Source organism: Parus major, chromosome 1, assembly GCF_001522545.3.
Source record: "Parus major isolate Abel chromosome 1, Parus_major1.1, whole genome shotgun sequence".
NCBI lineage: Eukaryota > Metazoa > Chordata > Aves > Passeriformes > Paridae > Parus > Parus major.
Genome location: NC_031768.1, coordinates 49332357 through 49620714, shown reverse-complemented (window position 1 = coordinate 49620714; position 288358 = coordinate 49332357). Strand labels below are relative to the sequence as shown.

Below are 288358 nucleotides of genomic sequence, written 5' to 3'. Positions count from 1 at the left end.
TTATATGGAAAGAATTAACCTGCTTTCTATGTTTTCAGCAGATTATGAATAAAATTTAAGAGCAGTTGGCTCCAACTTAATCCAAAGGGTGATATTTTGGGTCTCAAAGTTTCCGTTTCAAATCCACTGATGTAAAAATCTTCACTGAAGTAGTGCCTGGAATGCTGGGTTTTGCAATGCATACTGGCTCTGATGGTTTGTGTTTGTGTGATTCCTGTCAGTGCTATAGGATATTACAACAAAATCAGATGAGATGGCCCACTGCATTGAGGAAAAAAGGTGTCACACATGTTCATCCACAGCTGCAGTAAGCACAGTTTAGAGGCACTGGAAGAGATGACACAGGCTGGAGATTTTTTTAGAATTTCTTTCCATTTTTTATAAATCCAAATATTTTATGCAATTAAAAATGTATTCAATGTATTTATGACTTGAAAATGTACTCAGTTTGAAACTATTTTCATGGTCTAGAAATTTGGATTTTCTGTAATTAAGATCTGAGTCTGTTCAGATCCCTTTTTGTTCAGGAAGAATCTAAGTGTCAAAATTAGCAATACAGCAGTCATAACTCATAATTACTAGAAAAACAGTGACAGGAGTTAATGGTCAGATGTATCTGGATGGAATGACTGATTAAAGACACAGCCAAGCACAGAGAAATAATCTTATTAATTTCACTTTAATACGAGACAAGAAGAATAGGTGGGAAAGGCTTTGGATCTGTAGAAGAAAACAAATGGGTCACTTAAAAAGATTGTATACTAAAGGAATCAAACAATCCAGAGATGTGTATCCTAGAGAGCCACTAATTCTCCGGAGTTCTGACCTATCCTGACTCCACCTATCTCAGAAATCCAAAGTGACAGCTGATGTCCAGTCGAAGAGTTATGTATTACCCCTGTCTTTTTATTTTTGGTAAAAGAAGATAGGAACCTGTTTAAATTGTACCATGTTGTTAACCTTAGATTAATTTGGACAGGGTTATAGATAATGGATTAAGAACTTTGAAGCTTTTTAAGAAATAGAAATGAAGACCCATGAAGCCATCATCTTAAATCAAGCTTTGGCATCTTGAATCAAATTGATTCTCCATTTCCTTGCACACTGGGAAGAAGCCTGATACCCTTTTATGAACAGCTAGCCCTAGTAAAAGCACTAAGCAAAGGAGTCGTCTCCTAACTTTGTTTGAGCTCTTGATTTACTGAATCTTAGCTGTCAGATTCTAGTCTGGAGAACTAAAGAACAGCTGCTCCATATCCATTCAGACTGTGCCATAAATGACAGTCCTACACAATAATGAAAGGAAACGATCTGTTTTGTATCTGTTTAGCCCACACAGAAGAAAGTTCTTAAAATGTGGATTCCTAGCGTCTTTTTTTTCTTTGCAAAACATACATCTAAATGCAGTTCCATGCTAGGATTATGGATTCTTTTGTATTGTGCTCTATTCATTCATTGACTGGATGAAAACAAAATAAATAAAATATCTGACTAAAGTTTAATACGTACTTGAACATATGACACAGGCATAAAATCAAATACCAGCACACTCGCCCTTCCTCCTGTCCCCTATACATTGATTATATCTGAGATACAAAACATCACAAATGTGACCCCTAAGTAATGGGGCTTTTATGACTTCCATCTGAATCCTGGTTTTTACATTCTTATCACTTGACCCTAGCATGTATTATTGCTGGCTTTTTCCTGGAATCTTAAAAACAGTTCTGTACATAGGCCTCACACAATTCCTCACCTCCGCATCACCTTCGTTCATCTGCAGTGACCATAGCATTCATGGAAAATACGGATCTTCAGCTCTCTGCATGAATTGTGAAGGACTATTGAGGGGGAGAAGTGGGCATCTCACCCTAACTATCCCTGATCTTTGAGCAGTCTGAATTTCCCATTGGAGGTACTTGTTGCAGTTGCTGGTTCTAGAGACATACTAGGCAACAAGGTTAGGCTTGGCTGACCCTGTCAGGAATCAATCAGTTTGTGGAAATTTAATGTGAACAAGTCTTTACACATGAGACGGGTGTGTGACTTCTCATTTTAGTAAACAGTGATTCAAGGGTTGATTCCTCTATCTTTTCAGGAGTGCTGAGGAGATTATTCTAGTTACCTAGCACATAGTCTGGGGCTGGCAGATAGATACATATATGAGAACCCCAGACCCTTCTGGACTGGCAGCTGGAAGACAGTCAGGATATCCTAGAACAGCTTATATGGAACAGAATTTCTACATTTGTGTAGCTGAGCTGACTCTTAGAACCAATAAGGTCTGGAGAGACATTCAATTGCATCTACAGTAGAAGTCTAGATTTGGTCAGCTGAATTAACTGGATTGACTGGAGCTCAAATTGCTTTCACATGCTAGAGGGTACACTCATGTGTAGACACCTCCCTGCTGATGTCTGAATCTTCCCCAAAAAGACAATTTAACTGTCTGGGTCTCAAGTCAGTTGCATAGACACCGGCACCAGTGTCACCACTAATATTCTAGATGGTCTAAAAAAACTGTGTTGACCTGATGTTGAACAGAATCCAAAAGTCTTGTGCTCTTGTGATGAGACTGCTGAAGGCATGGTGCATCTATGGAATCCAAGATGTCACTAGACTCATATACTGAGTTGATGCCCTGGAAACAGGTAAGATAAATTAACATTGCTTGTACATTACTTTCAAAAGGAAAAATAAAGATGTCTTGACTAATTCTTAAAGGATTCATTCTGTTCCCTTCTATTCCTATGCAATTATTTTAACACAATTAAATGAAATCTCTACGGATCCATACCAGTATTATTTGGACAGCCATAGATACCAAATGGGTCTTTGCAATGAGAAAAAAAATACTGTCTTTTTAATTAAAAAAATTTAATAAGCATACTGATAAAACATCTTATATTAATTTTCCAGCAACTGGAGATCTTAAATTTTACATTAGTGTGTGCACAGATATTTAGAACACTGAAACAAAATTATTTTACCAGCATACCCAATCTAACTGCCACCATGACTGCTGAATGATACATTTCTGGCAACTACAGCAAATTTGCCACTGGGGAAGTTTGAATGGAATGTTGCTATGTAACCAAACTCCAAAAGGTGTCTTTAAAATAGTGATGAATGAGTGAAGTCCACAAATAGGGAGGTTTTTTTTTTGCCACGAATGTAATACTTACTAGCACCTTTTAATTGCATCAGTAAGTGAACTGACAACCAAATAAATCTGACAAAGAATGTGAAAACCTTCATATATTGTATACTGTTGGGTGGAGGACACTTCAGGGAGGCTTGAACTAGTTATTTGCTTAATAACAAGGTTATATTTGGTCTTATAATTACAATTATGATTTCATGGAGTTTCAAAATCGGGATGACAACAACCTTCACACTCCATGCAAAAATCTAGGTATGTTCTCTTTGTGGCCTAGAAATATGACTCAGACTGAAAGAGAAAAATTTAAGAGAAGCTGAAAGATTTACTGTCCTAAAAGATTAACAAAATAATTTTTGTGAACACCTCATTTGTATTAAACTGAACTTTTGTAATATCAGAATTCCTATGTATGACATTTTACGTCACATTTTGTCTGTTTTACTTTTGTATGCTTTCTTAACACGCTCTGGTGCTTTTGTGTAAAATTTACAGAGGTGATAATTCTCCCAACTTTTGCTTTTAAAATAAAGACATTCTAAATCCTTCTTCCTAAACAACTAATTGCAATGACATTATACCATTAAAATAATGGAACATTGATGGTGTTAACTCTCTTAATGTTCTCTTTTTTTTTTATTATTATTTTGGTGGTGTTAAAGCTGAGATTTTTAGATGGCATGAATACCCCAGCATATCTCAAAATAATCCACAGCCATTGTGAACAATTTCAGGGGTAGTTCTACCAGTCTCATCAATTCATACTTGCCATTTCAAGTCTGAACTTCTGCTGTGTGCATAAATGCTCCAGTATGTCCTGGCTGGAATCTCTATTGAGCTAGAAACTCAGCTCTCTGAAGACAATGGGCTACCATGTTATTCTTAGGGTGTACCAGACAAGGTAATTCAAGTAGAAGTAAAACCAGAAATATGAATATCATGGCACAGGCTGTGGTTAGAATCTCAGATACACTTCACTCTGCTGTATCTTTATGAGTTTGTTCAGGTGTCGGCATGTTGGCTTTTGTGAGTGAATGTCATGCATAAGCACTGGGCAGTACCAAATCCTTGGACAAAGAACTGAAATGCATCACATGGGATTTCTACTCTTGCATTCAAAGATCAAAAATTTGTCTGGCCTTAACGTGCTAAGTCCTCCATTATGGAACCAAGTCTTTGGTTCCTTAACTAGGCAGACTGAAGGCTTAGAGGATAAATGGATGGCCTTTTCTTAAAATCAGGGAGCAAACATAAGAAGGCAAAAGAATTCTTTTAAGCTAAATTATCATGTTGGAACAGAGCAGATAGTTAAAAATTAGCAACAAAAGAGTTCAGAGTAGAAAATAAAAGAAGGATTCCAAGAAACAAATGCCCCTTCCCTTGAAATGTTCAAGGCTAGGCTGGATAGGGCTTTGAGCAATCTGGTCTAGTGGAAGGTGTCCCTGTCTGCAGAGGGGCTGGAATGAGATGGTCTTGAAAGTCCCTTCCAACCAAACCATTCTAGGATTCCATGATTCCATTAAAAAACTGTGAGTTACGAGAGGAAGAAACCTAACCATTTAGAAGTGCCTTTGATCAGTTTATGACAAGTATTCTATAGTTTGTTTGCTCATGATAACAAGGAAGTGTGCATGATGTTGGGATATGCTCTTCACATAGCCTTTATTCTTAGCAATGTTAATTAGTAACACAGAATTTGAAGTCACATGAAGCTGAGGATCTCCTATCTTATTTCAAAGTATTTGTTGTGATTTATGATAAAGATACAAAGAGCCTCTTTCTCATTGTGGACTTACCTGGGAGGATCCTGAATGTGCTTGGAGTACCTTTATCTTCCAGTAAAACTGAAGATTATTCAGCTTTTTCCTTATTCTACAAAACCAGATTGTTTCAGGTAATATAAGATAAATATACAGCAAATAATAATCTAACAGGACAGCTGTAACTAGCAAGGATATGAATGTAGGTAGAAATGATGACGGACGCCACAGAAGTTTTTGATTCAAACTATTTACTGGATTTGGCATATGCATTTCAAATATTTAAGTATGTCTTAAGCTCTATTTTTTTTTTTTTTCCCACACAATGACTGAGAAAAATTGAGAGGGCATGATTCCTAATTTAATGAGCAGTTAGCCCTTTTCAGAAGCCTTTCCTACAGAGGCAACTATTACAAACAGTGTTATTAATCTTTCCAAATTTCAATGCCTACACTCTCTTGGTACCTGCTTCTGAGATAATAATCCTTTATAATCAGTGAAAAAAATCCTATTATACAATGCTTGAGGAAGATTTCTGATAAAGGTCAGATATATAAGAATATAACTACTTCAAATGCAGATACTTCAGCACAGGTGATATGAATTCCTCTACAAGGGATTGCTGCTGTCTAGCTTAGGCAACTAATTTTCAGGGATATAGGGAATCATTACAGTAAGCACTGAAGTTTTCTACATAGGAAAAGAGAAAAGTCGGTGCCTGACTTAGATATTTAAAACTACATGGGCAGTAATTCTTTTTGGATGACTTTGAAAGCACCTACATTTTTCTGTTGTCTTTATAAGTACTTACCTTTATAGAATAAGTTCCTAAACTAAATTAAAACTTCCTAAGAACCTAAAATTAGTAACATGTTAGATGTGTAAGCTAGACAAACAGGACTAATTTTTCACTGACGATGACACAAGAAGATTGACACTGTAGAAGAAAAGAGTGACTGAAGAGAACTCAGCCAAGATTAACCATATATTGGTTCTGACTTCATACTGCAGTAAGTTCTGACCTAGACACAGGCACATAAAACTATAGATATACAAAGAAAAGAGAGAAAAATAGATGAGATACCAAACTCCAGACACTCCAAAAATATGTAGGCAAAGAACAAGGTGAAAATCTAAAAATGAAACTATTTTTGTCAAAGTTCTTGAGGGACATCAGCAATGTTTTGCTTTCAGACTGCAAATTTGGACTTAAAATAAAAAGTCATATTTTTCATCAGAGTTTAGAATCAACTTCTATATTTCTAAATAGTTTCACAACAGATGATCCAACAGATTTTTCTTGCATCTGTGACCTCATTAGTGTTATCCATTCAATTAAATAACAATATTGAAAGAAGTAGATGGGAATAAGGAGGTATAGTGTTATCAAGATTTACTTAACCTAGAGAATGAGTTTCTCTATTAGAAGAACCAGAACTCTAATGTTAGACAGCCTAATAACAAGAGATCTGTCTCCAGAATTGATTAGTCTTCATCTAATCTCCAATGGAAAAAAAGCTGAAGTTCTATACTCAAAAGCAAAGCTTAACATTTTAAAACAGCACACATGCCAACTTTAAAATCACATATTTAGGCACAAACAAAAAATATATTTTCTGTATTTTCTTCACAAATTTCACCATGAGACACATTCAATATGCTTAACTTGTTAAAGTGCATCAAGTGTGCCATTTAAAAAGTAGCACTCATATGTTACTGTGCTTACTTTCACCATAAAAATAGAACTCCCAGCACTCAGAGAAGATGAAAAAAGCTTCAAAAATAAGTATTTTAACTCATGCCCTAGACACCTCTGAATCTGCTCTACACTTAGAAGAGAGATCTGTGCATGGGAAGAAGAGCACTTGCCACTGTGCAGAAGCTGCTGTTAGGGAACTTGACTCCTTTCAGAGCAATTAGAGCTTAATGGACTTTAGAAAGAAATCCTAGTCTCACATATTCATTAACTCTATCCCGTGAGACACAGCTCCTCCATTTCTTTTCACACTCAAGGTCAGAAAGAGGGCATTTTGGGACATCATTCAGTTATCTTTTCTTATTGATCTTTTAAATTTATTTTTTTTTTCCCCAGGAATGACCATCAGATCTTTTCGGGTGCAGCTTAAAGCAGCAACTGGCTACTTACAGCTCATCCTGCAAGGGCATGATTTACCCAGGCAGGTGCAGGCAGACTTGAGCTCATTTTGCCTTTCCTCAGAGCTAGCTGACTGAGCAGGAGTGTGGATGGGATGAACTCAGGGCTGTCTGTACCCACCTGTGCAGGCAAGCTCCATAAATCATTAGTCACATCTCTGGGATTACCATCCACGTAAAAAAGCTGGCTGCAGAAAGCTGCCAGGTGCAGAGGCTCTCTCTGTCATCAGCCAAGAGTTGGGCAGCTCAACTGGAAATTCCTCACACTGGATGTTGGGGTGATGAGTGTCCCTTTGAAAATGTCCTCCTTTTTTATTATCATGGGGAACTGCAGGGATTACCTTAGACTTCTGTCTAACTTGGAGATGCTGGCATTAGGTAAGAGAAATCTGATTCCCCAAGGGTAAAAATGTGAGCACCTTCCACAGTGTGGGCACAGCTCACAGGTGTCAGCAGCAGGACATTGGCCAATGTGACTGGAGTGGTCTCAGTCTGACTACAGACAGGATAAACCAAAGCCTTAATGCCTGTTTTTTTCCAGAGTTTTCAAACAAAGCTAGACCATGGAAAATGAGCTGTCCTGGTTCAGTTTTAAATTGTTAGCAGGTCTAAACAGATTTATGCAGCAGTCATAGGCATTTGCATTTAGGAACCATAGACTATTTAAATCCTAATAAATATCTTCTGCTGAACTGTGTCAAAACAGAGTGCAAGAAACTTTGAGTGGGTTCCTTAAACAAATAATGTTTTAACTTACTTAAATGATGCCCTCCAGGTATTATACTGAAACACCTGTTTTCTTGAGCAACAGCTACTCCCATGGGAAATAAGTTCAAAGACAATATAGTAGCATACAAAATGTTTTTGCCAGATACAAATGCTGCTTACAAATACAATGCCTACAGTATTGCAAATGCATTTTTTTTTCATTTGCAGTCAGTCATCTTTCCTGAATAACCCAAGGTCATTTATACAACATGACTTTTTATTTGTATGAAAGAGATTATCAATGGAAATATTAAATTTCACTCTATTTTTAAAATACCTTGTTGAGTTTAAAGGGAAGAAAAAATGTAAACCTTTTCACAAACTGAATTTTAATGTTAATCCAGAAAAGGGGAAAAAAGTTTTCGCGCCTCAGCAACAGTTTGCCTTTGGTCCTCCACAAGAATCTGAAATGAAAAATGTCCAAATGAAGGAAAAGATCCCAGTTTCCTTCAACGGACTTTGGATAAGGACCAACTCCTGCACCCAATGATTTCAACAGTATGCTGTCGAAGCAGGGCAAAATCATCTAATGCTTATCTCTCTGTATATCAAGATTACACAAAATCAATAGTAAATATAAAGTGAGATTAAAATTAGGCCTTGATAATGCTGAGTTATTATTCAGAGTTAAAATCTAATTTGCAATGCATATTAGTTTTGGGAAGGATGACAGAAGTAGAGGAGAATAAAGGGGAAGCAAATAAAGGCTGCATTGGTGATGTCTTCTCTGCCTTTTAGCTGACAGCCCAGTTTTGTTCAGATAGGATAGGATTTTATCTGTTGCACTCTTTCTCTGTTCATTTATGAAACATGGTGGCTAAGTCTTCTGAGCAAGCAGACAAGGATACACTTGATTATATTTAGAGACTTTTCCACTACTCATATTTTTCCATTAATTTCAGTAGAAATTTGATTGAGCCCTTTACAAACACTAAAACCCACTGAGGGCTGGGCGTGAACATTTCCAGCATAAGTGGGAAATGAACATTTTTAAAAATAATGTTCTAGCTGAAACAATTTCCTAGTAAAGTATTCACAAGCAGCAGTCTTCCTGCAGTTCTTGGCTATGCAAAACAATTTAATCATACCTTAAAGCCAACTGGAAAAAAGTTGTCTAAGCCCTATAAACACAACCACTAACATTTCCAATGATCTTTCCTAATTCCTGTTGGAAAGAACTCTTACAGTGCTACCTAGCAGTTCAGTTTGCATTCTCTGGAAATCATCTCTAATGAGGTGATTACCTCAGAGCAATTAGAAGTTTAGAAATAAACACAACTACATAAACAGAAAGATGTGGAACATTTTTCCAGGCTGACTTTGCCAAAGTCAAAGCAAATCAAATTCTTGGAAAAGGACTGACATCTTTCTAGGCATTGATCAACATTCTCATTTTAAACACATCAGAGAAAAAAGTATTTCAGATAGAGGTGGACTTTCCCTACATGCCAACTGGTGTCCCAGTAACACCTTCACTTTTGAAAAACTGGTGGAAGTGTATGGGCTCTATTTACCTGCACACCCTTCTCACCTTTTACATGAGCTTCATTGTCTGTGGCTTGAGTTTAGCAAAACTCAGCAATTTCTGCCAGGTTTCAGTGGTGGACTGAAGTACTTGAAGTAAGGGGCACCCTGAAATCAGGAAAAGTCAACCAGGCTTGCAGACAAAACCCCAACCAACCAACCAACCAACCAACCAGCCAACCAACCAACCAGCCAACCAACCAACCAACCAGCCAACCAACCAGCCAGCCAACCAGCCAGCCAACCAACCAACCAACCAACCAACCAGCCAACCAACCAACCAACCAGCCAACCAACCAGCCAACCAACCTGCCAGCCAACCAGCCAACCAACCAACCAACCAAACAGCCAACCAACCAACCAACCAACCAAACAGTCAGCCATTAAGCAGTCAGCTTCCTTCAGATGATTTCAGAGACTTCATTGTCATATCCAGTCTCCAGTTGTGGTTTGGAGTGAGGCTGGTCTGACTCTTTCACTCTAGAGTTCTCTTCTGGTGTGGCTACTGTGTGGCGAGAAGTACAAGGGCAAAACACATAAGGTATCTTGCCATGAGTAGTGGGGTAGAGGAAGGTAAGGTGGGAAGCTCAGAAAATCTATGGGTAAGCCCCTCCTTATATTCTGGGAACATACATACTGAGACTAAACCTCACTTCTCAAGGCACTGAGATAACTTTTCTTCTCCTGGAGGAGGGAGAAATGAGGAATTCTCAGGTCAGACAATGTTTTTATAGGAGCTACAGGTGGGATAGCAGGACAAGCTGCTTTACCTGATTCATAAGATGGTGTACACATGGCTGTTGGACTTACTTTTGCAAGGGAAAGCTTCCAAAATTATTTTTTGTGAGCTCAACCAAATTCAACTGTTCAAGCATAACTATGTTATTGCTCAACTATATCCTTACATCAGTTCATAGATTAATATGATGAGTGTGTTTTCCCTGAGTCCAATGAAAGGTTGAAAGCTTGATATTATCCAGATTCAAAGGAAAAAGGATGGAAAGAGTAAATCTCATTGGTGAAAAGGAGGGCTCAGCCAGCCCTACAGCAGTTTGACCTGAAGATAGCCTCTCACAGCCACCAATGCAGCTGACTGTGGAGTTTTCAATAGCCAGATGTTGTTACTGGAAAATAAATTCCAGAGTTCATTGGAGCTACTTATAGTCCTAACCTTGTGTGACCAAGGCAGCTGATTCTGTAGCTAAAAAAAGGTCTTGCAGATTAAGCTGAATGTGAAGCATCAGCTATAGAATTATGTGGTATTTTACTGGCAAAACTGTAATGACTAGAACATGCATGTGCCTCTTCACTGTGCCAGCACAACTACTTTCCTTTTTTTAACCTGTTCTGTATAGCTCAGGAGGTGAGCGTATTATTCAAACAGTGGGTGGAGCTGATACATTTTCTTTCCTTCTTTGCATTTGGCTGATTTACTCTCTTGTCCCTTTAATATCATTTTGTCCTTCAGTGTGAATACTATATGATAGCTGTAAATTTTTTTGTAAAAAATAATACAAAAAATGCCTTCCCATTCTGCAGAAAGGGAAAGATTTTCAAGGTCCTGGAATGTGCATGTTTCTCAGCCACCCACAGAATGCGTGAAAAAATTAAATGCATTTGACATGTACAGTACATCATGTTATGTCTGCTGATGTGATCCAACAGAGAACTAAGAGTTACTCAATGCTGGGCTTATAGATACAAGAAAAGGAGATCATGGTTGCTTAAAATTTACTCTAATTCACGAAACAGAATGGATCCACACACCTTGATTTCAGGGGAATATTTCTTATTTCCTATGTAGAAAATAAATTTCAGTTAGAAAGACTTATTTTTATTAACTTCATATAATGCTTACTGCAACATGTGGTTGGGGGCTTAAAATTAAAATGGGCTTGCAGTATGAGATGTCCTTTTTCAGCAGTGAGACAGCAAAGGAAGTGGAAAACAGTATTCTGAATCAGACCCTGTAAACTAAGACAACTCTTTTACATGGTTCTGGATCTGCATTGGAAACACCAGTACAAGTACTGAGCTACCATTTTCTGTATGTGCTGTAAACTTGAGAAATCTCTATGAATCTGTAGAATATTCTACAATTTATCAGGTAACAGAAAATACTGATGCCTTATTACAGCTTGAAAAATACCTGCGCTGTTTTGATGGGAAGAAGCACAGTACTTTTAATTCCCACATCCCACCTGCTGGATAGGTGTCCTGTAATATTAAAGTTTCATTACATTCTGTGTTAGGCATACCCTGTGGGTTTGGGTAAAAGCATTGTTAAACTGTAAGTTCCTCCCTCATTTCTCACCATCTCCATTAAGCAGGAACAGATGACAACAATCATTCCCACCACAGTCACATTTTTCCAGGTCTTTTATTTTCTGTAGAAATAGTGTCACCTCAGCTCCTGTTCTTTTATATATTAAAAATATATATATAATATATTATAATATATAACAATATATAAAAACTATACTTTTGGCTTGCCATTGCTAATGCTGAAGCAATGCCTCTTCAAAAATCATCTGTTTGGTGTGTTTAGGGGTCTATCAGAGGTGGTCAGCTCTTCATAGTATTGCTTTTTTTGTATTACTGCAGATTGTGCGTGTTACAGCTTCTCCATTACTTCTGCCTTCATTTTACTGTATGCTAAATGTTTCAGAATTGTTAACAGCCACCTTGTAAACCCTGCAGTTTTCTATAGAATTTAGAGTTGTTCTTCTGTACTTTCTGTTTTATGTACGAATATTTCAGGTACTGTCCCTGGGGACTTGACTTTTCTTCCTAAACACATGGAGATGTCTGTATTATGCTGTTTCTCTTAATTCAGGTTCTTAAATACAATTTCCACTTTGACAATATTTAGATTGCCTATCAAATTTAAAACCACTCAGTGACATTTTAGGGTATGCTGATATTTGTACACATCAGAGGGATATTATATTAAAATGCACTTTTAAAAAGAACAGAAAATCAGGTTTTGCAATTATGAATAGGATGTGTATGTCTTAGGGCATTTAAGTTAAGGTTACTTCAATTAAAAAAAAGAAAAATTATAAGGAAGGAAAAGGATTTTTTTACATACTGGAAATTTACTTTCTTCCCTTACATAAAAATCTACGGTCCAAGAAACACGCTTTTGGCTGATTATACTGAGCTATTATTAGCAGTAAACATTTCAGCAGTTCACAGATAAAGGGAAAAAGCAAACCAATTCATGAATCATCCAACCTAAGGTAAACTTCGGATCAACTCTGCATTTAACTCCATGATTAAATTCCACTTGAATATCTATGCACTTTTTTTACCTCTGGACTTATTAATGATAAATCACCATATTTGAAACACATAAAAGTCTATTTAAATTACTGTGGAAGGAGGACTTTTTGATGGCAATATCCTAGCTACAAATGTAGGGAACAATTCCTGAAAGAACAGTAGAGGCTCATGGGTTTTTTCCTTTTTCTTTTTTTTTTTTTTTTCTTTTAATAGACCCTGCTTACCTCACAGATTCCTGTGTGAAAATTAAAGGCTGAGTTTATAAAATTACTAGCCCTACCCATGTCAGATCTTCTCCACATATTTCTAGATGAAAAATTAGAGAGGAGACATTAAGCTTTATAGAAACTGACAATTATGAAGAAACAAATATGTGCAGAACCATTAGAGGTGCATTTGAAGGGAAATCTGTGAAAAAAAAAAAGTTGATTACCAGACTTAAAATGACTGCAGAATTGCAAAGTGGTGGGGGATTTGATTCTGCAGAGTCCCCATCCCTGGGGAGATGGTTTGGGACTGTGGCATATTGGGCTGTCTGGAATACACTGTCTCTCTGATCGTCTCTGGGCTAAATGGCTCTTACAAAAATAATTATGTGCAGGACTGAGTTTTTATGGCATGTTGACACTGCTAAAAACAAGGAAGCCAGGGACTGAGCTCTAGCATGAGTTTACTGATGTTCCAACTCTTCACAGGGTGTAGCTTATTCCCTGGGTTTGGTCTAGAGCACTCCAGCTAGCTCCTCCCAAGGAAATTTGCTCATGGGATCCAGCACTAACAGAGGAACCAAGCTTTGGCACAGGGTTTGGTCTGGAGATTTTCATGGCATAGGCACAGCCCCAGCACTATGTATCCCTGTACCCCATTCCCAAGCTGAGCCTCACAGAAGGAGATGGGAAAAGGCACTATTTTGCAGGCATATATACCCACAGGTTGGTCACTGTTTGTAAGGGAAAAGTGCAGTGGGATTGTAGCAGTACTGGGAAACTACACATGTACAATGGATCTTACTGTCAGCCTGCTTATAATAGCCAGTTCATGTACAGAAATCAGACTTCACCTCACAGCAAAGACATCTTTCAAGTCAGGTTGCTGGGGTTTTTGAAACATGAACTGCTAAGCCTGAAGCAGCCCTCAAAATATCCTTTCCCATTACGGTGACTGGATTTCATGGACAGATACTGGAACCCTTGCTTCTTTCCATCCCACCCTCCTTTAAGGGACCAAGAAAAACCTCTGGACACTGCCTCTTTGTTGTGGGTGTCATCTAAGGCAGGGCTACAGGCAAAAGAAGATCATCCCTTTCTGGCTTTCAAATGGGTCTTTAAGAGGTAACAACCTCCCTCTGCTTTCTTTCTCTGAAAGCAAGGGAAAGGAACAGTGAGTAGAGAGCAGAGGAGATCGGCTTGAGGCCTCAGCTCCCCAGGTGTAGCCCTTCTTTCCCCTGTCCTGAGGGAGATTGGGAAGCAAGGCAGGTTGGAATAGCCAGTTCAGTGGATAAGAAGGCTTCTGAAGGAAGCTGGTGTATGGTCAGCCAGGAGGTTCTTCCTAGGGTTGCTTCCCCTTATCTCTGTGCAGAGCACAAAACCTGCCCAAGTGGCAGGGGCAAGGTGGAGTCCCACATTAAGATCAAAGAGTACCTCCCCTTCTCTCAGCAGAGTAGCCCCATTTTCCATTCCTGGAAAAAAAGTAGGAGAAGCACTGATTCTGGAGAAGAGGAAGATTGGGAAGCTGGAGTTCAAAAAGCACAATACAGAAGTGAAATGGGGTTGTAGACAGAAGAAGGTGAAAATAAAAAGCTGAGAGAACTTCTGAGGAGAAGGCTAGGACCACACAGACAGAACAACAGAGAAGAAAATGAAGAAGTCAAAAATACTGAGGAAACAGAAAAACTCGGCGTAAATGCCACGTGTCACCTATCTTTGGTAGCAAATTCATGCCACAATCCTTAAATCCCTTTTCTCTTTCTCTCCATTGTGTTGATAGATAGAGAAGTGAGTTCTAAGCATTTTCTAGGCTCTATGAGTGGACAGAAATAACAAAAATAGATTGGCATCTGCAGAGGACAGTTATCCAACTATCTCCAACACTTACTTTACAACAAAAAAAACCTGAAATAGAAATAAAAAGGCTTTACATATACATAGTGAAGAAAAATTAACAAGGGAGCATTATTCTTTCTCTGAATGCATTTACATTTCCAGAAGAACAGTAGTTTAATGTGATGGTATGTGTCTTAAAAATGGGACCTCATGCCCAGCCATCTGTTAATCTCATCTTGGCTTTCCTTCATTTTCATAGCCTAGTGTTTGCATCCCTCCAGCATATGTTCATTTCTTCATTTTTAATCAAGTATTAAAATACATAGGGAAACGGCAGAGACCTTGAGGAATAAAAAGTTCTTAGTGTGGCCTAAGTGAACTTCCAAAAGTGAACAGAAAATTCCTTCTCTTTGTCACACAGTGTTATGACTTGACCTGTCTCTTTTCTCCTTTCAAATATGTAATAACAGCGCTAGAATTTACACCTTTTAAAAGTTATAGTATTTGTAACATTTTAACTCAAAAGTAAAGCTTCACTTTATTCCACTGTCACCTGACTCTTTTTTCTTTTGACAAGAAAAATCTCAGACATAGTGTGCCATTTTTACTAAGACACTGAATTCTCTCTGAGTAGCATGGTGCAAAAAGCTTACTACTGCAAATGCCATGATAAATGAAATCTTTCAATATAAGTGAAAAAAACATGTCCACAGAGAGGTCAAGCTAAAAATCCATGCACGAGTTAGATATAGTGTGAATGCACTGTCCATCTCCTGTAAAGAGATTGAAATAAAAAACACATTTTGACTAAAAAGAAGCATCCAAAAATCAATTCTTGATTTAAATTTTCAAATCTGTATAGGGATTTTTAACTGTTTCAAGTTGCTTAAGTAGCTAGCATAAAAGATCTTGGTGCTAAAAGCACTTCCTGAAAATCAAGGTCCTTTAAAGCTGTCTTTGACTGAATGCTGAGACACCAAGGAGGGCAGAAGTCATGTTTCTCACACTTCTCTGAAGAAACACTTTATTTGGAATTCTGAAGTGTGTCAGCAGCTCCTACTAAACACTTGCACTTCTCGGGTTTTTTTTGAGACAGCTTGTGCAATGTGACATTGAAGTCAGAAAAATGAAAAGGCATTTACATATGTGTTTAATACACGTTGAAGGGACCCCAGGGTATGTATTAGACCAAATTGGGAGCTCATTTGAGATGGCTGAGATGTCTTCTCTATGATAAACCCTGATTGCAGCACCACTACTCAAGCTCCGGATAGGTACAAGAGGGACTTGCTGTGTTGATGTGTAAATGTGACAGAAGTGAACAGCCAAAGTTAAAGGCTTTCTGTGCTTTTCTCAGAGAGAGGAAAGCTTAAAAATGGACCAGCCATGACCTTAGAAGAAGCCTTATCTAAAGCAAGATCTCATGGCAACTGTCTCATGCTGTACCTGTGTAGCTTGTGGGAAGAGGTGAGTACTGAGGAGCTTAAGGAGCAGGAGCTTAAGGTGGTGCAAAATCTTGCAGCACTTGGCTGGGCTGTAAGATTAAAGCCTCGGCTCTGCTCGGAGCGGAGCAGAGCCTCACAAGTTACCTCCATCAGGAGATGCCCTCACTCACCTGCAGGCACTCTCTCATGGTGTTTTTCATTGTTTCCTCCCACACAAAAAAAGACACCAGAGCTCTCCCCCAGAAGCAAACCACAGACAGTCAGAACCTCTGTGAACTGCCAGCATTGTCTTCTGGCCACCGTTCAGGTGCGGGGCTGCCCTTGGTACTTGGCTTGCTCTCCACGGCGTATCCGCTATTTCAGTTCCACGCCACCCTCCCTCCCTCCTTTCTCTTTACTACTAGTTACATGCTTTCTACACTGAGCCTTCCTGAGAAGATGTCTGAAGCATGGACAAACAGAGGAATACATAAAAGTTTTCAGTGAGCTGATGCTGCTTTTCTCTCTGATTTGATCCCACTTCTTAACTGTCTTTTTTTTTTTTTTTTTTAACTTAATTTATGATTTTTTTTAGAAATGTTTTTCAGAAACAAAGAGAATAACAGCAAAACCATCCCATTTAAACTGTAAAAAGAAAACCGTAAAAAGAAGCAATGCAGGTACAATTGCATTAGGAAGGAAGAAAAGAATTGAGAACAAATGAAAGGCAATGATGAGAGTGTCATTGGGAATAAAACAGTTGACATATGAAAGAGACACAGCAATCCATCCATAATCTAAGAAAGCAATCTGGGCAACCTGGAAAGCAGTAGGACTCTTAAAATAAAGCCTTATGTGGCTTTCAAAAATAGATGTATCTTATTTGTTACAGTAAGCATGAAAATTCATAACAATATGACGCTCTAATGCTACTCCCTGTGTTAAGCAATTGCAAGGCAGCTGAAAGCAGTGAGGGAGAAGGGGAACCTCCTCTGCACATCAGAAAGTGGCAGGATTCAGGTTGTTTAGCCTAGATTTTTTTAACCAGACAGCCCCCAGATCTTTTGCTAAGTTGTTAATTCTTTGTTACGAAAGGCAGCTATCACCTGAAAACCTCCAGGCCTATTGCTCACCTTTCTGTTACCAGATTTGCCATATGTTAGGATCCAGTATTTAAATAATGATGTTTAACATTTAGAACTGAAATTTCCCCAGCTCCTCAAAGGACCTTTTCCCTTACCATTATGTTGTTCCACTTTAAGGTGCTTTTCCACACAATCACAAAGACATTTCTTCCTTCACACTGCATTGAGTATCTTCACAAACACCTGCCTCTAGTAAAGGCTGTGCAGTCAGCAAGCTTTCATGGAGGGCACATAGAAGAAGCAGCACAGCAGTAAGTGATTAGCATCCTTCCCTGAGAGCTCCTACAGCCCACCTGTAGAGAGCAGATTCACCCAGCAGACCTTACTGCCTGGAACTCACCACCCAGACCATCCTGGGCTACAGGCAGCTCAGGCTGAGCTGCAGCTCCAAGCATGGCTAGGCTCAGTTCATATCTGACTTCATAAAGTCTCCTTAAGAGATCTCTCAGATACAAACAAATATGGATAAGTGTGTTTTTCTATTATGTTCATTTGTTTGAAATGCTATGCATGTCAAAACACACTATAAATGTATGGTTAGCTACTAATTTTTGGAGGTAAAAATCTTCTAGGCCAAAAATTCCTTTGGAATTTTATCACAGAAAGTTTAATAAAGCAGAACTACTCGCCAAAACCCACAGTACAACATTAAGATGTTTGTGACACCCGTAACATCACAACCCAGCTCTACATGACAGCACACAAATTAGCCTGCCAGAAGTCTAATCTCTGATGGCAAAGAGGAGCAGCTCTTTCACCTTTCTCAGGCTGGAAAAACACCTCTCACCTCTCTCCTCTCTCCCTTCTGAGTACTCTTTGTACTTAGGAAAAAATGATGAGCAACCTCATGCACCGAAAATTCCTGCATAATGCCAAAATGCTAAACAAGAGAACCCTTTTTTTTTTTTTTTCCTCTGCAAATATAAACACATTCCACTTGAAGGTACCGTTAAAAAATAGCAAAGATATGATTAAAGAATTCCATGTGGATTCATTACAAGCTTTCATTTCTGGTAAACTAATAAAGCTTTCCAGCTCATTTAAAAAAATAATCTCCCAACATTACACAGGAAGAAAAAATTATTACTCTTTGGGTCTCTGATAGGATATTAGGAGCAAGGCAAAATATTATCTATGCCAGATACACAAGCCAATATCGCAGAAAAACTCATAAAGTATATCAAGTCCAGGCAAAAACATAACAAGCAAAAAGCAGAAAATTACTTGAACTGTAGCAAACTGATGGAAGACCCATAAATATAACTACTGTGCTCGCAGCCAAAGCTAAAACCTCAGAAACACATTTTCAGAGATACACAATTAAGACTGGGGGGAAAAAAATAAAAGAGAGAGAAAATTAACAATAAGCCCAAAAGCTTTTTACAGACTGTAATGAAGAAGGAAAGAACACAATAATAAACCAGATGAGGTAATAATATACCCAGAAAGAGTTGAGAAGACGGAAAGTGGACAAAAGTAATTTCTAGTTCAACTTGGCAGCAATTTAAAGAAGCAAGAAACAAATATATGTGTATATATATTTATATACATGTACATATATATATATATATATATACTTAAAAAAAACATTCAAGAGCACTGCCAAGATTCCTTGTGGTGCTATTTCTGTGCACACAAATACTCTTTCACAAATGCATGTGAGTAGCCACATGATGTAGGACATTAAATACAGCAAACAAGTCTTGTTTCCATTCGCAGCCTTTGCATTTCTCTAATACTGGGTTTTAGAATGTGATGGTCTGAGAAAGAATTTGCCCACTCATGAAGATTTTCCATAGTAACTTAGAGGAAGGAAACCATATCAGTTGTATTGCATGAATATTACAGGGACGTTTCCCTCCTACATCCTGTATATGTGGGGTTTGTGTATTGGCAGCCCAGTAGATAAATTAATGTTTTATGCATTTCTTAGAGACCTTTAAAAACCCAAAACAAAACAAAACAAACAAAAAAAAAAAATAAAAAAAAAATGGAGCTTTTCAGATACATTGAAACTCCCAGGATGTGTTTTGCAAAGAACCAGCAAGCTGAGTTTGAAATACATGTCTGGTAGCCTGTTTTCAAATCAGGTTTTTAATTTCATGTAGGTCTTATTATTTTTCCTCCCATAGTGGTGCCTGTGGTGCAGATCTGTCCTGAAGGAACATCTTTTGACAGTGCTTTGAAGAAAACAAAATCAAAAGGTGGAACTGTAGAGGGAGAAAGAAAGCAAATTGTTCCCACACATTTATTGCCAAATAAGAAAAACATAAAGAGCTCTCTGGAGAGTTGTAGCTACAGTTGCAGCTACATCTTGACCTGCTGCACTGCTTTTTGTTTTTGTAGTCCTCAGAGGCAAATTGCATAGGGTTCACCAGGGTGAACAGAGAATCATCCAGCTGCAGATTCATCCCACCTTGCTCTAGGTCCCTACACAAAAGCCTGTGTGAGGAGCAGACCTCTCTTACACTCTTTGCACAGCCAGTGGAGGGGGAGAAATTTCTAGAAGAATCTGACGGTCTGGATCTAAACTGTCCCTACAAGAGCTTCTGTCATCTTGAGGATAAGCTAGTTCCATTTTTCTCTTTGTGTTTCAAGGGCACTCTGGTAGATGTTCAAAATTCATATTGATAAAAAGGCTTTTTTTAAAGTTTTCCTTTGTACTATTTTCTTTGCTTCCCTGCTTTTTGAGTCTATTGTTTCCTCTAGAAAGTGGAGCATAAAGAAAACAGCTTCATGTATTGACATACTAAGTAATAAAATGTTAAACAGTAGTCTAAATTAGTGGGGAAGTCATTGGGAATAAGGCACTTAGTGGTAGATGTTGAAAGGCTCAATCTTATTAAAAAGGAGTTTTCATACTTTGTAAACTTGAATGCCATGTTCTCAGTGCTCTGAAGATTCCCACTGTCCTGAAGCTTTGTGGTGTATTTTTGCTCTATTTCTTTTTTCCCACAGAGAAGGAGAAGCAGCACCTTCTGGTAGGCTCTGCTGCAACTACAACTAATGCTTGTGTTGTTTTAAAATCCTGCTTAATCCACTGCATCCATTCGAGCCACAGTGTATTTCATCCTGTTTCCCAAGTGCCTCCTTCCTGCTCCAGAGCATTTGCTAAAGCAAAGCTCATTCGCTGCATTATACAACCCCAAATTACTCCAGGAATTAGGGCATTTCTGATCCTGCTGCTAATACTGGTGTTATACAACTGAGGCTCCCTCCAGATCTGCTCTGTCCTGAGGGTGGATAATAGAAGTTGCTGAGAGGAACATGCGTTTTGCCAGGTCTGGGCTGATGTCTGCCTGCTTCAGCTGGGTCCTGATCCTGATGCAGCTGAGATCCACCCTCTGGAGCAATCTGCTGTGTGGGGAGACAAGGAAGGCAGGCTGGGCTCCAGCAATGCTCTCAGGCCAACTGAGTGAGCACTGCCAAAGTTTTAGAGATGGAAGAACTAAGTTGAAGCACTCTGCCCTGGTAGAAAGTAAAGCTAGATGCCCAGTTGGCCTCTAGATGAGCTTGTTTCCAAGGAAAGAGGTTTTATAGGATCTCAAGAGGCTTTCTAGTTGACCAAGTCTAGAAACACAGATCAGAGAAATACACCCGTGGCACAGACAGGACTTACCAAAAGTTAGGTTAGTGGTAGACTGAGGGCAATCAAAGATCCCTGAAGTCCAAGGCCTCTTCCAGACCTTTTATAATTTTTTGGTGTTCTTATGTGGCATCCAAAACCCAAAAGCAAAAGTCTGGAGCAACGCTGATTAACTTTGGACCTGAGAGACTCGTGGCTTTTTTGTGTATGAATAAGTAATGAAGGTGTTGGCAGCACAGTATTCAGTACTTGTCCATGTGAGAGAAACAGAGAAAAGCAGGCTGTCACAATCTCTCAAGATGCCATATCTTATATATTGGAAAGAAAATAGGCTATAGTGTTTGTGGTATTCTTTAAACTGATTTCAGCATTATTTCTTAATTTACCTTGGGAGTTAAGAAACAAACACTCCTTAAAACGCAGCTTATAAAACACATACTTATGGCCATCTGGAAAAAACATACTGATTGATTAAAGTTCAATCTATCTGCTTTAAGACCGGCTCACAGTAACTGCAATGATTGCAATTCCAGCTATGAGCATTTTCTTCTTAAAACATTCCTTGCTCTTATCGGACAAATTATTCAGCAGAACTTTCACTTATTTCACGTATTTCAGTGCCCAGGACATATTCGATAGTCTGGAGCACAGTTCTGCAAAGAGAAGAACAGGATTTCATGACTGGTGACTAAGAATTGCTGAAGAATATAAAGGTCCAGGCTCTGTGAATAAAACAGATACATTTGCATACCCCCTGTACCTTAAAACATGATCCAAAATATTGACCACAGTTTAATTACATACCAACATGTTCTGCCTGACTTTATATAATGTTGTTGTGTTAATTTAATAATTAAGCAATTAGCCCTGAGGATATTTTGCAAAACAGCCTACCAGCATGCAAAACAAAATGTAAATTTTATAAGTGTTCCTCTTTGCCTCTGACAAAAGAACAGTAAATGATTTCAGCGCAGAAAGGTCACTGAAACTGTATACTTTTAGAATGTTAATCAAAAATACATTTTGAAATGCAAAATTAAATGTAAAAATATTTTATGGCTACATTAGCAGAAGCTAATGTAAAGTCTGTTCTTCTCGTATCAGTAAGGAAAATTAGGCAATAGTCTTTTACACATTTACTATGAGATGAGGTACATACACCTTGTTTGGAAAACTTTCAGGGATCTCACACACTTGGCCTGGAGTTAGCGTGGGTCAGTGTTGCCCCACATCTCCCCATCATCCTCTTAACCCTGCATGAAATACTGTTGATTAAATCTTGTATCTTTAATTTTTCTAATAGCTTATGGATAGCTTGAAAACAGAATGTGAGCCAAAAGCTCACTGAATATTATTCAGTGTGCATTCCCCAATTATTCTAGCAGTGTAGTCAGTTCCAAACCACTAGTAAATTTGCCATAATAAAATTTTCTATTGACTTTCCTTTATATACAGGTCGTGCCTCTACCATACCACTCTGAGCTCCTCCCAGATGGATTCTTTTGCTGCTGGCAGGAGCCAAATATTTCTCTTCTGTCTTCTCAGTATTTGATTCATGTACTGTTTACCCTTTTTAATCAGTCTGTTAACTAGTGGAATACCAAGTCAAAGTAACAGCAGGACTCTATTCACGTAGCGTGGACGTTGATTATAAAGCAACTGATTTATCACATGGAACAGGTGTGCAGAAGAAAACCTGATAACAGATGGTAACTACAACTGCCAGTCATTAAAATCCTGATACTGAATTGAACTGTGTCACGTCCAAAAGGAACTCCAGATCTCAGACGGTTGAATCAGCCCCCAAAGTCTCTCTATTTAAAATTATTTTTAAATGTTTTAAATGTTTTTTAAACTATTTCTTCTGGTCTTTGTTGCTGCAGTTTTAGAAACCCAGCATCTTTCAAAAATCATGAGGTGGAAGGAATAAGGCACAAGGAGAGAGGTTGGAGCCAGTGACCCTCTGATCTATTCCAACATTACCCATTCTGTGATTCTGTGAATTGCTGCATAGAAAAACTACTGTAGTGGCAGCTTATCAACATCTGTGTTTTACAAATGATTGGGGAAAATTCTTTTTAAGTATAAACAAGTATGTAGAAAATTAGTACTGAAAAAAATAGATGACTTTGGCCTGTCCATACCTTGTTGGTTTAATTTGGTTAATATACTGTCCTGTGATTTGCTTGTAAGTTCTCATTTAGATCACATTCTTGCCTAAGAGATTAATTTTGGTATAAAACCTTTATCAATATGGTTACAACAGAAAACCCTTATCAATACGTTTATAGGGGTTTGCAGCTGGAATAATGATCTGCCCATGGAAACACTTCAGTCCCTGGTGAGTCTCACTGATTTCACTGAGATTTAATGGCCAACAGCACTCTCTGTTAGCAGACATTAATAAAAAACTGAGTTTGTACTCAAGCACCTCAGTTTGTAGTGGTAGCCCAGTGTGTTGGCAACATTGCAAGGCAGTTTTTTGGCGAGACAAACTAGATTCCTTCCAAAGGAAACCAAACCAGAGACTGCTCCGGCTGCACCCCAGTGTTCTCTGCCCCCAGAGCAGGGTGTAAAGGCTGAACCCAATGACTGGCCCTTCACACAGCTTTGAACCATGAGACTTGCAGGGGCGTTCAGTCCAGAGCACTGCCTGAAGTAAGCATAGCTGCAAGGCCTGTGCTGTTAGTGCTGATCTGTCCTCTTATGTTTTTTGGAGAGGATTAATTAGTTTTAGCCATTGCAAATTCATGCTCTTAATCCAGTCTAGTTGGTCTTCATTCTTGCTTTATTCACCAGGTCAGGGCTTTGAGTTCTTTGGATTTTAAGACTGATATGGAATATAGGAAATAATATATTTAAGGTATGAGATGAGGATCTTTGGGAGCTGCTTCCCTTCTTCCATGGGCTATCAAATCAGGTAAATTGCATACGTTATACTACCTGTCTAAATTTTAAGCAGGTAAAATTAATGATCTGTCACAGTTTGAGATACAACATGGAGTTTCATCAGAAAACTCTTATGAAAAAAAGATAAGTACTACATCAGTAGTCAGATGCAAATTAATATTGGGGACATCAAAACTCAAACTTATGCTTAAGGAAGCATACTTCAAAAGGCAAAACCACCTATCCTGCCACCCATATAGCTCTGCTTGTGTTTAAGACTCAAAGAATGTTGTTCATTTGTTTTGTGCCTTTGATTTGTCTATGGAAATAACCACCTTTATTTCCATAGACATCCTTATCTACTAGCTGATTTCATGTTCTGACAGCAAACATCTTCTGAGCATATTTGGATAGAAATTTATAGTTACATTGGAAGAAAATACACAGGGACAATAATACTTCCCAAAATATACAATAACACTTTCATGCAAAACACTTCAAAGAAATGTACATGAAAAGAAAAAAAGAAAGAAAATTGCCCTCAAGAAGTCAGCTGAGGGCTTTCCAATTGTATGACTGTGCAAACTAAGATTTTTTTTTCCCCTGTCTGCTTTTAAATGGCTCTGAGGACCTGGTAATTTTCCTTGCTGTCAGAAATCCAGAGTTGGGGCACTCCAAACAAAGACCCTCCACAACTGGCTCCCTCTGGTGTGAAGCATCAAGTCTCAGCCTGCCCTGGGATCAGTTGCTCTCTAAGTTACAGTTTGTATTTTCAACATGATGCATAACAGCTGTAGGAACATCAACCTCTAGATAATCTCAAACGTGATTTTGTAAGAAATGTACCAGCACCTCCTCATTATCTGAGCTACTGAGGATGAAAGAAGAACCTGGATAGCACAGTGCCTGAATACATGGTATTAATGTCTAGCCAAACTCAGCTGGCTTGTCTTCATCAGAATATAGAAGCACTAGCCAAAGCACTAACACAGCCCAAAAAACAGCCAGAGAATCCTCTCTGGTGCCTCTGTATCCATGTTTTCCAGCACTCTGAGGACCACAAAAGATTCTTTAATTTGCTACAGAATGACTATACAAAGGTAACTCAGGTCAGGCAGGGCTAATAAACCCTGATAGGCATGAGCTGGTGGTGTAGCATGTGTCATATTTTTTACTTGTTTGGATCCCAGGAATATGAAGCAGGGACAGCTGAGCTGGTGCTGCCCTGAATAAGTACATGTTTGGCAAGTTTTTTTAGTCTGGGTTATAGGAGATACTGAAGAGGTTTTGATGCTTCTGCTCATGAGCCATCCCTAAGATGCAACATATTTGTGTCCAGGGACTGCCAATACTGAGCTACTACAGAAGACTTGACCTTGAATCAGCTTATATGACCCTGTGGTCTTGACCCACATAATCCTTAATCTGGATACAACATGTGCAGATGACTGATAGCTGCCTGAAATGTATTACTCTTGTGCAAGTATCCTCCAGGGCTTCTCTGCCATCGATGCTGATTATGACAGTTTCTTGCTGCTCTGATTTTTTTTTTTCTAGAATTCTGGAGAGAAAGAGCAGCAGCAGCACAATGGCAGCATCAGTTGTGGTGACCCCAGATAGCCCTGCTCAGAGTGCTTGTGCAGACACTCTTAAGAAAAGCTCTCTCTATGTTTACAAGCAATACATGTGCTGCAGAGCCAGAGATCCTCTCTAAGCCCCTCGGATGAATCTGCTTGTCACAAAAGATACTGGGCAAAGAACAGTCTTGCTTGGAAAGGAACAGTAACTCCTAAGAAACTTCAAGAACTTATTTCTAGTGGCTTCAGCTGAGCAATTGAGTCTCTAGACTATAAGTAGGCTGTGACATAACTTCTTTAAAATATCCAAAATTCTTGGATGCCTGATTTTGCAGTGACCTGGCTTCAGTGCCAGATACTGGGCTCAGAAAGAATATCTCATTACCTGCGAGCCTCAGGAACTTACTCAATAAACCTAAATCTTCTTGTATGCTTAAAACTGAAATCTCTCTCTCCTTGTAAAGGAGAGGAAGAAATCTTGCAAAAAGGTGGTACTACCCGACATACATACAAACCACCAAGGATGACCCTTCCTAATGACACCAGCTTCAGGTTTTACCACAAGTGAGCCTGGAGACTTTTTTCAGGGAATACCAACAACATTAAGATGTCTGTTTACCTACAGGTAGAAGTAATTTTTCAGGAACAGATGATCCTGACTGCACATAGGTTACTAAACCTAAGTGCCTTGGGACCTTTCAGGTAAATAGGGAAGAATCTAGGAAACTTAAGAACATACAATATGGAACAGTTTTGAACAGCAGGCAAGCTGAACCTTCATCTTGGATCAGATCAGTGTTTGAGCAATAATGAGCTAAGCTAAAGACTTTAGGATGCTTTTATCCTACCCCTAACTGTAACTAGATTCTAACTAATGGGTGGCAGATTATGAAAAATAACCAGTTCTCAGCAAATGGTTTAGATTTGTTACGGGTAACAATCATTCCCTCACAGGAAAAGATAGAGCCATGGTGTGGAGAAGAGCTTCCTCACAGGCACAAGTGTGGGAAAGCAGAGTCCCACAGTTGGCTTTCCAAGGACTTCCTCACACTTAGCACTGTACTATTTGACTTGCTGGCCAAAGAGTGTAGATCTCAGAACTGAGAGCAAACATGAAGTGTAATTAGTCTCAGTGCAAAGCCAAAGAATCCAAAGCACAAAAGCAGGTGTGTCTTGCTCAGAACCACCAGGAAGGTAGCAGCAAAACCCACATGTACTGACATCTAGTCTGGAATATTCCAAACTATATTTTATGACTGCTTCATTTCACATATTATTGTTGCATTTGAAAGTTATGATACAGGAGACACTTTGGGATAAACATGACAAGCTCTCTTTTGGCTACAGGAGGCCTGGAGGGGCATCCCTCCAGGTAGGTGCTGAAGGATCATCTGTACTCAGCTGGTGAGGAACAGCCTCGGAATTCATGTGCTGCAGGAGCTGCATTAGCACAGCACTGTGTCACAGGGAGCATAGGCTGCATCAGATGTTGCCCAGAGCTGCTGGGAGGGCCACAGAAATTCTGGACTGGTTCATAGTTATATCTGGCCATAAGCTGAGAGATTGTGTTTAACAACCCTTCCAGCAGGAATACTCCAAGATGCCAATTTTCTGCTGTCTGTTCACTGCTCTCTTCAGGATAATGAACATTTCTGGAGAACAGCCAAAAATTTGATTACCAGTGTAAGCAAGAGAGAATAAATATAGGACTTCTGGCTAGCTCAAAAAGCAAAGAAATTCTGTGATTCATCCTAATAATTATAATGTATTTGAAAATATTTTGAAAATAAATATATTCAGCACTTTGGAAATAAATATATTGTATGCAATTTGATTTTTAGCCTGCCATGGAATGTTAATGATGACAAAATATTTGTGTTATATAGCCAGAATGTGGATATAAATATTTTCTTATTGAATTTTCTACAGTTTTATAGTGTTTGAGATGTGAATTTGTAAGTGAAATTAAATATATGTTTAGGTCTGGTCTTCAGAAGCCATAATAAAAACTGTTTTCTGTAACAGAAAAAAAAAATCAGAACAGATTTCTGAGAGGCATTAAAATATTCCCGAAAAAGTAGGATTTCTATACTACTTATACTTAAAACCAGAAGTACAAAAAAATGCATTCCAAGTCACTTTAGAAATATAGAAGCTCATACTTCAATCCCAGGCATGTGATTAATTCTGTTTAGTTAACATGAGGAAGCATGTATATAAAATTGATTCCACACGTAAGTGCCATCAGAAGCAGGCTCTAAGCAGAAGTTGATTATGTCCAAAAATCCGCAAAGCCAAACATGATTTTGGACTGGGGCTTTAACCTGCTGAACACATTAGTCAGTGTGGCCAGAACCAATCCTCAGGGGAGCTTTTCCACCTCTTCACCTGCAGAATAGCCTGAATATCCTGTCCAGTTGTGATAAAGACCTGGTCTGTATTCTTCACAAGAAAACCAAACCAGACCAGACCAAACCAGACCAGACCAAACCAAACCAAACCAAACCAAACCCAAGCAAACCAAACCAAAGCAAACCAAACCAGACCAGACCAAACCAAACCAAACCAAACCCAAGCAAACCAAACCAAACCAAACCAAACCACACCAAACCAAACCAAACGACAACAACAACAAAAACCCCACAATAAAAACAAAAAAAACACCAACAAAAAAAACAACCAAAACCACAAACCAACAACAACAAAAAAATCTCTTATTTAAACCTATCAATGAAATACAGAAAGGGATAATGCCTCAAAGCAGAGCTATTTACCCAAAAATATACCATTCTGCAGAATGGCAACAACCAAAAAAATTGTACTCCATCCAAGTAAAACTTCAGGTGATAACATATTTCAGTAAAACATAATTAGTGGGATTGGAATTTGGCCAGGAGCCTCAGGAAAACATTCTTCTTAAAAACAGGAATTGGATCTTGTTCTAATGAGTTTTTAAAACCAGTCTCAAATATATGTACCTTCTCTAGATGCCTGGAATACTTCACATAGAGTAAAAGTGAAGCATAGGTACTACGCACATCAAAAACACTTGGTGCAAAGGAGACTTTCTGAAAAGGTGAAATTTCTGTGCCATTAGTCACGCTCATTATTATTGGGACATGCCTAACAGAAGGGTACAAAGCTGGCACCTGTGCAAGAACAAGTATAATACGCTAAAGTGGCAGGACTTATTCTATCTTCTCACTGAGTGTAAAAACCAATGCAGAGCCACTAATGACTTTTATTGTAGCCCTTTTTTTTTGTTTCAAGTTTGTGCCTTACATGACTAAAGTTTTCCGGTGGACAGTTAAAGGTAATCTTTTAAAACCAAAGGGTTGTATTTGCAGCCCAATACGGGTAACAGTAATAGAGATTCATGATGCTTTATAAACAAAAAATCAGCACCCCTTTTGCACGTTTTCTTGGAAGATTTGGAAGTCTCAAGCAATTTCACATGTCACTAACATCCCTGCATGATTATATAGCAACCATGGAAAATGTCTGCTTCCTGGTATTTTGGGGGTTTGCAATCCCATCTGTTACATTTCACAGTTCATTGCTAAGAATATGAGTTATATGATAAGTTGTGGAAAACACATAGCAAAGTCCTCTGACAGAAGCAAATGCAGTAAGATGAGGGTCAGGTGGGGGATATGACAGCTTCAGTAAGAGTCTGTCAGAAAGGTCTTCTGGAGAAGGTCTTGTCCATCTGCCAAGCATATGAGATAATTGACATCCTGGATGTTTCCACCAGCTGTCTCAGCAGTTCGGGATCGAACAGGGGCAATTCGCAGTCATCGAGAAGCAGAAATGTATGTTGTAATGCAGGAACTGAAAAACGTGACAGGTGATATTTGCTAATGACTGGTAATGATAGGGAAGAGATGTTAAGCATTGTAGCTATAACCCAGCCGTTTGAAAAGACTGAAGGTGAAATATGAATTAATTTTAACACTTTCTAAAATTGCCCTGAGATGATCTATCATCACTCGACTATTCCTTGTACATCCTCACTCAGCATCTAATGCTGACATGCTATCTTTTGGGCTACTGATAACCCCACAACTTGGACAAACACTAAGAAAACGAATAAAAATAGAGGGGGAGTAAACTTTTAAGATCTCTGTCTTTCCAGTAGGTTTGGAACAACTATACCTTACAGAAACATCTGAAAATCTTGCATGTAACTTATTCCTAATGCACAAAAATACAGAATAAGTCATTAAATCTTTCTTCCATTATATCATAATATCATCCTCTGAGGAAGAAGCACTTTCTAGCATACCAGTAATTAAGAAATCTAAAAACCAGCATTTCTTAAAATACAGACATACATTTCTTGAACAATAGAGTTGTAAAATGAAAAGATGAGGAGCAATCAGAAACATCTGTCACAATTTAACAGCACCAGAATTAATAACACTCTCCCCCACCCAACCAAGCATTCTGCCAACACTTCAAAAGGGTAATTGGAGTGACTTGATAATTATAGATGTGTCATCCTGATTTCAGTACCAGGCAAAATAATCCAGCAGGTGGACATGAATTTAGTAAATAATTAAGGGGGAAACCCATGCAATTGAACTCAGTTGAGATAGTTTGTGGAAAATAAAACTTAACAAGCTACCATTACAGAAAATATTACACACTTGTATGAAATACTCCAGCTTTAACATAAAGCCAGTCCCAGCTTTACTGTCACACTCAGAGAACCTTGCAGCTGAGGAATTTGTTACTCTCAGAAGGATTGTCACTGTTGTCCTTCTACCAGCTCTTCTGTTGATGCAGCCTACAGGGGCTCAGCTGACTTCAGAAGACCTATGCTCTTTCACAACCCAATTCCAAATTTAATATAAATAACAAAAATCAATAAATAGATAAATGCATTACTTCAGAAGATCAGTTAAGTAGAGCTGGGTTTCCTGGTCTTTTTGCTGCTGCCAGTTTCTTGACCAGCATTATTGAAATTGAAGTAAATATTTTGTGATAGCTGGGAGAGACCTGTGTTAAACCACTTGATCTTCACTTTGTGCCAATGCATTTAAAATCTGTTTCACTTTCTAATAATAGTTAAATTATGTGAAGTTTGGACAATGCACATGTGTAGGAGGAGAGAATTCAGAGTACCGTACAAGATCAGAGAGCAGATCTTTTGGTGCTTCTAAAATACTCAAGCTCATTCAGTGTCCCAGGTGCATCAGACTGGAGGAGATGATTTAATGTTCGGCCTTAGATTGTGGGCAATGTAAGATGATGTATAAAGTGTTTTCCTTTATCAAGATTGCTCATGTGTAATTATTAAGTACACCATTACCTCACGAAACGCAAGAGCCAAAAATCACTCATACTGACAGTATATATTTACTAAAATGACATTCAGAGAACTCCAGCACTAGTACATTGAAGATTTTGCCCTCTAAATCACAAGAGGAAATAATTCTTACTTCCACCACTGCCAGCAGGTCTTTGTTCTTTATTCAGCTTTGCATAGCTGAAACAGTATAGCAGAACAGGCCAGTATTAGAGTCAGACCACAGCTGTGCACTGTACTTCATCATAATTTCTGACTTTGAAATATCCTTAATTGGAAGTAGCTGGCAGACAGCATGGCAGATGATTACAGAATGATGGTATCAATTTGTTGGCAATTTTGTTCAGGCTGTTTTTATTAAAGACCTTAGTCCGCATGTCCTGTCCCAAAAATAAATAAATAAATAAACTTTATTTTAAATGTGCTAGGGTTGAATCAAGAAGGGTTAGAGATCCCACAGGTACAGAGCAGGAAAGCCCTAGTGATGCCTGCACTGACTCAAACCTGGTGATTAGTTGTGTCCTGAGCATGTGAGGAGGAGGTATCAAGCTGGCATCTGCTCCCCCTGAGAACATTGATGGGCAGCCCTTCCTCCAGCTGGGATGAAGCTGCACTGGTTCAGAGGGAGGAAGAAATACATGAGCATAAAAGTGTATCTGGACCAGGAATAAAAAGGAGGAGTGAGAAGTCATCCTCAGCAATCTACTCAGAATGCAATATATGATATACACTCCAAGTCTCTGTCACAAGGTGGAAGTTAGCAAACATGTATCTCCCCATGACATGGGAAGTGGTGTGGACCCTCTGGAGGGACAAGAGCCTTGCAGAGGGATCTAGATAGATTGGAGCACTGGGCTGTGATTAATTTAAGTTTAACATGTTCAAATTCTGAACAGTGCACTTAGAGCAGGCTTCTAAATTTCGACTAGCCATGAAGTGGTCAGGCAGTTGAAGTAGATGATTGATGTAGCTCCCTTCCAAATGGAATTTATTCTATTCTATTGATTCAATTAGATTCCATTCTGTTTTACTCTATTGTCTTGATTATTCTCCATAGAAAATGTAGCTATGAAAAATATTTAATAATTTTTCAAAACTTAATCTCATAGTATTCCTGAGACAAAACAGTGACAGTGACCCTGAGCTATAAAAATGAGAATATCCCATATAAAAGGAGAATATCCCATCAAGACTGGGAAACGCCAAGGTTGTCCACAGAGACTTATCAAGGCTGTTACTGTGATATAGATACCAAACCTGTCTAAAATCCTCATTTCAAGAAGAATGTGGAAATACCAGTGGGGCTATAAATGAGACCTAAGGGCTGGGAGACAAACCTTTCTTAAGAGTTAAGATGTACAGCTTTCTAAATTCACTGAAAAGGAGATGTTGTTTATCCCACATGCCAGTGTGACTCCTGATAATGGCATGCTTTCCAATCTTTTTGCAAAAGGCTTGACAAGAGGTAATGGCTTGAAGTTCAACTTAGGCAAAATGGCCTTGACATTAGGTGCATTTCCCTAGAATTTAAAGTCTAGATAAGCTTAACTAGGATGAGACTGGATTTAGAGTCCCTTGAATATGGTCAGAAATATTGCTGAGGATGTGGTCCAACCCAGAAACTGGATTCAAGTGTGAGGGTTAGTTTGTTGACTTCCTGAGGTTAGAAATGTCAGGTCTATGGACTATGTTTTTTCTTTCTTTCCTTTATGGACCATAAGAAACCATGTTTCACGTTGCTAGAAGGATCATACAATTATCTAGTCCAACTGCCTGACCAATTCAGGGCAACCAAAAGATGAAGCATATTATTAAGGTCATTGCCCAAAGGCATCTTAGCCAATGATAAGCTTGGGACATTGACTACGTCACTGAGAAGCCTGTAGCAGGATTTGATCACCTTCTCAGTAATGTGATGTTTCCTAATGTCCAGGCTGATCCTCTCCTGGTGTATCTTTGAACCATTCCCACGTGTTCTGTCCCATGTTCTCTGGGAGAAGAGATCACCACCTTCATATCCATTTCCCCTCCTTAGAAAGCTGTAGAATGAGCAACAAGGTCACCTCTTGGCTTCCTTTTCTCCAAACTAGACAAGCCCAAAGTCCTCAGCCGCTTCTCACAGGACATTCCTTCCAGCCCTTTCACCACTTCTTTGCACTCCTATGGATACACTTGAGTACCTTCCCATCCTTCTTGTATTGTGGGGCCCAGAACTGCACACATGTCATCTAAATTTATACCCCAACCGTGGCCGCCTGATTGCATCTAAGCTGGTCATAAAAGATTAAAAGACTAAATAATAACAGATTTATAAAATAATTATAATCAAAAAATTAATGAACCCACCATCCTGTGTAAGGAATTGTTTCTAGGGTCTCATGTGTGTCCATACTGAAACAAATTTTATGGAACTGTAACTGTTTAAGCAGACAGTTATGTTGATTCAGCCCTTATTGTGTTATCTTCCATATTATTTTAACCCAACAAACTTCGTGCTGCCTAAGAACGCCACTTGAAAACACTTTGTATGGTCATCAATGTTGTTAATGAAAACACTGAACAGTGCCAGCTTAGAAGTCAGTGCTGGAAGCCAATCTGCTCTTCCATTGTAACAACTGCCTGGGATCTCTCCAGGAGTCGCTTATTGACACATTTGTTATTTGTTATGCTGAGTTAATTCTATATAATTCATGCTTCTCAGTCAAAATGTAATTTATAGAAAGTCAAATGCCTTGGAGAAATCCAAGTATGTGACATCAGTATCGTTTCCATTGTCTGCCAGCTTAGAATGAAAGAAAACAAATAAACCCTACCTTCCAAGCAAAATACTTACGGCTTCTAACCCTTTGTTCTGAAGTCCAAAATCCATGGCCCTGTGTTTTCTAACCAACACTGTCAGGATAATTATCTGATAGCTACCCATGTCATTCCTTTCATCGTTTTCAAAAACCAAACCAGTACCAAAAATCCTGGTTTTAAATCCTCAGGAATTCCCTCAGTTTTCCAAACTTTGCTAAAATTTATGGTGGGCCTTCAAAGATCTTGGATTATTTCCTTAACTTCTAGATGCAAGTTCTCCAACAGATGTTTCCATCCCTCTTCTGCAGTTACGGATGATAACTTCTCTGTTCCATCCGCCACGTGGAACGTAATGGACACAACCTAAAGCCTCTTTTCAGGTACAGAAGAAAGCCAGCCATTGAACACATCCATCCTGCCATTCATCCATCCATTCTGAGACACAGCCTCGTTATCTGCAAACAGCTATCATGTCTGATATATGGATTCTTCTTCTCACAAACATGTATTTTCTTGCCTTGGCACCTCTTGTCTCAGATTGGAATACTTTAACCTTGGAATCTTTTCTGTGGTTTTTCTGAGTTGTGTTACAAATCTCCCCATAACAGGCTCATAAGGCATAAGTTACATTAAATCCTGCATTACAATTCAGCAGTGAAACAGAATAAGAACTACTCTGTTGATCTGGTTTTTTCTTATGATTACTCATAAGGCAAGTGCAAAATCATGACACAGTTTCTTCTTCCTTCTACTTCACTTGATAAAACAGAAGAAGAGAGTTATTAAATTCAAACTGCATGTTTGGCAAATATCAGTCCACAATGAAAAGCTCTAAATGAAACTACCAGAGATGTACAAAGCAAGTTGCACTGCCAGTAAATTTTGAATGCTTGCATGAAGTGTCCCCTATTTCCTGCAATATTTATGATAATCCTTCCTGCTCTCTCACCTAATTGTCATTGCAGATACTTTAGGTGATTAGATAGTTTTCAGTCTGGTATTCTTTCATCCTGTAACTCAGTGTAGAAAGACCCAGTCACTAAAGCTGTATTTGACCTGTTTGAAGAGACTATGACAACATTTCTGCATTTGTCCATACTTGATCCCTTGAGGAAGACAAAGTATAACAAGCAAAACCCAAAACTTCTTGCAAGTTTTTTAATTAGTTAATCAGTTATTATACATTTATTTATTCTTCTGGAATTTCCAGTTTGCAAGAAATTTCAAAAAATTAACTTCCCAAGTAGCAGACACCGTGTGTTCTAATGTCTAGATTTGAAACAAAATTTGACTTCCATTTTTGTCTCTACAAGATTTCAAGTAAATGCATAGTCTTAAGCAGTTTCTCATCAAGTTTAAAATAGGAATTGCTGCAAATTTCACCAAAATATGCCATAGTATAAAACATTTATTGAAGTATACAATTATTATAATTAATAATGCTGCAATTAACAAAAGGCACTTCTCTGCCAAAGCCTGAGGCCCTCTTCAAGTCATTAAAAGAAATCACAATAAATATCAAAGAAAATATACCGTCTAGTAGAACTTTGAGATGGAAAACAGTTATTACATCACCCAGTTCATTCTCTCCTTGCCAGTGGAGGAATGTAATACTAAGTACAAATTCATTTTCATTATTTGGATGCAGGTTTCCAACTTTTTTTTTGGGCACAGCAACAACTCTTTCAGCATAAGAGTAATGAAATCTTGGCACTCTGTCCCTCAGTTCTCTCTGAAAGCCAAAGCTTGTCCAGGCTTTTCTGTGTATTTGCCCAGATAAATGTAGTTAAATGGAATTGTTTACACTGCTGTTTTTCCTGCTGCACTTGTTCTTCAGCCAGAAGTCATATATAAGAAAGAGCACTTTGCATACACTGTTACAAAATGGGACACCTCCATACAGTTAACATATTTTGATAGAGCAGAAAGTAATTCTGGACATTTTTTTATTTGCTTACAACTGTCTGAATAAATCGACACTATGTCCCAGCTGTTGAAAATTTACATTTTCTATATGCATATATTGTAAATAAAGCAATAATTTTATAAGTGGCACAGTGGAACAGATCTGGCTGAGGTTCTAGATGATGCTTCCAAGTGTAGCTCTTGAACACTCCAGTTGCAGGCACCAGGGTCTAGGAGTCATAAATACTCATCCAGGTGATGAGAAAATGAGTGCTTGCTGTCTGCAATACACAGATTTGTGTGTGGCAGCACCCTTTGAAACCTCTGGATCAGGACATTCTGCTCTGTCAGACTCTCAATCTCAGCATGTTTTAGACTGGAGCTAAGCCCCGAAACTACTCAGACCAGTGTTTTGGGACATGCTGGGGCAAGTGAACACTAAGGCAACTTTCAGGTCAAACAGCAAATCAGTTCAGCAAGTCTGGTGAGCTCAATCAGATTGGGCTGAGCAAGTGTGAGGCTTCTGTTTGCTTTTGGATCAGATACACCTAAACCCTTTTCCTTCTTAGACTTCTCTGCCCTTTTAATTTATGAAGTGCAATCAAAGTCACTTGCATGGATAGGATGCATGGCTCTCTGAGAAGAACCTGATCTTCCACTTAAATGTCCTCAATGAGGCATACAGCAGAAATTTCTGATCTATTGCCTGCTTCCACCAGGCTGGAAAATGGAACTTGCCGATGAGAGGAAGAGGACTCAAAAAATATCTTCTAGGTAGTTCTATTTTTCCTGTTTTCACCCTCTTGACATTGGCACTGATAGCCTATTTGAAGAATGCAGGCCTGGGTTGTCAAGTCCAGATCCCTGGAGATTAGACAGGCAATTCTTATGAGAACCTTATTTTTCCTTAATTGCGATTGTGAGTCACTTCCAGTGTGCTCAGTCTGGGGAGGCCCTCTTTGCAGGTGGAAACAAGTCACAGATTCGTTTGCTCAGGTCTGATTTTTTTGTTGTCCTGTCAAAAATACATACACCACAAATCTCCTCTTTATTTCAGAAACACTGTAGGGGAGGCACATATGTGAACTTACAGCAGCTTTCACCTGCCAAAGCCTTAAGATCTTTTCTCTGTTCCAGCACCTGCACAGTCACGCAATGTCTTCCCTCAAAAGAAAAAAACAAAAAGGCAAAATTCAAATAAAACAAACAGAAAAGTTGTTATTTATCTAAGCTGGCTAGAGAGAAAAAGAATTAAAAGGCTAATTATTGTTCCTCTAATGCAATTTTGAGGATCTGTACAATATGTTTCCCACCTTGTTTATCTTGCTGTGCCCAAACATCTAAAATCCAGTTTTTAAAATTATTTACCTTTTCATTATTTACTATTTTCATTATTTGCTATTTCATTCAGCAGTATCCTCTGGGATTGCCCTGTGTACATGAATGGGACTTTTTTTAATAGCTTCTGCTATTTAAAAGCTCATTCAGGTAATAGAAAAAAATTCAAAGTCTTCGTCACAGTGCTCCACTAATTGCCAGTCATTTTCTCTTCCAACTGTTTACAGGGGAAAATAATGATATATTGAAGATGACCCTGATTGCTATATAATACAACACAGTTATTTGGATTTGGTTTAGCTCTAATGGAAGGATTTTGAGCACTCCTGAGGACTTGAGGAGGTGTCATCTTAATCACTGGTGTCAGTTTTTACAGCCTGAAAGTTTTCCCCTCCTGAACCATTCTCTGCCTCTATGGTAGCTACTAAGAAGCTAGGGACTGCAGCAAATTCGTCCATGGCTTCTCAGGGACTGGGATGCTCAAGCACTTTGTGCCAGGAAATCCTTGCTTGCTTCAAGGAGTACTGCTGTTTTGTGCTACCAACAGACTGAAGGCATGTGCTGAAGGTTCTGTGTGCTCCAAGTTAAAGAAGGACTCTGAGAGTCCCCTAAATGAACTTGAGGTACTAGTATAGGGAAAACTGGGAGAAGCCTTAGCCCAGGCTTTTAAACTTTGAAGTAGGCATCACTGTCTGCCTGACCTACCCTCCCACATTTCTGCCAGAGAGGAGATGGCCACGAGGGTTGTGTAGTGTGGCCATTTTTCTGTTCTTCATTGAGTCATTTATAAAAGTCTTTTGGCTTCTTTGCAAGGCAGTGTGATTGCTCTTCTGTGTAGTCCTTCCAAAAGTACAATTGCACCATTAGCAAACAACATCAAGGAACTTCTAAAGCCAGTGCTAATCATACTGGCTGTTTTCCACAGAACTTTGCCTGCTCCACTGAATCAGAGCCCATTACCACTTTGGTTATGCTTGTGACAAAGCAGTTTATTAGACTCCTTCACTGCAATTTGTCTGCCCTAAGCTATGCATCCAAAATACAGGTAGACACCTCTTCCAGTTAAGTGTTGGCACCTAGCTGCAAAACAAGGTGCCTGCAGGAGACAGTTAATTCTTCCCTACACCCACTATCAACCACCGAGACATCAAGGTCTTCATCCTCAGTGGCTTCCTCAGATAGGACAGCAGATATTCCAGCTACTTCAGGCAAAGATTCTTTTAAGATTCAAGCCAGCACTTTGAATATAGACAGGTAGACAATCCACATGGGATCAGCCTGGCCTCTGGGTGACCCTTGCCTTCACAGAGATGCAGCAGAGGCCAGGTGTGATACTCTAGGACATCTCTGGTTATACTAGATATGCACAGTTAGATAAACATGTCTTATCACTTCTCCTGCCCACAACCACTTGCTGACAAGTTGCACAGCCTTTGGATCACTGTGCACAGCTCTCTGCCCATCACAAATAGATAATGAATTTAATTCAAAATTTCACATGGAAAGAAAACAAAACCTCTCACCTTTGTTTTCTCCCTTCACAGCTGTGTAAGTCCTTTCATATATGTCCTAACATATGGTTTATATATAGTTTTTCACTCACAGGGTGATTGAGCACTGGACCAGACTCCCCAGGAAAGTGGGAACCAAGCCTATCGGAGTTCAAGAAACATTTGGATAACAATCTCAGGCATGTGGTGTGATTTTTGGGATGTTCTGTTCAGGGTCAGGAGTTGGATTTTGATGATCCTGGTGCATCCCTTCCAACTCAGCATATGATTCTATGGTATCCTAAATCTCTGACTCCCAGCACTTAGCTAGCACCCAGATTTCAATAAAGTTGGATAAAATATAAACTACATCAACTTCTAAAAACACATGAAGATGAACTTACTGCTGAAATCATAGTTTACCAAGATGCAAGAACTGAGAAGTTTGCCTACTACCTAATTGCACAGTAGTACATTAAAAATCTACCCTGAAATCACCTTCTGGCATTGGTGCTAGCTGGCATGGGACACTCGTCCACACTGTTCAACTCTCCTAGTCTCCAAAACAGGACAGCAGCATCCAGCTGCCTCTTGGGAAGGGGCTGTGGGCCATTCTAAGTTCTCAAGTATTCCCAGGTACTGTTTGGAAGAATGCTAGCTCAGGCCAGAGGCCTCCCCAATGCTATAAAAGCATAGGTGCTTGTCAGTGCTTCTCACCACTGCTTGACTTAGAGGTGTGACTGCAGCCAGAGCCAAAGCTCAGTGCTTGTGTTCATCAGGCTGACTCTTTCCTTAGCAGGGGGGATGAATTCACTAAATAAACCACGAATTCCTCTCAGGCTTAGTTGATTTCCATGGATTTGCAACCTCTTTTTTTCACTGCAAGCCATACTCACATCTCATGAACACTGTAGGGCATGTGATTGCCTTGTTCCCTGTGAACCTCAGGTCTAAAGCAGTGAGTTCCTGACAGACCAGGCACAGAAGAGGAAGGCCACCCAGCAGCCACATTTATCTATAAGCAGCATGTGTGCAACCTGCCGAGCAGCCTGAGGCACTGCTGAGGGTATGACAAGTGATAGCCAGCAGCCCCATGGAATCACTACCCACCCAGGCAAGAGAGACAAACAGCTGCAGTGCCTGGCCAAAATCCTGATGGTCAGGTTTCTGACTGGGAGGTGGCCAGTTCTTTTGATGGAAAAAGGGTTTTTAATGTATGTTCACTTCATCCTTCTGTCATATTTCCTACTAATTTTAAATCTTAACAAATCCTGTGAGTTTTTCATAAATACAACATTGTGGGGTCATGAGCTATCGCTTTTAGGATCAGCTGGTTGGCTATGGATGTGGCTATTTGACACCACAGTCAGAGTACTCAGGGTTAGTCTCTTACTGGACATGAAGGCAGGAGAGCGTAATGCAGGGATGAGATGAACCAATGACAAACACTTGGGTGACTGAATCAGCCCAGCTATCTGAGATGGGGCAGGCAAACCCCACTCAAATGCAACACCTCCTCAAAAAGAGAAATCAACTGTATTGCAAAGCACTGGGGGAGATATCATGTAGATAGGGCACTGGCAGAATAATTAGTGTGGCAATATTTCTCTTTGGAAAAAGAAATAGGTCATCACTGGCACCATCTTATACTGCTTCATGAGTTTTGGATAAAAAACTAGAAGTGTTTTTGTTTGTCTTCTTACTTTTCTAGTGGCATAGAGGCAGTTAATCCTTCTCCTTTACTGTGGTAATCTTTCATCCTTCCTGCTCTCTACTTAGAGTTTACCTCTTCATATCAATAAACCTACAACCTGAATTAATTTTGTGAACAAACTGTATGACAATGAGCAGTAACAATGATGTGTTACCATTTTTTTACCAATATTCCTTATAATGACTTCCTCTTGAGCACGTATTTCAATTTCCTATGACACTATTATTTGAGAATATATAAAAATCAAGATGCAAAATATAATTTTTTAATAACTTTCAGGTGCTTTTGACATTTTATCTTGAGTAATCTTTTTAAAAACTGCTTGTGAAGAACTTGTTATCTGGATTTCTTCTCAGAAAGTTTCTAATATCTATTTCACTGCATTCTTAAAAACATCCTTGTTCTCAAACACAGTCGCTAAGACAACATCTCTAATTTTGCAATCCCTGTTCAGATGAATGGTACAGCTTTAATTGATGCTTCCATTTGGGGGAAAAAAAGGAACCAGTTGTAAGCAACTATCTCTTAATGATTTCATACTTCTACTAAAATCTGCATAATCTTCTAATGGTTAATCAGCATACATTTATTTCATGATCACTAAAAGACAGCTGTTGTTAAGAGCAGTGAATGAAGAAATTTTTAGCAGGGTGTCCTTTAAAGCCCTTGAGCCTAGATTCCTGCAGTCTAAATTGCATCTACTTCCCTACGCCTGGTCATCCCTGTATCTTCAGGGACACAGGGCACACAAAGCACAGGAGGCTGAAAATTAAGTTTTCAGTGTCTGAAGGTGTACTTTGATGTCCAGAGGCATAAGTACCAACACTTCTCATGTTACTTAACTACTTCTCAGCATGTGGTTTGGTTGGTTGGTTAATTGATTGGGGGTTTTTGTTGTTGTTTTGGTTTGTTTGTTTTCATTGCTGTTTTGCTGCTGCTGTTTATTGTTATGTATCAGAGTTCAGAAGTTATCCAAAGTGCCATGGAACATAGCTTCACATACACTTTTTCTGAATATCTAAATTCAGATTGTGGATACTAGTGTCAGAACTAGGGCTTCACTGATAAGATTTCAAGTCTTGCTCTGCACTTAATTCAGCTCATTCTCCTCCTGCAAGCTGCTTCCACTCCGTGCAACTTAAATGTGTACGTGGTTATGTGGGCTGAGATCTGACCTACATCTAACGCTAAACACATTGTTCCCTTTTGTGCTGCTAGCTGCCGAAGCATTGTATCTTAACCAGTCTTGCTGCAGCAGCCAACAGCTTTATCTTTGGCTTTGAACAGATTCTCAATCTTGGATAAGGATGTGTTACTGTCGGTCAGATAACACTGGCTTTTGAGGAGCTGTTGCAAGCAGCCACAGTCTTTGCCCTCTGCCTAGCTTTCAGTCAAATGTTGGGTAAGAGATTTACAAAGGAAGAAATTTTCTTTATGCTCTTCTTGACCACATCTTTCATAAGACTGTTGTATAGCTTTGAAAATCTTGCTCTAGAAAAGAAAACAGCAGATTGTCTATCCCAGATTTCACATAAAAAGGAAGATTGCTTCCATGGTCAATTTAATACTGCTGAACAGGAGAGAGATAATATCTAACAGGAGAAAGGTCTGGCCCAGTCTAGACTCATAGGTAAGAATGTATCTCAGGTACTTTAGCATAAAAAAGGCTTTGCTATAATACAGACTAATGCAGAAAGATGTACAGTTAACACTTTGAAACCATGAGTGTTTAGCCCTGAATGTTCTCATAAACGTCCTCAGACTAATTTTATCACAAACACATCTGTTCTTTCATAGCTTTACATTAAATCATGTACAAAGGCTCATCAAATAGAAGTAAAAAGTCTTCTGGAAAAAAAATATCCTTAAAATGTTTACCTAGTCATAGCTAATAGCTTTTGATTGTTCCTTAGTAAGCTTGGAAGCCATTATAGAAAGCTCAATTAAGAGTCTTGACATTTACTGTGCATTCCAGTTCAAATTTACTAATGGATGCAATTCAATTCCTTTTTGCACCACACAATGCCACAAATTCAGCTTAGAGTAATGCAGACTTCCAAGGGTGAGCTGGGAATAATTACACAGAAGGTCAAAAGCCTCTTGCCCTGCAATAAGTACCATTTCTGACAGGCTTGCTAGTTTGTTTAAATAGAACATTATAATCAAGCAGATATTGGAAAATATCTCAAGGAGAGTACTTTTATACAATACAGAGTCCCCCTCATAAAGAAAGATATACCTAACTTTCAGTTCTATGGAATGTCACCTAGAAAGAAGGGCCCTTTTAATAGCGAGGCGCGTCTGCACTTTTGGTCATTGTGAGTTGCAATTCCCTCTCTAAAGTAGGATTTTGTTGCCAAACTTGGAACTAACAGCGTGCTGAACATCCGGCCCAGTGCAAACAGGCTCCATAAGTACCTGCAAATCAGCCTTCCTGCATGAAAGAAACAATGCTTTTGTGAATGAAACCGGATACTGATGAATTAGAAATGCATGTACTCCTCTGGTCACTTTGCAGAGAAAGGCTGGGGGAGGAAGAGTGGAAGAGATGCTGATTACAACATGTTGTCTATATAAACTAAACATGTGTCAAGGTGTGGGAACGTGCATATAAACCTTTTCCAGAGTTTGTTGTTTCATTAAAATGAAGAAAACTCAAAGAGGTGTTCCTTCCTCTCCCTTCTCTCCACATAACAATTTTTGCTGAGCAGTGTTAGACCTGGACAGGTGCTCATGTCACCATTTTGACTGATAGTCAAGTTCTTGTAGGAAAATAGCACAACTAATCCATCTGCATTTGGGAACAAAGGCTGCAACACATGGATGCAGTCTCTTCAGGTTCTCTGGGAAGTCCTCTGAGCAGCACAGATTTGCTGTGGGTTCAGGGCACACTGGCAATGCTGACAGGGGTACAGCAACAGATTAAAGAGAAAAATTTCCTGATTTGATAAACAAACATCTTGTGAACCCCTGAAGCACTTCAGCTTTAAAAGAAAAACAAGTAGAAACTTTTGCCAGTTTGCTCTGGAAACTGCCATTCACTGTTAAGTTATTTTTATCAGAGAGGGAAGTTGGCTAAAAGCCTGAGCAAAGAGATAGATCTTCATTCCCTTGTTGAACATGCGGAAGCTCAGGTTTAAGGTAGCAATTATCTGTCCTCTGCAACACCACACCCAGCCTTCCTTCTGCCCTTGTCAGTGCAGCTTGCTGAAAGAGCACTGGGGGCACAGAAAAGAGTCCTCATCAGCTGGTCTCTAGCTCACATGGTGATCACCACACGATACTTCATTTAGAGATGAAGTGTGATATTCTCTTATCATCCTATTTTATTCAGAAGCCTTGCAGGCTCCTTGACTCACTGCCCCATACAACCTGTGCAGCCTATCTAGTCCGTATGGGACATGGATGATAGCACTGGGATCTGGTCAGTGATCATGAGACCACAGCTGTTCTGCTGCAATAATCTCCCACTTGCAGCATGTGTCACAGCTACGGACTGTTTGGCTTGTAAATCAACAGGTTTGATCTTGCCTTCCGATGATTCCTGGATAGGTTGCTGAAAGGCTCTCTAGAGCACCTCAACCTCCTAAACCGGTGCCACCCTCTTTACTCACAGTGGGTTATGAGGAAGTTGCTGCCTTTTTTGTTGCTTAAGCTGAGCTGTGAAAGACCATAAATGCATTTTATGCCATACATAAATTATTTGGCTTCTTGCAAGGCTCACAAAGAAGAGTACTTAGGTATGAATGTGTTACCTTGAAGACACAGATGAGGGCGTAGGCTGTGCTTGTTTCAGGGTTCAAAATGTGCACACAAATAGGGGGAGCTCAGTTGGATGCAGCAGTGATGATACATGGACCTTTAGAAGTTATACTTCCAAATACAGAAATCATTCACTTGTGTTTCTGGCCACATCTGAATCAAATCCAAGAACCAGGATCAAGTTTTGAATCTGATGCCCTATTAAGGACAGATGGATTGACACAAGCCACATTTTTGAGGTGAGTTATTCATAAAAGCGAACATTTTGACACAGCAGGTCAAGTGACTAATATTTCATACGTGAGCATTCCAAAGGACTCACCTGCAATGGAAATGATTCCTTGGTACAGTATTTTCTTCAGCTACTTGAGTGAATGTGCTCTGTAGGTTCATGTCTGTGGAACAAGATGTTATTCAGCCCCAATTCCACTGGTCATTTAATTTAATTAAAGGTTCCATAGATCTTACTTCCTCCTTGTGTTAACCACATGTCCATGTTCTCAGTGTTCTTTGTACAATACATGCCACAGCTACATCTGTAGTTGTGAATACACAATCCCACCTCCTCTCCACCTGAGCTCCTCACAGAAAGTCTGTCCAGGTCTGCTTGGCCTGACTTCCTTACGTGCACCCTGACCCTGTCATGGCATGATGATAGATAATAAATGTGCTGGCAGTGCCTAAGCACAAAAAGCACTAAAATGTTCCAAAGGAAATTCTTCTCCTGCATCAACCTTGTGGCCTTCCAGACACTCAAGAGCAGATTTGGCTTTCAGATGGCCTCAGGTAACCCTTGAGATGTAGTGCACCTGCATCAATATACCTACATGTTCTTACCAAGCAGAATTTTCTCTTGGCTTATACAATGGAAATTTGAAGTAGGTGTGCCAACATGTATCAGTAGGGAAAGACACCCTTAATCCACAAATGGTTGCTTTATAAAGACTGAAGTACTGTAAAAGCCATTCCTTTATGCAACACAGCCTACAGATTATAAAACTCCAGAGACAAAGCATGGATTAAGTGCATTACCACACAATGAACATATGTCAGTTTAGTTTTTATCACTGTCAAGGCACTAGGAAAGAGTCATAAAAAAATATTTATAGCAATAAATCCCACCTCACCATGATAACATTCAGACTGAACACTAAAAGAACTAAAGGTATGTAAAATACAAAGTGACTCAGGTATTCCAGGTAACCCATGGCATACTGTAGAACAATCATTTTAATATTTCTGGCTCACCAATAAAAGTAGCAGGAAAAGCTGTGCTTCGTGAGTTTTGGATAAGAAACCAGAAGTGTCTGGTTTGGCTGCATGTTGATCTTACTGCAGTTAAGTATAGACAACTTTTCTTAACCACTCTAGTACACATCTCCCAAAATGTAAGGAGCACAAATTATAACTTCTTTCATAAGTCATATAACAAGGTGTGCACTGTTCTCCAGAGTCATATAATCACGGAAATATCATCACTGCAGTAGTTTGCCTCCCTCTGGATTTTTCCTCTTCATGGGTTTATGCTGACAGTTTGCTTTGCTTTACTTTACTCACTAATGTGGTTAAAATTTGTAACCCTCTTGATGACTGCCATGGTTACAGAGCACATCTCTTTCAACAGGTTCCTTTTTCCTGGCGGTAATACAACGCCTCTGATTCATAGGCTGCAGGATAGTGGTGGTGAAATCAGTGGAGCTTACCGTCCCTTGGCACTGGGGACCAAACAGAGCTGGTGTAAGCTGGGGATTACCGTGGAGCATAGAATAACATCCCTAGCTTTGGCTTTGAAGATTGGGTTTCCTCATCAGTATTTTTCTCTTTTGTTGCCTTTCAGAAATGCAAGTGTTTTCATATCATGCTGTATAATTTAGCAGAAGACTAATATTTTGTCTGGCAGCCTTTGTAGCTTGTATAGATGATTTCTTGCACCAAGCTTCCCCTTCCTTTTTCCCTCTCTCCTCCGTCCCTCTGAGTTTAAGTGTGATGTTTTGAAAAGCAAATCTTTTTAACTACAAAGCCCTTTCCAATCTTTAATATGTTAGGTATGGGTTAATAGGGCAAATGTCTTCAGCTCCTCTTCATCTTGCTTTACCAAAGTCTGTTTTGCCAAAAGCTCACTCATTTGTATTGGCTGAAAGTGTTCCATAAAAGCTGAATTTTAATGAAAACATACTTTAAAGAGTTTTCAGGGTGAAGAATAGAGAAAGAGGGGAAAAGATTGTTTTGCTGTTGCTGTCGCAAAGAAAAAAAAAAACAAAAAAACCAAAAGGTCTTTTGATTCAGTAGTGGATACTTCCCAAATAAAAAAAACCAACTGGATATGTAGGTCCCAAGATGACTGCTTGGTGTCCCACAAAAATCTGGGTTTTTTTAATTCTCCACAGGTGAGTCTGACTTGAACAGTGAAAAATCCAGAAATCTATATTGGGGGGCCTTTTTTTAGCAATTTCTCTTGTCAGTGATCTCAGCTTCCTTTCCAAATTAATTAGACTCCTGGAATACTCCCTTAATATCCTTTCTCAGGCATAGTCAATTAATTTTGCATTAAAAATATGTAATTACTGCAACTTGTTGCATGTACCTTTTTTTCCAGCCATGAATTACTACCATCCTTTGGGCCATAAATTGAAATTTAAATAATGCTGCCATATTCCTCTTGAGTGAATGAAGTATAAATATTGATCAAAGGTTCCATCAGCTTAAAATACCAGAAATTGAGAATGACAATGCCAGAAAGATGGGTATTTAATATATGGCTCAGTACTTACGTGTTTTTCTCCTTTGTGTTTATCAACGCATTAATTTCTTCTTGTTGCACCAGCATATTTTTATTATTTAAGCAAATTATCATGGCTAAAGTAAGTAGGGCAATTATTCTTTGTTATCTGGCACACTGCCATTCCTTTCATGTGTTCTAAGAGTCAGCTATGAATTATAAGGATGTAATGTCCCTGATGGATTTAGCGGTGACTTCATAAATTCTCACACTGATGAAGACACTAATATGTGCTGTTGCCAGTAATTTGCTGACACCACTTAGAGTCAAGGGCACAAACAAAGATGTCTTTCTTGGCATAGTATCAAGGAAGCCAAAGTTGCTGTGAAAGAAAACACCAGACAGGTGAATTCAACTCCTCTGGAAATACATCTGTTAAATGGGGAACAGTTCACCTGCGTAATGAATGGTGCTCTTCTCCGCGCATGTTGTGCTTTGGAAACCGTGGTCAGCTGAACATAAAAAAAGAAAAAAGAAAACAAAATATATATTTGAGTGTTCTGGCAATAATTTGTTAATTATTTCAGCTTAGATAAAGCAGCTCTGGAATAGCTTGTGGTTCACCACGCTATCAGCATGTAGCTGGATTGGACCCAGCACAAAACCTGAAGTGGTTCCCTACATGGACTCTCTTCCTATCCTTTCCCTGATGGGGAGTCATGCCTTGCTCCTCTGGCTCCAGATTCTAATTGAGCACTGGTACCACATTCCATAGCTACAACCCAGTGAGGTCAACATATCTACATGGGCTTTCAGAGAAAACTTTGGGAGGACTCTCATTTCACCTCTTTGGGTGGTGAAATGGTGACATATTTCTCCTAAAAGAACAGAGACAGTCATAGTGGAACTGATGCCTGGCTTGTAGTGAGGTCCATTGGCACAGATGAACTTTTGGATACCTATTTGTGCCATACACCAGACTGGCACAATCTGCAGGCCACAGAGGAGCTTTGGCCTTGTCTTCTCAACATGATGTGCAGCATTACCGATCCATCCCTTCACTCTCCCCATCCATTCTGCATAAGCTCTGCAAAAATAAATTTAATTCACAGCACACATTCATAAAATACTGTTAGTCCTTTAAACAGATTCCCAGATCTAGTAAGATCCCACCCAGGTGCATTAAGGTGGCACATGCTGATACAACACCATCAGGAAGCTGAAGGTTCTGGATTTTGCTCCAGAAACTGTATGTTGCTCTTGGGCAGCAATATGAAACTCTTTTCTGTAATAAAGTACACTAGGATATTAATTTTCCCCGTTAGTCCAAGGTGTCAAGTAGCATTATTAATACCATTATAAAAATATTCATGTCAGGGTTCAAACTTTTAACTTTACTTAAAAACAATAATGGTGTAGTTCTGGAGAAATTCCAATTTTTAGATTTTTTTATGAGACTCCATGAGTCATCTTTTCCTGCCCCAAATTCAAATGTGAGGTGCATCTCATGATGCCACATGACTTCAGAAGCTGTAGCTTTGAACAAAAGCCAAAATATTTGTCTTCTGCATATAAAATGCACTTTATACCATCTTGGCAATGAATATATTTGTGCATTGTATCAAGCAGTGCTTGGTTTCCCTATGGCACATGGTGCCATATTTAATTAATAGTATTGATTTTAATCTAATTTCCCTGAAAGTTTTCAAACCTCCCGCTTCTGTAAGGTACCTGAAGCATTAACCTACAGGTCAATCTAGATCATACCTGTTTGAAGCACTCCACATGAATTTCCATCCAAATTCTATCTCTTCCAAGATTGCTGGATCCTGTCAGCATTTTGCCTTTGTTCTTTTCTGGCAAAGCATTGATATGACATTTGTAAATGTTGCCAGATGAGTTGGTGGCCTGGGTTTGGTATATAATTCAGAATTTCAGTTTTTCAAGCCTTCTGAAGCAGCAGCTACTATTGGAGCCAAAGTTTAATATTGTTAGTGTATTAATTTATGTCAGTGGTTGAGTAAATTTTTTTTTTACCACACTTCACAGAAAATCTCCTACCACCAGAAATTGATCAAATATGACAAGATCCCACTTGGCTAATGCCTGTGATATGGGCTACTTAACTCCTGTATTTCTTCCCAGAATGGAAACTGCGGCTTCTGGTGAAATAAAGAAGCTTCTGTTTCTCTGCCACTGTCAGAAATGGAAATTCAGAGCAATATTTTCATCAGCTTGAAATGCCAGATCAGGTTAAAATCCTCATGCCAAGGGGAAGGCATTTGCTTTGAGCTGCGGTTCTTAATGCTCCTCAGCCCAACACTGTAGGAGCATCTCCTCTTCCCTCCTCTTCCCTCCTCCTCTTCCTCCTCTCATTGGAGCAGTGCTAAGGTGTCATTATTAATGTCATCATTGGGAGAGGCTGAGGTCTTCTGGGAATACCTTACTAGGGTGAATTCAAGCCTGATATAGGGCTGCCAGGCTGAGAGGTTTACTTCAAGCAGGTGGAGATGTAAACTGGAACTCATGGGGCCCAGGAATCCTACCTACCAATTTATGATTCCCATGAATTGGATGTTGCTGCCTCTCTGTTGGGGAGAATGAGTTGGATGAGCTGCCCCAGGGAGCAGGGCCTTTGAATCACTATCTGATGCCTATACCTTGGACATCCTAAAGCTTGTGATAACTGAGCTGGGCTCAGGTAACAGAGACCATCATAGCTGGCAGCTTGAGGAAAACATCTATCCTGCTTGGACGTGTTCTTGCTCCTAAACCTTCCCTGCATTTCACACACACACACACACACACACACACACACACACACACACACACATACACAGAGCGTGGTACAAAGTGAATTGTTGTCATAATGAAATCACAGGGAATCAGATGGAGAAATGTGTGTTTGAGCATTTAAAGCTAGACTTGTGGACCACAAAACAGACTTCACAAGTAGAGGTCAAGGTGGCACCAATTAATACAAGATTATATTTAATGGAAAGTCACCTGGATTGAATTAAGTGTATTTTCTTGGACCTAGCAGGCTGGAATCAGGATAAACAAACTTCTGCAGAACTCCTAGGTGACCTTCCAATAATTATGACCAAATCTGAGTTTCAAGTCTTCAGAGCCCCCAAATTATCTTTTATATAAGAACACACATTGCTACTCGGGAGGTCTGTTTGTTGTGATGAATAGAGCATAAAACAAATCCCTCACACACAATACTGCAGGTGGAGGCTGCAAAACAGTTTCTCTGATCAATAGAGCTAATGGCCCTCCAGTGTAAAACACATTTTTGTAACTCCCTTACTTCAGACCTTTTTTTTGGTCAGAAACACAGTGCCAAAATAACTTAATGGCTTTGTTTTCCAGTCCATAAACTGCTGATATGTCACTGGTGTTTCAGTTAAGCCTACACAATAAACCCACCAGAGTTCAAGTTCATGCTACAGTCAAGCACTGGGGCCACTACCTTTTTATATTATTATTTATTTGTTTATTTATTTATTTATTTTCATTTATTGTTCTTGCATGTTTAAAATATTATAATGTACCTCTACATGGAAACACAGAACAAAAAAATTACACATGCACTTCTCAGTTTTGTAGGTTCAATCTGTGGCATCTTTGCCCCTTATGCAGACAGTATGCCCAGGGGGGACATGGAAATGAGCCCTTAATTCCTGTTTGTTTGCCAGTCTTGGCCTGCACAGTCTACTTGCTCACATTAAGATGAACACTGGTCAACAGCTTTTCACCACAAGGGAGTTTCTTTTGAAAATGTGTTGGTTCACTGAGCTCCACTGTTCCAGCCAAGACATTTCAATGCCTGCTTAATGAGACTATGCAGGTTTTCAGATATCTAATGGGTGTCAATTATCTGGACCCTATGAATCCCTGGCAGCTTCCTAGTGGATGCACACTCTTGTCAACTTTCACTATTTTTTGTTAGCAGTGAAAAACAAAGAAAAAAAAGAAAAGCTCAGTAAAACCAGATGCAAAGAAGTTTCCTGAAAGTTTCCTAGAAATGCCTAAACTTTTTGGATTGAGCTCACACTGGACTAGAACATAATTTCAAATACAAAAACATTTTTTGTGGACCTAAAGTAATTTTATATATGCTTTTCAAGAATCAGCCAAACTTCCAATCTCTCAGTAAACTTTTAACACCTGCCCTAAAGAAGTAAATGCCAATCTTTCTGTATTTGCCTCACTTAAAGCTGATTTGAACCTTTAAGCTCGTGGCTCATAGTCTTGCCCACTGTGATTAGACATACTGGTTTTATACTACAAAGAGAATGGGAAGGCCAAGATTTTTGCAGGAGATACAAAATGCTTATTCTTTCTCTAATAAAAATTGAGGTAAATCTGATGCAATTATAATTTTGAGTGGTTTTGGACAAGTTTTTGAAGTGTGTGTTTCTGTATTTGTTTAGTTTGAATCTTGGGGGTAAGGAGCATTATTGTAAAAGAGGAGAACACATCCAGCACCAGTAATTCTTACAAAGCTTGCAAAGAGACTTCTAAACATCTTTGTGGGATGTACAGATAAAGGTGCAATGGAAGGATAACTGGTTATGTCGGCACTGTCTGATTCAGTGTTTTGTATCTTAGTGCATGACCCCTAGGACCACTGTACAACCATACTTCACCCTCATCTCAGCCCCAGGGTTACTGATACTTTCACTTGTCCTTTCATTCTTTTTCCTGACTTCACATCTCACTTCAGCCTTAGTCTTTGGCTCATACTACAGGTGTGTAACCACCTCTTCATACTGTAGTTACTTGCCTTCTACCCCATACCCGCCACCCTCTTCCAGGGAGAGATTAAAGATCACAACCTCAAACAGACCTAGCTGGACCTCTGTACCTGGCCTGCAGAAAGGCCAGAAAATCAGTCTACTTGGAGCAAGAAGTGTGGCGTAAGTCTTGGCCACCCAGGTGGGAACCAGGTGTTACCTGGTGGTGCTTTCTGTGGCTGGCAGTAAAGCCGTAATGTTTACAGCAGGATACCACAAAAGCCTGAGTTCTGTGTCCTGTGCTCCTTCCACTTATGAAAACACCATCTCAGACTCCAGCTACTGTAGAGAAAAAAGTGCTTGGTTTCACAGATATATGGAGTGCTTTAGGTTGGAAGAGACCTTAAAGATCATCTAATTCCAAGCCCCCTGCTACAGGCAGGGATACCCAGGGATACCAGGTTGCTCGAAGCCCCATCCAACCTGGCCTTGAAACACTTACAAGGACGGGGAATCCACAGCTTCTCTAGGAAACCTTTTCCAATAACTCAATACCCTCACAGTAAAGAACTTCCTCGTAATATCAAGACTAAATCTACTCTCCTTCAGCTGAAAGCCATTACCCTTTGTCATATCACTTTGAAAAAAGTCCCTCCCCAGCTTTCTTGTAAGCCCTAAAAATACTGGAAGACTGCTATAGGATCTCCCTGGAGCCTTCTCTTCTCCAGCTATCCAGGAGATATATTCCCTCATATATTTATCAGGCCATTCCTGACCCCTATAGCAAGGTGTCACTATAGCAAGGTGTCACCTTCCACTGTGTTTTTGCTAAGTGGCTATTGATCTGCTGGATATCACCACCACTCCTGCAAGTTACAGCCAGTGAACTAACACATTCTCACTATTTCTCTGTGTTGAATTCAAGCATGAAATTGCTATCAATGCCATCCTTACTTCCTACCAAAACCCTTCCTGCTAGGATAGTCAAGGAAAATATTTTAAGCCCTGAAACCTCCTTAAAGTTTATGGGTACATGGCCATCCATGTGAATCAAACTAAAGCTGACAATCCCGAAGGGCCACATTAGTTTTCCCACAAAAACACATGAATGTAGCACTTCTGTCCCACACTTGGCAGGTTATTCATTTATTTTAATTTGCAGCAACCGTGACTGAGTTACATTCATCTTCCCAGATGTTGTTAGTGATGAAAGCTGAAGGAACAAGTCTTTTCTGATGTTGATGTACTGTGTGCCAAACCTCATCTTGAGCCCCTGGCTCCTGCTGTACTTTTCTTGTGTCTGTACTGCTGCCTTGTGATAAATGAAACTTGCAGAATCACACGTACTGTGGTACAGGAACAAGCATCTTGTCTGGGGAGTGGTCAGTGCCGGAGGCTAAAAACTTGGGCTGTGTGTACATCTGCGGAGGCTCATGTAATAACTACAGTAAAGTTATTATAACTAAAGCAAAGGTGCTGAGGCTTTGATTACAAATGTCAAACAAAATGGGAAACAAAGCAAGGCTGAGGAAGGAAAAAGGCCCCAGCCTTGTGTTCTCCTCCCCCCACCTCATCACAACAAGCAGCTTTTCTGTCTTTGTTTTATTAGCTCCAAAAGCCTTTGCAGTCTTGCCTTCTTGGCACACATGTAAAGTTCTGGGAAGCTCAGAGTTTTCTCTCAGTTACACTGAAAAGCCACAGATGGTCTAAATGATCGTTTGTAAATAAATGAATAATCAGAACCAAAAAAGCTCTGCAGAAACCCTCTACCAGCCTTTTCTAATTTTTTACAAAACGCCTCAGAAACAGATTGCATACTTCACCAGCAGACTGAAACAGCCATGTTACCAATTTGCGCAGATGGAGATCAATTTCATCTCAGCTAATTCCAGGTTTTCAATTTCCACGAAGCTCCTTCCCACTGGAAGCAGCGACGTACTGGACCTCTGGTGAATGAGAGATGGGCACCAAAGGAGCAGCTCCCATTTCCTGCTCACATCCCTTACCTGTAGACCCATCCACCAGCCCAGATGTGAAACAAAGCCCCCAGCACCACTGAGGCTAAACTTCTGCTTTCATGCCCCTGCTGTCCCCTGGGGCTCTGCCCCTGTCCACACCTGGGTGCTGAGGTGATGGTGCTGCGTGCAGGTCCCCAGGCTGGCCAGGTGACCTTGGACCTCTCCATCATGGGGGAGGCCACACTGTCTCCTATGGGATGCTCTTTGCGGTCCAGGCTTGGGGTGAACACCTGCTGCCAGTGGGGGAGAACAACGCCAGGTCTGGGGGCACGTGGGGCTTTAGAGCACCCCTTGAAGCACCAGCTCAAATGAGGGGGGCAGGTATAGAAAGAGTCTGAGCATTCATCTCCTCCCTTGACCTTTTACAGAAACATAAAATGATTTTAATTGGAAAGCACCTTAAAGATCATCTTGTTCCAATTGCCCTGCATGGGCAGGGGCACCTTCCACTAGGCCAAAGCCCCATCCAGTTTGGCCTGTAACACTCTAGGGATGTGGCACCCATTTTGGCTCTAACATCTCGAAGTAAAGGGCTTTAAAACTGCTACTCAGCTGTTGCATACCTATGTGAACACCTGGCTCCAAAATGTGCTCCCAGTAGTGCTCCTGGTGCCCCAATGACCTTTAGAAAGAGCTGGTCAGTACATACCTACATACATGCATACAGTGCATGCATGTGTGCGTGTATAAATACACATATATATGTACTAAGCAGATATATGCATGTACTTGCATGCCTATACGTGCTAGCAGTCAGATGTCAGTGTAGACAAAGCAGGTATTTAAGGATAAATGAGGAATTAAAGCAGCTTTATCTGCTGGATAAAATGATAGCTGGGGACAGTTGCATCGTGCTTCCCATACCAGCCAGCCCTCTCTTTCAGCAGCACATTTCCATGAGGCTGTGGACACAGGAGAGGAAGCCATTTCTCAGCACATCCTCTGCTGTCCCAGCCTTGCCACAAGCAGAGAGGCTCCCTGTCATCTTGCTGATGATGGAGTTTCACTGTCCCTCTCTCAAGTCTGCCAGCTCCTCAGAAATTATGACACATTGCTGCAGCAGCCAGGGCTGGATTAGCCTCTGCTGAAATGGATAGCACAGCAGGATGGCCATGATCATCCTGGTGGAAAGGACTGAGATTTTTTCCACCTCAAAATCAGACAGTGTCTTAGCTAAGCTGCCACAATGGTTATTTTATTTATGCTACTTGCAGTAGATTCACTTCTATGTACATAACATATTCAGTGAATGTATTTAACTGTACTTTTCCAGCCAGAGACTGCTAGATGGAGACAGAAGACTCCTTTCCAGAGCTGCAGGCTTCTGTGTTTCCATCCAGTCCCAGTGAGGGTGTTCAGCCACCAGTGCTGCCGCACCTGCTATGCCGCATGTGCCACATTTACGATCCAGTTAATCGTGGGAGAGGGAGATTTAATAACTCCTTAAAAACGGCATACCAGAGCCTCTTCAGGGCATTGCATTTTAAAGAAACACAGAGGGGAGCCCATAATAAATGTTACAAGGGGAAATACCTGTGACTGATAAGAAGCTGAGCAGATGACAAATCACAAAAGCCTCCAGAGAACCCCTCAGGAGCAGATAACCTTGAGACGTACCTCTATATAAAGATTAAACAGCAACCCGAGCTCAGCAGAGATTTATAGCGCTTTGCAAGCATCTTGGTTTCACTGTTTGCTTTTGCAGTAGTTTCTGGACTTTATTGTTAGTTTCTGTCTGTTAATATTCTGCATAGGCCCAAAAATACAGGTGTAGAGAAGTCACCCCAGAAAAAAACAAAGAATTTATTTGAAATATTTTACAAGGAGGTTTTATAGATCGATATCCCCAGCAAATGAGAAAGATAACCAGGAAAGGGCACAGTGCACCTGTGAGCAAGGTTGTGCAAAGATACAAATGAAAACATAAAGGATAAAATATATTGACATGTTTCAGCTTACTGGCTAAATCTGGTTATTCATTCCTTTGTAAGGTGCAGGTCTAGTTATTATGGGCCATATATTTATGGTAAGACAAGTATGTGAGGCAGTAAATGCCTTTGTGAGTACACTTCAACAGGAAGGGTATGGCTACTGCTGCTATTTGGGGCCTCTCACAGAAAACACCCATGGGTATAAAAACCATAGCCAGTTACAGAATGGGTCAGAACCTTAACCAGAGAGCCTGTTCTGCCTAATGGCCAAAGTGAGAGGGAGTGACTCCAAATGGTCAGGTGCTATTATGAATATCAGGAAACATTTTCTCACTCTAAGGGTGGCTGACCCCTGCCACAGGTTGCCTAGCAAGGCTGTGGAATCTTCACTCTTGCAGATTCTCAAGTGCCATCTGAACACCTTCCTGGCAACTGGCCCTAGGTGTCCCTGTTTGAGCAGGGGGCTGGACCACATGACCTCCAGTGGTCACTGCCAACCCCAAACATTCTGCGATTCTGGCATTTTTTTGCTTAACTACCGAGTCACTCCAGCTTCAGTCAAATGCCTTTGGCTCTTTGTATATTTAAAGGATTTAACTTTGCCTGGTTTGCTCGGATGGGAGGGTTGTTTAGGGACAGGTTCCACAGTGTGCACCACAGGCACTGCTGAAGAGACCAATTACATCTGTGGCAGCCTGGACCACTGCTGGCTTCACTTTGGAAAGGACAAACACTTGGTGAGCACCACCAGGTTTTCCCCCTAGCATTGCCCTTTCAACTCCCAACCAAAATCTCATGCTATCAGGCCACAGTGCAGTGAGCAGACCTTTCAGACAGACCTCTCATATGGATGAGCTTCTCTGTTAGAGGCTGGACACGAGGATGTGCACTCTAAATCCATGGGTGAAAGTCTGCACTGCCAGAACTTGGGAGTTCCAACTCCATCTGGGAGGCAGGCAATCTCCCTGGGTTCAAGGATGATGCTGATGCGATTTTTTTTCTGCACGTAGAGAGGGAACTGTGCTTATCTGATCTAGTAACTCCATGTGCAAAGTTGAAGGTGGTTACCAGAGGCCACTCCTTGTCATGCACAGGAGAGCCAGACGTGCCCTGTACGATGTACTTAACACAACGTGCCAACTTTTCATTCCAAGTGGACTGTTCAATAACAAAGGGGAGGGAAAGGGGGAGGGATTAGATGACAATTGAGCAGTTGTTTGTGCAAGTGGAAGAAATAACTTTTCAGGAACAGAGCATGGGTCAGGGCAGAGGACAGTGTGGGCGTTCACTGAGGAGGTCAGACTAAACAGGCAGTGATGCATTTTATACTTATGTCACTCTTGGGAGAAAAAAATGAAATTGAACACACACAGGACACTGAGGAATAACAAACAACTTATTGTGTGGAAAGCAGAAGTGCTTTGGAAGGGCCAATGCAACTATCTGATTTTCAAATTCATCACGGGTTTGCGAGATGGAAGATCTGTTATAGCACAGATATGGTTGAGAAACATCTCCTCCTTAGGCTCAAAGGTCTCCAAATCACTTTGTTTACTCGTTTCTCTGCCTGTAACCATGTAACACCATGGCTTTTACTAGACAAATTATCGTATTGGTTAAAAGTAAGCTGATGTGAATTCAGGGGAAGGGGAACATTGATTTTAAGGAGAAATTTCACCAATACGGGCGATGTGCTGCTCCAAGCCTCTAACTTTACATTCAGTTATCTTAGACTGGCTCGAACATAAAGAAAGCTTTTTTTATTGAATGGTCAGACACAAAGGGAGAAGCACACACGCCTCAGAGTGGCCCTCAGAGCAATGGCAAATACCAATTCTCTTCAACCAGGTATGAACTTGCAATTTCCAGTGTCCCACAGCCCTCCTCCAGCAGCTGTTCCTTCACTTCAGGGACACACAGTGAACAAACTCTCCTGACTGCACTGGTACCTCACGGATGCTGCACATCAACTGCACCAGCCTCCCCACACACGGGTAAAGGACAGGGGCAGAAGCAAAGAGTTCCCCCTTTAAAGTACTTGGGGAACTCAGATTATATAGTAATTCAAAATATTTTTATATCATCCCAGGACATTTTAGTTTGTACTGTTGAGTGCTGTTTTATTTGTTCCAGCTTTGCCACAGATGCACAAATTCCGTGAAATGAGAAAGAACATCTACTCTCTATACTGGCTTTTAAAAAATCAGAAAAGTAAGTAAAATACATTTCTTAAGCACACATGCCATTAAAAAAAAAATCACTATATGTTTATAGAAAATGAAGATTTAATTTTAAAAAGTTAATAAGTAGGTATTCCAGAAGGTTTGAGTCATCCACAGTAATAATTAGGGGGTTTGTTCCATACAAAATGCTTTATTTAACCTTCATGCCTCCATTCAGATAATTGTACAAATGCATACATTTAAAGGTTTAAACTCTATTTCAGTTCACAGCTCAATTCATAGGAAAGTTGAATACAGAAAAGCAATGCACCAACAAAATATGTCTGAGACACCATTTAAAACAATAACACTTGTTCATTTAAATCTTTGAGAATAGAGTGGAATAATCATCCTCTGACAGAATTTCATTAGGGGACTCCCTTTACATTATCATAGGGCAAAAATCACCTTTTTACAGTAAGAGGAAAAAAAGCTCTGAGTATATTTACAATACATACACTATACATAAATACAAGAACAACACTTACATAATATTAATAAACTTATAACATAGGCATTGCCTAAACACTACATAGTATATAAATGCAGAGGAAACTATTGGGAAATTAGATCTGCAGAAGTTTACTTTAAGTTTTGAAGAAAAGTAATCTTTGTATTTAAAAGCTTTTGAAAAGAAGGCAAAAGAAAGTCTAAAATGAAACAAATATGTTTGCCTGCTAGCACTGGTATTTTTGTTCCTTTTAAATGTAGGAGCTCTATTGACACTACTATCTCTATGGGGTTACCGATAATGGCCCTCCCTTTCACATCTTATCTAGGAAAAGATTGAGGTGCTGTACATACTAATTCCATTGCTGTGAAGCTTCAGTCCCAAATGAATTGCTTGGTAAACTACGGGATGTTTTTGTATTTTTACACAGGAGGATCAAATGAACGCTCATTAGTACATACAACAGTAATGACCTGATTAGAAGGAACAATCTGGGGCCAAATACAATCCCATCCTTAGGTTTTCATTCAAATAATGCCATGGGGGAATTTGCTTAGTCCATAAGTAACTTGGCCAAGAATGATATTTTCAGTATTGTTGTTTTTTCCTGAACACAGCTGAAAGAACTTTCTGATTTAATGGTATTTTTGACCCCACATGTTGATAGCAGTGTCCAAATCTCTCTTTCCCTTGATGTGTATGAATGCATGTGTCTGTGTATGGGTTGAAGGTCTTAAGGCTGATGGTGCATGAAACTTAAGTTCATTACTTCTCTGTGTGTATTCTACAAATGTGCAAATGTGAAATACAACTTTGTAAGGACAGACAGAAGGTCAAGAGAGCACATTGTGTAGGTGTTTCGTGAAGAACTTATATTACCAAGGAAGCCATGTACAGGACAATCAGGAAAGAAATAAACCATGTAGGTTTTTTTAAGATGAATATGTAGCAGTGAAAAAGTCTGAAACCAGAAATTACAACAACTCTGAACCATGAAAAATATTAGTTCAGCCATGAAGATTTGGCTCGAGTTGTCTTTGCAAAGCTCTTTTATATCTAGAAAGGCAGGGAGAGGGAGAAAAGTGGTATCTGAACCTATTTGTGTATTTCATGGTTCATGCTTATGACAATCCATCAAAGCCATCACCTGTAGTCCCATATCAGACACTACTGGTTTTTAAATGCTGAGGTCACAGCTCAGAGCAAGGTTTAGCAAATCAATGTGTGAACCACCTCTACTTTTATAACTGAGAGTACCTTGGCTCACTGAAACTTCTGACTCTGAACTGGGAAAGATGCTGCAGTTCATTCACATGGACAACAGGATTTCAAGTAATTTTTTTTTATTCTTATTTTTGTAAGAGACAAAATTCACATGCACAGTTTTGCTTCTCCGGAGGACTGAAAAACTCTGTATTGAATAATGTAAAACTTACCACAAGGGTAAGTGGAATTATTTCATAATTCAAAGTCAGTGAGCATGAGCTGCTATAGAATAATGCTGGCAAAGCAGAAAAAAAAAAACCCAAACCCAAATAAAACAAAAAAACACACAAAAGTAAAACCAAAACAAGACAGACTAAAAAACCCATCAATAAAAATAAGGACCCTTACTCAGAGTTTGCTTTTCAGAATGAAGGGAAAAAAAAAAACCTGTCTCATTTTGGGATGGTGAAGACAAGGTGCCCTTTCCTACTGAAGAACTAACACATGCAGGGCTGGAATCGGCCAAACTTTCCCACATGGCAGCTTTCTAAGGGTGCCCCCTCGTAGTGTTGTTGCTCCAGAACAAAGAACCAAACACTCCTCTCCAAGAAGGGCTCACGTACTGGGTAAGAAACTAGATTCCTTTGTCCTGACAACAAAATCCCTGGTACTCTCCCGAAATCCCCAGCATGAGTTGAATTCTTTTATGCGCTTAATATCTGGAGATAAGCTCAGGACAACAGAGGAAGTATATATATGCATGTTCTGATGGGATTATTTCTGCCAGTGGTTAACACTTAAATTTGGTACTGAACAAGCAACCTTGTCACGTTATCAACTCGTGCATGAATATCTAATTGTTACACGTGTGTCCAAGTGCATTTTTTTCTTTTGGGTGGGGGGAGGGTGTTGTTTTTGCACCTGCACTTCCATCTGTGTATGAGCCTCACTGAGACTCCAGCAGCAACCTGCTGCTGATGGCAGCAGAAGTCTAGACAAAATGCAGGATTTTTCAAATACAAAATTTTGCCGGGATAAATGACAGGTACAAATTCAGAGAATGGAAAGCAATCTTCCTTGGCAAAGGCATCAGAACAACCAGTTACATTTTGATTTCCAATAAATTAATTTTTAAAAATAGAAGAAGCATGAGGGCTGGAATTACACTGCTATTTTAAGAATCCATTAGCAGTAGTTAATACTTACAAAAAAAATTGAGAAAAAGTAAGAGTGCAAGAGTCACAGCTGGCCATTTTCTGGTAAGATCAATTAGTCTACTGATGCAAATGTTTAGGCCACTCAATATAAAAATCTCCATACCTCATTTTAGGAATATTGACTTCTTGTTTGCTATTGAATAGTGTCTAGACTGACAGTCCCCAATTTTTCACTCACTTGTCCCCAAAAGAAGAAGTGATATATTTTGTCCACTCATGAAGTCAACCAAGATGGCATTAAAGACTATGAGTATTATGTGATGAAGAGAAAGGAGACATAAGGTGAACTCTTGTGTTTCCAGAGTTCAATGCAGAGGATTTTTCAAGAGAATCCCTCTTCTATCATATTCCCTAAAAAAAGCTCCATTGGGCTTATTGCTGGTTTTGGATTACTTCACTAGAGAATAACCCTGGATATACGGGCATATCCAACATAAACTGGGAAGAAATCCCCTAAAACACTGCTTTGACAACGACCTGCAATCACACCTACTGAGAATTGGTACAGCTACGAGTCATTTGTAAACTAAGATTTATTTTCTTCTTACAAATATATGACAGATGTTATCTGAGAAAATAACTAAAACCTCTAACACAGTATCTCAACATGTGAACATACAAATGGCACTTTGTGTTTGTTTCTGTGCTGCATTATTGTTCTCAAAGTAAAATTTCATTTTCACCTTATTGTTAACTGAATCCCATTAAGTTATTGCTGTGTAAAAGTATAGGAACATCCCATCAGTTTTAATTACAGGCACTTTCAGTTTCACCTTTAAAACAGATTTCAGGCTATCTCACTGAAGTGTACATGTATTTTAAATGTCAGAACTGTCCTGCTACAATGGATATTCTTGACATGTTACTGCACCTAGAAGACTAAACTCCCCTGGAATCAGCAAAAAGCAGCTGCCTATTTCAGCTCTGCAACCTTTAATCAGGATGCACTGTAGTTGGGGAAATACAAGAAGAAATAAAATCATATGAGTGTTCGCCATTCCTGTATCTGCAGTTCATTGTAAAATGCCAGAAGGAAAAAAGAAATCACAAACCGCCAAACCTTTCATATGGTTTTCATTTTAAGTGTTTTTTTCCTTTACTCAGTCAAAGACATTGAGCGTTGACTTATTTGACACTGAAGGACTCAGTATAACTTTGCTCTATCACACACCATCTGCAAAACAGCAAAGAAGTGGCCACTCCATTTTGCAGAGAAAACACGCTCTGATAAAACAGAACACTTTACTTCTCGTGTTTTGTGTTTAAGCTTTCCAAGGCATTATCCTAATAGTCCTCCCGATGAAAACTGAAGGTAAGGATTGTTTAAAAATGTATTTTATTTAAGCTATTTAACACCTCATGTAAAACCGTGAGTTTGAAAATACTTTTCCATTATCACATATATTACAGAATATTTTAATTGTTTACAAGTATAGTAAAATACTTTCACGTTACTTTGATTTCTAAAGATGCAGTATCCTTACAGTTACATTTTTATGCCAAAACCTGATTTATTGTGGAGAATTTAAGCCTTTTCAGTGTTCCAGTGGGCATGATTTCACAAGCATACATTACAGAGCAAATGCTACACTATAGCAAAACTGTGAAAATGCAACAATTTCTTTGTGCAATTCTCCAGTCACCTATCACAGGCAAAGGCATAACACAATAACATGAGCTGGTTTCTTAAGGTAGTATTTTCTAAAACAGTGCTTACTTAAAATTCTTCCTTTTCTATTTTTTGGGGGATTTCCCCCCTCCCCCCCCCCCCCATTTTGATTTTAAATAAACTTGTTTATTACCTGCACATGGGTAGAGACACTTGAAAGTGCTAGGGTTCAAAGGCATGAGTGTAAGGATGAGCATGTGGGAGTAGCATGGATTTACTGAACGATCTTAAGACTTGACTGCTGTGGAAGACACAGTTTCATACAATGACCTTTCCAAACCCAGATTCATACTAAAAAGTAAGTGAGATATTATTAGTCACACTTACTCTGATTTTTAGGTACCCACCTTCAATAAAGGAGAAAGAGATTTTTTTACATTAAACAGCATTTATTATCAGAAGATAAATTTATAAATGGCAACTAGAATACATTTTCAATGTGGCTAATGGAAAACAAGACTTATGATCACTGTTATTATTAAAAGGGGAGAAAGGCTGTCCAGCTATTTGTCCATGCTCTGCACTGCAAGTTTACCCAAACATCAAAATCACTGATGTAATTTTCAACACTGTTAATTTTGTTATACATTACTCCAGCAAATAATCATATATACAAGTCAGTCTAAATCTACTTAATAATTATGTAAGCATGAGAGAGAATAAGGAATACTGCATCTTCATTCCCAAGTAAAAACTGCTGTTGCAATGAGCTAATTTTACAGTGCTGAATATAAGGGGTGTTCAAAAATAATGACACAATTAAAAATTTTAAAAGTTCTGTATCAAAGCTGTTTGCTCATTACGTTTTCCTAAAATGCTGGCTCCTGAGGTTTCCTGACAAACCCATTTAGAACTTTCTCAAAATTTATGAAATCTGACACTTCATGGCATAATTCCCTTGCAAGCTGTAACATGCAATGTCACAGCATGGTGGACTGAAATCTCTGTCTTTCTGAAGGAATGAGACACTATATCTGTGTATCCCAACTGCCCAGTTAAGATGGACTTAGGGGATCATGTCAGGATGAGACCTGGTATTTCTGCATGCTACATATGATGTAAGCCTTTGCCACAGCCATGAAACATCAAAGACCTGTGGTGGGGTACCAGGATTTTTGAGGAACTCTACCTTGGAGCAATCCCCATGGTCTTTGCAAGAGCATGGAAACTTGGTAGGTCTGAACCACAGCCAATAAAGGCAAAAGACACACTGAGGATGTGGGGGACATCACCTACACATTCAAGCACCCCCATCCCATTGAGTAACTTTTCTTAAAATACTTCTGAAGGGGCCAAAAGCCAGAAAAGAACCCCATGGAGTAATTGGGATCAAAGCCTGCAGGCGCTGGTATGAATGAGAACCTCATCAAGAACCATACTGTGTACTTGAAACCCAGTGGTGGACTTCTGCTGGTTGTGCAAGTTGGCTACAGCAGAAGCCTTTGCACATGTGCTGGAAAGGTTAAAGAGGTGCCTGTGAAATAACAAAATGTAGCACACGCTTCTTTACCTTTTGGCTTCATTCTCCTACCACTGCTACACTCTGCCTGTGTCCCTTGGCATTAGTACTGCTTTAACTCAATTCACTTTGGGGTTTTCTGAATAAAATCAGACCCCCTTTCTGTTGCAGTGTTTCCGATGCATAAAGTAACATGTAATCAGCTGAAAAACCAGGGATTCATGCAGACCAACCTCAGCCCTGGGAGATGAGCCTCTCCAGGATCTGTCATACATATGCTCCTTCATAGGGCATATCAGAGCTGAATGCTGAAATTTAAGGCCTCTCCATTTCTCTTGTAGTTTCTTTGTCTTCACTGACTACAAGGGAAGCCTAAAGAGGAACACTGATCTCTCCCAGTTGCACCCTGCCTTTGAAAGTAACATCACATCCTCCTGTATGCTAACAGAATGCCCAGTAAGACTTTCTGCTCAAGCAAACTTAATTTTCTGTGAGAGAAAAAAAAATAAAATCACAGATCCCAAAAGGAATTCTGTATGCCATTGGTTCTTAACTGAATTACTGCTATTCCAATAATTGGTAAAATATTCTTGGGCAGGAAAAAAAAAAATTATCACTGGAATTCTGCCTGACACAACTTCTTTCCCTTAATGCCAACAATGACAGATGCTTTTGAGGTGATGATATTGAAGTATACAAAAACCAGACCTCAGACATAATCCATGAAGCACCTCACGCACAATACTCTGACAACCAGTTTTTTAAATCAACAGTAGCAATGCTGCTGGTAAAGACACAGTTCTGCTGCCCTGCAATGCCTCATGGTCTATCCATAAGCCCTGCTCTGTCCCTGATTTTGGGGATGGATTCTAGAATGTCATCAAATTTGGCAGAAGTAGATAACTGACATGGTGAATGGGAATTGATAGAGACATTTTTCCCACTACAGCTGTGAATAATTTGTGTTGAGTTTCTCTGCTGGCCACTCAGCAGTGGGAAGCCTGAGCTTTAACAGCAGTAAATTCTTTCAGAGAGCTGATAAACTATCCATACTGGGGAATATTAAGGATATTTAAAGACAATGAAACTCTGGGGTCTAATATGCTATTATCCCAGTCATATTAATCTTCAATGAACTAATTGCTTTTATATCTGTATGGGTACCCTGTGTTGTTTTTTCTTAAAATATTACCTTGATTTCAGAATCCCCTGAACATTACTACATTTGATCCAGGAATCTGATATTAACTGATATGGTCAAATGTTTAAAATCAAACAAGTGGCATCACAAATTTAATCTGTGTAATTCCTGGAACAAAATATTCATAATTAAATGCATTGCAAAATACCTTTATGTTTACATCTTTCATCTCTAAACTATGAAAATATCAACACTTAGAAAATATCGCCAAGCCCTTCGTCAAATTTAGCTGAATAAGCAGATCCTTATGAGGAAAGAAAACAGAAAAACACTGTTCTGTTTGCGTGAGTAACTGATGACTAAGAGTTTCTCTCTTTCCTACATAATACAATTAATACAAATCGGTTTGCAATTATAGGGCTGTATGGGAATGATCAAGAATTTCCTTTTATTTAATCTGAAAAGGCTTGGATTGAAAATCCCAGCAGAGGCAGACACTGGTACCCATATAGAAGGCCATTTATATCATACTGGACAGCTGGCAAAATCTCTTATTCCCTAACTCCCAGGGAGAAATCTAATGTCTTGCAGAGCACCACTGCAGAGATATTTCTCTGTCCTACTTACAGTTCATCCACTACCTCCTCAACAATCAACTCTTTGCTTTATCTTTCCTGCTTTCCAGACACAAGTATTATGTTAAAGGTAATAAAAGTACTTAATTGTGGCACCTAGCAGGTCAGTGAAACCAGCAACAAGATTAACTTAAATGCTTAAATTTTACTTGTTGTTTCTGCATACCCCCCACTTCTGCTAGTGTGGAGTTATTTATTGTCTCAAGAGCCATTTTATTCATTATTGCTTTTTCTCTGCAAGAGATGCAGCCGTTTCTTCTCTGCTTTGTTTTGATAATACATTCAATTCCATTTCATGAATGGCTATACCACTAACCTTGGTACCAGCAAGTACAAGATCTGACTATTTCCTTGGGTTCAAATAATGGTTGTGGGGAAGAGGATACCTGCATGAAAGAAAACAGCACATTGAGAATAGGGTGGTAGATTTTAGGTGGGCTCTTTCTATACAAATCAGAAAATGGATCTAAGTCCATGGTAAAATACAGATACTTAATACGGTATTTCAGCAGAGATGCTGCTGCCCTTTGCTTATTTTACAGACTTCAACAACAACAACAATGAAAGAAAAGAAGGAAATAAAAAGATAAAAGAAAAAAGGTTAAATGGCTGGTGTCCTCTAGGGCATAACAACAAATTATGGTATGATATTAAAATGCCACCATCGTTATTGCAGAAGTCTGATCAAGCAACCCTCCAGCTCCGGCAGCGGGACCTCTCCAGCAGAATCTTGTTGCCTACTCACACGCAGCTTGTCTGCAGCACAGCTCCGGTGCAGTGCTGACACCGGACAGATGGTATTGAAAACTAGGGGAAAGGATGGCATAATACAGATCTAGCGGTCTTGCTCTCATCATCATCATCATCGTCATCATCATCATCAGTTCGTGGTATCTATCTTCCAATCAGCAGTGATTCTTCAGGAACAAAACGTCTGGCAGCTGAGAAAACATACAAGCTATAAACATTTTTTGTCAAAGGATGCAGCATGTGAAATAATGCCCATTCCTGTAGCATCTCGGCTGCTATTTCCCAGGTGATTGTGATGACACTTTCAGGGGGTAGCCATGCTGAGGGGCAGACAGGGTTAACTTCAGATGGCGAGGAGAAGAGTGGCACTTCTTTTCCTGCTTTTTTTTATTATTTCTGTTATTATTTTTTGTTACAGGCATCAGGGAAAGCCCTGCCTGTTAACACTGTAGAGGGGGGATTCAGCCCTGCTGAATTCACTGTGGGTAGTTAAGAGACCCAGCTCTTAAACTCGGCTGGAACAGGTAGCATTTCTCAAACCAGCATGTGCCTGCGGCGGTGGAGCGCCAAGTGATCCGAGCGGGAGAAGCTGCGGTCACAGTCTGCACACTTGAATGGCTTCACTCCCGTGTGCTTGCGGTAATGCCTCGTCAGTTCATCGGATCGAGCAAACTTCCAGGTGCAGCCTTCCCAGGTACATTTGTAGGGTTTTTCTCCTGGGAGAAACAAAAGAAAGAGGGGAAGGGGGAAGAGCAGGTTGTGACTTTCCCCGTGTTGCTATTAATCCCCGCAATCCCCTCTGCACGCTTCCCATGAACACGCACTGCCTAGGGGTTGCTTTAGGCCAAATTACACAATTATGAGGTACTGGATCTGCTGAATATAAGAAAAAAGAGCCTTGAGATTTATCATTCCTGTGGCATCCACATGACTAAGAAAATCAACAGGATTAAGGCAACAATATAGATCCTACCTTGCAGGGGTGATGCGAGGATTAACATCAGGACAGAGAGCTGTGTAATTATTCTCATGATTACCATACAGGTTTGCAACCCTCATCTTGTCGGGCTACGCTTTCTCCCCAAATGACCTGATTACCTGACATTTCTGTAATTTACCATGGGCTGACACAGACTTCCCATTATTCTATGATGTTTATGAAGGTTTCTGATTATTTGTGTAAACAGCACTCCATGACATTTCTTAGTAAGCTGGTAAAAATCAGCTACAACTTCTCAATGAAATATAAAAATTCCATCTGTAAAACATTCTCTTTTTTCACTGCACTTTCAGCAAAATTAATTTTGCATAAGATGTTACTAGGAATGGTGTACGATTTTAAAATGTACTTAGCCACGGGACTTGCACAACACTGTTCATAAATATCCATTTACTTTAGTGAGCTCAGACTTGGGCTAATGTAGATTTTTGGAAAATCCCACCACCCTGCTTTTTATTTAAGGGTAAGAATGATGTTGCATCATGTCAGAGGAGAAGATTAATACAGCCAAACTGGATTTTGGTGCTTGATTAAAGCAAACTGTTTAAAATCCCATTTTTGCCATGTTTTTAGGCTATACTTCTTTGTGACTTCTATCACTCACCTTCAGTGTCTATAGAAATGCTCTTGGCAGTTACCTCGATCCCACAGTTCAGTGTAAACCAAAACTGAGGAAAGGAAACTGTGTGAGGTCCATATTTATCTTCCTTTTGTGTGTCTAAAATTTTACTTCCCCTTCTGAAACCAGTTAATCACAACCTGGACAACGTAAGAGCATCTCTGCAACAACTGTTTCCTTTGTTAGGTAAAATCATTCTTCAGTTATTTATTATCTCTTATGACTCATGAGCAACTTGCAAGGAACTATTTCAATTACATGAACCAGTGATGCAACGCTTGCTTTTTCATAGGCAGAACCTCCCTCCTTGCGTCTTTTCAAAAGTCAATAAATGCTCTGCAGAGAGCCCTTGGTTTCAAAAGAAAATTCCCAAGTAAGAGTATCATCACAAAGTTCAAACAGCCCTGAAAAATCCAGCTGAAACAGCCTCTGTAAGGAAATTCAGTGCTGTACAGACACCAGCACAACATGTCAGCAAGGTTGTCAGCAACATTTGAGCTCCTTGGGTTGGTACCTTCTGTGCACCATCTGGGCTGTGCTGCAGTTTTGATGTCAGATGGGGGTGGGAAACAGTTGCTGAGAGGAGAACCCAGCAATCAGGGCTCTGACCACAATCTGTAGTTGCACCAGCAGCAACTCAGCCTAGATAATTTTGTACTCCCCAGCCAAGCAGAGAGCACCAAATAGTGCTCATTGTCACCAGGTGGTCACAGTGTTGGGCATCTCAAATCCAGCAGCTGCAGTGAGCTGGATAGGCAGGCACAAGCTACACGGCAGATGGTGGGATGCACACTATTGCCAATGACACAGTGCTACAAAATGTGCTCAAATTCACCACCAAACTGTCTTACATAGATATTCTTGCCACAAACAGTTGGTGCAGAGCACTGTACAAATATAGCAGCACCCCCATCCAGCTTGGGAGGTTGATTCCAACCCTCTCATCACACTACAGCAACATTTTCCAAGTGCAGTGCTTGTCCTGCCCATCCCTCAACACACTTTTAAATTCTCTTGTTCACCAGATACTACCTTGGTCAGCTTCTTTGGCCACAGACGCTTTCAGTCAACAGTTATTTCTTAGGCTCTGGATTCTTACTTAAAAGCATCTGAAATTTTCAACATCTTCATGGATGGAGTATCAACTACTTCACTGGACAACCAGGGTGAAACATTTTTTTTCCTAATATCCAATCTAAACCTACTTTGGTGCAACCTTGGTGGCCATTTCCCTTTGTACTGTCACTTATTATCTGTGAGGAAAGACCCGCCTTGCAACGACTTTTCAGGTATTTGTAGAAATCAAAAAGGTTCCCCTGACCCTCTCTTTCTCCAGGCTGAGGAGCCCCACTTCTCTCATTCCTCATAAGACTTGTGCTCACACCCTTCACCAGCTCCACTGCCCTTCTCTGGACATACTCCAGCAGCATAATGCTCTTCATTTAGTGAGAATGACAAAATTCAACATAGGATTCAAGGTGTGGCCTCACCAGCGCCAAATACTGGGGCACAATCACTGCCCTGGCCCTGCTGGCCACACCATTGCTGATACAGGCCAGGATGCCATTTACCTTCTTGGCCACCTGGGCACACACTGGCTCAAGTTCAGCCGCTGTTGACCAGCATTCCCAAATCCTTTTCTGCTGAGCAGCTTTCCAGCCTCTCTTACCCCAGCCTGTAGTGCTGCCTGGGGTTGTTGTGACCCAAGTGCAGGATCCAGCACTTTGCCTTGTTGTCTCATACAACTGGCCTTGGCCCATGAATCCAGCCTGTCCAGACTGCAGAGCTTTCCTACTCTCCAGCAGATCAACAATCCACAACTTGGTGTCATCTGCAAACTTACTAAGGATGCACTTGATCCCCTTGTCCAGGTCACCAATGATGATATTAAAGATATCCATGAAATCCTTCCCCTTGGCACACAGAATTCGAGATCTTCCTTCCCTCAGCAGAGAACCCAATGAAGAAAGGGATGGTTTGCAAGAGAAATATCAGAAATAGATTTTTTAGTTCACTCATTAAAATAGTGTAATTTCAGGTAAGAAATGAAAAGTCAGCTGATGGAAGGATGTGAATGCAGATCACTCAGCTGGAGTTCCCACGTGTTGCTTCCAGTGTCCCTCCTCAGCGAGTCCTGCCTACCCAGCCCTCACAGAGCTATGTGAAAGAGACAGGACTGACAACATTCCTTGCAAGGTATTTAGTCCACTGAAGGAGAATCACTCTTAAAAGCTCAACCTAAGAGGACCTCTCATTGTTTTCAATTTAATACACACATTTAGTGTAAGAAAGAAAAAAAACAGCCAAAGCAGAGTTAATGTGAAGATATTCACTCATACGCACCTTAAAAAGGCCACTGTAAAGACAACTGTGAAAGATATGATTGTTCATGAAGGTTAATCAACATTTTACACAAGTCTAGTTTCTAGGGAAAGAATACTACTTTTCTCTTAAACAGTTACATTATCTGTGCATGCTCAAATGCTAAAAAAAAAATTTCCTTCATATACTAACTCTTTTGTTTTGTGTCATCCCAGACATGAAGACTAACCACTGAGTTTGTCAAAACCAGAAGATCCAGGACCTGAAATGATGGAGAAAGGACCAGCAGGAACAGTATGGCTACAATCTGAGAAGCTGGTATCAGCTATCCCACACCAGCTTTGGCTGATGAGTTCTTGAGCATTCATGGCTGAAATTATCAGCGCAACCAACAGAGAGGAGCTGCTCAGCAGGGCAACCCAGAGAGCAGTGTGTGAGGATGTGGACAAAACTGGAAGAACTTAACTTCAGTGCATCTCTCTCCCTCTCTCTCTCTCTCTCTATCTGCATTTCAAGACTGGATTGCAGTGGAGTTGAAGTCAAACACTCTAACATTCTAACTCAGACACTTCTGTCTCTGTGCTAGCACTTGAATTCAAGTGTTTAAGAAACTCTTGGGCTTAAAAGTATGGGCACATTTTGACTCCTCATGCACCCAGGCACTCCAATTCTCATTCAGCTTTAAGGAACAAATGCAGACTGTGTGACTTATGCCTGGGGTGGTGGAAATACAGGAATGAAGAAGCCAAAACAGTAGACAGTTTTGGGAAATTGGAAGCGAAAAGAACTGCAGAAAGGGACTAAAACCGTGGCAATTAGGAGGAGGAGAAAAGGAAAAGCGGAAGATGATAAAATCCTATTAGTTCAATATTCTGAATCTGTGAAGTTTTAAAGAACCTTTCAATTTGAAAATAGATGCCTGAGGCTGCAAACATTTGCTGACCCTCTACTTTCGCATGTGTCTTTGAGAGCTCTATTGTTTTGTCCTGAAATCTCACAAAAACACAGAGAAATTCCAATGCTATTCTGCAGCTTTGTCCTGCAATATATGGACAGTGAACACCACAACAGCCATTTACATAGATCAAGCAGGACCTTGGAGCATGAAAAGGTATTTCTTGACAGCTCTCTGTCGAAAATGAGTATTTTCTATTATTTGGGGGAGTTAATTACCAAAGTTTTGGAGGGATGAGTCAGTGCTCCAAATGGGAAGTAATTTTTCAATCTTCTATTAACACAACATCTATTTCTGAGAGCCCTCCAAAACCATGTCTTTTGTAGCCCAGATGCGACAAACCAAATTAGTTTAATTACTTTTACCATATTACTTTTCCTAACCTTCCATGACTCCTCTCACTTAGGCACTTAAGAACATGATTACAACTGCTGCTTGTTAAATCCTCCAAAACTCTTCAAATATTGAATTAATAATGCTGAATAATGACCACTTTTCAGCCATTTCCAAATTTTCCACCCTTCACACAGCTCAACATCTGTCTTCCTATATCTTTATTCATGTACCCTGATATTTGGAAGACCATTCTCCCAGGGAAATAAATCTCTTAAACTTTTACTTTATAACCCGATGACATCCACGTATTCTTTATTTAAAAAACTCTGTGTAGGCACCAGCCCAAGACATGCCATGTAACAAAAGAAGGGACCAGGGTCTTTTATGTGCCATGCAGAATTTCCCACATGGGATGTTCCTCAGCAGCTATCCTCCTCCCATCAGCTAGCTGGCATCAACAGTATTTGATGCCAGACCAGATGTTTCAAAGACAGACACCACAAAACCACCATGTAAACACTTATGGGTTATTCTGCCAGGAGGGAAACTGTTCTGGAGCTCCAGAAAACAGAGCTGGGCTTATATTCATTCCTTAGGCGAGGAACGTTATTTACGGCAACTGCAGATGCCCCATGTACTCCCTGCGCACTTGCAGTTCCTTTCATTTGTGTATTATTTAAGTTTCATTTATCTAGCAGTTTAGCAGGCTCTTGGCAACCATGAGGTAACACTGTCTACTACCAGGACAGAAAATATCCCAGTGCTCAAGCTGTAAACAGCCTTCTTCCTCTGGCATCAACTCCCCTCTCTTTCTGGTATTACAGACAAGTGCCCTGTCCCTTCTTATGTCCTCTTCAGACACCTCTATCTATTCACTTTTTCTGCACATGGAATTGTCACCATGACTGTTATTATGTCACTTCTCTGCAGCTCCCTCCTGCAGTGGCACACAGAATTTTGAAACATTGCTAGCACTTTTATTTTGAATAAGAGACAATGAGGAAATAAACATAGTGGACTGCTCAGGGATGAAGGTTTAGTAATCTAGTCTGATTTTTTCTATGTTTAAGCTTTCATCACCCTGTGAAAGACAAAGTTAAAAAGCACATGAAAACAAAATCTGATGTTTAAGTTTGTGCAGTAATTTTAGATGGGGAGGATGTGGGCATCAAAGAGATGACACTGCTTACCCCTTTCTCCAAATACAATGGGTTTAGTGAAACTTGCTCAGTTTAATAGATGGAACATGCCCAGTTCTGCTCTATATATATCTTTTTGCACCAAGTTTCTACTGTCATTATTTTGGAGTATTTCTCACATAAAAGCAGAGCGAGGTCCTAAGGATTTAGCCTGAAACAAATTGGAAGAAAATAAATAAGCCAGCAAGCATGCCTCTGCCTGTGTCTGATATTCTCCATTTTCTTGTCAAAGTGAACAGATCTGCAGGGTTGAGGACATCTCCTGGTGATTCCTGGTTTGGTTTCTGCTACAGTTATGCAATATATGTAATGTGTAGTATTTATGTCAGCTGTTTTCAGCTCCCATGTATGCACCAGAATTGTTCTGAAGCATATGGGACAGTCTAACTGACAGGACTCTAGGAGAAGAAATCATACATTGAAAACCACAAATGATGGCTAATTAGATTCTGCATTTCTACTAAAAATAAGAAATTTCAGGCAGCAAAGAATCTTTTACAGCAAAAACACTATCTGATAATGTGCCTCCTCAGGCACTCCCAGAGGAAGAGAGGAGCTTAGCTTTCAGACATGGGGGAAAGGGAAAAATGACAATTCTTACATTTTATGTGATATTTTTATTAGTATAACTTTTTAATGAAAAAATAGAGCACTTATCAAGCACTTTACAACTTTGAAGTGCCTTATAAAGCTTTTCTGAAATGTAATTCCTCATAAAAGTCTCTCTTCACAGTAGTACCGTGTAACAAATATCAAGTCCATTCTGCAGGTAGGAAAACCAAATCAGAGAGCATCAGCCTTCCCAAAACTTCCAAGAGTGAACAGCAAGGCTATAATTTACTCATTAGGAACACCTTACTTTCTATAATGAAAGTGCTAGATCTTAGCTTAAACCCTTTAAAACTTTGAAATATTTTCAATAAATTTGATGCAAAAATATAATTCAATTATTTACTTAATGCAGTTATTAATTCACTCTCTCTATGTGGTAAGCATATGCAATCTGACTTTTATGTTTCAGTATTGTCAAAATATGCAAATAAAATATCTTTCCGGGAAGAGATAAGTTTTGTGTAAGTTGAGCAAGTCTGGCAAAACAATTTCTACAAGCAGAGCAGGAACATACTGTGCTGCCTGGGACACGTCTTGAAGTTCAGGTTATTATTTCTTGTTCTCGGTCTGACTTATGCAAAGCGCAGGGGCATGGTTTCTTCATGTGGAAATAAGGAACTAAACAATTTCTTCTGTTCAAATTTACAGTGACAACCTTCTCTCTAGAAGAAGAGACATTCATTACACTTTGGCAGCCCTTGAACTCATTATTTATGAACTCCACTTGTGATAGTTCAGGTAGGAGTCCTTTTCTCACATCAAAACACACAAACACATTTTCATTTCACTGCACTGATGAGCTTTGGTCCTGTTTGTCTTCCTGGCCCTTCTTCTCACTCCCTCTGCAAGATCGGCACTAATTTGGCAACCCTACTTCTTTCCTTCTACTACTGTTGTCCCACATGCCACTCTAGGTACAAGACTGCCCCAGTCTGATGCTATTTAAATAGAAATCCCAGAAAAAAAAAAAAAAAAAGCCTTTGGGACTAAAATGACAAAATTCAATTTGCTGTATTTCAAGAAGGAAAACCCATTATGTCTGTCTCTAGTCTGTCCTGTAACCACAGGCACAGAAAAGAAAGAAAAAAAGACGAGGAATCCAAGCAAATTCCACATCTTCTCTTTTTGGGGCTTCTGCAGAGACTTTGCCCCAGAATGGGCCTTACTAAATACTATGTGAAATAAGAATGAATTAATGCTTGGGGACAAGGATTAGTTATGTACATTGCCAAGGGCGCTGCTGATGCAGTATGATAAATTTTAACTCCTGTAAAAATAGAAAAAGTAAAACATTTGAAAATGTTAAATTTAAAATGTTAAATGTTTAATTTAAAATGTAAAAGGCCTCTTCCTACGCACCTGAATCCAGGAGTCAAACCAAATCCCAACAGTTCATGAAAAATACTGTTTTATTAACCTTCCTGAGATTTGCTTCCTTTATGACATGGTGTGTATTTATAAGTTTTTAAGTATATGTTGAGTGCATATACATATACACTTACCATATTATATATATTTTAGATACATCTGTAGTGGAAGATGACATGAGGTTTTCTTCTTCACAACAGCCATAGCAAATATATACTGAATAATATACTGAATTTCCAGTGCTGTGGGAAAAGACTGGGGTTTTGCTTCTTCTAGCAGCCTTTACTCACTTAAGTATTTGGGAAAGGTGATGCAACAGATCCATACTTCTATCAGCTGCTAAGTGTATGGAGGGTGCCAGCAGACCTGCACATTTACTCTCCTTAACTGGGGTGCTGCAGGCTTGGGCTTTAGTCTGACCTTTCCTAAATAAGACATTGTTTATTATTATATAATAAAACAACTTTCCTTCACTCTGGTCTACAACTGCAAGGGGGACAGCAAACAAGTCACACTTCCCTACACATCTGCCGTCAATGCTGGTAGTGTCACTCCTCCCAGCATTGCTCCATCGCGTTCATTAAGAAGAATACTTACGTTTCTCAGTATGAAACTTACACCTTCCTTTTGTTTTTTGAAAAAAAACCCAAGCCCAAATCAGCAACAAAAACCTGCCAAAGAAATAACAAAAAAACCCCAAACAAACAAAAAACAACAGAAAGGCTCCAAGGCATGAGCTTTGTCTCACACAGTTTTGCACAACTGATTATTTGGTGTTTGCACTGTGCTAGAACTCAGGCTCAAGCAGAGGATGGGCACTGGTGTGCTGAGCTGTGTATAGAAATAGAGCATTAAAAAACACACCTCCCATTTAAGTTGGAAATGGAATTAAACTTTCCAAAAGAAGATATACCAATTTTTTACCACAACAAAAAACAGATTAAATATATACAATTATAAAGTAAGATTAACTGACAAAATTATGCAAGGTGAAAGCTCATTAATGTGATCAAAATACCACTATTTCATATCCTAAGAAAACACTGAAAACACTGCAAAAATAACTCCTCATCCCACACAGATTTCATTAGATCTTTTTACTTTCCCATGAAACAAGAAATTTTTGTAGAATTTACCCAGGTTTCTAATTGCTTATTTGCAACAAAGTGAAGTGCGAAAACACTAATTTTCAGGGTCTACCTCTTGTTTGCTTTTATGTACAAAAAAAAAATAAGGCAGGAAAGAAGAAAATCTGACTAAAACATTTTTAAAAAGGCTTTTATGACGCTTACTTGCAGTTTTGAGCATGCTGCACTCTCAAAGACTGCTTCTGATCAAAAGTTGCTCTGACAAGGACAGGATGGGCATGAGCAACTTCAGACACACTTCCCAAAGGACATGGGGTATCATCAGCAACAAACACTTGTTCCCTCTGCTGGGGACTGAGTGGGCTGCAAGAGTTGGAAACCCTGTACTGTGCATTTATTCCTCCAGGTCTGGCTGCAACATCTGGGAAAGTGTTTTGGAAGTGGTGGGAGTAAAGACATCTTTCTTGCTTTCATGGCACTTCAGGGCTACACATGGTAGACCACAATCACGCCAGAGACCTTAGATGAACTGCAGTTCTTTGGAGGTAGAGCATTAAGTACTAAATGGTTGTCTTAGAGAAAATCTTATTCTGCATAATGAAATTATCATTATTCCCTCGTGCCACACACAGACAAAACACATATGCACCCCATATTTACAAAGTCAAGGGGCACTGTTGAAAATATTTTTCATAACCTTGAGACTGAAAGTAATCACAGACGCAATTAGACTTGATTTCCCATCAAAGTGCCTTGGAATAACCACACGGGCACTCTTCCATATCGGCACAGCATCAGACCTACAATGCAGAGGAATTGCTCTCTGTGTGTAAGGTGAATTCAGAGTTTGCAAAATGTGCCAGAAATGAAATCATTTAACTTTCCAGCGACTACTGGAAGAGAACTGGATGTACAAGCACCTTTTGGTGTGGACACTTGCCTGTAATGATCTGGACTCGGACAACTATCTCACTACATCCAGAGGTTCCCACTTCTACATCACCTGTCTAGGCTATGGTGGCTTTGGTGAGCCTGCCCTTACACCCCTGATACATACTGCACCAGCAGACATCTGCTTTTAAATGTATTTCTGTCCTGAAATGTGAAGCCCATCACATCAATGGCAGTAGGCTGAGGTTTCATTTATTAAATAATCTGTTTGTCTTCTACAGAGAAACTGTGTAAGGAAAGAGCAGAAAGGCTAGAAAGGAAAATTTCTGTGAAATAAACTCATTTTCACATTGGAAAGCTCTACTGTTTATTGAAACTGGCAGTAAATTTTAAATACTAAAAGAAAGTATTTCTTAAAAAATAAAAGCATCACCCAACACAAATAGGACCTCCTATTAAAACGGGTTACTTTTTAAATTTGTTTTTTTTATTTAAATTCCCAGTTTCTGAAACAACATATGAACCTGCTGTTGGAGGTTTTTTCACCTGACAGATTTTCATGGTGCAGGAAGAGCTCAGGGACAAGGAGAACATAGGACATGAGAAAGAAAAGCTGGGGTTTTGAAGAGTGTGTCTGGTGGGTGGTTGTAACACAAAGAGGTGTTAGAGACCAAAAATCTACACTGTTCAAGTAAAATCCAGACAGATTATTTAAAAAATGTTGCTTCCTCCCAATATTTGTCTAAAGAAGGGATTACAAATCTGTAAATATCTCTCTGGAACTTATAGTTAGCAAATGGCATTAAACAGACCTTAAGAAAACAACAGGTAATGAATGGAGTTTTAAAACCTACAGAACAAAAATAGCTTTTTTGGTGCCTCTGACTTTTTAAGTCCACTCTGAAAGCGCTCAAAGGAAAATGTGAACAAAGACTAATGACAGGGGCCCTTTCATATTAAAATAATATATGGAGCAACAGTGAGTGAGAGGAATGCAATGTTTGGAAAAGCACAGACTAAATAAAACACCCATGTACTCACTAGTCCTCTCTCTTCTAGGGTGGTGTCTCAACCCAGCTACAAAGGAACATCTTGGGGAGGGAATGCTGTCATTTTCTCAGGTACAAATCTGTACTTTTGAGATGTTTACTGTCTCCACGTAAAACTGCTGAAGACCCCTTGACACTGACAAATAGACTTCATTACGTCTGTGGCAAAGGTATTTGCTCTCATCTCTCAGGAATGATATAGGCGTTGATCAAGGACAAAGCACCAAACACTAAAAAATTCACTTGGCCCAGGGGCTATATTCAGCCTGGCTCTGTAAGAGCCTGACAGAACAGCCCCTCTACTGCAGCAGCAGCACTGAGAAGGGTGATTCAGACCCAGTGCCAACTGGGGCTCATGGACAAAGAGCAGCAGTTGCAGCCCAGTATCTGAGGCCCACAAAAGTGCTCTTTTAGCACAAAAGTGCTTTTTTACAGACCTTGGCCTCCTCTACTCCTCCGAGGCAGGAGCAAAGCCATGCCTGTGGATATATGGTGCCTACACCCATGGATTAAATCCATTCCCAGGCTTTTGCAGCTGTTGAACCCAGAAAGCTGCACTGTCACATTCTTCCATGAAGTTTTAACTAACAATTATAAGAAATAAGGTTGCATAGAAATACAGAATGCTGATTACTACTACAGTAAATGAAGATCCTGTGGAGGTAAGAGACAGGGAACAAATCTCTCGTGTTTCAGACACTGTAAAATTATGTCCCGCATAACCTCAAAGCGTGCATCTTCTTTCTTTGTTTACTTCTTCAGGATGATTCACACAATGTTTTAAACTCCTTAGGCTTCTCCATGTGATAAGGGGGTAGCCAAGATTTAGAACTGGATTTAACCATGAGCACTTCAGATGTTTAGATGTTCATACAGTGGAAAGAACCAGTATTCCTTTCTAGTCCATAGGACTCAGCTGTCCTACTGGAAGTGTCAATGGCAACATTAGTACTGCCTAAAATGATTGAAATAGCCGCTACAGATCATAAAATAGCATTTTGACTTGTTTCCATCTCCACTGTAAAAGCAACAAAGTGAAGGTGAGTCCCACCAGGGCTGCAGAGGTGCAGACCCCTGGGAAACAGCAGTTACACTCTCCCTGTTCCTGGGGCCAGCACCTGTGCCAAGTGCAACACACACGAACACAAACTGAGAATGCAACCAACTGCTGCTGCTTTTCCCATTTTTAAAGATTATTCCTTTGTGGAGTCAGATTAGCAATTTTCTTTAAGTTCACTGAAGCAGAAACTAACTCAATGCAAGTCCAGTGAGCCAATTTCTCATAGTTTCTCCTTGCAGAAAGAGTTGATAAACCTGAGCTGCAAGATTGCCTGCGAGCCCCAAAGGCGCTGCATCACACCTGATACCTCCTGATAGCTTTATTTGATGATCTGGCAAAACAACAAGAAGAAGCTGATACTAGAAAGAGAAATTTAATACCAGTGCTTGTGATCTATGCAATGCTCTATCTATCAGAGGTTTCACTTGCAGTTTTCCCAGTCAGAGAGACAATACATAATTCAAGTCCGCCCCCCAGTGGACTCCAGCACACTAAGTTTTGAGGACACTGCTGGCAAGTATTGACGAGCTAGATGACTGCATACTTAAAAAACCAAGGTGTTACTCCAAGAGAATTAAATTCAACTGTTACCATCTATAATATTCTCTTTTCATTCTTCATTAGGATGAAAAGAAGTATACCTTCCAACCAACAAATCTGTTCATCCTGTCATTATACCACACTGTTTATTCCTCCATGTCTAAACTACTGTGAATGTTTCAGTGTCTGTCCACAGAAAATCATGTAGATTGGAAAAGATCTTTAGGATCATTGAGTAAATGAAAAAAAAAAAAGTTCTGAAACACATACTGCTTAGGTAAACAACTGTCAGCAAGATCAGCCTGCCTGAAAAAAATAAGGTACAGATTATGCAATGCTGAGTTTCTGTGATCTTTTCTCAGAAACTTTCCTACTGAAACTTGCTCACTCTTGCGTGCATAGCTGTCATATTTCATTTATACTTATCCAAAACTGCACTAATTATTGTGGGTCATACGTGAATAATTAACTTCTTTTGCCTAAAGCAAAGGCCAAGATAAAAAATGCAAGGTGAGATTAGTACATCGAGGACGCTCATGGCCAATGCAACATAAAAGTCTGAATATAACAACTTCTTATCAAGACCCCTGAAATGTCCCATAAAACACGTTCAATTTTAACAGCATGACATGGGTTTTCTCACTGGCTGATTTAGCACTGGCCATTTTTCTAGACTACACATCTTTCATCATGCCTGCTGCAATGTCAATATAAAGCAGTTATCAGTTGACTAATGAAGGTTTTTGATTTGATGCTATTTTTCTTTTTCCCTGAAGGAATAAAACCAACTTCCAGCATGACTATGAAACAGTTCAGGCAGTTGTATTTTGGCGTGGAAATTCATTTCAGCCAACTCACAGCCTGGCAGGTATCTGGGCTTCCTCTGTACTCAGCAGCAAAAGAGAAGCACCTTTGCAAGCCAATCCCTGGGTATACCTGAAGAGGGAATAACATGCCCCAGAGGTGCCAATCCCTCTGCTCTGACTACCCAGAGATCCCAGACAGATAGCACAGCCTTGACACCCAGCTGCCAGGGAACCATGGCTGGGGATATGGATCCTACAATTACAGCAGGTAGACAAACTCCTTTTGTGCTGGTGGAGAGATACATATGCTTAAACTGGGATTTACCTAAATTCTGTCAAGCCTTTAGTGCCTACTTCTGAGCATTTAAGTGCACACCGCCTGAGATTCAGTGGTGTTGACTATCTAACACTGATTTGGGTACATTACCTGCAAGCACTGGTCTGCCCCTTGAGATCACTGAAGAATTACAGACGTCTGACAAATGTAATTCTCAGTGTCTTAAAATATCAGGGCAGAAAAGAGTCTCTTCTGTTTCTGGGCTCACTTGGGTGTGACATTTCTGAGGTTGTCCACATCTAGTTTGGTAACTCACACGATGATTGCTTATACTCCTGGGCTGGTCGCCAGTCTGGCAGGATAGAGGAGAGTGACTTCCCTGTGGTGTCAGCCGATAAATGGTATTTTTGTTTCAAACTAAACACTCTGCAGCTCTTCTCTGCTGGGCTCTCTGTCTTTGAATCTGTTACAGCCATGTAGTGCTCAAAGGGAATAAAGGCAAGAAAAGAAACAACATGGAAATCCAGGCAGGGAGAAGGAAAGGGACAGAGTAGGGTTAGACTGGGATAAAAGAGGTAAAACAAGAATGCCAGAAAAAGGTGACAGGGTAAGGGCATATAAAAGGTATTAGAAGAGTAGGGATGAAAGACTACATTTAAGAGGGGAAAGAAATGGGAAGAAGAAAAAAGAATTAAAACAAGACATGACAAAGAATGAGAGAGAAGAAGGCTTGTCTTAATGGGAAGATGTGAAGAAACCAGGAAAATTGGACTGGGAGGAAATGTAATGAAATTTCCAGATCACCAGAATATTTCTGTTATTTAAGGAGGGGACTTGAACCTCATAGAAATTGTTTTAGTAGGGGATATTAGGATGAAGCCTTGTTCAGAACTCCTCTCAACAAACGTCCTACCAGCCAAAAGACACATTGGAAAGAGTGATGGAGATGCAGCCTCAACTGAAATGAAGAAGCCTTCACTTAATTTTCTAAAATAATATCTTATACTCTTAAGAGTACATCAGATCACAGAAAGCACCAGCAGATTCTCAGCAAAGAGGAACATTTTCCTACATGCTGGATAAACACCATCTTTACTCCAGGGAGTTACAGGAATGCTGAAGTCCATTAAGAGCAGAGAAATCAATAAATTTAATTTAAGCAAATCAGCATCAGATTAAGGAGTAGCACTGAAGCTCAGAGTGTTCTGTCCACTGCCTTTCTAGCTATCCAATCAATTGCCTTTTAGACTTGCTCTCAGTAACTTAAAGTTGTTGCTCCTGAGTTTATCCCCAATAAAATTACAACTATTACATATCACTGCTTCAGCAACCCTTGCAGGCCTGTCATATAGCCTAGTAACAGCCCATGAAGTTAACAAGGACATCAGGTACTGATTGAGTGTTAAGTTTGGTCACCCCTGAATGGGATCCAGCTCCTCTAGGCACCTCTCTTGCATCTCTGCTGTAGGGATCTAGTGCGACCGATTCTCGTACAGTGATGACTTCACTCTCCAGTATGGGGTAGATGCCTCTGAAAGCCTCCAGAAAGACATACTGAGGACTTGAGTTCACTCTTGAATTGAACTGAAGGATTTCATGAGCTCCTGGCATCCAAAAGCTACATCTGTAACAGCAAGTAGTTTCAAAAGAAACAGGTCTGTAGAGTGAGAAAAATGCTGATGAAGATTCATGACCACACTGTATTGCTCTTGAGCGTTTTCTCTAGACTAGATCTGGCTGGTCCCAAGTAATGACCACACTTTGTTAAAGCACAGCAAGTAGGTCCCTAGAGGCCACTTTTTGTGTTGAGTTTCATCTGAGAAGAGTCTGATGCTGACACCAGTCTTGTGCTGCCAGAAGGGATGACAGGGAAGTTCCATTCAAAAGTAAACTCCTGAGCAGCACCAGAATGTCAATGCACTGACAGACATCTCCGTTTTTCAGTTACAGGCCTTTGGCTCTTAGTGTAGGATGACAAGCTCACTATGCCCTAAATTGGACAGAAAGGCACCTGCTTGTCTTAACCACAGTGCACAGTGCTAGGAGATCTTACCTGTGTGCGTTCTCCGGTGAGCCTTCAGGTGGGAGCTTTTTGTGTATACTTTATTGCATCCCTCAAAGTCACATCGATGGATGCGCCGCTTCCTGGAGTCTGGAGACTCAGACCTCCTCTGACGCCTTGTGCTCTCAATACTGAACGGTGAAATTGAACTGAAAAACAGAACAGAAGCAAAAAAATTAAGCTAGAGAATGGTGTATATCCCAGGCCCCAAAAAATCAGCTGTAACAGAAGTGACTGTGCAAGGAAGTGACATAAACAATGAATTAACTACTTCCCTTTATACATTTTGACACAATTAGTGCTTGAACTGGAACATATTCTACAGTGTGAAATAACAGAAGTCTTGATTTAGAACTGTTTACTGCCCAGAAAACCCGCCATGATCCTTGAAATACTGCTCCAATAATGAAGCAGCCTGACTTTATCTGAGCTCTATTTCTATTTGACACATGTCCAGGTACAAGCTCACTGAACTGTTTTCTAAACAAGTTTATATATAGCTTCTGTAACTTCTCTTTGACAAGTTTAAATAGATAAAAAGCCTGAAACCTTCTATGAAAAAATGTCTCTAGTACCCAGATCTGAACTATGGATCCCTGCATTAGGCCAAACACCTGTTGTTTGCTTGAATACAGACTGCCAACAGATGTGGATCACCCTGCAGCAGCGATTTTTTCATTTTCTTATTTAACAGTTTTCAATCTATCATGTGCAAGCCAATGAAATTTATTTTCTTTCAGACCACCGATCAATGTAGTTTATTAGAACAAGGCCAGAGAACAACCTGCACAGAAACACATAAATACTTATTAAAGGTACCCCATTTACAGCAATGTCCTATGGCCTGTCAGTTATGCAAATTTTAAGCAATGAAAAATACAGCACTGAAGTAATGTTGCATGAGTTTCTAACTGTGCTGGACCTAATACTTGAAGAAAGCCTTGCTACAGCAATGCATTTGAGTCGATTAAAGAATTATCAAATTGGAAGGCCAAGATTCAAACTCTGATTGACTGCCAGTAATTGTACTACCCATCCATAAATCATTATTAACTGATCATCCTATCAACCTCACTACGATTATACTGCACAGCCATCACAGTCACCCACAGCTACATCAGCCTTTTTAGTTAAGTACTGGAACAACTCCATCCTTCATCAGGTTTCTGGGGCTTCCCAGATTTATTGAGACTCATGGTAAATGGGCTACAGATTCATTAGCCTGCTCTTTTAGACTCTTAAGATCAATCTGAACAAAAAGAATGAACCTTTGGGGAAGCCATGGTACTAAGACAGGCATTTGAAATGAGCACTGATGTTGATGCATCTGCTGGGAAGCACCTCAGTTAACACTGACTTGCGAGCCCCTGTTATAGAGGAGATCCTGTACAGCTATAGCTGTTACGGCATACACTGAACTCCTAGTGCTTTCCAGAGCTTGCTGAGTTCTATTTATATGCGGTTAAAACTTCGCATAAAGCATCTCACCATTAGCACATGATTTTACTGATGTTCTATTCTCTGCATACAAATCTCTAACCCTTGAATTAGTGGTAGTCCAAATAACGCGTTTTTATTTTTGTTTAAATATTTTCAGAGTACAATCCTAATCTGAAGCACTAATGTGGGACAAAAAAGTACTTTCTGTCTGAACAGTACTCTTTTAATACATATTCATGTTTCACCTCTAGGCAAGAGATTCTCCAGATTAATTATTTCTGCCTACAATATGATGCATATAAACAGATGTGCAAAGAATTTGTGAAATGGAGGAAGAAGTGGACAGAGAACTGTAGTAACAACGTTAGCTGGCAAAAAGTTGTCCCCAAGAGAGTAAGAAACATTAGCACTTTAACCATATGACTGGAATACAGATATGTCTAGCTCTCACAGAAATGGCTTAGGAATTGCATTTAAGCATCTGAATCTCAGAACAAATTAAAGTCTTGGGTTATACGATTCACTGAGAATGGTTTCACCAGTCCAGTTGGGGTTTTTTAAACATCCCACCAGATGAAATAAAATCAAATGTGTAAATATCATGTTAAAACTCAATACTGAACATATATCCAGTGCTCAAAATCAGGAAATCCTGATCTTTAAAAATAAGTATTTGTGCATCTCTTTTGCTGCAAACAACTTATGAACTGTCTTAAAACCCTATTTTGAAACAGAGTGTTCAGATCCTGGATAGTACAGCCCATTTAAATAAGAGGAGGATCAAGCTTAAAATGCTGCTGCAATTTCTAGCCCCGAGACAAAATGAACCTTGAGAAGAGTCAGCACCTCATAGAAAGCTATTTGTCACATACAAGAAAGTGATCTCACTGCTGGGAACTGCTCTGTGCTTTCCCAGATATTTATACAGAAGAGAACAGCACAGAGCAGTGCCATGAAGGTGGCAAATGATCAATGCTGCTGCTTTTTAACTGGATTGCTCCCTCTTTCTGAAAAGTATAGGACCTTACTTATCCCACAGGAGGGAAAATAACTGAGCAAGCCAAAGAAGGTGACAAATATTGTCACCATCCTCTGAGAGCTTCATAGTCATCACTTGCTCAGCACAGCAAGGAGAAAAGCTACTGTCAGCTTGAACCAGCAAGTATCACCTCACTCCTTCCCCTTGCAGCCGTGCAGCACAAATGACAAACCAGCAGAGGAGACCCACATGGCAAGTGAGAGCGTATGTCCAAGGTAGTTTTCCTCTGCCACTTCAATTCCTGTGGCTCAGGGGCACCCCCAGTGCAGACGTTCACTGGTGGAAAAGGATCCAGAATCTACCTGACACTACCAGCTTTGTGTCAACCTTTCAAGAGTTGTGGGACTTTAAATGGGGATATCACCAAAGACCCTAAAAAAAGCACAAAGTGCTTTTTTGAGCTTCCTCAGATTAGTCCCTCTCACAGTAACTTCCAGATGATTTGCAAATGCTCTTTCCCTCTGCCATGCAAACAGTAAAGGAACACCTTCTTCTTTCTCAAGCAATTTCTATGAAATACCCTCACTGACCAGACAAACAGAAGGAAAGTCCTCAAAACAACATTTTGTGTCTTTTGAAGGCCGTGGTCTGTGCCAGGTGTCTCTGGTAAGTGCAGAGTTCCCAAAACTACTGTTTGATGGCACCATGGTAGACAAAGACTTTGAAGTGGATGTGTCAGGGAATTCACAGGCATTTATTTTTTCAACTAACTTACTTTGCCTTTTTATTTAAAATGCATTTTAAAATTCTACAGAATTCACCACAAAAAAACCCCCAATGCTCCTCCTCTCCCAGCCAAAACCCAAACAAACCATATTGTAGCAGCCTCTTTCAATTTAAAAATTTAAGTATCAAAATTCAAAAATTTAAGTGTCCCCCAGCAACTGCACAGAGGGAAGACTTGGAAACCTGTCATCAGCCAAGATCTACCATGGTACCCTGAGGAGGAGCTGCCAAGTCTTCTGTAAATGGCCAGCATCTCAGGCAGCCTTTAAGGCTCAAGATGGGCTTTTGCAGTAGGACTGATGCCACGCTTAACAGCTCAGCAGGATGTATTAATTACTGCTGAAACATGAAGCTTGAATGATAAATTAAAGAAGAAAATTGGGTTCTGACCTGTCAGATTGTTCTTTATTTATTTTCAGTTTGTTATTTCTAGAAGCAGTGTAATTTCTTTGTTAGTGTAGAAATTGTTACACCTAATGGGAACCCTGGGAGACTGCTGGCTACCTCCATGAGCAGCTGCAACTCTTGTAGTCCAGTACAGTTGGTAGGGTGAAATGAATAAAACCAATGTGAGCATTTAGAGTGATTTATAAAAATAAAGCTGTGTTACTTCCAGTTACAAGTGAAAACACACATCTTTGCAACTCACACATGGCCAAGTTTTGTCTGTCAGATAAAAAATCACAAAACCTAACACCGACTGGGACTTCACCACTAGATGGCCATCAAGTTCTGCTGAACGTGATCCGTGCTGCATGAGACGTGGTCCTGGTTGCAGAATTATTTTTCCTTTCTATGAATGCTGCCCATGACCTCCTAGGTGTTTTGCCTCTGTTCTGTGTGGACTGTGAACAGCCCTTGGCACAGGCAGTAACACTGTTAAAAACTACGTGTAATGGGTGTCTTTATACTGACCCTGTGATTTCTGAGCAGCATGTAGAGCAGAGCGGCCTAGGAAGCACAGTTTGTTTATTAAAGCCTTGAACAGTGCTCAAGTGCGCTCACCCTGGGGCAAACACACAGAGTTGCCTTTGGCCACCCAAGCATGAGCTCCTGGGTGCTGCTGGCATTCCAGTGAGCTGGCCAAGGGCTGGCTGACATGGCCAGCAAGGAGCCAGGGACGTGCAGCAAGCCATGCTTTGCTCTTCGTTCTACAAACCCAAACAGTGTCCCAGTGTTGCATCTTCATCCTTGTGTTTACCATTTCTACTTTTCCTTGGCTCCTCCACTATGAGCTCAGATTCTTTGGCTATGCATCCTGCCTGCCTCCAAAGACCTCATGGAGAACACATTGGTCCAGGGCTAACATGTCACACCAGTTTGTTCCTAACATCCCTGTCACCTTACCTAAGTCTCTCCTCTACAGCAATCGGGTCACATTGCCAGGGCTTTATGGGCCCTGTATTTAATTGAGAGACTTGTGGCTGCACCCTAGTAACAGCCCATGGCCACTAAAAGCAGATGCTCTCTTCCCTTTGGGGTGAGACCCAGGATGTATCAGCCATGTCCCTCCACTATGGCTACTACAGAAAGAAAAAGCAGATGGGGCTCAGGCCCATGCAGTATCTGCTCAGCCTGGATGAAGGGCTCAGCAAGCCTGACCGTGTAACACAAATTGTGGTCCTCTTGTGCTTCTCAGCCCCTGGGTGCTGGAGTACAAGATTTGGCTGAGATGGCACATCAGGACAGTCCCACTCTAGCTACTTTCAGTTGTGTTGGCACCGGAACCCGCCTGATTCTGCAGCAAGCCAGTGCAGGATGCACAATGATGAAAAGAAAATTCTGCCAAAAAAAATCTGAGAAGGTTTTGGTAGTTTGCCTTCCTAAGTAGGAGAGTCTGCCAAGTACCTGCACTGACATCCACTGGCAGAGGATGGGAACTTGTGGCCATGGGTTAGGGAAGTGTCATCATCCCTTTTAGTGGCAATCAGCTGTGATTACCACAGCTTCCATCTAAATTTAGAATATGTGTGAAGAAATTGAGAACATGAACATAAGCAATCAACACCAGGAACAACTGGAAAATCCAGCTTCTGCTCCTCAGAAAAGTTGCTTCTTGTAATGTTTCAGTATAAAAGACACAGAGAAATAACTACGTAAATGGATAAGCTGAAAACAAAAATTGGGAGATATGACCATGTCAAATAACTATGAGCTGATGATATGCTTTGGCAACACATGCCAGAACCACTCATATCCCACCCACCCACAGTTCAGTTTTGGACAGATATTTACAGGCTTTATGTTTTTAAAGGGAAAAAGATGTCTCTACACAATATTCAAATATTCAAATAGTGTATAAATACAGCAATATGAATCTTCACTTTATGAGACATGCAAAGCTTCTGGGTCAACCTGTAAGTAATAGTAATTAAAAGTACAGGCAAATTAAATAAAAGCAGAAAGCTAGAGTATAGCATGCCTGCATTCAGGGGGTAATGAGAAGTTGAAGAAAATCCTTGGATCTCTAGCATTTGCTCAGTGTTCAAAGGGAACCAGGGCTGCAGAAAGAAGCATCATGGGTTTTGGCTGCTTAACATTTATAGAAACTAGAGCTGTTAGGTGACTAACTACAGACATATTTTTTTTTAATCCTAGCCTTTGGATTGTGGGATGGCACCCTGTGAGCACATTGAACAGCATGCTCACACACTCCCATTGCAGCTGCCACTCCTCCTTTAGTTCTCAGAGCAGCTCCCCACCAAGGTCCCTCAGAAGCAGGGATGACCATGGTCCCAACACCTTTGCTGGGCTCCTCTGGCACTTTTCTGAATGAACACATCCACAGCAGCACACCATTCATTCATGGAGATGATGTCACTTAAGACAACATACCTTCTATTAGTTAAGACCTTAAGTTTCACACCCTAACAGACATGTGGGTACTATGTGCTTTTTTTGAAAATGGCTTTGAATCACATTTCCCAGATTACAGTTCTCAATTACTTTATTTTGTAGCAGTTTTTCACATAATGTAATTTCATTTTCTGGTAGGTTATGTAATGTTACCGCCCCATTCAGGATAGTGATAACACTACACACTACAACGTGAAAAAATATGAAACAGATTATTTCTCATTACAGTTTATAAAACTCCTCCTCATAGTCAGATGCCAAAATCCTACTATATAACACAGTAGGCTTTCTGTTATAAGATGTTTAAATATCAGTGTTGTCTCCTGATAAAATCTTGTCTCACTCAAATACTTACTTTAAAAAAAAAAAATACGAAGTTACTACTGTTTCCTGTTAATAAACAGATGCGCATGCGTATATACACACGTATTTTTTTCTCCTCTTTGATTCTTAGATTCTAATTAATGTTTCATGAAAGGAAAACATCTGCCTTAGGAATGTTAGACATTAAAACATATCAAGCAGTACTTAAGGCGATCATAAAAGGAAAATATGTGCTACTCTTTTATTAGCAGTCGTTACTTCAATCACTGTACTTTAAGGTGATGATATACTGGAAATTATACTTTTTGTCAAGAAGGAAAGAAGGAATTTGGCAGCATACACAAACAGCACACATATTAAATGGGACAATTACATGGATAAACAAGACAGAGATAAAAGATGGTTCGAATACATTTGGTTGAGAAAATGCCTGAGCTGGAGTGAAATTGCACTAGGAGCAGATGGGCAGATGGGAGTAGGAGCACAGTAAGTTTCTCCTGTTATGCACTGTTCTAGGTGTCCACTGCTAGCTGCTGCCAGAGGCAGTGCCCTGGTAAAAAGAGGATCCTCTGCTCCAGGTCCATATGGTCATTCCCATCTGTTATATTCCCTGACTTGGGCAGTCAGCAAACTGCACATCATTTATCTTGACTTCGTCTGCAGCATTTACTGTTGAAACCAGTTACAGGTACTTGAACTGATGAGCTGCCTTGCAAAACCCAAGTCTGTCACAACATTGTTCTGGCTGGGGTGGGAGTGGAAATTCGACTATACAAGGAACAAACTTCTGGCAAAAGGAAAGAACCTACTAAGAAAAGAAGTAACTTAAAGCATGGCACACCTTACCAAAACCATTCATCACTTCTGTTATCAGCTGCATTAAGCTGGGACATGAGCTATTTGATCCTCCTGATCTATACTCATGCTGAGGGATCCAGAAGCACTTTCCAGCTCTTCCACTTTGGTGTTCTGAGGTGCATCCTGGCTCCACAGTGGGCTGAGACCCAAATACACACCCTATTATCCTCTCACACTGCTCCTCTGTTCTGAGTTTTTAAGGAAAGAAAGCTGGGCCAGTAAGCATCTATGAGGTGCTCCAGCACACCTCCCAGATCTGCTGACTGGAGGACTGTAAGGCACTTCTGACTGAGAAAATCCATTCATCAAATCTATGATGAACTCTGAAATGTCACAAGAAAAAAACAAAAACAACACCAAAGCCTTTCCATCTACTTAACCCTTATTAACTGACAAAGTTTTACCCTAGAGAGACACTGTGTACAAAAGCAAAGGAATTACATGCTAACTACTTTGCACCTAGACATTGCCTACATCATTAAAATGTTTCTTCCTGGTTTTGAGAAAATTCGTGGCTGTATGACAACTTGCACTACTACATCCAGCAGTAGCCAAACCTGAGCAACATCAACTCCCAGACCAGCTCTACTGAATTACTGAGATGCGCCTTAACAAGGATGAATTTCATGTTTCTCCTAACACGCCAGGGCATACAGAGTTTGTTTCTACCTGTAAAGGTTTTAGAAACATTTGACAGGAAGGCTATCGTGTTTACACACAGACTTAACATTTTCAGTAATACTAAACATAATTCCATTTCCCTGCTCTACCTTTCCCTTGGTTTGGACGGATGGACTCATATTAAGTCAGACACCTGTCCTTAAATTTTGTCAGAGATTCTGAGGTGACACATGACAGCAGTTTACATATATTTGTAAGTATTTCTTCTAACATGTGCATGTTATAGAGGATGCACAGCTGCAATACTGACCCTTCCAGCTCATCAGGATGGCTGAACACAACACAAAGACTGCTCTGGATGTCGAAGCCCATGTTAACACCCTTTTTGTAATATGGTCTATTATCATGGAATAAAGACTAACATTAAAACACATTTGTGGAAGAACTATACATTTTCTGCTCAGCAAGGTTCTTCAGAGGTAAACCAAGTTGTTCATACCTTGTCCTGTTTAAGGCTGAAAATGTTCAAAGACAGGAGAAAAAAAAAAAAAGGCATTTATCTGGGCAATGAGTTCCAGTGCTCAGCCATACTCATATTCTAAATAGTTCCTAGAAAGTGCATATATGCATAAATACATGTATCTACACATTATAATGAAAGACTACTAAGTGACCACGAGCCAGCATAAACCTTCACTTAGAAAAATCTTCAAAATTAGCTTCCTTTGCCTTAGCCAAATGTTTTTCTGAACTGGAGTGAAAATTCATGAAAAAAAAGGAAACCTCAAGCAATGGGGAAACATATCTTCACAATGAACTTGCAAGTGAACTAATGGGTCTGTTCTTTGGATCTGAAGACAAAGCATTGTATATCCTCCTGAAAGCAGGAATAATTCCTGAAATCTTGTGTGACACACATGTTTAATGCATGCTAGTTCAGGCCTGGGAGCTGAACCTGGAGTAGCAGAGAAAAAGCATCTTATTTTGTCCCCTGGTTTCAGAGCTGGCAGAACAGCAGTGATCATTCACAGGATCTCCAGCACCAGCCATACTAACTCTCCTTCCAGACGAAGGTTGCGTCAATGCCAAGTCTGTTCTTTCTTTTTTGCTTCTTTCTAAACAGAGCAGAAAATTGGGTAGCTGAGCACCTACAGCTCAGCTCTGAGATCACAGGGCCCTGCTTTTTACCTCTCTTGTTTCTGATTCATACTTTTTCTTCACACTTTTCTGTCAACACATATTGCAAACAAGCCTTGTCAATACTGGTAATCTCAGCAGAAATTTTTTTTTACAGGAAAATAAAAATGACTGTGTTGCAGCCATAGGATGAGCTGAAATTTTCATTATGGAGGAAAGATGAGTGTGTGCATATATGCATGTCTTTCACCTTTGTTCCAGTTATTTGTTCGAAGAGCACAGACCCTCCTTTCTAGTGCAGGACTCACTGAATTCTACCTTGCTTTTACTTTCTTCTCTTATCTCTAATTCTGATTCTATCCTAATTCTAATTCTATCTTTAATTCTGATTCTTCACACTGTACAACACTGTAGTCAGTCCCAGTGTACATCCACCTCCTCTTGCTGGTCAGAGTAACAAATGTGGAACTGATCACTGCAGTGGTGATTAAAAATTCTCTGTTCTGTATCCTTAGCTGACAAAATTGCCACTAACATCTTGCCAAGTCAGTGATATTAAATGAGAACATTGTTTCCACCGGGACTGAAGCTCATGTGAATGACCTTTACTTTCTTCCTGTTCAGAAGGGTTATTATTGATAAGTTAAATATTTGATTACCCCAGATACCTATGTGTAATACAATTAAGGGCGGTCATCTGTCGTACTCTGTGTCATTAAGCAGATTTTGTTAACTACTAAATGGTTGACCACACTGAAGTGTACATTCTGGTGTTTCTAAATATATGTATTTGTGTGTGAAAACAGCCTGCCACCCTCAACAGAAAGCCATCTCAGAAGACTAGGTTTTATATGCCCCATAGCCCTCTAAAAGCTCCTTTGTGAGAGTATATACTGCCAAGTATTCATCTGTAACTGAGAAAACTATCATAACCTATTTCATTTGTCTAGGAAAAAAGGAACTAAATAATTTAATTCATTTGGGGGACAAAAAAGTTACTGAGTGCAAGATCATACTTCAGGGATTTAGGCTTCTTTTCCTAACATACTTTCTAATCAATAAATTCTGAGATTTATAGTTTTGCTTGCTTTGTTCTTCCAGTGCACCCTCTCCCAATGAAAGGGATTCTTTTTATAAAAGAACAAGAGAAAAACATCCTATAAACCTAAACAGTAACTCTCAGGGGCCATACAGATTATGTTACTGAGCATTTTTGTTAACAAGGAATCCTGATGTATATGTTTTGTACAAGAAGCTTTTCTGTTTAATATACTACCTTGTACCTGGCTTTACAGCCATGCATATCAATGATATATGTATTCCTTTCATTTGGATTACGAGATCCTTGCCACACCTTTATGGCTGTTTTGTGTTTGCAAAACAAAGTACAGTGAGGTCCCAGTACATGAACAGAGTACTGATACACTACTGCAATATGAAGAAAAACCACTACCTCTCCTTGCAGCTGTGGTTTTCCACACCTATTTATAGCAGTAGTCTCACCTGAAGCAATGTTCTGGGCTTCACCAGTCCCAGCTTCTCATAGTCCTTTCCCAAGGACTGCCACTTCTTTTCTCTTCCTTAATTTCTCCCCTCTTCCCCCAGACTTGCTGCCAATTTCCCAGCTGGGCACTGTCTCATACAAGGCTAGGTTTTGTCACAGAGCGTCATAGTTTGCAGAGGTAGAAATTTACACAGTTGTAGTTTCTGTATTTGCAAGTATTTGGAAGATTTCTGGTGGCTTCATCTGCACCCTGGGATAGAAAGTTCCCCTCAAAGGAGCAGAAACCACTCAGACACACAGCTCCTGAGAGAGGGGGACTCATGACTACATGAGTTGGAAGAGTTACTGAATCTTTTTACTGGCCTTGCACAGATCTCCTGCATCATGTGGGCAACATTTCTTTTCTTCTCTCCATTATTAAAATCATCCTGATTTCCACACAGCAAATAGTCAGCCTGCAGTAAGTAGAGTTTTTCCACTTGTAATTAATTATGCAGCAGAGCACTAATGTATTTTTCACACATACCAAAAAGCCAAATTTCAACAATTCTTTGTTTATCATTACACCAGCTCAGCAGCCACAAAGATATCCAGCTTGGACACAGGCCTCAAAGTCTGGCAAAGCTCCCATTCTCTTCAGTGGAGTCAAACATAGGATTTCCCAACAGAAGGAGGAAACCAAAGTATTGTTTTCATGAATGGGTCCTCTTAACACTTTCTCACCAAGGCAGAATTACATTTAGGCTCTCAAGTCTCACAAGCAAGGCAAGGTTTGATTAAGATCAAAATTTCTTCTGTAAGCAGGCTTATGACCACAGGGTACATTTTTTACTAGGAAATACATCTTTAACACATTTGCTCGTCACAGAAATTGTTCCAGTTGCACTCAAAGTCCATTTTTCCTAATAAATACACCGTAACACTTTTCCAAGAGCCTTGATTAGGCTGGTAGCCAAGCAACTCCACTCCTCCGGACTTCACTGGGTCAAGGTGGCTTCATGGGCATGCTCTCATGGTCATCCTCCTGAAAAACTAGGTGGGCCCTCACTGTGGCTATTCCCTTGCCAAGGAAAACCACAAACATCTTTAAGATGACAATAATCTTCTTTAGTAAGGCAAGAACAATATCCTGATGGATTTTTGCCATCAAAATAAAGGTCAAGATTGCACTCAAAACATGCTCCACCCCTGCTAAAACAAAAAACTGAACTGGGGACTTGGGTGTTTATATTCACTATTACTTTGCATGTGAATTTATGTAGGGATTTAAACTGGGTAAGATTCAAATTAATTGCCTCTTCAGGTTTTTTTGAAACATAATATAATGCCTTCTGCTGTCAAGAAATTTTTTCCTACTGGTAAAAGGGTGTATGTCTCTCCTTGGGATGCTAAGTATTCAATTATTTGACAGAAAATATTCTGCTATTTTCAACAGACATTTCATGCTCTGCTCAGGAAAGGATAAAAACATACGAAGTTGAACAAGCTTTGCAACCATCAGATTTTTAACCTGACCCTTCCCTACACACTAGCAACAGGGAAAAATTCTATGCTGGTAGGCTTTATGAAATCAATTCTATTTCATTTCATCCCACAAGAATTAGTTATGTTCATCACTCAGAAACAATGCAACAAAAGTAAGAGAATTCACAGTCATATAGTACAGTAGTTAAATTAACATTTTTTTTTTAATAGAAGGTTAAATTTTTCAGGTTAGCAAACTTTTTCCTTTGATTTGAAATTGTATCAGGGATGAGGGAAGGAACCAAGTTTCAATCTATGCAGAAAAATCATCCTGTCATCAGCAGAATTTCTGGCAGACACCTTAGTAATGGAGGTCAGACATCCTTCCAAGAGTTTCTCAGATGGGCAGAGAAAAACCTTTTGATGCTCCTTGTCCTATTTAGTGCTACATAATATCAATACTTGATATATTTATTATTTACACTACCATCATTATAATGTATTTTCACACCTGGAAGTACACTCAAATTACAAACAAAACCTTGCAAAGAAGCAAAGGAAATCTGCTCTCTCAGAAGCTGTGATATCCCTCCCAACTGCATCTCCTACAATGCTCCGAATCAAGGGATGGTAACAATGGGACACTCCATTCACCCTGCTAATTTATGCATGTTGCTCATTAGCACAGGTCAACAGATCTGGGTGGCTGGAAGACAGTGATCTGAATTTCAAGTATCTTAACTGTGCAGTCAGCAGCACCAGTCTAGTCACCCAGTGGTCCCTTGCTCCCTTGTTTATCAGAGTTTCCGGCATGTATCAGCCCAAAGCCAGCTGTGCTGATGTAGGATCCAACTCGTTCATCTCTGTAATTCCTATTACTTCCCTGAAAACATTTATTCTCCCAAATCTTCACCAACAGGACATTTGGCTTAATAATTTAAATCCACATCAGGACTCATTTAGTTCTACTTTTAAGATTTCCATTTTGGAGAAAAAAACAACTAAAAAATGCCCATATACACTTCCTATTCCTATTGCTATTGCTATTGCTATTGCTATTGCTATTGCTATTCCTATTCCCATTCCTAGATATTTTCCCCTTTCTGATCTGTTAAAATCTCTGCCTGTTTACTTTATGAGATTTTACAAACAGTATCAGTCACCAAATAAAGCATCAGCTAGTGCTGCCAATATAGTAATTAAGAACAACTAGTGTGCTTACACTCAAGCTTTTGGGGGAGAAATGTGAGTCTGTTAAAATGTAGCAAAACTCAACTCTACACATATGTTGTTTTGCTTTGTTTTGTTAAATGGGATGGAACATACCAGAACTTTAAAGATCAAAAAACACCCATAATTTCCTAAAACATTTGGAGCTTTGCATGCAGTAAAAAGGGATAATTATCAAAGCAATTTGTTGTCACAATTGTTCATTTGGAAGAGGCACAGGAAAAAAACAACCAAATCCAAATCCAAAACTCCCAGCATGACAGAATGGCATTGCTGTAACTGCAGTGAATAAGAGAAAGTGTTGGACAGATGGAGGGAGGCATCAGAGCGGCATTCAGCACAGGATCAGATGAGACAACGATGGCCATCACAAGAAATTGCCTCAATAACACAAGCCAGACATCTCACCCTGGCATTGGGGTCCCATAATCCCATGGAGCCACCTCCACTCTGGGCAGGTGTCCCTGCTGACACTGCCTTGGACGTGAGGGTGCCTGTTCAAAGCACCTGTGACACCCACTCAGAGGCGAAGAAACACATTTCAAGGGGCAGAAAGAGCAGGGCTCTTCCTTTCCACCCCTTTTCTCATTTCTTTGCCCCATTACATACTTTTATCCTATAGACAAGGGATGGAGTTATGAGGACTGTTGTTGTAGACTGAAGTAGAGTTTGACACAAGACCACAATCTGGACACACAACTTGATGTTCTAAGCATTTTATTCAGGAGTATTGTTTTTGGGAAGCCATTCACTTCAATTACATTCCTAAATCCTCTTTGAAAGCTCCCATTTCCAAGGCCACCTTCTTCCCCTTTGCCTGAGTAGGAAAGTGGAAGCCTGTAACGAGTTTCATATTAGCTGTAACAGCAACCTCAAAATCAGTTTCCCATTTACATCTCACATTCGGCCAGTCAAATGCAAACATGTGAGTTACACATACATAGGCAGTCTTTAATATGGATGGAACAAATTTTTAATAGTAACGATGTTAACTGTGACCTGGAAGCATCTTGTGGCATAGTGAAGTTCCTCTCCTGACATGCACTTGTCCCACAGCAGGCAGAGAATGAAGCTGTAGCACTTCTGCCAATGTATTTGCTCCATGTAGTGTTAAACAGCTGTGTTCCTTGGCCAGTCATTTCTTACTCTTGTTAGGGTCCTTCCTACAAGCCGTCTGAATTTCAGTATGTTTTATGTTCAGTAAATTACAGTCATTTTCAAAATATCTTTAACCTTTTCAGTGGCTGATGGCCTGGCAGGTGGACCTCTTGCATTTTTCATACTAGAAGCCTGACAAACGTCTTCTGGAAAAAGCAGGCAGGGAGAGGGTGTGTAAAATTGCAGAATTTCAGCCAAACAAGTGATGCATAGCACACTGCTCTCTATTTCACACCAGGATGGTAAATTTTAGTGTCTCATTGCTGTGACAAAAAATTGAGCAATAACAAAAATTTTTCCAGTGCTCATCTGGTTTTGTGATAGGCTGCTTTTATTTCAGCCTTTTGAGTTCAAGGAGCAGAGATGTGGTTTACACAGATGTCCCATGGGTGAGCTTGTATTTCTGAAGGGCTGAAGCCTGACCCTACCCATCTGAAAACACTGCATTTAAAAGCCATTCTGAAAGACAACTCTGTTATGAAGTCTCACATTATTTCAAAGTCTCTCTTACTCGACAACACCCTTTGAAAGTATAGACAAATTAAATGCACATCTTCTCATTAAAGCAATGTGTTACATTTTTATGGAGCAAAGACTGGGAAAGGAGGAAAACATGGCTTGGAGCCCCAGAGCACTGCACATTATTTTTCCTGGATGTTCTTAGTCCTGCTCTGTATCATTTTTGTGGGGACAATTGTGGGCATACCAGCCTTTCCCTCCTCCCCCTCTTCCTCCTGCCACCATAGTATAAAAGTTGTATCATCTTTTTGGGACCTGACTGAATCATGTGGCTGTATGAATGCACAAGTTTTCCAGGCAGAAGAGTAAATGAAGTACATAGTAGGAAAGATCAGAAAATAACCTGACCTCATTTCTGACTGGGCTGTTAAGTCAGAAATGCTACTTACTGTTTGCAGTGATAGAAGTGACTGTTTCATCCTTCAAGTAGATGCACATTTTAGGTGAATACAGTTAGGAGAAACCCTTACTGACACTAATATGATGATGATGTCTATGGTGCTACTTCATGCTTTTCTAACATATATACATCACTGGACAAAATACAAGAGAAATAGTGGCATGGGATTTCTAAAAGAACTCTTAGGAAAATGTTATGTTTTCTTTTTCTAAAATAGTGGTTTAAAAAATAATTGAATAAAACAGTTTTATGACCAGACTGCTTCTGCTCTGCTGGCAAACCTGCCAGAAACTACAGGCTCCCAACTCTGGACAAAAGAGCCATTATAGACCAAATATTCAAAGGAACTCAAAGCTGCTACTCCATGTTTTGGCAGAAGTCCCTGAAAAAGGTGGTGCTGTGATTTATGTGCCGTTCACTGTTGTTTTCAAGACATTCACTGAACTGAAGAAGCACCATTAGAATACGTCAAGCACACATCAAAACCCATCTAAATCAACAGTGGCTGAAAATACATCATGTGCTTGACATATAGTAATTGACACGTCATATTTTATTTGACATTTCAAGGACAGTAGTGCCTATTTAAATGGAAACACAGTAATGTAAATATTTTTTTATTTGAGCTAACCAAAATCCAACGAGGCATCTTGATGAAAAGCTGTTCATTGAGTATCAGAAGAAAAGAAATAATTAAAATAGTAAAATCTCTAATGACTCGAATTGTTAAACACAGAAGAGTCAGCTTACAAGAAAACAACTCTGCTAACACATTGTTATCTTGGGGGAAAATTCTGGTCACACTGGTTAACAACCTCCTACTGATTGCCATGGAGACATCGTTTCAGCCATCCCTCTCCACTCTCTTTGCAGCTCAAGCCTGGGTTTAGGCCTACAACTACAACTACCAGGACTATCAGCGTAACAACTGATACAGAAACACGGATTAACATGATGGGATTATAAGGAGCCATGCACACAGCATGGGTCATGCCCTTTTTCCCAGAACAGACAAGACATTGCAGGTAGCAGAATTCTGAATCACATATGCTTCACCTGATACCTCATCCTGTCTCCTGAAGGCAGCTGCATAGGAACATCACCTGCAATAACAAAAGTCCTACAGGACATCTTGACAGAAGAAAGGGGGATGCAATATAAACCATTCAAGAAGCAGCAGCGATACATCCTACTCTTTACAACAGGACTAGGAGATTCCCTTAAATTTCACACCCAACAAACTGAGAGCTCACTGTCATACTTTCTTCTTTCCCACTTATAAAGATTGCTCACAAAAGATCCTTACATTCTTCTCCTAAATAACCTAAAGGGTTTTTTTTTCTACCATATGTTGTGATGCAAAAGTAAGGTACTGACAGTTTTTAAATTGATGGCTAAATTGACTAAATTAATCTGCTGTCACTGCTCTCACCTAATACTTTGCTGTACAGTCTTAATTGATTCTTTCTTGTTCCATCTTCTCTCCATTTCCAAGGCATGAGGCTGCTTTGCCCTGAACTGCTGTTTAGACAAGCCAAACATACATAACACTTTTATTCTGCCCTCTCAGCTGTGCCCTCCAGCAATCTAAGCAGTTTGCTGTTCCTCCCAGGTTTCATTCAGATCTGTATGTGTATTGAATGCAGCACCCTTCCCTGAAACATTGCCACGTTCTCAGCAAATGCAGGACAGGAGCATTTGCAGGATGACACCCACGTGCTGTTTCTGTAATCTAATATTACTTTGTGTGGATGCCATATAGCAAAAGCCATTGTAAATGAGGATGGGTGGTCAGCATAAAGAATGAAGCAAGTGTGCAGGAAACCTGAAATCCAGGTAAATACCTGATGTGAAGTACTCTTCCCCTCCATATTTTTTTCCTTGCAAGCTCTTACTTCAAAGAAAGCAATGGATTTATTAATGAATAAATGCTCAATCTGTCAGAGAATGCAAATTAATTTACCTTTTTTTTAAACCAAGGTCCTGGTCATAAATTCTGAGACGTCTATGTCCAAATAAGAAAGTAAACAGAAATCTTCTGTTAGTGTAAAAGTTTATTAAACCAGAAGCAGGAAAAGGAGATTGAGAAGGCGGTAATCATGTTAGGCCAGCAAGCAGAGAATTTTAATCCCCCCAAAACCCTCAAAAAGTTTTTGGTGAATCTTTTAAATTGCCACAACTACAAAGAAAAATAGTATGGGTAATGTGTCATATGTCTAATTCTTTCAGAGCTGTGGAGAACTGAGCAAGGTAGATACAGTGCCAGAGTTTCCTTTTAGACTTCCAAATTAAATACAGAGATCAAGTAGTTCAAAGGACATGAAAGAAAAAAGACTTCATGTACTTTGTGAATTTAACTTCTTCTTAATAGTTGTGTCTACGCTGCCATAACAAGACAAGAGCATACTGGGGGAAAATGGAAAAAAACCAAAACTATTAACGAATGTGAAGTAATTTTCAAGATTCAGAATAGGATAATTCAAAGAACTAAGAACAAAAAGGAAGAATAAAACTATAAAGCGAGTTTTGACAGCCCTCTTTTTAAAAAGTAGCTGAGCAGATTTATCAAAGTATGTGAAATGCTTGATCCTAGGCTGAACTTCCACAAAAACAGAATCATATTCCTTTCTGTTTGTAGGTCAAAGAAGCGCTGCCAGCGCCAAAGGAAAGGACAAAGAGTATTTTCTGATTTTAAATTAGGGAGTGCTGCATGTATAGACACAAGTGCTTCTATGTATCTAGCTAAAATGTGGTCCCCGAGCACAGAGTGTGTTTACACATTTAATTGACTAAAACTGAGAGGTCAAAGTCTGAAGAGCTGAAAATTAAAAGAGTATTCAATGACACAAGTAAAAAGGAGGCTAATTGAAATATATAGAGAATGGAAATATGCAAACTTACTCAAAATGCTTTTTCTAATTAACAGTTATATCAAGGCTCTGGAAGTAGGATGCACCAGAGATGAAAAGATATAATGATCCTTTAATGCCAGTAGGTATCTTTTCTGAAAGCACACGCAGAACCAATTGTTAGGGCACAGTATTTCAAGCCTGTACATGTTGTGCTGAGCCCAGTCCTGCTCTGCTCTACCTGATGTTTGCCCTCTTTCCCCTGGCCCCACCTACAGCCCACCATGGAGAACGAGGCTGTTCCACCACCCCGCAAGCCATACACTAGGGATGGGCATTCCCATACATTCAATTCAGGACAGTCTGCTTGAAATGCCATACTGCTACTCCTACACATATGCAACAGGATCCACCACTTCAGGAACTGGATGGGATGTGCTGCTTTATACAGTGGCTGTGCTATGAGGCAGCTTGCTTCCCAGTCTTCATTGAAACAGGAGTTTCTGCTTGCCCCACAGCAGGTGAGCACAGGTACCTGGTCTGATCTACAGAGTGTGCTTGTTCCTGCAAGCTCAGACATTAGTAGGGTGCTGCCTTGATGGGAGAGACTGGCCTTGTGCAAGAGAGGCTCTCTCCCCAGAAGGACCCATCACTGGATCTTCCCTTGGGGCTGTGAAACCGGACAACGAGGAGCAGAGGGAGCAGCAAAGGAGACAAAGACAAGTGAAGGCATAAAACGTGACACTGGAGAAAATATGTCTGCTGTTATCCCAGTCCAAGGTACAAGTCTTCAAGCTGTGCCGACTGAGATCATTAATTCTAAGGGCAATCATGAGGAGAGTAAATTATAAGGCAACTAAATAAGCAGTTCTTCTTTTTGAGTCCAAAGTCACAGCCTTACTCCAATCAGCTCCATACTGTATCTTTTCTGTGCACCTGCAGTGTTCCATCTACCCCATTAAGCTGCCTCTTGTTGTGTGTGCTAACATCTCAATATGGTGTTACACAAAGGACTGAGAGGCTGGAGCTGGAGAACAATCTGAGGGGGAGGGCACAAAGGAGATGAAAAAAGCCCTGCAACACCTCAATGGGAACAGCCCCTCTGTATAGACCCTTTTACACACAAGCTGACTTTCCATCCATACTCCCAGGATACTCTGCAAGCCCTTGCAAAGACTGTTATTGCCCTGGAAAGTACTGAGCAGACTTTTAAGATCAAGCAAGAGCAAGCAAAAAGATACTTGTTGTTTTAACAAGTCCTAATACAGACCACAGTTCTCATAGCATCTTTACGTGTACTCTTCTAAATCTAATTTGCTTTCAGTGCAACTACTTAAAAGAATACAGCCACAGTAGGATTTAAAATTCAGGTCAAATGTTAAGCTGGCCAGAAAGAGGCCATGCCACCGTAGAAGCTTATCTTTTAACCACCTTGGTTACCTGCTACACACATACTTTCAGGTCTATTGTCATATTACACAGTTTGTGCTTCAAAATAAAATTTAAAGAGAACTCAAAACACCCCTACAACTCAATTCAGCCATTAGATGAAGTTTGAAATTCAATTACTGTATTATAAAAATAAACATTTTTAAAAGATGAAAAAAGTAAAACAGGTATTTCTGCATATCCTAGCAATATCATATATAGGAGTGAAAACTACATCATACTGAATACAATGTTGAAGGGAATGTTTTCAGTCCTAGCTATCTGTACCCAGCTTAGCCAAGATTCTTTGTCGACTCTAATTGTGCATTAATTACATTTGTATTGTAGGAGTATTGTCCTCCTTTTTAACACTATGCTAAGTCTCAGTTCTCACAAGATGAGAATATTTTAATTGAAATTAATGTATTAGATTACATGTAAACAAAAAAGCATTACTAAAAATAAAAAATATGTTTAGAAGTTCCTATTATTACTACTAAAATGAAAAGCAAAAAAAGCAGTTCCGTTGCTCTGAGAGGTTTTTCCTCTACTGTTGTTTTCACATACACATTACTTGAATGCCACTCCTGAAGAGGTAAACAACATCAGGTCTCGACTCTAGATGGCAGCAGCCTCCTTTCGATTTTGCTTTTCTCCTTCCCTAGTGTCCTGGTCTTTGTTTCTTAACCCTCCAAACAATCCTGTACTTCCTTCTCTTCCCCCAAAATAAAGACCAGTGCTCCAAGCTACACGGTTTGGGGAAGGTGACTGGAAGGCATTTTCAGTTTAAGAAATCAGGCCATTCCTGCAGTTAAACTACAAGCTTCTTCAAAGCATACAGAATAATTGAGGCCTGAAATGGGGGAAAAAAAAAGACTTTTTTCCCCCTCCCCCTCTCCCTATCAGTCACCTGGAGAAATATTGGAAAATAGTGCTTTTTTAAAGCTAAGAACAGCCCCTCAGAAAAGAAGGGGCAAAGGACAGAGAAAAAAGAAAAGAGACACCAAAGAAATGGAACAAAAAGGTGCCATTTCATAATGAATCTGAACTGGGAAAAAAGTCTACCTAAACAATATGGTTTTTAAAGCACTGAACGATTTTAAAAATCTCTCTCTGGACACGGTATACTGACACTATGCTGGCCGAGTCTATTAGATGAGCTGAGGCTACTTCATGTATCATAAAATTCAACACATAAAGAAAGCTACTGCTCAAGGAAAAACACCTTGTCTGAAAACCTCTCCTTTTCTCCTAGTATTTACCTTTAGCTTTGGCATTCAGCCACTAGTACTGGCCAGTATGTCCTTTCTGTTGCTAGTGTCTTCCCTCCCCACAATGGGTTTAGGTTGGGTACTGTACCTCCTCCAGCTTGTTAGTATTTCTCACACACCCTTTGATGTGATCACAACTCCAACATTTACATGAATGGAACTGAAACACAGAAACACCTTAAACAGAGATTTCCAGAGGTCCATGCATGCATAATTCCTTAACATCTGTAAACTGCTGCAATTAGAGCTGATTCTTGAGAGCCCTTGCGCACACAAGACACTTTATTTGGGCAAACAATCCCTGTTCAGCTGGATCAGTCCCCTCTGCGCAGTTTCCCATAAACGTGTTTTAAAAGCCAAGCTACTAGACTAAATTCACAGATACTATCAGATTCCCACATATATCTGTGGCCATGGTTGGGACACACAGGGACAGCAGAAAGCATTCAAAGAACAGCCTTTTGGAATAGTTACAAGGAAGGCACTTACTGTAGCGCTCTAGAGCATCAACATGCTATGTTTGGACTATTTTCAAAACTTTAACCCTCTCCACCCCAAGCCACAGATACCTTTAACCCTATGGAGAAGCAGGTAAGGGAGCTAACATGTGCCAGTGCCCTCCCTCGCATGATTCACCAGAACTCAGCTGAACTTGGTACCCACACAAGACAAGTGGTGAATACCCATGACTTGGGACAGGGACTGGACTCTGCTGGTTAGACTTGTCCATTCATCTGTGCAATCAAGTTATCCCTGCTACTTTTGGAAAAGAAATTGCATTACCAAGTTATGTCACTACTAAAGAGCTCAAACGTCAAATCAACAAATGAAGACTTCCACTCATATCTATTCCAAAACTAGATTTCCTTGTCACATCACAACTGAAGCATCCCAGACACAAAGCATCTTCTTACAAGACCACGCTCACACAATCCCAATGCTTTTTAAGGAGCAAGCCCCAACTATCCAAGACCAACAGAAATAGTTCTGTCTTGTGTGTGGATAAAAAACCCTTGAAACTGGTGGATCTAAACATTAAATCCTGCCCTTGGATCCAGATGGTCAAACTTGTGTCAGTGTGGGACCTCACAAAAATGAAAGGCATTCTCTGAAGGTGCAAGGCTTGTTTGCATGAGTGTACTTGCACCACTGGGATCAAAATCTTTTGCTTTTGGGTCTAACACAATTACAATTCAGAAATGGCAACTGAGCCATGGCCACTTTAAAAACTGCATCTCAAGGGCCCAACACAATTTATGAGAGCAGCAGAAATCACCAGTGGTCTCACCCTTAGGACTACAGTAATAAACAATTCATTTTTGTGCTACCAGAGAGAGCAAAAAGAGAGCAAACAAAGCAGTAAACCTCCATCTTACCTTTACTCTCAATTATTATCAGGTTTATCTATAATTCATTGGTTTTACTATGAGAATCAACGTAAAATCTGAACAGAGTTCAGATTTATGAATTTATTTTCTCAATACCCAAGTGAGGCTGAAGGACAATGTTACCACTATTTTTCAGAGAAAGGAATGACACAGAGAATAATTAACTGCCCAATTTTTTCTTCTATATTCTTCTTTCCTTTTTTGTATTCTTTTTTACAATAGAAATGGAATAGAAATACAGAATAAAATGAAAAATATGGATATCCTTAAAAATCAGAAATCTGTGATAACCAGGTGGCATTTGGCAGATAAGAAATCCTTAGTCACAGACCCATATACCTACTGAATGTAAAGGTGTGTGTGATTCAAACTAACTCATCCTTCAAACTCCGTTTTTCTGGCCTTTACTGGGTGCTCAGTTTAGGATTAGAATGCCATTTAGGATTAGAACTCATATAATAATTTTCAAAGAGGGATTTTTTTTCTCCAGAACAATATCTTTACATCTCCATTTGTTACGTTCTTTTTCAGACTCATTCTTTTTTTCTGTTCTTAGTTAAATCGTTTGCTAAGTCTCCTTTGATGGCCAAAGGAAAAACAGCCCCAGGGAGAAACTGACAATTCTTGGGATAATTCACTTCATTTGTCTTAGACATAAATGTTTTCAAATGGGATGGAGAAGCTCACCTCTTGAGTAAATACAGAATGAACTCTACTGATGAAAGGAGTTGTACCAATAGAAGCACCTAATATTTATTTATCCATGGCAGTATCTTTAGCTGCTACGCTGAAGGCAACAAGTGACACTGGGAAATCATGGCAACTATTTTCACACAGCTGATAAAAAAACGCAGTGATTTGCAAAATATTGTTAAGAACTGAGAAAACGGAATGGGAAAAAAAGGAGACATTTGGTTTAGAAGTTGTTTGCTCAACAAACTGTTAAGTCATTTGCCTACTTATATTTACATATGTGTGCATTTATGAAAATGCAGTCTGAGTGAGGCACAGTGGAAGGTGTCTGGAGGCAACACGGGGCATGCTGATACACCCTTGACTTTAATGTATCAGACTTGTAATAAGGGACTAATTTGGTTGTAAGCACTAGCTTGGCAGAAACAAAATACTTATAGACTATTAATAGAGAAACTTCTCACAGAAGCTGTGACCTTTATGACTTTGCATGGTTTACAGCCCTACCTCTGTTACAATTAAGCAGAGCCTTACTGCAAAGCAACAGATTTCTGCTTTTTTTTTATTTTCCTCCCCCAATTATAAGGACTACTAAAGTAGAGCTACTGTTTAATACACATCCTGATGCAAATCCCTTCTGCAGTAGGGAAACACACTGAAACACAGTAGGTTTATGCTGCCCTGAACAATGTTCCCTAATGTCCTGCAAACATCTTTCCTCAACAACCACCCTTAACTGAAGGCCTGGGGAGATTTAAAGACAGTGATACCTACAAAACTAATGAATTGAGAAAATATTATCAATCACAATGTTATGGTGGAATTGGGGGAAGGGGGAGAAGTTTATTGAAGGGGTTACTTCTCTCACTTCCAAGTCAGACATATGTAAATAGGTTTCTAATGACTTTGAGTATAATTAAACATTTAAAATCAGTATTGCAAATGCCTGATGGAAAACAATTATGAAACACATCAGAGAGGACTGTCCATTTACTGTTTCCGCCTTTATTTGCCAAGCCATGTGTCAACAAAAATACTGATTGTTAAGGTCACCGACACTAGAAGAACTAGGGAAAAAAATATATCAGGACCATTTTTAAAAAAAGTGGTAGAAGTCTATAACTCAGGGAAATATATAATGCTACATACACATTTTCATTTTTAAACACATTAAATAAACATTTTTAAATTCGTAAAAGATTCATCTGACTCCATCTGCTCCTTGCTGTAGCTCACAGCAGCAAACGGCATCAGCGAAAGGATGTATAAAAACACAGGTGCACAGGATTAAACAACAGCAAAAAGGACACAAAATAATGTAGAAAGACAACAAATTAGTTTCAGAAACACAAGCTAAAGAGGAATTTGGAAATAATTATACCAATAGGCAAAGTAATTCTAGTTCTTCCCAGCACTGCAGAAATGAGGAGTTCTGTAGGGATATGCCAACAGGTCAAGCAGCTGAATGAGCAATGAGCATAATTTTGCCATACCTAAAAATGAGAGTTGAACAAACTACCTTCTCTTTAGAAGCAAGTGATGAGAGCAGCTAAATGACTGGCACTTCAGCAGTTTTACACTTTGTAAGTATTTGTGCCAGAAGAAGTGATGTTCTGAATGTAATGAGAGACAGTGCAGTCCTTGGTAAGCACGTTTCTTTAATTTATCCTATTCTTAGTAATAGATTTAAACAATGGCAGATCTAGAATTAATTTGGTCTCAAGAAGAGAGTTCAGAGTGGAAAAGGCTCCCCAGGAAAATTATTTCAGTCACCTCTTTGACAGCTGGCCCACAACCATGTTACCCTGTGAATGCCAAATTTGTCAGATAACTGAGGGGAGATAGTAGAGCCCTGCACAGCCAAGAATGTCATGATAGGAAGTGATTATTCACTATTTCTTTCAGAGAAGTGGGGACTTAAACTGAACACAGGGTATAACTTCTTTTTTATTTTTTTCACATATCACATACTTAGAGCTTACAGCCACTGCATACTGCAGGGGCCAAGGATAGAGATGAGCTTAAATGAGGATTAGACAAATTCACAAAGGACAGGGCCATATATGGATATTAAACATTAAGGTAGAGCAATAGCCTCAGGGGCTGAGAGGCAGGAACTACCCGAGTTCTTTTAATGCTGTAAGGTAAAAGGTGGATAGAGGGAGTGGATGCAGGTATTCCAGAGGAAGAATCACTCTATCACAAGCTTGTTTCTCTGCTCTTTCGGTAAACACTAGCCGGGTTACTGGGTTCACTTGGACCTCAGTGGGAAGGATTTTAGACTTTGGCCAGTTGTTTCTACACACACACACACTAGTGAAACTTGCCCTTTTGAAACCAGCTTTTAAATGCCAGCTTTACTGAAGGACTCTGATATCAGAGGAGTAGGTTTGCTAGTTCTTATGCCAACAGGACTAGAAGGACCTCCACATTACTTGGAGTGCTTACAAATACATGGCACATGTAACAGATGATAGCTTTAAAAATGGCAGACCAAAGGAAACACACTCATCAGAAAGGAGAAGGTTCAGCTTGCAATACACCAGGCTGTCCGGCAGTCCAGCAAGGCAGGGCTCTTCACTGTATGCTGTCCATTGTTTTGTTCACATCAAACCCAGATGACAAGACGATGAGCATAGTACTACTTCCTATTCAAGCACATTTCATAGGCCAAGAAGGGCATGCCAGGAATCTTCTCAGTTATCATCTAGTCCAGGAAACAGGTGTAGGGAGCATGAAGAACTATCTAAGGGCATAGGAAAGTGGTGAGTGGGCTTCTCAGACTCACTGAGAGAGGCTAGAGGAAGGGTAAGGAGCTGCTGCCAAGGCAAAAGGGGAAGGGACAGCAGAAAAAAAGTAAGTACATATAGGCTGCTGAGGTTCCTGAAACCACACTGTAAGTGGTAACAGGAAATCTGAAAGGTTGAGAAGTGGCAGAGATTCAGCCATCAATAGCAGGCTCAAAACATGAAGTCTTTTTGATATTGCCATTAAGACAGGTACCACCAAAAACACTCCTGTTCTCAGAACAGAGTAGCTAAGCTACTTTTGTTCATCAGGTCTGGTGGTAGAAGTAACAATAGCATGGAAACTACTTTAATTTTCTCCACTGAAATCATTGTAACATTTACTGCTGATACCAAGCTCAGACACAACAGTGTTTAATGATATTACCATGACACAGTGATAGAGAGGGTGGATAAAAACAACAACAAAAAAAACAACCCAAAAAACCCCCCCCAAAAAATCAAAAAATCCCTTCACAAAATTGCCTGACAAGTAATTTTTATGAAATGAAAATAATTTACACAGCAGTTTTACAGAAAAAGGGAATTACGCCATTAATCAGCACTGCTGGATAATTACACTGTACATGAGGCCTTGCTTTTAGGGAAAAAATATAAGCTAATAAAGACAGTCAGACGATCGGTAATGGCAGGGCTTTTGGGAGATATGAGAGACACAAAGCTTAATAATTTAACACTAAGGAGTATAATGACTGTGAAACTGAATTATTTTAAGTTTACATTAATTTTCCACCCAATTACATATCTAACATTAAATCCAAAAGCTAGAGAATTCCCCTCAGCTGTGAACAACCACAGCGACAATGAGAAAGCCAAGGGGATGTGATCTCGAACATGACTGGACTCTGAATGTATCCTTCCAACTGCCGTGTACATCCTTAATATTCAGAGGTCTGCTCAAGAATTAAAGCCAGTTCACACTTCCCTCCAGTTACTGCCGGTTCAAATAAGGTCTCTCCCTAATACAGTCAACTGCAGTCAATCAATTTTCTTTGTGGCGTCTCTTTGCACCTCTCAAGCACCAGCAGCAGATGGCTCAGCCTGGCTGTCTCACTGCCACATTTGTAAGGGAGAAACCAGTGAAAAGTTGAACAACACTGAATTAACAATGAAAATGAGGACTGGAGTGTAATGAGAATGTTTCATTACCTTTGCGTTGTAAGCAATTTAGCCCTGATTATTATTGACCTCTGGCAATAATGCATCCAAGTAAAATGTGCTGTCTTAAAAAGCATGGGTATACTGGAAGGCAGACATTGCTTGTGAGTGTACTCATAAATAAACCAGGGCATTTCCCTTCCTGTGTTAGAGGTTTACCTTACAGCTGAGTTATCAGCATTCAGCAGACCCCCCTACTTTGTATCTGTGCAATAAACAACACAACTTGATATAGTACACCTGGAAAATTATTATTATTACAATTATTATTATTATTATTATCACTTATGTGGCACCCAAAAGAGCATTAGGTACTTCAAAAAGTAGTTTAAAAGACAAGACGTGTTATGAAGGGCTAATACTCGGTGAAACAGTAGAACTACACAGGGCGGAAAAACAGGAGGAGGTGGTGTAACAGGAGGAAGTATACAGGTTACAGGGATAACATTAAACAGTTACTAATCTGGGGGACACGAGGTTCAGTGCAGGATGCCTCTTCTTATTCCACACTGAGTTCACAGGAATCCCTGTGGCTGGATATTTTGTTAGCATGCTTTCCAAATCCACTGATTTTTTCCAGAAGTCCTGTTTGCTTGCATGCTAATCTTAATCTTTTTGTGTGAAGGTGTTGCAGCCTGAAAACAGATATATTTAAAAGTTTTGCAGTTCCAAAATAAATATGCCTATTAAGGATTCAGCAGCAGCAGCCAGATTTTGAAACTTTCACTGATTTTACAGTGATGGCACAATAGAGTCGATGACTTCGGGCCAAGACGCAGTAGGCCAAATATACAGGAGCAGCTCCTTTCCCTACACACTGCAAAGTGCACCAACAACCCACGCTGAGGGGCTCTGCACGCCTAGGGAACCATGCAGACCATGAAGTGCAGCCAAGTGTGTAGTCTATTCCCACTGAAATGCTATGATGCTGTGTGAGCCTGCCCCTACATGCACCTTGGTGTCCCAAGAGCTCTTCCCTCTCTTCTGCCAAGGAATTACAGCATCCTTCACATGCTGAGTGCATTGGGGGCAGCCCAGGGATGAGGCAGAGTAGAGGAAGGTGAATTTAAAAAAAAATGACCAGGAAAAACTACTGCACTCATTACCAAATCCATCTACCAATACTAAAACAATGGACACACAGTTCCCTGCACTCTAGGCAACCACATTCCATCCAGAACAAAGCATGCTGCTGGCGCCTCCAGAATATTAATAATAGTAAGGTATGTGCTGCAGCAGGAGGGAGAACCACAAGGGGTAGCACTCCACGGGGCTGGCATAAGGAATGGATCTGCTTCAGGCTGCCTGCCAAAGGCACTGGAAAACTTGACTTTACAGAGGCTGCTCAAGGATGCTTTTCTCCTGCCTGCAGTACTCTTTGGAGAGCTTTTGCCCAGACCAGGCTATACTGTAGCCAAATGCAGATGGGAAGTATCCCTGCTCACTTCTCCAGCCTTTCCAATTGGTACTGCTGCCTCCTGATGGAACAGTCATTGGGATCCCTCACCACCCTACAGACAGAAGCTTCTGGTTCCATGACACCCTGCCATGCCCATGGGGCTTTTCAGTGGTTACTAGAGGCACAGGTGAGCATCTTAGAAAGAAATCATTCCCTCTAGTCCTGTAACCCAAGGGAAAGCAAAAGTAACAATGGAGGCTACCAGGTTTGCCCAGGACCCAGTGCAAATGCAGGGATTAAGACGGTTTCCCAAGACACAGATGAAAAATTCACCAAAGGCTGACAGAAACACCTCACTCCCTGCTGTAACAGCTTCTTAGACCAGAGGTTTTGGTACAGGCCAAAAGCACTAAACCAGCATGAAGAAAGGAAAGGACAAAACGGGGAAAAAATATTTTGCCAGTGGCCATTGCACCATTGCAATGTTGCACCATTTAGCATGGGGAGACATGTCCAGGGAAGTGTGTATTCATGAGTGATCTGTTGCCAGTTCAGGTCTTGCAGCACCCACACAACATACCCCTGAGATGCCATGTATCCCCCACTTCATCCCCATCAGATGGCTGACAAACTGCAGAACAATACAAAGAAAAACTATTGCTGGCTTAGTCAAAAGGATTGCAGACAGATAGCTGCTAGAAGCATTACTAAATAAGTTGATCTTTCGTAACAGTTTGATCTCACTGCTGTTTGTGTTTTTGGTTTGTGTACAGCAGGAAGAGCCAGTGAAGGTGATGTTTTTGCTGTGCAGATCTGCTGCAGCACTTCAGTTTCACTGGTGGAATTGATCCAGGCTTTCCAGTTCCCCGCTCCCCACAGCTTCCCCTTGCTGTGGGAATGTACTGTGGTGCACTGAGAGAGCCCAGCTCCCTACAGAAAATTTGTCTACATTAAACCTTCAGCTTTCAAACTACTAGCAGTGAGTCCACAGATGGAAGAAACAATTTGACTTCCATGTACAGTGAGCAGAAAGAATTAGAGATACCATCTATTTTTCAAAGGATTAAAGCTAACATGTGTCTATCTCAACACATCAGCTTGCCTCACAAATACAAATATGCAGTTATGGTCCTCATGGACACATTATCTCACATCATGGTAAAAGCCAAGGGGTTAACCTAAGCCTTGGAGGTACATTTTAAAACTGTTTTTTCTAAGCCACTGTCATCTACTAAATACAACTTTGTTTTCACAGAGGAAAAAAAAAAAAAAGTCCTTTAGGAATTTCCTCTGAAAAAAATAACTTTTTGAGGCCATCCTGAGGGTTCCTGGAATTTTTTCACATGTTCTAAGAATCATCCTTATGAAGCCCTGCACAGTCATACCTCCCCATCAGCGCTGTCCAGAGAATGCAGAGCTTGTATGGCTCCTACTCCAGGTGCCCCCAGCCCCATAGCTTGAGGTGGTCCTTCCCAGCCAGAGTTAACTCTCTTCCCAAATAATTTCCATGTGACTTTGCAAGCTATTCCTTGTAGAGAAAAGCTCAACTAAATTATCACCTCATTCCAAATTAGTTCCTATACAAATAAGAAGTCCTGTGAGCATAACAGTGAAATTTATTGATAGGCTTACTTTCTTGCATGGGTTGACGGAGTACATATTAGTAAGAGAAGCTAATACAACTTTGTCCCCATTCCTTACAAAGGACCAGCCGCAGTTTCTCCTCAAGATGGAGTGCGTCTCTGCACTTACACAGCCTATATTCTTCCAGGACTCTTTATTACCATTTTCCCTACAGCTGAGCTGCTCTGCACAGATTTTCTGCTCAGTATGAGGGGTTGGGGAGGGGGGCATTAATTATACAGCAAGATGGAGCAGGGCCAGGCAGCCCCTCTGGTGCACTGTCTCCTCCATGTGCAGCCTTCTTCCTGCTGCTTTGCAGCTACAAGGATCACCTGTTGGTCTTGGCATCTTCCCAAGCTGGGGCCTAGCGGAAATGACAGAATCAGCTAGAAATGAGAGCCAGCTTCTATTCCAGCAACCCAAATGAGGGAAATACAAAAACAGATAATGGCAACATGATCTAGCTGCTGCAGGTGAGAGACAAGAGGGGGTGGGGTAGAGGAGACAGATAAAAAAGGGGTCAATGTTGGACCCAAACAAAACCCCAAACAAATGAAAAAAAACCAAAACCAAAACAAAACAGAAAACCTCCAAAACCACTAAAAAGAAGCATTTTCCTGCTTTTTATATTCAGCAGAGCAAAAACATTAGGAGAGTTTCTCTCCATCTGAACACCTGTCAATAGGGAAAAGTAGCTACCTTCTTCCTGCTCCTGCTGGAGTTGCTAGATGTTTCCATCATCCCATATGAGAGTTGCCAAAGGGATATTCAGGTACACAGCAGAAACAACCTGACTTTTTCAGGCCAGCTCTCTGTACTGCATGGCCACACACAAGCTGTTCCAAGAGCTGTGTAAAGAATTCCCTTCTTCCACAATGGTGCTCTGCAAAACCTTTAAATTGATGTTTGGGTAAGATGCGATGTTGTGTAACAGAAAGATTAAACACTACTTGCCCCTCATTCTGGTTTTCTGGGCAGAAAAAGCAGATAACTAATCCAACAGAAAAGGTAACCATCACTAACTACTTAAAAGAGAGAAAGGCTGACTTTTAAATGATAAAAATACAAGCTAATTGCACACTGCATTTCCATATCTAACTAGTTTCATACAAGCCCTTGTAATCCATATTTACTTAAAGCAGTAATCATCCTAACATCCAAGATGTCTCATCAAATTTCTCTGAACCCTTGAGTTGAGCGACACCATAAATATTTACTCTCTCCAATACCTTAACAGGCTTTAAATGAACTTTTAACATTTCTTTTACCCAATAATTTTTAGAAACAGTAACAATAAAAGCAGGAAAAACCTAATTCTTAAAAGGAAGTTTTTTTCCTCTCCAAGAGCAATGGAACGGGTCCCCAGAGCTTCCTTCTTCCTGAGAAAACACTCTATGAATAATCAATGTAAAGTCCAATTCCTCAACAAGCACCGAGCCTTCAAACACACCCAGCATTCAGCAGCCCCTGTGACTCTGGCCTTTAAACTGTAACACTCTTTGCCTTTCTCTCCCTGGTTTCCCAAGCATTCTTTATTCCGTTCTTTCCAGCAACTAGGTAGGTAAGCAGAAGCAAAATTCGAGCAGTGGGAGCAAGCTGGGGCTAATTTGCACCTTATGAATTATTCAGGCCCTCCTGATTCCTGCACCTGCACTGAGGCAGGAAGCTTGCGAGGAACAGTCATTACTCTTCTCTTGGGTTTGCACAAGCTTGGTTACTGCTCAGACACTTTGTTCTGTAACCAAGGGCTTCAGGTCTTGTATTAAGCAATAGAAATGGGAGAAAAAAAAAAAATAACTGCATGTTGTCAACCCCCCCTCTCCTGCCTCAAACCCAGGATAATCATTCAACCCTGTTCTGAGACAAATGAATTGTAGGGTGTATTGGACTGATGCTGAGTTTATCTTACATATGCTAATCCAGATCAGAACACCAGGAGAGAAAGAGCGAATGGGTGCTTGAGTTGGTCTTGTCAGACATTTACTCAGCTGCATTAAATTGCACATTTAAACTTCTCCCTAGCTCAGTAGGGAGTATTTCACGTGCATTGAGTATTTCACATGCTAACCTGATCATTAAGGCATCCTTCTCCCCAGATACACCACAAATAAATTCTCTGCCTGGCATTCTGGCTGACATAAGGGGTACTAACAGTTTAATACTATTGGAAAAGCCTATATTGTGCTTGCATTAGGGTGGATTTAACAAGCAAATAGGTCTTTTTCACCCCTATCTACTATTATCTTGGTAAACAGAATGTGACACCTAACTGCAATTCCAGATACAACCCATGAATCTAGACAGCCATTAGGAACACTTGCAGAGAGCAGATACAAACCAATTAGCACTATGAACATTTTAAGATAATGATGTTTTTGAGCTAATATGCTAAGGCAAACAGATCTAAAAGTATTATGCAAATTCAAAGCAGCAAACACCATCTTTACTGTATCTCATGTCCACAGCCGCACTGAGTATCATTAGGTCTTGTCCTTTATTAACATTGCTGTTACCAACAAGTTCTCCAGTTAAAAGATCGTCTCATTAATCCCAAGCAGCTAAGCATCATGCTTTGATTGATTCAGTAAAACAGATCTATGGTAACTGATAATGAAACCTCTTTAATCCCCGCTTCCAAAAAAACCAAGTCGAACATGAGTGTTAAGCATTCAGAAAGGTACAGTCAATCCTTATCAAATCTTTGCTTTTCTTCTTTCCATGCCTAAAGAAGTTAATGCATTTTTTCCTATCGATGCAGAATGTCTGATTGGTCCTGTGCTTTTCTTATCACATTCCTATCCAACAATAGGTACTCTGGCGCTTTTTTTAAAAGTTATTTTAATCGAGCATGTAAACACGTTTTATTCTTTGATGCTCTTTCATTCAGCATCATTAATCCCCAGCATGAAATCAATAGACTTAAAACATTTAATCACGTCAAAATGCAACATACAAATCCACAAATGACTTCAGTTCATCACACACACTGAATAGCTTGCAAATTGGAAACTATGCCTTCTTTTTGCCTTGGGAATCAGCAAACCCTAAGCTAGTATTCCATTGAAGTAAACAGATCCTTTCTCCAAGAATCTGCCATTAGGAAAAAAAAAAAAAAAAAAAAGGCGATAAACAAAACATGGAATTTTCTGTTTGCTCTGCCATCTTTTTTTATCCCTTGCAGTCTCATTGGCCTTATGAGAAACACTTGTTTTACTGCAATCTCCTGACAGTATGCATGTTCAAAAAAAGTTTAAAAACAATTACAGTAACTGGGTTACAGAATGTACTGGAGGTGCAAGAGAAGGGAAAAACATCTTTGTGGTTTCTTATTTTCCTTTTTTAACAGCACATATTGTTTCTCCGCTTGAATATAATGCATAAGGGATAACAATCATTGTCACTTTAAAAAATAAAAGAAGGAAAAAAAGAATTAACTCAACCTTATACATGAATATGGTTTCCAAAGCCTGTAGGATACAGAAAGTAACAAGAATCTCTTTTATGGGGCAAAAGCTGTGGCTGAGACAAAAAATTAAGAACAATCAGACCCATCTTTTGATTTGCAAAAGGGCAGAAACAGGTAAGCAGGGAAAAGGAATAGTCTAGGTAATGGAATAACATCTTTAACTCTACTACATTAGAAAGCACTGAAAGCTTGTTAATTTGAAAGAAGGAAATACAGTTCGGAAAGTGGTGAAGTGTGAAAATGGGCATGCTGGAACCCTGATGGAGGTAGATACCCAAAAGCCTGGCAAGGTCCATCCCTACTCACTGTCCCATGAAGAGTCCTACACAGCCTCCCCGCAAACCCATGAAGTCCTTCACTGTTAAGATGGAATTTCATTAGGTACCAATCACTAGGCACATGTCCACACATACTCATTCTGGCAGCTACCTATTTTCCACCTACAGGCAGAGCCCTGTCCTGAACTTTGCCCATGCCTTGTGAAGACGACCCAAAAGGCAGGCAGAGTTCTGACGATGGTGACACTGGCAAGATGCTGTACTGTAGCCCTGCAGTCAGGTAATTCACCCAGAGAAGGAGCATGACTCCAGGAATAATCTGGCTGTAAGGATGTAGGGTCTTCTGCTTAAGTGTCCATGGCAGTGAGGGTACTCTTTAATCAGGAATGCAAGAACCACAAGGCTAAAAGACTGGGCAGAAAAGGGGAATCCTGGCTCCATACTATAAATCAGGACACTATGCATTTAGAGGGGAATATTATTTCAGTATCTACAACTGTTTCTGGTCTGATGCTGCTCCAGGGAATGGAGCCTACAGTCCCAATCCTGTTCATGCTCAGGCAAGGATACAGGTTCTTCTTTCCCACTCTCATTCACTATGCCGTGACTTCCATGTTCCTGTCCATACAACTGCCCATACCCAGCAAGAAGGGAGATGACACTCCATTGCTCCCCTCATATCTAATCTGATTGGGCCTGCAGCAAGGATCCCAATGACATAAGCTTGTGCTCAGGTCTCCCACTGTTGACGAGCTAAATAATGAAGCTCATCTGCAAAAGTGGCAAAATTGCTGTTGCTGCTGCCAGCTTGTTAAAAAGACTATCTCTGCTCCATCATAGTCCAGAAAGGGCTACAGAGACTACTCTGAGGGAAAACAGTGCTCTTATTTCCTGCTGGTTCCCTATACAGTCCATAATGATTGACCTGATGTAACTGACCTGTTTTCCCAGAGAAGCACTTACATTCCCCTAGGCCATCAGCAAAGTATACACCTAAACTAGACAGGTAAGGGTTTCCTTTTGGTTGTTCTCGGGACATGCAATTTCCTCTAGTGACTATAATGAGGAATTCAACTGTTCTTCCTCAGAGATCAGATCAACCTGCAAAGCTTAACCATAATATAATATACAGGTAGAAGTTTCATTTCACTGTGATGCACAAGTGCTATTCACTCAAGCATGAAGAAAGTTTTCTGAGAGTGTAACAGAGATACCAGTGCCTCTAGTGTAGCACAACATAGTCTCACTAGCTGAGAAAGGGAATGAAAATTTCATAGTAGGTATGACTAATCTGATCTTTACTATAACTATGCAGTGTAAGTGACCTCCTGATTTTGCAGTTTTTCCCATTGAAAGTAATGTTTATGCACAGAGCTGCATAAAGGAAAATACATAGATTAGGGAATTACTTCAAATGCTTTGGCTATCCTAGATGCATTAATTTTTCATTACCTCATTTATGAAAAAAAAAATCAAAACCCACAACAAACTAACAAAAAAAGCCTAATAAAAAACCTGAGGTAAAACTAAAATGTGAAATGAGGACATTCCAAATCCGGCAAAGAGAAGATCAAGCATTTTCTGCTGGCAATGCTCTTAATTATTACCAGTAACTTCCTATTTATTATCATCATAATTATTCTTTATCCTGTTCTTTAAAAATTATCCAAATTACCTCTGCAAATGTGTGGGGTTTTTTTTCTGTATAAAAGATGCTAGATTCACTTTTGGCTGAAAGCAATCAAAGTTTAGATGTAAGAAATACATCCTTTAAAGCCTGTTCTCTTCAGTTAACAATTTGGTCCTGGAGATGAATTGCAAATACAAGACTTGGGCCTTAACATTCTTACTAACTAATGGGAATGCTAACAAGTAAAGCAGTACTCTGCACTGCAATGCTTATTTTCTTTTTGAACTGGTGACAAATGAGAATGACTGCTTCGAATTAGTCTTACAAATGTCAGGAATACAACAGAACACTGCAAGCGTTTATCTTGGAACAATGGAGAGTCAAAGCGAACTAAGGTGAAAACGGTGTCCAGCAGAGCAATTCAGATCAGGAAAGCCATCCAACTCCAAAGCAGCTTGACCTGAACACAGCCCCAGAGGCAGTGCCACAGCTGCCAGCTAGACAGTAGCCAAGAAGTTAGCAGAGGTGCAAGCCAAGAAGCCAGCCATGAACCCATGTGCCAATGCAGTAAAGCTGTATTCCAGAATTTGGCATCTGGGTCCTCCAGCTGCCAAACATCTCCCATCTGGCTGAGCCTGTGGATGAGGTGTTAAAAAGAAGACTGGGGGAGATTATACAGTAGTAAAAGCAATACCCTTTGCAAGACAGCAAAGATGAAGAGGCACATTGTGCCCCAAACACGTGAAACACACACATTATCACTTTGCTCCCAGTGGATCAGAGGAGGCAGCATGGACAAAATGCTCCACATTTTAGAGGAAATTAACAGTTAGATGTGCATGAACTGAGGCAACCATCCCAGCCCCTGGCCATCCACAGAGCTCAGCAGATGCAGATTCGTGTGGAATTGGTTTTGAATAAAACTTACAACTTTTAGTAGATTTGATGAACCCAGTAAGAAAAAATAGGAAAAAAAAACAACCCCAAAACCTACAAACAATGTTTCTTCAAGACTTTGTGATCCACTCTGTTCCTCTGTCATCACAAAGAAATTGAAGTATCAAGGAATGTTTCTATACTTTCCTAACTTGAATACCATAATTTTGAGTGTAATTTTATGGAAGGATAACTTTCTTGCAATTTAGTGAAAAAAAGTTTAGTAATATGAAGTTGAAAAATACCCAGATCTGGGTAGGCATGAAAATTAATTCAAATTATATATATCCACTCATATGGCTGCATTTAATTGCAGCAGAATTCACTTCTGACAAGCAGTTACTGTTCCCAAACTCCACCAATGCCACACCCCAAGAAGCAGGAGCAGCTGTGAGAAAGACTCCTACCACTGTCAGCAGTTTTAAGTGCACCTTAATAATTCATACTTTCAAATAATGCACTGACTTTAATGTTAATATCACTTATCTCTTTTCCACTTTTCATGCAGGTCCACATGGCCCAAATGAGGTTTGACAGATGTGATTTCTTGATCAATTTGGTTCTTTATTTTAAAAAGACATAAAAAACCCTACAGCTCTTTTCCAAATTAATGTTCTTATTAGAACCTATTTGCCTTGCTAAATATTATCTTTCAGTCTCCTCTCACTCCAGTCAGAGCACACTAACTTTCAGTAGTTTAGAGCTGACTTATGCCATCTTCATCTTCATTTAACCATGCATGTTTTTCAGGGAGCCTCATTAGTAGGATTTCATATTCACTACTATGGTACGTAAATACATCATAAATTCATAAAGGGATTTTTTAAGCAAAACACTGACCACATTAACAAAGAGCAAAAATTAACAACATAAATTTCCTTCTTGAAAATGCCTCCTGCAGAATAAAAGCCAATATGCAAAATATTACAGTTAATTTAATGCAAGCTAAAGAAGCTTGCATTGAAAATTGTCTCTGAAATATGCGTATATTTTAGAAACAAAACATTTTGAGAGACTAGTAGGTTCTTCAGAATAATTTCTGAGGTTGCACTGATAATACAATCAGATCAAAGAAAATTCTAAGGATTTTTAAAAACAAATGTATTGTTTCAGTTTCATAGCCAAGGATACCTTAAAAGATTTGTATTGCCTCTAACAGAGAAATTGCTCCTGCTGCTACTTTGAAAATGTTTGAGTAATAAGATTCTGCAAATTTTTAATATAAATATACCAGTTGTAGTGTAATTAACTGCAAATTGGAGATAGGAGTAATCTTGAGGAATGACTTCTGTATTTGACTACTCATTAGCAATTTAAAAGTATAATTGCTCCTAAACACGCCTTCCTCCTAATTTTATTACTAAGCTTATAAATGTGAAGGATTTGATTTGTTCTGTACAGTGTTTGCTTATATTGAATGTGTAAAGTTGTTTTTTGATTCTGTACTCCACAGACAGAGGGCACACAGGTCACTAAGAGCAGAAAAAGCAGTGAGTTGATGGGTTGACACGTCCCATAATAAATAAGACTCCAAAGGAATCTTCTGAGGGGCCCACAAAAGAAACAAAAGAAGGGAGAAGGACAGGCAAGCAAGCAAACACACTGGGAGTTGACATTTCACTGCATACTATTTTAAAACCCACTAAAGCAACAGCCATGAATCCCACAAAAACAAGAACCCTACCAGCTTTGGTACATCCTTCTGTCATTTGACATCATTTCTACCTGGGAAAGTCGGGAGAACCCGAGGGCCCTTAGAGCATCAAAACACTTGCTGAAGTCTCCCAGTCACCCCCCACACTGGATTGACTTGTAAACCCAAAAAACAGGGAATCTACTAGGCACATTACACAGTACAGTTTTAAAATTTTGGCCTCCTTGAAATTAAAGGAAGGAGGTATTTGTGAAGAGCCCTTCCTACATTTTGCAGCTTTGCTTCATGGTACCTGGCAATGACTTAATATAACATGAGCTACATTGATGCACATTAACTTCATCACTCAATTTCAGTAGACTACTTTGAACACTTTATATTATTAAACATCAGACAAGGTATTTTCTATTTTCATATTTTAAACACTGGGATTGGTAAATAAAAAAATGAGAACTGCAGCTTTCCCACCACCCTCTGAGCCCCAAGATAAAAAAAAACCCTCAACTTCAGATCTTGTCTAGCCCCACATATCCCCCAGTCATGACATAAAGAGGGAGAGAAACCTGAAAAGCACTGCTACTAGACTTTATCAATAAAACAGAATATTATATAATACACAATAAAATGCTTCATACCTGGAGTTGAAAAAACGAAAAGGGTTAACAGCTGACCTGGCACAGCCCCACATGCTCTCTCTGGAAATTGAACACAGACAATTAGGAATTTTAAGTTACCCCAAATAATCGAAGGGGACTAAGACAAGCTTGAGGAACACTTACTGCAAAGTAAGTAAGGCACATAGCCTCAGTGTGGAAGGCCCTTTAGAATTTTCCCATTCACTCAAAAATCTTCTCAAACTGAATTTGCTCTGTAGATGTCCCAGCTAATGATAAGTAAGTCATTGGGAACTCTGTGATTAATTTTCATGGGAGCAAAGTCAAAGCTAAAAGGGCCCACATGTCACTCAGTGGTAATTCTGGATCATGATGGATCATATTTTCTTATCAAAAAATAATCAGTGACAAAGAGGTAAACTCTAATGAGAATCTACAGCAGGTAGACATCATTGCATGAAGAGGAAACAGCTGCTGCAGAGAACGTCTGCTCCCAGAATTCTGCTGCATCAGTAATATTATTCCTGACATAACACCAAAAAACTTAGGCTTTAACATTTCTACTTAGAACTGGGACTCCAGGGAAAATAGACAATCTTCTAAAATACTATTTTTAATAATGAACAACACAAATGCACAGTGCTATAGCTGCATAAACTCCTATGCTGGTTGAGATTTGGACTATGTGAAATGTTCCTTTTCACTGACAAATTCTGATCTACTGCATGTGCTCAAACAACATGGCTTTTGGAAAAACAGATGGCTTTTGGAAAAACACAAAAAAAAAAAAGGTTAAACAAAAGGATTAAAAAAAGAAAGACCTGTAGAAAGCCAAGAACATGAATAAGTCTCTTTAGTCCTTCTCTCTGTGGTTCAGACCTCAAATGTGCTGTGAAAGTACTCTGAGGCAAATGACCAAGAAACTAGCAAAAATATTAGAATACCAATATGAATCATAAAATAGCTCCAGCACATTAGCACAGTTGAATGTATGTGCACTGAAAATGTTTTGGATCTTTTATAATGCTCAATTAAAATGTCCAGGTTGGCATAGGAATTGTTGAAAGTGAAAAGGAAATTTCAGAACAACTTTGCTTGATTGCTATAACTGCATTTTCCACTGGTCCTTGGAAACCTACAAATAATCTGTTTTCTCTCAAAATTTTGCACTGCATGCTTTGAACCTGTCGCATCTCCCTGCTTCAAGTGTAAATATTGACTTTCTTTACTGTTTTTGTCATTTGTTAGATGCTGAATTTCTGATAATGACAGAAATATGCAATGCAGATGACAAAATTATGTAAATAACTTCTTTAGTATAAGTTACTAGCTCTAACACTGCCTAACACAAAAATGTTATGCATTTTTCCAGACTCTTTTTCCACCCTCCATGTAGTCTTTTCCTTCACAGAAATATGTATCAAGTACTTGCCTCACAGTATCAAATAGGTCCAGATTTTATTTTACAGCTGTGTCAGTACCTAATCAAAGAGCACTGCGACAAAAATCTCCCCTGCCTCATCAGCCCTCAACTGAAAGCAATATGCAATGGAAAAATGGTTACTGGAAACCATTAACACCAATTGTTCTCTTCCATGTCAATTAATTTGCAATCATCTTTGTGTCTTATTGGAAAATCATTTATTCGCACAAGTGATAATAAGCAACAATACATAACCTAGAAGTTGTAACTGCAAATTTTGGACATTCCTTTTCATAAAGTTCCCTTTTTAACAATTAAGCAACAGGGCAGACCAAAATACAGTTGTTGAGGTTAAGTATTTGCATGCTGAACTTTTAACAGTAGAAAATTTAGCAGACAACCAGAACTCTGTTTAGAACCTACAGTATCCAGGCACTGAAGCAAAAACACTCAGGTATCATCCAACCAATCTCACCGACACCTAAAACTTTCTATGCTTCTCTCTGTTTGGCCTGAAAGCCAAAGGGCTGTGGCCTCCCACCCATCCTCCTCTACAACTCAGAAACCATGGAGAGAAATACCTAACCCTTGTCTCTGGAACTTGAAGCTTATATGTGCTATGAAAACGGCTTAAACACATCTCAGACCACATAATCAGCACAAAAAGGATCCATAACAGTCACTTCCCAATCCAAAACACAGGTGTAGAATAAAGAAGAGGAAAAGGACCACTCCTGGGTATCTTTTGCATACAAATGTAGGTATCTGGCTTCCTGAGTTAGTGCTCTAACCACCAGGCTTTTATGCCACAAGTGGGCACCACTGCTGGCTGTCACATTTTTACACAGAGATGGCAGATGGGACGAGGACAGCACGCTCGGGGCGTTACAACATGCAGAAATAGGTAAGTTCACAGCTTGACCTCTTCATTTCCACAATGGAAAGTTGGGAATGTGAGCTGCTCTTTTTTTTTTTTTTTTTCCAAACTACTTTAATGAAGTACTACAGTTCAGAAGATCAAGCTCCAAAGAGAGCAGAGACAACTCACAGCCAAATACCTAGCCAGGATGTAAGTGGAGACAGCTCTAGGAAGCTGATTGCTCTTCCCATTGAACTTCAAAGCCTTTAACTCTTTGTTGACTATACTGTGGGAGTGTTAATGCCTTGTGCAGGTGCTCTACTGCACTGCTGGAGCCAATCACCTATTTCAGAACCTCACAACACCTCCACCAGACCTCTCCCAAAGGCGGAAAATCTGCATTTTGTCTCAATCAAATTGTGGTTCATCGTGGTCCTGTGTACCTGCAGTACTTCAAGTGTTGCAAGCATTTGAGGATAGTGCAACCTGTGTCACACACTATATTGACAAGAAGGTACCTGTTACAGAACTACATGTACTTGTAGTTCCTCTCAAGCCAAAGGAAAACCACATCTATTATCCTGACTATGCTTTAGGAATGGCAAAGGATCTCAGAAATTATGTGGTGATATAGACAGCAAGCAGTTCTGAAGTGGAAAAATTGAGTGCAAAAGGAATCAACCTGTTCAGCTTGGTAAATAATTTTCAGCAAACAATTTATTATACAACATTACCCTGTTATTGTGCTTTTGAAACTTTTATGACTGAGATTTTGGTCATTATTATAGTTCCTCCTGTGGATTTATACATCAATGGTTTGACTCTTTGGCCCTGACAAGCAACTGATTACAGAAACAGCAGTACTCATCAGTTCCTAAGAGAAATATCATGGTGTCTTATATATCTATCTGACAGCATTGTGTGTCCCCAATTTATCATGCATTATCCCAGCACTATGCTAAATATTGTACTTTTCATGCAAATAATTGGGAGACATACTTTGACAGGACGGGGACTGCTGACTTTTAATGAGTACATAAACCAAGTATTTCTTTTACTGCCTGATGTCAGCTTCTGGTCATTCCCAGGTTAATTTATTTTTCAGGCTCTGTTTGCAATGCTGGGCTTTTCAGCCAGCAGCAGATCCTGTATCTGCTGTAGGGTGAGCACTTTCTAGGGCAGCCTCTGGCCTCAGTGCCTGCCAGCCTGCTCCATGCCCCCCTTAGCTACCAACACAGGATAGATGAGAGCTCTGGCTGTTGCTGCCTGCTCTGATCCATCCTGGTCTCTTTCTTATTTTCTGCCTGCCTCAGCTTGCATATTTCCTTGCACTACTTTATCCTGTGGCAACTCAGTATATCTCACAAGGGTAAATAAAGAAAAACATGACCCAGAACCTCATGCTTCACACATCTTTTGTCACTGCTCTAATGATGGAGGTGCAGAGTTTTACTCTGAAACCTGTGACTGTCATTACTTTGGGATTAGATGCTGTAATATCAGCCATTGTGCTACTTTACCTCTTGTTTTAGCCTCCAATTCCTTTATTTTGACTAGAGTAATTTCATATGTGTGGTGGCTGTAAGGTCCAAGTATCCTTTCTGAGATACATTAAAAATAGTAATGCTCATGTTCTAAGTCACATACACATGGACAGTGACACCTCCTTGGCACACAGGCTCAACACAAAAAAAACTCTCTTCATATCCATCATCCAAGAACTTCCATTCACTCCTCTCTTATCTCCAGCCTAAAAAAAATTTGCCATGAGAAATGAGGTTGTGGTGAAATCATTACTAGTCAAAGAGGATTGAACTAACAGATGGGAAAACCTACCACAATCTTTTCCCATTATGCAGGAGAAAGGAAAATGACAGGGAAAAAAAATAGTAGGTTAATTTTTTTTATCATCCCTGTATTTACATGCTCATTCAGTTATGCCATGCCAAACAGTGTTCCCCTCTTAATAGTTCCCTCATTTACATGCAGTTTACATACCCGTGACCTGCACAACTTTCGTGTTTTAGCATGCATTTATCTGAACTCTCAGGACAATATTTCCATAAATCAGTGTAAGCACTGCTATTAAGATTTAATTGTGCTGCATGTATGTCTGTCACAAAATCACAGGAACTGCCTTATGGAAAAGGAAAGAGAAAAACTTATCTAATCTAGATAATGAAACAAGAAGTAATTTTGGCTTAAGTGACAGCAGAGGACAATGCTCTTTCTTTTTCTTATCAGTAAGTCAAAGTAGCAGTTCACCGAGGTAGTTTTATTGTGGCTTTTCCTGGTAGTGTTCTGCTATCCAATCCACACCTAAAAGTATTTGTTATAGCTCTAAATTTCCTAAGGCACACGGCTCTGCCCCTGCTTTCTGTGCTGATTTAGAAAGAAAAAACATAAAAAGCTGAATAACGAATCACTGGGGAAGGAGATGCCAAACAGGTGTACAAACTGCTAACTGGGTAGCAGTAATTCATAATGTTATTTATAATTCATTCCTTGGTGTCGTGTTCTTCAAGCATTTACAGAATGCCTGCCTCACTGTCCATACAATGCATTTCACATATATAACAACTAATGACTTGAGCTTCACTCTGGAGCAACAGAGTGAATGTGGATTAAGCACAGGAGTATGAGGCAGATGTACTTGATCCCAAGTCATTCTCTGCTTTGCTGCATGGCCTTAAGCAAGTCACTAACCTGTGGATAATTATAATATTTGAACACACAGGGGACTGGTACAATTTAATTAGTTAATGTTTGCAAAGCACTCCAAAGATAAAAAATGCTATATAATGATAATCACATCCTATTGTTTCATGGCATTTTATTCCAAAGCATGTTTATGTAAACATGTTTAGAAATGTTGAATTCCAGCCATGGCTAAGTTTGACAACTACCTTGAAATGATCGCCACTTCTCAGACTAAAATTTAAATTAATTAACAAATTTAACTTCTGTTTAAGAAGACATTTATATGTGAATTCAATACAGACGCTAATCTGAAGCTGGAAAACAAGATCTTTGAAAGTTTCTGTGTAACAGATAAAGGAAGTGAAAGAGATATACAGAAGGAATGAACCAATACATGTTACAAGAAACTCTTTCAGTGCAAGATAATGGTACCCCAAATAGCCCAAGTGTTGAGTTACTTTTCTTTTTTTTAGCATCCAGACTTCTCTTAGTTTCAGGACTAATCATTAGACCAAAAAAAGTTAATGGCAAACAGAAACAGTCCTTTTTGGACTTCAACAGAACCAGGATTCCTTAGTTCTTCAAGCTTATGATGCAATTAATTTAAATATTTCTCTCAAAAGGAAAATATTACTCCTAGCAATGGTGTGGTAAAAGCTCTAGAATGACCTACTAATCAGTCATGGAAATTTAGTCTTACAGAGGAGTCAGGAAGATATGATTTTTGTGTAGACCAAGGTAAAAGCACTCTTATTTTTGAATCAGCTTTCTTCAGGGAACATTTTGACAACACCCCTATCTCCTGATACACTTCTGTTTAAGCAATACAGCCCTTTCAAAGCAGAAAGTGATGTTATTTTCTCTGTAGAAGCTGGTTTTGATTTACAGTTGCCATTCACCTAGCCCTTGTTTCTAATGATCATTGGCTGATCAGGAATCTTGTTAACTTGGCAAAAGGCTTTGGGACATATAGCAGAAAATATGCACACCAAAAAATCCTACTGCATGCACAGGATGACATTCTTTGATTTTACTGCCCAACTGTCAAGTTACTGAATTTTTCTTCCATCAAACATCAGACATTTAAAATCACATATAAAAAAATCACGTATTTAAAAAAACCTTTTTAGAATAGTATGGGTTTATTGAACCCCAGCTTCATACTTACTGCCTAAAGAGCAATTCCTAAAGGTATATAGGTCTTTCAAGCTCTTGAAGTCCTTAATAAGGGCTTTAGGCCAATTCATTTTTATATACAAACGGATATTTCTGATAATTCAGATTTTGCTAGAAACAACTTTATGAAATGCCATATAAATACACCATAGAAGAAGTCAGTACTTCTTCAACAAGCTGTCTGAACTTCTTGTAGGGAATGCACGTAGGTAGGAGAAATCACAACTGTAAGTAGCTGCCATGGGTCAAATTTAGATGTATTAGGTCAGCTTCTCAGGTCACAGACCTCCAGCATGGCCTTAGAAAATAACATAAATGGGGTGTCCTCATATGGAACTGCAGCAATGTAAAGTTTTATCACTCTCCCTAAACCACTTGTCCAGGCTTCTTTACAGCTGCTGGGGAAGACAGATACCTTTTGAAAGGTAGATGATCATAACTGGTAAGATGATTTGACTTAGAAATATCTCTCCACTAAAGAAATCCAAAATACATGAGCCTAGCTTTCAGATAGCTTGCACTGTGAGAGATGAACTTTGCTGCAAGGTTATGTCCAAATCAGACAAGCCAGCACTGCCCAGAGGTTGCCTAAGGTAGCTGAGGCACAGCACACTCTGCCAGCTCATGAGGGCCCTTGGGTCAGTAGTCAGCATCCAACCCAGGAGCACTTCTCACTGCAGAAACCTGTTCTTTTCTGCCACAGGATACTTACTTGAGACTGCTGACAAAAAATAAAACAAGACTAGAAGAGAAACATCCCTGAAATAATGACTCAGTGGGGGCACCAAACATAACACAGATGCTTTACAGGGCTCTGTGTCACCACTGTCTTCTGCTTAAGTATCTGCACAAATGCCTCCCAATGTTTTTAACAAGTCAGTTCAGTTTGTAGAAGAACTCTGGAGGAAGCAAGGAGAAGCCTTATCATGTTACAGCCTGTGAGGAGGTCAGAGGCCCATAGACAGATCTTCCTCAGTGTGTGGTCCAATCTCCCTCCAATTGCAGCAACTATGCAACATTCTGCTCTAAAGCCTTGCTGCAATGGAAAAATGCATCCCAGACTTGTGTATTCTTCATGAGACAAGTAAAATTGAAATTGATATATTCCCACAATTTCACTTCAAACCAATTAGTGTTCTCCAGTGAAAAAAAATAATCCTTTATTGAGGAATTCTGAATGAGCACTAACCAATTCTCCATCTGTAAAATCACCATTCAATTGCGTGCCAGTTTTAAAATGAGCATTCGTTCACAGTGGGCAGATGTACCAGAGAAGAGGGAAGCAAAGTTCACACAAGCACTGCTGAAACACCCTCACTTATGTTTCTTGGGACTCGGGACAAAATATTTTTTCTGCAAGGGCAAGAAAAAAATGAGGTGAAAGTTCCCTGTAATGAATGGTAAAACATTAGTAATGATTGCAACCAAAGCAGGAAAACGAACTACACCAGTGTAGAAAAAGAATGGCTGATGGAAACAAAGGTATGAACTGCAGAAGAAATAAAAATATATCAGAGAAGTTGATTTACACTGAAGAAGAAGAAGGAGAAAAAAAAAAAGACCTAGGGAAAAAAAAATCATATTTGAAAAGCATGTACTAATTTAAGAGAGTTCATTGTTATAGTGGCTATGCTGTCTCTCTGTTGAGTTTCTTTTTTCCTAGTGCAATATCCAAAAATAACTCCTACTGTATTGCAGTAATAGATGCCAGAGAGTTTACAAATAAAGTAAGATGATCACATTAGCAGCAATGTATCAATCACATAAAGTAGCCAAAGAGAACAGGGGTTGGGTCCCTAATCTCATTTTCATACAAGCACTTGGAGGCACCCAGCTCAGCGCAAAGAGGAATTAATGTTAAAGGTCAGAACAGTCACATACAAATGACAAATCCCATCTCTGTGAATTAACTGCAGCTATAACTACAAGTAGACAGGATTTCCTCTCTGAAATTTCTCTCTCTTCCTTAGTCCAGGAAAACAATACACTATCTGAAGCATCATCAATTTATATGCACCGTTCCTCTTTTCTTTGACATTTGAAAGAAAAAATGGTTCCATCAAAGGAGTTTCCTCCACTTACAACACCTAAGGAGAAAAAAAGTCTAGAGAGAGGAATTTCTGCATCTTTAGATTTTTACCAATATACTGGTCAAAAGCTCATGCTAAAAGTCACCCTCTGCCTCTACTGCTTGTGCCCTCAGCTTCTGCAAACAGGAGATCTTAAGGTATGCATATTCAGGGATGGAGAGCTGCATGCTGTAAAAGAATGCATTTTACCTCACAAGTGTGCAGGAAATAAGGAGATGAATGCTCTGTTCAGGGTTTGCATTACTGTGTACCATGGACACGGCTCCTGAGGCCATCCTGCATCAGTTCTGCCTAGGGATGGAAAGGCTGCCAGGCTGAACAGCATGTTGCCTCTGTGAGGGACCCTAAAAGATTTACCGGTCTTCTAGGGGTTGACTAATGCCTTCTCCTCCCCTGGCTTCACAAAGATTTCTGGAGTGTATCTGAGATGTGGCTCTGAATATATGATGCTATCCTTGCTGTGTAATAAGCATCAGTGGTGTCAGGGATATAGAGCCATATCTGCTCTGTTAGATGTTACATGTCAAAGTGAGTTTGTAAAACACACCACAAAAAGGATAAAATGCTGCTTACAATGCAAAGCCCATTGAAATCTACATAATGCTGCAATATTTATTATCAGCCAGAGCATATTATCTGAGATTAATAAATTATTCTTAGTCCATATTTTTTAAGGCTTAGCAACTTCTATAAAGCAGCACTGTCACAGGAAGAAATCTCACCAAAGTACCCTGTTTGAAATAATGACTTTATATATCTATAACTTTACATTATTGATTTAGTTTGTTGAACTGAAGGAGAACTATGAACTCATTCCAAAAGAACTACTGAGAAAGACGTCTGGAAGCTCAGCCAACACAAAGCTTGCAGCAAGAAGGCAATTTCCCTGAGAAAAAACAGTCATACTTGGTCACTTTACAAATATGCAAGCAAATAACATTCTGTTTGTGTAAATAAGAACTAATGCCAAACACGTGGCTCTTAGTGTTTCATTGTCACAGTTTTTATTTCTAAGTATTTTGCTCCTGTAAGAATTACAGTGGACCTGAAACAAAGCAGCAAAATAGGTGGATACCATCCAGTTTAAGAGGACAAGAAAAGCAAAGCTTTCAAACAGGCATTCCAAAATGTTCTGTGACCCAGCTAGGTAAGTGTCATTTCCGGAACAACAAGCTTAAAAATGGCTGTATTAAAACAACAGTTTCTCCCCAAAAACTGGAGAAGAGCTGATTTCTCTGTGGTTAAAAGCTGTCAGGCTGAGATGCCAGGGAGGATGCAGGAGCACTCAGAATGATCCTGTCGCTCCCAGCTCCTGGCACAGTGGCTCCGCAGTCAGGCGCTGTGGATTGCCGTGGCCGCAGCTCGCACGGCGGATCTGCAGTGCTGACGTGTGTCCCAGGCAGCTGTCTGCACCGCCCGTGGGCGATGGGGAGGAACAGCAGATCACAGGCTGGAGCCTCTCTCTGTCCTGAAATTAGACAGCTCGGATAGGGCCCAGGGATTGCTGCCTGAAGGTGCCAAGCGCTACCCGGCCCGTATGCAGGGGGTGAGATAACTGGCTCGGATGCAGGTACCCACACAGACAAAATGAATCCTGAGCCTCACAGAGAGCCCCCTGTGTGAGGGGCTGTCCAGGATCAACCCAAAGCAAATGCCCACCACCAAATACTGAAATCCCCAGAGTCTGAAGCCCTTTAGCCCCTTACTGCTTTTAGAGAATACATGTCTGAAAAGCAAGCAGCAAAAGGTCAGCTGTTGTCTCGCACCTGCTACCAAGCACCTACAAACTGGTTTGTGTTTAACAACGACAAGACTGTACAACACCAATTGGTAGTGAAGTAAAGGATGGTACTGTGGTGTACTTCTCAGCCACTCTTTGCAAGAAGTTATTTTTTGGGCAATTATTCACCAGAAAGCGCTTACGAGCTCACTCAGAAAAGAACACTTTGTGGGACATTTGTCCAGACTTGAGGGCCAGCCTGCCCCCCTCAAGCACTAAGCTTTGACCTACGCTTTACTGACTGCTGAAGAAGTCTTTTTATGCATGTCCCTATGCTGCCCGGTTATTCAGCAAAACAGTAGGTGCCTTTCCGTGTCCTCAGAGGAAATTCCAGTCTGCTAAGTTTAGATGCTGAAATTGAACACACAGGAGCTCCCTTTGGAAGGCTTCAGAGGCACTTTCCTCTCTTCAACAAGGCTATGTAGAATGAGAGCTGCTTTTTCAGTGGACTCCTTTGCTAAACATTGAATATTAAGGTACATATTAGATGCCTAAAATCAAAATAGAGCCTACCTGTAGGGCACAATATTGCAGACCAAGTAAGAAATAGATTGAGTGCAGTCGGCATGAAGTGCCAACATTCCTTTTCAACTCAGAAGCTCCATGTGTGGTGTCTGTGACCGAGAATGAAGCAAAGATGACAAATTGCAGATCACAGTCAAATTAGGTTTTCCTAATGGAGCTTTAGAAATAAACTAACAGATTACTGTTTAAATAAAACCTGTAACAAGAACAAGTTGATGTTATATTATTAAATTTCTTAATTTAATTCTTAAGCTCCAGAGCCAGTCAAGTAATACTCAATGTATTTGCCTTTGCAAACTGTAGAATGCATCGTACAAAAGCTAAAAAAGCTTCCCATGGTTTGACCCATTCTTTAAGTATTCAAGTGATATCCATCAGAGAACAGTATCTGCCTGCCAGTCATATATTAAAATTATTTGCTAGTGCTCTGTATTTCCTTTTTTCAGTAATTAGACAGTGCAAAATCATGATGTGTTGTTTTATTTTTCTGGCTCACTATGTGTGCTATAAATTGTGAAAAAATACTTAGCACTCCAGTGCCTGGTGTTGTGACTAGGAAATTGAAAATACATATGGAACCTGTCTATCAAGCAGTAGCCTTCACTGGTGAAGAAACCTTCCCCTCCTTTATCACTGTTAGAAAGGGGAGCCTGCTAATCACAGAACCAACACCTTGTCTTGCCTTGCCCACAAACACCTCTCTCTCTGCTTAAGGAGAATATTGGTTTGAGGTTCACAGTTATGGTGCTTAGCTGGAAGATGAAGTAGTACATGTCTGGTAAAAATGCAAAAAAAAAAAAAAAAAAAAAAAAGCCCCAAAAACCCCAAAGGCAGTCCCTCGCCAAACATGGCTTAGAAATGTCAGCTCTTTTAGCTGTTGACATCCAGAAAAACAAAGCAAAATGTTTTTAGTTATCATATCAAGACATTTAAAATGCATCTATAATAATTATACAATAGCAATGTCTAATGGCCTTTATTATACCCATTTTTATTTACTAATGTCCAGAATGCCCATACTTTGAACCTCTCAGATAAAGTAACGTGTTTTGTGGGTCTAGCACAGGCTTCAGTGCCTGGAGGCTCTAGTTCTATTTCCAGCTTTGCTTCAGATCTACAGGGTGACCTTTACGCATAACCTCATTTTCCTCACCTATAAAATTGGGATATTAATACTTATTTACCTCACAGTTGGTTCCCTTCCAGCTGCTACAGTGACTGAACAACCTCATGCATCTACAGAATTGCTAATGTTCATGACAAACTGTTTCTTTCTTTTCAAACAAGCAGTGCAGGAACTAAATTAAGAATTTGTCCACCCAGTTTGCAAAAGTACACAGAAAAATAAAAGCAATGGGAAAACTGTTTGAACCCCCTCAGTAATTTCCTTCCAATGACACTGTCCTTCAGGAGAAATGTTGTTACTTCCTATCTGACAGCAACTGGAATCCAGTTCCTGATGCTGCTTTCAGTCAAGGAAAAAATACATGTTTTTTGAATAGTAATCTAACCTGGTCTCTCTTTGGAGAGGATGTAAAACCGCTGCAAGCTTTCCAAGTCTATTAAGAAAAAATTCCAATTTGAAACTCAACCTAATAACAAGGGCAGAGAGGAAGAAAGGAAAAGAGCACGAGAGAGACAAGAGATACAGACATCTCTTCCAAAAGGGAATAAAGCTCCACGGAAAAGGTGCTGGCAGGAGGACACCCCTGCAGCACCAGTGCCTCCGTCAGCCTGGGAACATCTCAGCAACACTCATCTTGTCTGGCAATGTGATACTTACTCTTGTACTGCTCTGGCTATGGAGAGCGCTGTAGATCCAGTTTCATTAACGCTATCTAAGGTCACATTTGGCAGGTCGTCATCATCACTGTCACTTTTAATTTGTCTGGGAGATAGGCCTCGGGGGTCCATTTGTGCTGGAAAGAGACATATAATGGATTAATATGAGTGTGCTGAAATTAATCTTGTCCCAGAACAACATCAGGGCACATAACACATCTGCCTGCTCTAGCTGGAGAGCACTGCTTGTGCTGAGCTTCCCAAATCAGCTGATCGGTGGGCTAAGCCACCCAGTGGTGCCACAGCTGGATGTGAGCACTTCCAGGGGCATGCACGTCTGTGAATTCTGAAAGGCTACACCAATGCACTCAGCAGTACTGAAATATCACTGCACGTACCACATCCAACAAAATCCCAGTTTACCCTCAAGTAACTTCAGCTGCCTGACTTCAGAAAGTGAAGGGAAAGGGCTACATCTGCTTTGTACAACACAGAACACTCAAGAATACAACTGACAGCAAAATTTCAGGAGCTATCTCTGATTTTGAGTGTTCATCATGAGGTATCAGGATGGACCCTGCGTCACTCCACTCAACTAAAATCTGGGCACCTAAACCTAAAACCCCAGTCATCATGATTTCTGACACAATTCAACACCATTATCAGCCTATGAAGGACCTTCACTCCCAACTACACGCAACCTCACACAGCTGACCAACGTTCAGGTAACCAGAGTCAGCAGGGCTAATACATTTTTTTGAAAAAGTCACCCAGTTTCAGGTCTTACAAATATCTGAAGATCAGGAATTGCAGGATTGTTTTACCTGTCCACAGGTTACAGTATACTGCATGGCAAGGGAGTAAGCACCCAGGTGCTGGCAGTGACTGCTGCAGGGACTTGCATGAGGAGCAGCCAGAGCTGCCCCGTTCTGGACACAGTTCCCAGACACACTGCTGGGCACAGCTGAGCCCTGCAGACAGTTGGGACGTCTCAGGGAAAACAGGTTTAGGAAAGGCAAAACAACTAGCTAAGAGAGGAGTGAGGAAAAAAAGTGTGATAAATACTTTATATTGAGGGTGGCAGATCACAGGAACAGGCTGAACAGGAAGACTGTGGAGCCTCCCTCCCTGGAGACATTCAAAGCCCACCTGAATGTGTTCCTGTGTAACCTCCTCTAGGTGACCGTGGCTTGTCAGGAGTGTTGGACTGGTTGATCTCCAGAAGTCCCTTCCAATACTAACAGTTCTGGGATCACGTGAAACAGCTCTACAGGTACCAAACATGTAAGGAGATGGAGGGCAAAAGGGTCTTCATAAGGGGTGGTCCCTGGAGGAGACTGTCCTGATGGGAACTACTATCTACAGTGGAGCAAGGGAACAGTGTGAGGAGGAAGAGCAGCAAAGAGGAACAATTATCTCCTCATCGCCCTGGGATGCAGGAGGAAGAAGAGCTGGGAATCAAGGAATAAAGTCCTGGAAAAGGGGGTTGAAGATGGTGGCTTTCACCATCCTAATCTACTTTAAATTAGCAATAAATTACTTTTCCCTGTGCTGAGTCCTATTTGCCTGTAAAGGTAATTGGTAAGTGATCTCCCTGCCTTTATCTTGACCCTTGAGCTCTTGCACCTTATCTTCCCCCCTGTTCTGTGGAGGAGTGACAGCAGCTGGGTGTGCATCTGGCAGATGGCCACCAGAGTTATCTTCTCTGCAAAAAAGAAACAGGAAAGGAGAGGAGAATAGAAAGGCAGGTGACCTGCCTTCCCTCTTATATTGGTTGCTGCCCTCCAAAGGGGAACAAAGCATAACTTGGCAGGATAGGGGGAGGGAACCAGGAGATGGGCATAAAGGGGAAATACGGTGCACAACTGTGACTTGGGATAGTGCTGAGAAGAACTGGGGGATGCTAGGGCCATAGACAAACTTCAGAGGTGATATGGAGAAAGAGATACTTCTCCTTAGTCATGAAATACCACATAGGATTAGTAAGTGCTGAGAGATGCCGAAAGCAGCTGGAGAAGAGAGCAGAACTGGAGAGATGTCTGACCCTGCAAGGGAGGCATAGGAAGGGCAAAGACAGGCAGTGATTTGTGTAAAAATGTGTTTGCTTTGTCTGCTCTGGTGAAATAGGGGAATTCATGGTTATTTATATAAAGAACTAACTGTTTCAGTTTGTTAGTTTGTGCTCTCCTGTATTGCAATGTCATAGACAGGACACTTTCTTCTGGGTCTTGCAACATGATTTTTGAGAAAGGTATTCATTCCTACTCAACTCTGGCTAACCACAGACCTGGACAACAGGTATCACAGGCTTCCTTTAGAGATCATGAACAGTTCAGTGGACTCACAGCTATGGAGCAGATCCAAAAGCTGTAAATCTGCCATTATGCCATCTTTCTTATGTTTAAGTTTTAAGTCAGTGTTTACTGACTTTACAAAAGGGACTGAGTTACAATGAAAAACGGGAGGGCTGCAGATACTTCAGGACCTGTGCAGCCATAACAGTAGGACTGATAAATAGCTGGGCTCTTGAAAAGAAAGCACTCCACAAATGAGTGATGAATCCAGGGAAAGTTGGTCTTAAATTTTAATTTATGTCTTAGCTGCAAACCACCTGTGAGTTAAAGAACACTGATTATAAACTAACCTTCAGCTGTGGTTTTTATGTTACAGAATTTCATAAGGAAAATACTGTTAAATACGTTCAGTAAGCTGATGGAAGAACCCCTTCTGGAACCACAGCGCATTTACTGTTGCACAGTACTACTTCTATTACCCTTCTACAGGCACAGGTTAGGTGCCTCAGTAATGCTGGCTATTTCAGGCCTGCTGATTATTTCTTCATGTATGGTAAACACCTTTTGCTTACCAAAGCAAAGGCTGTTGACAATGAACCATGACCTACATGAGACAAACACAACAACTTAGAAACTGTTTGAAACAATTATTTTAGGCAGAATGAGAACCATTCTGACCGTGCTTCTTAAAATCACAACTTACACATGATGATATTCAATGTGTAACCTCAACCTGAGAACTAGGGATAATTTAGTATTTTATTTAAAAGCAACTGAACCATCTAGTCAGCTGATTTAGCCCCAGAAAACTATTTGAAACAAAGTGCTACTTCTACCTTGCTTCCTAATGCTCCTTCTTAAAATAATGAGGGTATTACTATGTATTTCATTAATTCTCCAGTTTTTTCATAGACTCATAGAAAGGCTTAGGATTGTAGGGACCTTAAAGATGATCAAGTTCCAACCCCCCCCGCCATACGCAGGGATGCCATCCACTAGATCCCATTTCTCAGAGCCCCATCCAACCTGATCTTGAACACTTCCATGGATGGGGCATCCACAACTTCTCTGGGCAACCTGTTCAGTGCCTTAGTACTCTCTGAGAAAAGCTTTTTTCCCCTCAAAGTGAATCTCATTACAAAAAGCTATGCTTTTTCTATGCTTTATCTGGCCAATATTTAAATGTGCTACAGATGCATTCAAGGAAGCTAGTTATTTACCCACAGAATTAAAAACTGCAACAAAAAACTACTTATGTTAACTGAGGTTTAGATGACTTGCACTACAACAGAGGTTTTAAGTAGCTAGATCAGAAGCTAAAGCTAACTTGAAATGACAAAAGTTGTTACATAACATAGTCTGTAATACAGTTCTTACGTGTGAATTCTGATCACTTAAGCGTGAATACACCTACATAAAAAGAGATGGTATAAATGTATAAGAACAATCTTATGTACTTTTGTTCTTTGTAAGACATGTTGTTTCATTTTTACTGCAGATTTCTGGCTCTTAAGATAGTATTGAGACTCTATGACATTTGGTATTGATTTTAGATTACTACAGGAATGTGCCAAGATGAAAGCTCTCAATTGCCTTCTCCCTGTTTCTGCTCAGTGAGTAAGTCCTACTCTGTGCACTTTTAGCACAGATACATAGTTGCTAATAGGGTTGTACTTTTTCACCCAGGAAGAATTTACCCACTGGGTACAGTTTGCACTATCAGACACCAATGTTTGAGCACATCACGAGGTGCTGCCACACGTAAGTATGGAGAGGACAAAAGGTGAGGAATGGAAATGTATTAGCATGTAAATTCGAAGGCAAGTAGTTCAAGCACTGTTATATATTCGCAGAAAACCTAACTAAAGCTTGTAAGTAAATAAAACAATGTTCTAGGGATTATTCCATTACTTTTGATGTCAGCCCACTTATACATAATTTTTTGCATCTCTCTGTCAGTTCCTTCCAGCTTGCAGACTTGGGTGGCCAAGGCACTTGGGAACTGGGGTGACTGACCAGGAGGCTGAGCCTTGCTGCTGTCAGCTGGTGTAAACTGCCCTGTTTTCTCATCAGCATGGCTGCAGCTGCTAGGGAAAAACAGCCTTTAAAGCTACTCTCCTCCCTGATATGAGCCATGTGAATAACCAACTGGCCAAACGCCTAACAGGTAACTCCTCCTCACCACTCTCTGCAGTGTGCAAACTGCAGCACAGGACTGCTGTACATTAAGAGTTCCTGACTCCTACTGATGTCAACAGCTTTGACTTTCTCTTGGACATTTAAGAACAACTGTCAAACTCCTGGCACCCAGGTTTATAAATACCAGCCTCAGTTCATAATCCAGCACTGAATTAGAAGTAATTATTGGCCTAATGAACATCAAACGGGAGAGGATGGAGAGATGCAGGCAAGAGATAATTTAGCAGATGAGATAAAAAAGGTGGAGGACAAGTGAGTAACAGAATGCAACTGGCCAGCAACGTGCAGGAGAGCCCATTAAGACATGCCAATGCATTTTAATCTCCCTTCATGCTGTACCTTGCTCTAACAACCAAGCTCTTCCTTGAACTCAGGATCATGGGGCCAGAAGAGACTTGTCTGGGTCACTGAATCGAGTCCTCCCAAACACAGGCAGACACATTAATAAAGCTCAAGCCCTAAACCTTAACTGGTTTTCTTGCCCTTGCAACACCTCTTGAAAGGCAAGATTTGTCCAACAGAGCTATCTGGTGGTTTTGTGAAGTGTGTATGAGATTAAGGCGAGGCAAGCAAAAAGAAACCAGTCAGAGACTGCTGCTTTCATGGGACAAAGGTGCCATTGAGGGAGTGCACAGGAGTTACAGAAGCAAGCTGTTAGCTCTCCACTCTGAACAGACTGGTGAGCCAGGGGAGTTAAGAACGTCTGCAAGTGCTGAAGGCTGCAAGCAGCCACGGTGCTTCCCATTCTTGTTAGCCTCAAGAAACAATGATCCTTTTCTGCTACAGAAAGTAGAGAGAATTGCTCATGATGTGCACAAATACACACAATAGACCCTTTGCCAAACGGTACCAAAAAGGAGTTTCTCTCTGGGCACTACAAGCAAATTCACTTCCTGCACTTGTTTTAAGGGAAAATGTGCAAATGAATCTCATGTAAGGCACATACCAGCCAGTAAATACTACACAACTTAAGTCTATCATCATTAATATTGTATCTGCCAGCTGCCAGTAGGAAAAAGCCTGATCAGGATCAGATATAAGCTTGTTTCTATTTCTGTCAAACTGAACAGTTTGGGGCTTTAAAATTTATTCTGGCTGTGGGGTCAGACAATACCCTATCCTGCTTCTGAGGACAAAATTGCCTGTTCTACAGTGCTGGAGGAGATTTAAACTTGCATAGGAGCTTTTTAATGAGCACTGCATGAATTTGTGCTTTCTGGCACACGGCTGCATTGGTTTTGACATGGTACAGGATTAGCCATGTCACAGAAACACAATCTCTGGGAAGGATCCAGCTTGTCGGTTGCTAAGGGCAGATGAACCCCTTGGAATGGGATCAAGCCTCTACCTCCCCAGGAGAATAACCTCAGCACATAGCCACACCATGGGGAGACAATTTTTCTTCTTTCTCTGAATGTGGGCTCCTGCCCACATTCTGGAAACTCTTGGGAAGGAAGGGATTGTGGAATTAAATCACTTCAGGCTGACAAGAGCCCAGCACCCCTCCTTCCTACTGCTCACACATGTGCTGCTGATATTAGTATGGTAGGTAAATTTTCTCCCCCTGTCATATTTGGGCTTCAGGTATGTCCTAATATCTTTGCTTCTTTTCAGCGATTAATCAGGGATACACACCTCAGATGCCCTGATCTGGTCAGACAAAGCCAAGCACTGCCAGAAGCCCTGCATCTGGATATGCCTGCAGGTGGCATGAAAAGGGCCCTACACCACAACACTGCTGCTACCACTGGCAGTTCTCAATTACTGCAACCTGATTTACTCTGGCTAGTCAGATTTCCTGCGAGTGAAAGGGATGAGAACTCATCCCATCATTAGGCTCATGAACACACACTAGAAATAATTTTATGTCTACATCCTATCTTTGATTTAAAGGCAAATATGAGCCCCTTGGGCTAAAGATAAATGAAATATTTAAGAGCAGGAGAAAACTAAGTAACTATTAGGAGTTTTGCCTCAATTTATAGCTAAGCCACGTAGTAATTAACTGATGTTGAAATGACTCGGAGATGATGCTTGCTGGTGTGAAAACAGAGAGAAAATTTCAGCATTCTGAAGTATCTTTGTCTCACTTCAGCTTAAAAACTCAGTTTTCAGCATTTACTCATCTTCTCAGCTAATAACTTTGTAAACTTACCCACATGTAGGGCCAACACACCACACCACCATAAGAGCTGAATCACTCTCTTAAAATAATTAAAAATCTGTTCCTGCTCTTTAAAAGGATTTCCAAATGCAGAGTTTGTTTTCTTTTGTTTCACATTTTAAACTCCCCACTTTGCTTCTTCTGAAGGATGCCTTATCAACCTACTAATCGAAATGATTGTTCATGATGGGATTTCCAGCTGATCCTGCCATTCACCCACTAGGACTGCCTGTCAGAAGCAGGGTTACATGGCTCTGCAGTGGGCAGTGATACCAAGACCTGTGCTAGCTGAGACATCAGCCTGGACGGTGGGGAAGCTCCTCCAGCCTTGCCAGTTCTGATCCACACCTGGGTGATGGGTTTGGTCTCGGAAATACAGCCATAGATTTTTATTGTGATAGAAATTTAAATGAAGCAGAATCAGGGGGTGCCTCGAATAAGCCAGAAAGGGTCGCCTTTGCTGTTCCCAAACTCCTCCCTGGTTGATTTCAGTCCATGTTGGCATAAAACAGGCTAGAGATTGTCTCCAGCTGCAAGCACTGCTGCTTTGCACTTACTTCCATTAGGAATGGAAAACCAAATACTACCCCACATGTCAAAATTAACATTTACAGCAATCTCATTAGTACTGCTGTTACACAAGTGTGTCCCTGTGTCTGCAGAGCAGGAAGGACTGAAGTAACAAGCAGACACTTGCTGCCAAACTCCTAGAAGGATGGAAATTGAAAATATGGCTAAGAAAATTGTATGGCGCTCACATTTTAGCACAATGCACAATTAATCAGCCAGCATCAGAAACACTGCAGTTATGAATACTGCAGTATCTAAACCATAACTTTGGATTTAATTTTGGCACACAGCATAGTTCAGTATCTGAAATATCACAAGAAAGCTGCTGGCCAAGAGCAGGTCTTCTGCTCTTTCTTAAACTGAAACTTTTTTAAATGTCTCTGATAATAAATGCATCTGGGCAGATCGAACACCAAGCAGAGGGAAAAACTCATCTTCATCCTTCTTGGTTACTCTTGGAAAGTACGATTTAGAGTTGTGGAAGTGCAGCCTCACACCACAGTCTGAAACAAATGAACATTCCCGTTCTTGGAAATTGTTTTAGAGAACAGGACACCAGCATGGACTTGCTCAGCAGGAGAGCATCAAAAAAGATTGCAACAGACATCACTATGCATTATTAATGGTGGAAGCAACACTTCCAGATACACATGTACAGGAGATACTTAAAATTATGACCTTAGAGACTGTGTTGTACTCAGGTTTATTTAATGCATTCTAGGAAACAAAATTGTCTCTTTACAGACCTACAGAGAGCATGTGAATGATGCTGTTCATGATTTCCTTCTCCTAAACTGGTTCATACAATATAAACCCCATATACGGCATTTTTCTTCCTTTTTAAAGTTCATTATAAATGCTTTATGCATTGGAAAAATGCTCTGAGTGCACCTATCAGATTTTTGATCAAAACAGCTTGGTGCCTGGTAGGGGCAGCAGAATTGGTCGATTTATTTCATAAAACTTTATGTACAAAGCAGCAGTATCCATGAACATAATGGTCAGAATATAGAGTCTACAGGGGTAATTTTTATTACAATTTATAGCAAGATTACCCATACTCCACAGTTTTCAGATTTTATTAAGATTTTATGAGACTATATGGCTTATAGTTACCGTTAACTGCACCTAGCATGGTTATGGTTCACAGAGAATGGGAACTGGCACTGAATGCACAGTGTAACTAATCTAGCAGAGAATATTAATTGCTATGATCCAATCAAAGGCAATATTTAAAATAATTTCAACAGTCAAATAATTTGCCATAAACCTGCAAAAGAATAGCTATATGGAGAAATACAGAGGTAAGAGGGATTGCAAGAATGTAATATATGCACATACCTAAGCATATCTGTCATTGGGTTGTATACATAAGCATACAAACCCATTTTTTAAACAAAGGACTTTTTTCTTTCTAAGCTATTTCAATGCCAGGAGACCTCATCTACACAAAAAAAAAGAAACCACCATAACTACTGATAGAGTATACAAATACTCTAGCATCAAAAGTAAACAAGGAAAATAATAAGGACAGAATATATTTAATATTAAATACAATACTTCAAAACTACTACACAATGGTAGCAGACTGCAACTTATACACTGCAACAGGCCAGAGATATTTTAGACATAGAGAAGCTTCCAGCAGGTTGGTCCAGGCACAATAAAACCCAAGGCAGAGATAAAATAAATGAGAAGTTTTAGGCATGTGTTTCTGCTGGATCCAAATTCATGGGATAAAAGCAAGCAGATCAAAGCTCAGCCCTGGTGAGAATACAGAACTGAAGGACCAGAGGCATTCTTGGCGTATAAAACAAGGAACTAACAGCTTCCAAAAGGTGCAGGGACTCAGGATATGTCAAAATAGATTTACTCACCCCGCTTATGCTGGGCTTCGCAAATCAACTTGGAATATGCCTCTACCTCATTCCCTTCCTCAAATCCCTCCTAGCTGAAAACAAACAATGAACATCAACACGAACAAATCATATTGATGAATCTTCGAAGAGCATTTGCTTCTACAGTGAAAAAAACCTAAGTATGTCACTAGTAAATCACCAGAAGTAGTACTTTTCTGGAAATTTAAGTAGAAGACTGTTTAGAGAAGTCCCTATAGTTAATCTAATTCATTTTGTCTTAAATCAACCTCCATGGTTTCAAATACCACAGCATATCTTATAGCCTGTGTTTCAACTCTCCATTCTGGCAAAAACTACTGTTTACTCTAGCTCTTAAATAATGTGCACCATCTTCACGAGCACAGGACCTACCCTGAACACAAAAGCCCTTCCTCTGCCTGTTTCTCCTCCTGGCCAGACACTGCCAACCTGTTCCTGCTTTCCCAGAACCATTAGCGTTTCTTCCAGCTGAACCGACCAAACGGGGGAGAGAGATTCAGCATTCTGGGGGGCAGCAGGAGGGAGGTGGACAGGCGGAATACGCACAGCCACAAAAGAGTTTTGCGCGTAATAAAAAAATAATTGTAGCTAAAGTAGAAACTTTCAGCCTCAACGCCACTCAAATCCAAAATAACCATTTACTAAAATGCAGAAAGGAAGATCACTCCACATGAAACAAAAAAGGCAATGCTACTGGTTTTAATTAAAAGTCTCTTCCATAGCGTAATTTATACAAACAGACCATATAATCTGACCTTTAAACATATGGAACAGTTCTCTTAATTTCTATCTTTGTACTACAAATTGCATTTACTTTTGCAGAATAAACTTTACAGTAGGCAGAAATAACAAGCTGTGCTTTAAAAAAACAAGTGCAGTGGACAATATAATCTACTGGTACTACCTGTTTGAAGTCACAAAACATCTTCAGCAAAAGATACTGCATTTACTGGAGGAATTAATATATTCACAGTGAGAAATATGGCATGTGCAAACTGTGAAAAGACAAAACCTGTGTATTTTTGCCAGGTCTACATACAGATATAACATAAAAATAGTCCAAAACTGTTATTACAGCTGTTTATGTACAAGGGAAGCAGACAAAGTTCACTCAGCAAATTTGAATTTATAATCTTCTGACTGCTGAATTTTGCAAGTGATTGTGCTTTCTGAAAACATAAAATACATAAGAATGAGAATCCATAAATTTGATTCCAAAACCCTAGAAAATATCAGAGTTGCATAAGCCCTTTGTGCACCATTATCAGGAAGGAGCTTCTAAAAGACTCTTCAATGAATGCAGTAACTCCTCTGAACTACAGAAAAAAGTTTTTAAGGATATTGTATTTGGCAAAACCTGCTGCTAGAGGGATGTAGTAGTGCCAGTAGTATTCATGGATATCTGCTGAAAGCAAAGAACAATGGTCCAAACAAAGCATGAGGTTCATGTCATTAAAAACACCAAGGTTCTACAGTTCTTCACAAAAAAAAAAAACAAAAAAACCCACAAAACCTGGAATAAATTGTTCAACACAGAAAATGCTACAGTTTTTTTCTCTATGCTCAGTCTCAGGAAAAGTGGAATAGGTTTTCTTCTTGAAAATTACCACTTAAAGGAAGAAAAAAAAAAAGAGAAAACAGAAATAGCTTGAGGCAGACATGCAGGATAGAAAATGTCAGTCTCAATGGTTAGTCTCAGGCAGTCTTATCTACAGGTGCTACTACCTGGTGGGCCTCTAGTTAAACTTTTAGCAACGCTAACCATTGCTAAACAGGGAGGGAAAAAAAGCAAGAAATGAGTTTTTCTGGGACTGTAATACTGTTTCATGGAATATTTTAATGTACAATAATGTCTAGTCACCACCACGTAATTCTCACAGAAAAAAACCCTCCAAAAGCACTTTTCAAAGCTGTGACAAGAGCAGTGACCACTGAAGGAAGTGAACTTTGACATGTTGTAGGGGTGGCAGAGACCACAGCCCGGCCCCATGGTGTCCACGAGCCCTTGTGCCTGGCTCCTCTGTTCTGTGCCTGACAACCCCAATGCATTACTCTGCTTTGTGTGTATGAAACAACAAGAGGAGAAAGCTGTAGGGGACAACTTGCACAGGCAGGCTGGTGCTGTGGGCGCTGCACAGAGACCCCGCTGCCCTGGGGATCTCCCTGGAGTGTGTCCTTCCCAATGGGTGCATCAGGGGAGGAAGGTGCATGGTTAGAAGGGGAGTCTGCACCTAACTGTGTGTCTGTTCATAGCTGAGTGTTGTGGTGCCAGCAACTTGTAGGAATTTCCTAAGATTTGTAAACGGTTAAGTGCTGTATCACCAACACCGACAACAGTGTTTGCTGATTACCTTCTAATTAAGCACTGTTAATAACTTCCTCAAAATGCACCAATCCTGGTTTTGGTTTAGAGTAGATTTTTATCCTACAAAAGCACATCACTCTGACATAAGGGTGCTTTTGCAGTGTGACAGCCCCATCTCCCACCGCCTGCCTTGGGGTGTAGCACGTGGCACAGGACCTGACGGGATGCTGCTGGCACCTTGTATATACAAGGGCTACATGTCTTGGAAACAAAAAGAAACCTTGCAAGCAAAATAAAAAAATCAGGGAGAGAGGAGGCAGGATAGACAGAAGAAATGAACAGCAAATGGGGAGGCAGAAAAGGAGATCTGAGACTCTTCTGAAGAATGGTGAGACAAAGAACGCTGTGATGAATGACACTATGGAGAAGGATGCACAGAGGCGGAGGAGGAGATGACAGTATAGGTTAGAAATATTAACAGAAAAGGAGGGGAAGACGAAGCAGAGCTGCTGAAAGCGACACTCAAAAAGCAGTCAGCAAGATAAGAAGGACTAGAAGAAATAGAGAAACCAAAAAAGAAGGGAAAACAGAAGACAAGGTAGCCATTTCCTGTGCTGGAGGGAAGAGAGAATTCAAACAGAACATGAAGACAGAACTATTTGCTTGAACTGCCTAAAAAAGCAGCCACCAGGAAAATCTGAGAGAGTGTGAGAGAAAAATGAGGACTGGGGAGCATCAGGGGAAGCAGAAAGCCACCTGAACAAAACACCTGGAGACAGTATTAGAGGGATGGTCATAGCCTGAGAAAGTTTTGCAAAAAACCTAAAAATTAAATAGTTCTAGTCAAACCTCGAAGGAAGAGGAAAATTCAGCATGAAAAAAAATAAAATTGGGAAAACAAGGAAAAAGCTTTTCTCTATTTACAGTACAAATACTGTTTCTGTTTGTTCCCCTCAGCACCTGAAACCTAGATAAATGGGAGAGGTCTGAACTCAGGTCTGATGTAATTTTCATTAATTTTTGCATTAAAAATATCTCTTTTCAGGAAAGTGCCTTAGCCTCAATTGTGTGAAAAGGGCTTAGATAAAGGTTAATGCAAAACATAACTTTAAATGCTTCCCAACTGGCACTCCTGGATCATCAATGTGGTCTCTGAATTAGCAATGCAGGAATAACAGAGGGATTATGCTGCTGATGCTTTCTGAGGATCAGCTGTTTCAGTGTGCTTATTATTCTCTTTCTGAAAATTATCAATGTTCATGTAGGAGTTGAAAGCTGTGACTCTAGATGACTCCAAACCTGCATTTGTCCATCAGCTGGCAGAGAATTAAGAACTAATTAAATTTGACAAGAATGTCCTGTTAGGATGTGTGTACATCTATTTTTTGTTATCAGCACAAGAGCTGATCGTTGAAGGGAATTTAGTCTGCGCACATATGAAAATAATTTAATTGGTTAATTTGTGTGATATCACTGCATTTAATTATTTATATTGTTTTGCATTAAAGAACGAAAAACACTCTAGCAAAAGCTGATAAAAGATTACTATCTAGAGCAGATTGTTGCCTAATTTATTTTTATTGTATTTATTTAAATTAACCTGAACTTTTTAATCTAAAGAATTAGGGACAACAAAGTGAGTACAACTCATGAGAAAAAAATAAATTGAAGAACTGTCAACCCCTTCTTTTTCTTTAACTGTGCATTAATAGATGATGCAGGGGCTAATGGCGAATGACCTCTGCCAATTAGAGCACAAAGGCCATATTGTCAGGGCAGGCCAGAAGGCATGGAGTTCATGGGCTGAAATCCCTACAGTACATTAAATTCTGGAATTTTGTTGATGAAACTGGGGTAGCGAAGTTCCAATTTTACAAGATCAGGAGATGCTTCCTATAGAGGCTACTACCACAGCCAACCAGCACCTCTGAAAAGAAAACAAACAGGAAAATTTATTGATGAGCTCACGGTTAGGTGCACCCTAAAGCTCCAAAATCAAAATATAGACTAAAAATTTCCTTCTTCTGTTTGTTTGGGGCTTTTTTCCTAGATTACATGGTACAAAGTTCTGGTTTTATTCATAATTTCTTGACATAAAGGCACAAAGGGCTAAAATGACATCACTGTATGAAATGTAATAAAACTTAAACCATCATTTTGAGGTTTAAAACTAGACTCAGATCCACAGTGAGTTCATTTCCTATGTCCAAGGCTATTGAGAGGGCACAGTTCCCACTTGGATAGTGAGGGAACAGCAGGAGAATCATAGACTAATAGACAACAGGATGCCCCTAAACATCTGAATGACCCATCACTGCAGTCCTCTACAGTAACATACAGTTGCCAGTTTATGAAAAACAGACATGAGAGGTGATAAATAAGCTGTTGAGACCTATGCAATTAGGAACACAAGAGATAAGACTAAATGTCCTGCAGTATCATAAGCCCCAAAGTAAGGTTATCTTATGTCAATATCCTCCCTTTCTGCCTTAAGCAATCCATCATTTCAGGGCAAAATTACCGTATTTTATTCACTCATATGCAATGAGCCTTGAAATGAGAATCTCATTCCTTTCCTCATATTCCCATCTCTGTCACTAATTCCCCCTTTACAAAGCTGTGCTTTCAGAATTTCTGGGTACATTTGTTTTTTCTTTCTTTCCTCCACCCATCATGTCACTATCTCTAATAAGTTTTTGCTCCCTCAGTAACTGTTGGGTTCTCTCTCACTCTTTCTTGCTTTCCAGCTCCCCTTTCTGTGATCTTTGGACATCTCAAGAGTGTATCCATCCTTCTGACATGTGCCTCTTCCTTCCTTCACACCTCCACGCGCCTCTCACGTCCTGTGTCTGCAAAACTCGTTCCCAACATAAACACTCTGGGTGGCTTCCTTCCCTTCTGCTGTTTAATCTGGAAGAAGGAACCTAATTCTAAGTATTGCACTGCCACTCCTTAAACTTCATAAACCTACTTCTCTGCATGTCCTAATGCTTTTTGGAATGCAAGCATTCCCTTCACACATTCCTAGAGCCTGATGATTGCTTCTTCCTTTCTGGGGAACAATCCCTCTGATATTCCTCTCCTTGCTAAATCTGAAACAACTGTTGAGTTTTCCATGTTCATCTATGATGTTTTATATATTGTCATAAATGTCATACACTGACATTTTTTCCATTGTCTTACTTCTTCAGCTTCTGGGGAGGATTTATTTGGCTCAGGACAAAAGCTGCCACAAGCCGTCCAAGCATCTAACACCACTGCTGAACTCAGTCTTCATTTAAAAACTTATTTACTTTAAAGATCATCTGGCATAAGACTTTTAAAGGTTCCTCCCAATCATGTAAGCTGTATGTCTTTTCAGCAATGACACAGTAAGTATGGAAACTTACAACTTTATAATCATTTTCTCTTACAAGACCAGTTTCAGAGATGCCACAGCTGCACAAAACTGGCTCCACCTTACCTTTGACATGGCTTCTCCCATCCTCCAACAGTGGTACTACTATAGTGTTGTTCATATTCCCAGGTGATCTCACAGCTGTATAGACTACAGGTACCGACTGTACCACCACGGGGATACGGTGCACGTGACTCATTTTGTTGGACTGCAAGTTCATGGGACTTGAAGGTGGTACTGGGTGGATAATGTGCAAAAACTGCTGGCCTCCAACACCAGATGCAGAGGCCACAAGAGGACCTGGAGTTAATACTGACGGTACAGACGCTGCTGAGGAGACTGATGTTATTACTGTGGGGGATGAAGCTGGCCGACTAGAAGAAGAAGAAGTAGAAGTAGAAGAAGGGGAGGAGGCTGATGCTGTCATGGAGACTGGAGAAGATGAAGCTGCTGTAGGGGATGACCTGGCTTTGTTTATTGACAAGTCCACTGGTTCAGTCTGTGTTTGGAAATGGTCTGTAGATAATGAATCCTCCGTGGGGTCGGCCTTCATGTTGTTTAGTAATAAGGGTACAGCATCCATATCTGGGTAGTTGTGGACGTTTGGAGACTGTTGAGGAAGAGCAAAGGGACATAGTTACACATGTGGCTAAAGATGATTTGCACACCCAGTTGCTAATGCACACCACACAGCTTGATCATGAAAGCCAAAGCACTTACTTCCTCTTCTTCTTGGGTCAGCTCATAATGTTAGTACGAATTGTGTTAGAAAGCACAGACATGTTCTGTTTGAACAGAATTTATCTTAAAAAAAAAATATATTGACAGAACATTTTCTTCCAATGTCTAATTTTAAAGTACAGCATTACTCTCCTGTGTCATCATCACTCAGACATGAAGAAAAAATGTTTTCCACCATTCCTCAAACAACTTTCTGCATGCTCAAAGACTGTAATTTCTCCACACTAGTCTACCTTCTAGACTAGGCAGACCTGGCTGCTTCTTTCTGTCATGTCTGCTTTAAAAGGACAAGCCTTAGTACTCATTTGCTCTTTACAGTGATCTTTGAAGTTTTGTCCACAACACTTTTCAGAAGGTGGTGCCTTATGCCGCCCTCAGTCCTTAAGTTCTGTGTTTGACTTTTGCACTCTGAATGGTCACTGATAATGAACTTACATGTCAGTACAGAGCCACATATTTGTATGATTGCCCTGTCAGAGCGAGCAATGATTACAGCAATTCATTATTCTGAAATAGCCCATTAGATAGCCTTCCCCATTGTTATTATTTTCATACTAATTGAGAACCATTTTCCTGACTTCACAAAATAATTTTATGCTTTAAATTAATTCTTTCAAAGCTGGTTGGACTAAATTTATTCTAGAATAGTCCCAACTGCTATTTTTATAGTTTTCCCTTATTTCCATCATCAAAGAGGTTTACAGAATTTTTGACTAATGCTAGACCAAAGACAGATCCCTACAGAAGTTAATTTGATATATCTTTCCATTTTGACAGTACATCACTAATAACCAGTCTTTAACAATGTTTTTTTCATGTAATTTTTACCAGGCAGAGCAAGGATGGAAATACCCATCGATAACCTGGTCGTAAGACAAAGCACAGCTCTCAGCTCCTTAGCTAAGGAACTCCATGGCACTGCACTGCAGCAAAGCTTCTCTACAGACAGGCACTCACACAGTGTAGTACCAAACCCCAACCTCAACACAAAACACTGCTCCTTCAAACCTCACTTGACCCAAAACATTACTCCCTATACAGATATAAGCAGCTCTAAATGCATTAACTTGATCTCTAGATTATAGTATTTACTAAGTATCTAAAAATACTAAGTCAGAAATATTTAAACTAGAAATATTTAATGCATCTACTGTCAGTAAACCAACAATCAATAAAGCTACGAATTCCCTTTGGGATTTTTATAATCAACTACACTAAATATTTCCAAGGAAAGCCCTCCTTGTTTTGAGTCAGAGTCAAGCTTCAACAGACAATCAAATTCTACTGAAAAAGAAAAATACAGTTATATTGAAAACTGCAGTAATAAGGGCCTAACTGGATATTATTCCTGGCATGCTGAAAGATGAGATGTTCTAGTAGTTCTCATCTATTCAGCTGATTTAGATTGGTTCTTGGATCTGACATTTCCCCCCAAAGCAGGAACATCTCTGGAATAGTCTCTTCCCTTATTCATACACAAATCAATTTAAAATAAAGGGACCACCATCCAAATAATGGATTCACCTGGACCCTAGATCCTGCTATTCTGTTGTAATACAAATAACAAAAGTAAAATATTCCTTTTTATAAAGACAATGGGAAATTCTGCTAAAAGGAACACAAAATGAAGAACAGGTTACTTTTCAAAGCACATAACCAGCTATGAGTGACAAGGCTATGTAAAACTCTTCCCTCAAGAAGGCAAACCTGCCCATAATTACCAGGTGATGATTCCTGGTAACATCCTCTGAAACACCTTATCCTGGCTATTGTGCATGATGAGAACCCCCACCATGCCATCTTAAAGACAAAACCATAAACATATGTGGCACAAGAAGTTAATTTGTCAAATCTTGACAAGTCTCATCTATATGCACTTGGGCAGACAGACTGGTTCTGCTGAACTGACAAGACAGAGCACCAGAGTACCAGAGCAAAGGCAAAGTGGAGAGGGACACCCTGCACAGGTTACACCTGAACCCTCATAAGGCCAAAGGCAGCATCCCCTACCTCAAATGTTTGAGAGAAGAGGGATAAATGACATCAGCTCATGCAAGAGAGATGAGGGATCCCCTCATACATGTGGCCACACAAGTGTCATCCAGAAACAGCATGAATCACCAGCTCTATCCACAGCATAGATAAATCCACCACACAAGCAGTCCTACATTGCCTTACTTCCAGGCTTTCCCTGGGTGCCAGAGGCAGATATCAGGTTGACACACTGCCACAAGGGACTGGACGCAAGGGATCCACACAGATCTCAAAAGCAATCTATCGCCAAACTGAGTGCATCTACCCCTAAGTCCCACCTGCCTTTGCAGCAAGCAGCACTAGGTCCCTCACAAGAGGAGTAAAGAACCTACAAATCCTCCTGTAGCTGATACCACCCAAAGTATTTGTTCCATGGATAGAGTTAATGGTCTTTGAGACAAAGCACAGGTCACAACTCACAGATTTTTCTAGGTTGTGCTAAGAACAGGCCTTTGTTTCACTACAGTAATTACACCTACTCCTTTGGGAATTCAGAAAAAAAGTAACATGTTACTTCAGACTATCAAAGAAATCACTTTCTCTTTTAACAGCTCTTCTACATTTTCTTTTGCTTGTACATTCCTTACATTCCATATATCCTTCCCTAAGTACTCTCTTCTTGTCCAGAGCTGCTGAAGGAGCCACAAGTTTCTGTGTACTACACAGTTGTTATTACATTGATAATATAATAGTTGATATTATTATTTCAGTCTTCAGTAGTGAAAGTAGTAAAGAAAGTGAAAGTAGTGAAAGTAAGAAAGTAAGCTTGAAACCTTTACAATCCCTTCATGAATTTCTCCAAAGAGGATGACAACTGGTATGCCCTTCCATAGCTGCCTTTCCCTGACAAAACTTTAAGACTAAGGAGGCTCTTCCTCTGGTAAATTCAGGATGTGACTGATGTCAGCCGACATTATTAAAGACAGCAGGATCCTTATCAAAACAGGTTTGTACGTCTCATATTTAAGATAAAAATTGTAAGCAACTGCTATATTTTCTTCTGCTGGTGGTAAACAAAGAGATCTACCCCAACAACTCACACTCCTTAACAGTGAGTTACAAGTGGTATATAGATCTTTCCCCACGACCTCAGATTTTATCTAAGCTGCCAAAATTCTATTTAATCAGTATGTGAATCAAAACTTTGAACATTAAATTTATCATTATTTTCTGAAAATGGATGGTATAAGTAAACTTTTCCCAATGATGACAGCTATTCCAGAAGGAGGAACTAAGGGAAGAAGAGCAGCAAGGAAGCCAAAAGGAATGGCTGAATCCTCAGAACACTATTTCTTAGCATCTCCCACTAATGTTATTAGCTGAGAAATAACTGTTCATTTCCCTAGACAGTAAGTGTTGTTAGTTTTATTTAATGGAGCTATATATTGTCTAACTGAGATGATAATAAAGCTGTGGCTGCAATATTCAGTGTACCTTCAGCCATTCTGTCAGCTCAACTGGAAGAGAAACAAATAGTTGTGTGTTAATTTCTTCTGTCTCTCTAGTTCTGTCCTTCCATTCTCATCTGGTGAACTGAGCTTCTTGCGGTGGTGTGGGCTCAGAGGATTGCTAGTTTGGGCATCTGAAGCAGGCTTTTCCTGTCTGGCTCCAAAAAGTGTCTGTGTTGGTTTTGCAAATTTCATTTTGGTTTTAAGAGTCTAAACTCTGTTTCTAAGAGTTTGGCTGCTTTCAGAACTCTTGGTGGCTTAGAAAGGGTTCATCCTAAGGTCCCTGTAATTCAGTGGGCTGCCCTGGATGCCAGCCCAGACCATGGAAATACAACATGAAGAGGGCTCATCTCCACGTGGCTTTCCTCATCTCACTGCTCAGCCCATTGGTACAACGGAGAGGGATAGCTTCAGCTCTGCCACCAGCTGGGACTCGGAAGCAAATCTCAGCATGCATGTCTCTGCAACATTGCTGCTGCATCCTTATGCTGTTCACCATCCATCCAAATCCAGGCTGAGCCAGAACTGGAAGACAGGTATGGTTGGCTCCCTGTTAGAAAAGCCTTTTTAATAAAGCTGCAGCCTCTATTAATCAATGCTCTTGCCTCATGCTTTTTTGTGCCTGCCCTTTAAAAGCTGTATACCAGTATTCTCTGAAGTGTTCTGTTTGAGTAGCTTGTCATTAATAAATACCACCAGGAACATAACATGTGATTTCCCTAGTCACAAAGCTTTTTTTGGCTGAATAAAAAAGCATTCCTTACTCCTTATTCCCAGACCATTATGGAAAAACAACCAGTCTATCTTGCAATCAGCCACAATATCCAGAGTGAAACATGGTGATGCTGTGGCTGGTAACATCCTATCTGCTGGGCAGCCATCCTGTCCTGCACAGCTCTTCACCTTCTTTCCAGCCCCCCGAATTCCACCTCTTAACTTACTTGTGAGGAAATTTTGGAGCAGCCTCTTTTGACTCCACGCTTACTCTACTCATGGCAACTCCTCTGTGTATCAGCATTGTCTCCCATCCTAAAGAAGCCATGAAGAGCTCACAGTTTGCACACAGCTGAGGTTAAAACCAGAGAAAAAGCAAAGATAATTTTGTTGTTAGCAACTCATCCTGACACCTTGCAGTTCACCAGCTTCACAGGGTACTAAGCCACAGCGAGTCTTTATGCCTTTGTGGACTGCTACTGAGACCACACAACGGAGTTTACAAACTTCCAACAATCAGCTGTCAGCTTTTGAAGTGTCTTCCTTTCTGGCAGCAATCTCCCAAGGTCAAACATTTTGTAAGAAAGCATACCAAAAAAGCTGTCCTTGATGACGGAAACAGAACAGACTAAATTTAGCCTTTATAAAATAAGCTAGCTTTGAGGACAGGAACTTAAAAAATAAATTGCTAAGCATTTAACTCTTCAGTCAAATCACACAAAACCCCTTCTTGGTTTTCATCATGCCGTCCCACCCCATTCTGCTCTGGCAGGAGCAATTTTAGACAAGATGATTTAATTTTGTCAGTGTTAAAGAAGACTGAGATACAAAAAATATACTCTATCTGAAAAGCTACCCACAATTTTAACCACATGGTTGCCACTGCAGCAGCAGAACACCAAGGCTTGGCAGTGCAGGCATGCAGCCTCTCTTGGGCAGCCAGTGCAGGACTTGTGGCTGGCTAGAGCAGCTTTCAGCTCTGGTCATCATGCCTGGAGGATGAAACCTTAATAACCAGAAATACTGTGAAGGTCACAGATTTTCCAACACTTCACAGTAAATGAAAACCAATACATTTTAAATTACAAAACCCACTTGCTCTAGAATGAGTTTTTGCATAGCACACAGATGTGCTTACAACTCTAATGCCATGAGATGAGCAGGTGGATTTGACTTAGAACATTTAGAACATTTGTGTGCTCATCTTTTGCACACGGTTTGCTTTTAAAATTAAAATGGAATATTTTCCTTCTCTTTCTTGTGATAGGGTAGAAAGTTCATGCCCCTGAAACTGCAGGTCTGTAGGTGCTGGCCATGAGACCTATATGCCTATGTCAGGCTTTTTCCTGCCCTACCCCAAGTGGGTACTTGCTGAGCACAAAAGGCTGCAGCTAGCTTGGTAAGTAGCTGCCTGGGCACTTCAAAAAGCCCTGTAGGTTATGACTGAAGTACCCTGCACTTTACTCAGAGTCTTTTTAGGGCTTATTTTGCTAATCTAGGAGTGAATGCTCTTTAAAGTTACAGGAAGATATGTTTTCTAAAACCCCTTCCCAGCATGAGAAATTACCTTTACAATATTCAGTTCTACCTGAAAATCCCCACTTTAACCAAAGCAAAAAAATACTCTCAGAAAAAGAAGCAATACAATCTGCAAAAAAACAATCCCTACTTGAAACACTCTGCTATCCCTCTGAAAAGATGACACATTCAAGACTCAACTATGCTCAATTTGAGGTGAAGCTATTATTATTAATCTATACATGAAGGGTGCACCAGTACAGTGGCGACAGACAGCTGTATAAAGGCAAAAGGACAAACACATACAAAGCTGAAAACTGAAACTGAGCAAAATACTTAAAATTTTGTTTCCACATGCTAAAGCACCAAGTGAACAGGCATTTCTGCCTTTTTGCTCAAAGCTGCTGCTGTAGGCTTTCCCAGGCTCACAGAACTTCTAAGCTTGGATGCACTAGAAAAACACAGGAGGTCATGCTGAAGAAGAGGGCAAAATGCAAGACAACTGTATCTTTCTGCTTCCTTTCTGGAAGCACAAATTAAAAATGTGTCTTACTGTCAGTTTTCAACAATCAGTTGCTCAGGGTCAAGGTTAAATTTGTGTTCCAGGGAAGAAAAGAGATGACACTCCCAAGTAAGGTTGATTCAGACTGTCACGATAACTCACATTGAAGCTTTTATAAAAAGCAGCAACTGGTGCTGAGAAAGACAGAGGGTAGAGTCCAGGAATTATTAAAATAAAAAAAGGCTCAATGAAAATGCATTTAAACAAATTGGAATTGATTCAACAAGAGAGACTGAGATACCCACTTTAAAATACTCATGATTCACTTAATGTATCATTATCTCTGCATAACACTTGGAAGTTTGATTTCAAAGTGGATGTTTCCAACCCTCAAGGCCTAAAAATAGTATTTCTATTCTCTTTGTGAGTCTGAAGAGGCAAAATAAACTCCCCCAGCACATCTTATGAGGCACAGGTGGCTTTGTTAGCAGGGGTGCTAAATGCGTAGAATCTACAGAAGATGCCCCAAAATAAAGAAAATTAACTAAGAAATTGGGAGACCAAATGCAAATCAACCATTCATAAATACACAAGCAGAATTCAAGCTCCAAGACTGTCAACACTATCTTCTAACTTTTTCTGATCTGTCACACTATGATGTTATTCCACAACTACATCAACATTAAAAAAGTACCATGTGCCGCAACCTTTAGTAACAGCTCAAATTAGGACTGGGGAAACATGCCTCAATATGAAAGGAGATCCCTATGCAAACAGCATTAATTTTTAAACGCGTTTAACAGTAAGCGCAAATACATCTAATATGAAATGACTTGTTTTTAAATAATACATTTACAAAAACAGAGTAAGTGTTAACGTTACTTGGCATCCAGCTCTCCTGTCCCAAAACTGACAGGTTTACCAAAGGATTTCTGTAACACCACAGAAAGAAAAAACAGTGATTACAGATTTCTACACCAAACAAACTAATCAGCCCCTGTACTATCTAGCATGTTAAATGTAAAAAAAGATACATATCTTGAAAATGAGGACAAATTTTCAGTACCTCCAATTCTACATGGGCCTGCTGTGATATTTTTTATAAGCAACAAAACCTACTCCCTTGTTCCTTAAATCATGAACACATTCAGAACACTAGGTGTTGAGCTTAGATGTTTTATTTATATTTGAGCAGCGTTACTAGAATGTTCTGTCAAAAGAAGAACCCGCTGAAAGAAACAAATTTATGCTCATTGCTATGACACAACTCTTGAAAAGAAACAAGTCTAACAAAGGTGTAGTGCTTGGATTATTACTTAAGCATAAAAAGAATTTTGGTAATATATCTGTATTCCTTGTACTGATCCATTTTAGATGTGAAAGTAATTTCTGAATAAATGGCAGATTCACAAATAATTATTAAAGGGAAGGTAAAATACTGGGAAAAAAGATCCAATTATCCCAGTTGAGTTTTGAGGATTTAAAAAAAGTTAGTTTATAAAATTCTAGACAATGAGAATTCATACAATCACCTAGCAGCTCCCCTTCTAACCCTTCCCCCCATGTTTTTGGGATTATTTCCTAATTTTGATTTCAGTTGCTTTTCTCTAGCCCCATCACGTATCAGAATTTTACAACTCTGTTTATCCAAAACCTTGAATTAATAAATTTGAGTCCTTGATGTTTACATTAAAAATAATAAGAAAAATTCTACTAGACACACATTGGGATTTTCAAGTGAATTTTCTGTAGTCACTCTAGGGTAGTTACTTTGTCTGGCACAGAACACATGTCAGGAACTTTCCACCAGCAGAATTGTTGATAGAGAGGTCCACCAAATTATCAGGCTTAGTGAAAATAACTTTTATAAAAAGTACTCAGCATCATTTACATTTCTAGGTGAACATATTCAAATTATATTCTGGGGTTTTTTCAAACTAATATGGAAGTATTGTGTCATTATTATGTGAACAAATGTGTCCACATAAGGCAATTTACACTGAAAACAATGAAAGCCTGAAGAAAAATTTGCAGCCAACAATTTTTTAAGTTAAAATTTTGATGCAAAATTTTGATTGACATTTTCTTACCCTGCATGTTTCTCTGAAATATTCATAAATACATTAGAAAAAAGAACTATGACAAATAATGCATGAAACTATTATTTACACCCTTTAACTACCTACAAGCTATTACCAAGTTCCAGGCAAAACTCAGCAGATGACCAAACCAGTCTTTGAGCTCAGCACTCAGAAACAGGTCTCATGGTTCCAAGTCATTCCTCCTTGGGCAAGCAATGACAGATACTGCAAGACGACTCTGTGCACCTGGTAAATAGAGCTGATGTGGAAAAGGCACAAAAGACTGGGCAGTACTTCTTTTCAATTACTCCTCATTACTCAGTCTTGCTCTGAGGTATGAAGGTCTCCATTAACTGCTTCAGTACCTGTACACCTACTGGACAGGTACGTGGTGGTGACAGAGGTGCCATGCCTGAAACTCACATCTAGTGTGTTAGCTGTCTTGGGCTGCAATGCAAGATGTAACCAGAAATATGTATTCTATTACCAGCTGTTTAAAATCAGGTGAGGCAGTGTTCTTTATCTCTTCCTAGACCCATCCTCCCTCCAGGGGGATAACTTCTGTTAATTGAGTCTCACTGCATGACTGATAAAATTACATCATCCCATTGTGAGGTGCTCCACCCAGGGAGAAGCCAAGCATTCCTACCTGGATATAATCTGAGACTCGGAACACAGACAGCTTTTCTCCACTGCATTCCCAGAGGAAGGCCAGACCCATCTACACCACTGGAAAGGAAAAGGGTGCTATGACACAAAGGGAATTTCCTTTCCTTCAAAGGAAAACTACACCCTTCTACAGGATCACTGCTTCAACAGAGCCACATCTGTCACTCCAGGAGGACTGCAGCCATCACTTAATCAGACTGCTCCAACACCCTGACCAACAGTGTCTCAGGTTGTATTCTGACTCTGTCAGTGTTTTTCACACTACTGCATTTTATTTTAATTCTCCTATTAAGTTATAGTTGTTGTTTTTTAATTTACGCATACTAGTAAAAAACTGTAATTCCTACTCCCGTATCATTGCGTGAGAGCCCCTTAATTTCAAAATTATAATAATTCAGAGGGAGGGGGTTTACGTTTTCCATTTCAAGAGAGGTTCCTACCTTCCTTAGCAGATACCTGTCTTTTAAAACCAAGACATATCCATACTCTGCAACTGAGCTTCTCCATGTCTTTCCTCCCTTGTCTTTGTTCATCTTAATTTCCACCAGAAGAATTAATTTTCCCAAATTAACCTCCTTTTGTCTACTATACTTTAAGCTGAAGTTTAAATTAATTTTATTCTTCTGACCTCCCAGACGCTCAGTTTTGACATTTCTTCAGTAAATTAAATAGATGGCACAGAGACAGGTATAGTTAGGTCTGACTGAAATTAACCCTTTCAGTAGCTTTAAAAAAATGTGTTCATTTCAGAGAGAAAGCATTTAAATCAAGTTTTACTAAAACTAACACTTTCTGTGGAATGTGCCTCACACTTATTGTTGGTCCTAGTAAAACAAACATGGTTGGTACTGTTCACTGGTACTGAAGGAGCATGGCCTAAGTTTGTATATCCAAAACCTCTCAACCTCCAAGTGCGGGTAGCCCTGCTCCAAGCTCATTGACCTGGGTGAAAGCAGTCTGCCTCATTAACCCTCCTGAAATCCTTGCCTGCTTCCCATTGCTGCCCTTCCTCTGGGAGCAGGCAGAACTGAGGAGGACATGGAGCTGACCTCAAGGAAGGATAAAGAGCCAAATTTATGAAAAGAATAACACAGGCTAGAAAAAAAAGACCCCTAGAGGCGAACAAAATGCAGAAATTGGGTCTGGCACTGTCTGAAAGGGAAAACTTAATATGTAAGTCTTGGCTGGGAAGGATGGCATACCCTCAGCAAAGGACCCATGCTCTAAGGGGTCATGTCAAGTGAGTCTCCAAATTAAAGAGATCGGGCACTTTAAATCCTAAACAAAGCATTAAGTCACCTTATGTCACCCCAGATACAACAGGGAGGCCTACACAATGAAGATGAGGGTGAGAAGGAGATGGTGCTCATCCCTCTGGGCGTGGGGTTGGCTGGAAAGGCTGCAGGGGTTGGCTAGATGTCAGGGAGAGCTTCCCAGCCTGGAGAAGAGGAGGTGGGTCAAGCTTGGAGTGACCACACAAAAGGGCTTGTGCCCAGTTAAGAAAAATGTCCCACCAGTTCCTGGGACCTGGCACTGCTGAGGTTCACTCTTCCTCTGCCGTCAGCAAACATCCCAGAAACCTGCTGGTGAAACATCCTGTCCCTCTGTGACACTCGTCCACAAAAAATGAAACAAGAAACACATATTGCAGTAATGGCCCACAAATGCTCTGAGCACAACTAGCATGGACAGCCTCCTCCCAGTGCTGCCCAAAGGCAGACTGCTTCATTGCTTAGGCTCTCCAATGATCCTCTAGCATGGCTTCTGGGAAGGTAGAATTGGGATGGCTATTTCTGCCTTTTTACCCTTAAAGCAAACAGTCATATAAACTATGAAAATGTATATTTGGAAAATTAATTCCTAATGCCTGTGGAATGGATTTGGACTCAATTCACTGTCCTGGTGCATCACAATATGTATTGTTACAGAAGAAAAGATCAGGAATAAAAACCAAGCCCTCTCTGCGCCCCTACTGTGAGTCTTTGTGTAAAGTTTACAGTTAAAGACTAAGTAGAACAGCATATGGAGTATGAGATGACAACCCACTGACACCACACATGGACCAGCAGACAAACATTCCAGTACAGACCATTTAATGCAATACTCTGGAGCTGACCATGAAGATTTCCTTGTTTATGACAATAACAATCACCTACGGATTACCGAAGGATTATTAGTCTTCAGAAATCTCCTTTAGTTGTGGATAACATAGACTACACTTCCACTTTACAGAAGGGGAAATACAGGGAAGAATCTCACAAGTTTTTCCCACACTACAATATCAAATTTAGAGTTGTAACAGTAGAGTGAAAACACTGTAATACTCAATATAAAAATTAAATGCATTCTAACTATGAAATCCTCTTCAAATTATTTTATTCTTTCTGACTTTTAAGTGCTGAATAAAAATAGCATAAATCAAAGTATCATTATTCACAGTACTTCTCCTGCTCTAAAGTGAATCCTGCAATGTGTATCTATAACAACCTCCATTATTTGAAAGGCTCACATCTGAAATCTGAGACAACTGTACACACTCAATATTTCATTATACTTTTAATCTTAAAACAATAAACATCTTAGCAACTGAACTAAAATGAACTCAAACTGATTATTTTTTAATAGCCAACAATATTACAGTGATATTACTGCACATCAGACGAAACTGGGTATTTACTCGTTTTTCTCAGACCAGAGTTAATACAAAACTATGATCACCATGTTATTAGTTAAGGATGACACCACTCAAAGTTTATTCTGAAGAACTAACTGCTTTTAAACAGAAGAAACATCAACTTTCAAAGAAAGTGTTTGTAATAGCTTCCTAATAACTTTTAATTTCCTAAGCTTAGATCAACTTCAGAATATACAACTATACCTAAAATTAAATTCTGTTAGAAACAAAACTGTTGGGTTTTGACAAGTAATACATATAAAATGCCACATTAGACACCTGAAACCAAACTGTAGGCAAAACAATGCACTTGAGCCCCCCTCAGATATACATTTTAACTTAAAGAAAACTCCTTATATGCTACCAATGGTGACAGAGGCAACCAAACACAAGCTATTTTCTGATCTTTTTGTTATTTCTTAACTGATTATAACAAGCTAGCACATTTGAAATCAATTCCCAGAAGTTTTTGGTTGACCTAAATCCTCTTTCCTTGCCTCTTCCTCACCCCTTTTCTTTGTTAACAAAACAACATTCTGTACAAAGTTTACTCTTGGCTCCTTCACTAAGCAAAAGGATTTATGCTGAACTCAGATATCCGGGCACATGATGCCACCTGAGACCTCCTGGAGTGTGGAGGATGGCACTGAGCTCAGGGACAGGCTCTGCCACCCTCGTGGGGAAAAACTGGGGGCTGGGGTAGATCACAGTAACCCTGAGAGCACAAGTTGACAATGCTGGCAGTTGTGCAATTACCTACCTATGCAAACCCAGTAAAAGATGCACACAAGCACCTCTTGCAAGTACACAGAGGGACAGAAGGAAAAATAAACACCTTATTTTGCTTTTTGTTGGTAAAAAACAAAAAAAAATCTGTAATTCTTAATTTCATTTTAAAATGTAGACATAAATGCCTACAAGGTGATGTTGTGTAACATCACAACAGTGACATCAGTAAGCACTGTCACACTTCCCCATGTTAGACTAAACAGGACACAACACCTGGTAGTTGTTACAAAGCTGATGTTTTGCCACATCATTGATATCACAACCCGTATTTGAGTAGAAATTACTGTTGCAGTCAAAAAAGGAAGGTGCCTAACTGTGTGTGTCCATCAGCTCTGAGAACTCACTGCTGCATTTTCAGATGCACACACACACATGGATTCAACCTTCTCAACAGTCAAAGTTTATGAGGATCCAAAGGTACCAAGCATTTCCAAATACCACTCCTGACTGTTTGAGGAGCACAATTGTTTAAAGTGCAAGAACTGATCCCTACACGTGCGCCGTCTTGCTGCTCTGATTCAGAAGGAAGACTTGCAAATCCAGTGTGTTTATTTACTTTGGGAAACGTGCATGAGGTAACCGAAAAAGAAACTATAAATTCAGTCACTCTCTTTTTCCACGCATGCCCAGTCAAATGGATACGACCACACCAAATACATCTCTCAATAGGCATACTCAAAATTCTGCTTCTTCTTAGACACAGTCACTATCACTCTTGTTGACATGTGAGTCTTATGCTTAAACTATTTTACAGTGCTAATTAGTACTGACAGCTCCTAATATGTTACAAATTAAACAGGGGAATTCACACTTTAGTTTAGGGGCTCTTTTACCACTAAATTTCAAAGAGTATGTGCAGCCTCAATATATGTGTAATTGCATGTTACAGACATGAAAATGTAACAGGAGAAAACTAAAAGCTGCAAAGTGCAGGTGTTTCATAGTGGCTTGCCATCTCATAACTTTGCTTCAGAAGTTCAAGACTTCTGCTTTCAAGTAAGAGAGAAGACAGATTTTGACACAGAGCAACACCTGCACAGACAGGGCCATGGTTCCTCTGTGGGGTTGCTTGTGGGCCACAGCGTGACTGTGCTGATTAGCTCATGTTCCTCCTTCAGAATGCCTGGACACTCAACACTTTGCTCTATTTCACCTCTACTGCCCTGCACACTCACAACACAAATGAAGGGAATAGTAGGAAAGCTTGGGCTGGAAAATGGACCTTGAAAAACCATCCAGTCAACCTGCCTGCTGTGGGCAAGTACATCTTTCACTGCACCAGGTTGTTCAAAGCCCCATCCAACCTGGCCTTAAACATTTCCAAGGATGGGAAATACACAGCTTTTCTGAGCAATTGATTATTGAGTCTCACCAACCTCATCATAAAACTTACATCCCTTCCTTATGTTCAGTATAACTCTAGGCACTTTCAGCTTAAAATCATTGTCCCTTGTGCTGTTGCCATAGGCCTTTATTCATCTTTCTTGTAAGCCCTGTTTAAATACTGAAAGGCTGCAATATGATCTCCCTGGAGCTTCTCCTGGTATTTTTCTTCTCCAGAGTGAGCAACTCCTCTCTCAGCCTTTCTTCATAGTGTTGTTCCAGTCTACTGCTCAGTTTTGTAGCCCCCCTCTGGACCAAGTCTAAATGTTATTCCACAACACAGAAACAGTTGATACAGAACCAACCACTCCCCACCCCACCATACTGCTTTTCTAGAGGCACAGTGATTTAAATAAATGAAAATCATGCTCTGATAGTATATGTAATACCCTTTTGCAGTACTCTCCTTACTGCTTCAACACCCTGTCTACTCCATGACTTGCAGTACACTACACAGGAGTAAAGTTGGCAGCTATGGACCATCTGTACAGATATTTTGGCCACAGCAAAAAGCTCATCTTCTGTGTACTTCCCAAATAACTTCAAACTTCACAGTAACAGCTGCACCAGCAAAGAACAGCAGGTCTACCAATTGTGAACAGACCAATTTTCCCAAGAAAGACTGAAGCAGGTATGGAAAATTCTGACGGCAAGGAAGAGTTTCAAACACCCTCAGTAATCACATGCTAAAGAGTTACTCGCTTCAGATTAATTTTGTAAGAAGGAAACAACAACAACAACAAAAATCCCCAACAGAAGAAACCCTATCACACTGAATAAAAACTTATCCAGCAGGAAAGTGGTTTCCCAAGGAAGCAGAACACCTCACTGCCCATCCAGCTGGTGCTGGGCTAAACCACCCAGCACCCTCACCACCTGCCACTAAACTTCAGCAGTGAAGTCCCTATGGAAAAAGGAAAGTTCACTTGGGAAAACAGAGTCTCACACCAACCTTCACTTTGCATTTTATAGGAAAATGATGACACTGAGGAGAGAGTCTAGAGTTCTGATTCTACATTTACTTAGAGAATTACTGGAAGAAATCAGTGAATTGTATTTTGTAAGCAGTGCGTGAGGTGGAGTAAGCCTGTTTTCCTCTAGCACAGCTGTCAGCAGCCTCTGGCTTACATGCTAAATTGTGGCATGTGGGTAGACTGTGAGTAGCACACAGCAGGAATTAGATGCTAAAATCATCTGTCTTTCAGAGAATCAAGATATCATGAATTACCTCTCTGGTAATACACAGCCGGTTAAGAGAAAAATCATGCTGAGAACAATTCTTGAAAATTTGCCTAGCAAGTAAACTCTGATCAAAATATTCTCTTTCTCTCTCTCACTGCTGTCTTGTAAATCTCAGATTCTGTAAAGCAGACCAGTTTGAAGAGGATGCATCAGAAGATCCCATCTCAGAACAACAGCCTCATAACTGCACCTCATAAACTGCAAAAAGCCTCATAAATAGAGCTCTCCTTGCATGGAGTGGGAGACAGACTTGAATCCCTTCAAGCACTGGTGCAAACTGAACCTGGGTCTTTCACATAATTAGTGGTTAAGTGACCCATGCTTCCTAGTAAAAAAGAGAGCAGGAACATTACCTGCTATTTCTGTACTTTAAAATATGGGGTTTCAGGGCATCTAAAGCAGAGTCTGAGTCACAGCAGTGGAAATTTTAGTATTTCATCCACCAGGTCAGACACCCGCAATGGGAGAGATACACATCACCTCTCTTCCCAGTCCTGATTAGAGGCACGCAGCACTGAGATGCTCTGCCTTTAAGGGATCCACAAACACATAAACACGATTTTAGGCCTCAAGAAACATAATACATTATTACTAAAAACAATGACATTCCTCCAAATTTTTGTAGTCAAACAGAAGATTTAAGGATTTCACTTTTGAATTCTGTCACTGAAACCTTTGTTGATGGTCCACTTCAGGAACAGATCAGGCTAAACACCCATTTATTTTGCTGTGTAGGGAATTAGAAGAAAGTATTAACACTTGCCTATGACTAGGTGTCCACATGGCTAGTTGACATGGGCATCATTTAACAACAGTGTTGTGTAAAGGTTTTATAATCCCATTACGAGACTTTAATAGAAGGGCTCACAGTTCATATAAACTGAGGTGGTTTTCACAGATAGATGAAGTACTTTATGACATTTCATGGTAACAAGAACTTTTTATACACAAGGGACTACTCCTCCAGTGCACTAAGCATTTCTGAACAATGTTCAACTTCAAACCCGGTGAATTTACAGCTTAGATAGCCCTTTAACTACTAACTAATCCAGTGCCTGCATAGGATATAATCAATAGCTTTATTATCCTGGAATCTAATTACAAGATTGATCACCATTTCTTGCCCCTTTTCTCCCTTTTTTCTCCCTTTTAAAATGTTAGCTTCTCATAGGAAATGAAAATAACAGTTTTATTTTACTATTCATCATAGATACTACACTTCATTAAATTCATAGGAAGTTCATTATCATACTGACAGGCCTTCATTTGGTCTTTACAAAGCCAGCTGTACGAGCCCAAAGACTTTACTACAGTGACTATGCTACATGAAGGAATACCACAAAGCTGATATACTTGTAGATTAAAGGAAGCTAATTTCATTTTATGATGTATAATGTGTTCAGCATAACATCAGACGGTGAATCAGCTCAGTTACCAGTCCTGTGGGACACACACTTTGCTTAGAGTGACCAGCGCTGCTGCTGAACCAACTAATGACTCCTATTCTGAGGGAAGCACTTTCCAAATATCCAAAAAAGCCAGCTAACCAAGCAATCCACTCTGACTATTAAAAATACATCTCAACAGAGATGATAGTTAAAATAGTAGGGCCAGCTGCCTGCCAAAAAAACTCCAAAAATCTAATGTGTAAATTTACTGAGGGAAATCTCAGGTTATTTATTCATACTGAGGATCTCAGAAGAGAAAGAACATTTGTTTAGGCCAGAGTTTGAAGACTGTATCCTGCTTCAGGCATCAGTGCTCTCTCAAAATGTTGGTCATGATGTGCCTAAACGTGAAAGACTTAGGAATGGAAGTAAGACAAAACAACCAATCTTTTTATAGTATTACGCAAGATGTAAACCTAAGAAAAGGAGAAGCTGGCCAAGTAAAACTTAATTCATGCTTTGCCTTCATCCTACCTGTCTCCAAAGACTATTTTATACAGAACAGTATTAACACATCTGATCTTAGAAATACTGATTACACGCCACAATTATGATTTGGGATTTCAAATCCCATCTTCCTTACATCCTAGAGTAACAGATACTACCATGCAGGGGTATGTTTATCACTGTATGGCTAAACCAGTTAACTCTGGAAAATCAGTTTACTTTATAAATCTTTCAAGATACCAAAACAAGTCTTAGGATGATAATGCAGCACTTGTAGTAGCAATTGTGTACAACAAAAGCAACAAACACAGTAACTGGCAGTGCTTGGAAAGGTATCATTAAGTTCACATTGAGTTCAATAGGCCTCTCCTGCATGAAAGGTTGTGAATAATGTGTTTTCCCAGTATTTCCCTTACAGATTAGCTTTGTCCAGTAAAAGAACTAGTCAGGCTATACTCAAATGAGCAGTCAAATCCTCCTGGGGAACAGATGTTTCTGGCCCTTGCCTTCAATATTTCAGATCTGTCAGAAAAGTCAAATCCATTATACATAAATAGTAAGAAGTATGCCACTGATTTTCCTTGCATATACATTTTTCGTAATGTCACAGAGACTGTGAAAACTGAGGGAGAATAAAAAAAATTAAAAATTACACAAAACGGAGAGAAATTTGAATAGATCAACTCATTTAGTTCATCTAGCTCAAAACTGGAGGATCTAAGAAAGATAATCAGGAAAATCAAGCCCTCCTTTTGAAATTCCTGGTCTTGCAATTGCCCTATGGAGGAGTGTTCAATGTACAAACAGTGAAAGAGATCTCTGGACAAGGTGATCTCAAAACCACAACAATCACTGAACTCCATTCCTCAAGCAAAAGGATATATGCAAATTAAATTAAAAAAAAACCAAACCTAGAATAAAATGGCTTAAACCCAAGAATATATTATCTCTTTAAATTATCATAACATGGTCTTTCTGGTATGTTACTACTATTCAATTAATCCAGACAAACCTCCTTCCTTACAGGTAAGCAGAGCTTACAAAAATTTGTGAGGCACTTAGTTATCAAATATTGCTCTACTCATGGTATTCATGGGTCAACATGCCTCTTGGAATCTTGCTGTGAGTTTTAAGAGCTGGGTTTTAGTTCAGTTTAAGTTAACCAAATAAACTCAATAAAAACTACAACTTAAGTCAATAAACCAATAACCTACATTACACAAGATAAAATGCAGAAAATTTACTAATGGCGAAAGAAATGTGTCAAATTGATTTTATTATTACAATAACGTGTGTTAGACTTAAATATGAATACCTGGGGAGAGTGTACTTTGAATATTTTAAGGAATCCACTAGGACCTGCCATCTTAATAGTATACCACAAACAAGCTTCAGGCAGGCTAATAGTCCCTGATCCTGCATTTCAATGTCTACAACATAATTGTTCACAGGTGTAATTTTTGCCTATAATCAGTAAAGCCAGGAGAGGCCAGAGAGCTCCTGGGCCAAGCAGGAGGCTGCTCTCTCCCCAAAGAATGAGATCTGGGCCTCCACCTAAAAAAGCTTCCCCTTATTAAACAGGTCCAGTTTATATCCATCCATTGAAATGGGCTAAAACTAAGGTAGAGAAAACACATCCCTTGCTGATTTTTCTAATATTCCACCTGTATGGTGAAAAAAGAGATCTCTCACCCTAAATAGATCATTCCAAAGAATAAGCAAGATTTCATGTTTGCTGCATAATCAGCTCCTTTCTAACTCTTAACTGTAGACCTCAAGCTACAGGTGGGTAGGTAATGAAGAAGGGAAGCAAAGTATCTCTATAAAATGACAATCTCATTGGGAAAACCTGATTTCCTCCATCTGCCAACATCCCTTTCATTTTCTGCAGATTAACTAGTGGCCAAAGGTACACATGGGTTAGAACAAAGCTGCAGTAAGAATATTAAAAGCACAGTAGGGAGCACAAATAGCCCAATGTTTTTCATCCACACTAAAACAGAGTTGACAACAGGCTGCTTCAGAAAGACGTATTTTCTTCTTCTTGAAATGAGGCACCATTTATAGGCTTTTTGAAGGCACTGGACTTGAAGGATGTTCAGCATCCTGAATTTTAACTTCAGCCTGGTTTTCCCAGGAAGGGTATTAACACCTTTAGGGCAATCAAGAGAACTACAGTTATTAAGCATTTTTAATATCAGAAACCAGTGAAGTGTTTCAATTTATTCTCAACAAAAAACTTTAAAGTAACCACCACAATAAAAATATCTCTATAGTAATGAATTACTTTGACAAAATGGAGTAAGGTTCCTTATTTGCATTCATGACGGAGACATCTTTGAAAAGGAAAATTAAAAATACATCGGCGATTAGAGAGAATGAGCAGGGCACATGTGAATTGCTGTCTTTTCTGTTTTACAGAGTATCATAAAACTACTGAAAATTAAAATATTATTTATATAAAAGAGTTTATATTACTGAAGCCACAATGTAGCCTGATACAATTTGTGATTTCCATACTGTTACTATAGATATGAAACAAATGGAAAGAAAATACACTTGTGTGGTTAATAGCACAGGTGCCTGCGACCAACTTCATTTTGGCGCTGAAGTCAATGTATTGGTCCACCTTATGGAATTTCCAATGAAGAAGACTGCAAACATGAAAAACAAATTTAATTTCCATTAATAGCAACTAAATTTAACTCTTCTCCAAGAACAATAAGCTGTAGCTTTTTGCTTGCTTAAACTACCAAGATTACTACCAAAAATAAGGGGAGGACTGCAGACCTGGCCTCACATGTCCTAAAAGCCTTGGGGCAGCTACAAGACCACCACTCAGTCCAGCAATGACTGACTTCATCAGTGGTTAACTCTCACTGCCCTCCATCTGCTTATACCACAGTCAGAGAGGTGGCAAATGCTTAACGGGGAGGAAACTGATGACTGAGAATTTGGCAGCTATAATCAGCACAGCACTTATTTTTGGGTGATGAATCACCACTTTTATCCCAGCCACACAGTGCTGGTACATTCACTGCACAGAAAACCTCTTTCATGCAAGGGGCTGATGGCAGGACAATGAACACCTTTCCTGGTAGAGACATGTCAAAAGACCGCTTTGGAGAGATCAGAAGATCTTATGGCCAAAGGTGGCTGTGTGCAGTACAGCTCACTATCATTTTCCAGCCACACATCAAGCCCTGGGAATATGGGACTACTTGCCGGAGATCTCCAGAAGTCTGTTTATAGTCAGTAAGGATCACCTTTCCCTTCCTTGAAGGGAAACTGAGGATGCAATGAAGGCATGCAAGGTGTCAACAATGACAGCAAGGGAGAAAGCTAGGACCCCTCCCTTGTGAGCCACTTGAAATTGAAGTCAAGTCACATCACAAAATAATACTTCCAAGTTCTATCAAAACCTGGAATAAATGAGCAAAAATTGGAAAAAAAAAAGACTGAACAATATTTTCATACACTCAGCTGAAGCACATCTCCGAAATCACGCTCCTCACAAAGCCCTTGACAGCCTCACCACAGGCTGCTTGGGACCAGGGCCAGGAGACCTACCCGATGTCATCATGGGCCAGAAATGGCACTGCAGCTACCTTCCAAACCCACACTGATGGCAGTGAGTTGCTGCATCTTTATTTGGAACTACAGTGCACGTGCTCTTCAAGCAGTGCTGTGCATTGTCAAGATTTATTGCCCTCCTCCCCCTTTGCCTCTCAACTCAGAATCTGGCATTAGCTCAAGGACTGACCAGACTTACGGTATACCCTTCCATGGTCTCTTGAACACAAATTTCCACTGCAGCAGTGCTCTTAGTCACAGGATAATTCAGCAACTATTTTCTGTGGCATATCAGCTGTATCACAAATGACATCTTAATAAAATTATAACAGATCCACTGACATTTTGCCTCAGCGTTAAGAGATGTGACAAAGTCAATAAGCACATCATATGTGCTTCAGGGTAGTGAATGGGTGAGATCAGTGCTTTTGCTTTAGTGTTTACTGTGGTGGAATCCAAAATCCCTAACACAGATTTCCTTTTGCCACCCCAAAACTGGCACCTCGTAATTTAAACATCTGCCTTGGCATCACCTACCAAATTACTCCGTCCTTTTCATTCTGACTTTAAACTGACATCAACAAGTGGCACCACTTTTATATAAGCTCAAGCCTGAGAATGCATCTGTTTATATTAATGTCCAACCCAAAGCTGTTCATTTTGGGATCCATCAAGAAGAGTGGAACAATAATTATTATTTACATAGAGATACACATACAAAAAGAATAAAATATAAATTAAAATATTTAAAAATAATTGTATACAGATAGATATGTGTGTTTATATTCATACTATATAATTTGTTATATAGAGATGTATTATAAAGACAAATTTTTTGAGGCCAGGTCTATATTGACTCAGAGTTTCTACTCAGTGACCTATAGAACAACTGAAAAATCTCTATGAAACATAGACTTCACTTGATTAACTATTTTTTATCTTTTTTTTTCACCTTTGCAAACCCTTTAGAGGAAAGCAACCAAACACTACTGAGCACCAGCTTTGTTTTAGCCAGTTAAGTTTTTATTACTATTCCCCTCAATATTCCAATAAATATTTTAGTTTGAGAATTTCCAACTCATTTCTGCTTATGACACCACCAAAAGCCTAATATTGCCCTAACATTGTCAAAGATCAAAAGAGAAAAGAGTTGAATTCTAATAATACCAGTTCTAATCCCATTAGATTTCAAGCTGTGCTCATGAATCTGCTCCTTAGGGGCCAATCACTAAGATGCCTTTTTCAGCTCTGGCTTCTTCAGAAATTCAGTAGCCACTGACAACATTCAGCAAGAAATATTTTTGTACTGAATATACAGTATATTGTGGTGACTATTTCCCAGAAACAAATCCCTAACATACAATGCACACTTGCAGCTTCCAGCCCGCAATCATTCCGTGTGCAGAACAGACCTAATACCACAAGGATATTGCTACTCCTCTTTTCCACTGTCATCACTGGAGCACAACTGTAATTGATCATTTACAAATCATACATAATTTAAAGGATAACACAGAAAACGTGTCATACATTGCTCTGTAAAGCAACAATATCTACCTAAACATCCCTTTATTAGTTATCCTGAATCTGCATATAAGTTCTATCCTTAAATTATCACACACAACAGTAGTACATATTTTTTTAAAACCCACAGAATTCTGCATGATGTTATTGGAGACATCACTACTTTTACAGTGACAAATGGAAAAATCTGATTTCAAAACCACCATACAAACACAGTGAGGTGTTCTGCACTGCAAACTATTCTTTCTGAAGAACTATATCACTTTCCAAAATAAGAACTTAAACAATTGATATTCTTTTATTTTACTTTTAGTTCAAGGCAGTTGCAATTAAAGTTTAAGTACAGTCATGTACTACTAAGAGCCTGTAACAAGACTCAACAGTACTGCAAATAAATTAACCTTTACATGAGGTTTCAGTAACATACATAAAGAACTAAAATATGTAGAAGTTGTTTTGTAAGTTTACACATTAGGGTCATCTTTATAAAAGGACATGTAGACCAAGATGAGTCATTTCAGGAAGGATTATCCTTCTTCTATGGAATATTCTATCTCAAAATTTCCAAAGAAACAGTAAAACCCATTCAAACTGCTATAAGGCTACAACCACTATTACTGTCTGAAACACCTGAGCCCACATCTATAACACACTCTAATTTTTTGGCACAGTATCAGAGTGTGGGTGCCTGACATCTTGCATCCTAAGTTATAAGGCTTCTGAAAAGAGAGCAAGGCCAATGCTACAGCTGGACAAATACAACTATATAACAATCTGTGACTACATACACGTATTTAAAAGACAGAATTAAAGAGCTGATCTACATATCTAGATAGGTATGTAACTCCCTGTTGTTTAATGGAAATTGGATATGTACATGCTGTGGTGGATCTGGAGCACAGGCTGCTGACTATAGGGCAGAGATTTTCCTTCAAGCCCTGTTCATCTGTCTTTCTGCTTCTTCCCTCTCCTCCTCTACCATGTACATGGCTGCCACCAGTGTAAAACCAAAAGTGATCATTTCTCAAGCAATCTGTCACAACCACTGCTGCGCTGCAGCCGGTTAATCAAACGTGTCCCTTTTGAAACCTGCATGATGGCACCGTATCTGCCACTTCAAATTAGTGGCTCCAGATATTCAGATCCATTTGCAAACCACCGTCTATCCCAATCCATTATCACATGACACTTGGTCAGCAAGCAGATTGTAAATTAACATTTCCATCTTCTGCTGTAGCCTTTTAGTCATAGTAATTACAATAAAATCTCTTTAATCAGCAGACTCATAAAATAACCAAGATGGATGTCTTTTATTTGAGGAAGACCTTGTGATACACATTATGTCACCAGCTGCAGGGGGAGAATATCAGGCTTTGCTACGGCAGCAAAGCAGGAAGCTTTCTCACACTCAAGCCAGGAACAGCTATTTGAGTTCCTCAGTGATGCAACGCCTTCTGCTGTGATTAAAGTGAAACAAATAACATATTTCTAGTTTCCTCTTTTACTTTCAGTGTACTTCCAATGTTCTTAATAAAACACTCCCACAAAATGCCTGCAGATCACCTAAGCAGAGACAGACGTGCTCTGTAGTATCATTTCTTCAATGTTCAAGGCAGCCTTTTCAACAGGGTTTATAATTAAGAATGCTTTTGATGGCGAAATTGGGCCTCTGCTGTTAATCAAAGGACCAAAGACACCCCCTCAGCATGCATAATTCCACACCTCTTTGTTTCAAGGAAATCTTGACAGGAAAATAATGGTTCCTTCAATTTCTTTCTTCTCTGTCAGTTAACCACGGAAGGTTATTCTGCTCCAGCCTCCCAACCACTGTAGCACAGATTACTGGAAGGGGAAAGAGTCAGAGGCACGTATTTCCCAATAAACCCTCTGCATCATTTTTGCACTGGGGATGAATGAACTGACTTGGATAAAATGGCATTCACCAGAACCTAGGGGTATGTCCCAGGGCTAATTCAGTGCTCGTTTAAAATTCAGGAAAATTGCAGTCAACTGAAACAGTCTGTCCTTCGAACCAACCCTATTTCATGGTATCTTCAGATATCCCCAAATATGATCTCAGCTCAGGCACAGCTGAGACACATTAGTACAGCACTGTCAAAACTCTTCAAAGACTTAGAAGACCTGGAAACAAAGCACAACATAGTTTTGCAAAGCTTCTGTATTGAAGTGTGTTCCATCTTTGAGGAATCTTCTCAAGGTTACCAAATGATTGCATTTCCAAATAAAATTCTTGACACATCTGAGTTTTCAACTGGTAAAGCTAGTCGGTACTCAAGGCACAAGAATTTCTGCTAACAGAGAAAGAAACCAATTAAAAGGTGCAGATAAAGTTACAGGGAAAATGTATGCAAGCAGAAGAAATCTAAGAAGCTTTGTTCTGTCTTGATCATCAAGACAGGTCAAACAGTTCCTGATCCCGCTTTTCAGTGTTTTGATCCCGTCATTGATTTATCCACCAGAGAGAGTAAAGAAGTTTAATCTTCAGACAGTTATTGAAATCATCGTAACTAAAGAGGTAAAAAGCACTCAGAAATAAACCATCCTCAATTCCAAAAGCTTTTTATACTTGCAAATTGCATTAATCATTCTTTTTACAAGGTGCAAGTTTAAAACAACAAATCTAAACACCTAAAAATTACCAAATTTGCAAAGATACAGGTTGTAGGGCAATCTCAAACATAAGTTAAATACTCCTGTGCTGATTCCTTAATGCTACTGGCCAATGAGGCTTGTAAGAAACGTGGACATCCCCTCACCTCAGCTCTATTCTGTCTGTGCTACATCCATGTGCGTCCCCCAAACACAGCATTCATAATTCACTGAATTTACAGTGTTATTAGGAAAGGATCCATTTAAAGAAAACTCTGACATGAATTTTACATCAGTTTGTTCCTTTGGGTATTCCAGCCAGTCTTCAAAGAGAATGTGTCAGTAATTAATGCAAGTTCATAAGTTTATTTCCTAGGAGTCGGCCCACATATGTGGTTTTGTCCAACAGGATACGTCCCCTGGCAAATGCCTGAGTTGCACTGGGAGCATCACCAGCTCTCTAGTGAACCATCAGCCACTTTAATGTAGTCATCTACAAGTCCTTCTGAGAGAAGCATGGTCTACATTTTTCTTTCTTCATACATTTCTTCACATATTTCTAATCCTCTTGATATGATCTAACTATCTCCTTTCCTAACAGACCCTCTTTTACTGGCTATTTCTTCTACACTACCCAACTCGGTATTAAAAGCCAAATGAAGAAATTTCAGAAGCAACTGAAATATATAATGTGTTTTGAGGAATGGAACAAAGTTTCTGGAAAGAAAATTACTCCTATCTTCTAGCCAGAACTGGACAGAGGTAGTAGTAACTACAGCCAAATCCTTCTGGTTTGCAGTTACAGAGGGACAAGAACAGCATTTACAGTAGATGCCACAGAAAGACATCTGGGGACCCAAAGGCCAAAGAATAAAGTAAACCTGAGGGAAATAACAGATATGGCACTGCAAGTTACAACAGCAGCTAAATCCATTTCTATCAAACATCATCATGTGGCTCTTGGAGCAGATGTGAGGGCACAGAATTACAAGGTATTTTAAGAGGGCTGCAGCAAGTCATATTTTTATTTTTAAATCAGATACCATCACAAAGATTATGTCCCTAAAGGCCATTCCCACACATTAAACATAATCTCTTGCCACCCACAGAGATCACACGGCACAGCCTCTCCTTGCTCTACCCTGCACTCCATTCTTAAACCATAATAAAAGCGTGGTCTTCTCACTAGCTCCCCACTGCTGCCCCTGAAACTACCTTCTTATCCAAAATTACTGATTCATGCTGTTGTGCAAGATCTTCCAAAATTTACTTGGACTTTCTTCCCAGACATACTAGTCCAACCACTGGAACAGCAGGAGAGATTAAATTTGATACCAGAAGTTCTGCATCAAGGAGAAGCCAATTTTAAAACTGGGAGCTGTTTTAAATCACTACCAACACTCTGTGGGCAACAGGGTTTTACTCCGATCTTGAAAAAAGAGCTGTTAGAAACTGAAAACTTTACCAAAATTAGATGACATTCTTGATGGATTTTTTTTTTTTAATTTTTTTATTTAATGCAGAAACAAATGTTCCAACCACAGCCATAGACATGGGGCAAAGATTATGAACTTCAGTCAGGAAATACACAATGTAAATACTGAAAATTCAACAGGAGACATCTTCAGATATTTCCAGTGCCCTGGTGAGTGGCTTCAATCAAATATACACACCAAGAATCCAGAAACTTGTCAGTAAAGGCAATCTAAACCCAAGACACTTCCATGGACTACACTTGTTTACTGTCTCTCAACTTTACTATGTCAAAAATGGTGTTAGAAAATAAAGAGAAAGTGGTCCTCTAACACTCCACTCAATCTAGAAAGTTTCAAAAAATACAAATAAGCAAGCAAAGAAAGAAACCAAACCCACAGACATCTCTTTTTTTTCTATTCAGTACCAAGTAGATAGTTGATTTAAAAGATCTCTTGTTAAAAGAAAGCAGTATCATGACACATACTTCAATTCAGACTCCTTCTTTAGGGCTTTCTTCGTTCTTCCCCGCCCCTCCCCCCCCCTCCAGCTGAGCACAGCAAGTTCATATGAAGTCATTGGAAGTGAAATATACTGGTTCAGTATTTTTCCAATACCTTCTGTTAAGCAATATTTGGGGTTATTTTTACTACTGTTACACTAAATTTTCATTGTAGTATAGCTAGAATCCTGCAGACAGATATATTTTGAGCATTTGAACGCCATTCACTGTAAAGTTGACATGGTTGCAAAAAGTAGATTGTGCACTCAGACTCACGCTGTACAGCAAAGCTCACTGACGTGTTACCTCCCTGCACCTCTAAAACGTGTGTATTTTCCAGAGCATCCTCACTGTTCAGGCACTTTCAACTCTGATCCCTTGCTGGCTAACTATCAATTTCCTTTCAAAGACCTTTTCCCTACTACTTTCCAGCAGTAATAAACACAGTTCTTTCAGGTAACAGCTGCCTTGCAGTTTGACACCATTCAGAAACCTATTACAATGACTGCTACAGGAAGGTATCTTGAAATGAAGCTTGTCTCCAACAGACTTTGAAATAACCTAAGCTTTTAAATACAAGTGTATGAAACTCATTTTCTTTGCAACACTTGAAGCTAAGCAGTTACCTTGACTGACCCAGGGAACAGTGAAATGGCAAGCAGCAGCTCTCTGATTTGGACATGCAGAGTGTGCAAAACAGCAGCATGTAGCACTTGAAAGAAAAACATCTGTATTTCTTTCATTTGTATTTTGAGTTGCAAGCAGTGACCACATTGCTTTAAGTACCTAAAACACAACAGCAGATCAGAATTGGGTGAAACACGATGCCTGTCATGGTATTTTTGTTTGCAAACACTAAGAAAATACTTGAAAGTGTCCACAAATCCACAGTGTCCCAGACCCCCCAGGTCACTCCAGCACTGCTCTGACTGTAGCACTGCTAGATGTTTGTAACCCCTACAGAGCTGAAAATGTAAACTTCACACTCATGTTAAAAGGCACCAAATATACCACTGCTCTTTTTTTATTATGACTGGGACATACAAACAGGGCAGAAAAAAACATGTATTTCTCCTACACCTGTGATGTACAAGCAAGCAAGCAATTTAACACAGTTACACATTCAAATGCCTTGGCTTTGGTCATGTACAATTTTGAGACACCAAAATCTTTCAGAAAAGCCCTCCTGCACCCTTCTGCACCTGATGGAAGCTATAGAGAGTTTAAATCAATATGGATTTAGCCACTCTTCTGCTGAAGAACACTTGGAAAGTAAACTGAAATAGCTAGGTGCTCAAATACAGATATGTTTTTGCACTGATTAGTCTACAGAATAAAGAACAGGTTTTCTTTCAGGCTTAGGGAGCCAGAAACAGGACAAGCTCCTACAAGAAGGAGCTCCTGTCCTGTGACACAATTTTCTACACTCCAAGGCAATAGAAGATCTGAACTCTCACTTCAAACACCAGGGAAGGAAGGACTGTAACGATTGCACTATGTTACTCATCTCATCTACAGATGCCAGAGATTATAGCTACACCAGTCACTTTATCTATGCTTGCATAAAGCATAGAGGCTGAGGCAAGTGCCTCCTTCATTCTTCTTGCAATTTACAAAGAAAAGCTTTACAAATAAAGTTTTTGGGGTTTTATTTTCATTTTTATTAAAAACTAGGAGATGATTAAGCCCTTACAACATTAAGAAAGTGTATTCAGCATAAGACATGGTTAAAAAGGAAATACGTCACCCTATCATTCAACTCAGAGACTGACTAGCCTCAAGCAAGTACATCAGGATCTCTGCTTTCACACTTCTAGAACTGTGCAACCATCACTGTCTAATTCAAATAAAATAGACAACCCCCCAGGAATCTTCCTGCAATTAAGGCAAGCAGCAATTAAGCACAAAATAATTGTAAGGCTCTGAGAAAATAAGTGAAACAAAATGCTCTGGTTCACAAGGCTCAAGGAACAGCCATGTGATGGCAAGACCATTGCTTTTCTCTTCTCCCCACAGACACTAATCCAGATATAATTTGCAATTAGCTTAATAATCAATAAAATAAAATCATCTTCAGCAGGTGCTAAAATGATGATCGAAAGAAAAATAAGAGGAAGGTGAAAGTACCTGCTCAACTATATGTAGCTTTTGTCTTCTATGTCTGAGTTACTTTCTTTTTATTTTAAATGGTGTAGAAGCAGCCAGAATTCCTCTTTAATTTTTGGAAAGTTTCAGACATAGATTATACACTGGCAAAACTCTTCTGAGACAGGCTAGCAATAAATAAAAGGTTGATATGCTTGTCTTAAGATACATGGAGACATCCCTCTGTTTTTAGCAGATCTTCTGTTATTGGGGTGGTGCATTCTTGCTCCCATCTCAGCTGAGATCATGTACCACACAGTAATATGCAAAATGCCTATCAATATGATAGAAGAGCACTTTTCCATATTATTCATGCAAGGTACTATTATAAAAAAATAATTTCACAAATCTATTTGCCACATTTCTCTACCCCTCTTACTTGCTGTTTACCTAGCTGCCAAAATCACTACATTTCAAATGCAGATGTGAACCTTACCATGAATATCAACTAACATCTTCTGACTGAGCCACAATTTTAAATGTCAGTTCTAGGCAAACAAGTGAGCAAAACTCACGAGGGCATAATTTATTAACACTGCAAAAATGGACTGCTGCTAAATGTTTTCCTCTAGTAATGACAGAGTTGGCCCCTAATCAGACATGCGCACACTGCTGGGAGTTACAAGATCACCCTAATTCTGACAGCTGACTCAGGTTTTTACATTTGCTTCAATTCCTAACTGAAAGCCAGGCAAAACATTTAAAAAATCAAATTCTAACGTAACAGTGACAGACCACATCCTAAAGCACATTCAAAGGACACCCCACCCCTCACAACAATGAAAAATCCCTTCGTAGGAGGTAACAGCAGTAGAGAAATCTAAGATTGCATATGATAATAAGGTAGAAACTAATGACTTTTGTTGTCCTAGAAGTTAAATTAAATTGGTTTAAAAAGGTTTGTTCAACTTAATGCTAAATCTTTGAGAACTGAAGTTTCACAAGCTCAGATGACTTGTTAAAGAGTGCTTAGCCATCATCAGTTACATGGTTTTTCCTTGGATAACTGAACTTTCTCATCATACTCACATAGAATAATTATTTTGCTGCCTATAAACAGTCTTGTAAAAAATTGGGATGCTGCCCTTTTTTCTTCCTTCTAGACTAAATGAATATTTATCCATCAAACTTCTCCTATCCAGTTAGTTTATGCTACGCATTTACTGGCTTGATTTCCCAGTCTAAAATTATTTATTTTTCTGTACTGATCTTCCTCTAAAATGATTCTCCATCTCATCTTATTAAAGGTTACCAATTTTAATCTAGTCTTCTATAATGCTTGCAGTCCAGCTTGAAGTTCACAGGCTTTCTTGTCTTGGTTCTGGCCAAGACAGGGCTACTTTTTGCAGTAGTGGGGAAGGGGCATGGCAAGGATGAGGTAGTCTATTCTACACTACCTCGTGTCACTGCCAGGAGCAAGGGGAAAAGCGAGTATCTTCTAGGCAGAAGGCAGCACGGTAGCAGTTCCCAGCTGGAGGGAACAGTTGAATAACGTCAGTTCCAAGCCAGAGGGAGTAGCTGCATAACTGGTTCTGAGCTGGACGGAGCGGCTGGGTAACACCGGTTCCATATTGGAGAGAGCAGCTGGGTAACGCTGGTTCTGTACTGGAGGCAGCAATTGGGTAACGTCGGTTCCGTACTGGAAGGAGAGGTTGGGGAACGCTGGTTCCATACTGGAGAGAGAAGCTGGGTAACGTCAGTTCTATATTGGAGCGAGTGGTTTGGTAATGCCACTTCTGAGCTGGAGGGACTGGCTGGTTAACACTGGTTCTGGGCTGGAAACAGTAGTTGGATAATGCTGATTACAAGCTGGAGAGGGGTTGGACAATGCTGGTTCTGAACTGGAAGGAGTAGCCGGATAACACCACTTCCAAGCTGGAGGCAGTAGCTGCGGTGGCATGGCTGGGGTCAGGTTGAGCTTCGCAGTGAACATTTTTTGCATGTGAATCACTCTTTTGTACACTTTCGTTATTAATATTCTTGCTGTTACTGTTTGGTTCTTTATCTCATTGCTGTTTCCTGCCAATTGCTCTTACCTCAACCCATGATCTTTGCCTTTTGTGCTTCAAATTCTTCTCTCCACCCCACCTTATGGAGGGAGAGGAGGGGGGAGCAAGCAGCACAGTTTTAGTGAGGGCACTAAAGCAGAGAATACCATTCCTAAACCGTAACACTTATATATCCACAAGGAGAGAGCATTTGGAAGGAATCTTAATGTTTATAACAAATACTTATGAGAGGGAGTAGAGAAGATGGAACCAGACCAGCCAGCACCCAGTGGTGCCCAGCAGAACAAGCATAACCTGAAGCACAGAAAATTCCATTTAAACACAAGAAAAGTTTTGTACCACCAGGATGATCAAACACTAGAATAAGTTGCCAGGAAAGGCTGTGAAGCCTCCATCCTTGGAGCTGTGCACACATGGACTGGGATACAGCCTTGAGCAACCTTCTGGGTCATCCTGCTCCTGAAGTGCCTTCCTGTTCCAACTATTCTATGATCCTGTGGTTTTGTTCAACAGCATCCTACCATCTGTAATTTGATAACCCCACCAGATACATATCCCTCTGTTAGACAGACTACCACCACTGAATCTGTTTGCAGTCATCTACATCACATGCTTGCGCATGTTTACAGTCATCCACAGAGTATTCATTTCATATACACCATAAATCTTCCAGATTGTTTCTGAGATGTCACATGATTCCAATCAGAGCATTACTGAAGTCAAGAAGAAACACTTGGACTGTTCTTTCACCCCAGCTGCACTAGAGTGTCACCACGTCATCCTATGTTGAGTAGAAATTTTGTAAAGTCCATTTCACAAGCTCACTACATTCCATCATTACATTTTTGTCCTCAGTACTGTAATCAACTGGAAGACTTGAAGTCTATGTGCCTTATCACAAAACTGTCATAAAATATCAGCTTGCACTTATTCATGAGCATATGCTTTTGAAGAGTTATGTGTTTGAGCATCTTTCATGGTGCCAAATTTGTTTGAATGGTCTGCAATCACAAGATCTTCCTTCTTTCTCTCTTTAAAGAAATTACTCTTCATGTACCCCCTTTTGGGGCATCACCTGTCCTTTATGGTTTCTACAAGGTAATTGCTTCTTGGACTCAAAACTGCTTCAAATAGTTGTTTGGGTAGAAAAGAATAAGCTCCACCTTAAGCTTCCAAACCTGAACACTTGTAATTTGAAAGCACTCTTTAACCTGTTCTTTCCTTTTTCTGCCCTGTGTTCCTTCCACCTTGCTGCTAAGCTTCAACCATGCTAAGTAGCTGACGCCAATCAACCTTCTTTGTAAAGACAAAAGACAGGTAGATAACTATTTCAGCTTCTGTCTTCAATTATTTTCTCAATTTCTCCTCTGGATAACAGTCTTATAGTTTCCTTTGTCTCACTTTACTTACAGAAGCTTTTTGCTATTTACAAAACAATATTTTGTTGTGCACTACATCCCTTACTATCTGCAGTTCTGAATTTTTTAATTTGTCCAGCATGCTTCTCATGCTCTTTTATCTTTAATAAGCATAGTGCCAGAAGAGTTTGTCAACATTTCAAACTATCATCCTTGTACTGCTGTTCAGATTAGCCAACAGTCTCAAATGAAGTCTCAGCTTACCTGCAGAGAGAAACTGCTAAATGATGTCAGGTTTTTAATATTCTTTTGCAACTGTATTTCAAAGCTGTGCTAAACAAATCAGTCAGAGAGCATCAGCCAAGCAGTACACCCACGTTCACAACCTTTCTTTAGCTAATGATAATTACAGATTGTACTACAGACAGCCTTTAATAAACAGCATCAGGTTTAGAAGGAAGACATCTGTAGGGACCTTTCTGTTGCCATGGAAATATCTGCAGGCCAAGCTGTCTTTAGCTCCACACATTACCTCTTTATTAACCTATTATTATGCTTTTCTTTGAGTATTAGTACAAATTAAGGACTAACTCACCCCAATAAGATTATTATAAATGATAATTTTGAGGGATTCCAAAGAAGGAGTCACTTATGCTACATAAAAGGATAAAATCCTGGACTTCCCAGAAAACTGAATACTTGCCTGTTGTTGCACGGCTTTTATTCCATGGAGTGTTGCATATCTGCAGCTTGTTTCAGTAACAGGGATAAGTCAAGGCTCCCAGCAATCACTAATGCACTTTCTGAAGGCCAAGGAGCAATTCACAGCTAAATTTTTTCACATCATTATTAAAGTCTGGATGAAACTTAAACCATGCCAGCTTAAAATATTAAACAGATGATTACTTTCTGAAACTATGTGATTAACGCAGTAACCATCATGAATGTAATAAACAATGATGACAAATCGTGTGGAACACTAAAGCAACAGGCACAATAAATGTGTGCCACAGGCAATTCCACATGGAAGACCACTCTGAAGAATCCCAAAGCATTTTTCAACTATGTACACTTAACACTGCTGAAATGAAGTCATCTCAAAGGGTAGATGGTATTAAGTAACTTGCAAACAGCATATAGCATAACAGGGACATCTTTAACACCCACACAGAATAAACAGGATCTCAGTTTTTAACATCTCATCCAAAACACACCCACATAGCCAAGTGCATAGTATTCTTGCACTCATTTCATACAAATGGAGAAAGAAATTAACCTCTGCTAAGGAATGGACCATTGGATTCCAGAAGAGTGAGGGATCCAAGCTCTAAAGTAAGATTGTTCACAATTAACAATAGCATTTTGACCACTTCTCCAAAATTACAGAGGACTTATTTGAAAATGTTCTTTATTCTGACAATATCCCATACAGCCAGTAAGTTTTGAACAAAAACTTAGTAAGTTTTTTTGAATGAAAACAGTAAGAAGATCAATCCAAAGTTCCTCCTACTGGCTTCCATTGTGACATTGATTTTTGTCACCAAGTATCTCATGATAGACTTTTGAAGAGAACCATTAAGACTGCTGCCCAAAGAAGCACAGGCAACCTCTTTAGCATGAACTAAACTTAAAACTCATAGAAAGATAGACTTTAAAAGAATTACAGGAAATACAAAGCTACTGCTGCTAGTACTTACCTACTAAGAACTGTATCTGTTAGCAAAAAGGCTCTAAGTGGAGTTTCTCAGATAATGAAAATCGTAACAAAAATATTTTCTGTATTTTTTTTCCTGTAACCTCAAAATAAAAAAGAAAGTAATTTTATCAGGCTGTCCAGGGTGTGAACAGCAATTTAGGTTCTATTTCTGAAGTGCTGACTCACATAAATCTGTGGAAACCTCTCCACAAACCCTAGAAAATCTGTAATTGTTGCCCAGAAGTAACACAGAGTTCAGTCAACAATTAAAACCATCCATTTTCACAATAAAAGGCAACCTTTTCTCTTCTTATTTACATCTTTCTTTTGTTTCTTGATCTTATTCCCCCTCCAGTGGGGAAAAAACACTCTTAGTAAGCAAAGGGATATGCTTTTTATGCAAACTTTAAAATTATAAATACTGAAGAACAGGCCCTCAGGCTGAAAATCTTCATATAATAACAAGTGGCCTAGCTACCAGCAGGTAAGAACTTAACTCATCAACTTGGTCTTTTTAACCAAGAGTAGCATTTGCACCGCATCAGTACAAAATGATATTAAAACCTGATATTACAAGAGGCAGCAACCCCACTGCCCTCCTGCCCCTGACTTGTTTCATCCCTCATGCTGCCATAGGGACTTGCACACCAGCACTAGGGAACTGGTGGACTGAAAATCACCTCTTCCTCCTAAAAAATTAATCATTTTTATTGTATATCCATTCTTCAACCTGATACACTAGGAATACTACTGTTGGTGATAAGGAAGGAGCTTGAGGTCAACCATGTGCAGCCAAGCCAACAAGGTAGGAAGATACTGTATGCTGGTAGCAGTACTGGTAAACACCATGAAATGACAATGAAATAAAGCAGGCGTCTGAGGGCAACAAAAAAGAGGCACTGACATCTGCCTGAGCAGCCAGATTCCTTTATCATCAACGCACATTCAGTGGTGCCTTCCGTCAGTAATCCTGCTGGGATCAGTGGGACCATGCATGGACTTCATTGTACCACTGTACCTAAATGTATTCCTCATTTTTCGTTAAGGTGATTGCACACTATCACTTGTGCAAAGCTCTCTGTTCCTTCAGTGCTCATGACAACCAACCATCAAAGACAACAGATTGTACTCGTTACTCCACTGTCACCGCTGACTGCTCAATGCTCCATTTCCTCTGGAAGACGCACTCAAACACTTCAAGTAATACTAAATCTTTCCTATTCGTGTCACAGAGGAGATAATCAATCCAAGTTCAAGGTTTACTGAATTCCCCACTGCTATACACGCCTACCAGCTGGGCCTCAACACTGCAGGAAGCCAAGACCCTGGAGTGTAGAGGAATTGATGCCTCCAGAACCTCCACTTGTGTTCCCAGCAGGGTGCAGGAAATGTGTTGCTTGTCCTGCCAGCCAACCTTTCTAGAAATCCTCCTTCACATGGAAGTGCTAGAGGGATGAGACTCCATGGATGTTTAAAACACACCCACCAAACTAAATGGACCCAAAGACAGGGCAGTAAAGCCAAGGACAAACTTCATGTGGAAGAAAAGGAAGATTACACTTCAGAAGCTGAAGAAGTTAAAGACAAACAGCAGAAAAAGAGTGGAAACTCACAAGGTTTAATTTAAGCTGTATTACATCCAAATGATTCCTTATGAAGAGAAGGCACAGGTAAGCAGGTCAAAAAAAGTAGTATAATTTTTTTAATTAAAAGACAAACTAAGATCTCTGCAGATCCTAAATTCAATATCATTCCAATTAGGAACAAAGAGATAGCAGCAAACAATCAAGCAGCATTTAGCTGTACAGCAAATGGTCTCTGGTCATGTCACTGACTTTGCAAACAATGTATTTACAAAGAACAGTGCATCTATTCAGACACATAACCAATAAACCCCTTAGCTCTTTCCATATACAAGACATATAATCCCATGACTTCTGAGGGATATTTTTTACATTTCAAAGTAAACACAGGAAGGATTTTAAAAAAACATATACTTTCCATCCAATCAAAGCCCAGAATCAATGAAAAAGTGAAGTAACAGGCAAAGCACAATGTGCACAGTTACACTGCGTAGGCAAGAGGGCTTCACACTCAGCAGCATCGTGCCAAGAAAGAACTTGCCACTTGACATACAGAAGTTGCTTAAGTGAGAAGACCGGTGCTAATTACATCAAGAGATTGGCACTAAAGGTCATGTTACTTAATATGCAGTATTCTTGGCCCTTTAAAGAACACTCAACATATGGCATTTCTGGTTTTTAAGTCACATTTCAGAGACTTTCCTTATATTCATTATATCCAATATCCATCCACAAAGACTTGCAGAATGAACTTGCAAAACTGAGTGACAAGGTAATGACACAAAATGCACTTGAGAGAGAGAACTAATCCTTACCGTGCATATAGAAGAATGACATGTAAACTGGACATGTAAATGTCCTGGTTGCAATAGGTTATATTACAGAACCTCTCTTGGGAAATGAAACATTTCCTTCAAGATGGTGCGCCAGGTTACAATATATGAAATGTAACCCATTCTTTTAAATGCTGCATGGAAGACTGACATGGGCAAAATGGTAATAACCTGCTATCTTTCAAGAATGAAAGATAATGAAAATGGTCCTCCATTTAGGACCTTCCTGATTTCGGCAGGGGCTGGGGCATTTTTGGTAACATTTTTGTTCTAAGCCAACCAAAACCTAAAGTATGAAAACTCATTGGAAATCTGTAGTGGGTTGAGCCTGGCTGGATGCCAGGCACCCACCAAAGTTGCTCTATCACTCCCCTCTACAACTGGATAGGGCAGAGAAAATACAAGGAAGGGTTCATGGGTTGAGATAAGGACAGGGAGAGATCACTCACCAAATACCATTATGGGCAAAAGAGACTCAAACTGGATATTAACTGAACTTATTAGTAAAAAAAATCAGAGCAGAATAACATGATGTAAAATAAATCTCAAAACACGTTTCCCCTACCTCTTCCTCAGCTCTACTTCCTCCCCTACAGCAGCACAGGGAGACTGAGATCAATTCATCACACATTTTCCTGCTGCTGCTCAGGGAGAAAAGTCCTTCCCTTGCTCCAGTGTGTGGTCCCTCCCAAAGGACAAAGTCCTCCACAAACTTTTCCACTGGGTCCATCCCACAGCCAACAGTTCTGCACAAACTGCTCCAATGTGGGTCACTCTTGCACAAGCTGCAGTTCTTCAGGCACAGCCTGCTCCAACATGGATCCCCCAGAGGTTCACAAGTCCTACCAGGAAGCCTGCTCCAGCCTGGGCTTATCTCTCCATGGGGTCCACAGGTCCCTGCTAGGATCCATCTTCAGCACAGGCCTCCAATGCTGTCCTAGCTGCCTCCTAGGCATCCACCTGCTCTGGTGCTGGTCTCCTCCACAGGCTGCAGGTGGATCGCCACATCCCCGTGGACCTCCACAGGCTGCAGGAGGACAGCTACTTCACCACAGCCTGCAGGGAAATCTTAGCTCTGACAGCTCTTCAGAGGAGCACCTCTCTTCTGCCCCCCTTCTTCATTGACCTTGGTGTCTGCAGGGTTGTTCCTCACATATTCTCACACCCTACTCTTTTCTGGCTGCAAATATATCTGTGCAATTTATTTTTCTTTTTTTTTTTTTTTCTTTCTTAAACCTTAACAGAGGTGTTACCACCATTTCTAACTGGTCACAGCTTGGGCCAGTGGTACACCCATCCTGGAGCTATTGAAGTGTTTGACACCTTAACCTGCACTTGCTACTGTACCCATTCTACCCAGTGGTGAAAAATCAAGGGGCCAGAGGATTTTTGTCTTGCTGGTTCTAGAGATTAAGGATGATTAGCTCAGACACTGCTATTTAACATTTAAATACTTAACTTACAGAAGAAGAACCCTGAACCTGGCATTTAAAAATGGATGTTAGCATACATTTATAAGGTTGATGTGAGACATGAATGTTCAAGGATACATAAAGCAGATAATATGATTCGGTTTTGGAAAATGATGACTCAAGTCCTATGATAAACATGCAAATTGACATGGAAACTGCTCTTCACGACATTAAATCTAATGCAATTGGCAGACAACAGCTGCAAAATAACTGAAAAGAAGTAGCCTACATTTGCCACCACATTGCCATAGGTGTCCCAGAAATCAGGATAAACTAGTTAAAAAAGATGGTTTAAACAGCTCTACTGGGAAGAGTTCATTAGTGGCTATTAAACACAACAGCTCAAGTATAGCATAGATTTAAAAGCACCTAAAAAATGCTGACTGATCAAAGTTATGTCCAAGTAAAGATCACACAACATGGACCCTTTCCATCTTCCCTGTTTTCCTCATGTGTTGGAGATGCTGCTGCAGTGTGTGGCCAAATGCATCTCTGGCTTGACCCACCATAGTGGTTATGAGAATTCTGAAAAAATCAGCCTGCTACTGCTAGCACTTCACACAACCAGACTGGAACCATAAACTGCTTTAATGCGCAGTATGTTTCACCACATGCCCACATAACAAAGGTTAAGTGTCAGCTAAGCTCCTTTGTAGATATTACCACTTGATGTCATGCCGTGTACTCAGTCAGATGACATTTGGATACAAATCTAATGAACAGGTTGTCAAGTATTTAAAAAATGAGCTGCACTTAGATTTAAGACGAGTAGTGAAACACACTGGTTGATGACCAGATTTTAACCGTGATTTTTAGACTGAGGAAACATGACACAAGGGTTAGTAAAACATAGTAAAGATGACAGCAGACATATTGGATGAAAATCTGTTTCTTCCTGTTAGGGACACAAAGTCCATTTGGACTTCATCTAGAGCAGCATTCACCTCAGTCCCCAAACAGGCAACAAAACAAATACCTGGGTTTTGCAAAAGGCACACTTCTTGTTCTTATCAGGGTGCAATGGAAGCAGTTGTTTTTCATCTATTAATTCCTTTCTGACTCAGAGGCTGGTTAGCCCAGATAAACTCTCCTCCATACATTCTTCCCTGACAAATGAACTCAGATAAGGTTCTCCACCTAACATCTGACCAGATTAAGATGTTCTGGGCATTCGTGACAAGAGTGCTTCCCTTGGCCCAGCAGAGTCCAACCTTCTTTTTATTTCACCTCTCCAAGCTTTATGATAATGATGAGAAGTTCTCTGACTTCCTCAAGGTCAGACTTGAAATGGTGGGTAGCTGTAAAGTAGATGAGTTACTTGGGAGGAGATGCACTCTGAATTCAAAATTAGACCAAGCCTTTAACCAAAGCTCGACCAAAATGAATACATTTATCTGTATCTCATACGAAGAAGGCTATTTTGAAAGCTTCAATTTAGCCACGTTCTGCCTAGAGCAAACTGATATGTGAATTTTAAGAAACATCTCTAGAAATACACGAAGTGCTATATATAAACAAAATACTGAGAACAAGAAATGCATAATGAGAACAATCTTAGGCACATACTGGAAACTCTGGTGTTGCAACTGCTTCAAAACCTTTATGCTGTATGTAACAGTAACAATGTCCAACCAATAATAGTATTATCCATACTGATCACTGAATGCTAAATGCCATTCTGAGCAAGTACCTTCTGCTATCTGCCAGTGACCTTCATTTTTAAGGCATTCCACTAGAAATAGGCTCTATCCATGTTAAAACATTTAGATTTCATGTTTGGTGCATCACTTTCAGGTTACGAAGCTTATCTTACAAAAATGGAGAGTTTATTAATTTCAAGTTCCTTTCTTGGGTTACATATTAAGATTACAGAATCACATAATGGGTCTGGTTCGAAGGACCACATTGTGTCATCTGGTCCTCCCTGCTCAAGCAGTGTCCAGATGGTTCTTGAATTACATTAGCACTTACTATTACTCCTTAAGAACAATCCCCAAAAGATAAACCCATGACTGTAGATGGAACAGCATTATGCCATGGGCTGTATCTTGAGCTGTGCAGTTTCCAGGTTCTATGGACAGCTGTAATTGCTGATTCATTACACTGAGAAGAGAGGGTATATATTGTACGGAGCTCGTTCTTCCTCCAGGTCAATAATGAAAAGGATCAGTCTTCATGTTTCTTCAGTGTAAGCTTCCAAGTCAACTGCTCAGGGGCTTACCTGTTAGGTTTTAGAGAAGCAAATAGAAGCCAGAAGGAGAAACCATACCCAGACTTACAGAGTCTCACTAATTCAGAGATGAACAAATCCCATCTATGGAACACACTTTAGAAGAAAACGTGATACAGATCCAGCTTCCCTCCTTGAAATGACTCTATTTGAAACTACATGAAACAAACACCTCATTGCTGAGGATGCATGTGCTTCTGGAAATGTCTAGGGATAATCAGCAGAAATAAATAATGATACTCTCACATTGTTGTTTTTGTTCAGTCATGCCAGGACAATCTTACTGTTTCATGTGAGATAATGATGCAGTAAATCTTAAGAGATCTCTGCCACTGCATTTTAAATTTTTTTTTTTTTTTTTTTTTTTTCCATGACATGCTCCCGAGACTTCTAGTATACAGATACATCACCCTCATAAAGGCCTTGATCCTTGTGTGGCTGTGAATGTTGATATATTCCATTACCAGCAGCAGCACAGGTTACACAGAGGTGCTATAAAGGATGAGCCTCAAACACAGCTCCTCATGGTGTCTGAGAACTGCTGTTCTTTTACACATACAATTTCAGGCTCAGAAAAACAGATTCAAAAACAAAACAAAAAACCAAAACAAAACAGCAGAAGATTTCATCAGAAAAAACAGAGTTGTAGGGAAATCTCTGTATCACCCTGGTAAGTACAGGCTGTGCTGCCAGGCAGCTCCATTCTTTCATGCCATGTCACTCAGCTGTCTTTTGCTGGAGTCAAAATACCTTCCTTGTTCAGTCACTTAGCACCTGCAAACTGCAAAAGCAAAGCCCAAACTCAGTTTCATCCACACAGCATGACTAAGAGCACGAACTATAAATTAGGGCAGCACATATTCAAGCATATGCTGCCACTCTTCCCCTTCTCTGCACAGTCCTGCTTTGAGACTACTTAGGCATTTGCCTGACTCCTAAGAAATCCAAAATTTTGTTGGGTTTTTCACACCCCTCCCTCCAAGTTACTTTAATGTCAGATTGTCAGGTTGAACTAGCTCACCAATTAATCCTGTGGTTACCAGCATCAGTTCAGAGATGGCAGTGGAAGAGCTGGGGAAGGAAAGAGGTAGGAAGAAAAAGGAATGGGACAACCTCTTCAAATGCCTGACGTAGCCTTCACTATAACCAAGAGTAAGGCTACTACTACAAGGAGTATTAAATCTTGTTAAGGCTGGTAAGCACTCCTTGCACCCTGTCCAGAGAAGCAGAGGCCATAATTTAAAACAAAAGCACAGAAAGCGGAGATTTGCATGTATGCAACAGAAGAAGGGAATTGAGATGGGGCAGCAGAGGAGCACAAGCCATCCACACAAGGAGGACAGCACAGCTGTTTGTTCCAGGCCAAGTTGCACATGGCTTTGAGGAACCTGATCTAGTGGAAGGTATCCCTGCCCATTCCAGGGGGCTGGAACTAAATATTCTTTCAGGACCCTTCCAACCCAAACCATCCTATGATTCCATGACACCTGGCCACGCCAGGGACCAGCAGCAGCCGAGCTACAGCAACTCAGAACTCAGCAGGGGCAAACTTTTCTAGAGATACTCCCTACTAACATGTTTGGCTTCTTCTGATTCCATAATTGGCTCATACCACCCTAAGTGCACAAACCCTCATAGTGGGAGTACTCATCTAAACACATCACAGAGCAAGCTGAACACTGCTTTAAGGGCACTAGAGGTAAAGCAATGCAAATGCCTCGCACTACTAAATCCTCCTGCAATAACTCAAGACAAACAAAAAGAAAAATCAACATTTCAGATAAACTTTCAATGTCTTTTTTTGCCCCTTCTTCTACAAAATCAGAAGGCTATAAAGAGCCACAACAAAACATGAACAACACATGTCCAAGTTCCAGAACACATGGCTTATCAGGGTTTAGAAAGAAGTATATTTTAAATATGCCAGTTCTCTGTGGAGTTTTCACACTGTGTTAGAAGAAATAGGGAAGACAAAAAGTAAATAAGCTAGTCAATGATTTAAGGGAACACCCAAAACAGCTACTAAGGGAGACAGACTGGTGAAACCCACATCTGGATTTCACAGCTGCTTGAGAAACAACTCACAAAGGACTGGGGTCAGCCTGCAGCATGGACTCAGGACTGGTACCCATCACCACACCGCAGGCAGACACTTCTCAGATTAGCAGATGGGCACAGCAGGATCTGGTACAGGACAGCAGGAAGCTCTGACAGACAGATTGCCAGTGCAGAATTTCATAGGGGGAACGGTGAAGGTTGATTATCAAAAATGTAACCTTTTGTTTTTGCACAGAGCATGTTTTTCTCTTAAAGTTCCCACTCAGCAGTTATTCATTACCAGTTTCCTCCTGTTAGAGAAATTATATGGTTGGCATGGCAACATATTCCCACCATGAATTTCTATCCCTCTGACTACTTTAAGTTCCTGAGGACTGAGAGCTTCACTGATCCCTCTTCAGCCTTTCAAGCCATTACTGCCTATACCATACTCCTTCACATGGGCTTTTATTTAAATTACATCTGGCACCCATGGGTGTGCACAGTCACTGTGTTCTCTGGCAATGACATTATGCAGAGGAGCTGCAGTTCAGGAACACACTTAATGTAAACAGCAACTCCTAAAGAGACCAGAGAAATGGTCAGGGCTCAGTTACTGACCTACACCATCTATCCTTTAGATGGCAAAATACATTTTCCCTTATTTTAAAATGAGTAAGGCAAATTCATCTAATGTTATTTTGGAATTTTTAAACAGAAAGTTAGCTTACCAGAGGATGCACTCTAACTACATTGGCTGATGTAATTGGTACTCACCACTAGCTGATGGATAAGGAGAAAGCATTTATCTTTTCAGAGATTATATGGATTTAAAAATCATTTCAGTGAAAGCAAGGAACATCTTAAAAAAATCAGGGTACATAATCAGCAATAAACCCTCGCATACACACTTCATCCCAGCACTTGATACAAATAAAATTAGTCCATAAAGAATATTTAAAGTTCACTACTTCACAAAAACTTTCCTTGTTGTAGATGTACTGCATATTAGCTTAACAGCAGGGTTTAAACAAAACTAAGTACAAGCATGTTAGTGATGTATTACCTAACATGTAATACATTACTCTGCCTTAAAATGCAAGGACATTTAATCCAATTGATTTCTTCCAATTATTTTAAAGACTGTTAAAGACTTCTAGAGATTATGGTAGCAGTTTTTACAGATTTAAGGTTCCTGCATGGTAGACACTGAACCTGAGTCAGTGCCATGAGTAACAGAACTCCTTCATGTCTTAAAAGCCAAGCAGACGCTTACATTCTCTGTTGAATGCTTAATATTCCATACATCTCAAAAACAAGCCCATAGCATGCTTCCTGCTGTGGACCAGGTATTTCATACTCTGTGTATGTGATTTGGATTTACTTTATCAGGTTGGATATTAGGACAAACTTGTTCACTGAAACTGGTTAAGTTAAACATAGGGACAGGATCCCCAGGGAAGTGGTAGAGTCACCATCCCTGAAACTGTTCAAAAAACAAGTAAACATGGCACCTTGAGAAATGGTTTAATGCACTTGGTGTTATTAGGTCAAAGACTGGACTTGATTACTGTCTTTTCCAACTTTAATGATTCTACAAATCTTTGAGTACTGTTTCTTTTTCTTTTCAGCTTCGCATTTGCAGACAAGTTTGCAAATACCAATCCAAAAAGAAACTGAAAGTGTCTCTCCATAATCCATTTAAAGCTACCAAATTTCTAGAGCAGGCAGCTATTTTATTGTTAAGAAGCCTTTAAGAAATACTTGTTCTTTCTGACAACAGTAAGGTCACAATCTACACAGTAAAATTGTTATGAAACTCAAGGCGACCTCTTTTTAGACTAGAAGTATTTGTGGAATTTTAATGTAAGAATAAATTGAGTATTCAATACTAACAACTTACATACTTATTTTATGTTAACAGTTGTCTTAAACTGACTCTTGATCCCATCAATACTATGAATGATTATTCAGAAAAAAAAAAAAAGTGTATTTCCTGTCATTCAGTCTAAATCCATTCATGAAAACTAACATGAACAACAAAGGAACAAAACTCAAACTTCAATAAAGCAAACTATAAACTGTTTTCCAAGACCAGACATAAGTAATACTTTTCACTCTAGATCTCTAGATTTTTTAGCTTATTCTGTAAAAGGAATACTATTCAGAAGCCAACAAGACTGCTTAGGCTTCTATTCTAGTTCTCTATTCTATTTTACAGGTTTTCCATCATGAAAATAAATAATGTTTTCTGTGCCATGTTTGCACAGCATGTTTTAACCTGCAGATCAGGCAGAACTGTGGATGTTGCACATCTAACACTTTAATCACTTTATACCTACACCATACTTGGATCTGTAAAATAACCTGAATTTAGAGAGGAAAAACTGTTAAACGTATTTCAGGTTTTTCTTTTTTTTTTTTTCCCCTAGTTTAGAGCACATCCCTGCAGTGGCACAACCTCAGAGGAATTAACAATGGACAGCAGCTTCTAAACTGCTGTTCTACCATATAAATCATGTTTCAGACAACTACTGCTTCCACAGGGGACTTTTTTTTGTTGACAGCTGTCAATAACATTACTACTTTTTACTGCTTTTCATTCAACAACAGAACAATGTATTAGTATAAAAGCCTTAAGTACTCCATTAAACATAAGGTTTACAGCACCATGAAGTTATCACACAGTTCCACAACCCTCAGTAGCTAAAGGAAGAAAAACTAAATTCTTTTGTTCTCAGCACCATAGTTTCTGCCTTCCCCAGACACCTCATCATACGGACTTCCCACAAGTCCACAGCTCTGTTCTACTATAAGTAATAGGAAAATAAATCAAGAGTCTGTCACAGAAAATGCTCTCAATGCCACCACCATTTATACCACTACATCTTAAGCTCCTACTGCAGTCTTGGGATGGCAGCAGGCAGGTGCAAGACAAGGTTTTACAGGTCAAAACTTACACCACAGCCACTGGCTATCAGGAGAATCTTACAATACTAAAAACTTGCAATACTAAACATCACCTTCTGCTCATGTGGTCCCCTGCTGCAAATTGACAGGTACAGGTGAGTGTACCAGGGCACTGTTACTGTATGCTTGTTTTTTGCCTGTGCTTTCTGGAGGTACATGGTAACAGCTGACATTATATGCATAAAAAGAACCTCTCATCAGGTTCACTGCAATCACTCCTGCACTCTCTTTGTCCCCATATGGACAAAACTAAAATGACCACTATTCGTGTGGAAAAAGAACAGGTAGAGCAGTTGTTATCAGTGGGTGTGATGACCTCTAAGCAACGGTGTTTTAGAGGAGAGTGAAGAAGGAATGGTATTAACAAACACCCAGTCCAGGTCAATCCAGACTCTGAATTGTAGGAGACAGTAGAAGTTGTCAGGGAACTAAGTGGGATATCATGGGAGATACCTCTAAAAGAGTCAAACAGCACAGGAGTACTGGAAGGTCTTTAAGGAGACCGAAGTACAACACTAGTATATGTAACCACTCAAGAAAGCAACAAGCATTAGGAGATCAGTTTGGGAGATAGAAAACACATGAAGCAGCTCCAGTACAAAAAGGCAGTATAGCAGGAGAAGCAAGAGAAGAATGAACACACAAATATCACACAGGAACACATGGGTGGTGTTGGGAAAGCCAAAGGTCAGTTGGAGTTCAGACTTGCAATAAGAACTTCTACCACTACATCACCAATACAAGGATGAACAAGGAAAATGTGCGTTTGTGGCTGAAACGGGGGACAGATCGCTGATATCCTTGCAGCACCTTCCTCTACCATGTGTGAAAGGTGCTTGAAACTGGCAAAAAGCTAACAAAGAAAGTGGAAAATGTCATGGAAGGGCACCTACGATATTAAAAACTGATCAAGCTGATAAGTAACCAGACAGGAGAGGGTGATGCTGCTGCCTTCCAAGGACAAACTGATGACTGCTACAGAATTTCCAGTAATTCCCTCACTGCAGTGACATAAGCTCCACATGCAGCAACACAGAGGAAGATCAAAGTCAGTGTTTCAGCATCAGTATCAGTCTCTAGTGTATATTATGAAAGTAGGAATCTAGCTACAAACATGAACAGAGCCAAAGGAGGCAGGATGCACGTGGCATCTGTGTGGTTGGTGTTCCCTCCAGGAAACAGGGGAATGGAGGCAATTTGGAGGAGACAGGGCTAAGGCTGCGAATCTGACATGATCCTTTCCATGAACAAGCCTTGCTTGGGAAGATCACTGCATCCTCAGTACCTCTCTTCCTCTTCCTTGCTCCCTGTCCATCCCAATGAGCTGGGTCTTACCATACTTGTCTGCTTGGACTCCATCCTTGGGCAATTGGAAGCACGAGCAGCGACCTGTGCTGGCAGGGGAGGACAAAGACCACCTCTGGTTGCTGCTGGCTTTTTCTGCCTGCAGTTCCTATGGTTTTCTGGTATGTTTAAGTGATGCAACCAAGCAACAACAACATCTGTAAAAGGATGTCTGAAAGCAGATACTCCCCTAAATTACAGTTTATTAAATACTCATCCTCACAATGTGAAACAGGGTGGGGGTGGGGAGAGCAGGAGAATGAAGGGATTGTGAGGGGAATTTAAAAACAAAAACAACAACAAATAAAACAAAACAAACAAACAAGAAATTCAAGGAAACAGAAACCTTGAAGTAATTTATGTAAGGACTCATCTCCGCAGGGAGAAATAAGGAAAAAAGCCAATGATGCTAAAAAATATATACAGCTCTTTCAGTACTTCCCCAGCAGGATACAGAACAAGAGTAAAATATACATTAAAAAGACTATTTATAAGAAAACCTCCAAGAGAAAAGAAAAGCTAACAGAACATCAATGAACAAGAGAAAAGTAGAAGTAATCCTTTCTCATAATGAACGGCAAGGATTAAAATAATTTTGGTACTTTCATAACATAATGGCATTTGTCTCATGCTGCTGAAGTGCTCATGATACTGTAAATTATTGTTATATTGGCTTATGCTTATTTTTCTTAGGCTAGCCCCCATATAATAGAAATTGCAATGCACACTTAAACAATACTTCTCACTTTGAGAGTCCTTGAAGAAATAAAGTGTAGCAATTACCAAACTGAGAGAGAAGATTTCACTCTACCCAAGTCGAAACAAAGGGAAAGGACAAGAGCCCAGTCACTTCCATCTCATTTCTACTTTGAACATACCAACATGCCCTTATAAACAAACTGTAGACTGTCATAATGAACTGACTACTCTAATGAGCATTAAAACAAACAAAAAAAATCCATTAAACTCATCTTTGAGTAGAACAAAATGAAACCTAATGACTAACTTTTCTCCTAGCTAAATAAGTTAAAGATTGTGTGGTTAACAATGATTTCACAGAGACGTTTCAATTGAAAACGTTTTTAATCAAGAGCTTTGGATTACAAAAGTTACCATTCATCAGCACGTCTGCACTACCCGTGCACATATATAATCATAGATGGTAAACAAGAGGTAATTCAAGGTAACTTTCTTTTAAGAAAAGCAGTATTACCAAACTCACTCTACTCAGTTTCTTAATAGGAACAGAGGGGTTATGTACACTTGTAACCTATTTAATTTCACTGCCATTGCAACCTGAATTAAACTTCATACACCCAATCAAGTGAGTTACCAGATGAGAAGAGTAACTGCTTTTCATATGCCAATAATAGTTACATACATGGAGTCTAAAATGCTCACTGCTTTATCTTAGAATTCCACTGCACTGTGATATGAAGCAACACAGACCTGTGATGAATTTCAAGGCAGAGGTGCAACAGGATTTTAGAATACAGTGCTGTATAGCAGCTGATACATGACATGCCCTGAGCTCCCATGACTACATTGTTAATACCCTTCTGGTACAATGCATAAAAGCAAAAAATCTGTACTTCACTTAAATTAGGATTGCAATCTCAATCAAAATTACAGCTAAACTGTAAAGTCAATACTGGATTCCGCAAAGAGAAGAAAATGGAGCACACAAGTGTCATGGGAATTTGGGTTATCAGGGGGAGAATATTAATTGTAGGTATTTTTTCTTGCAATTTTTTTAAACCATTTTCAATGACTTATTTAGTGCAGTAACGGAAATGTTGACCTTTCACATCTTGAAAAAAGAATCTATTTTCAACCCAAAATGTAGATTTAGGAATTCACAGTAACTGACAGATATACAGCTTGTATATATCATGCTTGTTTTTCTTTATGCCCAGTTTCTCAGCTGTATAAATCTACCAGGAGATTGCCATCATAAGCTCTGGTAGCAGAGCAAGCTGAGAGGTCATACGTTATCAAAAAAGCAAACTGGCTTGAAGGTGAGCTCACAAAATAGTTGACTGGGGATAGAAGGCAACCAAACTATAATCCTGCAATGAACTTCAGCACTATGCTCCAATCAAAGGGTCAATTTTTCTTGTCCCAAAGGCAACATTGTTTTTCTAATCCATATAAGCACATAAAACTTATGGATTAGTGTATCTAACATATGATATATCCTGTAATTGTGTTTCTGCTATGGAACTGTAACAATATTAAGCTATGTTAGTTTCTGAGTAACATTCCACGTTCTCTATGAAGCTTTCTCCAGTCTTGGCAGATGAAGTATTATCCTCCTCCTGTAATAAATAGTTCTTCATAAAAGTCTAAATTTCTTGTAATTGAAACCATCTTACTGCTGCCCTTCTATTACTATAGACATAGGAAATCTCTCTTGGGCATGGCACTGTTGGCTAAACACACGCCTTTTGGAGCAGAGATCTTCCTCTGCTTCACTCCTATACACTTGCTACTGAATTCCTAATAAGCACAGTCACTAATACCCGAAGAACACCTTTAAAAGACTAAAGTCTAAACTTCTGATTAATTAAACCAAGATACCCTGGGACCACCCTTTATTGGTGCAATGCCTCACACAATTCAGTTTTCACCCACAAGTGAAAATCTCCCTGTTCCTACCATACAGACAAAAAACAATACAAGACAGAATAAGGAGCACATTCCCTGCTGTGCTCTGTAACAGTCAACTTAGCTGCCGAGGAAAGGAAAGCAATGGCAGACAGCGGTCAGTAAATTAAGTCTCAGAGGATCTGGGATACTTCACTTAGTGTGAATTTCAGACAGCATCATACATCTTACAACCCCACCTGCATTTTCAGTCTGCAATCTTGGTTAACTTGGCAAAAAAGACTGCCTGGCAAGTGTGCTGAGCTGGTAAAGTTATCACTTCCTGTTAAGTCTTAAATCTATTACCTTTCTATTGCATTTTTGCATGTGATCCCTGGAGAGAAAAAAAACAACAAACAACAGAAAGACAAGTAAGAAAACCACACCTACATCCATGATAAAACTCCTTGGCTCTCTACACATGAACTGACTTCAAAAGGAATAAGGAACATTGAACACTGAAAAGAATCAGTGTTTGATAATGCAGCAGGGCAGAGACATGCCAGAAGTGGGCAGCTGGGGTCCCAGAAGTAGTAAAGATGTCTCAGGATGTAGTTCCAGATATAGGTCACCAGCTGTAATCAAAAGCAGCACCCACAACCTTTTTCCCACTCTCCCCATTTCCATATAATAGAGGATATCCATGATTTCACACAGGAAGTATGACTTGCAGGACATATACAACCATTCCCTTTCTCCCTTTGGGTAGGTTTTACTTGGACCCGTGATCAGTTGACCCTACACTCTCCAATGTCATTGAGTTACTGGCAATGGATTGAGCAACAATGCCAGGATGACAGCAAAGATGTAGGAGTTGGCTACCTTTTTTCTTTATGCAAACTTCCATGCAACATGAAACAGCACCTGCAGTACTCATCAGCTTGTGATGCTTGATTTGACTTAATTAATCCAACTGACATAACCCTTCTGGGAGGTGTCTTGCACCTTTCTGGGCTGCAAGCACAAACCTTCAGAAGTGCTCAGGAAATACAGCATATCTCCTTAGGTACATCACACATGGCTTTGCATCATGCCCTGTAGGTTAGTTCCTTACTGGAGTCAGATCTTGACCTCTTTCTGAAGGCTATTCTGCATTTATGATGCTGTAAAGCAAGCAATGAATTGTACCAGCTGTGATTCTAATACCTCATGGCTCCTTGAGTGATGCCAACTGCAAGATGAAGAAAACCAACAGAAAGTAAGAAGGGCTTTCTTTGCAGAAGAGATTGGTACATGTGCAGTGTCCATATGCAACTTGTTTCCCCAAATCAGTTATGCTAAACATTAAGTAATTCAGAAAACAAGTAAGTAACTGAATGAAGCAGAAATTCACAAATGAAAATAGCAAATATCAGAAGTGCTTTTTCTTCTACTAGTACAAAGAATGTACCCAAGCTGAATGAATCACCGCAGAACAGTTCCCCATAGAGTCATGGAGCGAGCTTTCTACCAACACTATTCTCAACTGAATGTGAATAGGTATTTTTGGAAATCTTTAAAAATAAAGGATTTATATCAGTATTACCCAGGCTGAGGTAAAACATTTACGCATATAACAACACAAAGCTGGATGGCATTCTTCACATATGAGACAAGGAGATAATTTGGCTGGCTATGAAAGACACAGAACAATATTGGCTTGTTAAAGGGTTTTGTCATTTTAGTAATTTATTATTATAATTCAGTCATGATAAGTGATTCAAATGGAGACAGATCAAGAAGAATTGTGAGGAGAATTCAGAGTAAAATATATAATCCTCCAGTGATGGTTTGAGAGGACAAAATGCAGGCAAAGGAACAGATGAGACTGCAGATCTGGAAACAAAAAGACTGATGAAAATTAGCAGTTCATCATTCTCTGTATTTGAAGATTGACTGTGAGACATTAAGTCCCACATTTATATCTCCTTTCAACAACAGCTTATGGCCCAACTCAGCAAATACTTGAGAAAGTACAACTGAACACTAAATTCTCCAATAACACATTTACCCATTTTTAGAAACTGGGCCACATTCTGCAATGACTAGCAGGACTCCACACCGAAGCCAGTCAATACTACTCATCCCAACTTCTTAATAATGGCCACCAGCAATACATTTTCCACCCAGCCTCTATTACCAATACATTATTCCAGCTTCCATGCATTCTTACAATAAGAAGTATTACTTCCAGAACTGGTTTTGGCACAGAATGAATACTTTTTTTTCCTGCTAAAGTACCCTACCTTCAGCTTCATGGGGAGGGACCACCTTCCTCAAATCCTTTTTTGAAGCTGGTTACTGAGTAAGATTTTACTGCAGCCCGAAAGATCTAAAGTTGTAGGTCACTAGAGGATATTAAATGATAAGCAAATTCATATTTCTAAAGTAATTCTCCCAATTTATTAGCAATGCTAGCTCCTGTTCCACAGTAGGGGAGATAATAATGAAGCCTTGTTAAAGGGCGATGCGATATCTTTTATGTAATGTCTTTTTTTCATTTGCGATAAAGTCATTAAAGCAGCACTGTGTCTTCCTGAAGCCTCAAACAATAGACTGCATTAAATCTCCTGTGCGAAATTAAGGACTGTAGCTCACTGGAAAAATAAGCATGTGTTCTTGCTAATGCTGATGGCCTCCTAAAAATCATTAAACTACTCTTAAATTAGCGACAATATAACAATGCAGAACTGTTTCAACTTTTTCCAAAGCAAAGACAAAATCAATTTCCCTTGTAAATACCTCTTTGTTCCAAATCTGACTAATAACCTCTATCTCACAAGGCGTGTCTTCCTTACAGACTGCCTAAAACCTATTCTCCCACAATGATCTAACTTAGGAACTCAGTGTCTTAAATCTGGGTTGGGAAAGCTTTGTTTTCACTGCACCAACAAAGGCTGCAGTTCCAGAGTCCTGCTCACCCCTTCTCCAGTCACAGGCTCCAAGGATCTAGTGCATGGCACATAGCTGAAATGTCAGCTCCGATTTCCTTTCAGATTCAGCTAGAGACTGGGCTGCTTTGCAGCTGGGAGTACCTCACACAGTTTCATTCTCCCAGGGCTACCCTGAAATCTCAGCTGGACTACACTTTCTTTGCTTATTCCTTCTGCAGTACTGCATTTTAAATTCACCTTCAGTTGCTCTAGTTAACGAAACACCTGTGCAGTGTAAGGGATGAGAAGTTTTCTCTGTTTAAGAAAACTTCTTATAAACTTTTCAGTGGTATCAGACCAGGTTTGGATGGAGCACCCAAACACAGCAAGAGACACAGAAGAATCATGAAACAACAGAAAACATGTAACACAAAAGTTTAAAAACCTTGGAGCTCATACACAAATGGTAGAGAAGAACCTTATATTATATTTAGCCTCTTTTGCAAAAAGACCTGAAGTCTAGAAATTAAAACAAGAAACAACAGAATACAATGAATTGATTGCCTAGTTTGGTATCCAAATACAGCAGAAAATGCTAGTATCTGCTCTGTCCTGGTTCTCATCTACAGCATGCATGACTTCTACTACCATCATACGTAGTTGAGAGATAACCTGGTGAAGACCAAGTTGCCCAGAGCAGTACAGGGAAGATGACTTTCTTATGAATGAAATGTGCATGATCACATGGTGCATTTTTCACAACTGTATGTCACAAAAAGTATGTGAAAAAGCAACTCGAGATTAAAAGCTGGTGTTGCTTGGATAAAAATTTTTTTTCTTCAACTGTACTTTCACTTTGGTGCTGTAGGTGGGAATGGTCCTTCTTTCTGAGTTTTTTTTTACTTCCATGTTGTCAAGTTATTGGAATGATCATTGTTCACTTAACCAACAATGCCAAGCTGGGTATTTTCCAACATCTTTAGTCAATAGGTCAAAGGGAGGACCAGCTGGGTGTGCAACACAGCCCTGCATTCATAAATGGCCAGACAATATCCAAACTCCCCCAGCAAGGTCCTCTCTGTGAACCCCACCTTGGAGGCCATGAATCACTAGGAAGAGTTAACGAAGGCACAACTACAGAGAGAACACCTGTGTCCTGCAGAAAAGCTTTCAATATTCGTACAATGAACAGGCACATATCCTTAAAAAATCTTTAAAATCAAGAAGATATTTATTTGAAATATGGACTCAAACAGGAGACAACTCAAAGTGGCCCTGTAGCCCTTCTAAGACAACAGCACCCTAAAGCGTCATGGGCAAAACATGACAACTCAGTGCTCTCTGGTCTGATAGAGCAATGCTCACCATGCTGGCCAAGGGCTACTGGTGCTCCAGACCTTGTTGATTTCACTCATCCACAATTAATAATGCCTTCATGATTCTCCAGTCACAGATGAGAACTTTTTTTCATAACCCTTAACCTGTGTGTCACTTTTGCCCATGCAAACTTAGAACAAACCCAGAGCCAACAGCTGATACTGAGCCAGAAGAGCAAAAAACCCAAATGTCTTCCTCTGGGGTTTGGAAGAGTTTGTCTAAGTGATGAAGCTTTGGCCATTATGTTCAGAAGACTCAAAATGCCATCTTAGTTCCCCAAGTTTCAAGTAGAAGTCGCATCTCCCTGTACACACATATGCTGTGATGGAGGTGCAACTCTAGGGACTTTGGGCGCTGTGACAACACAGACAGACACCACAATTCCAAACTCCTACTACTTAATCACACTTCAGTTCCCACTCCATGCTTCCCAGTTATGATATTCATCTTCCCAAACAGCTCCACGTGCTGATTTTGGTAATCACATCCTTCAAACACTTGTCCCTGTTATGTATACCAACATCTACATATTCAAAGCAGTCTCCGAAGTACACGCCAAACATCTGTTTCAACCAGCTCTCTTTAGAGTTAAAACTGTTTGCTGGAAAACTGCCATCCTAATAGCCAGCTCCTCTGTTAGTGAACTGGAGAATTCATTTTGTATTTATTGATTGTTCCCTAATGAAGAATCATAAAGGTGCCAGAGACTCTTGACCAGACACTACTTAATTAGTACCAAAGTGCATAAAACTCCAAATCAAATGAGCTCTTTGTCCAGTGGTTTAGTCACTGGGGAAAAAATGACATCATTTTCTGCTTATACAGAAGTCCATAAAATTTTATTAAAAAACTCTTAGGAAATTAAAAAATATATAGATCATTCATTTCCTTCCAGTTCCTAAGACACCAAGTAGGTCTTCCAGAATCAACTCCTGCTTTGCTAAAGGAAGTATTCTTCATAAAGGACCCAGCAATATATATCACGCACAGAATTTATTTTAAACCGAACAAAGGCAAATGCCAATGGAACCTTTGTCTTCTGAACACTATAGAGAAGCATTTCTGTTACATACAAAGACATAATGCAAAGCATCCAGAAGGTATTAAAAATGAATGGATCTGTCTTTTCGTCATTGTGGCTCATACAATAGTTCAATTTTTACATTCCCACAAACCATGCTGTATTGGAGTAATTTCTCAGGGTACTTTCTCTCAAGTAGGCAGAGGTGAGCAAGAGCTCAATTAACTGTCAACCTTTTTCCTCCTCTCAAACTTAAACCCTCAAAAACACCCTGAATAACTGGTATTTCTGTGCAAGTATTTCAAATTAAGTCATCCTAAAAGTTAATTTCCTCTCTTCCATGTCATTTAAATTCTCAATTAAATAACTGAGAAAATAGCAGAAAGGGAAAAAGCCAAGTAACAGAATTAGGCAAAAGCCCATCCCAACAAGGCAATAGCAATGCTGCTTCTATTAGGCTGCTTGTTGAAGGCATCTTTAGTGAAGTGGCTTAGATTCTTTGGAATAACACGATGCACACAAGGAAACAAAGCTTCGTGATAATAAAAAATCCATTAAATATAGATACCCTTGCTGTAATCCACAATCACTGATACCACATATGCAAGAAAATACCCTCCCCATCTTTCTAAAAACTATCTCTCCAACGCCAAGTTCTGTAAAAAAGTCAAAATCCAGTTCAGCATCTGTCCTGTATTCAGCAGCTGATGTGATACCAGCTTTAGTCCTCTCATCTTAATGATAAAGAAGTGCATTTCACCAGAGAGAGAGCAGGTTTCCACAACAGAATATGGGTTAGGACGAGCATATGAAGGATGAAACAATTGCAGTAAGGCAAATATCCCCAGGAGGCAGAATAGCAAACATACATACATATACATATGGAATTCCCAGACATATGAATTTGGCTTCCTTTACTGAAATCCATTCCTTTTTTTTTTCTGTTATTAAACTGCACCTTTTTTAAATAGGTGTGAAATTACACCAACAGCATCTCAGCTATCCCAGATGATTTCAGGCAGTCTTCTGCAGAGTTTTGTTCTGTGCTCCCAGCAGATCCGACTTGATGCTCACCAGTACAAGTCCCAAGAAAATATGATCGAAAACAGTGGAAATAAAGAAAAACATAGAAAAGAAAATGGGAGGGACAGCTAACCACAGAGAAACTGGGGAAGGGTTACCAGGCTGAGGTCACACAAACCTCTGCTTACCCCTTGCTCAGATTCCAGCAGCTCTGTTTTGACTCTGACTGCCGGCATCCCATCAAGCATTAACATTCTGTTCTCAAAGGCGCTGATGTCCTAAGGCAAAAAAGGAAAAGGTTAATCAAAAAATTATGAAAAAACCACTTGTTTCAATTCACTGATTTAAGTTCTATGATACTGTAGAAGTATGTTTCTTTCAGTGGAAATGAAGCTAACAAGGAGGATGTAATAGTAATTTCAAGGAGTAGTTGCCAAGTTATAACTTCTGCTAAAACAGTAAATCATACTTTCAGTTATCCTTAAAGGAGAACTAAGTCCTTGTAAGCAACAAGGGAAAATCATCTCCAATTACTATTTTGTAATTTGAAATTCACTGCACAGGTACACATATATGAATTCCTTACTTTAGAACTGAAAAGGAAAGCACTGGTTTCAAAAAGTTTGAAGGTTTTGGCAGTATGCTTAGGTATAGTTAATTTCAGTCAAAACATTTGTATTTCTGGTAGAGAAAGTATAGCCTTATATGGAGAGAAGTTACAGTGATGCCCTGTATCCATACACATTATAAATTAACACACAATTGCTCGAATTTCTTATCATTGTCTTATAAAGTTATCAGCATTTGTCAATGAAAACCTCCACACACCTCTGAGATGAGAGATGAAGTTAAAAACGTGCACTATCCATGCAGTTATGGACACTATATGCCAAGAGCTTCAAGCTGAGCAAAGATTTGCAGAACTGTGCGTCCCTGAATCAACATTCCTGCTGTTACTGGAGCAGTTTATGAGGACACACCAACAGTTGTACCTTGCACCTTCAATTCAAACAGTACCTCAACCTGAATCAATCATCTACTCCAGCCAAGGCTCAAGGCTGGTGTTTGAACACAAATGTCTTCAGCTGCCATTTAGCTTGGACAACACAGAGAATATAAAAACCATTTTATCCTTCAAGCTAGAATGTGACTTTACAAATCCAGACACCTTGGTCAGTGCTACAGAAATGCAGAGACATCACACCCATTTTTCAAATAACGTAACTGGAGCACACATCACTTAAAAGTGACTCATTCACAGTCATTTATTAATTTGGAGCCCTGTCTGGAAGGCTCTAGACTGGAAACTCACCTCTGCTCTGGTACCTCGTAGTCCTCAGTTACTGCATGAGCATGGGAAAAAAAAACATTTTCCCTGTGTTTCACAGGCAGCAGATCCATTGAGCACTGTGTGTTGCCATTATTCATAAGGAATACATTCATAGCCCTGTTTCTTATCATGACTGCTTCAGTGGAATTATAGTGAAAATTGTCCATTCAAATGGAGCTTCCAAAATATGTTTTAAAAACTGAAACTACTTTAAACATTTTATTTTTTTTCCAATCAATACACCTCATCCCAGGATCTCCACCTTTCAGGATATAAATACTGCAGAAATTGCTTATTTTTGTATACTCCTTCATTGTAATTTAAAGAACATGTTGAAAAGCAAGAAAACTGATATGCCCATGCTCCAACACGGTGCCAAAAGCAGAGCAAATGACCTTCTTAAAATCCCTGTCACTCTCACTTTGAGCCCTGTGTATTTTAGCACCCAGAGCTGTGGTTACTTACTACAGGACAGGAAGAAACTTCACAGTGAAGCAGATAAGCAAGTGCAGTCTCTATTTTATTTCCTTTAAAAGTAGATATACATCATTCATATCTAAAGGCTTGGAGTTAGAAAATTGCAGATCGAACAAGTAATTTTCTGCAGGACACCTCTGTGTTCAAACATGGAAGAATGAAAACCAGTCAAGCTATTGAGATGTCTCAGTTTATGCTACGCTACTGATGTACCTCTACTGTACTTTTAAAGCTTGACACAACAGGAAGAGGAAGAAAAACAAGTTCTTCCTATGTTTGCTGAGCAAATTATTTAGTGCACCTTGATCTTAATTAATAGTGTTTGAGACATGGGGTGGAAAAAAGGCAGGAAGGGTCTCTGACGCCACAAAGAAGCTGGATAAAATTGTGCCTGGCTTCATGTCTTTCTCCCCAGCAAGGGAGGTGTACTATTTACTTATTAGCAGCAGATCTCAGGTGTCACTGAGCTACATCAGTTTGGATGTGGTTTGAGGTGGAGCAGGAGCCAGTGTGGCATTCCTGGTTCCCCCAGTGCCTATTTTGCACGTTGAGAGGTCCTTCTGCTTTCTTGATTTATAGGCAGCACAGCTGAATTTTACAGCAAGATCAGGAATACACCATCGTCAAACATCCCTTAGGCTGTTTAGCTCATAGACAAAGAAGGATGAGCTGATGCTGCATTGTGTCCCTGAGGAAGTTTTACCCTCCTGAGCAGAGGGACGAGGCTGGCTTACACAGGAGGCACAGGCAGAAGGAGGGGGGGAAGACAAAGCGCCACGGAGGAAAGGCAGGTTTAATGAACTGTTAGAATCTGATTAGAGGCTAATGTCCCTTTTAGTGCTTTGTACCAATTTACAGCTGATATACTTGAACCATTTTTCCCCACTGGCTGTGATAAACTCATTAGTTTTAAAAATGCAAGCTAAACAGAGCCTTTGAAGTTTAAAACTGATAAATCATGAAAACCTGACTAGTTCATGTACCATTTAACACATTTACATTTAACTAAATTTTCATAGTGTTCACTTCCCCTTTTGTTCTCCAAAAATCTTATTTCTTAAAAGCAGACTTTTGAGTGCTGGTCTGAAGAGCAAATACTCTGGCTGTGAACAGCTCTGACTTTTGGGTAATTTATAATTCACAGGAGCAATAATCACAGGAGTAAATTATTTCCAAACTATTTGATCTCTTCTGCATTTATAACTTGAAGTACGTTGTGTGATACATCCTGAGGGGCCACTGCTGAGTAGATCCAGTCTGTGTGTGATCACAGGGATGACACATTCAGCCCAAAGTCACCCGGAGAGCTGATCGTTCCAAACAGCGCTCTCCTGCCATAACCAGCGCTTGCACTACAGTACGTTCAAAGCCATGCAGCAAAACAGGTATAATTGTTGAGGTTTGCATACAGTGGGCTGTCACCTAAGGCAAAAGGACTTGAGTTACTCCCACTGGGGCTGGAGATGAGAATTGAGTTCTTCCAGGAGCCTCCAAGGGTCAAGGCACAAGCAGATGGAGCAACCACACCAGAGCGAGGCCTGGCTGCTCCAGTGCCCACATTACCTGATTACACTCTTAAAACCACCGGCAGAGATAGGTGACGTGATGCATTGAGTCAATGCATTATTCAGGTCACTCAATTTCTTCATTAACTGTGGTAGCTAACATCCAGTCCCCAAAATTGCTCAGGTGAAGGGTACCTTAATTCAGTGATAGTTCTTCCTCTTCTAGTCTCCCACCTCAACCCTCCTGGTGGACTCCTTTCCCACCTTGGTAAAACGCACAGCAGATGTAGGTCCTAAACTGGGCATATAATCAAGCCAAACACTGCATGACCTCACCAAAACATCTGTTCTCTTGGATGAGTAACTCATCCTAAAAGAGATAATGCTCTCTCTTTGCAGTGCCATCCGCTGGAACTTGCCACTAATCACTTTTGGACATTTATTCCCTTGAAATATTAATTAAAAACACAAATCATACCCAGGTCCGTATGGGCAACTGCTATTAGAGCAGTTGTTACACAAGACAGATTAGCTTTCAAGCTTACAAGCTCTTCTGAGAAGCTGTAGTAGTCAGTTAATAACCAGACTCTCCCCACTCCTGAAAGGCCTACATTTTTAGCACAGCACCTCTACAACCATCACTGGTATTTTCTTCATGAGGATGGCTTTCCATTGCAACTTTTAATCAAATTACCTTTTGCTACTTCAGAGGAAGAAAAAAAACCCCCAAATCTCATTGTCTCATCCCGATACAAACTCCCTCTACACCCTGTAGTGTTTATTTAATTATGAATTACACTATTATGACATCTGCCATCCACAAGACGCGCTAAGGTTTTGTAGCCAAGTTTTTTGTTTGGCAAGTCATACATTTTGAGAATCACACTGTAAACTTTTAACAACCAGAGACAATCTAATGCCACAACTGACATCTTGTTCTGAGACACTACCAAAGACACCCCTAAACCCCCCTTTATAATTTCTTCTTAGAAGATATAAGACAGAAACCAGATATCCCTACCCCATCCCCATAGCATAGTTGTCCCCTCCCACTCCCCAAGAATTTCACATCTAGCTGCTCACTACTAAAGCCCTATCCCACAATTAGGCCCTACCCCAGGCAGCCCCAGAAAGAAAGCAGTGAGCTCAGGCTTCAGAGCACCCGGAATTCAGACCTCACATTTCCTGCGTGGATTGACAAACATTTACACTCCTGTGAAGGAAAGTCTCCTCCTCTTGTCTCACTTGTGAACATGCAAGCAATGCAGAGGCAAGGCAGATGATGCTCGTTACTGCTGCCACTGATTAAAGGCTTAGTCTCACTGAAGAGCTGTACACTGGTAAGACAGAGACACTGATAGTTCTTTTTCCCACGGTGACCTAAAACATCCAGCTGTCAATTCAGTCTTCAAAACTCTGGTGGGCTTGACTTTAGCCATCTACCATATGCCCACCCAAGCCACTGCTGCATTACTCCTCTCCCTCAGCAGCAGAGGGGAAAAACAGAATATAGAAAAGCTTAAGAGATGAGACAAAGACGGGAACATCACTTACGGGGTACTGACACAGGCAAAACGAACTTGATTTAGGGAAAATTAATTTATTACCAATAGAGTTGGATGTTGAGAAACAAAGACTAAAACTAAGCACCTCCACATCCAGAGCTTCCTTCTGCCCAATACCCAGCTTCCTTCTAAATCTTCCTTTACTTTTCTGTACAAACTTAACACTAACACGACACACTTTGATTTTGAGAAATGAAGTATCAATTGGGGGCAGTCTCAAATTCACCATTCAAGCTACAGTAAAAAGTTTCAAGCTTAAGGGGAGTACATTTAAACAGTTAAGAGCTGTAAACAACCTCCAGACAGTCCTTCTATCCCAAAGCTACAACAAAGCTACAAAATTTTCCCTGCCTCATCTTCTAGGTCTTTTAAGACACATTTTCTGTACCTGTAATAATCTCTTAATTCATCATTATATTCTTGGTGTAATTTATGTTATAACAATGTTCTTGAGAGTTGATAAACACAAAGTTTTTAAGTCTTGGTTTTTTATACAGACATCTGAGAAACATCACTGAACTAACCATGAAATAACCTCTGTCAGTTATACGCCCTATAAATAAGATTACCTTGTTTATTTTTCCAACACGTATACCCAAATTGATATTATTCTCTTTGCTTACATTAATTACTACACTGAAGTTACTCATCAGTCAAGATGATGCAAGAGTAAGCATAGCATATCAAGAAAAAAATGTGAAGTGATCCATTTGAGGTAAAGTAGACCCTTTTAATGGTATGACTACATAAGCTTTTCATAACATGAAATTGTTTTTTTCTCTTAGTTTCAAGGGATAACACAACAATGAAGGATTACCATCTCTTATCAAGTATAACAATCTTCATGGGGAGAGGAAGCCAAGGAAAGCTGTCACCTAACTCAGTTTTCCGAAGGCCTTTATACACCATACAAGGAATTTTGTTCTTCACTTAAATGGAGTTCTCTTTAGGATGAAACATACCAGTTGTTCAAGGAAGTACATTCATGTGGCTAGAAGAAAATCCCTAAACTGTGAGTTCTGCCAGGGAATTGGGGTTAGCAGACCATGTCTTGCCGTAAGATCTTCATCATATGTAGTTATATCTATAGCTGTGTGAAATGTTAATAATGAAAGCAGAGATTCTGGTAGATCTGCATTTTACTCCAAACGTGAATTTTCAGTCAAATTCACCAGAAAACTACAGTTTTCCTTTACTGATGCTTCAAGGAAAGCCAAAACAATTTGTGTGAAAGAAGTGAAGCCTTAGGTTTCTTACTGTTTTCACATGAAACTGAGTGGGGTTGATTCAAGTTCATTTCAATTCAAAATTAAATTTCTTTGGTGAGAAAGCACACAGACATTTAATTGCATGGCATCCAGTAAATGGGGAGGCATCACAGCTCTAAGCTTTCTAGAAGGCTTCTGAGTATGGTCTCCTATTACAATTGTGCGTGCCAGGTGGAGCCCAGACTTCAACAGCAGCTGTGACTTGATGCTGTCAGTGCCTGAGGCACATGCAGGGGTTGGCCTTCAGCTCATGCTCCCCAGCTCAGACCCTCCCTAGAAGTGCCAGACCATATCCACTGTATGCCATTGCTACCAGTACGAAGATGTGCACATGCAACACAAGCTTCTCAAATTCCTAGTCCATTGCTTAGATCTCTTGAAGAAAATAATACTGATTTTGAAAACAGCAGACTTCCAAAGTTATGAAGTACTCCAATCCCTAAGGATGTAGCTATGTTGTAATTTGCAACATATTTTTACAGATCTGTCTTCAGGAAAATACTTCAAGTCAAGACATTATTCAGTGAAGATAACACAGATCTCAAATTTTGCTGCTAAAATCTTTTTGATTAGCTTGGGTTTAAGCTAGTTTTAGGGAATATAAATAGAACTGAAGAGATGTGGTCAGCTTCCAGGTGACAAAGGATCATTGAGTGCACTGGCAACTAGAGGTCAATCTGCTATTTCTCAAACTCAGCAGGCAACCCTGTCAGCTTTGATGTCTTAAAATCCCTTTACATCAGTTCTGCTGTCCTGCCAGTTTTAGTGCTTCCACAGAGAATTATGGATTCTTCCTATGGTACGGAATTCAGATACAATAGGTTACAACCAACAGTTCTTACACCAAAGCCTCACAGTTAACTTTCATCAACATCAATGGCTTCTTCGTTTTCCTTCTAATACAACATTCACAGAATACTTGGTTTTTGTGAATATCAATGGATTCATTAAGTATTTGTGGATTTTCTTAACCTTACACTAAAAATTCTTGCGTAACAAAAAAGCCCAACCTCTCCATCAAAAAGAGAGCTGGGAAAGAGCCATCATTTAAGAGTGAGACATATTTAAGAAAGGGTACATGTGCAAGAAGCATGTACTACATTTATCTTTACACTAGAATTATTTTAAAAGATATATTTTCAGAATACTTCATGATAAGCAACAATAAACTAAACTCTTGATAGTTTCTCCTTTCAGTTTTTGAAGTACAGACAAGCTGTAAAGACTACTATCAAGACAAAACTCATTACATTTTCCCAAAAAACCCAAAAACTCTAGTAATGGACTTAGATTTCCGCTTCTACTTGACCATTATTATAAAGCAAGTGTTTTTAAAAAACTCTTGCTCAATTTCCAAAGCAGTGTTCTGCTACCTTATTTCAATTGCCCTTAAGAATGGAGAAGAGCTTAAAGAAGAGTTTGAAGATGAATAAGACTTAAAATTAAAACCTCACCACCTGGCAAAAAAAAAAAAATTGTAACAGGAAACATAGAATAATTATTCTAGTATTTCACTGACCAAATTTGCACATATTACTTAAAGGTTACCTTCACTGTTGTCTAAATTTTGATTATTTTGTACTTGCTGAGCAAATAAATATTAAATGGCATTGCCCAGGAGCTTGCCAGCAGATACAGAGTGACTACAAATTTACTCTGAATTCTGACTGTACCTGCTCTGGTCAGAAAATTAGCTGCTGGCAATTTTCTGAAAAAATGCACAGGGAGCTGGCTGGCACTGTTCCTCCACCTGCCACTATGCAAAGTCTTTTTCCATAAAGACAGATACAACATGGACTCTGCACGCTGGAGAATAGTAAGAACATTTAGCACATCATGGTAGCCACAGTTTAGTCCAAAACTTGGGCACGAGATGTTATGTGGCAGGCCAAACATCATTGCTGTTTGCCAAGAAGAGAAGATGCTAAATACAAGATCTGCTTGGCGCTATCATTCCATGCAGTGCAAAGGGACCATCACCTCAAAGCAACAGCACCTTCAGCTCTACGACTGCAAAGCTCCACAGTGAAACTACTGCGTAAGCACTTTCACAGGCCTGGGCATCATCACTTTCTCCAGAAATGACCCTGGCTCTTGCCACTTGTGTTTCTAAGAAAACAAACACACTACCAATAATACTGTGTGTCCCGCTGCTGCATGGGATCATACCCATTCAGCTCAGCAACAAAACTGATGCTCCACCAGGTGCCATGTTCACTCCCCCAGAATAAAACACAGCAATAAATTGTCAGCCAGGGCCAAAATCTGGCTTCTTATAAACCACAGACATTACAATCTGTATGCTCTGAATGACAGCAATATAAGGTTATGCTGACATTAAATATGCCTAGTACCTTCTAGCAGCTGAGCCTCAGGAATGTTAGGTAACTGACAGTTCTTCTATACAGCAGGTACATAAGGGTAATTCCTTGTTTCTCATTGATCTGGGAACTCCAGCATAGAGGCAGAACTAAAAGGGAAAGAAGGTCAACTTTACTAACAACTAATATTTAGGAATTTCAGCTAAGACTTATTTTTTATTTCAGATTTACTTTACATGCAATTTTTAAAAACTTTTGGGGTTTTTTACTTTTAGACAGAGCAGTATATGACACCCATAAGAGAGCAACTTGTTCCCAGAAGTCAGTGGCTCATTTCCAGCTCAGCCTGTCATGCTGCCCATGACAGGAACTGCTGGCTTGAGGAGGAGGAGGAGGACACCTTGTATGCAGTTGCACCTTCCAGCACCAGGTATCGTAGGACACACACGCAAAGCGCACAGACGGTTCACACAGACCCTCAGAAACCATCTGTCACAGCTCATGTACAAAGTCACAGATACCACAGGCAGTAAATGGTGAAACCAAGCGTTCCTTCAATGGCCCTGGTCCAGCTGCCAGTTAGAGCTGTGACCACAGGCTCAGCCTCAGAAGCACAGTCAATTAGCAAAAGCATATATAAAGCTCATTTGACTCATGGACAAGGCCAAAATAACACCGGAATATTAAATAAAACTGACTGATTGCACACTCAGATGAAAAAGTCAAACTACATGCTAGAAACTAAGCATTACTCCATGACCTTTCCCATGCATGTGGAGGAACAGCAATTGCTGTACATGCTTCTCATCACAGAGCAAACGCAATGCTTATTCTGACATGTTTAAAGAAAGGGTGTGTGCTGCGATGAAACTTCCAAACTGCAAATGTTTAACACCCTGTCCCAGCCCAATCTCTGTTTTATTTAACAACAGTTTGAGGTTTCCTGCTCCCTGCAGGCTTCAGTGGAAACTCCTGAGAAAATATTAATATTAAAGCTGGTGAATAGTACAAAGAACAAAAAAAGGGAAAAAACACAGCTCAAAAAAAGGAAAAGCTCTTGACTTCTGCTCACTTAGTGAATGAAATACAAAGCACATCAATTCATGAGTAAGAATTTTTAAGTATCCACCAAATATTTTTTTAAAATTGTATAAAATAACATTTTGTTCTCAGACTGGTTGCATCAACTGCTAGATCAAACCAGTACCTAACTACTCTTGAGGTATTTTCTTACGACAGAATGATCAAAATGCTTATGTACAAAACTGCCAAATTAGATGCCACAAGCAATAAATTATAGTAGAATTAGGGCCCATTTTAAAGGCAAATCTAATTAAGTGTTAAGAATTTCTAATTAACAAGTTTTAAATGTCACCAACATGCATTTCCCACAGGTTCTCAAAGAAATTGCGACTTCTCAAACACATTTAAAAAACAAGTGCTCTGCACAAAATTACTGCCCATTATTAAAATAATGACAAACTTCAAGATTAAAGAATAGTTTCAGTAACTACAGACAGAGCCATAAAAATCACAGGAAAACATCAGAAAGAGATCTACAAGTAGAACATGTAGTAGTACATTAACAGACACTTTGAACTTTCATTAAAACTTATTTAAAAGGCAGAGATACTGAATTTGCTATATAAAGCAAATCAAACCTGGCAGTTATATTAAATTAGAGATTATAAACAAAACATATGAGTTTGTGTCTAGGCAAAAGACAAGCAAATACATAATTCATTTATACCACATCATTTTACAGCACGAAATATCATGGAAAAACTGGGGAACAATAAATGCTATAGCCAAGCTCTTTTTTCTTAGGATCACGGGATAATTTAGTGGGAAAGCATCTCAGGAGGTCCTCCAGTCCAACCTCCTACCCAAAACAGGTTCTAACTGGAAACCATGGGATTTCCACTAGAAGCCATAACTTACACCCAGAGAGAAGCTGGTCTTGTGACACGTCTGCTTGTCTGATGAGCTGGATATTGGCTGAAAAACAATTGGACTTTTCGACAGATTTGCTTACCAAGAGATCTCATCAAGCACAAAAATATAGATACAACCTCTGGCTATGCAACTATCTGTGTCCTAGACATTCTGCAAACTTGGAAGAGATGCTGGGTCAATACCATCACTCACACAACAGCCTCACTACATCCTTTCCCTAAGCATCCATTATTGACTATTGAAAGCAGAACCAGGTAAGGTAGATGGGCATTTGTTCTAACAGAAAACACATTTCTGTTTTTATGTCTTTTCTTTATGTATAATACATGCCAAAAACATCCAAGTTAAATCAGCTCTAAACCTTGACATTCCAGTCTCAAGAGCTGCACTCCAGAATGAATTGACATTCTTCTGCCAAGTATCTGGTACAAATCCCTGCCAAAAGTTACCTTAAGCTAGGTAGGCCACCGTCTGTTCTTCTGCAGGATTTCACCAATTGATATTTACTGTGGAGGTAAATGAGATGGTCAGCACACAGCTTATAGAGCTCAGTATGGACTTAAAACAGTAGCTTCGGAACGTTCTCCTTTTGTTCCTCTCAGTGACTACTCGATGGCTGAAAACGCAGTGATACAGCCTGTCCATGGGTATTACTGCTCCCGGTTGGTTTCATGACTAGAAAAAATCACAGCCAAACAACAGCAGCTGGCAAAGCACCAGCACATTGCAACCTATTGCTGTGCTCTCTGAAACACTGAGAAGTATTACACCAAACTATACATTAAAACTATTAATCCCTACCTGCTTTTGAACCGTACCTTGCATCAGAGGTGCCCTTCCTAAAAGCATCTGACAGAATCATGTGTGACTGCTAAATGTGCACCGCTGGGTCTTTAAATCCTCATTAGCGTTCTTGAAGTCAGAGCACCTGATTATACATTGCGCAGCAGGAAGATCTAACAAAGTATTGTTATTTGTATCATCCTTTCATCCTGTATCAAGCTAGCATCACGCTCCCTTTAAAAATGTATAGTGACCTTACCCATGTCAAGGCTTTCAAGAAATAATGCACTGAGATAATTGGTTGCTTGGCATCATACATTGCCTTTAGAGCATGTGTCAAGCCCCAAGTCATACTAATATATTTAACATTTCTCATTAGGACATAAAAAGAAATTATGCCTGTATAAATCACATATTTATTCCCAACACGTGGCTTAGTTACACTGTGTAAAATGACGAAAACGATTTCCTGTCCATATTAGATATGTCTCACATAGACTAAAATGCTTTTATTAGATTTACTTTGCACCACAAGAACTGGATGGGTTAAGCTGCTCATATTTTTAAACAACGATCTCTGTACAGACAAAGTGTTATGTGTACTGCATCCTTCTGAAGATACCCAGACCTCTACCATCAATAACATGACAAACTATCTCCATCATTATTCTGGATGCTGAAATTCAATAAACATTACTAAAATATTCTCAGCACTAAAATCACAGCCACAGTCGTTTCAAGAGCAGTGTTTATCAGACAATGAATGATGCTGGACGCAAATCTGGTAAGTGATTCCCTCGATCAGTGTAGCTGATTCACAAAAGTGCTTTCTGTGCTGAAAGCTCATGCCAAGTCACCACCTCACATGTAGAGTAAAAAAAAATTAAGAAACTTTTCATTAAAACATACTTTTCTTAAAAATCATTCCTCATGGGACTTCAGCTAAAAGAATCTCGGTTTCATGATAAAAGCACCGAAGTTACATCACTGTTAGTGCTGTTTCCTACAATGTCCATCCCTTGGCTCAGCACCATCAAGACAGAGCTTCCAGCCAATGACTGTGAGCATGTGCACACCTTTAGTATGTGGAAGTATGCTCTATACTGTCTGAAGACATTAATGAACTCAATTTCAAGAATTTTAGAATAAAGGTTGGCGATTTTATCACCTGTTTGGTGCCAGAGAGAATAAATTATCCACTCTTAAGTGAAAAATGTGAACTTCTACCATTATTTATTTTTAAGCTTAAAATGGTTTCTAAAACATTCAGGGGTTTTCCTGTTTCCTGCATGTATTTTCTCATTTCTTTGTTAGTTTTGTTCTTGCTGATGTTTTGGTTTTGGAGTTTGTTTTGGTTAGTTTTTTTAAGTAATGACAACTCTGTTAGTCACATGCTTGAAAAACAACAGAACTCCAAATTTATTTGCAACATGAAAGAATACTTGCAAAATCAATGGATTGTTCTCTTACTCCAAAGCACAAAATTAAGTATTAGCTATAATATACCACAACTGTGAAGGAAAAAAAAAAAAGTAGCCATGTCAGCATTCAACTACGAGGAACTACTAGATTAATTCAAGACATCATTGTTGATATAGTTATGACTACACCTAATTATCAAGTCCTGTAGAACCCTACTTGGGCAAAGCAAACCTGTTAAAATGGGTTCCCAAAAATTCCTTCCCATTCTGCCATACAACTGCTTTTGGGTCAGATGTAAAGATTTATACTTGGATTAGATAATTTTTGTTGAAATTTTGCAGGTGGATACCAGTAAGTGTTTCACGTGCTCATCACTCGAAATGCCTACGAAGAGGTTAGTAATAACATGCACCCATGCAGGGCAGAACCATGGCTGACTCTCTGGAATGTTCCCCCAGGGTTCAAAGCAGTCTGAGCCAGTACAGGATGGAAATACCCACCTTCACTCCTCACTAGCAAGGAGTACGGGTTCATCGAAGTGTGATAAGCGTTTCTGAGTTATCTTAGAAAAAGCTGAAGGCAGCAGACAGTTCACGGTACAACAACACAACAAGCAGCAAATGCTTACTCTTTAAGCTTTGTACAACTTGCAAACTTTAGCAACTGAAACCTTCATGATATTTCACTAAATGAACAACAGTTTAACAAAACCATCACAGTCATGCTAGAGCACACCAAGAGAAACCCTGCTGAGAAGGCCTTGGGGGTGCTGTGGGTGAGAGGCTGGACATGACCCAGCCATGGGCACTCCCAGCCCAGAGAGCCAAAGGTGTCCTGGGCTGCATCCAGAGCAGTGTGGGCAGCAGGGCCAGGGAGGGGATTCTGCCCCTCTGCTCTGCTCTGCTGAGACCCCACCTGGAACCCTGCATCAGCTCTGGGGTGGCAGCACAGGAAGGACATGGACCTGTTAGAGCGAGTCCACAGGAGAGCCATCAAGATATTCAGAGGGATGGAACAGCTCTCATATGAAGAAAGGGTGGGAGAATTGGGATTGTTCAGCCTGGACAAGAGAAGGATTCAGAGACAGCAGCCTTCCAGTACCTGTATGGACCTAAAAGAAAGATGGAGAAAGACTTTTTACAAGTGCATGTAGTGATAGAATAAGGGGGAATGGTTTCAAACTGAAAGAGGGTAGGGTTGGTTTAGATACTAGGAAAAAATTCTTTACTGTGAGGGTGGTGAGGCAATGAAAAAGGTTTCCCAGAGAAGCTGTGGATGCCCCACCCCTTCTTTGAATAGTGTTCTGAGTAACCTGGTCTAGTGAAAGGTGTCTATGCCCACAGCAGGGGGATTGCATGTTTAAGGTCCTGTCCAGCCCAAACTATTTAATATTTCTGGCTCTGTGCAGGCAAATACTGGTAAGTCACTTAGGTCTGGTTAGAAATAAGAGACTTCTCTGATACGAATGTACACACATCCCAAAGAAGGGCAGGCTGTGGAGAAGTAGGGCACAAGTAAGCTGTCCTGACCCAAGGAGGGGTGTCCTTCGGACACCAGGACTCCTCAGAATCCTCTCCTGTGTTCACAGGGTCTGGTGCTGCGTAGCTACATAGTGCAAATAGAAAGTCTGGAGGCTGAAGTGAACTTTTCCCCTTGTTTGCCTTGCTCATATCATATTTAGGATTTTACTGCTGTTTGGGGAACAGTTACAAACACTTTAAATCACATTTGCCTGGTGTGATCTTTTATTTATTTACTCTAAAGATCCCCATGTGGGAGATTTCAGAGCCAACGGGGTGGAAGAATTTCAGTGTTTTAAAACACTTTCTGATGAAAACAACTCTGTTCTTATAAAAGATTCCTCGGTCTCTGATCCCACCAGGCTGGCACTGTGGAGAGGCACCAACAAATACAAGCAGATGGGTTATCACTTTGGTGCCCTTCCTTGCACACTGCAGTAACTGTTACTGATACAGACTTTCGACTTGACAGAAGTAACACATTCACTAGAAACACAGGGAAAAAAAACCTGACTGGCAAAAAGAAAAATCTAACTTTGTACATCAGCTGATAAACAATAAATGCTATCCAATCCAGTATCCAGAGGAAATCTAGCATAACTAATCCCAGCCGGCATCCACTAAATACTGGAGCACAGCATACCTAGCAGATTGACTAGGCATTGTACATCACTGCTGAAATTCCTGGAAATATGTTTTCTCATTAACAAAAACAGTAACTAACATAATACTACATTCAAGAAATTATGAAGTTTTTTTTCCTGATAATCTGGTTTCACATTAGGCAAATAAATGCCTTTTTTCTGTGCAACACTTTATAATAAGTTACTTGCCCAGGCTCTTCTAGAAGACCTAGCAACTGACGTAAGATTAATACAAAAGAGTTTTTAGGCTGCATACAGCTCTCAAAAACCAGAACCTAAGGACATCATTAACTCTTCTGGAAACTTGCTATGCCCAAAAGTAAATCTTTTCCTTCAAGCAAAAGTGCTAAGTAGCCTTGATCATTAGGAAGTTTTGCTACAGATCAAAGAGCAATGGCGCATTTATATTCAGAATAACATAGGAGTCTGACTCTTGCCTGAAGCCAAGAACACAGCTGAAAAGCATACAACAGGAGATGGGTGTTGTTATTACCACCTACAGTTAACTATTTTACTTTTCCAGTGTTTCTTTGTCCATTTTCTATGCTGAAAAGATATCATCAGCTGAAGCAGAAAAACAGAAACTTCAACACCAACAAAAGTGGGTTAATTGGTTTGATAAAAAATTAAATCCTGCAACCTTTTAATATTATAGCTTCTTTCCAAAATGCACACACTTTGAAATGATAAAGGTTCTAAAACTTTTGAAATTGTCATTACCACTATAGAATTAAACAGCAGGTACACTTGGTTTATATATGCTTTCCATATATTAAATATACAGCAGTTAGAATAAATACCCAGCCTGTTATGAGCATCTTTTATCAACTCATTTTACAACATAAAAGACGTATTTTCAGAAATATATGTTGCTTGTCTTCCCTGAAGAGCTTTGGAGGTCCTCAGTAAGAAAGCATGATGGCTGAATGGATTCAGGTCATTCTAAAGAAAGGTTTGGTTCCTTGTACATGAACAGCCAGGATACTACGAACTTTCTGGCTCTCCTTCTCCATATAAAAATAAAAATAAAAAAAAAAAAAGAAAGAGTACTCTTGCTTTCTGCAGAGATTATTAAGGCAATTCACTTGTTTTACATCCTGTGATAAAATAAACTCCACTGTCATGCTGCCTGCAGCTCCTGTATCTCATCCATTATGTAAATCTCCAAAGAGTAGTTCAGCAAACATCATTTCAGTTCTACTGCACTTAAGACAACCTACACATCTAAGTTAATTTTCATCTTCCTAAGACCAACAGACACTCCTTACTTTTTAATTTGCAAGAGAGATTCTCACTGTCATCTTACTTCAGAAACACCTAAGCTCATATTATTCTAAATGAAACTCAGACTGAACTCCAAATGTTTGCCTTTTGAGGGTTGTACCTTGCTCATTAAAAAAAAAAATAAAATAAAGACAAGGAAAAAAAATGTTTTGTATTTCTCTATTTCTAAGACACTTTTTATCATGGGTTTGTGCTTTACTGGTTGGGGAGTTTTTTGTTTGTGTTTTTTCACTAATACAAATACTGAAATACTTCTGTATTACTTAAAAATTAGGGTGGGAACTCAACACATTTACCTATAATGTTTGAAAGCCTAGGTTTTTGTTTTCACTTGAGCTATGCCCACATGTCCATCACAGCTGACTGCAATCACAGCTGCAGCTGACTGCTATCAAACTGAACACCAAAAAACTCCAGCAAATAGCAAAGTTCAAAAGAAGGTGACAGCCTCAAAGCAGAGAACTTGCCCTTTCCTGACTCATCACTAGACCTCTGCACAAGAAAGACTTAATGAATCACCACATGGGAAGCACAAGAGTGAGTTGAGATTTAGATTAATACTGGGAACTTGTTTTCTCTTTTAGACACATGTCCTTGGGTACAGGAAAAATCATATCCAGTGGAATCATTATTCAGGTCTGTTAGCAGTGGGTATCAGTTTTAAACTAATTGTCTTCTCCTTATGTGCTAGCTACTGAATTCTAACACATTCTTCTACACCATCATATGAAAAGTGAGAAATTGCTGTTGTTTGACATCATACTCTCCACAGGATGTCAAAAAATCCAAACCCATTTATTTCTACCAATAAATTCTTATTGTCAGATACGTAGGAAAAGGAAATCAAGAACACACAGTCTTTCAGTATCTGGTTCAATGTATCTTAATCAACACCACTATTCAGATGGAGAAGATTCTTCCCCTCCTCATCACAAAGGAAAGATTAACTCCAAAACGCAATTAGTTGTGACGCTTCATGATACTGAGAATTAGTAACTCCACACAAGAGACGTATCTTTTTTTTCCATGCTTATAACTAATGACCAAAGAGAGGTCATTATTAAATAAACTGAAGTAGCAACTCCTGTGTATCTGTTTTAAAATTGTTTTATTTGATGGCTCATGCTCAACAGAAATGAAGATTATTCTGTTTCTTGGAAATTGAAAACCAGAAAGCATGAATTTAAACGTTTTTCTCCGCATTAGGTACTTTGGAAACTTGTGTCATACTTCTGCAAATACACACATCAAAATGGTCTTGTGAAACAGCTTTGAAATTAAATGCCTTGTGCTTCCCCCTCTGGAGCAGTATAAATTTAGTCATTACTAGAATTAGTGTAATTGTTCAGTAAGTGCACTAGGATTAAAAGGTGAAATGAGCGTGGTGACTGCTCTTTCATTCCCAAGAGAACGCGTGGCAGCAGAGATGTCAGGCTGCAAGAGCAGGGATGCTCAGGGGTGTTTTGGAAACCCAAGGGCTGGAGAATGAGTCCAGCAGAGTGGAGCCTCATGTACTCAGTGTCTGTACCATCATATCTTACAGGCAGAAGAGATGTCCTTCCAGGGAGGACAGAGAAATCCCATGGGAAGAACTGCCCTCTGGAGATGCTTACTGCTCTCTGCTGATTAGTAGAAGACAGGAGCCTTCAGCAAAATGACTGAAACTGAAAAGAACGAATCCAGGCATTTGTGATCTAGTTCTCTGTGTATTATGTCCCATCAGTTAAAACTAGTCCCCAGAAGAGATGTCAAGATGGAAAAAGGAACTGAAGAAAGTGGTTTGAAACAGACAGTGGTTTGGAAACACCAAACCAGGTTTCTTCCAAGTCACCTACCTTGTGCAGCCCTGGGCCATGCCATGAGGTGAAACATAGCCTGCTATGGACCAGGACACGCATGGAAGATTTTCTGGACCTATATTAAACAAGTAGCACTCTTGGTTCACTTCCCAGCATAGCCAGAACCGAGGAAATGCTCACCTGAAATTTTTTCATCCAGATCTTTAGGCTGTTTCCATCATTTTACTTCATATATAATAGCCTACAAGACAAATTTTGGAGACAAGAGGCCACAGTATCAGTTTCTGCTCCACCTGAGATGCAGAAACTCTGTTTTTAACACATCTCTCCCTCCCAGTAGGGGAACACCAACACACACCACACATTTTCAACACCAGAAATGGGAACCAAGGGTGTCTTTGCTCACATTATAAAGCTGTTTGTTATTTTATACTCATAGGCTAATTTTTGCTAACTCTGTTTTCAGCTCTTGCTGCTCTTTTCAAGATTAAGTTTTTCGGATTTTTTTTTTTCCACTCCCAATATGAACTAAAAACCAAAGAAAGAAAGCCCTCAACCCGACAAAAAATCCTTGAACTTTAAAAACAAAGCAACATCTACAGGGGAATTGTGATCACAGGATGCATTTAAAAGCTATGACCTTAAATAATCAGATGAAGTTACCACACCCCAAGCCTTATGATCAACAGCAATAAGTAATACAAATTATAAATGCTGACACATTTAATAAATAAGATGATAAAGGGTTAGTTATTAACTTTCAGAAGTAACTTAAAAGGCACTCTACAGAACTGAGTTATGTCAGTAGGTGCTGAAGCAAGCTCTTAAACAGCTTTCACCTACATCCACAATTTACTACCCACAGACCATCCTCATCACCTGTCTCTATGGAGAAGTGATCCAGGCAACACCAGCAAGATCTACCTTTGCTTTACAATGACATTCAGTAATTTTAATGACTTGAACTGTGAAAAGAACATTTTAAGCATTCCACATTTTTATCACATTTTGTCAATTCTAGACAAACTACTCTCCTGTGAACTGCACTACAATGTGGGCTGCCTTACTCCCCCCACGCATCACCTCACATGAAAATTGCTGCCATCCTCTTTTATGCAATTCTCCATTCTTCCTATTTCAAAAAATTGTTTAATAAAAAGGATTTTAATTCAAAAACCAATGCACCTGAAATATTCCACAGCAGCTCCAAGCAGAGCAGAAGTCTGTGCAGACACTGGACGCAAACCCTGCACACCACTGCTGAGCCAAAGACCTTTTTCCCAATTATGAACAAAGCCTTTTGGGCAACTTTGCTCTATTTGAGAAAACAACCTTATTTATAACATTTGAAGATCCCTGTATTGCTTTTAGAGCAAAGCTTGAGATTTTGCCGAAGACCAGACTTTGACAAGGCAAGTCTAACTCACTCTGTGCCTACTTTCTATGCCTTTCTGAAAGTGTGAGTGCAAAAGATCACTGCTATCTTCAACTAGTAAAATAACACTTCTGAAATATACTGTATTTTTTATACATAAAACTTAAAAGCAATGGTTAGGATACCTCATGGATGTTTTACCCCCGATCCACACTGGCAGAAAATAAATACAAAAACAAAACCCTCAAAATCATAACCCAATTTTATTTAAACAAGGTCAGCTCACAAGCCAACTGCTAAATATGATTTGTCCATAATCTACATGTATGTGTGTCACCAAAATAGTTAGGAAATGAATGGAATGTAGCCAAGACCCAGGATCCATAAACAAGAAACCATTTAGATTATGAAAGCATCTGTCTGGCAGAATTGAAGAAATGAGCTGTGTAGAACAAATTTTGTACTGCTGTTCATAAGGAAAGCTTAGTAAGAACACCAGGGTCTTTCCAGAAATCATTCCACAACTTTGCAAATGCAAGGGGAACAGGAAGGAGCTCATATGCAAACTAACAAAGCTAAAGTGGTTTGTTGCGAGCCATCTTAAATGCCTTTTTCTCCTTGGAAAATATCAGTGTTGGAAATGACCCCAGCAGTTTTTCAGCCATGGGCCTCAGCTTGAAATTCACCTCACCCCACTTGCAGCAGGGCTGAGTCTACAACTGAGCAAACCTGAGGTTACAGAGCTCACCATGCACAGCCCTCCAGCACCCAGTGGGAAAGACAGGAGCAAGAGACAGCACAGTATACAGCTGCTGATGTAAGAAACAGGAAAAGAAAGAAATTCACTGCTGCTCCTCCCTTTCCACAGTACAAGATTTGGGGAAAAAAGCTTTCCTCCCACTCCACAGTTTCAGCCTAACTTTTACATTTTTCATTGACAGCAAGTAAAAGCAGATCTGTCCTATGAATATGACTGAGCTCCAGACAACTGCCTGCTATCTATTTACATTGTGAAATATTCATTAAAAATCAACCACCAATCAACTGTTAAGAGACCCATCTTGATAAATGCTAGACAACAGACCAAACCAAAAGAACTTCACAGTCCCTCTGCCTTGCTGAATGGGGCCATCAGTCATTTTCAAGTAGTCATTTGTTACATTGTTTTATCCAACTAATTTATAACCATAATGAATTAAGACAAAACATCAAACTACAGCCTTTTTGCCTGAGAGTAATCTAAACTGAAAAGCACATGACAGAAAGACAGATTGATGGTCAGTGCTAAGTAATTCCCTCTAGATTAATATATTTTACCAAGTTGATGTTTCCAGTCATAATTATATTCCAAGAATCCACTGAATGATGCTAGACAAGAAAGAGGCCTTAAGAGCAGCTGCTTTCTTTTTAGAAAAACTGCATTTGTTTGCAATACAGAGGGGACAGATGACAAGGAACACCAAACATACCACCACATTGTTATCACTATCCTCTCTATGCAAATAAAACCATAAAACTTCCTTGAAACATTCTCAAATTTTTTAAAAAATCACTTTTTATCATGACCAGACTTTAAAAAGCATGAAAAAACAAAAAGATGAAGTCCAATGAATCCAAGCTCCACACAAAACCAGGGTAGATCCTGAGTCACATGAGATGACCCAGGGGGCTTGCCCAGCCTGAAGTGGAGCGTAGTGTAGAAGTCCAGGCATGTAACCAACAGCTAGCAAGTTCTGCACCCTCCCATGCCCTGCTCCATGCAGGAGCCAAAGGAGGTGAGGCAAGAGCACCTAAGAGGTTGGGAGACTTCTGACAGTTCAAGAAACTTCCTTGAGTCCCTTCCTCTAAACAGGTGAGCTAAAGTTTGCTCTTGGTTGGTTTGGTTTTGGGTTTTTTCCAAGACATGACACACAGAAATTTAGGAGTCATCCTTACACCATTAAACTCAGTGTTGTTAATCACTTTTCCAGCATTAAATAACTTAGATCATTAAACCTGATCAACTAAACTACGTGGTGCTATTTCTAGAAGCTGTTCATGAAACCACAGCGCAAGTGGTGTGATTGCATCCACGGTCACTCGTTAAGTACAACCCAGATCCGTGCTTTTACAATCTGAACAACCTCCTTTCCCCTTTAGTTTTGCTCTCAGACCATCTTTCAGTCCTGTTTACTTGGCTTTGAAAGCCTATTTTGCCTAGAACCTTTGAGCTATAGTTTTTCTCTTTCAGTTACCCATTTCCTTGCCAGCTCCTACCCAAGTCTCACCGCTACTCAGCCACTGTACACTGAAAAACATAAACTTTACATGTCTGATTCAACAGACATATGAACCTCTGGATGTAGCTGTTAGTATTCTAGAAAATGCAGAAGCATCATAAGCTGCATGTATTCAATATGTACATTTGATGGCAGGTTTACTTTTGCATATTTCTTTTTTCTTCTAGATATTCACTTAACCTCATTTTGAGACAGAAAGAATTATGTTCATTTTTCCTTCATCAGTTGCATATATACTTAGATGTCACTTATTTATACAACACCATGTTTACATATATTTTGAGGCAGACCAAAGAAGACCTTAAATATACCAATATAACATACAGAAAATGCTACACACGTGGTTTACACTCCCAACAGTACACCAACATTTTCATGTTAGCAGTGAAAATCTTTCAAAACTAGATTAGTAGAGGAGCAATAAAACAGCTAAGGCAAGGTGCTGGCTGAAATCCAACCTCTTCCCTATTGGAGCAAGAACTTTATCAACAGATCTTAACAGTGACCACAGAGAAGCCTTCTCCACCTCTATTGCTTAAGCTTTCTGGAATTGTTTCTTCCCAGAAAAGGCATTTTTAGCCTTGAACTCTGAATTCCTCTATGTAACCACATTTTTTTTTCTTATTCAGTGACATGATTTAGTCATGGTACTTTCCTAATATAAAAGACTACCAAGCAGGATTCAGAGTCTTATATTTGCAAAGGCTGCCAAACAGAAAACATGTTAAGAAGTAACTCAGTACCCCCTTCCTTATCTGTACAGATTTTGAGCAGCTTCCCCACAATTACTGTGGGATGTCATCAGAAGGGCATGAGAGAGTGGAACTATGGCTTGACAAGAAAGAGGTCACCCTGTTCTCCAGTTCTTCCTTCCTCATTCCACTACTCTGTGTTAAACCAGAAAAGCAAAATCAGAGAGAGGAACACAGACAGAGATACAGCTCTCATGCAATTACAGAAACCTGCAAAAAGGTCAAATTCTTTCAAGAGTCTTTTGCTTTTGCTTGATCTGGAAGCCATCCATCCTCTGCATAGACTCTGGGCATGATAGCCCCTCCCAAGAAATATTTTCTGCCCTGGTGTCATTTCCCAAAGCAAATATCTAAGATATAGCCTGTCCCACTTACTTCTCAATCCAACACAGAGCACTACCACACTATGGTAGCACTGCTCTCTGCTGTCTCCTGGACAGCAAGAGTAGTCCACTGCAACATAATGATATCCAGAGATGGCTTACAGGTAATCAGTTTGGTATTTTTACCCTCTCGTACTTTCTGTCAGTGAAGTGCCTCCCCAAGTTTGTACATAGAGAATTTTATCAGCGCAGTTCTGAAAGATGCAAGTAAGGTTTGGACAGTATCAGTTTTTCACTCTGCTATTCATAGCCAAGAGATCTGAGCAGGGAAGCGTTTGCTCTGCCATGACGCTGGCCCGTCCCAAGCTATTAGACATTGGTATGGGCAGCAGCCGCTGACTTGTCAGCAATCAAACCAAAGGGAAATTCCTCAAGATTCTGTGCTCTGGTTTTAGCACGCAACAACTGCTGCCTCATGTGGGCATATGGGCCCCTGACACCATGGAAAAAATTGTGTACATTACTGCACAGCTACTAATACCACTTTGTCTCTATCAGTGTTTAAATTTGGCTCTGGGAGGCTGGAGGTGTTTTCCAGGACCTACAGCATACAAAGAAGATGTTCCATGGATGCTTCTGAAGATTGCTTTGCTGGCTGTCATTTCAGGAGACAAAATGCAAAGACACAGATAATTCCCTCAAATCTCATGCTGCTTGTGAATTTGGAGGTATGAGGACAGCATGTCCACTACCTGTTGTGAACATTCAAGAAGTTTACCCAAGAAAAAATTAGACTCTTCTGTATCCATATCAGTAGTTCATAAAACTGTAAAATTTCTGAACCACTAAAAGCTTGATAAAGCTGAATTATCACTGAGAAAAATAAGACTCTGTCCTCTTGAACTACTTTGCTAAGTTAACAGAACTGGAGACTTACATTTCTTTTACTGAAGTAACACTGTGCTTTGAAAGAAAAAAAACTGTGGTTTTTGTTGTTTTTTTTTTATTGTTTCTGCCCCTCACTGGGATTCAGGGGTTGAAAGCAGCTCTCACGGAAACAAGCTTCCCACAGTAAGACCCCTCCTTGACTACTAGAGTTTTCAGAAGGCTTTATTTAGCCAAGCTGTTGTGCAGCATCCCTCTGGACTGTGCCCTGCATCCCACTGCACCACACCCTGCATTTGTCAATACAATTCATTAGCTCTGCTGTTAATCCACAGGTAGCATCAGCTGTGTTTAAATAGCCTTGGTAGGAATTGGTTATCTTAGCATCCGAGGAAAAATTATTCTTCATAGTCACCAATAACTCAGACTAGCAGTAATCAAGGCTTGGAAGCAGTCATGGAGGTCCACCAATAGCTTCTTCCTTTTTAACTTTCACAGAAAAGGCAGTGTAAAAGAACCTTCTCTCTATCACAAGAAAACAAAGCACCAAGATACCTTTCAAAGAGATCATCTTCTGTTTGACTTCTTAAACAGCACCTGTCAATGTGGAATCTGAGTGCCACTCCACAACACACTAAGTGTCATAGTCAGCAGCTTTAATGGAAGACAACACCCCTCTAATTCTCTCTTCATCCTTGCAGGAAGAATGATGAGCACCACTATGTGTAAGCCCATTCAAACACCTGGCTTCTAAGGAATTGCCTGTTTCCTTAACATACTACTGGGTTTTCTGCTGAGCAGGAAGGTGCTGTCAGCAAACATTGCATCAAACCACAGCTGTTAAGCTACAGTATTTCCCTGGCCTCAAAGACAATACAGCATACAAAGCTCAGGGCAGTTATTTAAGCTATTCTAACACAATATAAATTTTTGATAACAGCATTAATACATGTAATGCAGATGGCTGTAAAAATGTCAACCAACTTTTATGGCTTTCCTCTTCATATGAATATTCAGTCATCCATTTGTCCCTAGATCCACTTCAATCCTGAAAAAGAAAATATTAAATCATTTAATTTGTGTATTTTCTGAGAAGTTCAGTAATTTCTCAAATATGTTGTGTACACAAATATAAAAAAATCTAACCATAGACATCTATTCCACAGTGAAACAGAGGTCAGAAGAACAGTAAGTTTATAAGCACTTAAAGGAAAAATGGATAAATACAACAAAAAAAGTATATTGGAGAAAGCCTTATGTTTCCTCTTAAGCAATTATTTTAGTCAAAGCTCTGTGTTTTTAACTTCTGAGCTGCTATTTCAGCTCACTAAATCCCAATTGCTTTAATTAGTCTTCTAAGCCCATTATATACCAGTACCCTGCATTTGTACAGGTGAACCTTCCAACAGCTACAGAGGGCAAACATTCTTTACCAATATTTCAAACTGTATTTCCCAGAAATACCATGCACAGTCCCAACAGTAACACATAAAAAACCTGTCCAAGACCACTACAAAATCTGAATATGTACTCTTTCAGTTTCCTATAGATACATGATCAGTTTAGTTATGGGGACCACAAAGATGTACAGAGGGCTAGAGCACCTCTCCTGTGAGAAGGGGCTGAAAGAGTTGGGGTTGCTCAGCCTGGAGAAGAGAAGGCTCTGGGGAGACCTTACAGCACCTTCCAATGCCTAAAGAGGCTACAAGAGAGCTGGAGAAGGACTTTTTACATGGGCACATACCAGAAGATAAGGTTTCAAACTAAATGAGGAGAGATGTAAATTAGATGTTAGAAATAAATTCTTTACTGTGAGGGTGGCAAGGCATTGGCACAGGTTGCCCAGAAAAGTCATGAATGCTCCATCCCTAAAAGTGTTCAAGGCCAGACTGGATGAGGTTTTGAGCAACCTAATCTCTATAGTGGCATCCCCTTCCATGACAGGGAGGTTGGAACTAGATGAACATGAAGTCCCATCCAACTCAAAACATCCTATGATTCTGTGTTAATCTATAAAAGCAAAAAGCATATAAAAATTCAGCTATTATATTATGTTTTGTGAGGCCCCTTCAGGTTTAAGAAAATAAACAGACCTGGTAGTCCAACTTCTTAGAAAAACCTTGGGGGAGAAAAAATCTTCAGATGTCCGAAATTTAAATAATAGACAGGATGTCTTAGACTCCTTGACAGAATACCTGCATATATCTGGGAGCAAATGCTACATACATATGTCTCTCTTAATAATGGAAATGGTGTGAAGCCAAGAATCTAAATCTGCTGTTAGAGTTATTATAAACAATCTGCTGTTATTTTTCTGTCATTCAAAATAAGGTCATCCTTCAAATAGCAGTAGAGCATCACCTGCCTGATTTTAAACCACATTCCAGTATTTCATTTCTGCTGTATACATGACAACATGACAGGTTTCTAAATACTACACAAATTTTTACAGTAAAAAGACAAGAAGCTCCCTTAAGAAAATAAAAATAGTCCATTCATATAGTGTGCTACTATCATACTGCCTAAACATCATGCACTTAGATTTTATTTCTAAGCAAATTTTAAGTTTAATAGAAGAAATTAAGTTTCAAATATTTGTATGAATTATAAAAATCTGCAAAGTTACCCCAGACACTGACCTAACTAAACATAACCAAATACCATAGCCTTTAAGCATGCTAACTGTTGCAGACCATTTGTCTTCTCTCATGCATCTTGTAGACTTTCTTTCCTTTTTGTTATACCATCTCCCTTGGCATTATTTAGATTACTTCAAAATTTCATGTAGCAGATTCCACTTTTTTTTTTCTTCTAAAACTGCACACCTGAAGAATCACGTTTGAGTTTCTAGCTGCTATAATAAATTATGTTATAATAAATAAATTAATTTATTGTAACTTAAATATTAATATATATTATTCCTCTTTCCTCTGTGCTCTTGTCCAGAAATGGGACAACTGAACCACATTTTCCATATCCTGGACTTACATGATGTGGTCATCTAACATGAATGGGAAATGACACAGTAATTTCCTTTTTTTAAACTAAATGCAATGTAACCAAAAGCTTCATGGAGTCTCCATGAAGGAAGACAGGAGTTTAACCTGTAAATGTTTCCAGTTCTCCAGGTTTTCTCATCATTATTCCTCTCTACATGCACACTGACACACATGTTCCTACAACACAACTTAGCTTCAAGTTACACACCAACACTGGAGTCCTATTATGTTACGGTGGCTATGGTGACACAGCAAACACGGGTCTGTGTTTCAGAACTAACAAACCACTATCCATCCAGCCACAGCTGCAGCTGGTTTTGCGTTATTAAATCATGTCCAACGATCCTCCTCGTGGAAAAGCTACTTTTTAAGCAATGACAAGTAACTGGGCTTGCTTATTAGTTCTCTTCAGGTCTGCACAATTAATAAACACTAAACTGCCCACGTCCTCACACCTTTGGGGTGTTCTCCTCTGTGGAAGGGCTTCTATTTTAGGCTGCTTTTGAGGAGATTAATAGCAAACCATTCCTCTGAAAATGACATTTAACTAGTAACTTTGCAAATCTTCTGCCTGATTTTCTGAAAAGTGCTGAAAAGCTCTGATTTCAGATGAAAGGACTCTGAAATGCATATGACAAAAGGAACCATCCATTCTGCCAAATGCATCATTGTCATGAAACCCATTTTGGACTTTGGTTTTCAGTCCCTTACCCTGAAATGTGTATGAAATATGTGTAAGAAAGATTAAATCAGACATTGAAGTGCAAGTAGAAACTTTTTCCATTTGCATCCAGCAGGTTTTATAGCTGAAGAAAATCTATCCAATGAGACAACTGCACAAGATTTCTGATTTGAAACCTTTAAGTCAAAAAGTCTCTTGAAGTAATCACAGAGCAAAGCACAAACCATCATTTTCAAAGGAAATAATTAAATTTAAGTAGCAAACACAGAATTACGTCCTCTTCTACCCAAAGCCTAACTAACACCTTAAAATAGTGTTTTAGGACCCCAGGAGTCTACAAATGGCACCAAACATTAGATTCCTTTTTCTACACCAAGAAGAAACCGAATAAATTTGGTTACACCAAACAGTCCATTTTGAAAACCTGTCTTGATCAGATTAGATGTCCTGGTAGTGCCACCCCAACCAGCCTGGCCACCGCCTGGTGAAGCTGAGCAAGACTCCTGGACCACATTATGGAGCATGAGAAGAGTTTCAGGACAATCATGCTGCGCATATTTCAGAAAAATGGAAGTCCCTGTGGGTACAGAGGTAGCCACACCTCTAAAAATAGAACACTTTTGAACATATAAAACACATTTGTTCATTTAAAAAAAAAGTCTGCATGGTTATCACTCTTACTTATCTTTTACAAACAGATAATCTTAAAGGAAACTCACATTAATACAGTAACAAATTACTTCTTGTGCTATTTTTACTCTTTCCTGATTCAGGTATGGGAACATACATTTGGAAAAGACCATCTCATTTGCAAAATTAAGTCATTTGCTGAATCAGGATTTCTTAAATTTTCCCTCTACAAAAAAAAATCACCTTATTTGGGCATAAGAGGGCTAGTCACCTTCTTAGATCATCTATTTTAAAGTATGCACTTTTCTTTATAGCTCTTAGATCTGTATTTTGACTTGTGCAACCCCTTTCAAGGCCCCTGAGTCACACCAAACTTTCCCCCGAAACAGCATGCCTTCTCCCAAACTCATCAAGACCACCCTGGCCATTAGGTAAGGCAGGATTCCTGAAAGCTCAGTTTCAGCACTATTCAGAGATGAAGGAACCCAAGTTATCCTCAACCCAGTGTTAAGAATAGCTACCCTTGTAATAACAGTAGCCACACACAAATCCTTTTCCCCTGAGATTCTGACTCTTACAGGGACATTCATAAACTCCATAAATTCCATAAAGAAGCTACAAATAAAATATACATTAACCACAAGCCACAGATCCACAACAGTCCTTGACATTTAAAACTGATAAGGGGTAGGAGATGCTGGCATACAGTCCAGCACTGTACTGAGCATATCCCAAAGTCTTCCTCAACTGTACTTCAAGTACCTCCCTTTCCTGGCTTGGGCCTGGTCCCCAGGAGCTTTGTAAATAGAGTGCTGTACCACTGTGACTGAAACTAGCCAAATACAGTTCACCACAAAGCTGTCTGCAAAACAAATTCATTTTAAATTCCAACATACAGCACTGTCCCACGAGCAGTCACTACAAGGTGCCAAGATGAACCAGGTAGTACAGCCAAAAACTAATTCAGTTTAGGTTAAGTGTAACTGCAGACCTCACAAGACAAGGATCACTTGCTATGCATCATAAAGGTTATTCTGCCAACAGCTGAAGTTTTTGCTAATTTTTGATTGTGACTGCTGTTCAGACAAGGTACAGTTACTTAAAGATGCCAACCCCCACACCAACATCTTTGTTCCTCTGCATAATGTAATAACAAAAATATCTAAAGTTGCTCAAAATATTTCTGAAAATTACCTTAATGCTTCAACTTCTGGTTTTCAGATACTTTAATAAAAGTAAAGATAAGCAGGAGGTAGAGAGTGGGATGCTTGTTGCTAGGTGATACCTAGCTCTCTTGAACTCCTACAGACTGAAATATTTATCCAGACTCCCACAAAGAATGACATCTAGCACAGAGAAGAGACACACACATACTAAAGTACATCAGGATTCAAAGTAAGAAGTAGCAGCTCTGCCACCTGCTTGGTCCCTAGGGCACCTAAAATGAGGAGACTGTAGTCTGGGATGGGGGTGATGCAGCTTCTCCTAAGCATCTACCCCAATTTTCTCTGAGCCTTTATGGAGTGATTATCTTCAATACATTCATGCCAAAACAGAATGATCTCAATGCCATTGCAACTGTGGCAGTTCAGGTAAATACATCCTTGGCTACCTGACCATATAGCAATGTTGTTTTCCTGATGCTTGGGGTACTTTTACTCAAACCATTATACTCTGACAACAGATTTCCATAGAAGAAAGCATGCAGTTGGCCAAATGTGGATGAATAATTAATCAACCAAACACACACAACCTTCATGCCACATTTCTCCTGTTCCTCACTTTAAAAGGTTTATACTAAAGGTTCAAGAAGTTTACACAGTCCTTCAGTAGAGGATTACAGGAATAAACATTATTCTTTACAGGGTCTTTTATTTGACATTAATGAATTATTCTGAACTGAACAACTTCAAGGCTAAGTTCCAGTCCTTCTGAGTCTTCAAGATGAATTCCAAGAACAATTTGTTCACCCTAGAACTTAAGTGTCTAGTTTGACAATTATTAGATAAAGTTCCAGAGAAAGACAGTATCCTTCAGTAATACTTAAAAAGCCCTGCTACTGCATCAGTGTACACAAATGAAATTAGAAAGTGTATGTGGACACTGATAATATTGTAAAGACAGAATAGGACTTCATTAATTAAACTCTGTAGAAATAGCAGAGCCCTCAAATGACTGGATTTAGGCAAGAATCAGTAGTCAATCTAGAAGAGTGCAATAAATTGCAAGGAGCAGAGAAAAAATAGTCAAATACTACTCCTTGACTTCTAATTCTAAAAGAAGTAAACTTTGACACACAGTTGTTTGAATGGATAGCTCTGAAACCTTGATACTCCCTTCACAATTCTAGCTTAAACCGAATGGCATTGTTTTTCATTAGATGCTAATAAAACAAATAGTGACAAACACAGTCACCCATCACTTTGGGCAGCTTCTCTGACATACGGAAATGCTCATGTTACAGTGCAGGACAAGGTCTGTCAGCTCACCACCTTATCCTTGCACACAGCTCAAACTCCATTAGAGTTAAAATTTTATTTGCCAGTCTGTGCACAATGTCAAAGAACTTGATGAGCGTTTTCTTATTACAAAAATTATATATATTTTTAATATATATATATATACTTGTATATATATTAATATAAAAATATGCACATATTTTAGTCACAATTTTTGGTGAGTTAGTTTTTTTTTGTAAGTAATTTTCTGAAGGAATGTGCAGAAAGCATACTTTCTAATATATCATTCAAAATAACACATATTTTAAAGGTTGGATGAAAAGCCTAACTCCATTTCTGAATTCACAAAGAACTGCATTTAATAAAAAAAGTCATCTTTTCCCCTTTAGACTTTGTTTTTCCTCTTTCTTCAGCAAACAGTATATATTACTCTCCATATAAGGATTATACAAGATTTGCACTCATAAGGGCTTATGAGGATCCGAAAGAAGTTTTTAAAATAATATTTAAAATTTTGAAAGTGGTTATTCCTAATTTCAGGTTGGGATTATGTATGTTCTGTTTCTACATTTTGTTTGGACTTCAGATGAAACAAATGTGATTAGGTGTACTAAAAATTAAGTCAAACTTTAAATGAAAAGGAAGGTAAACCATGGGAAAACTGCTTGTGCCTCAAGGAGGATAAGAGGGAAGATACCTGCTAGTGATTTTTCCACATCTCCACAGTGGGGGAAGGGATAAAGACCAACCTCACCAGCAGAAAAGATTCATCTAGACTGACGCAATAGGTGCTGCGTGGGAAAGGTCCTAACTTTTTAGGTTTCCTACTCTTATTTTGCCCTGATAATACAGATTAGCATTACTAGATACTATTACCCATTGTCCCACTTCTGGCTTAAAGCTTTTATTCAAACTAGGCTTATGCTCAGTCCAAAATCAAGCCAGCTTTACTTGAGGTAGAAGCAGCAGTACTTTTTCTCTCATCTCAAAGTTGCAATATAATCTTTTATATTCTAGTTCATTCCAAAAATAAAACAAGGATTTTCTTTATCTTCTGTTAGGATGCTGCTGAATCCCAGAGACCACCAGAAGAACAAATAATCCTTACACGTGTATGCACTTCTAAGTGAAATGACCCGATCTTAAGAACCAGTTTACTTAGGAATACAATTGCTGTGTGGACCATGTCTCTGATGTTTCTCAATGTGATAGGAACCTCCTGATTACCTGATCTGAGGGAGGGCGGATGAACCCCTAAGGCCTCAAGCTACAAGTCCAAAGGAATGAGGACAACTTCACTGCACATCTGAGTCAAAATCTGCTGTTTGGTCAAGCCAGTTGTTGTGAGCAGAGCTACCAGTGGCTTAGCCTGGAAGAAAGTCTGAAACGCATGAATACCTGAAACATATCAATACTACCTCAGATGGCAAATACTACCCTTATGTGACTCAAAATTTATTAAAGTGTATCCTCACAGTTGACTTCAGAGGGAACACAGGACAATGAAAAAATCAGAGCACGAATAAAAAATGTAACACTATGTAGTAGCTTATACAAACCCTGGCATGTCTTCCCATTTTACACTGTGCAAGATGTTGTAAAAGAAGTTAGAAAACAGCAGTAACCACCATCCCACCACGGACAAAATACTGTGAAGTTCTCAACCACAGTGTCAAGCACTCTGAGCCAACTTTCACAGCAAAGCCATTTAAAGAATAAACAAAAACAGAGAAGTTGTGCCCATTAGAATTCCTTTAAAAGAGGGAACAGTATTGTTCCCACAAGCAGCAGAAAAACGCTAAACAAGCTTCAAGTTTATACACCACCAAAAGGTATTTGGAAAATCAGTGCTGATATTGCTGAGGCCTTCATAGGCAGCAAGAGCCAACACCTCATCCCACCAAGCCCCAGCCTGGAGATGGTCACCACTTTAGCTGTTACCACATATGTAACTTCTACCTCACTGCATCAATAAATGCATGGTAAGTCAGCAAAAAGCCAAACTGCTTGAACAAATCTATTCTGATCCTCCAAAGCAGAGGTGGCAATAGTTATGAAGTGGCCTTGACCTCTCTAGCTACAGCCACAGCACTTAAGAGAGGATAGGCTTCCACAATTTACCCAGAAGTTGGGAAAAAAGAGCAAAGAAAATCAAATAAGCACTATTCCAAGTTGTGATACACACTGAAGAAACCCAGCTTCCAGGATAAGTGTTATGCTTCCAAGAAATAAAGTCAAAACCTGAAGGCATCCTGCTCTTCATAGTGGATAATAATGATCAGGTCTTATTCCGTCCTCTGCACAACCCACAACAAATTCCAACACTACTTTTTTGACAATTTGGGTCCCTTCTTTTGCTTTCCATTAGAAATACATCAATAAAATGGTTTTCCAAGAAAACAGCATGGTATCTACAGCATTGTATCTATCTGTGTGACTGCAGTTACATAATCAGGCTCTAAACGAGGGACACTACATGACATCAGTGATGCTATTAATCAATTTAAGGAGCCTATTTGGCTGGCATCCTACAAATGTGGGTGATGAGTGTCTATTTTAATAGGAAAGCACGCTCTCTAAAATTGATCAATTGACCACAAGTGTTTCAATTAATAATTTTTAATGTCTTTTCTCCTAGCCTGCCCTTCCTTAAAAGTGTACACTGGAATTATTACTAATGATCACCTCTCAGCGTATTGGAGGTAAAAGGCTCAGAAAAGGAAGAAATCGCACAACTTGTCAATACAGCATTCCCATCAGGCACTGACCAGCTTGAAACAGCTTCACTACCAGATTCAGCAGTTACAAATCTTTTAGTAGCAATTTGAAATCCAGAGAAAATCACTGAAGCATACCCATGTTCTTGATGCCTTTGGAAGGAATGAGTAGAATAAAATTTCTCTCTGTACTGTTCCTAGAGAATTTATATTGAAAACTCTTCATCCCAGCTTTTCAATACATAGTAAAGGTCAGCAAAAGCCATCATTAACCTTAGGAAATGCTACATGTGTCTGGAGATCCACCCAATACATACCTGGTCATATTCCATCAGCCTCCCTAGGCCTCATCATTTTTCTCCTTGTTCCAAAAGCCCTCCCAGTTTTGACAGGACATGCGGATGCTCTGATTATTTTCCTGTCCTTGCTAAGAAAGAAATATATTTGCCTCTTATATGGTTGGGAAATAACTTCATGCAGTATTCCAGGGGGACATTAATCTGCAAATCTGACTACATACTTGAAGTCCAAAATCCATAAGCAGCCTGATTTCCAAAGGTAATTTTTTCTTTCCAATCTCCTACTGAGGTGACTGCAGCAGCCTGCAGGACTCGACATCTGTATGCAGCAAGCCAGTGACATTTCACTCTGCAGACCAATGTGGGCAAACAACCCCCTTAATTGTGGCTTGCCAATTGTTCACATTCACAGCCCAGAAACCATAACCTAAAGGGCAACTTCTGCAGATAAAGTTCTTTCCAATGGGCAGGTTCATCTCACCTACTGATGGACACCTACACCTGCACTAGGTGCCCTTCATGGCTCTGCAGCTAAAGGACAGAAAGAGGCAGTGTAAGGGCCTCAGTCACTGTCACTGCAGCCAGTCCAGCAAATACTTTTGAACAAGAAGCATTTTAAATGAAACAGTACTTAGTTGTCTGCAAACTGAAGGGTACTGTAAGTTTTCAGAGCTTTGGTTTTTTAAAACAAGTCTTAGGTTCATTTGTTTTTCTGATCGAACTAAATTTTAAGACTTAAGAAGACACCATTTTAATGGAGCCAGGAGGACTTGGAAAAGCAATCAATTTCTACAAGAGCTTAGAGGGAAAATAGGGAAAACAGAAAATTAACTGGAGTTGGAACTGTCAGGAACTGGTGACACCAGCCATGTTCTGTTTCCCATACACCAAAGCTCATCAGTTATACAGACACCACCATAAAAAATTATTACAAAAATCAGAAACTGAGAATGGCAAGAAAGTCACATTGCCCGATTTACTAAATGATAGACAAAAGCACTGCAATGAAAACAATTTGTATTTCACAGGGAAACACACAAATGTAAAGACCAAGGTTTTTCACAAACTTGGCCAGGCTGCTGATCCCATATTCTATGTCACTCCAGTGAAACAAATAAACCCTAAGTTGATGCTCCTAGTATTCCCACTACCATAGTAGAAAGTGTATTTAATTATCTTTCAGGGAAGAGGAATCAACAAATTAATTAATAAACACACTTAATCACAAGAGACATGAAAACCAGAGGCAATACCACTGAGAAGAAACTTTTTCTTCCCCCTTAGTATTCCAGGTGTAACAAAACCAATGTGACAATATGGATGCTGTTTTGAATTAAGTATGCCTTCTACCCAAGACACCCAAAAAACCCATACTTTCCTAACCACCATGATCCACAACTCCCACGAACGATCCCAACTCAGAATACCATGAATTACATGAACAACTAGACTCACCACTTCCCCGAGGATTAAATTGAACAAATCCTTAACAATCAAGGATTTGTTTTTCTATCAGTTCCCTTTGATTACTTTTTTGACCTGCAGAGTTGTCCCTCTAAATCCTTAAGGATCCTCCCATCTCTCTCAGGTTCTTTAACCTTTCAGACACCCTTGAGACACAGGGTCCTGGCCCAGGAGGGAAATGCTCCCCCTTCTCAACCACTGGACATCGCCTTCCACCTCCCCTGCTTCCAGAATAGACTTCTGGTAGGTGAGCTGGCAGCTTCTGCAGCTCAAATGCAGCTGCTTCTATGCACACCCTAGCATCAGTGCCATAACTGGCACCTTCACAGCTCCACACTTGAGGGTGTGAGCCTGTTAGCCAGACCACCCTATCCTCACCCCATGGAGTGAGCAGTCTCATGTTCCACTGCCTGACATTCAGAGGCTTCAGAAGAGTTTAAAATTATAATCTAGAACAAGGTGATGTAGAATTTGTGAGCCCAACACTCCTCTGTGACTTGTCCCACCTACCCTCATCACTACTCTTACCATAGTTCTCCCTTCGCCCTCTTCCCTGAGCTTCATTCTTGGGCAGACCATTCATCCAGTGACACTAATCCAACAACAACCCTCTCAGTTTCACTGCAAGTGTGGCTTTATTCCCACTAAAAAGCCAAATCCTGACTCCATCCTGCTGCTTAATCCATTACAAAGAAAGATTTCAAGGCTGGGTTTCTTTTTTAAATACAAAAACTAATTATTTCTTCTATATCCTATATGTGCTCCTGATCATTCATTGGGTACAAATATTCCCTATTCTCTACATTCTGAGTTTTCAATATCCTGAATTCACTGCTAGCAGCAGAGGTGGCTGGTGCTATCTACTCCAAGACACCATGAAACAGAACCTGTCTCACACAATGCTCTCCTGCTGGAAAGGTTTTGTTACGAAAGACAAAGCAATTATGAGAGCATCACCACAGGAGCAAACTTCAGTTAATAACATCACCACACACAAAGTACTGACAGCGGTCCAGACAGCAAATTTCACTGCACATTGGAATATTAAGACTTTCTGAGAACAGTTTTATTAAAAGCAGAGGTAGCTGCAATAGTCTTTGTAATAAATATAAGGAATACTGCAAACAACTTTCATTCCCACAAGTGGTAAATGTCATCATCCTAATGATAACCCCTACTGAGCTGCATCCTGTAGAGTTATCACAATTAAGATTCTGCTAAAATACCCATTAGAAATAACTATTTTTAATTAACTGTAATTCAGGCTTATAATATGAAGCAGGTTGTAACTTGATGATTTTCGTAAGACAATGAATTAAAAATTAGAAAAACAAAGGTTAGCCTCTTGGGGGGGAAAAAGGAAATCAAACCAATTTCAATATATATGGGAAAAAGTAATATAAAAACATATAAAAATAATAAATTTTGGTTACACAGACCAAGTTTTATAGACAATGAAAAGTAAACCACTGAAAATAAGAGTTCCCTGAGTGTGCATTTACAGTTTAAAAATAACAGAACAAAAATGAGTGTTATAGGCCTGAAGTTGATATGGGAGAAAATATGGAGGTGAAAACCATGTCTGCTCTACTAGACCCTTCACAGCTTAGTTTAAAAAAAAAAAAGAAAAGAAAAGAAAAGAATTAAAAAATACATGCAGCTATTTCTACAAACCCACACCGGAAATGCATACAAAGGGTCAAAAGCCAAACTGCTCCCAACAGGGCCATATTCAGCACAGGCAGATTTACTATCCCTCCCTGGCCCATCAGACCCTGGTACCAAACCAAAGGCTTACAGCTCGGGAGGCCTAAAAGGGGAAGGCTTCTTACATTTCAGAGCCATTTTCACTAGCTCCATCACTTTTATTCATAATCCCATTCAAGCATTAGTCAGATTATTTTGCTTTTCCAACCTGATCCATGGAGAAAGCCCACTTTTCTCATCTATCAACTGACCAAGTGACAACAATGTGAGATCAGTCCAGTGATGCATCCTCCTATCTGCTTCCCTGTCCTGCTGCGCACAGCAGGCACGTTAAAATACAAGTGTCAAGCAGTCAACAAATCTCGACAAGCCCCTTATCTTAAAGGCATCAAATATGGTTTAAGTCATCCTCTTATATGGAAAAAAATCTCATGGACTGGGGCCAGCAGTTTAAAGGGCTTTGACAAGCAGAGAAGGATTAAAACAAGCCACCACCATTTCAAAATGAAAAGCAGAGAGGTCTGGCTTCTGAATAAGCAAATTCACCAAAAAGCCACAAGCTTAACTGAAAACATCTTAACCGGAGTATTTCAGCAAATACAAGTAAGCTCTTTCAAACACATATTGAAATAAATAATGCCTTATTTCCTTTATTGTTTTTCTTATCTGCATTTGAAAAGAGCCCACAAGGAAACACTCTATTGAATGAGTTTAGGAGGAGCATATTATCTAAACAGAGAGACACATTTGTATTAATACCCAGGGATGACATTCACCAACATCTTCCTACTATCCTGTAAATGCCCTCAAACAAACATCTCTACATTGTATCAGGGATGCAGAACTTTCACAGAAGCTGCTCTTGAAAAGCTTCCCGAGGACCAGCATGCCAGAAAGGGCAACCGCAGTAACCGCTCTCTCTTACGACCTTTTTCATACCCTGCGCCCAGTGCGCTCAGACTATCACTATTTCTGGACTCGGCTAAGAAAAGGAGAATAAATTCTCAAGACAGAAGACTTAGTAGATAGTCATAACATACCTTCTCTTGAGGAGAGCTACAAGGACAAGACGTTGTGTCGAGTTCTACCACTCCAGGACTCAGCTTCCAGCTAATGTCATCTCCCCTTTCATCTCCCAAGCTAGACCAAGACAAAGCACCCCTTCCACATAAGTGAGGGGCATTTACACAATATTAAGCAAACATTAAGCTTCAAGCACGGGTCTACATTAGCTTGAGCTGAAGCGGCGACCACTCTGGAGGCAAGACGCCACAAGATCATGGTATCTTCCAAGATGTTCCCAAACAGAAAGAATTGAGCAGAAAGGGGTTGTATAGCTAGAACAGTATCTGATTATTTCCACCACTCCTGCCAGCAGTAGGTCAGATCAGGATCCTCATCACCTGGCTCTTTCTTGCTTTCGCAATTTCATTTTCTCTGTTGCCACCTAAAGAGTCATCAATGAAAAATTCACATAAATTGTAAAAACTAGGGGTAAAGGAAACCTCAAAAGATCATCTAGTCTCTCCCTAGCAATTCAAACCACTGTGATTACTTCAAAAAATCATTCCGTCTTTATTATATTTATTATAGACAAGCTTCAGGAAAAGAATCACTAGACCTGCAAAGAAAAACTGCCTGTAGCACCAAGACTTCACCCTGATTCATTCTGAAGACAGAACATCTGCTTTAGCATGAAACTAGGACCATAAATAGAACAATAATCAGGATATGGAGCTGGGAGCTTGCCAGAGCTCTAATATTTACTTCAGTTGCTCCTAAGTAAGTCTATGAAGTAAACATTTTTCAACACAAAATTAGGATTAACCCCCCCCCCCGACAAAGTGTTACTAATTACATGTCTCTTAAGGGTGTTTTCCAAATCAACTATCATAGATGATGTCTGCAAAATTATTTCAAGATGAAAAGCAATATGAACTTCTATGACAAAGTTTTAGCTGTCAAGAACAAAAGTGAATATAAGAATATGTTTTCATTCCTCAGTATGAGATAATAGAGTGCTTGTTTAAATTGAAAAAAAAAAAATCCATACACAATAGCAATCATTCCTCCAGCTTCTTTAAAACTGACTTCATACACAAGCTTTGTGATCCATGCCCTCCAAAAAATAACAGGAGTGACAAAAGGCAGTTCCTTCATGCCGAAGTCTGTGCTGCCCTGGCTGAATTTATTTTCCCAGAGAGGCAAGGTTATTGCTAACCCTAGTCAGACGAAGTTTGGAAATACTGCTGAACTCTAATACTGGCACATCTAGGTCATTACAAAGTCTGCAGAGCTGATGATCTAATGGGTTGTGATCCCTACTGAAGTATGAGTCAGTACTTGGTGCACGCTTTGTTTTGTTGTTTTTTAATTTCAACGCATCTCAATTCAAGATACAAAAAGACAAATGTAAATCTGTGAGTGTAAATCAACACCCAAGTCTGTATGTTAGCAATGAACAGTAGTGAATGCACTCAACACTATTTTCACAACTACAATGAAAATCTTTTAAGTACAGTAAAAAGACACAAGAAAATGTAGACACTCTCAAGGTAATCACATGAAGAAGTTAGACACTTGTAAATACCTCTGATCACTTGGGATTTGGTTATATCTGATTAGTCACACAGAGAGGTTCACCAAAAATAATACCAGGATTTATTTTCTATTGCATAACAAGACCTTACAAGCGAATTTATTTAATATTACTATAATTTGATCATACAATGTTAATGTACTTTTAGCTATAAGGATTTTTAGATGGGTGATGGTCAGACAGAATTCTTCAGTGCTGTACTGTGACACAGGAATGCGCTGTCTGAAAAGGGTACTAATAAAGCCAGTATTGTAAGCTTTGACTGGTATGGAGCAATTATGTAACTTTTAATTATCTTCCCTTACATGTTACAATCACATGAGACAACAATGCTGTTTAAAGCAGCAACAAGCACCAATACACACTTGGGAAGGACAAGGCCAGACTAACAGAAATGGGAAGGAGATAGTAAGAAGGGGGGAAAAAAAAAGATTACTCAAACACAGCTGAGAAGTAGAGAAGGAAAACAAATACGTTTGCTGCAACTCACTCTACTGTATTTGCGTTTTCTCAACTCCTTAGAAATGGAAACATCAGTGTATTAATCACAGCGAAGACCATCAAGCTTACTGCCACCACAGAAGAAGCCTCCAAACCCTACGGCGTAAAACTAGGGCTCTACACAAAATTTCTTTAAAAGATTAAACAGATATGTAAAATACAGGTAATGAAAAAATACAATTTACATTTATTTTGCTTTGTTAATTTCTCTGTGTAAGTCTAATATTTTTATGAGTTTTTTTCAGGGAAGTAGCAGATGAGGCCAGCAACTGACAGGTCTTTTGTGACTGTGCTCTCCTACTGCCTTTAAAACAGGTGTAACTGTAAATTTTTGCTTTCTTGCTCACACTCCAGTGCCCCAGTTTTGTCATTTTTAGTGATTCCTTCCTGTGTGAACAAGCCTGAGCTTAAATGTTTTCTTTCACACGCTAACAGGAAACCCTGCCTCCGAAGTTACAAACAGGGTGCAGGGAGAGGTGCAAGGAAGAAGCATGGCCAAGACAGAGGCTTTCATGTAAAACCAGAAAAATGAGATAATAGATTAGCAGTCTAGAAGAGGAAGGGTTAAAATTGCTATCTAGAGCAAAGAAAAACAACCCACTATGATTTATCACATACACCAAATAAATTATCTTTCACCTCCAATTACTGGACTACACAGAACAGCTAGATCACTTGGCCTCATGATATATTCACCAGCTACTCAAAGTCCCACTAGCAGCCAACTTCTAGGTGCCAACACTGTACAACAGCTTCATTAAAACTGGTATGACAGGACAAAGTTTCAGCAGGTCTACAGGTGACAAAATCTGGGGAGGCAGAGTACACTCAAGGGCAGCACTGCCATTTGAAGTGATCTCAGCAAGTTAGAGAAATGTTTTGTCAGGAACACTGTGAAATTCAGCCAAGGCAAATTCAGTGGCAGGTCCTGCACCTAGGGAAAAATAACTCCAAGCACCAGTACATGCTGGGGGCTGACAAGCAATTTGGCAGAAAAGGAGCTGGGGTCCCAGCAGGCAAAAGGTTGACCATGAGCCAGAAAGAGGCCTTCTTGGCAAAGAAGGCCAACAGCCTTATGGAATACATTAGGAAGACCATCATCATCAAGTCCAGGGACATGATCCTCCCTCTCTGCTCTGCTGAGACATCTGGTGTATTGGGTCCAGTGCTGAGCTTCCCAGTACAAGACAGACATGAACATAACAGTGTCCAGGATGGGTCACCAAGCTGAAACACATGATGGTTCTTGAGACCCGGCAGTAAGAGTTGGAGCTGCTGCGCCCCAGGAAGGAGAAGAATTGGTGGGGAACTCAGTGGTCTCTGCAACTGCTTAACACAGTGCAATGACAACAGAGTCTAGCTCCTCCCTGAAGCGGGCAGGAACATAACCCAAGCTAAAGGCCACAACTGCAGCAAGTAGTATTTCAAATAAGGAAATTAGAAAATGGATTTTTTATTATAAAGGTTATCAAAAACTGCAGCAGATTGACTAAAAGGTCACTGAATCTTCATCCTTGCAGATACTCAACACTTTACTTACCCAAGGGTTGGAGCAACCTCAATGAACTTGGTCCCTGCTTTGAGCATGAACTGAACCAAATGAATGGTCTACAGACACACCTGCAACCTATGTCAGTTTGTCATCCTATGTATATCAGGTTTCTCTAAGCATTAAGACTTTGACAATACAGTTCTTGAGACTATAAAAAGATTCCATTCCAGTGACACAAATTTTTAAAACCAGGGGTTGTAAAAAACCCTTAGTTCAGGGGTGCTTCACACAAGTTTTAGCATTCTTAGAATTGGAATGAAAAAAAAACCTCCAAATTCTGTTTTCCTTCTAAGCTACTAAAACAGAAAGGCACTTTTTCTTCAGAATACTTAATCATAAATATGCAAATAAGTGTGTATGCAAAAATATATATTGCCTATTTGTATGTATTTGCTAACATATCTTGAAGCCTCCAAATACTCATGGTTCTGAAGAGGTAAAAGAATGCAGCAGCTTCATATTTAAGTACTATGCCACAGAAATACAAATCAGATAGTTAATTCTCACTGTTTATTGTTTATTTATCTTACTGACATTTCATAATACAAACTGTATTTTAAATCAGTTCCTGTGTAATGCATTTCCTGTACTTGTGATGCCGACTAGTGTAACAACAGCTATAGCCACAGCTCGTACAGACACCAGAAAAGTGACAGAATGTTTCCACCTGAAAATAAAGACCTGCATTACTTCAGTGCTAAATCAATGCCACCACTAGTACATACTATTAGACTACATCTAGAGGACTTCATGTCAAAGCTCAAATCAACCACTCTGTCAAAGACTTTGTAAACTTTCAAGGCATGAAAAGCAAAGTAATAGTAATTCCACCAGCTTGGATTGTTTTTTTCTATGCACATATGATACACTTATGTAAGCAAGTATAATCCATCTGAGATACAAAATTTATGCCAAAATGAAATTTAAAGTTTCAGATTTTTATGTACAAACAAAGAATACAGATCACAGGACAAAACATAAGGAGCAACAGATTTCTGTATTTTCCCATCATCTGTGAACAGAGCACCAGGACACATACATGATATTAATCACCCAGGACTCCACAGATTGCATCAGCAGAATTACATATGGAATCCACAACTATTATTATACTTTGATGCTAAAGTTAGACTCCACACAGCACTGAGAGGACACATTCAGTTCCCTTTTCACTTCAAAAGTGGTACAGCCTCAGATGGTATTCCTTCTCCCTTCTAGAATGATAACAGTGTCCTGATTGTATGTCAGTTCCAAAACACTTAACTCCACATTAAAACTTGAGTTTTCAGCAACATCAGTAATTTATTTTTATTTTTTTTTCAGTAGTGTAACTGATTCCATATAGAAACAGCAAGAATGAACACAAAGCACACTGTGGAAAATTCTGCCTGCATTTCAACCATAAATCATGAAGGTCATGCTTGGTTTCAGGTCATGGGACAGACCTATCCTTGGGAAATATCTCAAACAGAGCAAAGTAGCCCTGCCTTGGTTCAGCTCACTACATGCACAGCACCTCTGGGCATCTCTCCAGAGCAGCCACTGCCCTCAGCAATGAATGCTCACCAGCACAGCTCTCCACAGACTACACCATCAAGTGCCCAGGGGCAAGCAACCATACCTTCCCCCCTGTGTAGCATCACACCACGGGTAATCAGCATTTAACATTTCTCTACAAGCAAGCAGCAACTGAGAAAATGGCAGAAGTACTCAATGAAAAATAAAAAAAACCCCAAACCACAAAACAACAAACCCCAGAACTGACACCAAATATCCAGCTCTCTGTCCCATAACCATCTGCATTGCAACAGTAATTTCAAAGAGAAACACCACATTTTTTAAGTGATCAAATCATATGCTAACAAAAATATACAGCTCTGGAGACAAAAGAGGAAAAAAACCCAAACCTATACCACCAAGAGAGAAAAAAACACAGCCCAACCACAAAAGCAAAGAATCCTCTTTCTCAAAATATAGTCACAAGACTTAGCTGTTTTAACTTTTAACCCATATTCTCCAGGGGAGGGATGGAAGATGGGAGGATAAATACATGTTGCCTAGACATCTTAACAATCTGTTAATTGACACATTCACTGTCATACTGCTATTCATGAAATACAAAGCCAGTATCACCCTCCTGGATTTTGAAGAGGAAAACACAGGTGATTTAAATTAATTATTATATTGGTGAGTAATAAAAGTATTAAGGGAAATATGGCAAACAGTTTTACTTACTAGCTCTCACTGAAAATCAGAGGATAAAAAGCATTTGTGACAATTATTACAACTGCATAAATATAAATCAAGGCAAGGGAAAAAGCCCTGCATTGGTCCAATTCAAAGTTTTAGTATTAAAAATTTGTAACTAATCCTTCAAGATAATGTATTAGTAATGCTACAGGCATTACTAGTGTTTCCTTTATCCACACACAAAAACACTGCCTCCATTGTGTGAGGTGCCAGACAGAGCAGAAGGCAGTCCCCAACTCCAGCAATGTTTTTCATTCTGTACTATGTAGGAAATCCTTTGTCCACCCCAGCCACAGCTTCCTCAGTTGTAAAACAGAGCAGCAACTCTACCAGAAGACAGTCACGTTCCTGGTGGAGGGCACAACTCACCAGAACAGAGGGATATGTCTAAAAGCAATGATGCCACGAGCTCCTTCTTTCCCCCCCACCCCCACTCTCAGCTGACATCACTGACTCTTGGTTCACAAGAAGTTCTGCACCTCTGATGTTGAACTGAATGCTTTGGAGGACTAAGGTCACCAAATGGGAACATCTATGAATGACTTTTAAAAATAATTAGTTTTCAGCCATATTTGTGAACTCTGCTTGCCCAGAGGCCAAATCACTGCTGGAACCAACACACAGAAGCGAGTACAAATGGCAGGAGAAGGGCCAATGGAGACCGGTGCTTCCAGCACAGCAAGGTGCAGGGTTTGCCGAGGGTCTCATCCAAACCACAACTGGTGGACAGATCAGAGAACAAGAAAACTGCTGCTACTGCAGAACTGAAAAAGTTCCCGAAACTTTTTACAGTCTTCATTAATGGCAAGAATTTTTAAAATCATATAAGACAACACTTCAGATTGGTATATCAAGATAGAGATGTCAAGAATTCATCAGCAAGAGCTGGCAGAATGATGTTCTCTGGTTCTGTAATCACTTCATTTTTCCTGAAATCCTGAAATTGTCTCAGGACTTGTCTACTGTTGACAGAGATAGCTATACATTTTCTCATTAAACTTCACTGGGATCAATCCTTAATGTAACTCTACTCCCAAAACAGTAAGTGCAACATAAAAAGAACTCTTCAAACACAAAAGGATATGAAAAGTCCACAGGAGTATTTTTATTTCTCAACACTCTCTCTTTACTTTACAGATATACTTTAGAAACAAATTGAATTAACTCACAAGTGCTATTTATCTGTCAGTTACAATGTCAACAGGCACTTCAACAAGGACCAGGCAATTGGAGACCAAGTAGAATAGACTGTGATGATTTTCAGAACCTGGCTTCCATACAAGTGAAGGTGCTCAAATCTATACTTGCATGGCCTCTGACAACAGGGAGTACAAAAGTTATATTTAAATTATATAAAATTTTATTTATTGAGGAAAGAATAAAATTACAATAAAACCTCCAAGATTTGCTTCTAAGTCCAGCAAAAGATAAGCAGTATTCTGGACCCAACTGCTAAGCCAGTGGAGAGCACACACTCCTACATACATTTAGAAATAGCTTGGCATAGTCTCTACAGACAACATTTTCTTTAAGAAAGCTGATCCCTCCGAGGTAATTCAAAGCTACCAGTATTACTGAGCAACACCTTAACTTCACTCATATCCAGATCATTAGCTTCCTTTCTCTGGACAATACATCATTTCTGTTATACAGAGGACTTCCTTGCAGTACAGTACAATGGATCTCCTCCAGTCCTGTTAATTTGTTTTCTACAGGCAGCCAGTAATTTATACCTGACGGGACTATTTCTGTTGAGTTATCCTATGCTAAGTTTCTGCCCAGAACACGTTTTTACAGCTGAGACTTATCAGTCCCTGAAGACAGGGATTTCCAGCAGACATATTTAACTTGAGATGGTAAAAGAAATATGGGATTTCAGCTACTTAAGATTATCAAAAACTTTTATGGTAACAATATAAAAAGAAATGGACAGTTCAAGGTAAACCATTATCTACAATTGCTTCCATACATGTCCTATCTTTATGACCACAAGCTGCAACATTTTTAAGTCCTTTCACAGATAGTGCTTATCTCACCTTCATTTTAAAAGCTTTCTTCTTTCTTTTTTACAACTTTTTGCAATGAAGTATCCTTCAAACTACAGACCAAACTACTTCATTTTGACTTTGTACCAATGATTTTTCACCACCAGCTAGCTATTTTTAATGCCAACTACCTTCTAGCATCAGAACCACAAACAAAAGGATCCCCATAAACTATGATGATTAGAAGACAAGGCTAAAGGAACTTCCTCATTCTGTGTCATTTTTTGGCACCTACAAACAGACTTGAAGATCAGATCCAGTATACAGCAGTGTCGACACATCCCCCACTGCAGCTCCAAGCTCACAGGTACCCAGTCCTGCAGCTCTGGCATTCAAAGCCCATGATGGGGATTTTGTGCATGGAAAGAGAGAGACACTTCACAGCAGGATTAAAGCCCTCACCCACACTTTTAAGAGCTGACCAGAATTAGCAAACTGCTAAGGCACCAAAAAGAGGCTGATCTTAAACCCAAATCCTCTGCACAAGGTACCAGTTCCGTGGTTCCCACATCCAAAGAACAAACATTCGCTTGAGAAGAGCTGACAGTGCTTCATTCTTCTAGACTAAAACAAAGCAGCAACAACAGAGGGTCAGCACCACTCCACACCCATTAGAAGCTGCAGAGAGGACTAAACTGCTCCTCTTGAGTCAAAAGAGTGAAAATCCATGCTCAGCTTCTTCCAGTCAGGAACAAGAGACTCACTCTTCCAGAAGGCACCGAGAAGCACAGGACAGCACAACCAGTCATGTAGCAAAGGCAGACCCACCTTCCCAATGCTGTTTCAGGGATTTGGATACTCATTGGAGAAAGTTGCTAGATCACTCACTGAGGTCCAGCATCATGCATACCTTGGATGACCATCCCTGGTGGACACCAAGTTGCCTTGCCTTGCTGTATAATTAGACCAGACTCTTCTTTGAAGCTCCTAGAACAGTCACTGGGGCAGTAATTTCATCAGTACATAAGGTTACACTGATTTTTCAATAGGATTTAGGCACTTAAATTTTTACCCTGAAGGAAGAATATGAACAGACCAAGCAAGTGAGCCATGCAACAAAGAACGCAGCTGCACAAGAGCAGAGGAGTGCCCCCTCTAAGTCTTTCACTAACAGGAAAACAAAGAGGGAGATGGCAAGCAGGAGCAGTTACCTTTAGGGACAGGAAGAACAGCAGCAGTATAACCTCCTCTCTAAAAAGAAAAATGATGGACAAAGGAAGGGAAAAGAGCACTAGATGGATAAGCACGAGGACAAGAACAGAGTATTAAAAGTAAAAAATTATGGGCAAAAGGAAGAAAAGCAGGCTAAGAGATGGAAAGACAAAATACAGAAGAAATGGTGTACACTTCAGTTGTTCTTTCAGTATGGAAAATTTTAAAGTACATTAAGATGCTTCAGAATGATGCTCTGATGGAAAATAGTCCTTTCAGTTGCTGCTCTTTTATTAAGTGTAGTGGGATTTTATTTTCCTACTTCTGCTTATATAGAAATTGTTGGATCAGAAAATTGATTGAGTTAACCACTATCAGGAAGTAAAATGAAGTCACTGAGACAAGCTTTATCTATTGATTTTACAAGTTTTTAAACAGCATGAGCATATGCATATGCATACTCGTAAGAAGAGACTAGAATGAAAAGAGACACAAAAAGGTGAGTGAACCATAAAAAGGAACCATCAGACAAATATAAGACACTAGTATGAAGATGAACCAGATACAGCAAAAAGATAAAAAAATGCATTCAAAGAAATGAGAGAACAAAAAAAATCAGAAAAATGCAGAATATCAAGTTACATAGCAGTAATGTTTGTGCTCACACAATACGCATATCTAGCAATGTCCTGTATTTACAAGCATAATAAAATGGTGATAGGAATGGTAGGAATACTTTCATTATACCAGTATTTCTGGCTATTCTGGGTTTTAGCAAACCAGCAGCAAGACAGAAAGAGGAAATAACATCTTCTGTACTCATGCCCCAGCTCTGCAGGAGCATGGGAGCCCTCCCTCCACACAGGTTGCCGCTTAACTTGAAGAACAATTTCTCGAAAGTACTTTCAGTTGCTGGCTACTACAACAACCTCAGTGGAAGGAATAAAACCCCACAGCAAGAGAGATCTGTACTATACTAGAGAAGTTCCTGCTTTTTCCAACCCCTACCTACAGCAGCCAATTAAAGCTGAGGATGGCTTTTAAAGCCTTGAGCTAGTTTTATTCCCTCTACCATTAACCTCACCTAAAAGTGCAGCAGCACTCTGGGTCCAGCACACTTCTGTATTTTCTGCTCTCTAGTTAGTAAACATCTTGTTTTCTTCCAGCTTCTTTGTCTGCTTTCCCACCAGGTGCATACATATATAGTAATTATAAGAATTCCCTAAAAATGTTAGTCTGAGTATTCAAGAGGAGTAACAGCTGGACTCAATGATTTAAAGATCTTTTCCAACATAAATTGCTCTCTTTTTTCCCTGTTTGTCTCTCATATCTTCATTCAGTTCCAGCCAAAAAAAAAAAATTTAGAATGGTTACATCACCTTTCCTCAAAACATTTGGAAAAGATTCTTCCTTCAACAACTCTCCCTCATTAGATGCACCAGCTTCACTTCACATCAGAAGTTGCAGGGACAAAAAGCAGCACAGCGTCAAGAAACCGCCAAGGAAGGGAGAGAAACACAGGACTGAGCTATGATTTCCCACCAAACAGTGATGCAATGTGCCAGAGCGTTCAGGCACATCTGTCCCAGACAGTGGCTACCCTCTCTTCAGACCCAGTATTTCCCATTATGGAACAATAACACACTCAAATACCATAAACACTTGAGTATGTAGCAACTTATGATGGGATGAGGTAGGGGTATCAGGTTTCTGATGGAGCTCCTAGAATATGGGAATGTGGTATCACATGGTTTGCCATTTGTAAGCTTCTTATGGTTTAGTTTGAAAGTCCTTATGTATTAGCATTTATTTAGAGGCATTTTTAAGAGCATCTCAGCCATTCAGACACCCCACTGCAAGCCATGGTCACATTCAATTTGAAAATTCCTACCTTTTGCATGATTTTTTGCCATCATGGTCTTTGTCACTTTCCCCCTAATGTCAGGCACCTAATCAAAGTAATCAGATGGGGACCCAAGATGTTCTAGACTCTCACTACAGACAATTTTCACTGAAAAAGGCATCTCTGGAGGCTGTCACAGCCCACACAAAATCTAGAAGGGTTTTTTAGCTCTTCAGCTCTCCCTTCACAACAGCATTGTGCTGGCTACACATTTAGCTGAGCACAGTGCCTCCACCAGGTGTTAAAATGAAATAAGCCTAGGTCATCTTCCATTATTGGTATTTCATATCCAATCCACACATGCAACACATCTTCATGACTGAGTACATTGAAATACACACATATACATGCAATTACACATTCCTCAGCAAAACTGCTGTTGATATTCTTGCATTCAAGCAGTAAACTGTTTTAGCAAGTTAATTAACTGATACAAGCCAGAACAGACTTATTTCTTCTACCCACCTTTACAGAACCTTTAAGCCTTTAGTGGGTGAGGGTGTTGCTCCCAAAAGACATTTACACTGGCATAGCTGGAGTCATACACAACAGAGAAATAATCCAAATTAAGTTAAAAAACATATTCTAGAAAAAGTAGTTACCATAGATTAAAGACAGTGACAGATGTGTAGTTTTGCAGATCACTCATGAATTTGGCAGTACCTTCCTAATGATCACTTCTGCTTGCTTTCCTGCGTTGCCACTGGAGCCAAGACCTGGCAAGCAGCTGCTTCCAAGCAGGCAGAGCTTTAGTAAAGAAAGAGTCAGAAGAATCAGTACACACTTTTGCCTACTACCTCCCAGACAACGGGATTAACAAGGTGGCATGGCTCTCCCACAGTTACTGATCATACACATGCGTTTGGCAATGTGGAATCTAGCAATTAGGAATCAGACAAAAATACTGGTTTGCTTCTGTTTTTAACATCAAAAACTGGCATTCTGCCCTGCCATTACAGCAGGCTGCACCAGGATGAGACAAGAGAGTCCTCTGCATTCCACCTGGTTCTGTCCATTCATGCTGCATTTACCAGACCTCATGTAGATTGTACTGCAAAGTCAAATTCTGTATTTCTACTTAAAATATTGGTCATGTTTTTCTGGGGCACTCACACACCATCAGGTAGACAGATGGAATCACAGTCTGTTGAAAAGAAACAAACACAGATCAATAACTACAGTCTGATTTGTGTGCTTTAAATATTGTCAAAACATGCAGGAGGAAAAGGCTGGTGGACTTCACAGCACAGAAATCTCAATGCACTCCAATACTCTATGCAAGGAGTTAGCATCCACAAGAATTAAGTACAGTGGGAGAAGTGTTTGCAGGCAGACAAGTAAATAAATAAATAAGAATGGGGAGCATTTCACATTCTGTCAACCATTTATATTTTATGATCTCTATACAACATAGTCTACAGTTCTCCCAATAAAAGAGACATGCAACATGTGAATGAGAACAGGAATGCATAAACTCCAACATCAAACCCTAACTCCTCTGGCTTTAAATTGAAAATAACAGTCCTTTCCCTATTGATTTTTTCCCTCCTCTTTAATTTGTGAAAAATTGATTTTTCTCGGCTGTTTTTGCTGAAGTGTCCACACCTGCAGCTCACTGCTTGCTTTAATCTTTGTATTTGTTCATCCATACTTCCAAGTAAGCCATGTCAAATAAGCACCTGAGAGCCCCAGTCCCACACTCACCAGTGGTCTTAACAAGTCTCAGAAATCTTATCCCTCACACATTATGACTGAAAGATGAGAATGCTGCTCCTGCCTTCCAGGATGCTCAGAGGTCATTCCTGTAGCTGGAGACTCTCAGGACAAAGCCTGTGTCACTTATTTTTGTAGGATACCTCAGGGCAGCACAGACTCCAGAGAAAAATATAACAGAACCTCATGCTGCTCCCCCAAAAGCTCCTGAGAAGACAGCAGAGTAGTAACTCCAGGCTTACCATGTCTGAACATCATCAGGAAACCTGGCATAAAAAAGAGAAAAGCCTCGGAAGAAGAGAGAATTTTAGGAGATCAAGATGAAAAGACAGAAAGTACTCATACAATAAAGCCCTCACCACTGCTACTGCCTGTTTCTCTCACTCTCTGATGCATTTAACAAAGGAGCTCGCACCACACTTTGCCAACCTACTCAGTTTCTCTGAAGACAGCTGGACTAGCTGGAAAAATGCCAGACAATGCAAGTCCTTCAAATCCTGTGGCTATATGACTTCAAAATTGCAGCATACATTTAATTTTTCTTAAAAAAGGAAAAAAAGTTTGACTGAAATTTTTCAATAAGAACAATTTGGGGCTTAATCCAAATAATAATTAAGAAACAGTAATAATTGAGGCTAAATGTGTAGTGCTTATGAAACACTTGGATTTTAGCATGAATCCTTCCTACAGAAAAAAAGCTTTTAACTCTCAAACCAGGCCAGTCTGTGCAGCATTTGTGATGTATGCACGTGTCCACTCTGAACACGTATGGCTTATTTCACTTTTGACCTGATCTAAGACTTGCAGATGTGAGAGGCATTAATCCGCTTGGACAATCAACCTTTTTTCTACAAAAACCTGCATGTAGCATAAAAAACCCAGTAATTTGCATGTAACAGATAACTGAATTTTAAGGTATTTTTAAAGAAACTTAAGGTAATTAGCCATGCTGCAAGTCCATGTATTTGAAATTCTCAAACACATTCCTATTCCAATATTCTCTGAGAATTAACTTCTTGGGGGTTTGACTTAAGTCAAATTACTTTAAACCCTTCATGACTGTTATTACCTTTCCCTTGCCCTTTGGTCCAAAGCACAAATAAAACACAAATTATGGTGTAAGCCAATAATTATATAAATTCTACAGCTCATTTATCAGATGGGCAGGAAAGTCCAAATGATTATGACACATTAAGCAAGATACACAAATAATAAAACACATCTAGAGCTCCAATTATCTATTTACTATAAGGGAACACATCCTGCTTATAGGAGATATGTGAATAAGAAAGAACTAAATTAACTGACTCTCCAAGTGCCAAAAGGGACAGAGACCCCAAGTGAGGGGACGTGGGAGAATGGTCCTCTATAAGGTTAAATCCTAAATGGACAGCATGCATATGTCATGTTGCACTGTGACCCCCAGGGACATCCTCCAGTACACAGAAAGGCAAGGGGCAAATTGCTTTTGTATAGCTACTTCTTATTTGGTTGATCTTCTATGCAGCAGCAATTCCCAAGGAAAACAACCAAAGCACAAGTTCTGCCACAATACTGTTCATTAAAAAAATGAAGTGTCTCACCCTGTGCAGAGACAAATGATTCATCCGTGTGCCCCTGGGAATATCCAGGCCAAATAAGGATGCCAGATAAAGAGAACCTTCCACAAACCAAGTTCAGATTAAATCAAGTGAGACCTCATACCTTTCTGAGAAGGGGAAGAAGCATTCTTGAGTAAATCTGGGTCTGCTCTAAACTTCAGAAAATTTAGTGTGGAAGAAATCTTTGATCAAAACAAGTGAGAACAAGAGTTATATGACAAGATGATAAACTCTGCTGCAAAATGAGCAATTTTTCCCCAATCTTCAAGCAGTAGAAGCTTCACTACATGTAAGCTCTAAATACCAAGCCCTGCTAATTGGTTCAGTGACCCTAAGTTTCAAACACACTCAAGAGAGAGAAGAGCTGAACTTCCCCCTGCAGACGTGCCCATTTCTGGAGATAGCTTCCAACAGAGACCACCTCTGTTCCAGCACATTGGCCTGGACTATCAGCTTACCCTGGTTCCCAGGAGAACCATAGTGCACTTAAACCAGGCTGCTTCTGGGGAAAGCTAAACCAGAAACCCCTCTTCAGAGGCACAAAAAATGTACTCCAAATCCCAAAAAGGTAGTAAGGTCCTGCAATAACAACTGCTCCCCTCTCTTCCATCTGCTGCTGCACATCACCTTCTCATGTAGACATGGCCTCCAGTACATAGGTAGGAAAAACAAGTCTAAATCTGGTAATTTCAAGGTCCTGCAACCACCTTAAATCTCTTTTAAAAAGAAGTCATGTTGCATGACTTAAGATATATGTTTCTTTAATATTACTAGATCAGTATTTGTTGGGTATTTTATGGTTCCCTTTACTCTGCTTGGCTCCCAGTGCTTCTTTGAACTACCCTCCCTTATTTTCCAGTTCTTACTCATCACCTCCCAGTCCTGAAGTATTTATCATGTCATCCAATAACGGCTGAGAAAAAGAACCACAACTAACCTATGTAGAATTCTGAAAGCCAAAACAAAAAATATATCAAGAGCAAATGGTAAGCTGCTCTCAAAAGAATAATTTTGAATTTTAAAGATTAAAACCCCTTCTCTTTTAGATAATGCCATTTATTGCTAAGATATTTATCTTTAAATATAAGGCATTAAATATATATAATTTATATAAATTGTATATTTATATAACAAAGATATCAACTCTGCATGAGATCACCTTCATGCAATGATCTCCAAATTTAGTTAAATTACCAAAGTAATAATTTCCAGAGCATTAACACTTCAAATTACTGAAGCACACAGTGAAGTGCAGAAGAGTCGAGCAGTTCAGCAGCTTTCTATAGGAAGCCTGCCACAGAAGGAAGAATGAATTGCTAGCCTTCCAGCTTCTTGTCTGGAATCAAAAATACAGCTTCAGACTTCTTCCAGCTGAAAACTGAGCTGCTCTGAAATCAAAACAAATGCCACTGTCTTGACAAATACTAGGTAAAAACCAAATCCAGGAAATGCTTTGGCATTAAGAAGCCAAATCTTTGTCACAGAAATTTTAGATGATTATCATGTAAGGGGTTTCACAAGTGCAGAGATCAATGTATTAAGAGTAAACCTGCTCTTACAACATTCTGGTATTTTTTTTTTTTTTGGTGTATGAGTAATTCTAAATAAGTAAAAAAATGTTAGTTTCAAAAAGGGTTTCATGCATTGTTAGTACATTTAAAATGTTTGCCTCAGGCAGGAAAAAAGATCAAGCAGTTATAGAACAATCTCAAGTCCGCTGACTTGAGATAAAGAAAGCAAAATGTAAAAGGTATGAGTATATTTAAATATAATATGTTAAGTACTTATATACTTATATATTAAGTATATATATATATACAGTTATATATTAAGTATTACATTTAAGTATATTAAGTATATTTAAACAAATAGAATTAATTCAGGTCCTTTACTCTACAGTGTCTGAGCATCTTCTAAAATTATGCAAAGAAACATAATTAATACATGTCATCTTAGGCTCAGTCTATCAAACCTCTCCTGGGAAAAGACACATGTGCACTGCTGTGTTTCAGGGATCTGGAGTTTTTTCATCCTTCTTTTTGTCCCTCACATGCATCTGCACATTTGTTTATCCTTAGTCATGAGAACATGGATGATTTGGTAACGGCCTCAGGGAAGACGAATAGAGCAGCAATATCTAGATGAGTCTAAGCATCATTAAGGAAATAGATAGTTTGTAGCAAGGAACTGAGAAAAGTCAAAAAGGGGAAAACATAAGCTACAACTCACTTTATCCAAGATGTCTTGCTGTATAAAAATCAACACACACTATGTGCATCTTCAATTTTCTAAATGACTAGAAAAAAGGATTATATTGGGGAAGATTAAGGTTTTCAGTGTTTTCTAAGTGTCATAAGATACAGACCCCAAACATGCTCTTTTCATTTCAATTGCCTCTCACCATAAAAGCAGTTTCCTTTTTTCTTTCCTTAATAATTAAAGGCTATTACAGGTTGAGTATCCCACTCTGAGATCATAAATGGACAAAAAAGTACCTAAGCTTTTTGACGTAACCCCACCACATTCAAACAAGAAACAGCCCCAAAGAGGAAGACAAAACTGCAATATATTTGACAAGTACCAGGCAACATCTGGGAATGTCGCTTAGGCTTTATTTCATCTTTCAGGCACTGCAGGTAATTTTAAAGTAACACAACTGTAAACTGGTTACCACATCACAGACCCAAACACAAGCAGGTATTTACAGACAGCAACCAATATGAAGTTTAATGTCCCTCTCTTCAGAACAGAAAATACTCAAAAAGGAAAGTGGGTAATGCAAATGAATTACAAGGTGTTAAATTGGGCACTCGAATCCTGGAGAACCCTGGAGTCACACAAGCATTGCAACCCTAACTCTCTTGCAGTCACTTCAGCAAGAAGCTCCTACCATTCAGCATTCAAGTTCCCACATGTATGCTGTGTCTGGAAAGCAGAATTTGGTTTGGGAAAGACAAAGGTTACAGCTTTCTGCCCAACTCTGAAGGACAGAAGAGGCAAAAATGTAACCATGTCCACAACTGAATTTCTTCTCAATCATGACTTGCACCATAACCACCAAAACATCTTCAAAGATCTTCCCTTCTACCTCTCCTACCCCATAAAAAAGAAACTCACGTTTTACTTAAACATCTGTGCTGGGAAAGTCTCTTGAATCACTATGCTTACTTCCCAGGGCTTCCCTTACTGGCTTGTCTGTCATCACACCACCTGCTCTTTGATTTAGCAAACGTACTGTATCTTTCTCATTCACGTACAGGCTGTTAAGATATACATTTCTACCCTTAGACTTCAGCGAAATTAAGAGAAGTCACTATGAACTTCCAAAAATCAAATCTTGGTCTATCAACCCTTTTTTAAATTCCAGATCTCTGAGGCCCAACCCAAATAGTTCTTCAATGTCTTTTGAAGCTAAATACCTAAACGGAAAGCTCTGGACAGGTAGGTGGGAGCAGCCAAAATCTGAAGTTTATCATAGAACCTGACAAATTTCACTTAGGAGGGAAAAATCCCCTCCTGTGGAAGTCTGCTACTGAAGACCACTGGCTCATGCTCTCACAGGCAGCTATCACTTGCTCCAGTTGGGCCAGCAACACACAGGGACTGTGAAGCCCTTCTTTCCCACTGGAGGACAATGTCTAGAGATGTGACAGGGTGCAAGACCCCCACACCATGTGTTGTGCCTCCCCACCACCTTTCCCCATACCCATGTGCACTCTCCCATCTCTCAGACAGATCAGTCTTCTGGGCCTGCTGCTTTCTCATTTTCCCAGACCCAAACACCCTCAGGTCTTTGCATGCAGTTACACATCCCTTCACTTGCATCACAGCAACATGCAAGTAAACCCAGGCTTCTTTCACCAGATGAAGTGCTCCACCAAAACCCTTGTGCTGGGGACTGACACGAGCATGGAAGAGAAACAGTGTCCAATCTCCAATGCATCCCTGACTCCCTCACAGGGCTTTTCCAGGCTGCTGCAAACCCTATGTTCTCAACTTTGCCAGCTCTGGAGTCTACAGAAAAAAATCCAAATGCCAAGAACATTAAAAAATGAAATAAAACTGCATTGTCAGCCAGCATTTTCAGAGAAGACTGGTCTTCTCAGAGCTTATGTATCCAACTGGACAGGTCCTAAAGTGGTTAGATTTTATGCTTGCTATTCCTTTCAAAGCTAGTCTTTAAAGCTGGAAGCAAATAGTCAAAAAATCTAAGACTCTTGTGGCTTTCAGAAAGTTTGGGAGTCAATGCAAAACAGCACTCTGAACTTCAGTTCTTCCATGAAGACATTAGAAGACTAATTTGTTGTAACAGACTTAAGGCCATTATTGCCTCCTTACGTATTTACATTGCTCTACAATACTGAAGTTTTCCGACCCAGCAGTTATCACAGGGGAGAAAAAGGGAAAAAAATCAAACAATAAAACCAAAACCAAACAAGTAAAACTAGCAAAAACAAAACAATAAAAAAAAAAACAACCAAAAAAACCCAAAAACAAAACCAAAACCACCCAACAACCAAAAACCCCTCTACAAAGTTTTAGGCACTTCCTGAATTTGGTAAATTTACAAACACAAGAAAGCAGCCAGGAACTGCGGAAATCAAAGGCAAAACCCAAGCCAGCTGCAAAATTAATTTCTTATCACACAAATCACAATGATCCCTGCTCTTCAGAAGACATCCAGGCATGAGTGGTTTGCACTGTGCTCTACAGCAAACAGCAATCTGGGAAAATTCATCAAGTCCAAAGTCCAAAGCTCCCATGGAAAGCCTCTTGTTAATAACAGTCTCAATGTGGCAAATACTCTGGTTCAAGTAATTTTTCTCATCAGAGGATGAGAAAGAGCAGAGGTATCAGACAGGAAGAGGTTCTTACAACATGCTGCTCCCCAGAGATTTACTGATGGTAAGTCAAACAAAAAGCCATGCAAACAAGCTATATAAGGAAATTTCACATTCTCTACAAAGACATCAAAAGACAGGGGTCTGGTGTCATCACCTCTGCAACTCATCAAGACATTTTATGACAATACCACTACATTTAACCAAGCTACCAGGAATCTAGACCACCCATAACTGTAAGTTATTTGTGAATGCTGGGCAAGAGCAAGGTACCAGGTAAAAGGACTCTAATCTAGTTACTCAGTTACAAAATGAGGTGTAGACCAGCCAGATTCCATCTCTTTGTTCCTCCCTTCCCAGCTGGAGGGTTCCTCATACACCCAACCCACATGCCATACTAGTAATTCAAACCCAGCAGTGACCAAACCAAGCTCAAATTTTCTTTATCCTGACTCCTGAAGAAGCAGGTAACACCAGTGAAGTTCAAAACTAACTATATTTTGTCAAATTTCCCTCTGATGCAAAATGCAACAGTTAGGAACCAAACTACAAATGTGCAGCAACCTTCCCTGCATTCCCCCCCCCCCCAACCCACTCCTTCCCTTCTTCACTGATTTCACGCACTGTGCTTATGCAATTCATCACAAATAACCTTGTGGCAGGTTAGCAAAGGGTGGCAAGGGCAGGCTGCCCTTGTCCTGACTCCCTGGGAGGGGCAAGCAAAGCCAGGAGAGATGTCCCAGGCACAGCAGAAGCAGCACAAGGCACTGGTTTTGCCAACCAGTTACCCAGCCCTATAAGGATCCTATAAGGATAAGACAAGCCCAGCTCAAAGCTACAGAATACGAGGAATCTCACACAAGTCGATGCTTACACAGAAGAAACAGAAGTCAGGACTGAACCTGGTACCACAAAGGCTCAGCATCCTTTTAAGCATTCACAGTAACACACCAGAGAAAGATACCCAAGACTTGAAAGAGTAAAGAGATGAATAGCTGCAGAATGAAAAGCCAACAAAGAAAACAAAACTTCTTTTGAAAGTTGATTTATACCACCTCTTATGTGGAATAATATAGCAATTTAAAAGCAAAATCCATGCCTCCTTCATGGTAGAGAAACAGATTTGCAGTGGAAATTCTTGGGCAAAAATTCTCAATTCATCTTTGGCAATTTAAACGATTTTCACATAAATGACGTTGAGATGGCAAAACTGACTGACACTTTGTTTCACAACACATCAGCCAAAAATCCTGGCTCTTACGCTTTGTTTGTTATCACAGCCACAGACTATGAAGTTCACATCTGACGCTTTATGCATAAATATAATCTACCTACACTGCAAAACATATTGGGATAGAGTCAGCCTTAACTGAGGTGTGTAACTTCCAGGGATTTCCCTTCCCTTAAGACAGAAAAGCACATCCCTTTTACAAAATAAAAACTACTGCAGAACTTGGAGTTTATTTAACAGTTTTGATCTAAATTCCAAGTTAGGCTGCAAGTGAGATGCATCTTTGTGGCAGCCAAATTATTAAGACGTTATTTCTACAGTTGGGCTAATGCAGCCTATCATTTTCAGAATGCATTTTAAAATAAAAGCAAACCCATCTGATTTCTGCAACAGAACAAAACCACTGATAGGAGAGGTCTTTTAATCCAATAAAGTAAGCAGCAGAATGTAAGAAGCCCATCTTTTTCCACATCTACTGAAACAAACTAGAACTATGGTGGCTGTCCTCTCTGCCTGCTCCTCCCACACATCAGCATAATTGGTGTTTTGGAGTTACTTGATCTTCAATCCTTTTCTGTCTTACAACAACCATGACAGGTGCAGAACCACAAATTTTTATTGTTATTGGGAGACAAAACTCATGTCTCCTTCACACGGTGTCTCCTGCTGGTATCTACTTTTTTTTTCTTTAACCCGAGCTTTCAGCAGCCGTGCCTGCTATTCATAGCGAAAGCCACAGCGGAATCTTTCAAGGCCGCTGGCAGTTGTGGTTACTCCGCTTCTTATAAACACAGCGGCTTCCTGCCAAGGCTCCCTTGCTACATCAGGTTGAATCATGGCATCCCTCACCGCCGTGACCCCTGAACGCAGTCATGCCACAACTCTGTCTAGTTCCATTAACTACACCGCAGTGAGATAGCACTTCAGTGCCTACCTCCAAAACAGCCTGCCTCCTCCCTAAGCCAGCCAAGAGGCTGCCAGCACACTCCTTCAGGCTGCCTTCAGTTAATCACATTTTCATGTTTCAGAAATAACAGTTTTCACTAATTGCCTGCAATATGAACTTCATGGTACACCTTTAAATACACTGTGGTGGCAAATATGTAATCCTCAAGGCAGGCTCCTATTTGTCATTCACTCTTCTAACCCTGGACAATCAAGCACAGGAAATAAAGCTCTTAGATTAACTGGACAATAAAGAACAAAGGCAACTTCTCTTTAACTAGGTGAAAAAAAGGTGAATTAAAAGAACAAGCAGTGCATCTTATCGCTCTCTGGTGATCCTGTAGCGGATACATTTATTGCACAGCAGGACATTAAATGTGTTTTCTTATACACTGATAAATTATAAATTATGTGTGTCCTACTTCTGGTAGTACCACTTTCCTTATCATCTCTTCCAGGATTGAGTCAGCTAATAGCAGCCTTAGCATTTCTGACCTTTACTTCATAAAAATAATTACCATTCTGCTGTTTAAATTAAGGATTCTGCCTGCAGCCCCTAATGGTTACTGCTTCACCTACCCCCAGCAACCCAGTCAGTAACAGCACCTTGACCTTGAAACAAATGCATGAGAGGCCAAGACCAGCTTCTTTAAATGACAAATGTTGAGGTGTCCCTTCAGCACTTCCAGCTGAGAAGTTTCCACCCCTTTAGATCACTCCATCTACCAAAATGTTGATAGCAGGTGATGCTGTCAGTGAGCAAGGAAAAAAATCTGCTCCTCAAAGAGCAAAACAAGGAAAAATAAACTCCACCTTCCCTCCCTAGCTTGTTGTGTATCTGCACTTCCAGCTGCCTTAGTGCACTGTGTCAGTGGATGAAAACAGATGGGCTTGACAACTTCACTGGCTTCTTCAGAGAGGCCAGTTGGCAGAAGCAGCAGTCCTGTTCTGGGTAGAAAAGGAAAGGATTTTATTATTTCCTGCTCCCCGAGTCTGAATTTTCACTTTCATTTTGACTACGTGGGAAAAAAAAAAGAAAGTATTTCTCTTTTTAAACACATAATCTGAAAAATTCACACATCTACCTATTCCTGGCAAGTAAGAAAACTTCACCAGTGTAATCTGGGTCTCCAAAAATTAATCTTTTGTTCAAAAATTAAGACAACCTGAAAGTTCTGACTACAAAGATAACCTCTCAAACACAAGCAAGTTTATAGCAAAGCAATGCAGAAATGCTCCATGCTGTTGATCTAGTTCTTTGCACCACTTCAGAACAAAAGCATTCCTGTCCAGAAAACCTGCGGACAGCCACAAAACTGACAAGCAAGCTCAAATTTCACTCTTCTGCTATTCTGCCATAACTTCAAGGTACTCTGGCAGGACTGACTAGTAAGAGATGTAGAGGGGCACACCAAAACTGGAGTTATGAAAAATGTGCATGAGTGATAGGACCCAGAACACCTCAGATGTAACCAGGAGTGGGAGGAGATGGATGTTCAGCCTGCTAAACAGGACAAGATAATCCAGAAGATGATCTAAATTCAGAACACTTTCTTAAATGCCTATCAGCAAGTTCACCCTAAGGACATTTGTGGTAAGCTTTGCTCCACTAAGATTGTAAATGAGTGGGCTATATTTTAAAATCAATGTTTTACATTTCAGTGCACAAACGGATGCAGAATGCAAGTGCCTGTGATGCATCACAACTTCACAGTCCTGCCTCCAGACAGAGTCTGAAGAGCAATGCTGCCACAGCTGCATCTGCCCCAACCACCCAAGCTTGCAGAGCTGTGATTCAGGAGACTTCAGCATCTCCCTTGTGCACCTCAAGATGCAAAGGAGCAACCTCAAATTGTGTTTACAGGTGAGGCAGCATAGTCAACATGCTTTTTTTTTTGGCCACATCTTTTCAGGATCAGATTACCAAAGATGTGAGTCGCCCATGTAAGATATTAACCCGAGCCCAGGTGTGGTCACAGTGCTCTGGCAGCGGTCATGGGTGCCAATACTACAGGAGGTTCTGTAAGGCAAAAATGTCTGAACTGAGTATATGTGAGAAATCTATGCTATTTCACTATCATCCAGGTCATTTTCCAAATTATGTCTACAATTTAAATGCTTCAGAAACATTGCTAAAGCTGCTAGGTCTTGGAGCCTATTCTCATTCAAAGTCAAAATCACCAAGAAGCTTCTTGAAAGTTTAACTATTGATTTATGTCCAGAAATAAACTAAAATATGAGTGGTTTGAAGAGAAAAATTGGCTATGAAAAATCATGAAATAGGAAGGAACTGGTTTTAACAGCAGCTGTGACACCCATGCCAGAAAGTCATCATAATGGCATCAAGACAGGGTGTCCTGGTCACCTATCTCATGGCTGCACAGGCCTTCACTTCCTCCCTACTAGAAAAGGCCCTTTCCAAGTAGGTGCTCCTAAGGAGATATTTCTACTTTTAACAAAACAACCATTATTTACCCTAATGCTTTAGGGCTAGCTTGCACAACTGCTAGATGGCTTCTGTGAACACTCTCACAAACTGCGTCTTTGCTGTAAATACTTCTGAGAGTTTTGTACTTCAAAAGAAATTAATCCCAGCTGACAGCCCAACAGCATCAGTACAACTTCCAACAGCAATTACCTGGCAGGTTATTGCAGGTAAGAGCTCCTCAGTCAGGATGACCAGAGCTCAACAGAACTGCTCAGTTGTCTCCTGCCACACAGCACAGGACCACTGCAAGCCCAAGGTGAAGGAAAATTTTTACAACACCTAGAAAACATTACTAAAAGAACACTGGAAAGTTACTGGGAAATGTCCACTAAGGAGTCATTTCACAGCTGTCAGGCCCATAGGCCTCTGAAAGGGCTCACTGGCACAAATTATTCAATCCCAGCACAGCACTTCAACTGGGCCAGTGACTACTTGAGCTAGTGGCCAGGGAAAGTAAGCAACGCTTCTTCCCAGGACAAAGAGACTGTGCTGGAGATGCATCAACCTTCTAGCAAAGGAGAGAGGTCAACAGCAAGGTTCACAAGGTTCCCTTTCACAGCAGGGAAGAGAGGCACAAGCAGCTGCCAGGGCACAACCCAGCTGCACTGGGTGGGAGTGCAGGAAAGGAGAGGAAGTTCCTCAGAGAAGCAGCAATTCAGGCCAGAATGGCCAAGCCCACACACCAAACTTGCCCTGTGTTCTGAGGAACACAAAACATGTCCATCAGCCTTGAAGGAGATGGGGGGAGGTGTCAATGGATCCAGTGGGTCTCATTCTCAAGAGAAGGACACAGTCCTCTGTGTGAAGAAGTCAAGAAACATCAGCCTTGAGAGAGGCTGTTGGCTCCTTCTACAGCTGTGCACTCCAGTCATCCAAAAGCTCTGTGCCAGGGCAGCCCTGCTGCTGGACACTTCTGCTTACACAGCAACTGTGAGTACTGATCCAGCCACTTCACCATGGTAACTTGTCTTCTCCTTGCCACCTCAAACAGCCCAGCTGAATACTGGCAACACTGCAGAGTAGAATGGATGGGCAAAGGGATCCCTGAACCTTCCTGGGAAAACTTGGGTTACATTTTTCATCTGAGCTTCAGGGAACCAGTTTGCTGATGCTCCGCCCATAACATCAAACCCACTGGCAATCGGCATTATCTTACCTAGTACTTCATGGAAGCCTAAACACAAATTATCACTTAATCAGTACTCTAAAAATATTTGGGGGGAGGGTCCTACCACAGACAAAAATAAGCTATTTAGAAGAACAATGCTCTGGCAATCACTACACATTCACTGCCACTGGGAGAAGAAACCCTCCCTTTATGAGCTGCTCCTGGGAATAAAGGAAATTCATTAACTTGCCAAATAAACTTTTCAGAAGGAAGAGAGGAAGACAGTTTCATGCCTCTTCCTCAGCTAAAACAGAATATACTTACTGTTGAGTGAAGGGAGTGAGGGAATAAACCTGATTTGCAAAGAGGCAGATCAGAAGTAGGGAAGAAATTAGGAGGAAAAAAAGAAGAAAAAAGTAATTTGTTTTGATTTTTTTTTTAATAGCTCCACTAAATCATGGAACAGAAAGATAGGAATTCAGAGTAAAAGGAAAGAGCGACTAATGAGAAAATTTACACAAGCATGTTCACCTGAGTGCCAGACTGATCTGATAATCCCTTGCATGTTATGTAAATCAAGTTTTCAAGAAACTTTACCTTTTTACTCAGGCCTTGTTGTGGGGATACATCAAACACCAAAACTATTGCACCCTCTTCGAGTTTTGTTACTCAACATTTTCTGCATCAGCCTCCTCAACTTTCACCCTCTCAGTCCACAAGGTGACAGAACTACTGGGCACTCGGAAGAAAATAACCTAGAGAAAATATACAAAATACATAGAAATTTAATTTCTTGGGGGACAAAGAGAGGGATGAATACACAGGTTAAGAACCACTAGTGGAAGGATCTTTAGTACTTACATCTAAGGCTCATTCTTCAAGTCAAAATTAAGGAAACACTTAACATCTCTTACAATGTTTACTAACAGACAGCATGGTGAGGGACTCCCACCACCACCAGCACATCCTCCTGCAGTCTACAGAGAAGTAACTGGGGGATTCGGCTCCAAAACAGAATGCTTCCAAAAACTCAAGGACAATGAAGGCTGATGATGGTAGAAGCTATAAAGAGGAAGGTAAAGCAGAAACATGTACCCACTAGACTGAAGGATTTCCACTTCTCTACAGCACAGCAGAGGTACTTTTGAGAAGAAGAGTGAGGAACTCGGCTGATGGGCAACACTCAAGCTACCATGAATTGCTGCAGTACTGTTAACAAACGCCACTCAATTCATCTCTGGCTTATTTCCATCATGTTTTATCAACTCGTTCAAACGAGCATTAAAATCTCCTTAATACCTTGCTCCATTTGTTACTGCTGAGCAGACATAATTGCCAAGTAAGAATCTATCTGGCACAGCCTGCTCATGCCCCACACAGTGGAAGTCACGATCTGGAAAAGTCTAACCTTGAGCTTATCCGAGTTTCTAACTTCAACTGAAGTTACACACATCTGTAAGACAACTGAATGGCAAAGAAAAACAGGTGAAAATCAGAGGTACAGCAGAGCCCCATCTACTCCAGATTTTTTTTACTCCTAAAACTATACAAGATATATTAGGAATTTATTTACACCATTTTTAAGACATGTATTTGAAAAACTAAGTTACCATCAGTGAAAATGTGATTCCTGAAATACATGCTGGCCCTAGTATGCCCAATGATGCCTCCTCTCTCCAACCACTCCCTCCCACAAAGATACATGGAAGTACCAAATCCTGCTCTGGGCTCCTTGAGGAAATTCTCTGTAAAGCTTTCTCTAAAAACAGTCCACAATGGACTTTCTTTTTCGCTCCCAACATAGCAGGATTCACTGTCAGTGCCCCAGCCACTGCATGAATCAGAGGTGAAGGAGTGAGCTTTGAAACCTGGCTGCGCAGAGGCTGTTCCACAGGCTGTCAGAAGCTCTGGCACACAAAGCACCAACACCACAGAACCACAGGGACCAAACCATTACAGCACATCACAGAAAATGCCTCGGCTGAGGAACCAGTCCTGGGCAAGTCACTCTTGCCTGAAGATCTTGCTATACACACAATAATGCACCAAAAAAAACAAAACAAAACTAAACGGAACAGAACAAGCACCGCCCAAGTAAGTGCTCAACCTCTGATGGCATTTTCAGCCAGTTATGACATGAAGCAACCTCATTTTTTCATTTCTTGTTCAGCTATACATGTTATGGCATAAGAGTTAAGCACCATGTCAGTAGCTAGTGTCACTTGATAGCTGACTAAAGCTTTGTTAAGCATAAGGATTTGTATGCTGTTATCAACAACTGTCATAAACTTTGCAGACTTCTGTAAAAACCTCCCAGTTGCCATTCAACTGTTAGCACCGTCTTTCGCCCCACCTTTCTTTTTTTCATCGAAGTTGCTGACCACAGAGCATCACGTTTCACCCTTCTCACTGTCACAGCTCACATAGCAGTGCTGTGCTGGTAACCCTCTTTTCCACCCAAAATCCTCTTTCCCTGTGCACAGGGCTGCAAACCCAGCAGGACCAGTCCTGCCTGCAACCACCCTCCCCACACACAGGCCAGAGCACCAAAATGAAAGGCGTGCCAAGAGCACAGCAGCTGCCACGGGCAGAGGTGCTCTCCACTTTCAGAGGCAACAAAGCCCTTAACTCTAAGCCTCCTGTCTCCTCTCACCGGGCTCTGGCAGTCCTAAGTCCTTCTTTCACTTTTACTGATGGGTGAGGGCTAACAGGCTGCTGGAGTGGGGGAGCAGTTTTGAGCACCATCATGAAGCCCAACTTCAGACTAAGTGTGTATCCAGGAGAATCAAAGTCTCCAAAAGAAGACACTGTAAAGACACAGACCGGAAGATACTCAACACGCAGTAAGGGACAAAGTTGTCTCCTTGACAAATAAGAATTTTGAGCAAATATGACAGACGTGAATGCATGTATCCTTCATTCTGAACTGGCCTGAATGTCAACCAGTTAGGTAAAATAGGAGGAAAATGAATGGCAACAACAAAGACGAGACATGGTGGGATTGGGGGAGATGGGGGTGGCGGTGGGAATAACCAAACCAACCAACCAACCTCAACCATAAAGGGTTTCAAATGGTTTTAAAAGCTAAAGGAAAAGTAATTTTAATGCATCTCGGGTAGATTTGATGCAAGGAGTTGCTTTGTAAGTAGAGAGGAAAAACAGGAGGTCAATAAGAGCAAACAGCCACTGAGAGCAGTGAACCATCACTGCTATAAACAAGCTCCTTTGCTGCACAAGCACCAGTTGTATTGCAACAATAAACACACAGAAAAGAACAAGTCAGTGTACAACACAGCAACAATCAAATGAAGAATGGTTGAAACACACAGAAAAGACCATCTTTATCTACATACATACGTATACTATCTATAGAAAGTATTTTTATATATATGCAAACACTACAGAGTGCATTGTGTAGTCACAAGAAGGATATGTCCGCATTCAAGCTTTCTGCATGATGCTGATGTGTTAAGACCTGGGTTCTTTTTCCACCTGTTTTGACTTGTTTGTGGCTTTTTTTTTTTGTGATATGTATCACCTCATTGCTTTCCTGTGTGTCTACTTGTGTCCATCTATTCCTCAGTGTCTTACTCTAAAGACTCTTAAAAATTCCTTTTTTGAATGCTTATCATAAGAGGATCCTGACCTATAACCTTCTTGTACAAATAAAGCAAATTAATTATTTGAAAATGAAACATTTATGACATATTTATAGATAAAATTCTCTGACAGAATAAGAAAAGCACAGCTCAACTCTGTGATGATGGAGAACCACTGATTAACTGAATAGCTTTTGTGCTCTCAAAGCAAATTACACAATTTACAGTCGCTGAGTCTTTGGATAGACCCAAATGAGGAGATCAGCTTCTCTTCAAAGGGACCACCCATGTACTCTGTGTTATTCCTCATGGCCTTCTGATCAGGCACTACTGTTAGCAAAACTGAAGTGCACTTTGAGTACCGATTTAATTACAAAAAATCCTGTATGAAAGATCTTGGCAAAGAGGTTGATTATAGTATTCATACACTTTCTGAAAGACTTACTGAAGAGGAATAATCCATTTGGATGCATTGTAACTCTGATATAATTCATGAAGACAGAAAAAATAGTTTTAAAACCTTACTTTTCTAATTTCAGTTTAACTGAGTTCTGATGCACTGAACACAAATAGGGTTACCTATTCATAGAACTGGTATCTGGAGAGATCAAAATTGTTCTTCCTCCCTTCCTTCTAGTAGAAACACTGGCAGATATCCCATACTAACCAAAGCTAGCCTCTCCAAGATTTCAGCTCTTTGTCACTACTATGCTACAATTTGCAAGAGTTAAAACCTGAATCCCATTTTCATCTGTCTGAAACCATTATCCTGGGTAAAATCTGTAAACCTTTTGAGTGACACAATGTGAAGAACATCTCATACCATTCACAATCTGTACTGGTGAAAATGACAGCAACACTTCTTGAGAAAAGGGTTACTATCTCCTTTGTGTTGATATTAAACCAAGTTTTATGCCTGTGAACACAAAGGCAAATATGCAAAGGTAATAATTTCTTTGGTTGCCTCTCAGTACCTCCCAAATGTGGAAGGGTAATAACTGTCTTTAGTTACTTACTTGTGCAAGAACTTTTAAAAAGAGTCATCTATAAAGGATGCTTCTCATTAACATCCTATGCTTATTTATAAATACATACAAACTCCACATTTTTCAAAGTCTCAATATGAAGACTAATACCAGAATCTGTTCTGTTTCAAAAGCAGACGCACTTTTTCAGTACCAACTACCCTATGGGTAAATTTTTAGGCTAATTTGACTACTTCAGCAAATGTGCTGAAGCTGTGCACCTCTAGTCTGCACCAGGCTGTCTCAATCCACTCTAACATAACCCCCAGTTTTAGTAGCTTTACAGCAACACTCACCTGCCTCAGGTATTATCATCAATACTTAAGTCAGAGAAAAATGAACACTGATACTATTTCCAAATTCACACAGACAACCTGTACCAGGAATTGAAAGGGAAAGCCCTTGCCTGCACTCCTACATTCCCCAGTCTGGATCTTCCTCTGTACACTACTGCATCAGCTAGAGAAGTTAGCCACTGGAAAGTGAATTTGGAGAAGGCTGTTGCCCAATTACCAGGCTAGATTTCAAGGCCCAAACAATAAAGGACAGTGTAACAACACCACAAAAAAGGGGAAAAGGAAATTATACACAGAGATTAATTAAGAGGGAACAGCTGGCAATAAGACTGGAGGAAATTTTAAGCGCTATGAAGAATGTAAGCTTGAATTAAGCTTCTTCTATGTATTACGCTTGGACAAGATGAACAGTGCAGAGCTCCTGTATTTTCCCAATGAAGTTAGCTATTTTCTTAGAGAGGGAAATGAAAGTAGCCAATGCAGCAGTCTGTATTTAATTACTTTGGTATCACCTGCATGTGAACGGAGGCCTCTATCTGCTCTGCTTTTATTATGAAAAGGAAGCAAACAGCAGCTCAAATTATCAAGTATTAAAAAGCAAAAAAAAAAATAAAATTAACTTCTTTTTAAACTTGAAGCCAAAACAAAATGAAAAAAATTAAAATCTGCATGAAGGAAGGTTACCTTAAGTATCTGTGAAAAGTCAGCAAGGAAGGCCCCAAAGTATCTATCAACTACAGGATTTTTCACTATTGGAAATCCAAACACTGTAATGAAAATATGAAGGAATACTTTAGCTATAGAGGCATTCAGAACACACTGAAGTAATACCCCAAGCAAAAAGCAGCTAGTGACAGAACTGAATGTGAAACTCCACTGTGCAATGTGCCTTCTGCTTGCAAATAAAAAAAAACCCTGACTTTTCAAAAGCACAGTTGTTTCAAAAAAAACCCTCAGTGGCCATTTTAGATTTTGACATGAAGTGGTTTATTTCCCTTAATAGATACTCTTCTATCTACTGTGTAAACAGTGAAAACTTCACTCTTTAAACTTTCAGTAAATCCAAGGTTAACATAGTTGGTTTTTTTTCTCTCCCTATGCCACAGTCTTTGAGTATTTGTAGAGCATCTCAGCTCCAGCTGAGATGAAGCTCTGCTTCAGAGGTGTGCTCTCCAGTCCACTGCAAGGATGAAGCTTCTGTTAATGAGTGGTAAGTGAGCTAGAGTCAGAAAAGAGCCAGATGTTGTGCAGGTGCACAACTCCGTGAAAAGAGCTGCTCTTACAACCAAACAAGCTGGATGTACCCCTGCAGAGGCACAGGCTCTTCAGCTGGGAATTACAAAGCCCACCAACGCATTTCAATATTCCTTGTTCACCAATGCAGGTGAACCCTAGCACTTTCAGCACAGCACTTTCGATAGTTTAACATTTCTGAGCAGCACAACCTTATTCCCTCATTCTGTGCTATTTGGTGAGTCAATCTGGGTCTTGCTGCCCTTATTTTGTTATCCTCTGCTATTCTCCCAAACAGCCTATTTGACAGGTGGGAACTCAGCCACTCCTCAGATTCACTACAAAGACACAAGATGCTGTGTTCCACTCTACCTCCGCTGCTTACCCAAAAACGCTTTGGTCCTCCAGCAGCTCCCCTCAATTGCTCACCTTGATCCCCAACTCGACCTTGCTTTAATTCAATTACTGAATAATTTCAGAAAAGCAAAACACCTTTAGTTCTGTCTACAAGAATCAGTAAGAAGCAGATGCTCCTCCTCCTCCCTCCTCTATCTCACCCCATCATGTATAGAAAAATATTCACAATGCTTCAGTTAAGAGTAGATTCTTAAGTCCTGTCCACAAAATCTCAACATTCATTAGTTTGGGACCACAACCATGACTAAGGGAGACACACCACAGTGTATGAACTGCCCCATGTGTTGCAATGTGATTTTCTGGACAACATGCTCATTTGTACATTCTACAGTATTTCACAACACCTATAATGTTTCCATTAAAAAAACCTAGACAAGTAAACACATTTCCCATTTTGCACAGACATGCTTCTGCAGTTTGCTAACTAAAGAGGGTATCTGGCAGTATGTCAGATTTGGAATTGTTTTTTTAAGAGTACATTAAAAATGGGCTACTTTAACTTGCCATCTGATAATTGAATCATTCCCTCTTAAACCTAGTAATTTTTATTCTCCCAGTAACTTTACTATTTACCTATGCCTAGTCCAGCGTATTGCTGTTTTGTTAATGTATTTTCAAGTCATACAGATCTCAGTCCAGATCAAGTAAATCTGGAACACAAGTCTAGAATAATTAGTTCCTTTCAGTCAGTGAGAATGACTCTTTGGGCTTTGCCAATTCTACCGTAACTTTTCTTCCTCGTCCTTTCCTCTTCTCAGAGGAAGCTAGCTGCCACTGATTCAAACCTCACACTCAGCAATGACAGCTTGGTGACAGACACAGAACAGAAGACATGAAATGGCCCTTTCTGATTCAAAGGACTTGCCATCTCCAACTCACCTCCACACTAGCTCCTCTCATGTAGAATCACAGAATGGCTCGAATTGGAAGGGTCTTTGAAAATCAACTAGCTCCAAACCCCCATGCCATGAGCAGGGACACTTTTCACTAAACCAGGTTACTCAAAGCCCCATCCAACCTGGCCTTTAACACTTCAAATGGTGATTTCAGCTTCAACATGAGAAACACCTTATTATGGAGCTAAAAACAGAAGTCTCCATCTTCCTCTAGCAGAAACAGCTCTCTTTCTTTCTTTCATAATTGGGTTACAAATAACACAAGTGCTCTGTCCAGAAAGCTTTAACACCCTATAGCTCTCATGCCTGGTAAGACAACTGGCTGATAGTCAGAGATTCACACACATTACAGGCTTTAGGTAAACAAGAACGAGATACTTACTTTCTACTTGAATTGGTATTTCTCTTTATCTGTGCCTAATGTGATCTCTCACTTCTTTCATCACCTTATCCACAAAATTCAATACAACCTAGAGTAAGAGCTGATGTCTCTGAAGACTGACACCGATACTGGTTGGAGCTGCTTTAGAGCCACCACAAAGATGAGAGGTGCTCTGATATACAAGCAACAGCTAAATAAATATCACATAACTGCTTCTAAATCTACCTATACATGCTAAGAACAGCAAGGATTCTAAAACTAAAAATATTATCAACGTTTTACCAGAAAAACAGTGAATATATGAAGTTCCCTTGATTTTTCTACAGGAGTGAGTTTTTGCAACTATTGATTTAGTGGTAATGCCCTAGAAAATCAGTAAAAAGCAACAGGGCTAAGGAGGTTTTTTTCCCAGTTTCTCCCTTAGAGGGGAGCCATACCTTATACGGCAGTTCTAATCACTTAAAGTGAGTGATAATTGGAAGACACTCATCATATTACAAAATTAAAGAACCCAGAATAATAAAACCAGTATCACACTGCCATCTCATACATTTTTATCTTCTACTTTTGTATTCTAAAAATTCTCTGTACGTCTTCACTGCAGTAATTCCTTTATCCCTCTAAGTTTAAGTTAGTTTCTTCTCTCCAGATTTCTCTGGAGGCATTTATCTTACAATCAACCCTGCAATATGAAATTCAGTTTGTATTGGCATAATGGCTTCACATGAAAACAACCCTAATTTTAGCAGAACCCTTACGCTGTAAATCCTTGTTCCCATCTTGACTGACTTTGCAGCAATCCATGTAGTTTATTTGGTTACACAAAGACCTAGAGTTTGATACCATTATCTTCCTATGTTCGCCATCCTACGCCTTCATACTCAATTTATGAGGCATGGTTACAATCCTCAATGAACAATTCTGTATATCTGTTCTGACTTCAGCCATACACACAAGCCTACCTTCTGCTTTGATTATCCATGGACTTTAAAAATAACCAAACAAAAAACCATCCACCCTAAGACTCAAGTGCTGCCCTTTCTCAGTCTCCCTTCTGCAAACACCAAGAAGACTTTTTTGCAGTTTACTGACCTCCCTTTCAGCTTAAAGCTTCAGCACACAAATTACCAACAACAAGAGTCTCCACTGTTTTCTGGGATTTTGCAAAATTGCCATTTTCTACTTTTCTGTATTTTTTCTGCATATGAACTTTCTTTCCACAGGTCCCTAATTCCCTCCTCCTGTTCATTAATCCTTCTGCCTCCTCACAGCTTCTTCCACCGTAATTCATAGCTCTTGCATGGGGTAAGTCAAGAGCAAGCTGCCCTCACCAGCTAGAACCAGCCACTGAATAACAATACAGACGAATCCTTCCCTAGCATCCAGAGAGATAAACAATTTTGCAGCCTTCAGGATATTAGATACTATTTACAGAACCATTGGGCAAAGCATTTCTGCTTACTTCAACTGGCTTGATGAGAAAAGTAGCACTGCTTGGCCCATGCAGGAAGGCTTCTGTGGTGTCCTATCTGCTCTCAGTCCTTTGACTCACAAGACTTAGAGCTCACAGACATAGCCATCTTATCTGACACAATGACCTACAGGTTCCAGCAGTCCTTGCTTGTCTACACCACCAATGCCTGTGCATATTGAGTACCTGATCCTTACAAGACAATTGCCTGCATCCCACCTCCTACTTCCAGGGTAAAATCCTCCTGCAAACCCAGATGAAGGCACACCTAGGCTTATCTTATCTTAATTAACATAGCTACATAAGGCCTCCTTAAGCCCCCCCACCATAAACACATTTATAATCTCCAAGCAAAGCACAGTTCATAAGGAATATATTTTGTATAAAACGTGAAAGACATCATGGGGGGAAAGAATCCAATGGCTTGAGACACAAAGTCTTACCCTGATCTAAAAAAGAAGCACAGACCTGTATGTTCGTATTTTTTCCAAGTATGTTATATTTCCATCCTAATGCATCATACCTTCTTCAAAACTGTGCCTTGCCACCTCCTCATGGCCATGAAACTACTATCACCACAACCAACAGACAAACACATGGCTTTTCTGCAAGAAAACCCAAGATCTCACTTCATCTCTGCTCCGGAGGTATTCTGTCTAGATTAAGAGCGCAGGGAATACAAGGCTTTCCTACTCTTACCTTTGGGAATATCTAGAGGTGCTTTCATGCCTCCAACCACCTGGTTACGCTTGCAGAGCCCATAGCTGTTTGGGAGATGAACTGGGAAAATAATGCAAGTTAAGAAGACTCAATGAAACTGAAGAAGTTTGGGCAATCTTTTGATCCTGGCCAGTCTGTTGACAGCAGAAGCTGAGTGACAGAGGAACATGCACCCTAGGAGATGGGTGGTAACTGGAACCACACAAGCCAGAAGTGACACTAGAAGAACAAACTACACCACAGTTAGCAGCACCTCAGTTAGACTGACTGAACCAAGACCTGCTCCTCACTAATGAGTGCACAGATGCAATCATTACCCAGCCATCAGCACTCACAACATGTATGCAATACTCTGCTGGATGCTTCTTCTCTCATATTGGTGCCCCTTTCCATCCTCCCGGCATGAATTTAACACCAATTTCAAAGTAGCCAAACACTTTGCTCCAGGGATAAAGCAGCTTTCATTTAAAAAAAATTAACAAGGCCAGCAAGACCAAATTATGACCAGCAGTCTTTATAAGCAGGTGTATATGAAAATTAATATACAATAAAAGTAAGTTATCCGGTAAATGGCATTTACTTAAGCTTATAACACAATCTCTTGCACGAACATAACAAGGAGCATTCAAATCATCCTCCACTGAGTTTTAAAACATTTACAAGACACGAATGATAATTTACAGTGTTTAAACTTCACCATGAAGAAAGCATTCCAAGGTGAACTCCATCAATGGTAAGGCACTAACTATCTGACTTCTAAGAGCATCAATTTTTTCATTTTGTCCAGACTTCAGCTGTCTAGCACAGGTGAAACTGGAGCCAAGGCTCTGAGTTCAATATCCCTTTTCCAGTAGAACTCAGATTCTTTCCAGTCCTCCATCATTCAGAATTGGCTATTACACAAAAAAACACAGAATTATTAGAAAAGTCATTTTGTGGACATGCAGTGACTTTCAACACGGCCAGAACTCTTTAGAGATATTAATTTAAAAGCCTGAACCAACAGTTTAGGATTACCTCTAAGCTGCAGCTTTCTGAAGTCAATATTTGTAAATCATGTTTCATGTTTCCAAGGAAACCAAGCGGGTAATACCTCTTGCAAACAGCCTTCTTCAATACACTTTTCATGGCTACAAGGCTCACAGAAGTTATTCTCAGCCTGACAAAGAAGTTACACTTTTCCTTATATCTTCCAAAAAAAGATATCATCATGCAGAGGCAACTGAAGCAATGTACACTGCAAGCATCTACAGAAATCTCCGTGGACCCTTACGTCTGAAGCACACATCCTATAACTGTTGTATTACTCAGTTTTTGTATGTATTTTTTCTAATGGTAGATCTAGAAGTGTCCTGAGTAAATAGCATTACATTCATTTTGCACGTGTGAAAATGAGGCACTTATTAAATGACTTCCAAATTATCAGTACATCGCTTACAGTGCGTATCCCACCCCCCTCTCTAAAAACATTATTATGCATCACATAGTAATGTTCAAATGTTAATGAAGATAGAAATCAAATCTAGGAACAGTGTAGCATGTGGTAATAAATGCTGCTTACTTGATATTTTTTACTATTTTTCTTATTTGACAGATATTTACAACTATTTAAGGCATGACTGCTCACTGCATCCTGCAGACATAAAATAAATGGTGAGGAGCACAAAATACACTCAAAGTAATTTTGTTGATGGGATCTTTGGAAGAAGCAGGATTATAAGCTAAATAGCAATAACATCTCTACCTGAAGAAGAAAGGAGGAAAAAGTGAAGTCTTAAACAGAAATAACAAATTTATGAATTCCACTTTGATAAATGTGAAGACTTAAAACTTTAAAACAAAGTGCCTGCAACAGTATTTTTCTGTTCTTGCACACTGAAGATCAAAGCAACACATATATTAATTTTCCTGTCTGTTAGAAGTTCTATAAGACTTCTGTTTCCAAATAGCCAGTTAAAGTGTTTTAAAATTATATATTTAGAGAGCATTTGTGTCCAAACATTTTTGCTGAAAAACAAAGATTGTGAAGCATCACCAAAAGAATAGGGACTAGAAAGATACATATCACATCATCTCATCAGCGCACATCTACCTGCAAGACAGCTTCAGTAACTCTTTTAATACACAAAACATACCCAGAACTTAGGATGCTACATTTTGCTTACTCAGAGAAACTCAACACTAGTTAAGACATGGATGCTTTTTGGTGGCTCAGGGTAAACAAAGAAACACCAGCCCTTTGAGAACCTCCTCCAGATGTAATAAGCATTGAGTCGAACTCATGGACTTCAGCTGCAGCAATTCACTGCATCCAGCACAAATCTACAACCTACAAAGACACATATTCGGGAACAGCACACAAAATAAAACCCAAAACCTTGAAGGAGTAAAAGTCAGAAGACTTCTGACATTACAACAGAGGATTGTTCTAACAAAAATGAACCCATTGCAACAGAATCCCTTAGTGCAACATACCAGGCACCACACTAGGTAATTAAACTTCTTTGGCAAATAGTGAAAACCAGTTTCTGTCTTGCAGCAAGTCTCAAAGTTGTCAGCAGAATAAAAAATGCCATTTCACAGCTCATGACTGAGATGACAGTAATAGACAAGATGTTCAGGGGATAATAACCAGTGCTGCGGTAAGAGAAATCCATGTTGCACAGTAAGTAGTTTTCAAAAGACCTTAAGTCAACACTGAGCAACAAAGGGCTTTCTTTTGCCACCATTTACTCATGAAACATACACCTTCATTTTTCTTGGACCATTTAAGCCCTCCCCACATGCCTTGATTTAGTAGCTTCTCTCCCCTTGCATCCTGCCTTCATCCCAGAGAAGTACATGAAGTCCAAGAGTACAACTGGGGAACAGATGGGAAAGAACAGAAATATTTCCCAAGATCCTGGAGGCAGAACAAACACAAGGACACATGGAAAAGGCAGACCACACCCAGACTGCAAGGAGAGGAAAGGACCCCCGGGATCCTCCCACTAGATTGCAAGTGAAGTCATGGTCACCTCACAGCTCAGCTGTCCCAGTTACGGAAGAGCAGGACACAAAAAGCATCTGGCAGCCTGACCTAAATGAAAGAAACGGAATCGCTTTCCATGTAGCAACTTACGAAGTACTACAAGTTTTTCCAATAACACAACACACTAGCACTGAACCACCACACGGAGCTCCAGCTGCCTATGGCACCAACCCAGAAACCAAGGGGTTACTGCTTCACCACACTATTTTCAGGAACTGCTGCAATAAATCCTCAGCAGAAACACAGGGCTCTCCAGGGACCTATAACATGCTATGTCATCTATAACATGAAAATGTAAATTAAGGTATGACTGGTTTTTACATTGAGAATTGTGTAATAGAAACTGATTTTGTATTTAAATAAACCTTAAAAACTTAAAAGTAAAAACAGATAAAAGGACTAACAGTCATTCCACGGAGAAAAAGCAAGAGCAACATTACTGGTGAAGAAGAAGAAGAAGAAACGACACCTAAACATTCCCCTTGAATAAAAAAATGAAATCAGTATTAGCCTTTGCAGGGAAAAGATTTTAAGCTAATGACCACAAATACTTTAGGCTCACATTTCTTCTTTGCCAAGCAAAGCACTGTACTCAGATGACAAAGTTCAGAAGTTCCATGTCGAGACGTTCTTGAGCTTCATTCAGGAGCCTTGCACATCACTGCTGGATAGAATGGGATTATTTCTTAATGAACTGGTGGTTCCTAAAGAACAAAGATCAGAAACAGTAGAGTTGCAAGCTCAATGGAGGAAGTGAAAGCATCCCACTGGAAGCCTCAACCTCTTCACTGCACTGAAGAACAGTCTGTCAAGTAGGAAGAACTGCATCAAATGCTGGGACTAACAAATCACCAAAAATTAATCTTATCTTAATCTGGATCATATAAAGGTTATATCTTTGCTCACATGCCAATTTGTTTTGCAGCAGCAGTGCATGAGGTGATTCTAAAATTAGCTTTGTAATGTATTTAATTTTCCTTTTTTAAAACAAAGATAAGTAAACACCCATTTGGACTTCTCTCAAGCATAAAGAGATACTCTTTCATCAGAGAGTCTCCATCGTGCTGAGATGCATTTCTAGTGCTCTTTACCTGGTTCATTTTGCTCTCAGGCAGCTTGAAGCATTAATAAAAACCTTTCCTCTGACCACCACTTTCCAATTTTCTAACTTGCTGCACAAGGTTAGACTGCACAATGGTCCTTGTTTCTAGCCCTGATCCTTCTCACAGGATCTGCACTAGTTACGTCAATTTGCAAAAAGAAAGCACAACAGCCAACAAGCTTCCTTCACCCTCTTTGAGGAAGAAGCAAATTACCTTTCCAACCATACTTCTTTTTGATAGCTATGTGTCCTACATCATTTTGCCTGGCTCCATGACAAATACAAGTAGAAAGGCAGTTATCACACTGAATGAAACTACACAATGAAAAAACTGGCAAACAAGAAAAATCTTGCTTTGGTCTTTAGCTGCTATTTCAAGAAGTTAGGGAGAAGGCAGGAAAAAAAAGGAGAAAGGCACATCCTTTAGTTTCCCTGTAAAATAAGGTTACTTATGATCACAGTTTTGAAGCCAGAATATGCACAAATTAAGTTTTATTTAGATAATTGTATCTCTTTGAAAAGACTGAGGAATTAGAGCAGCGTATACCTAAACATTGAAAAATGTCTCCAAAAAACATGAAATAATTGAAGTGAAAAGGTCTGGTTTGTTTGAGTACCAGCAGGACTTCAAAGATAAGATTACCACTGAAGAGCAAAACTTCCCCAAATTGAGCAGAGCTCAGCAAAATCACCAGGTGTTCTTAGTACTGCTTTTAAAATTGGTATGATTAATGAAAAGCAGTTGCAGGGGAGAGTGAGCAGACTATCCCAATAACAGCATTATTAAATTTGAAATGATCTTGGAAAAGCATAGGAATTAAAACTGCAAACAGAGTAAGAGACTTAAAGGTCTGAGAAATGAAGCACAAGGTAAGCACACCAAATACTGGAGGCATGGGTGCTCCTGCTCAGCTGGTACCTTTGGCCAATGAGCATCCTATTTCATAGTTTAGATAATACACTGAATAGACATGCCCAAAAAGGCACATGAGAACTGGGGCTCATCAGAACAGTGTCATCAGCTGAGAATAAATTAAGTACTTGAAAAAAAATATTTCCATATGCAGTTTTACAAAACAAGAGTAGTTGGCTAATCCTACCTTTTGACAATGCTCAGAAGAACAGGCTAACCAAGGCTGCTCCAAAACCTGTCTGGTAAAGAAATTGGTTTTTCCAGTATCATTATTATATGCTCCAATGACAAATTCTGACTCTTACTTAAATTTCTCACCACAATTACACTTGAATTTATGAAACCAATTTACATTCCTTCTTTCACCAGTGCCCAGGCAGTACTCATTTGCTGTTAAAGTTTCAAAGAAACTACTTACCCTGTAAAAAATACAGACCAAACAAAACTGAAACACAAACTAATCAATAAGCAGGTGCAGAACAGAGTATCTTATTTCTCACAGCTTATTCAACCACCACAAATTACCGGATCATTCAGAAGTTGAAAAATCTACCATGAGCAAAATAAACTAGGTAAATGTTTCTATTACAGTCTTTTAATGTAAACAATATGCTGAAGAGTGATAGCTACTAGTTCTAAAAGTCCCCAGGGTATTTTTAACAGAAATTGAGAGTTTCTCTTAAAACTAAGTACTACTTTTCCTTTATTCATTATGAAAGTTAATTATAACATTAATACATTTTATTAAGATATTTAAAGTAACCTCACATATCAAAAAGAAATCAAGATATTACTAAAAATTATTTTAATGATGTTTTCTACAGTTTACAAGTCACAATTTCTAAGTATAGTTGACAAAGTCAATATAAAGTCAATGGTAAAACTGAAATATGTAGTAAATCAGAAACACATCAGCCATACCATAATATTAAACATCTGAGAATTCAAATGCAGCAAATGAACATTAACTCCATGAGTTTTTAAAATATATGGGAGTGCATACAATCCATTCTCTCAAATAAAAATGTGAGTATACTCTGCGTAAAGACTATATTGTCTGCTGTGTATCAGCATTGGTAAGCATCACTTACCCAAAAGACAAGTACTGGGAATGGAAAATGAGTAAGAATTGCAGAAACCAAACAAGATTTAAACTGTTTAAACCGTTTAAACTTGATTGTTTAAATCAAGTTTTCCTGCCGACTACTTTGAAGTCAAAATTATTTCAATCAACTCACCATCTTTTAAAGCCATGAAGTAAAACGCTGCTCAATTATGCATATTCGGAGAATGAAGACAGAGAAGGAATTGACAGGAGACTGGTTGACCACTCATTTAAGAGACAGAAGTATAACAAGGTTAAGTGGATGGAAGCCAAATATATGGATAAATTCAGGGAGGAAATAATGCATAGAGATTAGAGTAATTAGAACCACTAGAACCTCTCACCAAAGACAACAGCTGATTTCCCACAGCATAAAGTTTTTTACATTACAAACATCTACTCACAGAATGTTCCAGCTCCAAGAGACCATGCACAGTTTGTGCAGGACAAGGTGATACTCTACTGCTGGAAGTATTTAAATTGAATTAGATGATCACAATGATCTCCTCTGATATACAAACCAATGAAACCACAATTTGATACCATGAGAGATACTATAATATATATAATATTTCTTCTCACTTCATTAAGACCTGCCTCCAGTGCGTACACTATATTCAATCTGTACACTTCCTGTGCCATCTGCTTAAATGCCAACCTGTCCACCACCAGCTAAGACTCTGAACACCTCTGGCTAAATTCAAACTTGCTCATCCAGAGAGAAATCCTTAAAAGTCTTTGCAACTTATATGTTGGTTAAATGTGGCTTTGTGGCTTTGTTTCTTCTATGGCATTTCAGCACTATCAAGACACTTTTAGGACACAATTTCTGTACTTGACGCAGCTGCCAAACCTCAAGTTTCAAAAGAACTGCAGTCTAGTCATTCAACTTTTAAACTGAAAACTCTATAATGTCTGTCAAATACTGACTGGAATTGCTGTTTTAGATCACACCAAGTGATTGCCATAGTATGTGTCTCCTTTCTGTTTTCTCCTTTAAAAATTACTGTTACAGATTGAGAGTTTATAATTTTTGCATTTTCTGAACTAGCTCTTACACTGTCTAACACAAGGAGAGTATTTCCACTGATTATTTTTGTCTTTCTAATACATTAGCAATATGAAAAAACTTTTCACACTAACCTCATGTTTCTATTTTTGATATCACAGTAATATCCAAGGAGTCAGCTTGGGTACGGAAGTAACCCTGGCCTGCTCTGGTCTGCTGAAAGATACTATGGCACCCACAGCCAAATGCAGGGGAACACCTTCACCCCACCTTTCCCACTGCCACAGAAAGCCGTGCTTTCAGGAGGGCAGGCCTGCTCCAGGGGCTTGCCAGTGAGGCACGGAATTACTGGGAAAATAAACCTGATGCAAAGCACATACCAATTTTAGCAAATGCACACACACACATATAAATGTAATCTATAAAGGCTTCTTTAGTCAGATGTCTTGAAAACTGTACAAGTGGAAATGCTAAGAAAAAACAGGGGTGGGGAGTAGTCAAAGTGGCTATGGTTTTTGTGAACGGGAAGCCACTTTCAAATAATCCAGGATCCAGAAAATATGGTTGCTTTTAAGAATTCAGAAGCTTTTTAAGGATAAGGTTATCAACAGAAGGGTTACAGCAAGAGGAAGAAGGCAGCATTCCTCACCCAAAGAGAGGCCAGGCAGTGCTGCTGGCAAGAGGCAGAAAGCAGCACAATAACTAAATACACAGGGATGAGAACTGATGGATGGGAACATGCAGCATCAACTGCACTCATAATCCATCACAAGAAGAAACTTCCCTCTTTTACTTTGATTCCTCTTTTTTATTTCCTTTTTGTTTAAGTCAAAAAAAAAAAGTGTCCATGAAAGCCACACAAGTAGAGCTTCAGAAGTATTTGGGGGGAGGTGGGAAGAAATGGGATCTGAAGGTACAAATATATGTCATTTCTGTTGATAGGCTTCAGGCTATTCCCTAAAGAGAACGTGGGTACAAAACCACTAAGTCCCTGATGCTGTCCCTACTATAGAAAATCACAGACTGGCTGGGTCTACCTGCTCTTAAAATATATGGGCTAAGTTAAACACCAAACAACTAGAGCCATAAGAAGAACCCACAGAAACTGCTACTCCTTCCTCACCACTACCAAACCTTTCAGGGCCTCCAGGGCTTCTCACAGGATTTGAGCACTGCAAGTGCTCTCTCACTTATTTTTTAGCAAGTACAATGTACTCATTTACGTGTGAACTAAACATCTGAGACTTCCTGTACTGTCAGCCAACAGAGAGGTTTTCTGAAGGTCTTTTGACCATAAGAATTGTTCTGGTGTCGTGATTTTAGTACACACTTCTGAGACAACGATGAGCTCAGCTTTTCTTTTTTGGAAGAGGAAAGTATATTACACAAACTCTCTACCAGAACTGATTTAGGCAGGTGTCTATGACTGCTATGCTCAGAGTTCAGCCTTCCATCCCTGCCTATCCCACATACTTCTTCAGCATCGCAATGCAAAGGAAACACTGTGCTCCTAAACCCAGCAACATGTGAAGCCCAAAGGACAGCACATCTACAGCAAGCACAAAATAAATCTATCTTGGACACTGGCCAGGATACAAAGCAGAGAAAGTGCACTAAATCTCATTATTTTTTAGTTTACTAAGTTTGTTTGATGTGACTACTGTAAACTTTATCCCACTAAAGTCGCAATCAAAAATTACAAATCTACCACCTTCTCAAAACAGGTCTCCAAGTATTAAGATATACTCTTTCAACAAAAACATTTTAGTCAAATGTTGATTTAGTAGAATATAGATCTCAAAAAAAAAAAAGTGAAAATGGCAATGCTATCAGAAATAGCAGCCCCCAAAACCTGCCTCCTAACTAGACCTACTGCATGTTCTCTTTCAAAAGCTCATTTTTCCTTTCAAAATTGTGTAGGGCACTGTCTATACTAAAGATTTCCTTGGCTAGATGGAACAAGTAAAAAATTAAGTCACCCTGTAACTATTACCAATTTATAAAAGTGGAAAGGAATGTTTTTCTCTACTTTTCTTTTTTTCTTATGAAAAATCTTTTCATTTCCCACTTGCAATTTTCTTGCAACTGAAAGATTCTCTGAAAAAGGAACTGGAAGAGCTCCAACTACTGTCCAACACTTTAAAAGAGTTTAAAGTGTCATCAATCACAGCTCTTTACATGCTCTTCTAGAGCACTGCCAACCAGTATTTGAAGTCTAACTCAAAACTGTTTCGTGCCAGCATTAAACACTCAAAGAGATACAAAAAAAAACCAAAAAACAACCCATTTCTATATTATTCTGATTTTAAATTAAGTCCTGCTCAGATCCCTGTCAAATGTTACTACATAATACTCATAGTCCTTATTTTCCTTTTTTTCTAGGAGGAATTGGCAATTGATATCATTAATCCTAAATATCTCAGTGGCTACCTCAGCTGACAACATATTATTATGTCTGCTGTAAAAGCCCCCTCAGTTGTTTGCAGACCATCTGAAAATGCTGGTACCATGGGGGAAAAAACAAAGGCATAATATCCATGCTAAGCAATGAGCCACAGGTATTCCTTTAAACTAATGTAACAAATTTTTAATACTGCATATTCCAGTTAACACTGCAATCAATTCAACAGAAATACTCAGTAGAAGAATACTGGTTCTTCAAAGTCTGATTTGGAAGCGTCTGAGAACACACCAGCCACTTCTGACAGTTTAGGTAGTGAAATAAAAAGCAAAAACAAATTCAGTACTGTTTCTGTAAAGAGTACTTTTTTTGAAAGCTTTTCCTTCTGGTATCTACAGAGAGAAAATGCTGGGTTACAGATAGTTGCCTTTACCCCTGTCAATGGCAGCCTGTCAAGACTTGAACAAAGTATATGAGAATTACAGTTCACTCATGCTCAGGAAGGCTTCCAGAGCTCACTGATAGCATCTCCAACTCTGCGAATGGAGCTGACCTTATTTCCAGCTGGCCTGAGCTCTGAGCACACACCCCCTGCACCCACGCAGCCTGCCAGCATCACTGTGCTGCCCATGCTGCTGTCAGGGACCTGCAAGGCTCCAGAACAGACGCAACACCACCGCCAGAAAAGCTCTTCTTGGACAAGGCAGAGAGAAAGAAATTATTTAGGCAGTCATCAGGAGGATCAGCATTAGCACGCAAAACCTTGTGCCCTTTGCTGCTCTGACCACAGGACAACAGCCCGCATTAATAGGGAATTAGGGTCACTTCTTACCACCTTACAGAGAGGGTAACAAAGTGCCTGTCCCAGGTGACACATGACAAAAACGAGACTAGAACTCGAGTCTCCCGGCATGATACATCATCTGATTAATTATCCCCTTAGCAGCGCTGATGTCCAAGGTCATGCATTTGATTGTTCTATGTTTAAACAACGAGAACACGCTCGCCCCACAGCCAGGCCAGGAACAAAGCTCGGGATTTTTGAGTCCCATCATTACTCTGCTATGTAGCAAATACCGTGCCAGCCATTAGCAAAGAGCACGCCTCATTCCCGTCCTGAAGGCTGGTTCACAGAGAGGACAAAAGCTTCTACTGCTAACCAGACATTCCTTAACTCAAGTGGTGCTGGTCTGCACTGCAATTCCAAAGGCTGCCAGCACTGCCAGCCACCCACAAAAGGATAAACACCACTGCACATGAGGGCGTTTGTTACAAGAAACAAACCAAAAAAAAAAAACCAACAAAAAAAACCCCAAAAACCCCACAAATCTATGTACAAATAAACAAACCAGATTTTTTAAAAAAGCACAGACATTACCAGGATCACATTCAGAGGGTTAGAAATGTCACTGTGTGACAGTCTTGGCAGACTTTATTTAGTATCACTGAGCATATACTTTTAATAGTCTTTAATCATATCATCTCCCTTGCTCCTGACACAGTTTTAGTTCCAATAAATCTTAGCTTTTGCATCCTTGTGATCTTACTGAACTGGAAAAAAACAAAACAAAAAAATCAGCAAGCCAACACCGAGTAAGTTCTATCCTTATAGGTGTGGCTGAAGGGACTCTTCTGGCACAGGAGTTGATGTATACAGATGTTGAGTGCATGAAGAAACAGACAGTATAGAGCATACAATCCCTGAATATGTATCACATGACTGTACATATTCACTCCCAAGTTTTAACATAAATCTGAGAAACACTGGGATGGTTCATGCCACCATACCATCCCAAAAATCCAAGAAATTACAGAAATACCTATGGAACCAAGACACACCATAATTTAAATGTGTCTTCTCCAGACCAAAACACATCATTCTGCAGCAGATATAGATTAAAAAAAAAAAAAGAAAAAAATTATACAGTAATTCAATTTTGGTTCAGTCCCAAGTTTAGATAAGGCTTTCTAATTAATATGAAGAGCTATTACACTAAACTCAAGAAAGTCCACATAAGCTAAGTGTTACATACAGCATAGATACATCTTGTGGCAAAACCACATTCATTTTCCCTCTTCTTTCTATCTCTCAGTATTATTTTAAGAGTTCTCTACAGTCAAAAGGTAAATAGAACTAACTGAAGAACAGTCCACCTTTTTCATATTGTAGAATCACAGAATATTCTGACTTGGAAGGGACCTGCGAGATCACTGAGTCAAACTCTTAAATGAATGGCCCACACAGGGACCAAACCCACTGCCTTGGCATTATTAGCACCATGCTCTGACCAACTGAGCTAATCTCCTATAGTCGTTGCTTGGGAGCAAACAAGAGCACAGACTTCATACAAGCTTCAAACCTATCAATCACACCAAACTCTGCAGAAGTATGAAAAAGTTCACTTAGGGCACAAAATCTAAGCAAGCTTTCTGCACAGAAGAGAGGTTCAAAATGCAAACACAGCCTAATTAGGGTTGGGGTTTATATACATATATTTACATATATACATACACACACATATATATAAACCGAAATTGACACTGCAACTTTCCTCAGATTGGTCCAGCTTTACCCACTTTTGCAACAGTGCCACAAAGTCTGATCAACGCTTCAAGTTTGTCAACACACGTCTGTCTAGCTATAAATTAATGCAATCATATAAATTAACGGAATCGTCAAATATAACTTTTGCTGTTGTTTGGGGGGGTTGCATTTAGTAGCAGCTTCAAAAAAAATTTATTCAGTTGAAGCAAGAGGACTGTCTAAAGTTCAGTTGTTGAACACAGGGTAAGGTTACATGGAACTT

General features: G+C 39.8%; 1 protein-coding gene across 8 annotated transcripts; it reads right to left on the bottom strand.

The window, feature by feature from the left end:
• Positions 1 to 57310: 57310 nt before the first annotated feature.
• On the bottom strand, positions 57311 to 266724 carry KLF12 (Kruppel like factor 12). 8 transcript variants are annotated; one of them, XM_033514320.1, is made up of 8 exons: positions 266549 to 266724; positions 228050 to 228113; positions 203766 to 203855; positions 147676 to 148219; positions 132784 to 132919; positions 120469 to 120528; positions 81969 to 82126; positions 57311 to 66509 (listed from the first exon to the last, which is right to left on the bottom strand). In XM_033514320.1, the coding sequence occupies exons 2-8, from the start codon at positions 228068 to 228070 to the stop codon at positions 66328 to 66330; spliced, it is 1191 nt and encodes a 396-aa protein (XP_033370211.1). In that variant the 5' UTR covers positions 228071 to 228113; positions 266549 to 266724; the 3' UTR covers positions 57311 to 66327. The 8 variants fall into 8 exon arrangements, with proteins under 8 accessions (XP_033370211.1, XP_033370220.1, XP_015479158.1 ...); XM_033514329.1 differs by lacking the exon at positions 228050 to 228113 and adding an exon at positions 203513 to 203623 and having other exon boundaries at positions 266549 to 266723; XM_015623672.3 differs by lacking the exon at positions 266549 to 266724 and adding an exon at positions 221632 to 221692.
• Between the last annotated feature and the right edge of the window lie 21634 nt (positions 266725 to 288358).

Excerpts from the sequence above, each read along its gene's own strand:
- KLF12 (XM_033514320.1), bottom strand. The coding sequence starts at position 228,070 with ATGAAGAGGAAAGCCATAAAA. Across the intron at positions 203,856-228,049 it reads TGAAGAGGAAAGCCATAAAA|GACATCAGCGCCTTTGAGAA; the intron begins GTTGGTTGACAT and ends TTTTTGCCTTAG. Across the intron at positions 120,529-132,783 it reads ATAGCCAGAGCAGTACAAGA|AGAGAGCATGTGGGGCTGTG; the intron begins GTAAGTATCACA and ends TTCAATTTCCAG.